The 256,668-nt window shown below is 42.4% G+C and overlaps 7 protein-coding genes across 15 annotated transcripts; 3 read left to right on the forward strand and 4 right to left on the reverse strand.

Annotated features, from left to right (window-relative positions):
• Nucleotides 1-31,149: 31,149 nt before the first annotated feature.
• Nucleotides 31,150-33,360, forward strand: LOC308288788 (immunoglobulin superfamily containing leucine-rich repeat protein 2-like; the record flags this gene model as incomplete). The annotated part of the gene is made up of 2 exons (XM_080730258.1): nucleotides 31,150-32,208; nucleotides 32,470-33,360. The coding sequence occupies 2 exons, from the start codon at nucleotides 31,150-31,152 to the stop codon at nucleotides 33,358-33,360; spliced, it is 1,950 nt and encodes a 649-aa protein (XP_080586384.1).
• Nucleotides 33,361-35,768: 2,408 nt separating this feature from the next.
• LOC308288789 (receptor for retinol uptake stra6-like) lies at nucleotides 35,769-49,122 on the reverse strand (the record flags this gene model as incomplete). Its single annotated transcript, XM_080730259.1, has 17 exons — nucleotides 35,769-36,007; nucleotides 38,260-38,397; nucleotides 39,731-39,894; nucleotides 40,749-40,850; nucleotides 41,243-41,360; nucleotides 42,098-42,231; nucleotides 42,834-42,909; nucleotides 43,089-43,251; nucleotides 43,445-43,506; nucleotides 43,624-43,703; nucleotides 44,336-44,403; nucleotides 45,452-45,559; nucleotides 46,610-46,776; nucleotides 46,874-47,013; nucleotides 47,112-47,197; nucleotides 48,188-48,254; nucleotides 49,022-49,122. The coding sequence occupies 17 exons, from the start codon at nucleotides 49,120-49,122 to the stop codon at nucleotides 35,769-35,771; spliced, it is 2,013 nt and encodes a 670-aa protein (XP_080586385.1).
• Nucleotides 49,123-53,982: 4,860 nt separating this feature from the next.
• Nucleotides 53,983-61,352, reverse strand: LOC308288325 (photoreceptor-specific nuclear receptor-like; the record flags this gene model as incomplete). Its single annotated transcript, XM_080729734.1, has 8 exons — nucleotides 53,983-54,115; nucleotides 55,859-55,964; nucleotides 56,620-56,860; nucleotides 58,035-58,213; nucleotides 59,049-59,345; nucleotides 59,961-60,064; nucleotides 60,527-60,677; nucleotides 61,256-61,352. 8 exons carry the CDS (start codon nucleotides 61,350-61,352, stop codon nucleotides 53,983-53,985), a joined length of 1,308 nt encoding a protein of 435 aa, XP_080585860.1.
• A 23,465-nt stretch (nucleotides 61,353-84,817) lies between these two features.
• On the reverse strand, nucleotides 84,818-95,979 carry slc67a1 (solute carrier family 67 member 1). The gene is made up of 10 exons (XM_080729733.1): nucleotides 95,714-95,979; nucleotides 93,427-93,524; nucleotides 93,155-93,300; nucleotides 91,915-92,047; nucleotides 91,449-91,561; nucleotides 90,733-90,858; nucleotides 89,985-90,085; nucleotides 89,341-89,442; nucleotides 88,480-88,600; nucleotides 84,818-85,403 (listed from the first exon to the last, which is right to left on the reverse strand). The coding sequence occupies exons 1-10, from the start codon at nucleotides 95,834-95,836 to the stop codon at nucleotides 85,222-85,224; spliced, it is 1,245 nt and encodes a 414-aa protein (XP_080585859.1). The 5' UTR covers nucleotides 95,837-95,979; the 3' UTR covers nucleotides 84,818-85,221.
• Nucleotides 95,980-96,997: 1,018 nt separating this feature from the next.
• Nucleotides 96,998-112,918, forward strand: LOC308288327 (very-long-chain (3R)-3-hydroxyacyl-CoA dehydratase-like). Its single transcript, XM_080729736.1, has 11 exons — nucleotides 96,998-97,118; nucleotides 97,998-98,040; nucleotides 98,217-98,290; nucleotides 99,918-100,082; nucleotides 100,234-100,282; nucleotides 100,446-100,556; nucleotides 101,661-101,788; nucleotides 105,318-105,430; nucleotides 106,105-106,211; nucleotides 107,304-107,435; nucleotides 108,436-112,918. The coding sequence occupies exons 1-11, from the start codon at nucleotides 97,026-97,028 to the stop codon at nucleotides 108,510-108,512; spliced, it is 1,092 nt and encodes a 363-aa protein (XP_080585862.1). The 5' UTR covers nucleotides 96,998-97,025; the 3' UTR covers nucleotides 108,513-112,918.
• A 1,130-nt stretch (nucleotides 112,919-114,048) lies between these two features.
• LOC308288790 (sodium/potassium/calcium exchanger 1-like) lies at nucleotides 114,049-146,818 on the forward strand (the record flags this gene model as incomplete). The annotated part of the gene is made up of 9 exons (XM_080730260.1): nucleotides 114,049-115,014; nucleotides 124,745-124,847; nucleotides 130,744-131,067; nucleotides 137,312-137,359; nucleotides 141,135-141,280; nucleotides 141,959-142,237; nucleotides 142,858-142,947; nucleotides 143,634-143,800; nucleotides 146,569-146,818. 9 exons carry the CDS (start codon nucleotides 114,049-114,051, stop codon nucleotides 146,816-146,818), a joined length of 2,373 nt encoding a protein of 790 aa, XP_080586386.1.
• A 3,674-nt stretch (nucleotides 146,819-150,492) lies between these two features.
• Nucleotides 150,493-243,321, reverse strand: LOC308289109 (C-myc promoter-binding protein-like). 9 transcript variants are annotated; one of them, XM_080730675.1, is made up of 35 exons: nucleotides 243,114-243,321; nucleotides 218,352-218,682; nucleotides 214,965-215,211; nucleotides 212,198-212,267; nucleotides 209,211-209,380; nucleotides 202,375-202,670; nucleotides 201,870-201,936; nucleotides 201,198-201,256; nucleotides 200,762-200,906; nucleotides 199,666-199,841; nucleotides 197,447-197,547; nucleotides 196,912-197,124; nucleotides 191,318-191,463; nucleotides 190,130-190,168; nucleotides 183,110-183,243; nucleotides 180,515-180,650; nucleotides 178,598-178,804; nucleotides 177,984-178,112; nucleotides 174,312-174,453; nucleotides 171,396-171,527; nucleotides 170,933-171,028; nucleotides 169,192-169,314; nucleotides 168,492-168,644; nucleotides 167,171-167,546; nucleotides 165,847-166,732; nucleotides 164,486-164,714; nucleotides 163,847-163,950; nucleotides 162,845-163,020; nucleotides 160,393-160,566; nucleotides 159,243-159,426; nucleotides 158,455-158,709; nucleotides 157,767-157,884; nucleotides 153,062-153,224; nucleotides 152,469-152,533; nucleotides 150,493-152,339 (listed from the first exon to the last, which is right to left on the reverse strand). In XM_080730675.1, the coding sequence occupies exons 2-35, from the start codon at nucleotides 218,660-218,662 to the stop codon at nucleotides 152,203-152,205; spliced, it is 6,159 nt and encodes a 2,052-aa protein (XP_080586801.1). In that variant the 5' UTR covers nucleotides 218,663-218,682; nucleotides 243,114-243,321; the 3' UTR covers nucleotides 150,493-152,202. The 9 variants fall into 9 exon arrangements, with proteins under 9 accessions (XP_080586801.1, XP_080586800.1, XP_080586808.1 ...); XM_080730674.1 differs by having other exon boundaries at nucleotides 171,396-171,530; XM_080730682.1 differs by lacking the exon at nucleotides 190,130-190,168.
• Nucleotides 243,322-256,668: the final 13,347 nt, after the last annotated feature.

Genomic DNA, 256,668 nt, shown 5'->3' on the forward strand with positions numbered 1-256,668 from the left:
GAAACTCCCCACTTTTACCCCTTTGGCGTTTTTCGTTTTGTGTAAAAACTGCTTCATTGCTGCCACACCATAGCTAACTAGCTCCTCCTCTGACAGTTCACTCTCCCACGCCCCATCTAGAATTAAATCAGATGTAGCATCTCCCTGTTCTGTCAGGTTTTCAACTTTGTCCTCTGTCACTTTCTTTGCTTGTGAACCACGTAGGCCTTTTTTTGCCTTCCTTTTGTTCCCGACAACCTTAAAACCATCCTCCTCCTTTCCCATGTCCACCTCCATACCCAGCAGCCCCTCTACTCCACCCTCACTCCTTGCAGCGGGCCCCCCCGCATCACTCTCTCCATCCCCCTCTTGACTGTCTTTAGGACCACTGTCCTCCTGGGTGCTCACCAAATCATTTTCAAAGCTAGCAGCAGGCTGATCACCACCATCCACCTCCTCTCCTCCCCCTCCACTGTTCTCTTGCTGCCCATTAACAGCTTCAGTCTCCTGTCCAACACCCTCCCCACTTTCACTTCTCTTTCCTGTCTCCCTAGCAGCAGGGCGACCCCACGGCGTGCCCCCCCTCCCCCCTCTAGCCACCCCACCCGCCCCTACATCAGTAGAAGTGGACGGCCGCTCTGCAGAACAAGACCTGACCAGGTGTCCCTCCTCCCCGCACCCGAAACATTTCATTCTCTCTGTAGTGGCATAAAGTGTGTAATCAAAACCACCTACAGAGAGCTTGAAATTTATTTTCAAATCGTGGTCTCTGTCATTCAAAATCATGTACACAATCCTCCTGTGTGACACCACGTGTTTTAAATCAGGCGATTTACAGCCTGACGGCAACTTTTTTATTGGCGACACCACCTTGCCAAACCTGGCCAACTCTTGGACAATAATCTCATCGCTTATAAACGGTGGGACGTTTGACAAATGGACCTTTGTTGCTGGTGTAGCGAGAGGCAATACTGACACAAACGTGTTGTTAATTTCCACGCCTTTAGTGACAACAGCGATTGCCTTCTCTACCTCATCAACAAAGATAACAATGCCACCGTTCATCCTAGCAGCAGATTTTATGCTTGTCGCTCCCACAACTTTAGCGACAGCCAAGCTACAGTCCTCCACCGAGCAGGGGAAACTTGGTGCGATCTTAAACCCATGTTTCCGCGTCAGATTAATAAAATCCATGACGCTAAAACGACCTTTACGGCCGCACTGAGCCGCCGCCGCGGCTAAAGAACACAATCCCCGCTCCTTACAGCGGGGGATTGAACAACACTAAGCAATAAAAACAATCAGCCAAGAACAACAACTCGAGAAAGCATGAAAAGAAAAACAGAGAACAAAGACTCACTCGCTCCGCAGCAAACTCTCCGCCGCCCGCTCACACACACCCACTCAGAGAGAGAGAGAGAGAGAGAGAGAGAGAGAGAGAGCATAGCACCTACAGTATATCTAAATGATTGGACACGGCATGCAGTGTACAAGATCATGGTGAGATGGTAGTTATAATTCCATTAAGATATGACAAGGGGAAATGTTTTGCTTCAATAAAGCTGGTCAGTAATGCGGCATCATAAACACAGATGATCTATAGTTGTATTAACAATACGTTGTTGTTGTTTTTTGTTGTTGTTTTTACAGCATCTTTCATACATTCAATCATAGAATGTTACTTACTGTATGAAGTTCTTTGTAATAAAGAATTTACTGTATACCAACACTTTGGGTTCTGTTCCCATCTTTCGTGTTGATGTCAATGTTTCCATCCACGCGTACGTGTAGTGTGAGACCATAAAAAGCTCAATGTAAATGTTAACTTTCTTAGTTAAAGGTTTATTTTTGTGTTTGTTGAATAAATAAGAACATACAGTACCATAGCAGTACCATAGCCGGGCTGCCAGGCCAGCCTGTGTCAGTCCTGCGGTATGGCATCTTGCGAGAAAAACAAGCAACCAGATCTATGAAAATAAGCCTGAAAGAAAAGCGACCTGTAGGCCACATGAGCATCGGCTATTCATTTGAAAATAGACGATCTAAGCTCACATATGCTATTTTCAAAAAGAAGTGGAATGTTTTTGATACATTCGTGCAGAGGAAGGCTAGGAAATATATATATATATATATATATTTTTTTACAACCAGTCAGTGGGATCACCAGAGGAAACAAGTTCTTGGTGTTAACGTACTCTCTCTGTAGTTGTTCTCATGAGCCTGGAAGTCCACCGATTGCCATTCCGACAGCGGACAGAAATACTTATCTCTTCCCGGAAGCTGTTCACGGGAAGGGCCGCCAGGTAGACTCGTCAGATTGGTAGATTCCACCGGTAGTCTCACGTAGCCAGACAATTATTCCACAATCTCCGAATGCTATATAGAGTCTGATCGAACTACACCTCCTAGCGAGTAATGGAAGCTGAAATTTCTGTTCATGAAAATGTATTTTAAAATGTCATTTCTGCTAAGCAGCAAGCTTAAAATATGCTTAGATGATTTTTATTTATATTAGGATAAATGTGCGCGATGTTAAAAACGAAACGGAAGTGGGGAGGAGGTTTCACTTCCGCTTTAACAGGATACTCATCGTTCTTCTTACATTATTCCAGACTGTATGACAGGAGTATTTGCAAATCGCGGAGTCAACTTTCTGGCCACACAAGACTATTTTCCACCGGTGAATAGTGCCTTCTTGTATGCCAGCTACATAGTCCACAGAAGTTGCATCCACTGCACCTACTACATGACAATGGTAGTAATGGTGAAATGTCATTTCATGCATTAAACTGCTAAACTAAACTGACGTTTAGTTGAACCAGTTTAACGTTGAACTAGACGCCTGTATGACAGCATCAGCAGTCTCTGTCTCTCTCTTGCTCTGCATCTAATCGACCGTCCATGCTCCTATCTCCATCAATAAAACATTGAGATTGTCTGTCTGTCTGTCTCTCTACCTCCCAGCTATCTCTCTGATCAGCGCTACAATACTTTCTAATCGGCGTGAGACTCGGAGAAGGCAGTCATATTGCTGGTTCGCCACAGCCTTCCATGGAGGAGAATGTCCACCTACACACTCCTCACTACACATGCACATACATTCCTATCCTTGTCAAAAATGTCCCTGCGTTATACGACAGCTCATAAAACCACTGGATGGATCAGAAATCCATAATCCCTCCCATGGATTTAGAACCAAGTCTATCAACTGCTACCTTGCACATTACACCCAACCACAGTTGACCGAGCTTTGTGCACTGATGACATCAAAAGTTGAATGTCAGAGTGATGTACTGATAGTCCTTTTTTTGGATTTGACTGAATATGTGTTTAACCACTTTCATCTTTGGCATATCCCTATTTTAAATGTTTTAAATGACATAAATCATGAAACTAGCAGATCTGGCTGATCCTGCCCATGCACTCCGAATTTAGTAGGCTAGATCACAAGCTTGTAGATCTCTTATTTTTGCTATTTAAAAAAGATTGTCAAATGAAACAGCAACTGTGATTAGGAATACAAAAGTGGTGCAATCCTAGGCATTGAATTTGTTTGAGGACATTTCTCAATACTGTGTGAAGTGTTTTAACTACCTCTCGGAATACAAATTGGGTTAGCATGGCAGACTATGAAGCACAGCTGCTTTATCAGGCTGGAATGCATCTTTTACCAATAAGCCAGCTTGAATAAAATATATGAAAGACTTTAGTCTGATCCTTCAATTTAATTAGCATTAATTGCGACCGTCAGGTCACAGTTACTATCAGAAACCTCCACCGGCTGTCAGTCAGTCAGTCTGTCAGTCAGTCAGTCAGTCAGTCAGTCAGTCAGTCTGTCAGTCTGTCTGTCAGTCTGTCAGTCTGTCAATCGGTCCGTCATGTCACACTTTTCCACAACTCATATGTCCGCCAACGTTGCCCCTATCCATGCCAAACTTTGCACATACACTCCTTGGCTGCCAAACCCCAATCTCCACCCCTCATTTCTCACATGCCCCTCTTCTACAGCCACCATGAGGCCGATTCTTGCAAAGCACATTTTTGGACACTGCTCCTTCACATTTTGCCCTAAAATCACGCAAAGCGGTACACAGTATTTCTAGAGTGATGTCATTAACATGGATCTGTCCCATTTCCGATATTCTCTCCTGATTGGCTACGATTGTCTTCTAAAGTTTGTGTATGCGACCTGACACCGCTTATCTCCCGATTAGGAAGGCCTATTATACGACAAATCAACAGAAGAAGTTTGATCAGAGAGTTGCAATGCTTTTGCTATATTCTATGTGGAATATTATATTATATGGAATATAATGGATACTGTTAGACTGATTCTTGGTTTACTGTAGGATCCTAGTCCTTGCTTTTCTTATGACAATCTGATGTGATTCCATCCATTAACAAGTGGTAGAGGCCAGGAAAAAGTGACTTTCTACTGATCAATCTGATCGGAGACAGACACAACACTTTTTGTAGACATTTCCGTCATTATGAGAGTCAGATGTAAACAAAAAAAGGAATTGTCGAGCGATGCAAATAAACAATTTAGCAAGGAGTAGAGATGCAAAAAAAAAAAAACTATACAGATTGTTCTTGGACATCATCATCATCAGATTAACATGGTTAAAACGGCTAGTCCGGAACTCCCCTGCTAAATGCCTAAATTGTAAATTGCTACTTGAACTTGGCTGAGTGTCTTTGTGCCCAGCAGTGGCTGGCTCTGAGGTCAGCGGGGTCAGGCTTGCAAGCTCCCACAGAAAGGTAACTAGGGGAAAAGCCACAGCCTGATGTGGTCTCTGGAGAAGAGAGGAGATGGCTTGTTGTCCTCAGGGAAAGAGACACAAAGGTTGAAGAGTTGAGGCTGAGACAGACATTTTCCTGCGGCCTTCCTGTATATATTGACACTCGTACTTGTATACAGTACACACGCACGCATGCACGCACGCACGCACGCACGCGCACACACACACAAAACAGCTCTTTGCTCTGAATTTGACATGCGTTTTTATTAATGTAAGCAGCTGTTCGATAGTGCTAAGCAGTAATAGGGATTGACTCTGGCATAATTATACAATCCCCCTGCATGAATCTGGTCCTAATGGAAACGGAACACTTAACCCTGGCCACACGTATAAAGACCAGATCGATGCTATCCCCCCCCCCTCTCACCGGCTGCAGCTCCCTCTCTCTCTCTCTCTCTCTCTCTCTCTCCAAAACAGCTAATTTACATATGCAATGCATCTCCTTTTAGCTAATCATAACAAAGCAGAAGGCAGCTAGTGCACTTGGGGACCGGGCTCAGCGGCGATACCGCAATGCTTAATTTGTGCTTGGTTACGAGCACCTGCTGTCTCGTGCCGAAAATAGACAATCCACGATCTACTAGCTCCCAACGCGTTGCCCTGCAACACACTGTGAGCTTGTAGATCGGCTATTTTCGGTATATGCGACACCAGCATGCAACCAAGTATAAATCGAGCGTCTACTTTTAGCTAATCATAACACGTTGCATTAGGGGACCAAGCACCGCCATGAGAGGCTTCACAAATGAAGATACATGAATGAAGAAACCTCTTGTGAGGGACACACTAAAATCCACAGAGTTTCGACACTTTGGGCTTTGCTACGCATGTACCGTACGCTTGCACATGCACACTATCACACACACACTCACACACACACACACACACACACACACACACACACACACACACACACACACACACACACACAGAATCACTCTCACAACATACAGTACATACGTATTAGGCCAACACATGTTTTTTTTATGCATTCAGACTAGGGCATTAACGACTTGTGATTTTTGAAAGTCGACTCGACTCAGATGATGCTATCGCGAGGCGTTGTGAGCATGTAGATCTGCTATTTTTACAATAGAAAGTATTTTTTTTCAACTTCGACTTTCTACTTTGGGGGGAGTCGACTTGTGTAATGAAGTCGACTGAGTCGACTTGTCGACTTTTTCGTTAATGCCCTATATTTAGACATACATACAAATACAGATACACGGTGCTCAAACAACACACACAGGCCTACATTCTGCACGCATGCCACACACATACATATAGACACGCACTAAGGTGCAGGGTGTGCATATGAATAACTAGAACAATGTGGTCCTCAGGGCATACGTACCGGTATACGCCGTTTCAACTCTTCAGTATTTGCTGCTCTGTTCCTGAAGATTTCCTGAAAATGCATTTTTTTTCCACAGGTTTCTTTCTCTGTTTTGCCTTTCACATTGAGTATATTTTTGGAGAAACTCGCAAATCGCAAGAAACCACTCCATCCCCATTCAAAAGCAGAATCCACCTTCATAGATATATTTAAACTTTGAAGTCAAAGAAGGTCATAAAAAATTCAGGAATAGCCGATCTACAAGCTCAATGTTCTGCAAATCCCCTGGAAATCGACTGTTTTGCCAATGGCAGGACGTGTGAAGTTTTGAAATGGCACATCAGTAGGTCTCTCTGTGCCAGGCCAGGTAGCTTATTGAGGGCCAGCAAAGTTTGCAATCCGATGCTGCGTTCATTATTTCAGGCATTTTGTTCAAATAATCTTGACGATTATTACCTGAAATTAGACAGACTGCACTCTGTCTAGGTGCCAACTTGCGCCCAACTTGCAACAATGTTGCAAGTTGGGCGCAAACTTGCGTTTTTTATATCAGGTTGTGAGTATTAATTGTGACAGACAGACCTAGACACTGCTCCGTAGGCTCTTAATTACTTAAACTGTCTGGGTTTTAGCATATCGTTTACCACAGACCAGTACACATACACACTTATACATGTTCACCAGTTAGTAATACACTGTACATCTGGCCTACATCTGGCTTACATCTTGGCACAAAGCGCTCAAAGTTTGTTGTACGCCCAGGGTCACAATGACAAGTTCCACGAATGGGCCCTTAATGAAATGAACTCATAAATAGCACAGCTCACTTCACACTAGGTGTGATTTTTAAAAAGTGTTTAGCAAAACTCTGCCTTCTGGTGGTGTTATTATAGGCCTATGTGAAATGATTCTTGCAGAGGTTCTTCCAGGGAGGTTTCATGCCGATCGGTCCAACGGGGCTGGAGATTCACTGTTCCCAGACAGACGGACGGACACAGGGACGGACGGACAGGCGGATGGACGGACACAGGGACGGTCTCCGGCCTTCAGCTGTGAGGCCTACAGGCCGCCAGGTGCACAGCCCATTTTATTCAGTTACACATGTTCACAACACACAGACTTTGTTTTTTTTATAGCTCACCACATTTAAAACATGGCGAAGAGACCATGAGGACAGTGCAAGTTGTGCTACTCGTTAAAAACAGAAGCAACAATAGCTGTCCTGTTTCTAGACAATAACCATTATCTAGAAACAGGAGTAGATGACAATGTATCTGTGTTATCTACATCACATTGTGACAGAACACGATGAAATCAGACCCAAGGTCAAACCAGTTGAGAACCCCCTGGGAGAGACAACATAGTACTCAAGTCTCAACTGAAGACTACAGAACAGGTCTGGATGCCATTCAATGGTTTGTAGTCCCTAGGGTGGTTGTATTCCATTCTCTAGCCTTATTTTATCGCAACAGTTCACAAATCTTGCTGCTGTGTTCGCACATTGTTGTATTTCTCCCAGTAGGTATGGTTTTCAAACTCACTTTGGGTACTGTCTCCGACCACCAAAGTTTTCGTCGGAACGGTCCGGTTCAACTACAAAATGACTTCACTCGCATCTTCTGAAAAGCATTACTCCGAATTAGAGTTTGGAAAGCTGCACGCCAGAAAGTCGGAACTCTCCGACGAAAAATCTGGTGGTCCTATCAGTATGGACAGGCCTTTAAGTTAAGGCATAAGAGCTGGTACTTAAGACAATCAAAATACAGCCCATATGCGTCTCTAATGTCTTGGTATAGAGGGCAGGTGGTTAGAAGAAATTGTCGCTCTGTTTCCACCACATTTTGTGTGCAGTGCAGTGTGTGCATAGCCTGTCTTCCCTTGGAAGTGGGGTCTGTCCTTTCTCTATTGCATATGCACAGAGCGCAGCGCATAAAGCTTTCTTTCCTTACCACAGAGGCCACCACAACTCCATTGGTCCGAGCGCTGTGCACAGGACATGGGGCGCGGTACATACATCTCCATGCATGGAGATGCATCTCTTTGTCTGGCCCATTGACATGTAAATGTCCTCCAGCTACTATAAGCCATCAGCACACAGAACAGCCAGAGCGAGGCAGGTGGGGGGGAGGGGGGTGCGCTACTGGGTGCAGCTGAATTAAAATGTCAATAGTAATTTTTGGCATACAAGGAACATCGGAGAGTCAAGGGCTGCCTCTTGGGAGAGACATGAAGAGGATGGGAGTGAGAGACACGATGACAGTGAGGAGTTAGAGAGAGAGACAGTGTGTATGTGTTGCGCGCACGCGTGTGCGTGCAAGCAGGCATGTGCAGAGAATGTTAGAGAGGCAGGGGCTGAAATTTCTAAAAGGGCCTTTGGTGGAAATATCGAAAATAGCAGATCTCCAAGACCTCCAAGCCGATCTCCAAGCTTGCAGGTCGGCTATTTCCGGTGCGTTAAACCCCTCATACGCATTATTTCTACACAGAGAGGGCAATTCTTTCAACATATTAGATGCTGCATTCAAGTTCAGGAGAGTTTGGACAATTAAGGCAATTCTCTTTAATGCTGCCTTCAGGTATGGAATGGAAAGGGAGGCATTTGCATTTCTTTCACCATAGTAAAAACTGCATTCATGGTCTGGAGAGGGCTCTTTTTACAGACGGGTAAAAGGGCAGGGGTTCAAGCCCCCTTTGATGTCTATGTGTGCACGTGCCTGCGTGCGAGTCACAGAGAGGGGGTAGAAGAAAGACGAGCAATTGGAGAAAGACGGTAGATGTAATAGAGGGGGCAGAAGAAGTGATGGAGGAGGGGTTGTAATAGCAGTCAGAAGGTGGACTCTCAAAGGAGAGAGAGAGAGAGAGAGAGAGAGAGAGAGAGAGAGAGTATAGAAGCAGAGAGAGTAGAAAGATGGGAAAGAGGAGGCGGGGACAGGGGTGTTGCACCAAATTCTGGGCCCTGGGCACAAGGATTCACTGTGGGGCCCCTGTGCTCTAACTATTGAAAAATAGCAGATATACAAGCTCACAGCGCGGCACCGAGTGCCGCGCTGCGAGCTTGTAGATCTGCTATTTTTGAAAAATCGTGAAAAAGGTTTTCGAAAAACCCCTATGTTTCTATGCAAGTGGTGCTCAAACGTTTTCATGTGAAGGAACCCCAAAAATGTGATGAATTTGGCCACGGACCCCCAATCTCAAAATAAAAAATACATATATTCAAAGATTTGCACACATTTTCCATGACGTTTCCAAAAAATTGCAGATCTATAAGCTCGCAGCACGGCTCTCGGTTGCCGCGCTGTGAGCTTCATGCTATTTGTCGGCCCCTCCACCTTGGGCCCTATAGTAACTCAGTCCCACTTCCCCCCTCTTGTGACGCCCCTGGGCGGAGGAGGCGGGGAGGCGGAGAGAGGTGGAGGTGGGAGGAGGTGGAGGGGGGATGAGGCCAAGGTCTGCTGCTCCTGTGGGAGTCTCTTCCTGTCCTCTCTCCTCCGTCTGCCTCTGATGGACAGACACAAATACCACAGGAGCCACCTCCAGTAATGGCTTGATGAATGAGCTTCTCCAGCCCTTACCTTCTCCCACCCTTATGTACCTCATGCAACCACCCCCCACCCCACCACTCCACACACATCACCATCTCCCACCCCTCCCGCTCCCATCTCATATCAGCACACACTAAAAGAGACACGTGACTTTTTGCGCAATACTAGTACAGTACCACAATTTACAATTTAAGCATTTAGCAGTAATACATCACCATCAGTACATCAAATGGAAATAAATAGTTGGCTAATCTAAGAAAATAGGTAGACCAAGCACCTATTCAGTAAAAACCTCATAAAAATGTATAACATAAAATGTAAAAATGCTATGTAAATGACATGTATGGTCATTGGGGGAAGACAAGTGCTACGGTAAGTGCTATGGGCTAAGGTGGAGTCTGAAGAGGTGAGTCTTCAGACCACGGCGGAAGCTAGGGAGTGAGTCTGTATAGTTCTAAGTGCAACAGGGAGTTTATTCCACAGTTTGGGGCGGCCAGGAGGGCGAAGAGTCTAGGGCGAGTAGATCGTTGCCCTGGGGTTTTTAGCGAAGGTTCTGTCAGCATCCTTGTGTTAGTTAGCTGATCTGAGTGCACGGGTGGGGTTGTAGGGTTCAATCAGGCTTTTCTAATTCTACTAATTCTACTGTACTACTATGCGTTTCTTTCCCCCTCCATCACCAGCCAACGTGAATGTACATTTTAACCCAGCATTGGTATTGTGAGGAAAGCTTCAACTGACAATAGCAGACCAACAAGCTTACATCTGCTATTGTCAGTGGAAGCTCACAATAACAAAACAGAAAATACACTAGCATTGAACCCTGAGGAACTCTGGTTACCCATATGGGGTTCATGTGGTTAAAGATGTGTTGCTGATTGATGGTGCGACAAAACCCTGATCCTCCGCGGTGGCAGGGCAACGAGAGCGACGTTCCCTTTGATTTGATATCTAATTAGGATTCTGTGGCGATAATGTCACCCGACGGGCCGAGTGAAGTCATTAATAGTGGATTTTACAATCGATGGCGCAGGTCTTGTTGTTTGTCAAATCAATTCTATGCGAAGATGTTGCAAAGATGTTGCTTTATGGGACAGTGCATGGCCCAATAGCATCCCTGGCCAGCAGGGATGGCCCAATGGCCATCCCTGCTGGCCATTGGGAAAAGCGGGACAATTCCCGAACGGCCGGTTCATTCCCGGCCGGTCCAGGCCAGCCATTAGGAAAAAAATACAAATAAAATGTCGGCCTTTGTTCCATTTTGGGGGCTGGGCGGCCAACAGAGTAAATCGTCACTGTCGGGCAGAAACCTTGTATCTCCAAGTTTCAAATGTATGCATTTTTTTCGCAAAGCAAAGCCCTGCTTCATCGTACAAGGCCGTTGCACAAAAGTAGTGAAAACAGCAGATCTACAAGCACACAACGCCTCGTGGTGCGAGGCGTTGTGTGCTTGTAGATCGGCTGTTTTCAATAGTTTAAATCATTTTTTAAATGATAAATACAAAACAAACGGTTTTGGACATACACGGTTTCCACCCGACAACGACAAAATATAACTTATGTAATTGGCCCACTGGCTGAAATGGTAACTCTTTGAGTAGCAGCAGCGCTATAGAGAGAGATCTCTCTCTATAGCGCGCAATGAGGGCCTCTACAACTCTTTTTCCCGGGCTGAATCAGGGGCCCAGCACGTCCCTGGTCCCTCCCATGTTCCCTTATTGTTGGTTTGATTACAGTAATAAGGACAGTGAACACAAAAACAGTCCATCTGAAGAAGGGCAGTGAACAATAGGCCTATACATACTGTAGATACAATTTGACATCCCAAAATAAATGTCCCCGCATTTTAACGGTCATTAAAATATGTACGCACGCACGCACGCACGCACGCACGCACGCACGCACGCGCAGTGTAATCCGGGGGTAATCCCTGGTAGGGGACACCTCAGGAAAGATGAGTCACCCTCAGACATCAAAGGGGGCTTGAGCCTCTTTTATCTGTCTGTAAAAAAGTGCCCTTTCCAGACCATGAATGCAGTTTTTACTATGGTGAAAGAAACGCAAATGCCCCCTTTCCATGCCATAATTGAAGGTGGCATTCAAGAGAATTGCCTTGTCCAAACTCTCCTGAACTTGCCGTTATGCCACATCTCCAGTTCAGTGTTGTATCACACACTGAAAATAGCCGACCTCCAAGCTCATAACAAGCTTGAGGGTCTCATCTCTCTTTTGGGTCTCGAGCTAAAACAGTTTGGGAACCACTGGTGTAGAACATGAGAGAGAAAGAGAGATAATGTCTAAAAGGTGGAGGAGAAGAAGGAAAGAAGGAATACTGTGTGTGGTAGAAAGAGACTATGCATGAATTGTTTGCATGCATACAGTGTGTGTGTGTGTGTGTGTGTGTGTGTGTGTGTGCGTGCGTGCGTGCGTGCGTGCGTGCGTGCGTGCGTGCGTGCGTGCGTGCGTGCGTGCGTGCGCGCGCGCGTGCGTGTGTGTGCGCGCGCGGGTGCTTGCGTGCGTGTTGTGCGTGTGCGTGTGTGTGTGTGTGTACGTGCGTTTGGGTGTGTGTACGTGTGTGTGTGCATGCGTTTGTGTGTGTGTGGGAGAGAGAGAGCATTGTGTTATCAAGCAGATGTGTTTTATCTGCCAGGAAACAGGAGGCTTCTTCTACAAAAGCCTGGTTTCACATCAGGTGAAGGCCTCATCATACTTACAACACTCCTGCTGCCAGGTTGGCCTTCCAATTGAAACCGAGACTCTCTCTGTCTAAAGGCCTATTCACACTGCGCGTATGTTTGCGCACGTATACCATTCATTTCCTATGGGGGCTGGCGTGGAGCCCGTCTTGCGCAATACGCCAAAAAACGCCCAATTTCACGCTGAGCGCACGCATCAGACCGACTGAGAAATTTGAATAAAGCTTTTCGCGACTGACTTTATTCAAATCTTGTGCATGCGTGAGCTCTTGAAGCCAATGAAAGCAGTGCTGCTCTGCGTAGGGCTGTGGGGAATGACAGGGAAGTGATTCGACAGAGTGACTGTCAATCAACAACAGCCTCGCGGACTGGAGGCGCACAGAATTGCGTTCATATGCGCTTTTACAGCGTGTTTTTCATCTCTCACACACACACACACACACACGCACACGCACACGCACACGCATGCACATGCACACATACACGCACACCCACACACACAAAATCCCTGGTGGTCATTTCAGTGAATGTGACAACATGACAATCTCCCTGAATGTCATCAGTGGTTGTTGTCGGTGCGTGCCGTGCACACACAGGTTCGTTTCCCGCAGTCGGCCCGGACCGGCCAGACGTCAGCCTCCGAAAGCTTCCTTTTAGCGGCACAGCGCTCACAGACCTGTGCTGCAGATTTGTCATTTTAAAGCGCGGGTCAAGCGGCCTCTCTGGCTATTGATTGTCTTGTCCTCCTCCATTACACCCCGTGTTATGTATTGCCGCCCCTATCAGAGGCGCGACAGCTCCCCCAAACACATAAACTTGAGCGACTTCGATCCGCCATAAAGTGCCCACAGCAGGCCGCCTGTGTGCGTGATGTGAGCTGAGATGAGCCCCTAGCCAAGGACACAGCCGCGCCGCCACCTCCCCCCCCCCCCCCAACCCGCCAACACCGCTCCGTTTTGGAGAGTTACGACCCAAAGTCACACAGTCATTGGCAGAGTCGCAATCTACGGCTCCCCTGACACCCGGCAGCCGTCACCCAGGAAGCACAAGGTCAGTCGTTCCTCCACATGAGTGGCTGCCGGAGAAGAAAGAAAGTGTGGAGCGTGTGCATGTCGATATTTCATATTGCTAGCTGTGTGTGCATGTGCGCTGTGCGTGTGTATGTGCGTGTGTGTGTGTGTGTGTGTGTGTGTGCGTGTGTGTGTGTGTGTGTGTGTGTGTGTGTGTGTGTGTGTATTGTGTGTGTACGTGTGTGTTATGTGGGTGCGTGCGTGTGTGTAGCAGGGGAGCCGTTTGGAATTCCTAACCCTATGACCACAGATCATGCAGGAAATGTAATAATGTTTATTAAATAATAAAATATATATATAAACCCCAGCATGTCTGAGGGCCCCTGTCTGTCAGACGAGAGCCCTTGGAACTTTACAAACTTTTGTATTCCTGTTCACCAGTGTGGGTGCGTGCGTGGATGTGTGGTGGCTGCCAACAAAAGGACTATTGTTTTATTTAAAATGTCTGTATTATGCGGAGTGGCAAAAAATATATTTTCAAATATTTGGGTCCCGGGTCTATAATGACGTCTATAATGTCTCTTTTGGGTCTTGAGCTAAAAGGTTTGGGAACAGATTTGGGAACAGATAACAACAACATAACAGATTTACAGGTGAGTGTGCAAAAGTGTCCTCATCCTCACTATGCACATACACACAGTACTATAAGCAACACAGCATTTTGGCTACAGTATCTGCACGCAACATAAGAATAGGCCACCTCAGCCGCCGTCGAAGAAGAGAAAGATACTTTGTCCAAAGCAAACATTTTAGTTTCAGCTCCTAGAATTCAAGGCTCCTACTATTCATACACCGTAAACCTTTAGAGATTAAAATCACACATTAAGGTAAAATAAAATGTGCTCGACATGCACTTGCTGTGCACCTGACGTCATTAAAATAGTGTTCCGCTAATAAAAAATACAAAAGAAAAATCAAATCTTCATTACGCCCATGACTCTTATTACCACAAGGCCACTAAGCTGTTAAGGCCAAAAAAAGGCCTTTTGCGAACAACACAATGGTACTGTACTGCTGTATAATAAATACCATCAGTTCGCTCTCCACATGCTGCCCGTGAGGAGATCTCTCAACACACTTTTGGGTCAAAAGCCATTAAGATGAGTAACACTGCACTAGGGAAATGGTACTAGTCTAGTGAGTCTGGGATACCACAGTGATTTTCATACTGCTGAGTCTTCTGAAAGGAAGATCTCTGAGAGGGCCTACAGTGCATACCCCTGTCACAGAACAAGATGTTGACGCTTGACGGTGTGCTTGCGTGGGATTAGAGAGATCGAGAAAGAAACAGAGAGAGGGACCGAGGCAGATATAGGGAGAGATAGATAGATTGATCGATCGAAAACATACTTCACACGATCAATAATTCAGCCAAGTGTAACAGTCTGGCAGTGGACTCCCATTCCAACCCCGGTGTTGTTTCTAAGTGTCCGACTGTTCCAACAGCCCGACCGCTGACCAGACAGCCCCAGACCTGTTACATAATACATGAGCAGCAGACCACACAGCAGGAGCTAGCTGTGCTGAATCAGCACGTTGGATACTTCTGACTTTATTGTTGTACTTTTGACTCCACTACGTTTACTAGTAAATGTCCCTTCCTAGTAGGAAGGAAAACTTATCATAAAAAGAGAAGATCTATAAACGGCGTGACACATACGGGCAGATCTGCTATTTTCACTATTATTGATAATCTACATTCCTTAAAAATGTCTACATTTGAATACAGCAATGCATTCATGTTAATAGGAAAATGTATGTAATTCGTATTTTGTAATTTGTATTTAAGTACAAAGTTGACTGAGAAACTTGTTGAGGAGTAATATTTGACCAAGAGTGGGCATATCCATACTATGACACAAGTACTGGGTTGAGTACTTTGTCCATCACTGGTCCCCAGCTGGCACTGCTGAAGTCATGGAAGGTCAGTGGGGGTAGCTGGGTAGCGACCCTGCCCACCTACCCCCACCTCCTTGTGCACTTGCTCACCCAAATAACGCCCTGCATGAGTGCACTCAAGCTGCCAGTCACCAGCGAGCCACCGTAGACATTGGGCAGACAGGAGGCATTAGGCAGGATTATCACCCCTGCTGCCCTATATTTGTTTTTATGTCCTTGCCAAGCAAAGGGACAATGGAGGCCAGGAAAAGGTCCGTGTCCACCGCTACATTCTCTGGCCTCTCTCTCTCTCACACACACACACACACACACACACACACACACACACACACACACACACACACACACACACACACACACACACACACACACACACACACACACACACTAAATGGTGCATTTATATAGCGCCTTTATCCAAGTAACTTTACATAGATTGTGCATTACATTCACCCATTCACACACACACACACACACACACACACACACACACACACACACACACACACACACACACACACACACACACACACACACACACACACACACACACACACACACACACACACTCTTCAGCAACACAATACAGTCATTCTGCATGTATAGGTTTAATGGGAGACTAGAGTCAGAGGACACTGCACTTCCTCATGAAAAGCTGTTTTTACATTTCTGTCCTTAATATTCAATAAATCAATCAGGCAATCCTAAAAAAACTACTTTGTGAGTCTTGGAGGTCACTTAATAACATTTGATGTAAAAAGGGATGATATCCTGTTGAACAATACAATACCTTTACTATTATTATCATCAACAACCCTATACCGGTATATGATACCTTTATTTTATTTTTATGGGCAGGATACATCAAAATATATAATTTGAGGTAATTTTTCAATGGGCTCTTTCTAAGGCTTTATACGGTCTATTAATAATACTGTAAAAATAATTATGATGGGCAGAGTAAGAATCTCAGGTATTGTGCACATCTGTCTCTCTAGGTCGTCCTTGGACGAGCCCTCCAGTGGCGCCTCCAGTCATCTCAATCCTCCATAAATCTAGCTAGCTCACCAGTACTTTCCACACCTGCATCTTTCTTTAGTAGCCAAGTCCACATAGTGTGTGATCGATGCCCATGTGTTCGCTCCCATAGCACAAGCTTGCTGTATAGGGATCTCCTGGCTGCCACCTTCTCACTCACTCTCGGTAGCCTCCGTACAGATGCATACGCGTTGTACACGTGCAGCAGGGTTTCCCAAAGTGGGTGCCGTATAGAATATTTGGAATTCATCAATATCACAACATCAATATCACTTCACTATGCTGTGTAAAACAGACCTGGTTTGCACTGTACTTGATGAGTTATTTTTCCATCTACGGCCTACTCTCTTCACCATAAATAGCAGATCTGCAAGCTCACAGCGTGTCACGTTGTGATGCGTTGTGAGCATTCCCCAGAATAGGGATGCTGGGATTACAGTAAGTGGTTAAACATCAAGTACAAGGTTATTTTCAGTCAGTTCTGTCGGATATTGACATAGATATGACATGGCCTACCGTATCTCAGGTGGAAAGATGTGCATATTTATTTATGTGGCGTAATACCGGTATGATGTAAGATTCTGAAAATGAACAGTGTAATTCAGAAAAAGTTATTTACAGGGGTGACCTGAGTCAAAAAGGTTTGAAAACCCCTAACGTACAATGGCAAAGACCCCAACTACAGCAAGGACAACCCTGGAGCCCTGGTAGCCCAATCCCTTGGTACCACAATGATCGACACAGCGTCGTTGGTTTGAATGTGTCTCAGATCCTGTGTCGTATGTCATCCTTCCCTCTCCTGTCTTTCTCTCTCTGCAGTAATAGCTAATAAAGCAGGAATGCCTCTCAATAGGAAAAACAGACCGCATTGGGTTGTCTTGTCTTGTCTAAGTATAAATCCTTCGAGGCTCACAGACTGATAGGATAGTCAAATCCGGTGTGTTCCGAGTTAAGTTAACCCTTTAAAAAATAGAAGATCTGCTGTGTGTTGAGAGCGACTTTATTCAATAGTCATACTTCAAAGTATACAGTATAAGGTGAGTAGTATCTAGGAGTAGTTCACCCCCAAAATGACTTTTTTCTATTGATTACTCACGCCATGGAGACTTCAATAATATATATATTTTTTGTATTATTCCTAAGACAAAATTTTGATTATAGTCATTTTAGCCCCATTGATTATTATTATTATTGATTTATAATACAGAAATGTCAACCTTCTGAAGTCGGAGTTGCTTGAAGTCCAGTGTGAAATTTCCAGTCAGTTATGATTTGGGGTTCTATGGCATCAGCTGATTTTTTACACACTATTCATTTTTTTAGATGGATCTAGCTATCCTTCCGTTCTGACACACACTCTTAAAAGTGACTGAACATTAGCCATCTCTTGCACCTCAATCTCTTTGTGTTTCTATCTTATCTTCATGATTACACCTCTTTCTCGTTTAACTGCTGCACAAACCCCACATTTCAGCTATTGCCCATGCTCACAGTGAATGACTTCCGAACGGGTGTGTTGACTGTAACGTGGTGGTCGTTTCCAACAGAAAGCCTGAGTTATACATGGTTGCGCGTGAGCTTGTATACTGGCTATTTTCATCCAATTATAACCCAGGCTTCATAAGCACCTTTCTCTCTGCCACCACGGTGCTGTGGGAGGCTGACGGGGTCAAGCAGGGCTTAGAGTTTCTGACCCCTGCCCTCATTGTCTGCGATGCTCAGCGCCGACCTCTGACCGCAAATACCTTTGGTCCTCGAGTTCAAATGCAGACCGTGACCCTGCCATTGACCTCCCCAAGGGGGACTGTTAGAGAGATGGGGGATGGAGGGAATTCTACCTATGCCTTTTGTTGTCCTTTCTTTCTCTGATCTCACCAAATAGAAGACAACAGGAAGATATGTATACTGTGTACTGTAAAGAAGACTTTATAAGCATACATATATTCTAAAATGTATACAGAATACTGTTTACTGGCTATACAATTGAAATCACACTATGTGTGGAGGATCGTAGAATAGTGTATTCTAACTGTGATTTGATTTCACGAGGGGACACATACTGATATTATGCAGAAACAGTGTGGGCAAAGAGTGCGAGAAAGACTTAAAGTGTCTTGCGGGGATGGGGACTGTTTGTTATACACAGCAGCTAAGGTGGCAAGTTAATTGCAATTTTGTTTTTTTACTTCTAAAGAAAAGGTGGTTAACTCAACCTCATAAACAAACAATGCTGGCGTCTCCAAGTCAAGTTGCACATCAAAGAAAAATAACATAATTTGCTCAAACTGACCAATCTGCCCTTAACACTAAGGATAGATTAGTTTCTAGATAATAAAAAATAATACAATCTAACATAAATGGTTTGTTACTACTCTTTTAATAATGTAATGTAAATATGTCATAATAATCAATTATTATAGTATAGTAAACTACAATTAACCTTTCAGCAAATCTCTCTACAACTCTTACAAACATATTGCAGACATATTGCAGAGACACAAACAGAAACCTGTTTCTGACTAAGAGGAACACATACCGTACCTTTTGCTCTTCGAGCCAGCTAAGGTGTACAGCAGCCAACACAGCAAAACAGAACGGCAGCGTTCGGTTCCCAGTGGGCCACACTCACTTTATTACCATAATTAACTTTCATCAGCTGGGGCCTTCTCACTTTCATATGTAGGAGCATCTCTAGAGAGAGCCCGTGCAAAATATACTATAAAAACATGTAGCGCGTTCAGCTCTCATTACTGGAATTCACTTTGGTGTATCGCACAATGAGATTTCAGCTCGAGTGACCGAATGTTTTTCCTTAAAAGGGGGAAAAAAGTGTGTAAATGACTGAGTCAAAGGGAAGACAACACTGGCCTATTCTAAAGATATTTCCATAATGTATAATGGTACCCAATAGGAAAGGAAAAGCAGAAATTAGATATCTAGTTTTTTCACCATTGCTTTTCCTACAGTACGATCTATATCCGGTCATTACCAGAAAGGGTAATGAATTCATAGCAGCACACATCTGGCCTCTCTATTGTCAGAAAGGCAAATACATCCCTTTACATGTTTTCATTGGATAGCCCTGTTTCCTTAATCACTTTGTCTGTTTGAAGTATGTGTCGTTAGGGTGTAGGTCAATGCACGCTGCAGTTTCACATACAGAAAGGTGAGCTCATAAGTTTGTTATTTTTCAGGCGACTTGTTATTTTATTTTATTTGAGAGCCTAAGTGTATCTGTTTCTTATCCAAAATGTAAAAAAAACTCCCAACCCTCCAATATATATATTTTTTTCTTTTTTCTAAAGAAATAAAAAACTGAAATAAATATAAAGAAACTTCAATAAGAGCTGTGGTTGGAGGGGTGGCGGGCCAGCATCCAAAAGGGAAGGAAAGGACTTCCTGAATGATTCAAAAAATCTCAACTAATGTGAACCTACAGGAAATGAAAACAACAAAAGCATTAAATCAGAGAGAGGAGAGGTAGCCAGTTGTTCCCTCTGACACATGCTCCTGCCTGAACCATGGAGGACTAGGAGACCACTTTGTTTCTTCTTCTTTTTGGGGTAATTAGCTTAAAATACTCCAGTTTGGAAGTGAATTTTAACGATTGGTTAGGTTGGTAGAATAGTGCTAATTTGGAATGGGGGGAAGCATATCTAAGAGGATCAACATTATTAGTCTATTTTCAAAAGAAGCACAAAAGCATTGAGTACTTTGATCTCTTTTTTAAGTGCAGTTTAAGTGGGCAGTCCACAACACTACACTTTCTTTTTTATTGAGACCGACAAAAGAAAAAAAGGACTCTGGTAGAATTTAATCTTGGCCAGTGTGCATTAAGGCTGTTTTTATACTTTGTTATCTGTCAGTATAAACTATTTAATTGCATTATATTAGTATTACTTTACTTTGTATGCTTCTTGTTCATATTATAAGTATAACCAATATTGTTGTTATTGTAGTTGTGTACTGTTAGCAGAGTTTTGCTCTGTGTTGATTTTCCGGAACCCGGCGCGAAAGGTTCGGAATCTCCGTATGCGGAGCTGATGTCTGACATCAGTGTTTTCTGGAACCGGCACTGTGTCTGCAGAGATCTCCATATGGGCATAAAATGGATGCAGACACATATCTCCATATATGGGCATACATGGACACAGGCAAACAGATGGTCAAAACGGGTCCTATGACAACAGGTATAATGAGGTTTCGACTACAACACTGGAACCTTCCAAAAGCAATGACTGTATTTTGACCAGTGTGCCACTGTGTTGAACATTTAGTTTTTTCTATTATGTGGCTTTCAGTAAAAGACAAGGTTCAGGAGCCAGGTAAAACAACAGCTGGTTCTGCTTGTGGTTATGCAGGTACTAACTTGATACAAAATACTTTGTAATACAAGCCCTGTATCTTTAACCACTTCACAAATGTGATCATATTTAATCTGTTCTATTGCACCTTCTCAAGTGAAAGAGCCAGGTAACTTGGCATTATGTTACACACCCATTCAGAAAATCATTGAAATGAAAGGCAAGGCTTTGGGTCGATTCAGACTCTTATAAGGAGCCTAACTTATTTCGGTTCGGCACTGTCCAGACCCAAATATGGTTTGCCCCCTCGGGCGTGTGTGTGTGAGAGAGAGAGAGAGAGAGAGAGAGAGAGAGAGAGAGAGAGAGACCAGATGGAGCTGCTGTTCACTGGACCTCCAGCATGCAGCCGCAAGGGCCAGTCAGATATGTATCCGCCCAGCAACGCTCATTTATCGGCCACAAACGTTTTCATGCCATGGACCTCCAATATTTACAAGCGACTTCGGCACAAGCTGTTAAGAAAGTATGAATGGACTCCCCCCGAACCTAAATGATTTCGGGTCAGGGAGCCCTCCCGAACCAAAATAAGTTAGGCTCCTTATAAGAGTCTGAATTGACCCTTAGAGTTAATGCATGTTTTTTTTGCACTGGAAGAGACAATGGGAAGATTAAAAACAAGAAAAAAATAAAAACTTTGAAATAAGTCTCCACAAAACTGTCCGACAGTACAAAGGCAGGTCCTTTAGCCAATGAGGGAGCAGCATTCTTGGTGATGTAGTGATGCGCGGAAGCGGGGATTGAACCCGGGACTCCCACTCGCTAGACCAACGCACAACCAGTCGAGCTAATAGGTCTGAGCCCGATTTGCAGGGCTGTTGTCGCTATTTCATGGCTGGTACTAACTGTGGGGGCTACAATCATCCCCCCGATCTTTGGAGCGCGTCCTCGCTCTTCACACTTCACACCGCGGACCGCCGCACACGACGTGGACCTGTCCCTCACGCAAGGATATTACACTCCTCGTCCTGCCGACTACGCCAGATTGTAGTGATGCGCAGAAGCAGGGATTGAACCCGGGACTCCCACTCAGTCCAACGCACAACCAGTCGTGCTAATAGGGCTGAGCCCGATTAGCAGGGCTGTTGTCGCTGGTTCATGGCTGGTTGCGACCGAAGGTTGCAGTATACCATGAGAAATGTCGTAGCTTGTCAGTCAGTACAGGAGGGGGGGCAGGGGGTTTGGTATTGCTGTACATTTTCAAACCTGTGTGCACATGCACTGCTAATTACCTGAGGGTCCATTTTACAGTAACTGTCAGGCTCAGGGTTATTTAAAACTCTGGATTTGACAATGTACTGAGGAGAAACAAGATGTGGGATATGGTGACACCACATGGCAGAGTTACACATTTCACTTGTAATATAACTGTGAATACTTAATAATGGGGTTAATTTTAGAATAGAGCAGGGGTCTTCAACAGGGGGTCTAGGACCCCTCAGAGTTACTACAGGGGATCCTCCAAATCTTTGTGAAATAGAAACCTTTTTTTCTCTTTTTTATATTAACCACCACGTCCATATTCTGAGAACTTTAGCCAAAAATAGCAGATCTACAAGCTCACACCGCACAATAGATCGTCTATTTTCGGCAAAAAGCTTTGGTGTAGAGGGGAAAAGGAGCAGACTAAGTACAGAGTGAAAGGTCAGGTTTTATAAGTATTGACGGTTCCAGTGGATAAATATCTTAAAACACAAATTGACATGAATCCAAAATATACTGATGATTGTGCTGTCAAAAGATGAAGCTATATATCTGTGAACAGGTTGTGGGGGTCCGTTCCTTCACCTCTCTCTCAACTAAGGGGTCCTTGGCCTGAAAACGTTGAAGACCCCTGAAATAGAGTGTTTAGGCTTTGTGATTAGGGATAGTAGTTAAGTTCCAAATAGAAATAAAAAAGTGGGACGTCAACTTGAATAACTTGAATTTGGCTTTTCCCCAATGCAAACCGCTGCAAATATGCATGCACATTGCACTTAGAGGTTTAAGTCCATTTGGTTACACTTGTACGCTATCAAAGTTATAAAATGAGTAAATAAACACTTGTGGATTTTACTGCAGGCTATTAATGGAATCATATTTAATAGATAATGTCTAAAAGATTAATGTCTCCTGATGTAACTGACATACAATTCTGTCCCTTGGATTAGATTAGTTTAATTTCTGCAAAGGGACGGACGGTAAAGAAATATATCAAACATGTCAGCTACTTTGCCATAACATTTGTGGCCATGCTGCTGTCATAACGGTCCCATATTATGTTCAAACATAAAGACAAAGGATGCCAGGCAAGGGCCATACATGGCCTCATGTTGATGCAGCAGGGCAATGTTGTTCTATAGGACAGTGGTTCTCAAATAAAAGTGGATTCCAGGGACTCTGTGGGTTCCTTTATGGGGATCTAAATTGACCCATACAATTATGTAACTCTAACAGCGTACAAATGGAACCAAATGGACCCTACCGGGTCCATTTGGTTCCATTTGTACACTGTCAGAGTTAAGGGGAGACCTTGAAATGTGAAAGTTTGAGAAACACTGTTCTAGGAGACAGGGAAGCACGATAGGAAGGGCCATAGAACACTGATTCTCAAAGTGGCACCCTAGGGTGCCGTGATGCCAGTCCAGGGGAGCCGCAGAATTCTTTGACAATATTTGGAATTGATCAATATCACTTCAGTTTAACCACTTGTCTTAAAACCTTCTATAAGCTAAGACGGAATACCAAACCTCCAAACCGGCAAAAATAGCCGTGACACGGTGTGAGCTTGTAGATCGTCTGGTGTAGTCGGGGGCGTTAGGGATATTTCGCACTATATTAGTCTAAAAGCGCCGAATTTTGCACAGTTGTAGCCTAGGGCATGCTCAAATTATTTAGCTAGGGCGCCCGAGTCGGCGACCTTCGGGGTCGCCACAGCGGCCAAATCAAGTTGGGCTCCCATCGACTTTCTATACAGGAGGAAAATACCAAGTAAAAGATCTGCTTTAAGTAGGATGTGAGGGGTCTAACTAGGGGTTCGTCATGATGCGGAATCCATTGCAAGCATTTGTTTTGCACAAAAAACATTCCTTGGGCTATAAATGGCCCAAGAAAACGCCCACAAAACAGTGAAAAGTGATGACTCATCACTTTTCATCACTAAACCATCGTTTTCTGGGGCCATTTATAACCCAAGGAATGTTTTTTGTGCAAAACAAATGCTTGCAATGGATTCAGCATCATGACAAACCGTTAGTTAGACTCCTCACATCCTATTTAAATACCAAGAAGAAAAATGTTTTTCTGGGTATTTTCCTCCTGTATAGAAAGTGGATGGGAGCCCAACTTAATTTGGCCGCTGTGGCGACCCGAAGGTCGCCGACTCGGGCGCCCTAGCCAAATCCTTAGAGCATGCCCTGAGCTACATCTGTGCAAAATGTGGCGCTTTTAGACTAATATAGCACGAAATGGCCATGTTATCTCCCTAACGCCCCCGACTAGTGAATGTTCATCCCAGAATAGGGATGCTGGGGTGATTAAAGGTCAAATATGAAGTTATTTTTAGTCTGTCGTAACGGAAACAATATTCTCTCAAGTTTCCCTTGTGACACATACTGTATCTTAGAGGGAAAGATTTACATATTTACTTACAGTAACATGACATAAATGTACAGCAATTCAGGGGTGCGTTGAATGAAACAGTTTTTTAACTAATTTACTATCGGAATATTTAACCAAACTGCTCGTCATATCACGGTTATTTTTAATTTTTCTTACCTTGTAATGTGCTCGCAGCGTGTCCATTGTGCACGATCGCTAGATCCGCAGAGTCGATCACAAAAGGATCCATGTCACCGCAACCAAAAGTTGGCATGCTATGAACTCACAAGCTAGCGCAGAAATGCTGCAGGACACGTGGCAGGATCAGGAAACAGAGAAATGGGCGTTCTCCTGAAAAAATGCAATAAAAAAGAAATCTGTCAAGACTCGTCATTGGTACGGAAGGCTTTTTAAAACAGCTTGTCATTGGTAGTGAGCCAAAAAAGTTTGAAAACCACTGGAATAGAAGACAGGGCAGTACCATAGGAAACAGTCGAGACGCCAAAGGAGGCGTCATAGGAAGCATCATAAGACAGGGAAGCACCATTGGAAACACCATAGAAGACACCAACTGTGTTGACATCAAGGCAATGAATGAGAAATGCTGCTACTCTTTACATTCAGTTCAGTCATAATGAAATGCAATGACTTTTGGGAGAAGATTTAAAAGTGAAATCTGATACCACTGTTGGAATGCACAAGATATCTGGTGCTGATCTGTCCATCAGTTTGCAAGATTAGCCCAAGACCGGTAGACAGACAGACAGACAGACAGACAGACAGACAGACAGACAGACAGACAGACAGACAGACAGACAGACAGACAGGCAAGCAGGCAGGCAGGCAGGCAGACAGGCAGACAGGCAGGCAGGCAGGCAGGCAGACAGACAGACAGACAGACAGACAGACAGACAGACAGACAGACAGACAGACAGACACAGACACAGACACAGACAGACAGACAGACAGACAGACAGACAGACAGACAGACAGACAGACAGACAGACACAGACAGAGGCAGGCTTGCCTCTACAGAGACATATCACACAAACAGCACACAGAGACAAACTAATTCCTCTTATCATTAATTGAATGGTGGTGGCTCCATCTAGTGCTGAAGGTTTGAAATGGCATTCTGTCTCAGAAGTGAATATGTGATATTTTATGATTATTCATTGCAAATAAAGATCTCGTCACCAGTGTGAAGTGAGCTGTGCTTATTCAGTTTTATGTGTCTGTTAATAATATTCCTAATATAGAATGAGTAAATAAATAAATAAAGTGTGTGAGTGAACCAGAGTTTTACCTGTCTATTCCTCAAAAATGTCTCACTATATCGGTCAGGTGTAAGAAGAACATACTGTAGGCACAGACCTCATTTCTATGCCCTGGATCTTAATCTGGCTTGGGACCTGTGACGCATTCCGTCCCCTTGCACTACCCTCTCATTTCTGCCTCTCTTTTCTCAGAAGTGTATCTAAAAGAAATTCCTCTATTATCAAAATGTTATACTTTTTTGAAATAGTTAATTAAAGAATAGCAACAAAAAATCAGAAAGAATAGCACAAATAACACAGTTTAGTTTAACTGCAGACACAAATACTGTACATGCATGCCATGCCTGTGTGTCAAAGTCACTGTGGCTCTTCTCGGTCCCTTCACTTGAGTGTGAAAGACAGAGACAGACAGAGAGAGGAAGAGGGAGGGGAGAGGAGGGAGGGAGGAAGGAGAGGGACTAGACAGATCTGCAGGTCCTTGTCTCAATGCCATTAAACAGACATTATCCATCACCCAAGCATTCATTTCTCATTCATTTTCAGCTCGGAAACAAGGTTGTGCTTCGTTCCAAACAAGTCACAGCTTTCCGGAGAGGATGACAAAGACAGGGCTTTGTAAACTACCTTAAAGTACACAACATCTAATGCAGAATTAACTCGCTCAATCACACTACTACAGAACTGTACGTAATAATAAGGTCAGGTATCACAATTGCTCATAAGGCACTACCCATTTAGCATGAAAAGTTATACCGGTCTTATGAACATCAAAGTTCTGTCTATGCAGAGAGTGGGGAGTGGTTATTGCATGCCATACCAACTTAATAACAGCTCATTGTCTGCTTCAAGTGTTTGAGTAGGTATAACTAATTTCAATGTAATTACATGTATTTGTTTACTGTAGCTATACCTACTTATAATTATAGAGATAAATGTGCCCTGCAGGCCTGTTTACATAATGTAAACAGGCCCGCCATGTCTTGGCCCTCTGTCCAGTGATGTATATCGGACCATATGGAGATCCAATACTGTATATGGAGATATGCTGTGAGACCCCAAACTCAGTTATTCGTTATGTGAAAATCCTATGACGTATATATCACATCTGACATCATACATAAAATCCCTTTTATGCCCATACATGGAGCTGCCATCCAGCCAGTTGACCTTTGGCCAAACATAGCCCTCTAAATGCTGTTTAAATTATCAGTATGAACCAATATATGATTCATCTTTCTCCTCTACAGTAAACAGTGCGTTTCGGATGTATAGAACAATAGTGCCATCTACAGCTGAAATCTAGTAGGCTACAGTATGTCATGCTATGGTATGACTGTTTATGGACAGGCACCTGTTTTTATGTTATATTTCTTTTTTATTCAGTTTGGGTTGCCAGTTTGCCACATTTGCTAATGTGAAGCATTTTTATTCTTGTTACTGGGCCTAAGAGCAATGGACTTCAAACTATCTTGCTGGTTTTCTCATTGGAGATACAATAATCATAGTGTATTCATCATCGTCATCCACAGGACCAGGCCAGGCCAGACCAGACATGAGTCAGGCCTGCTGACTCATGTCTGGACAATGTGAGATGATCAGCGTTTAAGTGCAGCATAAAATAAGCAAACTTCCCTTGATGGATTGTGCTCTATAACAGTAGAGATATGGGAGAGGCCAGGTCACCTCCTCCTCTGAATCTCTGCTGCTGAATAGAAATAAGTACTGTGGTGGTGTGACAGTCCCTTTTTGAGCGCTGCTCCTGGAACAGGAGCTTTAGCTACAACATCTGGTTTTGTCCGGTCAAAAGTAAACTGAAGCGTGGCCTACACCTGGTCTAGATATGGCCTACTACATCTTGGCACAAAGTAACAGCTCAAAGTTTCTTGTGTAAAATGTCCGGAGCTTAAGTGATCTGAAGGCTGAAGCGTGGCCTACATCATGATCTGTCCTAGATATGGCCTACATCTTGGGACAAGCGGCTCAAAGTTTGTTTTACGCCCAGGGTCCCATTGGCCAAGCTTTGCAGGACGCGCTGTAATTGGCCAGCGGGACACTTGATGAAATTAAAGGACCAGGTCACCTCTGGGACAACCAGATCTTATTTTATTGTTGTGTGGGACACGATCAACACAATCCTGAGTTATTTTTTGTGTTCAATCTGTGTTTTTAGATATGTTAGTATTTCAGCATGCTACAACTGGTCATATGATGCATTTTGCATCATATGACCAGTTGTAGCATGCTACAACTGGTAATACTGAATGCCTAATAATACTAGTAAGACGCCTCAGGGCGACAAGCGGTCGCGCCATGCCTTGGCCGTCCGTACAGCGATGTATATCAGACCAGTTACCCATATATGGAGATCCATGTACTGTATATGGAGATATGCTGTGAGAGCCCAAACATGCTTACTCAGTTATTCGTTATGTTAAAATCCTATGACGTCTATCACATCTGACATCATACATACAATCCCTTTTATGCCCATAAATGGAGATCCCTGTCTGAACCAGCCACACAGATATGGGCTGTCTTCCTCCATATATGGGCATTCCCATATGAAATCCTGTTAGATATTGATGACATCAGATCAGGGATTTCCATATATCGACATAAAAGGGATTCTGTTAGAATGGTTCCCATGACATCACAACATACAATCCATTTTATGCCCATGCATGGAGATCCCTGTCTGAACCAGCCACACCACTGTGATGTCACCTGTTGATGCCAATATATGGAGATCCCTGCTCTGAGTATCTGACATCACTGTGATGTCACCTGTGATGTCACAGTGATGTATCAGGGGAACCACAGTGTCAGGCGTTATCCCTGCTCTGATTATCTAACCTCACTGTGATGTCACCTGTGATGTCACAGTGATGTGTCACGGGAACCACAGTGTCAGGTGTTACCCGTCCGGACAGACAGACGAACGGATACGATCAAGCTGTGACGGTTCTGACACTAAACTGCGACCTACAGTTGCAAAAGCTCAGTGCATGCATGAACAACTGTAAGTAGCCTACATATTTTATATAAATGTAACTACTTAAGCATGCTGACATTCTTTCTTTATTTGCATTTCATCCAACTTTGAAAAGTATTAAAATAACCTTAAAATAACCTATTTAGCAGAAATACTTTTAAACTAAAATAAATCTAACTTAATGTGTAGATGGTGTGAGTATCTCCAAGTAGCCTATAGCTTAAAAGTTTTGGAAGGCATGCTTTTAACAGTGTAGTACTATAATAATTGTATTTATATGTCTTTCATTCAAAAGGATTTAATCAAAACTGCAATTTATTAGGCCAGGAATACCCCAATACCTGGGGATTAAGGGATGGAAGGTATAGGACCTGACAGTGACAGTGGAGGACAATACAAATGGTTGTTTGGGGGTTGTGTCACTTTAATTTTTGGACACATCCAGTCTCATGGAATGGGAGGGGATGACAACTCTGTGAGACATACCTACATGCAGGCTATATTTACAACGATCATCATCTCCTGGGCACTTTTCAGGAGAGGGTTCGCATGTTTTAAACATGTATAGGATTTATTAATGTAAAGCTACAACACATCATTTTCAATAAGCTTCTATTCAGAACACCTAGACTTGCTTTGGCTCTAAAAGCGGAGACTGACCGTACACAAAAGGATTTATCTTGAGACGTAAAGGATTTCTCCAGAGGAAAACAGAAAAGGGGAAAAACTCACACTGGTAAGAAGACGTTACAGTAGGCTATATTTCCATCCAAGGTAGTAGCCTGTATCGATACAGGATAGATGCAAGTGCGTGCCTCCATAGCGTTAGAAGGAGTTCTCCTCAACGCTATGTCACGGATGAGCCCTTGCGTTCACTGCCGCGGTAGTCCATGCTGCTCAGCCTCTCGTCTGTGGTAGAAAATAAACAATACACTTTCGCCACTCACCAAAACAAAGACGGTTCTAAGATGTTGCAAGCCTACTTTCCTTAGTGGCAACACTGGGAGCCCCCCACCTCATGTCTAAAATACACTTTTTGGCAAGAAAAGAAAGCATTTCATTGGAGGTTTTAGCTACTCCACACCGCCCTCTACAGATCTTGTCAATAGAAAATTCCATTGACCAGATTTTGCCTTCCGGTGAAATATTTTCATTTCTCGCTAAAATGATGTATTTTAGACATGAGGTGGGGGGGTCAGAGTGCTGCCACTAAGGAAAGTAGGCTTTCAACATTTTAGACACGTATTTGTTTTGGTAAGTAGCGAAACTGTATTTTTTATTTTTACTACAGACGACGAGAAGAGAGGGCGCGCAGCCTTTTCTGCGGAGCAAGGGCTCATCTGTGACATGGCTTCTGCATGACCTCCAAGAAAAATATTTCAGCCACGTATAATTTCTTCCTTTTCGAATACAAATAACATGCATTTCTACTGACCCCTTAGTAAATAATAAGTGCAATGGCTTTGACAGCACCGTTGAAATGCAAGTGTCCATGCATACCAGTCCATTTATCAAGGACAGGGCACGAAACGCTGCTGTTGCGTAGTTTGAATTTGAACCTAATCGATATGCACAGATGTTTGTCATCACTAGCAGCACTGACTCGATCGAGAGAATGATTCGACTACCTATAAATATTGGCGATATTGTAGGCTATATAAAACACAATATCGCACACGATGGAGCATAAATATTAGCATAATGTTTATTATTGACTTGAAATATTTTTTGCATGCTACATTTTATATTATAGGCTAGTCAAGCTTTGAGCACAAAATAAAAGGCTCTGTACACTAGAGTAAATAGGCTACAAATTGCAACTCTATTTTTCTTTTAACTCATACCCTGCCAAAAAAGACATTTCTATAATAAAAACGTCTTTAAAACGTCTTTTTCACTATGGACCTCCCTGCCAGACGTCTTCTGAACGTCTTTTTAAAAAAAATAATATATATATATATATATATATATTTTTTTTTTTTTTTTTTTTTTTTTTTTTTTGAAAAAAAAAAATTTGAATTTTTTTTTTTGGACCTCCAACAGTGTACTAGGCATGATCGCGATCGCGAAATTGCATGTTTAACCCCCATACCAACCCCATCTTTCAAACATGGCAGCCATGTTTGTTTACATTTGAAGAAAACATAAGGGCTCCTTTCTCCTGAATGCCTGAACGGATTTCCAAGCGGATCTTTTTGTTTGAAAGCTGTGAAAAGCATGCACATGCATAGTGCATGATCTGTGCACGAATGTGTGCACCAGCGTGCACACTATTTTTTTAACCCTTTGTTGGCGAACCGGCAATATAAGAGGTCATCCCACTTTAAATATGGCACCGACTGAGTCTTTTAATAAAGTTGCAAGTTCAACACCAAAACTCTAGTTTCAACATATAGGCCTATATCCTATATGTAATATAGGCCTATGTGTGTGTATAAAAAATATATAGTTGCAATTTGCAGCTGAGTAAATATTATAGTCAAGCTTTGAGGGGGAATAAATCCTGTATTACATAAACAAAGCTGCATTACTGAAACTGTATGCTTTGACTCTGTCTCTGTTTTGCAGATCTGCGTAGAAAATGGCAACCTCACGCAGCCTCTTCACGCTTTGGATTGCCATGGTCATTGGCACTGGTCAGGGATGCCCCGAACTCTGTTCCTGCTCAGACAAATATGGACGTCAGTTTGCCGAATGCTCCTACAAACAACTAACTGAAGTCCCTGTCAGATTGCCGACCAATGTCACCATTCTGAGCCTCTCTGCCAACCGAATCACTGCGATCACGCTGGGATGTTTTGAAAATGTCACCCAAGTGACATCCCTTTGGATGGCCAACAATGCAATAGTCTCAGTCGAGGAGGGCTCCCTCACGCCCTTGGTTAACTTGCGCAACTTTGACATCAGTTACAATCAGATCATGGATTTCCCCTGGGAGGACCTCCAGAACCTCACGTCTCTGCAGCTGCTTAAGATGAACCACAACGAGATGGTCAACCTGCCGAGGGACGCCTTCACCAGCCTCAAAGACTTGAAGTCTCTCCGGCTTAACAATAACAGGTTCATCACCATCGCCCAGGGAACATTTGACGGTTTGATATCCCTGTCACATCTGCAGCTCTATGACAACCCGTTTGCATGCGTCTGCTCCATGGACTGGCTGAGGGACTGGATCCTGAAGACCACCATCTCCGTCCCGGAGCAGAATTTCATCACGTGTGCGAGCCCGCCGCGACTCAAAGGGGCAATTATTGTGAAATTGCCCGAATCAAAGTGCATGAGCCCTAATGTTACAATAATGTCTGAGCCAAACATTCATAATACAACCCTTCGTGAGGATACCATGTTGATCTTGACCTGTGAATTCAAGGGAAATCCCAAACCAGCGGTCATATGGAAAATTCACTCGCAGAGTCAGAAGAGAGACCTAGCTTTGCTCTCTGAAGAGGATGACTCGGCAGAATCAGCTGAGGCCTTACTGGACAATGACCCATTTCAAGTTTTTAGTAATGGAACTCTTGTCATATCACACCTTAGTAAGAAAGACAGTGGAAATTACAGCTGCTCGGCTACAAATGAATTTGGTGAAGCTGAGAAAAGCGTCTCTTTGCAGGTGATGGCTTCGCCACAGCCCACACCTGTAAAGACAGTAACCGAGGTGTCAATCTTTACTAAGATCCTCCCATCTATACAACCAGTAGCTAAAACATCTATTTTCCAAATTTTTCAACACCCTAATTCGGAGAGAAAAAGTATAATCAATGTTGTTCCCTCCTTTCAGCCCATCCTTCCATCCGTACAACAACCGGTAGCCAAAACATCTATTTTCCATTCTTTTCATCTGCCTAATCTGAAAAGTAAAGATATCAACATTGATCCCCCTTTTCCGCCTGTTACCGAGATAGACAATGAGCATTATAAGCGGGCGCCAACTCAGCCACCGCATGATAGCAAATGTGGTTTGACCCCCAACACCCAATACATTACTAACCACGCATTCAACGGCAGTCTGAACGAAGTCAAGCAGTACACATTTGACTTTGGCGTTATCGCCTTAGGGGTGTCCGAAACAGAGGCGAGAGTGCGCATCAACCCACTGCTCATACCCAAAGTCAACCATGCCACCTCAGACGGCCTCCAGACCAATGGTCCAGAGCCTCATGAGCCATCGGAGGGATCCGAAAAACGCTACGCTTCTTTGTACCTGTGCATCACTGATGACCACAAACACTCCGCTGTCCAGTGGTCCAGGATTGAAGATGGCCTCAACACTTATATCTTTCAGGGCTTACGTCCTGGTACCAACTACTCCCTCTGTCTCACTTATGGAGGTCATGACTGCGAGGTCCGAGTCCTTTTTGCCACCAGGAGAAGGGTACCCAACTTATTGATCATCATCTCAGTCAGCATATGCCTCCTGACCGTGTCCACCGTGCCTCTCCTCGGGGCAACGTGCTTCCACTTGGTGTACAAATACCGCAGCAAGACCTACAAGCTGATCATGAAGGCCAAGGACCAGTATCACGCTGAGAGAAAGCTCACCACCAGCTTTCACACGCCGTACACTGAGTCTCAGAGGAACATCAATGGCAGCGAGCTGGAAGAGGGGGAGGCAGAGTCAGAGAGTGCTAGTAGGGATGTGGAGGGAAGTGTGGTGACAGAGTCAGTCACCCTGTCACAGTGCAAGGGGAACATGGATGACTGTGAAGAAGGCTCCGAATACAGTGATAGGTTACCGCTAGGAGCTGAGGCAGTCAATATCACAAGTAACTACAAATATCCAAATCACTGATCTAAATGCTTTGCACTGTCATCAACTTGCCAGTTGTCACTCAAGCTTATACTGCATTATGGTGCAAGTCTTTACATTCACATTGTAGGTATGTAGTGGCTGCACACGCGATTCCAGCAAGTGTTAGATGTATAAGCTGCAATTTTAGCACAATGGGAAGCAACTACGTAATGGTAAGGTCCTGGCCCTGGTGCAATAGGGAGCAATGAAATGGGTGTCATGCGAGGGGTAGTTTAAACTACCTTGAGAAAAGAAAGTGTGGAATCCTACCATATCTTTTAAAAGTATTCAAATTTAATTTAAAGAATAAATTGGGTCTGTTAGTTGAGTGGAGTTCTTTGTCAAGAAATAAAGTTCACGCCCTTTGAAAACTAATGGTGAAGGTAAAAGCAGAATCTCAAATCAGTGGGTCTTGTAATAGTGCTCTCTATAAAGCTCGTAAAATGTAGCTACACTGTAGGTCAGAGTTATAATATTATCCATGTTAACTCCGACAAGAACACGTTTCAGTGTTGTTCTGTGGTATACTGTTCCTGCATGCTGTTGTTAAGAGTCTTTCAAGGTAACGTGTCAGTATTCAAATAACATTGTGGAACCTTGCTGCTGTCTCCACACTACAGTAATTACTACAACGTTGTGATCCTCAGTGTCAGTTCATTGTATTTTGTGATAAAGGTGAAATGTATTTATTTAAATACTTAAATATCCTCACCAGAAACCTTCCCAAGATAACGTGCCTCAATCAATAAAGCTTTCTCAAAGAAGTACGTGATCACTGCTTCAGTGTGACTCTCTCTCTCCCTCCCTCCCTCCCTCTCTCTCTCTTTCTCTAGACAACAGGAAAATAAATATTGGCACTTGAGTAACCAAAGAATGGTTAGAAATAACTGATCACATGAGTGTGCATAAATGAAAGCAGGACAAAATGTGTCTAGTTCATGTCGTTCCTGGGTCATTACAACACTGAAAACCAGAAAAGGTTGAAACTAATGGATGCAATATGAAAGAACTGGGAAAATAGTTTAATGATCAAATATATATTATAGGTATTAAGAGTGAGTAGCATGCAAAATAGGCCAAAATGACTTGATTAGTTTGTATACTGACTAAAATAATATCCCACATCACTCATATTGTGTATAAAATAAATTGATGCCCATTACTAGAGGAAACTTTAATATTCATTTGATCCAAATACCAAACACTGGTTCTGTAAATCTCTAGGCATGGCCGGGATTCGGGAATACAAGAGAACTGCGCACTTTTACGACGAAGTGGGCCACTGTGCAAATCTGTACAGTATGTATTTTTTATTTCATATCATTAACACACCAAGTATCCTTTTCAACATTACTTGTTCTTTTTGTTTCATTGTACAGAGAGAAAAGGACATTCGGGGTAGAGCAGGATCACATGGACAATACAGTCTTGAGTCCTATTTGAACCCTGTGTGATGCCACAAGCAGAGATCTGTGCATAACGTCATCATAAGCCATAAGACTGGTACACTGTAGAGCATTGGTTCTCAAAGTGGGGTCCGGGGACACCCAGGGGTCCTTGAGGGAGTTCCAGGGGGTCCCCAGCTAAATCATAGTTAGGAACCAAAAGGACCCTTATGGGTATGTAACTCTGAGAATGTACAAATGGAACCATCATTTGGTTTCATTTGTACACTCTCAAAGTTAAATTAACATTGATTTTACGATATAAATTGGGGTAGATAGAAATGCCATTAAATGGGGGTCCGTAGCCTAATGCATGTCAAACTGGGGGTCCTTGAAATTAAAACAGTCGAGAATCACAGCTAGAGCCGTAAATATCATCTCTTATGGGGGTCCCTGATGCATGGCATATCTTTTCAAATACGGGGGAGGCGGGCTAACGAGTGTCAATTTGGGGGTCCTTGACAGGAAAACATTTGAGTACCACTGGTATAGAGCAGGAGTCTTCAACGTTTTCAGGGCAAGGAGAGAGTTGAGAGAGAGATGAAGCAGGGGCCCCCACAACCTGTACATAGATTCCATATAGTTTCACTGTTTGACAGCACAATTGTTTGTGTTTTCAGATATTTAACCACTTGAACCGTCATAATAAACTTGACCTTTCACTCTGTACTTAGTCTGCTTTTTTTACCCCTTGCAACAAACCTCTTTGCCAAAAATAGCTGATCTACAAGCTCACAGCGCCTCGCAGCGCGAGGCGTTATGAGCTTGTAGATCTGCTATTTTTGGATAAAGTTCTCAGAATATGGACGCTTTCAAGTGGGTTCAAGTGGTTAATATAACAAAGTAGAACAAAACTTTCTATCCCTCAAATATTTGTAGGACCCCCTGTAGCAACTCTGAGGACCCACTAGGGGTCGCGGACCCCCTGTTGAAGACCCATGGTATAGAGCAAGCATCCTGATCTCAGTTATCTGGAGCGGCTGCAGTGTCAGCGGCCGGTGTGCTGCTGCTGCCGTCCTTATTGGTGCTGAGGTTGTTGTTTCCGTTGCCGAGGCTCTCGGAGGAGTGCAGCTGGAAGTGCTTCCTGGAGCCCAGCAGGGAGGGGTTGTGGACCAGGGTGTAGAGCAGCCTCCAGCGCCCATGGAGCCTCCTGCTGTGGCTGGCCTTGTTCTGCCTCTTCTCCTGCGGCACCATCTGGATGCCTGAAAGAAAGACAGTGGTGTAAAGTAACTCAAAATGATTATTTTATAAAACATACCGTAATATTATATGTGAACCAATTTTGCCCAATTTTATATCATAAGCTATTTGAAAATAGCAGATCTACAAGCTCACAACTCGTCGCGACGCGCTGTGAGCTTGCAGATCGGCTATTTTCAAACGTTTTAGTACTTTTACTTTTAGGTCTTCAAGTACATTTTGACACCAATACTTTTGTACTTTTACTCAAGTAAATTTGTAATTCTGTACTTTTATTTGTAACAGAGTATTTCTACAAAGCAGTATTGATACTGCTTTGTAGTACAAAATGTTGTAGTACAAAAGTACAAAATGTTTTTATACTTTTACCACCAATGATGAAAGCAAGGAGGAGCAGGCTGTTAGCAGTGGTGGATAAAGTATATATACTTTATCCACCATACAGAAGTAATCAAAAGTAGAAGTTACAAAGTACATTATCTTTTCCAGGCAAAATGTGAAAGGACATTTTATGTTTGTTTTTTATATATGGCTAACAATTTTGATTTCAGCAGTTTATTGTGTCTAAAAAGACATATTTAGCCATAGCCACTGCGCATGCCCCTAACCAATTAAATCAAAATCATTAAAATGCAAGAATGCAGTAAATGAATTTAAATGAATTTCTTTTCTCTAATTACACTCTAAAATATTAACCCTTGTTTAAAAAAAAAAAAAAGTTGTCCTAATGGTTCACTCGTAAGTTTGGGTCCCAGGAGTCTGTATCTAGAAATGTAATGTAGTCAAAAGTTAATTTCTATCTAAAATGTAGCAGAGTGAAAGTCATACTGCTTGCAAAGAATAATAATAATGAAATAATATATATATAATTATTTAAAAAAAAATACTCAGTAGCCAGTACTCAAGTAAATGTACTTAGTTACTGTCCACCACGGGCTGTTAGGATGACACACTGACAGCACCGGATACTCAGTCAAATCCTCATTATTAATTTATCCACCCTAGCATCCCTATTCTGGGCCTGTCATAACAGGCTGTACAGAACAGAGTCAACAGACCTCTGGGGGACCCCGGTCAACGCAGTATATATGCTTTAATTGGTTATTTTAACTCTGAGAGTGTATATTATGATAATGTGACATTTGTAAACTGTGAGTTATCAATGGATAATTTAACACTGAGCATTGCACTTACTGTAATAGCATATACACCAGTAATGGAGCATACATTTTGTGAAACGCTGATGGAGAAAAGTCCAGGATTTGTCTTTTTGAATCTTACTTAGAATTTGATATTTTTGGCAAAGATTAACCTTTTGAAGCACATTGGTCCTTGGAAAAATGTATAGTATTGTGTCAAGTATTTATGTGCACATGTATTTTTGTGTGCACATACAGGATATGTCCATGTGTGAATGTTTTTATATCAAGTGTATCAAGCTGGTTCAAGGCTGGTTCAATCCTTTGACTAAATCATGCATGCACCTCTCTCTAGGACAGTTGTTCCCAAACATTTTAGGTCAAGACCCAAAAAAGAGATTTGCCCGGACGGCAGGACCTAAACTAGTGGAAAATAGCAGATCTACAAGCTCACAACGCCTCGCCCGCGCTCACACACGCTGTGAGCTTGTAGATAGGCAATTTTCACTACTACTTTTTTTTCTTTATGGCAAGGGTCTTCAACGTTTTCAGGCCAAGGACCCCTTAGTTGAGAGAGAGATGAAGCAGGGACCCCCACAACCTGTTCATAGATTCCATATAGATTCATTGTTTGACAGCACAATCATCAGTGTGTTTTGGATTCATGCCAGTTTGCTCTTTTCCCCCTCTTTTTCCCCTCTACACCAAAGTCGATCTACAAGTTCACACCGCTTTGCGCTGCGAGGCGTTGTGAGCTTGTAGAGTTGCTATTTTTGGCCAAAGTTGGACGCTAGAGTTCAAGTGGTTAATATAAAAAAGTAGATTTTTTTTCTCCATCACTCAAAGAACTCTCCCGGACCCCCTGTTGAAGACCCCTGCTTTATGGAATTTCTTAGATGTGTTTGTTTTAAAATATATAAAATGATTTCATTCATTCTCCAGTCGTGACCCATAAAAATCGGTTTGGGAAACAGTGCTCGAGGACCTCAAAAGCACTAGAATCTAAACTACAGACAGTTATCATTTTAGCATTAATGTATAATAACTGTACCTCTGACCCTTTTGCAAATGATTACTAAAGTATATTCAATCAATCAAACGTGAACTTGACCCACCTTCCTCTGCATCCCGCATCTTCTGTACGGCTCCACCACCCTGGACCAGGAGGTCCAGCAGCAGCCCACAGAAGGCCTTCATCACCGGGTGGGACTGGCTGACCTCCACCTTCAGGTAGTTGGTGTAGTAAAGATACGCTGTGGGTGCACACAGGGACGTGCAGAGAATGTTAGAGAGGCAGGGGCTGAAATTTCTAAAAGGGCCTTTTGGTGAAAGCACTGAAAATAGCAGACCTCCAAGCTCACAAGCTGTTGTGAGCTTGGAGGTCGGCTATTTTCGGTGCTTGATACCACACTGAACTAAGCATAATCAAATGCTGACAAATTAAACATTGGCCAAATTGTCAAAAATAGTGCGCGAGGCATTGTGAGCATGTATCGGCTATTTTCACAATAGAACCATGTTATACAAAATGTTATGCCTCAACTCTTAGTGCTCATCAGGGTGGAAGGGGGGGTCCCCAGTTAAAATATGATTATTTTGGGGGTCGCGGCCTGAAAAGGTTGAGAACCACTGCTGTAACACAGCGAGGTCTCAAGCCACCACCAGTGACCTCAACAAGAGTTTAGTCCATTCTGGAAACTTAAATGATCCCATTGAATGGGCAGGGATTTCAACTTCAACGTCTGTTTACACCAAGGGGATAGTATCAACCATTAATCAAGGAACGTGGAGCATGCACATGGACTCCGGTGAGCAGCTGCAGGACAAACAGAAGATCAGTGTAAACATAAAAATAGAGTCTGCGGTCTGCACACTGATGAAGACCCTTTAGGGATCAAAACGTTGATCTGTGATGTGAGCAGCGAGAACTACAGTAACAGTGCGGGGACTCTATTTTTATTTTCATGCTGGTGGTGCCAACAATCACATACTGTACATTTTATGTTAATAATCTGTGATAAAAAACAAAGCAAAATTAGAATCAGGTGGATCTAGGGATCCACATGGGAAACGCCATGGCTCCAATGTTGATCTCGGACTTCATGCGGCCATCCTGTGACATATCTGTGACATCAATGTTATCTTATCTATAACTCAAACAATCTGTGTCTGTCTGTCTGTCTGTCTGTCTGTCTGTCTGTCTGTCTGTCTGTCTGTCTGTCTATCTGTCTGACATAATTCGGGTGTCGTCCGACTGAACGGCCTCAAAGTTGGCGTGTGTGCCCCATATGACCCGGATGTGTTCAGTGGCAATCTGGTTGGCAAAAGTATTGAAAACTGAAAAAAAAAATAATAATAATGAAATTAAAAAATATATATATATCTGTGTCTGTCTGTTTGCGGGCATTTTGCACCCAGGACCACAAAGGAAATAATCTCTCAAGAGTTTTTATGTTTCATCCTTTTGACAGATGTTTTTGTCAATAAAAACATCAATCAATCATGGCTTGGTGCATATCAAACTAGGGGTCACTGAAAAGAAAAGGGCATACTGTACCTGGGTCATAGGTTTCAGAGGTACTGTACCTGGGTCGTAGGTTTCAGAGGTACGGTGCAGCAAGCTGATGTCAATACGTCCAAGATGGAGGATGTTGTACAAAGCAGTTATCACCATTCTCCATATGGCAGCGATCAGCCCCACCACAATGTTGATCAGGTAGAGCAGATAGGTGAACAGGAACAGACTGCCTCTGTGAACAGAGTTTACAATCAGCAATTCATTTAGTTGAGTTAGTGTTGAGGACACTCAAGAAGTTGATAGTAAAAGCTGGTGTTTTCATTTAATCTAATTCAAATGTGTCTTGATGTATTAAGATGGCATTTAATGGCATCATTAATGTGGATCAGAACCAGAAGAACCATTCAGTCCAAGAATTCAACTGAATATACTGAATTACACTTTGTATAGTTTGATCTCATTCCTCTGGATCGACATGGCATAAATCAGTGGTTCCCTTGGGGGCCACCAAAGATCACAGCGGGCGTGAATTCTGACTCTGTTTGGAGGTAGACCAATATTTTTCACAACATCATAACTTCCTGTATGGTGTAAATGTGTCCTACTTGTCATACAGAAAACTATAGCAAAATAGCCGATCTACAAGCTCACAACGTGTGGTGATGTGATGCGTTGTGAGCTAATATATCAGTCATTTTAGCATTTTGTCATACAAGAAGTGGGGGAGGGAGCAGTTTTTGTCAGAAGAAAAAAACATTGTGCAGTTTAAGCTGTTCTGTAATTTGTTTCATAGTGACCTATACAATCACAATGCTAGATACCATTTTTAGGTTTTACAAAAGTTTTTACTGATTTATTTGCATGGTCTACCTACGTTATTGTTTTCTGTGCATTTTTTGTATTGTTGTTGATGTATTGACATATTATCTTGCTTATTATATTGATGTATTACCTGCTTATTGTAAATCGCTCTGGATTAAGAGTGTCTGCTAAATACCTAAATTGTAAATTGTAAATTCCCAGACCCACACCTCACCACAAGAGATTAATGTAAATGAGAGTAAAGTAAAGTGATAAAGCACATACCTGTTGTCCAGATCTGTGGTGCCAGCGTCCTTTTTGATGAACGCAAACTTGGTGACCACGTGCTGAAGAGCTGTAGCCAATATCAACGTGACCCAGACTGGCCTGGTCACACGCACACGCACACGCACACACACACACACACACACACACACACACACACACACACACACACACACACACACACACACACACACACACACATTATAGATAGCATCCATGCACATAGAACCTAATACAACAACCTCACAGTTTGCTACTGTTATTAGGCCTATATCATATTTAAGTTATTTTGTTATTTACTAATATTCACATTCACACTCACAATCACATTCAGGATTTCACTATACCAAGGAAGCAATTTATAATTCATATTCTGAGGGGAACATTAGCTGAAAATTAGCAGATCTACACATACAGGTAAGTACAGTTGCAACACTGGTCCGTTTTACCAAGAATAAAGGGTTTAAGTGATTGACTGTGTTACTGTAGCTCACCATGACTTTGCAGCCATTTGGAAGAGAATGAGGTTTCGGCCATAGAAGATGGGGATAATGATCAAGAAAACCAAAAACACAAAGCAGATGAAGAACACGATAGTCTGGATTATCATTCCTGTCAAGAGAATACAAAACAATCCATCATTAATCCTAGAAGTTAAACCATCAATTAGGTTAATTTGAAGTCAGCGCACTGCACACAAATCAATAACTGAACTGTCGATAGATATTTTCATAATCTTTAAGTTCTTTGGGGGAAAAATATGTTGGCGTTTTTGTAATCTTGTAGTCCAGGGCATGCATGTTCCATAAGATTACATTAGCTTGTGCATGCCTGTCACACTGTTGCCCAATTTTACTTGAGGGGGTACGTTCATTCATGTTATTAACGCTTGATAAAGGATGTACTCGTGCATTCATTCATCATGAATTTATCGAGGAATCATCATTAATTCCTGGTCCTAACATGCATGAAGTAATGGTGAACGTAGCCTAGTGTGATATATCATTAGTTAAGAAGGTTATTCCATTGTTCCACTTCTATGCCCAGGATGAGTGCTCATAGGCGGAGTAGCAAAGAGGGTCAGACTGAACGACCATCAGAGAACGACCCTCCTTGCTACTCCTACTGTACTCATCCTTGGTATGAAAGTGTAGCTGTGGAATCCTTAAAGTCAAAGTGACTTCAGCATTAGTTAATGGTGAGGACCAGGAATAGGAAATTCATTATGAATTAATGCCTGAGTTCATCATTAATTCATCAATATTTACATGTACTGTATGAATTTGCCCCCCTCAAAGTAAGTGTTACATATTGTTTGGATGAAGTATATGATCTTTGGTTAATTTTACCTAGGCAGATGACTGCAGCCTGGTATCCTGTCAAGCCCATCCAGCAAACAAGGCCAGGGTTGGATGGGCGGACTGTCTTCTGGCTGTTATAAATGCTGTAAATGTCTCCCTTATAAAGTCCTTTTAGGTTGGATCTGAAATGTAGGAAGTGGAGAATCCAGTGATCATTGATTGTGATACACAACGTCTACCAAAGGGTTGTGCAATATCTGAGAGATGTTAGGCATAAAAGATCATATTGATGGGTAATTTAAATGGATGGTACACAGACTACACACTAGGGCATTAACGACTTGTGATTTTTGCAAGTCGACTTTATCGTTTGATGACGTCATCACATCACACACAACCCCCAATCATTTTGGGGGGTCCCCAGATGATTAACTTTATGTGAAACATTGTTTTCTCACTCAACTGTAAACAAACCAACATAAAGTTTAAGTGTATAGAGAGGATATCTTCACATTTCTAAAGTGGACTTAAATACCTCTAAAATGACAAATTAAACATTGTCCAAATTGTCAAGTATATAGAGGCAGAAATTGTGAAAATAGCAGATCTACATGCTCACAACGTCTCGCATCGCGAGGCGTTGTGAGCATGTAGATCTGATATTTTCACAATAGAATTATTTTTTTTTCACTTCGACTTTCTCTGGTGGGAGTCGACTTGTGTAATGCCCTAGTACACACACACACATTCTGGATATGCATGAGGAATCAAAGTTGCTACTAACCTGTGAAGTATCATTGATCGCATGAGCATGACCAGACTGACGATTAACGATAATGTCAGCGCACACAGGTAGCACACTGTCAACGACAATAAGATGGTATGAAGGGAGAATCAAACAGATCTGCATGAAATAGAATATCTAGGCTCCATATTCACTTAGCATCTTGTCCTACGCATTGGTTCTAGTGAGAAATTCAAAGAAATATAAACTTGGTTCAGTTGACATCTTTCACAATTGCTGCAAACAATTACTCACCTTCCAACAACCAGGTATAGAAAGTCACAATTCTGACAACCTCCATTCGGTCGTCAGATAGGACGATGTCGAAGCCAAGCAGCAGGAAGGCGATGTTTTCATCGATGCCAGCACGGACAATGTGGAGAGTAGGAATAACCTGAACCACCAGCAACAGCGCCATCTGAAAGGTGACAAGTTGTACACTTATAGAACTGTAGGAGGTAATGTTCTTCTAATTCACACATGCCTCCTGTTGCAAATATATATATATATTTATATAACATACTGTAAGAAGAATATAACATAACATAAGACTATTCATGGGTAATATAGTGTTAGGTGCATAGAGTGTATTGTATTCTTGGATAACTTACATGGTAGATTGCCACAAAGGCAACAAATGCTGAGATGGACAACTTTAGGGGAAAACAGAATACTAGAAGAGAAATGGCATTGTTTACTAACTATGAAAACTCAGATAGTTACAGTTATTACATCTGTTACACTATTACAACAACAAAAACCAAACAAATGTTTGTCTGGAAAGACTCACCTTTCTCTGGAGTGTAAATGTAGCTCTTCACTGTATCAGCTACTCTTTGAGACAGTGTTGGTTTGTCTGTGCTTGTAGCGCTGAATAAACACAGAAAGAATATATTTAAAGTGAGCCATGTGATCCAGCAGCGCATTTAATTTCACAGTTAATTGAAATGTAAATAAAATATCATTAGCCTCATAGCATAATTGCCTAAGTTATATCGTTGTTGTCGGGTGGAAACCTTGCATGTCCAAAACCATATTTTTTTTGTTATTATTTTAAAAATGTGAAATAGTGAAAATAGACGATCTACACACGGCTAGTTTCACTATTTCGTTTGACACTTTTGTATGATGAAGTATGGCTTTAATTTACCGAAAACATAGACATTTGAAACTGGGAGATACAAGGTTTTGTGGCGATATTTTTTAAGGTTTTCAGGAAAGAAGAAATCACTTTCTGACTGGTGACTGATAGGCTGAGGACATAATATAGGCAATAAGGCACAATCAAGCAGCAGTGTTAGGCGAGTAGAGTTAGGCAGAAATGTCAATTTGGCCAACACATAACTTAGGCAATTATGCTATAAGGCTAATGACACTGTACTGATCCATAATTATTTCAAGAAGGGCATGACTTTTACATCCATCAATCCACATTAAAAAAATCAACACAACAACTCAACATACGTAATCCAATAACATGAGAGTATCTTTTATACGTTCACCTGGGGGTTGATGACCTTTTCTTTAGAAGGGATTTCACATAGGCCGTGTAGTAGCTGCTGTCAAGGTCCTTGGAGCAAAACACACAATAGTTCTTATTGTAAGTCAACTCGTTCTGCTTCGTACTCAGCCTCAGACATTCACAGCTGCACAGTAGAACCACAGCCCTGTACTACTTGTCAATGAGCAGCTCCTAAGCTAGAGCAGATAATGTGCCCTGTCTATAGTAAAAAATCGAACCTCTGTTCGAAGTGGAGCTGTGTGTGTGTGTGTGTGTGTGTGAGTGTGTGTGTGTGTGTGTGTGTGTGTGTGTGTGTGTGTGTGTGTGTGTGTGTGTGTGTGTGTGTGTGTGTGTGTGTGTGTGTGTGTGTGTGTGTGTATTGCAGTTGATGCTCAGGGCAGGCTAGACTCAACAGCACCTCTCTGGTCACCCAGGGTACTCAGGCTACACCAGAGGCTACATACAGACAGACAGACAGACAGACAGACAGACAGACACACACCGCCACGTATAGGGAGCTTGTGTTCCACACAGCTCCAAAAATAAAAAATAAAAGGAGAAAAAGCCAGAGGAACTTGACGGTTAAGGGTTTCTTTCTCCATCCAAATGATCCTAACCTCCAGCCTTCTGGTCACAAGCCCACTTCTTTAGCTTGCAGTATAGCTACTGGAGAGAATGCCCTTAGCACTCTCAATTGAATTAGAGTCGCAAAGATGCACAGCCCAACAATATAATGAGAAGAAGGAGACAGCCAGCACTCAATACATGTCCTTTTCACATAGTTATATTCTTCAACCTTAACAAACTTCCTACTACTGTTTAGGCCTACACTGAGGAAGGCCGTTAAGGTTGAAACGCGTCCGTTGCTCTGTCTTGGTGAGGCAAATAAAACTAGAAGGACATTTATTGAGTGCTGGCTGAATTCTACTGCACTTGACCGTTCATACAGTACATTGTCAATAATCTTTTTCTGCAGCTCCTGTACACAGAGACGAGAAAACAAGGATGTCTATCTCTCTCTCTCTACTTTTGGGGATTGTTCATGTAAAGTGGCATTTTGAAATGATACAATGTTGTTGTCCACATCCAAGATGAAGCATAATAAGACTTTTCTCACCTCTTCACATTTTGGACCTTTGACAAATAGCAAAGGAAACTGCACGCAGAGGAATGCCAGGCAAGCCAACTGTGGGAGACTCGCAAGCAGGGCATAATACTTGTAGAACTGTGGAGAAGAAACAATGGTGAAAAAAGTAAAAGTATCAATACTGCAATGTAGAAATACTCCAGAATTCAACATTTACTTAGGGAAAAGTACAAAAGTATTTGTATCAACATGTTCTTAAAGTACCAAAAGTAGAAACTAATCTTTATGCAGATTGTCACATTTCACAAGTTTTCAAATGTATACTAACTAGAGGGTCGCGGCCCTTTGGGCCGCTCACATCTAGTTTAAAAAAAAAAAAAAAAAGTTAAAAAAAAAAAAAGTTAAAAAAAAAGGGAAAAAAAAAGAAAAAAAAATGGGGGGGGGAACTATTGTGGTGGAACTATTGTGCCGCAGCGCACGTTTCCGGTCAGACATATTTGACCGGCGGACTATTTTATACAGAGGCAAAATATGAGGGTAATAACGAATACAACTGTATACAGAGGTTTGGAAACGACATCTTGCAAAGGTGACATGGGTGTTTGAATTTTTAAGCTATATTTAGTACATATGTAGTACATCTTGGCCAAGTGGTTTGGTATTTAAGTTAGCGATACATGACCCGGAAGTAGATCACTTACTCTGATGTAATATAAAGATAGCATATCTACAAGCTCACAATGCATCGCATTGCAACGCATTGTGAGCTTGTAGATCAGCTATTTTCAAATGGCCAAAATGTATACCGGTATATGTTGAAGAAGTTATTAGTGTATGTTTTGTGATAATCTAGAAAGTAACTAATAACTAAGTTGTAGTGGAGTAAAAATATAATATTTGCCTCTGAGATGCAGTGAAGTAGAAGTAAAAGTATTGAAAATAAAAATACTCCAGTAAATTACAAATACCAAAAAAAACAATTACTTGGTAAAAACAGTACTTAACACCAGGGGAAATGAGACAATTTCAATATTACTGGCAAAATGTCTTGTTAAATAATTGTTAATAATGACTGTGCAAACCACACTATCGATGCATTAATGTGATGGATACAATTGGGAAAATTGAATATATGAGTGATTATGGTGAATATACGGTGAACTCATGTGCCTCTCTTGGAAATCTTACCTCAGGGGTTTTGGGACAGTCAAACTTCTGCCAGAGTAAGACTGCAAAGTGAGTCAATGAAAGCAGCCCACCTAACGCATAGCCTGCGTTGATTTGCAGTGTACCACAGACTATTAACGGGTAATATAGAACTGGATAGTAGAAGATGGCAATAACCTTCATGTACTCTGAAAAACAGAATGTGAGATATGTTATATTTCAGTTTGGCCTGTATTTGGGCCAAAGCTAGACCAAGAAATAAAAGACCACAGAGGTCTTCTTTACCTTTGATTTCTGCCGGAGTGTCTTTGGAGAAAGGGAGTGGGTCGGGAGAAAGCACTAACACTGCCAGCTTGCTATAGATCAACCCAAAGACGGCCATTGCTATGGCTTTGTTCTGGGTCTGGTCTAGGAAGTTGGCTGGACTGTGGATATGAAGACCATTCACCAATGAGACAATGTAAAATCCTATGGCATGTAAACATGTCTGATTTATGTTATGCATGACTTGTAGGCTACCCACCAAAAGATACTGGCAGATCCTCTGGCGAACCCCTGGCATAGTCTGTGTTTCCTCGTGAGGGCTGCCAGGATTAGCATGACAACAAACTAGGACAAACATACAGTATACATGTTTAAAAACATGGACCACCTAATCATGGACGTACAGAGAATGTTAGAGAGGCGTCGCAGCGTGACGCGTTGTGAGCTTGGAGGTCGTCTATTTTCGGTGTGTGAAACCACACTGAACTAAGCATAACCAAGTCAATACTGGAGATACAACATGGATTTCTGCACTGAGAGGGCAATTCTTTCAACATAATATTCAATAAGTTTTCACAAGGCAATTCTATTGAACGCTGCCTTCAGGTATGGCATGGAAAGAGGGCATTTGCATTTCTTTCACCATATTAAAAATTGCATTTATGGTCTGGAAAGGGCAGTTTTTACAGACAGATAAAAGGGCAGGGACTCAAGCCTTTGATGTCTATGTGTGCACGTGCCTGCACCTAATACCTCTGTTTTTAAGGCCAAAGAAAATCAAGACAGATATCATCGTGTGTTTTCGGGGAGCGATGCATTCTTACAAAGAGGTATAAATTGGGCTTTACTTTCACTGTCAAAGGCACAACAGAAAATACTTCCCCCATTAAATGATGCTCACAAAAGCAACTTAATTTCCAGAAGTACAGCCCTTAAACATTGACCTAGAAATTTAAATTGGACTATTATATTTCCATGAACATAGAGTTCCATGGCCAAAGTAGAACATCCATTCAATGTAATTGGAGAAGAGCAAACTGATGGTGTATAATCTTCACTCAATTTATGTCTTAGGTCGTTGCAGCCAACTGATTAACCAAGATTGAATGGAATGAAAACAACAATAACAACTGTAAGATAAAGCAGAAACCATGGCCCCAAGATCGCTGCAACATCTTTAAAATAACCTATGGGAAAACAAATGTGTTAGTGAAATGCTGCATTGAGCCCAGGCTAATGTGCTTGCTGTGTTTCCATAGCACACTAATCCACATTAAGGCGCTAATGTTCACTTATGGTTCTTATGGCTTCTTTTCTCCTCCCTCTCATACTTACAGATATTGACAGTATGCATATATTGAAGAGCTTGTCATCTGCTGTGGGGTCACATGGTAGAATCACTCTGAAATGGTAACAAAATATTAGCGGTAAATATAAATAACTTTCAGCACTAAACAACACCCACCAAGTCGTGTTGGGTAAAAACCTTCAACATGGCATCCCTTCTTTAAATTGTGAAAATAGCATCTACAAGCTCACACGTGATGTGACATGCAGTGAGCTTGTAGATTTGCTATTTTCAATATTCATCATACAACAAACTATATATTGTTGTCGGGTTTTAGTGATTAATACAATGCTAATACAAATGAGCTTGAATCAAAACTGAACACTTGCATTGTAGGTCAATATACTGTACAATACCTTGTCATATGGTGCTAGTAAGCTGCCAACAAAGTTTACATGGCAATTTACCGTTGTAAGTTCATTCTAGGGTGTTTATAGTTTTGTTGTGATTTGATCTTGATTATATTAATACTGAATTCAGTATGAAAGTTAATGTCTACGTTCAGAACTATTGTATTAGCGAATGTGTTGCCCATACTTCTGTCAGTGTTGCAATGATGAACGGAAGCATAAATGTTCACTCATTATTCAAAACATTATTTACCACCTTTTGAAAGAACAATCTTTAACGGTACTCCATGGTTGTAAAAGCTGAAGTAATTTAATCTAACCTGATCCAGTATAGACAGATTTGAACATCATTTTGCATTGTCAGGCCACAGAACAGACAAGTTTTTACCTCCAATCATAATACTTCACTGTTCACATTCATATCATTACAATTCTACACCAATGTTCACACATTCATACGTTCATACTTACTCTTTTGGAGGTTTTGTCGGTTCGGCGTTGTTTGTGTACCAGTCTGAATAGTCATAATAGCTATATTCAAAAGGCTCAGGCTCAGCTTTGGTCAGATTCATCGTGGCTCTTTGTTCAATGCAGACCAGACGAAGGCTTGGCTATAGGAAAAGAGCCACCTGCCTTCAGGTAGATTTGTATCTCCCTGAAGTAAAGGCTTCAGGTCTTGCCTCCTTCTAAAGACAATCAACCCGATGGTTGATTAAACCTCAGAGATTGAGTTTCTCAGGTACAGCACAGTTGTTGACGAGTACCATCAGAAAACCTCTCTCACTGTTGTGCTGGTGATGTAATGAGGCTGGGTGAGAGTTTAGCCGTAACACCCAACAAATTCCAATGAGCCTAGGAGTCTCACTACAGATTATACAGCAAATACAAATCAGGGAGGCACTTGAGCGGTTTGCAACGGCAGAAGGGCTACACAGGGAAATACTGATACTGCACACCTACAGCTATGACCAAAAGTGACAATCTATTTGTGTAAGGGTGTGTGGCAAGTGAACCAAATCAAATTTGGTGGTGGACGGTGCATGCAACATGCATCTGCTTGAAGTGCAATAACAATTTATGTGATCTGACATGCAGCATCTTCATCCCAGACATCTCCACTGTAAGTTCTTAATGTTTTAGTATTTGCCTTTCCCTGCCTTTAGTGCCTTTAGTAACTGTTCTAAACGCTGTGTTGTGCTCTCAGACTGGAACAGCTCTCAGTGGGATTTCTTGACGAGCTTACTGTACCAACATCATTCTAGCACTGCAGCGGGGTGTTAAATCGTATGCCTCCACATGCCCATTGCCCAAGAGGCTAATCCCATAATGCGATGAAAAAACAGTGAAAACCTCTTTTGCAAACAGGAACCACCTTTGTGTCAAACGGGTTAGCCTGAGAACGAGGGGGAAGGAGAATGTTGATTGCCTGACCTTTAGTCGATGTCATCCTGCTAGATATACTGCGGTTGTACTGCATACGATGCCAGTTAATAGGTCTACAAACATCCATATTGTGGACAAAGGACAAGGCTATCGTTTCAATTTGCTCTCATCATTTTAAATGAATGCAGTGCAGTTTAAAATCAGTCTCTTTCCCTTCCAGTAAACGTCTCAGTATCCCTAAGGAGTTCAAAGTTTCCTAATCTGGGTCGGTGAGCTCGCTCACATGACGGAGGCCTGAAATCGCCTGGGTGAACTGCTCTACAAGGCTGTGTGCAACATGGGGGTTTAAAACTTTTTTGACTCAGGTCACCCCTGTAAATAAGCTTTTCATCCACGGCACCCCTGAGTTATGCTGTTAATTTTTAGAATCTTTAGAATACTACGCTATGTAAATGTGCACATCTTTCCACCTGAGATACGGTATGTCACAGAGAAATATCCGTTTCCTTTAGAACTGACTGAAAATAACTTTATACTTGACGTTTGTCCACCTGAACCCCAGCATCCCTATTCTAGGGGGGAAGGTTCACCAAAAATAGCAGCTCTACAAGCTCACAACGCGTCACAACGTGACACGTTGTGAGCTTGTAGATCTGCTATTCTTGGGAAAGAGAGATGTGGTAGATGGGAAAAGAACTCATCAAGTATAGCGAATCAGGTCTGTTTTATTAAGCATAGAGGTTCTAAGTGGTTAAACTTACTGAACTGATATTTATGAATTCCAAATATTATCAAACTATTCTGCTGCACCCCTGGACTGACATCACGGCACCCATTTTGGGAAACCCTGGTGTACAGGGCTCTCAGAATAGCCGAGTCTAGCTATATTTCTACAAAGAAAAAAAGACAATACCCAGGCCTCTAACAAAGAAGAAAAGTTGGACCAAAGGGATATGCCTAAAAACAGGGGAGATATTAGAGTCACTGCTACACAGGCCTATCAAATGTTCACGCATGAATGATTCTACTTTCATTTCCATCAGAACGAAAAACAAAGAGCAAAGCAACTTTCCTCTTCTTGGCCAAGCTGATGTTTTATCGCTGTGTTTATCTGGTGCTACAGTATAGGCCTATTCTATAAAGTGGAATGTGATGTCTTCTCAAGTGGTTTGGCAGGCAGAACAGAGCCGTACTGTGAGTGATACTGATGTAGTAGGCTACTCCTCCACTCACTTCAGCTATGGCTGTTTTGCACATTTCATTTGAATGTTTACACTGGAGTATGAAGTCTTAAAAGGGAACTAAAAAACAGGAGCATGTGGTAAGATAAAGTACTATTTTTAGACTATACTATACTATACAGTACATGCCATAGAGTAAGTGCCCTATAAAAGGGCACTTTTGGCAAAACATAGTGAAAATGTAGCCATAAATCATAACTCCAGTAGAAGTCGCTAAGACGTAACGTCCGAATATTAGCGACCTCTCCTGGAGTTATGATTTATGGCTAGTGAAAATGACGGATCTACAAGCTCACAACGCTTCGGACTGTGACACATTGAGAGCTTGTAGATCGGCTTTTTTTCCGGGGCCGCGATTCAGCTACTGAAGATATGGCGTACGACATGGATTTCTACACAGGGGACACAGTCTGTTCAAGTTCAGTAGAGTTCGAAAAAAGGCAATTCTCCTGAATGCTGCCTTCAAGTACAATAATGGAAAGGGAGGGCATTTGCATTTCTTTCAACATAGCAAAAGCTGCATTCATGTTGTGGAGAGTGCAGGTTTTGACAGACAGGGCAGGGGCTCAAGCCCCCTTTGATGTCTATGTGTGCACATGCCTGGCATAGAGATGGAAAGTCTGACTCTATTTATAAAGCAAATTCAATTTTCTCAAAACAGTTTAGGGCAATCATTTTATAAGAGATCAAATCAAATTAACCAAGCGTGAGATTCAGAAACAGCTTCTCAAATCTATGAATGTGCAAACCAAGCAGTAAGGTGATACTATATAGTAGGCCACTAGGCCTACCCTGTCCTAAGAAAGCAAAGCAACCAAGTCCATTGCAACAAGGAAATGGACCGTTCATATTTTAACAAGATACATGATTGCCTTTCCAAGAGAGTATTGCCCCTGCCCCTGATATTGGGTTGAGCTAACAGTAACTGACTATGCAATTACATATTGCTAAATGGGAACCACTGCCCCAGCCCTTAAGACATCATTTCAAGAGTCCATTTACCTTTCAAAAAGTGTAATTGGACTGCTAACTTTATTTGTTTGATCCTAACTACATTTCAAGAGTGCAAGCAAGTTATCTGACCATCCACTACAAATGCTGACAATGCTGCGTCATTGAAAAGTGTGTCTGATAAAAAAAGGATAATTATGTGTTAAGTCATACCAAATACATACTACTATTGTATATTGGTGACTGTGATTCTATGGTAAAAAGTGTCATGGCTTCAGTACAGCCAGCAGAGGGCGATGTTTGATTGAGGAAATTATAGTATGTCAACAAGCTACAGCCTTACATTGAATGTATGCATAGGCCTGCTATGACTGTGGCACCAAAGCAATTGTGTGTTAGAGCAGGCTTTTCAAACTTTCTCATGTCAAGGACCCCCAAATTGACACTTATTAGCCCGCGGACCCCTATTTGAAAAGATAAGCAACATTAGAGAAGATTTTTACGGCTCTAGCAGTGATTCCCAACCATTTTAATTTCAAGAACCCCCAGTTTGACATGCATTACAGACCCATAAGGGTCCATTTGGTTCCTAATCATTTATGGGGAAGCCCTGGAACTCCCTCAAGGACCCCTTGGAATGTAAAGGCGTTGTGAGCTTGTAGATCGGCTATATATTTTCACAAATTTGTCCTCTTTCTTATATTATTTGACAATTTGGTCAATGTTTGACCAGTTTGTATAGCATAGATAGAGAAAGACATTTTGGGGTGAAGTATTCCTTTAATCCCATCAGTCTTTTTGACACTGGACAATGGAAATGTTTTTGTCTTACATTTTTAAGCGTAGGTCCAGCCCACAAGATTCAGTGAAACAGAGCGAAACCTTTTGAATCGCAAATCAAAATGCATGTGTTTTTATTGCAAACAAAACTTTTAGATTTGCAAAAAAGTAATACATAAAACATTTATCTTTACTTGCTATGAAAATGTGAGTGTAGCAGTGTAGCACGTTTTGCTCACAATTTGTTTTTTGTATTGCAGTTTGAAAAGTTTTGCCCTCAAATCTATTCTGTTCGCATAACAAATGCTCAAATGTGAACTCCATATTTTATAGTTTTAAGACATGATAGCATAAATACCACACACACACATCATTTGAATTAGAAGTTATATTTAGTAACACCAAACAGATAACAATGTACATTGTACAACATAATTGCTCCAAATAATAATATAGGCTACTACATATTAAAAAATGGATTGTAGTATGTGACAGATTCCATTAGTGAGAGAGAAATGGAATGAAGAATTGACATCCAATAGTGATGCATATAGACAGCAAGCATGAAGCTCATATTGAATGTACATTATGGTACACACATATTAAAGTGACCTTACACAAAACAGCACACAGAGAATCTCTCATATGTACATTAGACAGCTTTCAAAGTAAACAATGTAGATCAGTGTTTCTCAACATGGGGTCTGTATTTGAGGGGGTTCCAGGGGGTCCCCAGCTAAATTATTGATAGTTAGGAGGAACCTTGTGCGCCTACAACTCGGAGAGTGGACGAATGGAACCAAATGGAACTCTCAGACACTCTCAGAATAAAATGAACACAGGATTTTACAGTGTAGATTGGATTCCCAGAGATAAAAAAAAATACATAAAAAATATATAGAGAAAAATCCCTGCATGGGGGTCCATTCAGACCCAGGGTCCTTGAAATGGAGAATGTTGAGAATCACTAGTTTGTTATGTGTCAGTTCTGTGTTGCCTGCCTCCAGAACAAGGAACATAGACCACAGGCCTCAGGTCATCAGACGGCAGAGGGCTCCTTTGGATGTGACCGGGGACTTAATTCTTGAACATGTCACACAGCAGCTTCTCCATGGGGGTGTTACCAATGGTCCTATGGAAGAACAGGAGCTCAATCCGCTCGGAGCCCACAAAACGCAGCGAGGGGAGGAGAAGGAGCAGTTTCCCAAACCTGCGCAACAAAATAGAGTTTCATGTCTTAATGTATTCATGTATTCATGTGTATGGTACACAAAAAAAATAAAAAATCCTGAGTGTTCCTTTAACGCTGAACGAGTTATATAACGAGTTAAAGGATTTTACTATGAAGTCAAAAAGGGCGGGAAAAGAAGGCAACAGTAAAATTCTGGAGGCAGACGGTGTGTGTGGAGTTTTTTCTTCTTCAGTTTACTGGACCATTGTTTGGTCGCTCCTCGACACACCTACCGCTTTTGTAGGTGTGCAAGAGTCCCTCGTTTCAAATAAAATGGATTAAAAAAACTGACTTGTACAAGACATTAAGGATGACAGGACAGAGGCATTCAGATTACCTGGCTGCTTGCATGGGGTAGTTGCGACCGTCAGGTCGCATTTACTATCAAAACCTCCACCGGCTGTCTGTCAGTCAGTCAGTCCGTCAGTCTGTCTGTCACGTCACACTTTTGCCCTATTTTTGCCCTGGCCATCGTTGCCCCTATCCATGTGAAATTTTCCACGCACACTCCTTGCCTGCCAAACCACAACCTCCACCCATCAATTCTAACATGGCCCTCTTCTAGCGCCACCATGAGGCTGATTCTTGCAAAACACATTTTTCGACACTGCTCCAAAATTTTTGGCCCTAAAATCACGCAAATCGGTACACAGTATGTCTACACTCATCTCATCAACATGGACCTGTCCCATTTAGCGCCACCTTCAGGCCAATTTATTAAAACACATTTTTGGACACTACTTCTACAGATTTTGCCCTAAAATCACGCAAATCGCTACACAGTATGTCTACACTCATGTCATCAACATGGATCTGTCCCATATAGCGGCACCATCAGGCCGATTTTTTCAAACACATTTTTGGACACTACTTCTACAGATTTTGCCCTAAAATCACGCAAATCGGTACACAGTATGTCTACACTCATGTCATCAACATGGATCTGTCCCATATAGCGGCACCATCAGGCCGATTTTTTCAAACACATTTTTGGACACTGCTCCTACACATTTTGGCCTAAAATCACGCTGCGACCTGACGGTCGCTTATCTCCCGATTAGGGAGTCTTACTGGTGTTTAACCCATTTAGGCCTAGAATTATTGAATGCTTTAACCAGTGAAAAATAGCAGATATACAAGCTCACAGCGCGGCACCGAGTGCCGCGCTGCGAGCTTGTAGATCTGCTATTTTTGAAAAAGTCGTGAAAATGTGTGCAAAAGCTTTGAATATATGTATTTTCAAAGCGAACATTTGTAACTCAAATTTTGCTTCTGGGTGGTCCCTGGAACTAGATATTTTGAAATGGGGGTCCGTGGCCAAATAAATATAATGTCCTTCACATGAAAAGGTTTGAGCACCACTGACATAGTAGTCTCTCAAGAACAGACTAACTGAGCTCCAGTCAAGTGAAAAGGACCTTTTCTTTGACGATGACTGGCCAGATTGCTGACATAGAAACATAGGTTTTTTTCCAAAAATATTAGAAGGATATTAGAAGGATTAGAAGGATTCAAAAGACGCTTATAGAATCGGGTCAAAATTCTAATTTTCACGATTTTTCAAAAATAGCAGATATACAAGCTCACAGCGCGGCACTCGGTGCCGCGCTGTGAGCTTGTATATCTGCTATGTTTTTATATTTAAAGCATAAAATATTGCGTCATAATGTGTTCAGGCCTAAATGGTGTTTAAAGATGACAGGACAGAGGCATTGAGATTACCTGGCTGCTTGCGTGGGGTAGTGTGAGCGGATGTGTTGTCCGAGCATCACCTGAGACTGGTCCTGAAGGTTCTCCACCTGCTCTGGGTCCTTCAGTCCCCGAGTCTCTGTAGAACCAAAGACATGTTCACATTTGAGATGTTGCCATCAGGAGCCGCGCTCATCAAAACAACAGTCATTTACCAATGTATTTACCAGACGCTCTTGACTCTGTAGCGCAGGGGTTTTCAACATTTTCAGGCCAAGGGCCCCTTAGCTGAGAGAGAGATGAAGCAGGGACCCCCAGATTCCATATAGTTTCATCGTTTGACAGCACAATTATCAGTGTATTTTGGATTCATGTCAATTTGTGTTTTCAGATATTTAACCACTAAACACTTATTGTCAATACTTAATAAACTTGACCTTTCATTCTGTACTTAGTCTGCACTTTTCCCCCTTTACGCCTCGCAGCATGAGGCATTGTGAGCTTGTAGATCTTCTATTTTTGGCAAATAGCTTTGGTGTATTGGGGAAAAAGAGCAGAGTAAGTACAGGGTGAAAGGTCAAGTTTATTAAGTATTGACAGTTCAAGTGGTTAAATATCTGAAAACACAAATTGAGTCCAACATACACTGATAATTGTGCTGTCAAACAATGAAACTATATGGAATTCATGAACAGGTTGTAATGTGGGGGTCCCTGCTTCATCTCTCTCTCAACTAAGGGGTCCTTGGCCTGAAAACGTTGAAGACCCCTGCCTTATGAGGTTCATGAAGTTACCTGGTTTGAAGAGGACTATGGCCTTGAGGCAGGCGAACTCGGTGGGATCCACGGCGAGGGCCTTGAAGCGGCTGAAGGCCTCCTGCAGGAGCCTCAGGTCCAGGCCGGTGTAGCTGGTCTTGCCCTGGATGCCCGGGCACAGGTCGGGCAGGGAGAGCAGCGGGCAGCTGTCCAGGGGCAGCGACCACTGGATGGCACAGAGCAGGAACAGCTCGCTCCACGCCTCCTCCAGGAGGATGACCTGGTGCAAGGTACAAGAACCACTGCAGATTAGCTGTGCTGTGGTGTCATCAGGCACGTGCACACATAGACATCAAAGGGGGCTTGAGCCCCTGCCCTTTTATCAGTCTGTAAAAAGGGCCCTCTCCAGACCATGAATGCAGTGAAAGAAATGCAAAAGCCCTCTTTCCATACCATAACTCAAGGCTGCATTCAAGAGAATTGCCTTGTCCAAACTCTCCTGAACTTGAATGCATCATCTTATGTTGAAAGAATTGCCCTATCTGTGTAGAAATCCATGCCACATCTCTAGACTTGACTTGATTATGTTCAGAGTGGTATCACGCACCGAAAATAGCCGACCTCCAAGTTCACAACGCGTCGCGCTGCGATTTCCACCAAAAGGCCCTTTTAGAAATTTCAGCCCCTGCCTCTCTAACATTCTCTGCACGTCCCTGGGTGTCATAGTACTTATACGTAACAGTTGGCTACCCTCGATGACCATAGAGGCTTATCGTCACTGTCGGACACAAACCCTGTATCTCCAAGTTTCACATTTGTACGTTTTCTTTCGTTAAGTAAAGCCCTGCTTCATCATACCAGACTGTCGCACAAAACTAATGAAAACAGCAGATCTACAAGCACACAACGCCTCGTGATGTGAGGCGTTGTGTGCTTGTAGATCGTCTATTTTCATTGATATAATATATATAATATACCAAAATGATAAATATAAAACAAACGGTTTTGGACATTCAAGGTTTCCACCTGACAACAACGTTATGCAAAGGCCAAAATGTGATTTAGTTTATTTTAGAATTTAGAATAATTTAGAATTTTGTATATCGAGCGATGCCAGACCACTTTCGACTTGGCATCCTATATACAGATTATTGATGTTTTGATTTTATTGTTTTTATTGAATAGGTTCTTGGTTTACCTACGTTTTTAGTTTACTACTTCTATGCTGTCCTTGCTTGTAAATCACTCTGGATTAAGATTGTCTGCTAAATGCCTAAATTGTAAATTGTAAGTTGCTTCAACAAATGCATGTTCTGCAGCTCGGACAAAGTTTTGAGCTTTGTGCAGCCAAAACACCTACGACAAGTATTTTCACATTTTGATTTGAGGTGTTTTGGTTATGTGACTTGGGTCCAGTGTTACTTGCAATGAGAAAGCAGGTAGGGTTTCATTACCTGATCCCTGAAGGGCAGGTTGGAAAACACTGGGAGGTTTTTGGCCCACTTGACAGACATGAAGAGCAGGCGCGCAGACGTTTCATAAACGTTCTCAGAGCTGGAGGGGTAGAGGGCCATGTGGTACTCTGACGACGCTCTCTCCGGCTCGTTGCTGGTCACGTCAATGTTCTCATCAACTGAAAGGGCAAAACGGTCAAATGTGAGAATACATACAGTGCATACAATATTTGGATGCAGTATAGGCTATATATATAAGGAATTAACTGTTCAGTACCGTATGTGTGTCAAATACTGTTATATCTGTATGTTATATCTGATCCCTACTCCTTCTAGCTCATCTGCTGTGAGAGATTTTGGTACTGATTCATCTATTCTTACTCATAATACCACACCTTTCAACAGATTGATGTATTCTGAGGTTTTACAGTTATATGTAAAACTATTATAGGTATATGTAGGTAATTTTGTATAAATTAGGAAATCATTTGGAAATGGAAAACCATTTATTTCTCATCTATATTTTCCTCGTTGTAGTTTATTACATGGCGTATGTGTTTTATCATAATATACAGATCCTTCTCGAAAAATTAGAATATTGTGTAAAAGTACATTTTCTTGAAACTGTCATATACTGTATTTCTTGAAACCTTTATATATTCTAGATACATTGGACATTCAGTGAATTATTCCAACCATTTTTTTGTAAAAAAAAAAATATTTTTTATGGCATACATCTCATGAATTTCAAAAGTCCATATTTCAAAATATTACACTATTACACGAAACTACTCAAAACAAGGATTTATAATAGCGAAATGTCAACCTTCTGAAGTCAGAGTTGTTTGAAAACAGTGGGAAGTTTCCAAAGTAAGTTATGATTTGGGGTGCTATGGCATCTGCAATGCTTTTTCACACAATATTCAAATTTTTCTAGAAGGATCTGTATACTTATCATCACCACACATGTTAGAAACAAAGTTTTTCAGAAACATATTGGGATCTCATCCTCACCGTCCTCGGGCTCCAGCTTGGCGCAGGTCTCGGCGGTCATGAGGCTGGCCATGAAGCGGTGGTTGTTCTGGGGGCTGAGGCAGCGCTGGGGCAGAGGGACAGAGGAGCCCATGGAGGAGGAGGTGATGTGGGGCCACGTGATGACGGAGCCGCCGGTGGACGACGAGGAGGAAGAGGAGGAGGAGGAGGAGGTGGGCTCTCGCGTGGTGGCCAGGTGCTCCTTCTCCGATGGGTCCACGTCCAGGGAGTCCAGACGCACCTGTGCCGTGCTGCGGGGCTGTCGCTCGTTCTGCACGGCTGCACGGACAGAGTGAGGAATACGTTAGAGCGGTGGTTGTCATTTTTAATACCTCTAAAATGACAAGTTAAACATTGGCCAACATGTCAAATATTAGAGGCAGAAATTGTGAAAATAGCAGATCTACATGCTCACAATAGAACCGTGTTATACAAAATGTTATGTCTCAACTCTTTGTGCTCATAGGGTGGGGGGGGGGGGGGGCTCCCCAGTTAAAATATGATTATTTTGGGGGTGACGGCCTGCAAAGGTTGAGAACTACTGAATTAGAGCAGTGTCTCTCAAACATTCACATTTCAAGGTCTCCCCTTAAATCTGACAGTGACATTTGTATGCTGTCAGAGTTACAGACTTATATGAGTCAATTTAGACCCCCATAAAGGAACCCAGTCCCTGGAATCCACTTTGAGAACCACTGAATTAGAGAGCATGGGATGAACAGAACCAGGAAGAGCGGACGAGAAGAGAGAAGGTTTTGTGGATGTGGTGAAGTGAGCACAGAGAGAGGCATGTTTGGTAATAAAAGAGGTTAGGCGCAATCCTCACTCTTAATGGCAGAGAACTATTTTGTTATTTACGTTACATTGACACACGGCTTAATTTCTCATACTAACCGTCCTTATTCATGCCCGCTTGTAAGCATTTCTTCAGCCGGCACGCCTGGCACTGGTTACGATGGGCTTTGTCCACCGGGCACATGCCCGTTCCAGCCTGGCACCTGCTGAACAAGGGGCAGAGTGAGAAAAGAATCCTTAATATGGGCATATCAATTTCCACCAAGGTTGTGTTTTTATAAATGGTCAAAGATGCTTGCTATTTGTTATGTCCATGAATTAAATACCAAGGACTTCCAACGTAAAAAAGACTGTAAAAGGTCTTATTTGGGATGTTCCTTTTAGGCAGGGCGTTTAACTGTACTTGTACTGTACTACATTTCTATTGTATTGACTATACTTGTACTGCTCTCCATTTTTGTCTAATAAAATAATCAATCAATCAAAAAAGACTGTGAAATGAAGGTGTCATTATATACTTACAATTGACTCATTATAATGTAGGCCTATATTATAATGGTTTGATGTGAACACCCATCAGAAGTTAGCTAACCTGAAGCCAAAAGCATGACATTTCCAGTGGAATTATTGGACCAATAGAAGAGAGTGTGGGTTTATTTCCTTGCCTGTAAATGAGCCTTCTCCTTACGCTTCTCTTGAAGAAGCCACTGCAGCCGTTGCATGCGTAGATCCCGTAATGTTTCCCACTGCTGGTGTCTCCACAGACCCTGCAGAGCAGCGCAGGGCTCAGGGCCTTGCCTGGGGCAGGACTCTTGGCTGAAAGTCAACACGGTGATAACAGACAGTTAGATGTGCCATCATGTATTGTATTGTTTTGTACACGTGCCTGCCATCTGTGAGATCTGCGGACGTACAGTACATGTGGCTTGAAAGTCTCACAAACCAATGTAGTTGTCCATGATTCCCATATGAGTCAATATTACAAGACATAGCCATTCACAACTGAAAATCGAATTTTATGACAAAATGGGTTCTTTACCCAGCACTACATTGATCTTCAGGTACACTTCGTGACTATCGATATTATTAAACCTTAACTGGCATTCACGGGTAATTGGAAACCCCAGCATAGCTGTGTCTGTTTATTGGCATCGAAATGTAGTAGATAAGATGTTGTACAATTTATTTCAGTAATAAACAATCACAAAACCATTTTTCAAAAATATCATGTTTGTTTCAATAAATAAAAGATGAAGAACATCATCTAAATGTGGTTGAATTTTTTTCATATATTGAAAAAAATAAATGATAGACAAAAACTCTAGGTGCACACTGACATATGTTGAACATGGGCCCCTGTTCCTCCCACTAGCATGCATGCGTGCTGGTCTTACCGCCTCTGCTGTCATCCGTCCCTGCAGGGCTGCCTGTGGACTCAGCGGGGGAGGACGAGGACATGATGGGCATTTTAGACAGGTGATCCTCCATCATTCTGACAAGGGAACGTATTACAAATGTATCTGATGTCTTGTTCTTTTCTACAAATGTTTTTTAATCCCTTCTTCGTCCAATATGACGTTTAAACTTTGGAGATCCTTCTGATGTTTTCCTTCAGGTCGTTCGACAAAGTTGCAAAAAAACACTAATAAACACAGGTAAAGTTTTTTCTTCCCAACCAAAAAAGAAAAAGTCAAGAAAAATGCCTCAGATGACAACAGTTCTTGTAGGCCCACCGGTGGGCTCCCTGTCAGACAGGGCAGATGGCAGATCAAGTCCCTCTGCTCGTGTGGCCTCCCCTCTCCAATTTACAGAGGACCCCGCTGATGGTGCCTCTGTTCCTTGGCTGCTTTTGGTGTTATACAGATGTAATGACGGCGGCTGGCTATAGGATGATCATCTAAGGCTTGTTGTTAACAAGTCCGTGTGGCATTGTCCTGTCTCTCTTGGCTAAGGTCCTGTCAGCGTGTGTGTGTGCGCCTTCTCCTCAGAGGCACGTTGTCAAAAAGAGCCCATGGGGGTGAGAGGATTAAGCCCCAAACGCTGTGTAAGCAGCATGCTCATTTGTCCATCCTTTTAATCTTTACTGTTCATCTACTGGATCAATCAGTCACATTGCCAGGACGCCTGCCGCTGTTTTGGAGGCAGGTCTTCAAGCCGTGCGTCCTAATAACTCGGGGAGGGGAGCTTTAACAAACAATAACCGCCATGAGTTGCTGCCAACAAACCAGCTCTGGTGCAGAAGAGTTGAACAGTAACTTTAGACCCATTTCCATGTGCCTCTCTCTTCCTCTGCCCTCTCCTCTGTCTCGTCTGTCTGTGAGGGGAGCCATCAGTCAACACCCCTCTATGGTGTCTGCATTTGAAGGGATGATTGCATGGGGCGCAAGTTATTATGTTTACCAGACCCTTCAATTTGTATTGCCCTCTGTTTTATTCCTCCTTGCCTCCAAATTCCAGCTCTATTTCCAGCCATATTTGATCTATGTGATTGCCTTCCATTCATTATGACTTCCACTGTTTGCTTAGGAACTGCATATTAACTCCCATTTGACTCTTTTTTTGACAAACTACAGCTCACCCGCTTCTCCCAAGCCAACGGGAGGAAAGGTCGCTGAAAGAATAATAGAATTGTGAAGGGCCCATGTAGGCCGGTATTAATTTGCTCATTTATGAAGGTCTCCATGCATTATTGAGCAGCTAAAATTGCCATACCTTGGGCCAATTGAGCACTATTTAAATAGATGAAAATTTTAAACCATGCCCACAAGAATCATATCACATAGACGCAAGGCCAACAGGTGCCAGGAAACTAACTATCTACCAGGAGAGTAAAAACTGAGGCACGGGAAACATCCATTTTATCTTCAGCACAATAAGGCATTCTTTGTGAAAACTCTATACACAATAATACATAATGGACAGTAAAAATATACCTAAAGGGGAGTCTATCAAAAGATTCCAGGAATCTATGTCTGTCCATGTATGTTTGTGTGTCTGTCTGTTGCTTATCATGCCCAAATAATGTGTACTACTGCATAACTATAACACAGTAATCAAAGAGAAGATGTCCGTTGAAGTTGTGTGAATGCCTTCATTCATGCTTAAACTGTGGCCCAGAGTTCACTGAAAAGCTCATGGTATGACCAACACTTTCTAACAATGATTTCATCATTTGTTTCATTACACAGTTGAATGGCTACAGTGAATGATCTTAATCTGAAGACAATAGGGCTCGGCTTCTTTCTACTTTTTTTGTGTGTTTTTTATAATTGGCAAATGGGATGTCAGACATCTGACATGCTCAGCTATACAGTAAATTACTGTAATGACACATTTTGCACTCTATTATTTTTTTGGTTTGTAGATAGTGTCTGATGATTACACCTTCAATCGTGCCTACTTCCTATTAATCCTTGACAACATGCAAGCAAAATGTGGCCATACATCTGTATACCTGCATAACGTCGCTATCGGGTGGAAACCTTGTATGTCCAAAACTTTTCCTTTTTTATTATTTTAAAAACTATAAAGTAGTGATAAAGTATACAAGCACACAACGCCTCGCGATGCGAGGCATTGTGTGCTTGTAGATCAGCTATTTTCACTACTTTTGTGTGACACTTTTGTATGCTGAAGTAGGGCTTTAATTTACGAAAAAAACATACAAATTCGTCGGACAGTGACGATAGGTCTTAATATTGATTTTGGAATTGGTCCTTTTGATCGTAGAGGGAAAATAAATAATTATAAATCAAATCAATGTGTACGGATATGTATATCCCATGCTCTAGTCTAGTCTACACCATTCCCACAAAATGTTCAAGCGTGAAATCTGCTTGGTGGGCATGATTAACGTTGACATCAGCAGGTCAAGGACTAGCAGCCTCAATAATTGGAAAAACACCCTTTAAGTAGATTAGAAAACATGTAACATTATGTCAGCCTGCCTGGGGGACACGGGCAGAGTCAATAGAAAATGGTAAGAAATGGGGGGCTTTGGGGGGGATGGGGCACGGGACACAATTAGCTCAAAAGATTAAAAGAGCACTAAAGACCCGCTCCTTGTGGGCATCTTTAGCCATATGGTGGCTACTCTTGTCATTCTTGGCCACAGCTCTGTTTGACCCCTGCAACATTTCCACTTAATTAGTGTTCTGGTGTCATCGGGCTGCATGCTTCATGATTGGATGTACCTAATTAACCACTTAAACCGCACACTGACCAGAGTCCCTCGTGGCTTTATACTACTAGTGACTTGTCTGTTTTCACTCTACACTAGATATATCTTCTCTGAAAATAGCAGATTGCAGTGCATTGTGAGCTTGTAGATCTGCTCTTTTTCTCTGCGAAGGATTTCACCACAATATGGATGCCTGGGGTTTAAGTGCGCGGTTAAATAAGTCATGTGTGATGAAACATGGTGTGGACTCGGGCCATGGCACACGCTGACTTATTATCTTCTTGGGACTTCTCTGGTCTAGCCAAATACAATATACTGGGATGTCAGTGGACAATGCTACTCAACAATAAAAAGTATTGTCACTGAATTTAAAGTTCATTATGCTCTATTCATTCACTAAAATCACATCAGGAGATATATAAATAACAATGCATTATGAGACACCATGATGACAAGCTCAAAGTTAGTATTTTCATCCTATCACCCTTCCATGTTTTGAGTCTGAATGTCCATTCCATCTTGTTTTAGCATCAGTAGGTATTTAGAAATAGCTTTTCTATAGATAACACAATCCTAAAATAATACAATCAATCAACATTCTCTAGCTTGGAAAAAAATGAATAGAAAAAAAAAATATATATATATATATATATAGAGAGAGAGAGAGAGAGAGAATGTTGATTGATTATATATATATGCTTTTGGGCTTTTATGCCTTTATTGATAGGACAGTAGACTGACAGGAAATGGGGAGAGAGATGGGGAGTGACACGCAGCAAAGGTAGTCGGGATCGTCGGGACTCGAACCAGCGACACGCTGTCAGGCTACACTGAGCCTATGTACAGTGTGCCTGGACCGGTAGGCCAGCGGTGCCCCAGCTTGGAATATTTTCTGACTTGACAAAAGTAGTCACTTGAGTGTCCTGTGCACTGAAACACAAATTGGATGCCATTAAAATGATCAACACAATTTCCTTATGTTAAGACTTGTTAAATATGGTCTGTTGTTACATTTACTGTACATTCATAACAGGTGTTATGGCCTTGGTGGTGAATGAACAACCATCAATCATCCTGGTCCTGCCTATCGTTCAATGTGACAACTTATCTTTTAGTATTCAAAGAGCTTACTTATACTTACTTACACTAACATATGAGCTTACTGCTTACATAAATATTGCAGAAGTTCAACGCTGCACTGCATGCTTGCTTCACTACGACACTACAACTGCCTTATAAAGGTTTGTGCAGAGAAATACGTTGTGCTATTTTAGCATGCCGTCATATCCTATTCACATTTTCCTGCTCATGAAATATACTGTACAAATAAAGTTTCAAATCAAGGTTAAAACAACAAAAGACGAAATACATGTAAAAGTATTCATTCCTCCTGGACTTTTTTCAAATGACAAATTCAAAATTTTGAATAATGGATTCCACTACTCCAGCCCCTTGAGTAAAGCTGTTCTTGCAATGAAAATCCAGAGGAAATGATAGGGATGTTGGTCTACAACCCACTGACACCTGCCTTGTAAAGATGGTGGCCTGTGCTTTTAAATATACACATATATATATATTTTCGCGCCGCGTTGTGAGCTTGCAGATCGGCTATTTTCACTACTTCTTAAACGTTTGTTTTCTAATTTATGGAATTTCTTTTGATTTTGTCATGAAATTACTGATAAAAAAAAAGAAAAAAAAAAAAACTTTAATTCATGAAAAAAAAATCCGTTTTGGGAATATATTTTTGAAAATGTTTTGAAATAATAATAATCAAAAACAAAATTGTAGGAAACCAAAAGAATTAAGGGACCCATAAACCAAAAAATGTGTCCGCAACCCCACTGTTTGGGAACCAGTGGTTCAGATGACTCATTCTGTTAGCCATTGTTCAAATGGCCACCTGCAGCCTGCTTGCTGGCCGGGCCCATCAGGGAATTATCACACTTGACATAATCTGCTGGCCAGCAGTACACAACGCTAGCCTGCCATTGAGATGCTGTACGTGCAAGACATGCTTACATGAGCAGGCCATAGATTATTGCCAAGACAAATAGATTAGGATTCATAGTATGATTAGGCGCCATGTTATGTAACGTAATATTCTTGACTGCCTGTTCCAGTTTGTATGGATTGTTGATGCATTGTTATCTATTTTAAGTGTCTAATCCCTGTGTAATTCGGTAGATTATAAATCATTTAGTGTTTGGCCGTTAATACTGTCTGTTGTCTACTACAATATTGACAAACGTTGTTTCACTTCATAGCCTTGTCCTATGTCTTATTAATACACTTGAACTTCTTTTTCCCTCTCGTTTCAGAAGACTAATTGTTTTTTGATCAGTGTAACGACAAAATATGTGTCTTAACAGGCAGTCAATCTATAAGCGCTTATAAATGTTTTATAATCTAACAATACACATGTTTACAATGCTATTATTAACACTTATAGTGTTAATAATAGCATTACTACTAATAGCATGGCCCCCCTACTTGGGGGCCATGCAAAGAACAATGCAAGTCGAGAATTCCCGCACCACCCATTGTGCAACACTCCCGTTATCTCATGTAGCGATTGTACCCGTTGCCAGATTCACGAGCATCACGTTTTGCTGCTGCTTTCGTTCGCTGCAGCTTCCTCCATCCATGAGCACAGATCTTGCACTATTTGTTCCACTGTACCACTGCCACACTGAACAATATAGTATTTATGTAGCTATGTATGTATTGATTTCATTGCGACCGTCAGGTCGCAGTTACTATCAAAACCTCCACCGGCTGTCAGTCAGTCTGTCTGTCAGTCTGTCAACTCATATCTCCGCCACCGTTGCCCATATCCATGCCAAACTTAGCACTCCTCAACCTCCACCCCTCATTTCTCACATGGCCCTCTTCTAGCGCCACCATGAGGCCGATTCTGGCAAAACACATTTTTGGACACTGCTCTTACAGATCTTGCCCTAAAATCCCGCAAAGCGGTACACATTTCCCATATTCCCTCCTGATTGGCTACCATTGCCTTCTAAAGTATGTGTATGCGACCTGACAGTCGCTTATCTCCCGATTTAGGGAGTCTTACTGGTACAGATATTGTATGTGTGGGTGGGTGTAAGGTCAAAGGGAGGGTAATAGATAAGAAAGAAGAAAATAAACCACAATTAAACTGTTCCTCTCATCCTGCGTTCACAAGAGTTACCTGGGTTACATCACTTGGCATACTGTGCTGCCTGGTGGCCATCCCCGGATGAAAGAGGATCATAATGTTAAGTTATGCTGAAGAAAGCCTCCTCAAGGCATGGAGAGTGGCACCATGAGTGCTTAAAGTGTAATCTGATCTGGCCAATGCTGACGATGATAGTGTGGCCACATCACTGTCACACACACACACACACACACACACACACACACACACACACACACACATACACATACACACACGCACGCACGCGCGCACAAACACACACACACACACACACACACACACACACACACACACACACACACACACACACACACACACACACACACACACACACACACACACACACACAGGAGCATCAGCTAAGCTTACCTGTATGTCAGGAGCTCTGGGATTCGAACCTTATGTCTGGTTCAACTCACTGGACAAAGAGGTTCAAACATCCTGATGTAAGCAGTCAGTCCACTTTGCTTGAGAAAATGAAAATATATGACAAACAGGAGGGAGAGAGAGCATTAAGAGGTTCATTCATTTTGGCCACTTCCTTGGTTTGCAGCAAGCAGAGTTTCTAGTAAAACCCCAATCATCAATAATGTGATGCATAGTAATTTCTTTTAAAAGTCAAGTAAAAATGTAGGAAGTTGTTCAATTCTGTATCTCTTAGGATCATGCATTCCAAAGTGTCCCTCGCCTGCTCTGCATTAAACTACTTTTTCTTGTGCATTTGCATTGCCAAAAAATTGAATCATTGCCACCGTAGGTTACATTTAGTATGAAAACCTACAGATCATGTCCGTCCATCGGTACGTGTGTCACGCCTCATGTCATGCTCCATATGGCAGAATTCATGTGCAAGTGTGACTCGCGCTACGTCACGTCACGTCACGTCGCGTCACGGCAACCCATATATGGAGATCCCTGATGCCATCAACATTAAGCCCATATCTGGGAATTCCCATATGGCCATATTGTGTCAGTCTCTGTTTTTGTTTCAGCACAAGGTCACTTCTCGCCCGTAGGGCGTTCTACTGATGTAGATACTTTTCTGTCATCTATCTAATAAAGCACCAAACAACTCACTCACTCACTCACACACTCACGCTCTAACGCTCTAACGCTCACGCTTATCTACGTTTATCTATTCACTCGCTTCAGCAACTGATCCCAAAGTTCTCATGGTATTGGCCATTAGCATTATACCAACGCTGACGGAGCCCGAATTTCATTTCTCCCAAATTAAAGCTGTTTATTAGCGTTTTCTTAGTCTGTTGTCAGGGTTACGGTCCGTTCCTCCAGGCCATGGGATCTGTAGCCCCACACACACCCCTCTCTCTCACAGTTAGGAATGTGCTCTCTCTCTCTCTCTCTCTCTCTCTCTCTCTCATCTTCCAACGGGTATGAAAAAACTATGTGGAGCAAGCGCATACATTATGCCTTACATTATGATGCTCCCACATATTCACACGCACGCACCAGTTACAGTAACTTTCCCCACAACCCACACTCTGCACATATTTTGGAGCACATATCTTCGAACGGGTAAGGTCTAGTAAATATAAACACAAGAAAAGCCGTAAAATAAAAGTTTGGCATTAACTATAAAATGAACCAGAGAGCAGTTCTTCTTCAACCAGCGCTTGGCCTGCACCAGTAGCTGGCAGTCTGTCCTGACCTAGATCTCTGACAGTAACCAGCTGCTTCCTAAGCGACATCGCGCTGCCATCAGCAGAACAGGGTGTCGCCCAAAGCACCGGGGGAGATAAGTGTCAGATTGGAGCGCGCTGAGCCCCTTGCTGGAGCTCAAAAGCCCTCGGCTTGTTTAGACACACCAGCAGCAGCACTTGTTGACATCTTCTAATTGTTGCCTGTTGCATTCTTCTGAGGGTTTGTGTAAACTTTCTGGTCACGTGTCCCTGTGTTGTTTATAATAGGTGATTCAGTGAGTAATCTGCAGACCTATTATGACTCAGATTGACTATACTGAATGTCAACATAGTCTTCTAAAAAATAATATTGCATATTCATTATGTAGGCTATAAAGTTGATGGGTGTATTGTTTCATTAAATTGCATACAATCTATTTATACTGCATATTCTGAAAGAATATGCAGTATAAATGCATAGGGTTACCTGGATGACACATTTTCAAGAATGTGTTTAAAAATGTAACATAATTAGCTCATTCAAATCTCTCATTAAGCTTGGAGCTTATAATGTGATGGAACCGAACTGAGGTAACTTTTTAAAGGGTAAATAATCGATGTCTGTCAAGACATACCTAAGCTCACACTGACTGCAGTTCACTGATTAATCAACCTAAGAAGATTTGTGTTCCTTTTGAATATCAACGGTCATCAAAGGATAGGATTACCAATGGCAGCTATTCAAATCTTTTAAAGGCATTAAAGCTTACCTTGGTTGGACACAACAAATCAGATAGATAACTCTACACCAGGGGTCTTTAATGTTTTCAGGCCAAGGAACCCTTAGTTGAGAGAGAGATGAAGCAGGGACCCCAAAACCTTTTCATAGATTCCATATAGTTTCATTGTTTGACAGCACAATCGTCAGTGTATTTTGGATTCATGTCAATTTGTGTTTTCAGATATTTAACCACTTGAACCGTCAATACTTAATAAACTTGACCTTTCCCTCTGTACTTAGTCTGCTCTTTTCCCCCTCTACACCAAAGCTCTTTGCCAAAAAATAGCCGATCTACAAGCTCACAATGCCTCGCAGTGCGAGGCGTTGTGAGCTTGTAGATCTGCTATTTTTGGCTAAAGTTTTCTGAATATGGACGCTAGGGTTCAAGTGGTTAATATAAAAAAGGAGAACAAAAGGTTTCTATCACTCAAAGATTTGGAGTAACTCTGAGGACCCCCTAGGGGTCCCGGACCCCCTGTTGAAGACCCCTGTTCTACACTATGAGTATAGCTTAATTGCCTCCATTCTTACTGAAACACATTTGGTCAGAGTTTCACATGAACAATGAATTGACACGAATTGAACAAATAGCAATAAATAATTTTAAAAAGGTTTGACGACTATATGCATGGGTCTCCCTTTTGCTCCTTGTTGAACTATACATGGATTGTAAAAATATTTTTTTAGCAAGTTGATGCAGCAGAGAGAGCCTCAACAAACAGAAAACTATCAATTACTGACCCATGGAGACTTGAATTCATGGATATTTTTTAGTTTTTGTCTCAATCCAAGCCAATAATATGATGACCAGCAGTGGTTCCCAATGAAGACACAAATAGCCTGATTTGTTCCCTATGGAGTCTCCTTGGGGTGAATAATCGATAGGAAAAACTAGAAGCAGTGTTCTTCCGAGCACAGGTCCCCCGGCCTCAGGTCAGGCCTCCTGGTGGCGCTAACAGGCCAATGTGAAAAGCGTGTCATGTGTTCTTGGAGAGATGAAGCAGGGACCCCAAAACCTTTTCATAGATTCCATATAGTTTCATTGTTTGACAGCACAATCGTCAGTGTATTTTGGATTCATGTCAATTTGTGTTTTCAGATATTTAACCACTTGAACCGTCAATACTTAATAAACTTGACCTTTCCCTCTGTACTTAGTCTGCTCTTTTTCCCCTCTACACCAAAGCTCTTTGCCAAAAAATAGCCGATCTACAAGCTCAAGCCTTTCACGGCAATTGGACGCTGCATGCATGATTTGAGGCATTTTGTTCCAAAAATGTGTTTAGCAAAAGTTGACCTGCTGGTGGCGCTATAACAGGTCAATGTGAAAAGGGTGGCATTCATTCCTTGACCTAGTGGGAATGTGCTGCAAAGTTTCACACAAATCCCAGGGTGCGTTCATGATTTGATTTGAGGCATTTTCTTCAAAATCCAATGTTAGCCAATATAAAATATCTGACAAATCTGTCTTGATCACATCACTATAGAAATACTGTGTACTGATTAGTGTACAAATCTGATGGAGTAATATCAAAGGATGTGTTTTGCATAATTCGGCCTCCTGGTAGCGCTACAAAAGGCAGATGTGAAAAGTTAAGGGCAAAAGGTTTTTCCTTGGCCTCTAGGGAGTGTGTATACATAGTTGTACACTGATTGGTGGAGTTATAGGTAAAAACACAAATCTGCCTTTTATAGTGCCACCATGAGGCTGATTTGAATTTTCTTTAAATGACATTTCTTCCTCAGTTGTGCCTGCACAATTTCATTAGAATTGCATGCTGTGTTCATGATTTGAGGCATTTTGTTCAAAACTGAGAAATCCTGCAAACTTTGGAAGCCAATCTTAGCCAATCAGGATGGAATATGGAGGAGTACTGTCCAAAAATGTGTTTGGCAAAGGTTGGCCTCATAGTGGCGCTAGAACAGGCCCATGTGAAAAATGTGGGGCAGATGTTCTGAATTTGCATCCCTGGATTGTGTGTGCACCAACGGTGCCGGAGATTAGCTGGTAACAGGCGGACAGGCGGACGGACGGATACACGCACACGGACACACGGACGGACAGGGGGTGAAAACATAGTCTCCCCCATGCATTCGGCTTGGCGGGAAAAAAAAAAAAAAGTCATTTTGGGTCGAATTATCCCTTTAAGCTCATGTAAATCTTTTCTCAAGCCCATCTACATTTCTGCCTTGCATTACAAAAGTTAAACAGATGAATTCAACTGACCTGGCAGATGGTTAGAACCTCAAACACCTAATTTAACTCAATGCACTACTGAGGATTAGTACAGATGACTTTAGATTAGGGCCCCCCTGGAAACACAGGAAACAAGAAGATTAGGGTAAACGGGAGAACTGAAATGACCCTTTATTAGGTTATTTAAGGATGCTACCATCCGTCTAGATTTGAAGGAATAGATCAAATAGGTATTTTCAACGTTTCTCATGCCATGGATCCCCCTAGCTGAGAGATGAAGCAGGGGCCCCCACTTACATATTGTACAAAATTGTGTTGCAGATTAAACCTTTCCATATACAGTAGCTTTGTAGAATTATTGTTTTTGGAGCGGTGAAAGCGCTCCCAATAGACAGGTATGTCCGTGGGTATGTGGGTGGCTGGGTGGCTGGGTGGCTGGCTGGCTGGCTGGCTGGCCGTGTCCGTAGCCTGGCAATACCTTGAGTGGCCACACACAACACACTAGTTAAAGGAGGGGCGCTGTTTTGTGCAGGCCAGGCACACTCACCACTCACTCACACGCGCACGCAACACACACACACACACACACACACACACACACACACACACACACACACACACGCGCGCACACACACGCACACAGAATCAAAAACATAGATCTAGAACACATAGAATCAAAAACATAGATCTAGAACACATAGAATCAAAAACATAGATCTAGAACACAGAATCAAAAACATAGATCCAGAACATATAGAATCAACTAGACCAGGTCAACCTGGTTGTGCCAGACCCCCTGTCTGTCATCATCATTTATGACATCATGCCTTTTGTAGGCATGTCATCATCATGTCATCATCATATATACCCTTTATATAGAAAACCCGGACAGACCGACATTTGCTTATGTAGGCCTACCCATTTCATGGGTCTGGCAAAAACATAGATCTAGAACACATAGAATGGAAAAACATAGACCTAGAACACAGAATCAAAAACATAGATCTAGAACATAGAATCAAAAATCAAACCTCGGTTCGAAGTGGAGCGGTGAATCTGAGCAGCTATACCCTGTGTGTGTGTGTGTGTGTGTGTGTGTGTGTGTGTGTGTGTGTGTGTGTGTGTGTGTGTTGAGTGTGCCTGGCCTGCACAAAACAGCGCCCCTCCTTTAACTAGTGTGTTGTGTGTGGCCACTCAAGGTATTGCCAGGCTACGGACACGGCCAGCCAGCCACCCACCCACCCACCCACAGACATACCCACGGACATACCTGTCTATTGGGAGCGCTTTCACCGCTCCAAAAACATAGACCTAGAACACATAGAATCAAAAACATAGATCTAGAACACAGAATCAAAAACATAGATCTAGAACATATAGAATAAAAAACATAGATCTAGAACATATAGAATAAAAAACACCATATAGAATCAAAAACATAGATCTAGAACACATAGAATCAAAAACATAGATCTAGAACACAGAATCAAAAACATAGATATAGAACATAGAGAATCAAAAACATAGATCTAGAACATATAGAATCAAAAACATAGATCTAGAACAAATAGAATCAAAAACATAGATCTAGAACATATAGAATCAAAAACACCATATAGAATCAAAACTAGACCAGGTCAACCTGGTTGTGCCAGACCCCGGTTCTGCCAACCCTCTGGGCCTATAAATTTAATGGTACATTTATAGGCTGTCTGTCCCTTTATAGGCTGTCTGTCCCTCCCTCATGTCATCATCATTTGTGACATCATTGTGACCAAATATGGAGAAAAGAGGGAGGGACAGACCGACAGACAAAGCCTTTTGCTTTGTCTGTCGGTCTGTCCCTCCCTCATGTCATTGTGATGACATGAAGGCTTTGTCTGGCGGTCTATCCCTCCCTCATGTCATCATCATGTCATCATCATGACCATCTATGGAGAAAAACCGGACAGACCGACATTTGCTTATGTAGGCCTACCCATTTCATGGGTCTGGCAAACATAGATCTAGAACACATAGAATCAAAAACATAGATCTAGAACACAGAATCAAAAACATAGATATAGAACATATAGAATCAAAAACATAGATCTAGAACACATAGAATCAAAAACAGATCTAGAACACAGAATCAAAAACATAGATCTAGAACATATAGAATCAAAAACATAGATCTAGAACATAGAATCAAAAACACCATATAGAATCAAAAACATATAGATCTAGAACACATAGAAGCAAAAACAGATCTAGAACACATAAAATCAAAAACATAGATCTAGAACACAGAATCAAAAACATAGATCTAGAACACAGAATCAAAAACATAGATATAGAACACATAGAATCAAAAACAGACACACACACACACACACACACACACACACACACACACACACACACACACACACACACACACACACACACACACACACACACACACACAGGGTATAGCTGCTCAGATTCACCGCTCCACTTCGAAACGAGGTTTGATTTTTTTGTTTACACATGATCTTTTGTAATAATATTATGTTGGATTCATGTTAAAGGAGTAGTTCACCCCCAAAATGACTTTTTTCCTATTGACTACTCATGTCATGGAGACTTGAGTTTAATAATAAGTTTTGTTTTTTTGTCGCATTCCTAAGACAAAAAAATGTATTACAATACATTTACCCCCATTGATTCCGGAATCTGGAATCAATGGAGGTACATTTACTATTATCAAAATATTGTCTTAGGGATGCAACAAATATTAAAAAAAGTATTATTGAAAGACATTTTAACCACCTAAACTTGACCTGATGTGGCTCTGTACTTGGTCTGCTCTTTTTTCCCTCTATACCAAATCTCTTTGCTGAAAACAACCAATACAAGCTCACAATGCGTAGCAAAGCAACGTGATGTGTTGTGAGCTTGTAGATCGGTGAATGTCCCCCCAGAATTGGGATGCTAGGGATTGGGATGTTTCAAGTGGTTAATGTAAAAGAATAATTATTATATACAATATATATATATAATATACCAAAAACAATGAACCATTCACATAATGATTTGGTGGCCACATACAAAGATGATTATTCCTTGGACACATTCACATGTCCTTTGATTCCATCAGTGGATGCATTTCCAGTTAGTCAAACATGACTCTAAAGGTTAGCTGTATTAAAAGATGCCCTGACCATTTGAAACCCTGCTAACGTGCACCTCATATAATCTGCAGTGTTGATATCTCCTTACCTTTTCCACACCTTCTGCATGGTTAATAATGAATTAAATAGCACTATTAGACTAGTTGAACATGTGGAGGATACTACTAAGCCAAGCCAACCCATATCATGGACAGACTTAATGCAACAGTTAGCGCTTAGAACACAGATGCTGTCCCTAAATGCGTCATGCAAAGCCAAACAACACACTCCAGCAACAAGAGCTTATGAACTGAAGCCAGCTGCCTTTCCCTCACACAAGTTTTACCGCCTTTTCTTTTCCTAATTCATCATCACACTGTCTAATCGGCTCAACCATTATCCAATTGATATCCACATCCTCCCCATTTCCAACTGAATATAAGCTTCAAACACATTCAGTATAAAATATCTCCAATGTCTTCTTGGTTAATCCCTTATAAATTAATCACTTTTTCATAATGGTACAATGCAGATTATATTAAATCCTCCACTGTATTTCCAGAGACACATCATATAGGCAAATCTGTGATATTGCCTTGGTGTATTCACATTGAGACTGAGTGTTGCGTAAGAATATGGCCTAGAACAACCAAATATCCCCTGGGGGGTCATTAATGTTTCATTTATGTTCATTTATCTTATCTTTTCTTATCTGATCTCATGTTATGTTATCTGACTCAGATGGTAAAGATAACATTTGATGCTTTTTGGCAGCCACCAGCTACCATGTTCTGCTAACAGGTCATCATGGCGGTCAACTTATTGTTTTCCCGCTGACTGTGATGCTGATGAAAGGCGTCAGTGGAGGATTAGAGAGCAGTGGCACATGGCAGCGAGTGAGAGTGTGGTCCAGAGCGTGCCAGACAGACCCAGCTCTGCGTATAGCTGGCTAACATCTTCACTGGAGACAGAGGGGGAAAGGGCAGACCTCTGTGCAGATGGTAACAGGTCAGGTGGGCACCTCAACGTAAAATTGGCTATTTTGTCCAAAAAGTTAAAAAAAATATATTAGAAAAATGGTCTTAAGTAAAATACATAATATACATGATCATTACATGCTTAAACATTTTACAATAAGGTCTAATATTTACACAATTGCGACAAATTGCTACAAAACCTGTTTAGGCCTATCTGTCATTTTGGGGCATAAACAAGAAGTTGAAGGATAAAATGAAGTCTGATAATGATGTACTGTGCAAGTTCACATCATGTATTATAGGCCTACTTTCTTTTACTTAAGACCATGGTCCAATATATATATTTTTTAAACATTTTTGGACAAAATAGCCAATTTTACATCGAGGGGCCCAGATGTCCGAGGTGCTGACCAGTATCTGTGCAGGTGTCTCACGCAGGCTTCGTTCGTACATCGATGCTATGCTATGCATGCCCTCAACAATGTTCTCCACGTGACACTCGGCTGAAGACGGCAAAGACACACCACGTGTATGTCAGAGCAAACAAACAAATGAGTCATTACTCATTAGTAAGATAATCTGGCGTCATAGATTTAGCCGCTCACATGTTCTGATGTGTGTGCAGATATGAGTCAATATGGTGAATTAGAATCAAATGTATTAATTAGGCAGAAGGATTTACATCCTTCTGTATGTTATCATTGTTATGTATTGATTGTAGTGTCTCAAAAGCAAAGTAATTTGATGGGTGGTTTTCAGTTTGTGTGTGATGCAGAAACAATGCAACAGTTAGCTATACCAACATTGCTTGGTAAAAATACCAAAGTAAAATACCACCCTGTAACTGTTAAAACATAACTAGGTTTGGTCTGCAAGCTGCAAATAGCTCATCTGGTATTTAACAGTGTACATATATTGGTACCTATTTGGACACCCTACAGTGGTCAATTTACAATTACATACAGTAAGAAGAGTGTGGTCTTGGAGCCATATCACGCAATGAGTATTAGATAAAATGAAAGCTGGCAATGACATGTCATAGTTTCAGTGCCAGGACACAACTGAAACGATGACCCATAATAAAAACAACTGAAAACAGTAACAGTAAACAAGTTGGTTCTTTTGGTGCCAAAAAGGCATCAGAGTGTAAAAACATATTAAGTGGCCATATGCCCTTTTGGCAGTGAGCAAAGCATTGTGAGTAGAACAGAACATTCTTACCCATGAGGTAAATCTAATGATCAGTTAGAACATAATACTGTAATTAACAAAAGTGTATACATTTGTAAAACATGAATAATTATTTTAACATTCCAAATGATTTATAGATGACCATACTCATGCAAGTTAACGAATAGTAAAACATTTGTAAATGCTACATTATAAGCCATTTATAAACGTAATGATCAATATATAAGGGTAAAGGTTATTATTGTACTACAGGTAATTGACCATTAAACAATGTTAATGTGTAAAATTTGAGAGCTGCAGAGAATTAAGACTGTGTCACTCTATTTCTCAATAATGACCACCTCAGTTCATTATCCCTTTTCTACATTCTGTGTAGCCTAGAATTTTGTAAAAGTGTTTCTGCATTAATTCTAAATAAAGTTATACATGTTTTCTTTTTATTATTTTAATTGTAACTTTTACAATTATTTACTTACACCCATGTCTGAAACACTTACCATAATCCACAATGACACATTGCATAACAATAATATTGGTGAGTGTGTGTAATATACACCAATTACCTAATGACCTTGAAAATAAAACCCAAATATGTATTTCCAATGATGATAAATTATCATTTTCTTTCTTTATTGCGGAACAGCATTCTTCATAGTCGGACATGCCATTTATCTTTACGATACTGGAAATGTGTTAAAAGAAGTTGGTTTGATTCATATTTGGTCATCCGAGTTCACAGAATGTGCACTTGACTGCAAAATAACAATTGTTTTCAATAACTTTAAACCTTGGTTGCTGTCCCTCTCAGTGCATCAGCATCCAGGGAGCCCCACAGGGGCGTCACAAGGGGGGGGAAGTGGGACTTACTAGGGCCCAAGGAGGTGGGGCCTCAATTATTTTATACTTTAGCTATTGAAAAATAGCAGATATACAAGTTCACAGCACAGCACCAAGTGCCGCTGTCGGGAAAAACACATTGTGAAAATGTGTGCAAATCTTTGAATAAATGTATTTTTTAAGCGAACATTTGTAACTAACATTTTGCTTCTGCGGGGTCCCTGGAACTAAATATTTTGAGATTGGGGTCCGTGGCCAAATACATATCATTTTGGGGGTCCTTGACATGAAAATGTTTGAGCAGTGCGGCACTTGGTGCCGCGCTGTGAGCTATTTTTCAATAGTTAAAGCACAAAATAACGTGTTCCCAGTATAAATGGGTTAAACTCCCTCTCCCTATGAAGAACATTCATGGGGGGCCCACAGTGAATCCTTGTACCCAGGGCCCAGAATTTGGTGCGACGCCCCTGGAGCCTCATGCCACGTAATCATGTCTTGTGGAACTGGAGCTGTCCCTCGACAGATCACTGTGGTCCCTGTCATTATCTTATCTCTCTTTGTAACCCGCTGTAATTCCCCTCGCTCATGATTGATGATTTGGCTGTCTGATTACACCAAGACAAAACCCCATTAAGATCACCTTTCCCTTCCCGTGGCCTGACTGCTCAAGCTCAGGGTCTACATGAGATACTTTAAAACAGTGGTTACCACACTTTTCAGCTCAAGACCCGAAAGAGAAATTAGACATTTGCCCAGGACCCAAACTAGTGAAAATAGCAGATCTCCCGACGCGTCGCTTTGCACCACGTTGTGAGCTTGTAGATCAGCTATTTATTTATTTTTATTGTACAGTAGGAAAGGAAATTTAGATTTTTACTCGAGTAGTGACCCATAAAAATTGGTCCATGACCCACAATTGGGTCCTGGACCACTGTTTGGGTAACAGTGCTTTAAAAGATGTTGTTGTGTTTACTCTTCACACCCATGATGTTTATTCTCTCTGGTCCCAATGAGGATCGGGAGTGTTCACTGCTTTTGCAGCATACTGACAAGACAGGCATATAATGGTAGTAAGATACAGGTAGACTAACAGTCATGTTATGACATTTCCTTTGGAGAGAGAATATTTTACCGACACAAGCTCAACTGAACTGAATAGCAATCATCTAGATGCACCTACTGTATAACACGATGTGGAGCAAAGTGGCTGTGATCAGGACAAAAAGGAACATGGGAACAGTGGTATAAATCATTCAAATCGAGGGCCCTTCAGCCGGAGAGATCAGGTCCCGGGCTCGTCTCGCACAAATCAGATAGGTAACCTGTGCTCTTTTGAAAAGAGACAGTGAGTCCCATCTCCCCGTGCCCCAGGTGGGGACAGATGCCTCATTATGGATGCCACGGGCGGACAAAGCCGGCCCGGCACCCGATGCCCCTGCACTGGCGTTTGGTTTCCAGCGGCGACGACATGAGGCGGGCCCCGGGTTGCTGCCGGGCCGGCCTCATCTCTGACCTCAGCGAGCGCAGGTCGCTCAAAGAGTCACATTAAACTTTCAGAGGGTCCAAAGGTCCCCGTCAGGAGTGTTAACAACAGCATTGTCCCCGGCCCTCCACTGACTCAAAAGAGCCAGTGTAACAAGGCACCTATATAATGTCCCCCCGCCCCCCACCTCAAGGCCACCGTTGGCCCCCTGCGTCCACAGATAGAGTGACACAGTAAAAGTCCACCTACAGTGTGTCTTTGTGTGTGTGTGTGTGTGTGTGTGTGTGTGTGTTTGTATATACAGTATATCGTCGTGGTCGGGTGGAAACCTTGTATGTCTAAAACCGTTCGTTTCGTATTTAAAATTTTAAAAATGACGATCTACAAGTGTGCTTGTACATCTGCTATTTTCACTAGTCTTGTGCGACAGTCTTGTATGGTGAAGCAGGGCTTTACTTTACAAAAAAAAAAAAAAGTTAAACTTGGAGACAAGGTTTCTGCCTGACAGTGACGATATGAGAGAGAGAAAGAGAGAGAGAGAATGAGAAAGAAGTGCTTCTCTTTTTACTCATTTTTAATTTTTAACAGAGAGTTGGCATAATAGCAATAATACAGGAGTTATTTTGCAAGCAGTATGCGATGTCGGCAGAAGCAGCAACTGCTGAATCTGTGCCGCCTGCATCTTAAATCCTGCGTTGTAACTGGGATCTCTAGCTCCTGTCCACAGAGGATGGGATTGAGACAGCTCATAAACATTACAGTTCCATAGCATTCAAAATGAAAGAACTGTCACTGAATATTTCTCAGAAATGCTTTTTTAATGTTCATTAATTCTTTTATTTCATTTTTTTTATTTCAATATATATTTTAGCTATATTAACAAATAATACATTAATCTAAAAGGTTCAGCTATAGGACTATGCCTGTCACAATTATTACCTAATCGTCCAATCACAATTATTTGACATAATCACAATTATTTTGTCATAATCGTCATAATCGTTTCCATGTTGGAAAATCTTTTCAAACATTTTCAAAAATAGTGGAAATACAGTATGTTCTTTTTTTAAGTCTTAAGTTGTCAAATATGTCAGTCGTTTCTTTGTATATTTAGGTTATGTGTCATATCTCCCATGTGGAACTATAAAGCCTACAAGCCAAACACAAATATAATTGTCAACGACAAAAACACAATTCAATCGTTAATTTGCGATTATTTGAGTGACAATTAATCGTCATGTAAAATGTTATAATCATGCCAGCCCTATCTAGGACTAGCCTACAACTTGTGGCCCCTCAACAATGCAAGGTGTACAGTTAGGCCTTAAAAACAGAGAGTCGCATGGTCCCAGCACTCCCAGCATGAACTCTTCATTGTGCCATTATGTACATAAATATCTGCTGACATCAGTCTAAATATTCTGGAAAGTTTCACAGATCATTTATTCTTAGTTTACATAAAACAGATTACGCTTTTATTTGTTTTTAATCCACTTTTATTCAACGCACTGGCCCTAGGATACAATCTGTTGCAATTAAGGTATGATTGTCGGGTTGCATCATTTATTTTTGCAAAAACGTAGCGCCATAAAAATCACACCAGTGACATCTGTTGCAAGTACAGCCACTTCCTGTAGAGTAAAGCTGTGAGACAATAGACCTCCTACTGTTAGAACAAGGATGATTATCTGGGATTGTCAAAGATGCAATAATTCAATAACAAACTACTTTTGGAAAACAAAGAAACACCTGCTGCAGATTCTGTGAAATAATTCCCATGGCAACTGAGGTAGCAGGAAATTGTGCAAATAAAATGACGGATGACAAAAAAAGCACTCTGATTAACACATTTGCAGACATATAATACAAATGTAACCAATACATTGTCTTTACCCTTTTTCATCCACTGTCCCATTTAGGGATGGGACGATATGAAAATATCATATCACGATTATTATTAAAAGGAATCGCGATTTACGATATTATCACGATAACCATTATCCTGGGGCGGAACATTTGCCAAAAAATAGCAGATCTACAAGCTCACAACGCGTAGTTTTTTGGCAAAGACATTTGATAGCATGACAAAAAGACTGTATCAAGTACATATAATATAAATACCTTTTACCAATAGACGATTTAAGTGGTAGGCTATCGGATATGCAGCTCGGCAAATAAAAGGTGAATTGATGCCAGTGCATGACGGAGGACGATATCACGATAAATTAAATCTCCATGGTACGATTATCGAGAGTGTTTTATCACAATAAACGATAATATCGCGTATTGTCCCATCCCTAGTCCCATTAAAACAAAACATAAAAAGTAGGATTTACAAAGCGGAATGTAGGCTACCTGATGGCACTTGCCCAGCCTGATACAAATTACATTTTACAAGTAGATAAAAAGATAAGGCATATTAACAGGCAGCTGCAATTACCTTCTCCAGTATCATTCACTTCAGCACACAGTCTGCAGCCTGAGCTACCACTTTACAAACGCCAAACAGTTAAACATAAAAGGCACAAGGAGGATCACCTGGCAAACAAACATGGCTTTGCTACCCTCTAGTGGGTATTTGCAGAATTCACAGCACGCAATTCAATTCCACATTTTCACAACATGAAATCTCTTTATGTACGGCTCTATCTGAGTCAGAAGCCTAATTTTAGAAGTCTGGTCAAGAATGGAATTATGGTGACATTTTCCTGTGATTGTGTTTCTAGACTGACAACAAAATTACTGACTGACTGACATGAATTTCTCCATGAATTGAGTACAGAAGGACCCCAATGTAAACAAGCCATTGAGCTTTCATGGGTTTAAATCCTATTAGTCGACATTGTATCCGAACTGTACTGTCTTGTGTTGTGCTTATGCGAAGTCACTGGACTTTACCCTTTCCTGGTGTTCAACAAATGCTCAATATTATAATGAAAGTACAGTAAGCCATAAAAATCCTGCAATTACTTTTACATGGATTATTGAGGATTTCAGGCGTTTGTACAACACATACAGTAGTTAAAAAGCATGTGCAGTGTCACAACAGTGACAGATGCCAACATGCTTGTGTCATTGTTTTTGATGGTTGTCCTAGTTAGTATGTTGCAGTTAACAACTAGCCTGGTGGGCCATCCCTCATACTGCGTTCACTCATTCCTCCTTCCCACAGCATGAGGTCTGGACTTCAGCAGATAGGCACTGAGTATGAGAAGTTGACCCCGATCATTTTCTGATCAGGGCCAATCAGTGACTGCGTTTCAACTGCTGTCCGCACAACAAGTGAAAAGCTTCCCCTGATTGGTCCATGTGTAGATGGTGACGTAGATGCTTGCTGCAGCATTTTCAAACAACATGTGTAACAGTTAACGCTGAAACAATAAAACAAGCAATAAGTGAAGTTAGTACTGCTCTGCTGTACTACGCAACCTTATGTACAGGTTTATGTGTAGGGCATCTGAGTCAGTTAATGACATCATTGCTATTATAACGGACCCTACACGCAGTTCTGTCAGGTTTTCATCTAGACTGTGGAACCATTGGTGCACATGTCTGTACGTCAGAAACTGAATTTTTGGGTTTGGTGCTTTGTGCCTTTATTTAGAATTTTGTATTACTTGTTCTTGTATTGTTTTATTACTTGTTCTTGTATTGTTTTATTGTATTGTGACTGATATGGATCTTCCTGGGTCTGAAATAAAGATTGAATTGAATTGAATTGAATTATTTCAGAGTTGAAATCAATTATAACAATTAAAAAGGAACAGGAGTATGCGCTAGCGGAGTTCATCGGCCGAAAATACGTGTTTGTTTGCGGTTCTTCCGACTGGCTGAGAGATGTTTTGCTACGCTGATTGGTTAGAGGAGTCTGTCTGTCAAGGCAAGTACTCCCGCCCACTTTTCAAGCTGCCTATAGTCCAAAGTCCAGACTCATATTGTGGGAAGGAACGAGTGAGTGAATGCACAGTATGAGGATGGCTGGCCAGCCAGGCTAGTTAACAACAGCAAGAAGCAGAAGCTGGAGCAGTCTTTTGCAACTATGCCTACTGTGTCCAGTAGCTCCCTCTGGACTTTTCCAGGAGAGTTGAGAGGTGGTGGATTAATGCAAGTGCTCTTTTGGAGAAAGAGCGCAGAAATATTGCAACAATGGCTGTGGTAGAAGCGGTAGAACTGTGAAACGCATCTGACAAAATAGATCCTAATGATGACTATATCTCTGCTGTCGGGCCAAAACCTCCTAACTCCAAAATGTTCATTTTCGGGAAGATGAGCTCAAGTGGAGTAAGGAGGTTTTGACTGAAGGGCTTTTTACTACTTTTCATTGGTTAAATATTATTTTAACCAACACTCACACACTAGGTAAAGGGTGTTCAATAGCCCTGATTTATCCCAAAAAATGACAGTGACGATATACAGTACAAGTCCATTGGAGGTACAAAAATCTAAATGATGATCTTTTTAAAATTCTCTTTAGAAAATACAGTTTGAGTACAATGGAACATAACATTATAAAAATAACAGAATAAGACTAAATAGTGATGAATGCTGTGTGTGCATTCGGACCTTGGTGAAGGTAGGGTTGCAAAGCATCTGAAAACTCTTCTGTGAAGGGAATTCCCTTCACAGAAAATTGTGCGAAGGGAACTAAAACTCGGATTTTGGGAATGTACACAATTTTGATAGAAATCACATTAATCACATACTAATTTACAAAAAAACGTATCAGTACGTATTTTCAGCATGCCTTTGAGTGCATACTAAATAGTATGTCTCACTTCAGACATGCTACGGAATGTTAAGAAAGTGCCCCATCTGGTGACAAAGCAGAGGTACTACACATTAAACCCTTGCCACTGGGAAGCTACTGCATTATTACAACTTTAGTAGCAGTGTAGTGTCTACTGTTACATACCTAAACAAATGTATGTTCTGGATCCTGTTTGGGGACACTCATACCAATGGCACGCATCAGACTGACCAATGATACAGTTAAAACAAATTGGCCATGTAGGCAAAAACTTGACTCTTTGAGCCTGACACCGAAACATCCTCAACACGTGCTGTGCATGGTGAAGATGCTGATTGTGAATGGGACTCATGCCTCATCTTCACAATCATCTTAGGACAGTGTTTCTCAACCACTGTGCCTGGGGAGCTTTGGTGTGCCCCTGAGAAGGTTCAAGTGTGCCCCTTGAAACTGCTTGAAAGCCAGTATTGTATTTATCATTTTAAAAATGATTTAAACTAGTGAAAACAGCCGATCTACAAGCACACAACGCCTCGCGGTGCGAGGCGTTGTGTGCTTGTAGATCTGCTGTTTTCACTACTGTTGCGCGACAGCCTTGTATGCTGAAGCAGGGCTTTACTTTGCGAAGAAACGTACAAATTTGAAACTTGGAGATACAAGGTTTCTTCCCGACAGTGACAATATTTACACCCCTGTATTATGTTGGTGTACCCATGGATTCTTGGGACATGAAAAGTCCCAAGAATGTGCCCATGCATGTGCCCATGCAGAAAATAGGTTGAGAAACACGGTCTTAGGAAATGGCGGCCTGGGGGGGAGAATTTAGGGAATGTTTTTGTAGTTTATTGTTAAATGAGTCAACTATAATGTCATTCTAGTTAACCTCGATAAATGAGGCATCCTTATCTGATGGCCAAGGAGAGGTCAGCGAGGCCTCGGAATCCTTTTTTTTCTTTTTCGCATTCCCAGAATTTTGCAACCCTACCTGTGTGTGTCATTCCTTGTGTTCCTCTTTGAATCCGCGTAGAAAGAGGTAGGAGAACACCGTTGTGTTCAGAGCAAACTGGATGAAACCGAAGGAGGAAAAGCCGTAGTTTTCGAACAGGAAGCCACCGATGGTTGGTCCAACGGTGCGAAGCAGAGACTGCTCAGAGGCGCACAACCCCAACATGGTTCCTGTGTGCAGGGAGAAACCAGTTTACACAATTCATTACACAAATCGTTTCAACACTACATTTTATGTATAAACTAGGGGTTGTCAAAACTCTTTTTAAAGGGGGCCACATTAGAAAATATAATACTTAAAACACCCAAGGGCCGGCAACATCTCCTCACATAATGTATCTTCGGACCATAACAAAGTCACATACAGATCAATCTCAGAAAATGTGAATATTTTGTAAAAAAAAAAAAGCATTGCAGATGCCATAGCACCCCAAATCATAACTGACTTCGGAAACTTCCCACTGGACTTCAAGCAACTCTGAATTCAGAAGGTTGACATTTATTTAATATAAATTCTTGTTTTGAGTGGTCTCATGTAATATTGTAATATTTTGAAATATGGACTTCATGAGGAGTATGCCATAAAAATCTAAATTTTAACAAAAAAAAGTTTGGAATAATTCACTGAATGTGCAATGTATCTAGAATATATGAAAGTTTCAAGAAATATATGAATGCTTCAAGAATATTTACTTTACTTTCAAATTTTCGCATTTAAATTATTTTATTTTACTATCGTCAACAATATTTAATAATATCAATGGTCTTTTGTCAGGTGTGTGTGCTCTGAACAAAACACACATAACTCCTTATTTCACATTACCAAACCAGACGTACAAAGTAAAAAAATACAATAAAATAGCCTTTCTTTGACCCCTTCAGAATGAGACAACAGGGAACAAAGAATCCTAACAAACTATACTATAAAATATTCTTGTTTGACATTGCTGGCGGGCCGTTTATAATACAATTTAGGAATTAAGCCGCGGGCCGTATAAAATTCGTCCTCTGGAGGGCACCGGCTGATTCGTGTCTGGTAACACAAGGCTAGCTCACATCTAGAGGCTAGCTCACATCTAGAGGCCGCCTGCCTCTACTGCCGATCCGACCAATATGTCAGCCATAGGTTCGTTCATAAAACCTCTCCCTCCTCAAGATGCCCCAATGCAATTTTGCAATTGGAAATGTAGCTGACAGTGGACATTGACAGCTAAACGAATCCAGTCTATATGAATAGATCCTTCTCTCCAGAAGAAAACAGATAGTGTTGTGTTTATCACAGCCCACAGTAACATACAATAACCTTACTTAGATGCATCGATTCTCATCCCGAGAACAAAATGACAAAGCCCTGCAATGGGTTAGCCCGTTTCCCCCCCAACAATGCCAGGCAGAATGTCCACCTCAATCATTTTCTTCAGCTTTGCCAGCTGACAACGGTTCTCAAACGGTATAGATTAGCACTGTGATTTTACACTGTTAACTCTTTGCCGTCCGAAATAGAATGGTTGTTGGTAGATTAGCCGTGAAATTTCTATTATTATATTATGATCTGAACCGCATTCATTTTACCAGACATCCAGCGCTATATCACGTGGTCTTCATCCCCCATTACCATACCGCGATCCCCCGTTGTATACTCACCCCAGTTCCCAATGAAAAACTCAATCTGCATTGGCTTAGAGTGGGAGATTCGGCTGACGCATCATGTCCCCGTGCGTTTCGCGTGCGCGATCCGTTCACGTAAATGTCCCCTCAAATAATCCACGTGTGACTCAAGAGTAGAACTGAAAAGTTTCGCTAGCATAGCCCCCAGCACGGCTGCAGTAGAAGCACTCGTGTACAGACAGTAACCGAATGGGGGAAGGTGCCTTGGAGAAGGAAAGGGCCATGACATCACTTCTGCTTCATGTCAGACCAGCCATGAGCTATCGATGCACAAGTGGTGACTAGGGAAGGTTAGACGATCGCCGATTTTCGGATGAAAATCATTTATTTCGGTAAATACGGGAAAGTACGGGAAAAGACGAGCGGCTGAGACCCCCCCCCCCCTAGGAAGTCCGATATAGTACGGTTTTAATATTAAGGGGCTCCCCGTGGCTTGGAAAGTGTTAATGATACCATATTACCCAGTATACATGGGTTACATACAGTACATACAGTATACATATATCCTTATCCTGTACAGTATGTGGGTCAGACTGTGTGGTTGGCCCAGAACTACATTTTTCTTTTGTTCTTTTTGGCCAGACATCTAGACTTCATTGTTTTGTAGAGTGTCTCTGCTGCCTGTATGGTGGCACTAGGCACCGTGTGGATAGAGAAGGATCTTGCTCCATCTAAAGCCAGGCAGGGTACTCTGAAATAACTACATTTGATTCTCACTCAGCCCACCTGCCTAATGCTGAGTGTGCGAGAATTGTGGAGTTGGGATGGCTGGCTTATGGCTGGCTATCGGTTAAACAAAACCTTTTCTGCCATTGCAGCACCATGGCAATGGCAAGCCAGCCTGGCTCAGATGTCTTTAAAAAGGTAAGGTTAGTGTGAGCTTCATCTGTTGTTGCAAGGCTATGAAAATACTGAAAGGACACATTCTACACCATATCATGCACCATATATGCACTGGCAGGCAAACTGGAGCCGGAAGTTCAATGGAATGTATTAACGTCAATGAAAGCCTGATGGACAAGCTTATGAATAAACAATATTTCTTAATGTTGGCGACCTTTGACAGATAATCTGTCAAGACAAGGAATAGCGTGTTCCTTCCACGCACTACGTCTATCGGGGAAACCCCACCTGTCGGGTGATAAGGAGCGGCCCGATCACTCCTCATGCATTGAAGGAAGCATGGAAGCAACCTTACACAGCTTAGTTTTGTTCCAAGGGCCGTTTCTAACAAATGGGGGCTCGACTTTCAGGACATTTATGGACCTCTGTTATCGTATTTCCTAGACTCGTTGTTGTTTCATTACCTTGTGGTCGGTGGGTTTTGGGCAGTAAATAATGCCCAAAACAGCTGGTTACCGGTAACCAATTTATTAATAGCGGTTAAACGGTAACGGTTAACTGTTATCCCTAGAGTGTATAGATCCAGGTTGCTTCTCGTTTCAATAATAGCTTATCAATGTGACCCCTCATCTGGGTAATGAAACCTTTTCTATCCAATAACACAGTGAAGAGAAAGATGCTTCGCTTCTATACAGGGTGCAGAAACACCCTTTAGTGGTTTAAACGTGTATCTTACCAGTATCAGAAGGAGGAACATGCTTGGTGAGCATGCTGTCAGTGACCACGTTGAATATAATGAGAGACAACATCATGGGTACGGCTATGAAGCAGAACTGGAAGACATTTTGTGTAAAGGCCTGCCAGGAGGGAGAGATGAAGAGCAATACATTTAGGATTATACAACGCTGAACCCACTCTGATTTCTGTCATTAACCTCTTAAGGCCTGTCCATAGTCTCTCCGAAAACCGAACCTTTCGTCGGAAAGGGTCCGGTTCGACAACAAAATGACGTCACTCGCGACTTCTGAAAAGCATTACACCGAATTAGAGTTCGGAAATCTGCACGTCGGAAAGTCGGAAGTCCACAGTCCACAGTATGGACAGGCTTTTAGAATCTTAGATTAATAGATTACATACAATATAGTGTATCAAAATGTTTGTCTAAAGGGAAACACACACCGGAGGCGCAGGCGGCGCAGACGCGGGGCGTGTCAAAACATACGCTGCGCGTCAAAACATACGCCCCCCATGTATTTTCAATTAACTAACCCACACTGGTGGCATCAGACACGTGCAGGCGCCTTGCCTGCCGCGCCGATACGCCACTGTTCTATTTTTCACGCATTGCCGTGCAATGAAAATGTTCTCCCCACCAGGGGAAATGGATGCGTCGCGTGGCAGTGCACCGCATCCAGTTGGTGTTACCGCGCGGCACTTCACGCACGTCAATACTGTGACACGCCGCTGCGCAGCCGCCCGCGTCCAGTGTGTGTTCCCCTTGAAAGTAGTAATAAATAATAATATAGTGCCTTTCAAAACAGAGGACATAATATGATTGTGTGTGTGTGTGCGTGCGTGCGTGTGTGCAGAGATATACCTGTGCCAGTCCCACCATAGATGAGAGGCCGATGGAGAACAGCAGCAGTGACCACTCAGAGTATCTGCTTGTAAGACGACCAACCACTCCTCCCTGAATGAACTGAACACATAAACACATGTCTCAATATCACTTCAGTGGAACCACTTAAGCCCTCTATACTTATTAAGACCACCAAAACTCCTTACCAAGAATAGCAGATCTACAAGCTCACAAGCTCGTAGATCAGGCTGTAGATCAGGCACACACGCCACACAGGTAATAAATTATAAGCAAAAGTCATAGCAGATACTCAGGTGCCTTTGCAAGGATCCTACTTCTACATTAGATGTGTGTTGTGTGTGTACAGTATTTATATATATTTATGTACTTGCAATTTCCTTTGTATGGACATACAGTAAATAAAGTGGTGTGTGTGTGTGTGTGTGTGTGTGTGTGTGTGTGTGTGTGTGTGTGTGTGTGTGTGTGTGTGTGTGTGTGTGTGTGTGTGTGTGTGTGTGTGTGTGTGTGTGTGTGTGAATTGGGCTTCCAAAGTGTCTTAGACGTCCGCTGAAAAAGGCCCCATTTATAATTGAGTAATGTCTTAATTTTTAGAACGTTTTTATTTTATTTTAAATACCAAAAAAAAATATTGTTCCACTTACCATTTGTAACATGCCAAAGTAGGCCATCAAATATCCATTCTGTTGAGATTCCAGTTCAAAGACGTTTATTGCAATTATGGAGAACATGACTTGAAAGATCCCTAAGAAGAGAGATACCGGAAGTATGTTTATGCCTTTTTATTTTACAGTTATATCAGGAATTCTTACAGTAGTTCTTTGCCTTCTATTCTTTGAGACACACATACAGGTATTTGGAGGCGTGGCCGAGTCTGGCTGAGATATATGTTTCTGTACTAGTTCAAAACTATTAATAAGTATCATAGTGTGTGGATGAAAAAGGAAGACGGAATGTCCACATATTTGTTTTTCAGGCACAATAGCAGCAACCTGACCAGAACATTACACATGCAAGGCTCCATGCATAACTGTAGTCCCAAGTTTCCAGAAGGTGGCATACTTGTTTCATTTTCTCATAGCTTAATGTGATTGGCTAGATTTGAACACATACAGTATGACATCTTCACATGCATTTCCAGTTCAAATCTGCTGCAGAACCAATCAAACAAAGCTGCGGGCAACTGAACCAGAACAGGAAACAGGTTTGCCACTTCTGGAAACCTGGAACTACAGTTGTATTCTATTCTATCAATTAATAGTTTGCTATATTAATTCATAAGAAAACCACTTGCAAAACATAATTATTATTCACTCTTGTGTTTGGAAACCTGAACATTTTCAAGCGTTAGTTAAATATAATTTACAGTAAAGACTTCACTGTAAAACTCACCTGATGGAAGGCCTGAGATTGTCTTCACAGTGAATGTTCTCGCCACACCAGGATACTTCATTAGTCTTGTGATTTCCCCCAGATTGAATACTGACTTGGCATTTTTATCTCCTGCAGTCGATTTATCTGCCAAGAACAAAATTAAGAGACAACATTTAACCAACTGTAGGTTTTTGTTGTTGTTTTTAGCAAGAAATGTGGAACTTACTAAGACGGTATGGGGTTTGAAAAACAAGGCTCACAATTATTTGTCACAAATCCATCTATTGGACAACAAAATACAATTTAGCAATTGTCACTCTCTCACCACTAAGCCTAGAGATAAAGTACTGTATATTGTCACTGTCGGGCAGAAACCCTGTATCTCCAAGTTTCAAATTTGTATGTTTTTTCGCAAAGTAAAGCACTGCTCCATCATACAAGGCCATCGCACAAAAGTAGTGAAAACAGCTGATCTACAAGCACACAACGCCTCGCGATGTGAGGCGTTGTGTGCTTGTAGATCGGCTGTTTTCACTAGTTTAAATCATTTTAAAAATTATAAATACAAAACAAACGGTTTTGGACATACAAGGTTTCCACCCGACAACGACAATATGCTTTTTGTAAAGGACAGTGAGAAGTCCAATCCAATCCCCTGAGAGTTACTGTAAGCATTTTTGTTATTCCTGAAACCCATGGCCATGTTTGCTGTAGCAGCCAAAACGGTGCCTTACTCTCTGAGCTGTTCTGTTGAGCTTGTGATTTTGTGCTTTTTGGGATCAAATTTAGAACCAGCATTAAATTGACGAGACTCCCAACAGCACCAACACTTGCAGAAAACTTCTCCCTGGGAAAGTTAAATCAAAATTACAAAGACAAGATGGGAAAAAAAGATCAGTCATATAAAAAAGGGCAGGTCCATTTTGTCAAAAAAAACTAGAGGGAGCATAAACGTGAAGACAAACTAAAAGGATTTTAATCTTTCTGGACAGAATGTAACAACGCCTTTGGCCAAAAGGAGATTGCAACACATAATAGATAAAATGCCACCTTGACAAAGTCTGTGATCTACCGGGCACATTTTCTAGTTTTTAAAAATTAAAATAATTTAGTCATTCAGTAATTCAGCAATGGAATAGAGTGAGGCTTTAGCAAAAATACATGAACACAACCAAAATATTGAACTTGTCCAATACTCACCCATAATGTGTGGTTAGAGTACCACCTAATGTGGCGCCAGAGATCATACCAATGCCAAAACACAGACCAATTTTGGCCAACGCGTTTGCCCGGTTTGCTGGCTCTGTGAGGTCTGCTACTATCATCTGAGCACCTGGAACAAGTGGAACGGGGAGAGAGTATTTAGGCTATTGTACAATATGAGTATCCAACAATTACAATCAAACTTCATGTCGGTAGAGAAAAATCACCACCACCACCACCACCATCATCATCATCATCATCATCATGATAATAAACATACTGTAGAAAGGTAAACGCCTTCTCCGGCTCTGGGCATAAAAAAGGGAATTCTGAGGCACGCTTCTGCGTGCGTCACAGAAACAGAAGTTTGGTCAATTGTAGGGCTGTCATAATTATTATATTCAGATATTTTCAAAGATTTTCAAAAATAGTGGAAATAGCAGATCTATGAGCTTGTAGATCGACTATTTCCACTATCAATGTTCAGTGATGTTACTAGGTTTTCAATGTAATGGGTCCCGGGACCCACAGGTGGTCATTCAAATGGGTCCCAGAAAAGTTGAGCGCTGTGAGCTTGTAGATCGGCTATTTTCAAAATGTTTGCCTATTTCTTATATTTATTTTACAATTTATTTTTACAATTTTTAAGCATGAAGTTGTCAAATAATTATGTCAGTCATTTCTTTGTATATTTAGGTTATGTGTCATATCTGCCATGTGCAACTTCAAAGCCTACAAGCCAAACAAAACGACAACGACAAAAACACAATTCATTCGTTAATCATAATTATTTGAGTGACAATTAATTGTCACCTAATGACTCACAGGCACAGCTCTAGTCAATTGGGTATCTTGTGCTATTCAACTGGGTATGTTGCACTGTCCAACTGAATAGGTGGTGTCGTGAAACGGCACAGGTGGTGTCTGTAACTGTATAGTTGGTGTTTTGTAACTGAATACTTTTGTAACTGGAAAGGTGGTGTCTTATACTTGGACCAGTGATATTTGGTTCACCGGGCAGTTGGTATGTAACCGGACAGGTGGCGCCGGACCGGTATGTAAACTGGACAGATGGTGCATGCAACTGGATAGGCTACAGTACAATTTGGTGCCTCATAGATTTATTGACGGCGTTCACACTCTGTGTGTGAGAGACTTCCATATATGGGCATAAAAGACAGGTACAAACACACAGATGCACCATGCATTTACAGATAGTTGGTTAAATGACACTTACCAGGTAAACCATGCATGAAGATTGCAGGAAGTTTTTGGATGAATAGCATGGCAGGACTCTCTGCTATTACTAGTAACACAAAAAACACAGTGGATGCAGCATAGGATAGCGACAATGCTGCCCGTGCCCCAAAGATGTCTGCAAATCTGCAAAACACAAAATAAAAATACTGATTTTTCCAAACGCACACACACGCGCACGTATAAGAGGGTTAAGGTTGGGGTGAGGGTCATGGTCATCATCAGTAAAAATAACAACCAAACTTTACTCACCTTCCAAAGATTGGACCCCCAAGCAGTTGAATTACACCAACCAAGGTTTGCAAATAACCAAACCACAGAGTATCAAAGCCAAGTCGCTTGGCCAAATACTGTTAAAAGAAAGAGAGGAATTGATCAACGAGATGAACTACCATGCTTATAGTATAGTCTATCTTCTAATCCGTCATTTACTGTCATTCTGACACTGGAACGGATACACTGTAATTACACAACCACATCCGGTGCCCCCAAACTTAATTAGGTTAGATGTATTATTGAATACTTTATTAACAGGTTTGTTAACAGTATTATGTAGTAGAGTCAAGGGTTATGATAAAAGGATAACACAAAGAGCCCCAGGGGGCTTGTTCCCATTGTTCAACTCAATTCCTCAGTAATACTGTACATATACAGTCCTACATCCCATACAATACAACAGAATACAGTATTGGCAGAAAACTCAGTAGAATCAACAGGTATATTTGAAGAGAAAGGAAGGGTGGGGGCAGAGGATGCTACAGCCAAGGAGTTAAAGGAGGAGTTAAAGGAGTAAGGAGTTTTGAGGTCAGCCCTCCTTTTAGTTTAGTGTTGAGTTTGGGTAGGGAGTCGATATCTTTAAAGGGTTTTGGTAGGTCTCTCCTACCATTAAAGAAGTTGAGTCCTGAGGGTGAGGCGGCTGAGGCCTATTTGGTCTGGCTACATTTATTTGGATAGCACAGTACAATGTGACAGGAAACGAGACGGGAGAGACGGGGAATGACACAAAGCAAAGGCAGTCGGGCTCGGGAATCCATTAGACCCCATGTGGTATGTGCTTTCACCACTGACAGGCCATTGGTGCCCCGGCGCTAACAGTTTGTTCTGAGAGATCTGTAGTTTTGATTTTAGTGCCATTGAGATGTTAGTGAACCAAGAGGTCAAGCGTATTAGATTTGAGTGCCCAGTCATCTCCAGTGCCCATCTCGTTTTATTGCCCAGTCTTCTCCAGACCTGTGTCATCTGTATTAGTGCACAGTTTTCCTCAGAGCCCACTTTGTTTAAGTGCCCTGCCCACTAGTATTCCACTGTGAACGTTCCCTTACCCAAGGGCTAATATTATTATCAGTCAAAAAACACTATTCTTGTCCAGTCTCTCGCAATGTTCATATTATATCATACTTATTACTGTGTAAGTGTGTGTCTAGTTTAACCTTTGGACAAGTCAGGTACGTATGTGTGCGTGCATGCGTGCGTGTGTGTGTGTGTGTGTGTTAAAATAGGCACATCAGGTTGAAAGTGGTACAGATTCGTTTTTTACAATTTCCCTCTGTGGCCATGGTTCACATGACAGGAAATGACAGTCATGTAATGTTCCTGGTTATTTGGAACAGAGTGTGCACAAACTATCCAGTCCTGATCCTGACATAGTAAACCCTAAAAATAATCATTCATAACTTGTTGTATAGAAGCCTAAATAATAATGCAATAAAACGTAGGCCCTATCGCAATCATTTTGTGGTTGTCACAAAATCCTAAGGCACACATTTTGGAGGTCACTCAAGAGTCAAGACATTAACAGGCTATATTGTTTGCTGATGGGGCATGGAACACTCCAGGCTAAAACGTCTGGAAACCATGTCAGATAGTCTTTTGTTTGTTTGTTTGCTTGTTTGCTTGCTTCAGTTGCTTGTAAGTTGTGTGTGCAGACTGTGCACTGTAGGCCTACCTGCATCGTGTGTATCTGAGCTTGAACATCTGGTCCAGAGGTTTAAGTTATAGACAATTGGAGACTATTATTAAAGCGAATAGTTGCCTACTATATGTTATTGTATTTTTGCCCAGCTATTTACGTATAAAAAAATGACTCGTTTCCAACTGACAGATGTTGGCTGGTGGTCCTTGTTTTGAATTTGGCAGTGACACAGCTGTCAAAAAAAGTGCCCCCACTGTGAGGTTCCAAACGGTTTGATGGATTGATTGATTGATTGATTGATTGAAGAATGTATTAGAAGTTTGCATAGGAAAAAGTACAGTTTCATGACAGTACAAATCACTGGTACAAGGTCAACTAAAGGGAGATCCTATAGTAAGCTTTTCTCTTCTGCTTATTTACACAGGAACCACTTTAGGATACCATCAATTATAAAAGCAGAAACATAAGAATAAACGCATTTTCTTTTTAAAATAAACAGAAGAAGCACATACAATACAGTGTAAAATGTGAGGTGAGTATTAGCCTATTAACAAGTTTCTAGGCTAAAAAAAAACCTTAAAAACAGGTGTTATTTGACATGAGCGGTTGGTTGATGGTCACACTTACAGGAGTCACAGACATCTGCAGGAACATCCATGTCACATCCAGGGTGGCGATCACATAAGTGGCGTAAATCACTCTGCTGCGACTGGACTCGCTGCTCTGCGGAGCTGCTGCTTTCCCGGACATATTTATTTCCCTCACAGCCGAGCTGACCGAGACGATATGAGAAACTTCAAGTTCGCCCTACGCGTGTGGACGAGATCCAACTCGTTTTAGGTGTTTCCAAACAATGAAGCAGGCATTCCTTGGTCAGGTGAACTTTCACATCCTAGTCCACTGTGCACTTTGATACTGTTTAATAAGGGGGCGTTACCAATGGTAAAGTCCAGAGGATCCATAGCCTGAAAGGATGCCCTCTGATTGGCCCTCCTTTGGTTGTCATAGGCAACCACTCACCAACAGTGGTTTTCAACCAGTGGTCCTTGGACCACCAGTGGTCCTTGAGGGGGTTCCAGGTGGTCCCCAGCTAAATGACGGAGAGCTGGTATTAAAGTCCAAATGGACCCTTATAGCTATCTTTAACTCTTGAGAGTGTAAAATGAAACTCTCAAGAGATACATTGTTAAACATACATAATTAGGCGAAGTTTGGGGCATGCATGAGAGGCTAAATCTCATCAAAAGGTGGTCCGTGGCTTAAATAATGGTCCTTGATATGAAAAAAGGTTTGAAAAAATATTATATTACGGTATATAAAAAAAATCATATTATTCTGCCTTTGAAACATTTCAAAAGTTTTATGACAGACTCACTGTGCAGAATTTAAATTGTTTCACTGATTATCAGAATTTAAATTATTTCTGTGGTTATCAAGAACTGTGAAATACATATTTGTTCAAGAATATGAAGGCTATTATTTTGCCTTTTCCTTTGGTTTAACATCTGTCATGAATGGGCTATTTATTTTGAAGGCTGATAAGGATATTCTACCGGAAGTGTGTTCCATTATTTTGTAGTAGCATCACCATTCTCTCTCCTCCTTTGTGTCAGCTGTTCAAAACAAACCCAGAAGACTTCTGTTGTTGTCCTTCATTTCTATCACATTTTGAGACAGCTGAACATGTGGTGACTTCGCCGGGGGAAACGGGAAGCGCTCACTATCCCGACTATCCGCTGTTCCGACATGGTCGGCAGGTTAGTTACTTAGCGTCGGCAGGTTAGTTACTTAGCGTAAGGCAGGTTAGTTACTTAGCGTAAGGCAGGTTAGTTACTTAGCGTCGGCAGGTTAGTTACTGAGGTAAGGTTTACTGAGGTTAGGTTTAGGGTTGGGGGTAGAGTTAGGGTTATAGTTTTAGTGTCGGAATACCGGGGGAAACATGGTCACAACAATGCAGACTCTCACACCTCACGTGTACTGGGCTCAGCGGCACGGAGAGATCTTTCTGCGCGTTGAACTCTGCGATACAAAGGTAGGATGCGCTGGGAGTAGGACCAGGATGCTGCTGCCTGCTTGCCTTTATTATGCTTAGCAAAAAAGATCAGATCTACAAGCTAACAAACCCCTGGGATGAGACGCGTTGTTAGCATGTAAATCTGTTCTTTTTCACAAGCGATACCACTGTGCTTTTCTTAATTGTAGTGTGCTACAAGAAAGACTGATTCAGCATCAGATAGATCCTGGTAAAAGGCAAAAGTCATGCTGCTAGCCTAGTGCTATGGAAATAGGTGTATATATTTATAGAGATATTGATACATTTATATAGATTAATCCTACAGTTAACACTTGTTCAATTACAATATTGCATAGAATATTGATTTTCTCTGTTTCCACTCAGTTTCAATGACTCCTTCAGCCTCATCCGACATATGTTGTGCAAATGCTCCATAAAAAATGCATGGCTTGCCAACCATGGTAGTGTTGTATCATGTTTAGCTCTGCATAATTAGTGACAGAAATTAGTAGTGTATAGTCTATTCTCCTGCTGGACATTGTTCTGAGTGGAAAATGGTCTTTACACTTATACTGTATAACATGAGTTCCTTATAAAGGCCCATTCCCACTGGGCCAGATAACAGATATCTGGAGATATTTCTCCAGATATTTTTCCATGCAAAGTGGATGGTAGATACAGATTAAAAAAAAGTCTACCACAGATATTTGCCACAGATACTTTTATCTGTGGCAAATATTTTTTTTATCTGTATCTACCATCCACTTTACATGGAAAAATATCTGGAGAAATATCTCCAGATATCTGTTATCTGGCCCAGTGGGAATGGGCCTTAAGAGTTTGGTAAATGTTTCTCAGTGTTTACTTGTGACGTGATGACTGTTTGATATATTCCAGGATCTTGACATCAGCCTGAAAGACAACACTATTCAGTTCAAAGGTTGGTATTGAATTTCATGGTATAATCATTTTGTTCTGAGAAAGATGCCAATTCAACAGGAATTTTAAGTAGCTGCTAAGTGCTAAATACTTAAGCTGAAAGTGGCACGTGGCACACTATGCATTAGGCAGCCATTATATAGTATATTGATGATGAGTATTGATTTTGTTTCTCAGCACAGGGCCATGGAGCTAAAGGAGACAATGAATATGAATTCAGTTTGGACTTCCTGGAGCCAGTATGGCCTGAGGTATTTCTTTTTGATTTAGGTGGCATTATTAATTTTGTATATAGACCGATTTCTCAGAGGGGCAACCATAACTGAGGTGTCAAGCGACACCTGTGTGTGTGTGTGTGTGTGTGTGTGTGTGTGTGTGTGTGTGTGTGTGTGTGTGTGTGTGTGTGTGTGTGTGTGTGTGTGTGTGTGTGTGTGTGTGTGTGTGTGTGTGCGGCTGTGCGCAGACACCGCAGCTACATGGCAGCGCTCTAGAAAAAGGCCTATTGGAGGAGGTTTGCAACCTTTTCTAGGCATACCTAGCACATGTGTGCATGCATGTGTGTAGAAAGATAGGGCTTCATTAATCCTGTGGCCTGTGGGGGGAATTCAGTTGTTCATCTTCATATAATTGGTCCTCACTAATGTTCATGATAAAATACTAGCACACATTCTTTTCTCCGTGGTCTGTGTCTCATAGGAGGGCTGTGAGCAGTTCGGAAACCATTGATGGGGAATCTAAGCTAATAGAAACTGCAGGCTTTCTATTCCTGAAAAGCTACCATGCTATAATCAAAGCCATTGTTCTCGCGATAATAATCTAAATATATTTAAAAATATATTCTTTGTGCTATTTTATCATGAAGAGTAATGAGGGTCAGTTATATGAAGATACAGTATATTGAAAAGTGGTGACTGGTGAAGTTGTTAGGCCTAACCTATAGAATAGGGCTAAATCAGAAATTAGCCTACAAAACAAATATGTTGCTACATACTGTACATGTACTGTAAGCCCCTCCCAAACAGCAACATGTGTTCCCGGCCTGAATGGGTTAACAAAAAACTGTGACTGTGTTATTACAGTATCCCGCCACAACCTTAGGTAAATACTAGAGCAAAATACACACCCTGCATCGGTATCGTTTTGATATCACAGACAACCCTGATATCGTTACAATGTCAACAGTGTAATCAGTCCAATAAATGTGCCCTACAGACAGTGTACTGTGCATCAGGACATTTCATGAGCACAGTGTCTAGGGCTGTCACAATTTTTACATTTTACATGACGATTAATTGCCATTAAAATAATTGCGATTAACAATTTAATTGTGTTTTTGTCGTTGACAATTACATTTTTGTTTGGCTTGTAGGCTTTGAAGTTGCACAAGGCAGATATGACACATGACCTAAATTTACAAAGACATATTTGACAACTTTATACTTTAGAAAGAACATTGATGGTGGAAATAGCTGACCTACAAGCTCACAACACATCACATCGCAACGCGTTGTGAGCTTGGAGATCTGCTATTTACACCATTTTTTTTAAATATATGAACATCTTTCAACATGAAAACGATTATGACAAAATAATTGTGATTATGTCAAATGATTGCGAATTGTGACAGGTCTAACAGTGTCTCTTCAAAATATATGAAGGTTGCTCCTGCCTTTTATGCCTGATTCATACTTGGTTGCATGCCAAATTGCACACCAAAAATAGCCTATCCACAAGCTCACAACTACGCAATTCGTGTTTGTGAGCTTGAAGATCTGCTATTTTTGGTGCAGGACACCAGCAGCACGCAGCTGAGTCTAAAACATGCTGTAACAGGTCACAACACCATTGTGTGCATGTGTCCATCGTGGTGTGCCTCAGGTTAGCCACAAGTCCACAGAGCGTCAGGTGAACATCAAGATAAAGAAGCAGGATGAGCGCTGGTGGCATCGGCTCACGCTGCAGGAGAGGAAGCCACTGTTTCTGGCCCCAGACTTTGACCGCTGGCTGGACGAGTCTGACGCCGAGATGGAGCTCCGGGGCAAGGTACAAGTATACTGTAGATGAAACTCTGGGTCAGGAAGATGGAAGGCATGTCCTGGGTCGTGTAGAAGCTTCTCTAACCTCTAAAATCTAAAAGAATAATTGTAAGTGGAATGCAGAGTGATTGTTAAATGACACGGGATTTCCTTTTCAGGAGGAGACGATAAGCAACATACACGTGGAATCAAGAATCCGTAAAGACCGTAAGTAGAACTCGGGCTCTGTGGGCGAGAACACTGGAAGATCTCTCGGATGAATGTTTATGATTGGAGCACTAAGCCTATTAGTAATGTTCTGTGTTCTTCACATTTTTTGCATTAATGTTAGGACAATAGTTTGATCTATTTTCTGTATTTGTTTCCTCAGCCTACCTTGGTTTGAAGAAAGGATATTTATTCATGTACAACCTGGTGCAGTTCCTTGGGTTTTCATGGGTCTTTGTCAACATGACAGTTCGTCTTTTCGTATTGGGCCAAGGTGAGTGAAAACCAAGGTGTTTTGGTCAATACTGTCGCAGGCCTATGTTTGATCACATCAGATCAACGTAATTGTCTCTTCAGGGATTTTCTGATGATGCAGTTCAAGAAAGACAGAACATACTTAAAATGGTGATGCACAATAATAACAAAATAAATAATTTAAAAACAAATACAATACAGATTAATACAAAATGTGTATCAAGAGGCTTTTTAATGAGAGTTGTTATTTTTAGACCTTCAAGCAGTGTGTTCTGATGCAGAATCTCAGATCCAATTATGTTGAGCTTATTCCAGCCATTATCATTGCTACAGGCAAAGGCAAAAAAAACATGGAGAAATTGGTGTTTTCTGTAGAACACTGCACATTCTGCACAATACAAAACAAATCCAAGTGCAAGTGGTGGGCAATTATTGTTGTCTATTTGCGCACCACTTGCTGTGTTCACATTATTGGTGACAAAAGCTACAGATATGCAGTTTGTAAATGCAATTTTTTTCAGTTTTCTTTCCCTGTTTTGCCTTTCTATTTTTTTATGGAGAATGGCGTGTATCTTTGCAGAAAACCCCAAATGGCAAGAAACCACTCCTTTCCCTTTGAAAAGCAGAATCCACCTTCATGGATAGATTTAAACTTCAAAGTCAGAGAAGGTCATAAAAATAGCAAAAAATGCTGATCTACAAGCTGAATGTTCTGCCAATCCACTGGAAATCTACTGTCTTGTCAATGGCAGGACGTGTGAAGTTTTGAAATGGCACATCTGTAACAAGCTGTTAGAAGCCACACTGCATAAATGAAAAGGGTAGGGTTAAATAGTACTGGGAATGACGAGAGGGGAGTTTTTCTCCCCTTTTACGGAACAGAGCAGGACTTGTGGGGAGAGAGAAGGTGAGTGGAAATGGTGAAAGAAAAACATGATTGATTGACGCGTCACTGCGTCATCGGAATGCTAAAACAAATGTTTGTAGCGTGTCACACAGCGACAAGTGTCGGGCGTCAGTTTGCAGCTTCGTGTAGCTGGCTTCCATTGAAAATGATTTGTATCCTGTTAGTTTGAGTGCAGCATCTCACCCCCTCCCCTATTGTTTCTTCTTTCCTCCGTAGACTCATTCTATGACACATTCCATACCACTGCTGACGTGATGTACTTCTGTCAGATGATGGCTATCATCGAAGTCATTAACCCCTTGTTGGGTCTGGTTAAGACAGGATTCTTTCCAGCTATGATACAGGTAATTCATTACAACTGGGCATTATTCTGCCCAAAGCTGCCATGAAGTTGTCATGGTAAAAGGAGGATGTCTATCGTATCTGTCTTGATGTGTGGGAATGGGAGGTCCCACACAGCTAAATCCTGAGTGGTCATTTCACTCTTGAGAGTGTACGAATGTAAATTTTTGCACTCGTAGTTACTGTTACTGTTGGCAAGCCCATTATTATTATTATTTTTTTACCGGAATTGCTTGTAGAATAGAATTTGAGTTGCGTGTGGGTGAACAGTTAGTATGTTCATGCGTCCATATTGCTTTCCAAGTAACTATTTCTCTGCTCACTTCATATTCTGTTTTGGTACATTATCAGTAAATCAGCAGCAGTACATTATTTAAACATACTGTATTATGCTCTTATGCCTATTTTTTATATTGGATAAGATATGAACGAAAACATTCTCAACTGACCAGAAAATTCATTAAAAAAAAGAGGAGCAATAACGGGAAACATGACCAGAATCTAAGAACGGGTTTGTTCTTATCATACGGTTTTGTGTTCTTTAGTTCAGTTGCAGTATTTTGTTCAGTTTAGTGAAGATTAAAAGAACAATCTCAACCCACCCTCAGAGATGGCAGTTTAGACAAGGAGCAAATGACTTAGCATGTAGTGCAGGGGTACAGTAAACCCCACCACTGTGGTGACTGGGAGACTGGACTTTGAATCCTCTGTGGTGCTTTGCTGGCCACCCATACCATACCAGCACAACTGGTCATGTTTGCTGGAAGGAAGCTGGGCAGGGAGGGCATTTGTTGTTGCGCTGGCGACCCCTACAGGTTGGTCAGGGTTCCTATCAGCAGGGGTGTTGCAGTTTACAGCAGTGGTTCTCAAACCTTTTCATGTCAAGGACCCCTCAAATTGACACGTATTTTAAAATATATGCCAGGGACCCTCATAAGAGATGATTTTTACAGCTCTAGCGGTGATTCCCAACCATTTTAATTTCAAGGACCCAACAGTTTGACATTCATTTTAGGCTACGGACCCCCATTTAATGGTATTTCTATCTCTGAGACCCCAATCCATATTGTAAAATCAATGTTAATTTAACTCAGAGAGTGTACAAATGGAACCATGGACTGAGTTACATACCCATGAGGGTCCATTTGGTTCCTAACTATCATTTAGCTGGGGACCCCCCGGAACTCCCTCAAGGACCCCTGGGGGTCCCCGGACCCCACTTTGAGAACCAATGACAGTACATCCTCCAGGTGAAGCTCCTCAATGGAACACAAGCTGCATTCCATTATGCATTCCTTGTGTACTGGACCAGGCATGTGGTTTCAATACCATCCCTATAGGACCAACCAGTCCAAAGACCAACCAGTAGATGTCAGCAGTGACAAGAAAATAAGCAAATGGGAAAAATTGGCTAAAACAATTGCTTGTGGTTCTCTGACCATTTTATTGAAAGCGGGGGAATACAAGAACGCTCGCCCAAAACACGTTCGCCCCGGTTCAAATCCGGCGTCCTCTGAGTGGTCTCCACCAGGTATTCCTAAATGTAAGCTCAGTAAAACTATGGCTAAGCCTAACCTTATTCCTAGACGTAACCTCAGTAAAACAGTGCCAAAACCTAACCATATTCCTAAACTTTCAGTAAAACAGTGCCAAAACCTAACCATATTCCTAAACTTAACCTCAGTAAAACAGTGCCTAACCCTAAACCTATTCCTGACATTATCCTCAGTAAAACAAATACAAGAACTGCTGGCGTGGGCGAGCGGTCCACGGAAAAATAAATGGGGGTGAGCATTCTGGTTGAGTGCAGTGGTAAGAAGAACACAGAAAACGAATGCTAGGTTTCATGTGGTTAAATACCTAGTTTCATTTTTCATGAATTAAGTTTTATTTAATTTAATTTAACTGAATTCAACACCAAGCCGACAAAGAGGTGTGGAATCCTATCGATTATTCCTTCAGCAGAGCACTGGTTGTCTGTTATGAGCTGCTGTTGTACACTCTAGGAGGCAATGAGCTACAGAAGTATGAGAAGTTCTGTGGATCTTCCTTGGAAAGAAGTTGAGGGTCCAGGCAGGCTTCCAACGATGTCCAAAAAGCATTATTGACAGGCAGAGTTGAGAAGTTTACAGCATTCTGAGGCTCCAGGCCCTCAGTCCCACCCCACCAGATCCACACCACAGCATCCCACCAGCTCTCCACCACCCCAGGTTCCTCTCCCCACTCGCACCCCCAGGTCCCACTAGCACACCAGAAGCTCTCTCCAGCATATCCATTTATACATTATAGGAGACCTCCCCTCTTCTCCTGTGGATGATGCTCAACCCCCTGGCCGTCTGCTACCATTGGTCAATGAGGGACCCTAAAACCCTTAGTGCATGCCCCCCTGCCCTCAGCTGTTTGAGATTAGCTCAAATGGAAAGTTCAGCTGGTACTGTAAGAAATAACTATTGTCTAGATTGAAGTCCTATATATTATATGGTTCTAGCACAAGTAATGTTACAGTTATGTCATCATGTTAATCCACAGAGTTAAGATTAATGCTAGAAAGAATACCCCTTAAAGGAAACCTTTGGGTAACTGTATGTCAGGCTTGATCAGCCTGTCATCTGATCCACCCATCAGGGGGTCTCTTTTGAGTGCCACAGGACATGGCAGATGAGAGAGACATGATCCCAGATAGTGATTGCCATATCATTACCTCTAGCTGTATCAATGATCTTATTAACTCCACATTTCACAAACTGTTCTCTGCAGTTATATTAATAAATGTTAATCCAATATAAACACATGTATGATGGTTTAGGCTGATTTAGACCTGTAATGTTAAGAACTAAATAACATGTAAATGAGAAGGCTATTGAGTGCCAGTCATTATGTTAGCTTTCCCCGGGAACCAGTCCCATCTCCTGGTCCCGTCTCTTTGCGGTCATCTGCTATCAAACCAGAAGAATGTGTATATGAATGAGTCATTGTTTTGGTTTGGTCTAAGTTAAGATCAAAGACAATAGACAGATGGCTGCTAGCCTGCTACCCTTAAGAGGTCTTAAGATCCCAATTGCCCCAAACGTGAGTCTTTAATGGCTCACTGTTGTTGATTGTAATCAACAGATGACCATAGGGTCAGCACTCCCTGTCCTCAGCAAACACTGCTTCGACTAATAAACCCAGCAGGTAGTAGCCTCTGACTGTCTCGGGACAGTCAAAGACAACAAAGCCCCTATGGTCTAAAGTAAGATAAGAGACAGCTGGCTCTTATATGGCTTGGTAGCACAAACTTTAACCTTTCGTACTCAACTGTGTGAGCCTGTTCTGTATATAATATTCCAAATATGATATGCTGTAGGCCCGATACCACAGAGGCCCACGTCAACTGCAAGGACCTCACATATCGACTGCTCGTTGTAACTTTCTCTGCATTCTAATTGTCTACTAGAAGCTATTGACCAAACCACAAAACTGATCTCTCAACAAGGTCTGTTAATTTTATTTAACATATTTTATTATGTGTCTTTTGGTATTGTGCTATAGGTGGCAGGAAGGAATGTCATTCTGTTTGTCATCTTTGGCAGCCTTGAGCAGATGCAGACCAAGCCGGTGGTGTTCTTTGTGTTCTACCTGTGGAGCACCATTGAGATCTTTAGGTAATGATGATGATAATAATAATAATAATATCCATAAATGCTGTCATGCATTAGAAATGATTTTGCACATTCAGCTGCCTCAGCTCACCTGTGGAGTACAGATTTGCAGAGAGTGACTGACAGAAAAACACTGCTCAACTATAAACAAACATTCATATATTCAGAACCACTGTGTTTTAGATTTCCCTCTGTATCTGACTCATCTGTATCTGTATTAAATGAAATTGCAGAAGAACCTATTATGTAATGATTGATTGATTGAATATTTTATTTGACAAAAAAATAGAGAACAGTATAGTCAATACAATAAAAAATTAGTACAGTACAAGTACAGTTAAACACCCTGCCTAAATGGAACATCCCAAACAAGTCATTTTACGGTTGTTTACGTCAGAGGTCCTTGGTATTCAACAAATAATAATGATAATTTAATATCTTCCGTTGGTTTAATTGGGAGAGTGTAAAAATGCAACCCTTATGATTAAATATTTACACTCTCAGAGCTAAATGAACACAGAAGATTTTGCTCTGCGTAGACACATGATCATAACGAATTGTCTTTTTAAAAGTTATATTATTAGGAAATATCAAACCTGAGTCCTTAACTCTGTTGATCTGTTTGTGTGACAAACAGGCTGCAGAGCCTATGTTATCTCCTTCCTTTTCCTCCTCAGGTATCCATTTTACATGCTGGCCTGCATTGACACTGAGTGGAAGCTATTAACTTGGCTGAGATACACTCTCTGGATCCCACTGTACCCACTGGGGGTAATAGCAGAAGGTGAGCTATTGTATGGTCGATTAGCTGTTGCAGGTTAAAACTACTACATTACCCTCGGGCGTTGTCTGTCTGTCTGTCTGTCTGTCTGTCTGTCTGTCTGTCTGTCTGTCTGTTTGTTTGCTTTTCAGGAATTTAGATTCATATTATTTGTGTTGTCCCTTTCTTGTTGGCCATTCATGTTGTCTTGAAGAGGTATTGGTGAAGAATTCCTAATTACATATAGTTTGGAATGTTGTCAGGTGAATAAAAGAACAACTTTTACACATGTTTTGTATTGTGAAAAAATATAGCAGGTCATAAAGGCCAATTATGCTATCATTATAAGTATTACTAGAAACAAACTTTCCCATAACAGATGCTGGTCTGTCTAACTGATGTTGCTTTGCTAGACTTTTGGAATCCTAAATGTATTCATCTTCAACTATATGGTAGTTCCGCGTCCTTAGTTAGGAGCTACCGTATAGTTTAAATATGTTTACCTTCTTAGTTGGTAACCATTACATAGTTGTAATTGTAGTTGTAATTACATGGGAGGGTCTATGTTCTTTACTGTTTTTTTTTTTACTGCTTTATATGTGTCATGACAGTGATGGCGAAAGGAACTTTTTGTAATGTTTCACAAATATTATCAAAATACAGCCTGCCTCTCATGGCGTATCTTCAAGGGGTACTAATACCAGCAAGTGTATTATTGCAGTTAGTTTAGTATTTATTGGTATATTTAATAGACCGATGGGATTCATGTGGGGATGGGACGATTTGAAATGTCATGTCACGATTATTGTGACCAAAAAGAAATGCGATTTACGATATTATCACGATACTCAAACTATCCCCAACATACATTATCCTGGGCGTAATGTTTGCCAAGCTCACAATGCGTCTCGATGCTTGTAGATCGGCATTTTTTTGCCAAAGGGATTTGGTAGAGAGTGAAAAAAAAGACTGTATCAAGTTTGTTATTTCCAGGTCCGCTTTACCAATTATAGAGGGTTTAAGTGGTACAGGATATGCAGCTCGACAAATAAAAGGTGAATTGATTCCAGTGCATGACGGAGGACGATTTCACGATAAATTTAAATCTCTCATCAGCGGTGGCTTTAATCCAGTCCCTGCCCATCTTTGATGAGACGCGCCTCTACAGCCTCCCCCTGCCTGAGGTCCTGGGCCAGTCACTGAGCTTCTCCTACAGCCTGCAGATCTACCTGGTCCTCATGTTTCTGGGTGAGATAGCAATACTCGCATACCATTGCATACTTACTCTTCTCTCTCCCATACATACAAATACATGTCATTTGGGGGGTTCTTGACATTGACAACGTTTTGAGCACAGCTGACATAGAAACATGCCTTTTTCAAAAACAATACATTTACCCCCATTCGTTCCGGATGGGGACCCGTTTCGAAACGGGTCCCCATCCGGAATCAATGGGGGTAAATTTACTCGAATCAAATTGTTGTTTTAGGAATGTGACAAAAACCAAAAAATATTATTGAACTCTACTCTCCATGGCATGAGTAATCAATAGAAAAAAAGTCATTTTGGGGTGAACTACTCCTTTAACCCTAACCTCAGTAAAACTATGCCTAAACCTAACCCTAACCTCAGTAACCGTGACGCGGGTGATTATCTAACCTGCTAACACGGGTGATTATCTAACCCATTTAATTATTTGGACGCGCCTGATTCCAATAGCTCTAATCTGTATTAATGTGATTTCTATGGGGTCCATAGGATAGCCTTGTGTAATGGTCACCGTTTGACAGGTGAGGTAACACCACTGTCATGCAAACATGGACAGTCTAGGGCAGGCGAAATGGCTCTTCAACTGCGGTGAATGGGCCAGACAGGATAGGTGAAAAGACTCTCCTCCACGGCGAAAGTGTAATGCGAAAGGACCAAATGCATGTAGGCAAAGAAATCATAGGCAAATGTGCCTGACACCTTCTGTCTTTCACACTCTCTGTGAGTCTGTGTACTATGTGTCAAGTACAGAATGCCTTCTAATAATATTAAAATAAAATGTCTCTAAGCATGGGTTGGAACTGTAGGGTTGTAAGACTTGCAAGAACGCCAATTAGATTAGGGTACTCCTTATAGTCACAGAATCTCTTGTTTGTGAGCTTAGAGACAAAATAAATTAAGCCAAATAATCGAAGTCACGCTGAGAGGAACACGATTGTAAAAGAAATCAGACTTACGTTTTCTTCCTTTCTTTTGCAGGCCTCTTCATCAACTTCCGACACCTCTACAAGCAGAGGAGGAGACGCTTCCGCTCGAGGAAGAGGAAAGCCAACTAAAGAATAAAGCTACTCATGCAGCGTAAAACACCTCTCCCTACCTAACCTTTATATCATCCTTTCTTTCTCTGGTCACTGCTGGATGCCTTCACTCCTCTCCATACACTTGCACACAGACCACACACTGGAGTAGCTGTCAACATATTATTTTCAGCTGGTTTGGTTGATAATTAATTCAGGACCTCTTATGTTTTAAATAACCCGTTATTGCTGTATTGAAGTCGTTTTTCATCCCTGACCCTTTGGGGGATACATCTTGCAGCTCTTGGGGTCCCCAGCTACTTATTGAGAACCACTGCTCTAAGTATCCACCAACACATATCGGTGTATTCAATAGTCATACCTGGGATTTATATAGCGCTTTTCTAAGCTATACATGTGTGTGTGTGTGTGTGTGTATGGGGACCAGGGGGAGAGACATAGTATATGCTTCAATCCAAGGTAAATTGCTGTAATTGCTATGATGACTGTTTAACCCATTCAGGCCGGGAACACATTTTAGTGTATGGGAGGGGCTTACAGTACATGTACAGTATGTAGCAACATATTTGTTTTTGTAGGCTAATTTCTGAATGGGTTAATAATGTCATTTTTGCTCAAGCTTTTCAAACTAAAGTGCACATTTGCAAACTTAAGGCTTCAACCAAATGTTTCACCAGACTGCAAATGTTCACCAAACCGCATACAGTGTTGTGGCTTAAAATCCTCCAGTTTTTAATTTACCGTATGCTCCTTGTGAGGGCCAGAGTTTTACATTAAACTTCCTTCATGCCTCACATCTCCACTCTGCACTCTAAGCATAAAATGACAAAAAGAATTGGGTTAAGGATAAAAATCTACAGAGATGTCTTCACCTCATACTGTAATTGTCCTCGCTGCTTGTTCTTATAAGTGGTGAGTCAAAAAGACTTGATCATAGAATAAAAATACAACAGAGGCCCTCACACTTTTTTTTTTAATTTAGAGTGCTTCTTTAGTATTTTTCTTCTATGATGATGGAAATTGTACTCAGCAATATTATGGCACCTGGTTGATTCTCATAAAGGCGTTAAAGATGGACAGTGAAAATCAACATAGTTTTGAGGTGGTTTCACATTCCTTCACCTTCAACTAGATGTGGGGGACATTATGAGGGGGGCAGGGAGGTGTGATTCTGCAAGGCACATACGATTTTGGATAACGCACGTCTCGATTGGCTGGCTGTTTCCTGTTGCCGTCAAACACAGCTAGTGTGTTATTTAGGCTGTAATACTTGCTGGCTATAATACTCGGAGATGAATACTTGGAGATCGAGGGTCGGCCCGACTCCCGTTTGTCAAAATGAAAATACACTTGGCTGCAGGGCCGGATCTAGCCTTTAGCACTAGGTGGGGCAGGAAGAAATAATAGGGGTGTCACCTCCAGCCCATGCCACGAAGCGGCGTGGGCGGGGAAAAAAATGGGGGGACAAACCACCTAAAACAACCGAAATGCATAGAAAACTAAGCATTTTGGCACACTTATACCTATAACACACAGTACAAACAACATGTCTTATCAGTGTATCTATCCATCTACCTAGTTGCAGCATAACATTTCAAATAGTTTAATATTTTTGAAATTTTAGATTTTTGCATGCCATCATGTTAGGTGGGGCAGACAGGGCATTTAGGGGGGCATTGCCCCCCCTTGCCTATGGCTAGATCCGGCCCTGCTTGGCTGTACTAGTTTATGAATACTTGGAGACAGCCGGGCCAACCGTCTTGTGCATCCATTTGTCAAACTGACTGTTGTTAATTTCGCCATATGTTGGGAGTTAATAATTGCTTCTCTGCTGACGCACGAGCCATGAGGATTTTAAAATACAAGATTCTACTTCGTACTTTGTATAGCCAGCAAGTATTACAGCCTACACAAACACGTGTTTGACAGCAACAGGAAACAGCCAGCCAATCGAGGCGGTTGGGGGGTGTGGTTTGGATTACAGCGGCTCTCCGGGGGCGTGGTTATCCAAAATCTTACGTGCCTTGCAGAATCACGCAGCAGGGAGCATTAGATAGGGGTCATATATATTTCAGACTTGCTTCTGGAAGAACCAGACCATGTTATTGCACCACTTCCCATCTAAAGGATCACAGGACCCCACCTGCCAATAGGAATAGTTTTAATCAAGTAAAGTACTGTCATTTGACAGTATACATAGAGGAATAGATTCAACTTGCCAGGTAAATTAATTCTCAGGGACAAACAAGATGACATTTCAAGAACACTTCCCTTGTAAATACCCACTAAAACTAACTCCTTAGGTGTTAAAAATGTATGCAAATCCTGGGTGAAGGCTGCGTTTGTTTAGTTTAATTTCACTGTAAGATTATAGAAGAGACTCGAATACAGATAAAAATTCTGAAACTGAAAGAACTTGATTTCTTCCACTGAGCCCCTGGGAGCTTAACCAGTAAAGCAACAAGACAAAGTCAGATTATAGAATCAATAAGTATTGTAGAGCACTTATCAAAACAAAGTTACAAATCAAATAAAACTTAGAAATAAAAGTCTGTATAAAATGTACGGTGGGATAAAATATGAATGGAATAAAACTAAATGTTTAGTTATACTAAAAAGGCCCAACAGCATGTCCTGGTGAAAGTTGTCTTAAAAACCAGATGAACGAAATGACCTGTGGGGAAAATGGAATGCGTTGAAATTGCCCTGAACAGAAGATGAAAGGGTTTGTTTGACGAAAGTGAGTGCAACACTAATTGCATGCGTTTTAATGGAGTAAAGGTGAAAAGGCTAAGAAGACGTGTGTAGACTAACTGAAGGAGCCGTTTGATGATTCATTAGTCATACCAGAGCCATTCAAGGAGAGTTGTGTCATCTCCGTTCGCTTCATAGGGCCAGGTCTTCTACATACACATCTATTGGCGAATAGTGACAAAGCACTGAAACTATGTCTATTGGGAAAAGGTGACATTTAGAGTTACATGAATCACGTGACCGGTGCTGTTTCTGACCCTCGCATTGGCAGAACTCTCTAATACGAGGCTCTGGTCTATACATGAATCTTCACCGTCCAAATAATGTCAACTATAGTTGACAACTATTCCAGAAGCTGTGAAATTACAGGTTGACTCTCAAAACGTTCTGAAAGTGCAAATGTCTCCTTAGACAACTCATTGATAGCGTCCATTAGGGATGGGACGATATGAACATTTCATATCACGATTATTGTGACAAAAGAAATCGCGATTTACGATATTATCGCGATAATCCAAATCCATTATCCTGGGGCGGAACATTTGGCAAAGACATTTGATAGAGGGTGAAAAAAAAAGACGTACTATACGTATAATATAAGTACCTTTTACCAATTCTAGAGGGTTTAAATGGTACTGGATATGCAGCTTGGCAAATAAAAGGTGAATTGATCCCAGTGCATGACGGAGGACGATATCACGATATATTAAATCTTCACGATACGATTATCGTGACTATTTTTTATCGCGATTGACGGTAATATCGCTTATCGTCCCATCCCTAGCATCCATAAAAAAACTGTATTTGTGTGTTATATTTTCTCGGTTGCTTTCTGTGGGATCTTGAATCCACTATGGCTACTGGCTAGGGTCTTGCACCTTTATGTTCTCTGTTGATTCTAATATTCAAATTATACATGTATAAAAGACTCTACAAGCACATTGGCACGTTTTTCAAATGTTTTGCTGTTCTGGGGTCTGTAGCTTTAAGTCATTATTGGAGTAATGGTATTGAAAATTGATTACTGAGACAACTGTATACAGTAGGCTATACAGTAGCTCATGAAATTTGAAACTGAAGAGATGTGTGGTGTGTTTTTTTTTTATAAAGTATTGATTGACTGGTTGGGAATTGTGCAACTGACTCATAAGTACCTCACTTTGGTTACAATTTTGTTGACGTGTTCAATTTATTCAACTTTGACTCTGTTGGTACTTTCTTTTTACCATGTGTTCAATGATTACTTTTGTTAGTTTGTTTGTTGATGAAGGTTTTATTGCAACAAAGTATTTCAGCATGCCTTAGTAGTGTGTGTATATACTGTAATATATATATTATAGTTGTATGAACACACAGTATGTTTTACCCCATGTTTGACACCATTAATCCATTAGCATTAACCCAATAGCAGATCTACAAGCTCGCAGCACGGCCAAATACATATCATTTTGGGTGTCCTTGCCATGAAAAGGTTTGAGAACCACTGACATAGAAACATAGGTTTAGGATTTAGGAGACATTTATAGAATCGGGTCAAAAATATTCAAAGACTTATATCTGCTATTCTTTTATAGTTAAAGCATAAAATAATGGTTAAAGTAATAGTGCATTCCCAGCCTTAATGGGTTAACCCATTTAGACGGGCAACGCAAATCTGTGTCACTTTAGAGTTGAACCACTTTAACCATTATTTTATGCTTTTATCTATTGAAAAATAGCAGATCTACAAGCTTGCAGCGCGGCACCTTTCACTAGCTAAAGTATAAAATAATTCCAGGTCTAAATAGGTTTAAGAACAGAGTTGTAACAGATTTATGGGAGTTGTACTGTACATCTACAATAATTTTCAAGAGTCAAGAGTGTTATTTTTTTCCGTTGTCATCTTTTCAATGTGTTTTAATAAACATACCAAAATGTTTTTGTGTGTGAGACATTTCTTATTAGAAACAACAATGGATTCCACATTCATTGGCTGCAGTAAAGATAATTATAGGCTTTCCCGTGTTCTGTCTATCCCATGTGAAGCAGCCCCGCCTGCATGCTATTGGCTACTCATCAAAGCAATCATTGTTCAACGGCCGCTTCAGACGTAGGCTGGCTTTGTGTGAATGAAAATGCTGGAGGTATTGGCTCTCGCCCCTAATCCTCTTAACAAGACTCCAGGTATTATGCTGAGCCGTAACCCGTAACTACCAAAAAACTGGAGTCAGCATCTCTCGGTCCAAGTGCACAGCTGGAGGGACCTCCACGAGCACTGCATGCCTTCCAAAGCTCCTGCACACACAAGGTAAGACTTCATGTTGTTCGTCTAACAACACAGAGATAGGTTTGCGGTCTGGCTTTTTTTTTGGTGCACAATCACATTTGTATTATTATAATTGACTAATTTATTTCAAATGGGCTACATATACATAGGCTACACATTTTTTTGATATACAGATATTTTGCTGTTGCACGTTTCTATGGAAGTATGTCTTTGAGGACCAATAGCCTCTGATGTAGCCATAGTAACAGGTGGCTGCCTGTATCCCCATTATTATCCCCTCCCCTCCCCTCTCTCTCCATCCCTTCCAGTACTAAGCAGCAGCAGCAAGATAGCCCTTCTAATGTGACATTTGAACGAAGAGTAATTTTAAATGATTCTCTGTTTCCCATTTCCGCCATAGACTGAAGCTGGGGCGGTAGCCCTCCACCTGCCAGGTCTGCCTTCTTGCCACATGATGGTGCTGAAACTATCAAAGTGTCAAAATGCCATCTGACATAATTTCCATTGGGAGTAGAGACTGCTAGGAGAGCGAGCATGCATCGCCCTCAATGGAGGAGGCTGCAGCACCATCGAATCCTGTTCTTCGTCTCAAGCGTGGTGCTATGTTGCATCTACACACTGACCCTCAAGGCCAGGCTCTCGGAGCCCCGGGCAGGGGGGGCGCCCGGCCGCCCTTCCGGATCGTGGGAGGGCGACGACGTTCTGAAGGTAGACGTGCGGGAGTCAACCGGGCCAAACACAACAGAGACGGACGTCAGTTTACCTAAAAGCACCCAAGCTCCCATAGTAGTGATCGTCAACAGGACCGATATTCAACAGTGCATCTACGTGGAGCCCGAAACGCCGAGACCTCTCCCGACAGAACCGCCGACATCCACATCCACGATCCCCCCGCCGCATCCCACCGTCCACAGGAAGGCAGAGTACCCGGAGGACCTCTTCTCTGTGGAGCAGCGGCAACAGGGCTGGGTGGTCCTGCACGTGGTGGGCATGGTCTACATGTTCGTGGCGCTGGCCATCGTCTGCGACGAGTTCTTCGTGCCCTCCCTGGGGGTCATCACCCGCAAGCTGGAGATCTCCCACGACGTGGCCGGGGCCACCTTCATGGCGGCCGGGGGCTCCGCGCCCGAGCTCTTCACCTCGCTGATCGGCGTCTTCATCTCGCACAGCAACGTGGGCATCGGCACCATCGTGGGCTCGGCCGTCTTCAACATCCTGTTCGTCATCGGCATGTGCGCCATCTTCTCCCGGGAGGTGCTGCGCCTGACCTGGTGGCCGCTGTTCCGCGATGTCACCTTCTACGTCCTGGACCTGGTGATGCTCATCGTCTTCTTCCTGGACAACACCATCGTGTGGTGGGAGAGCGTGGCGCTAGTGCTGGGCTACGTCACCTACGTGTGCTTCATGAAGCACAACATTCAGATCGAGCAGGCCGTCAAGACGCGGCTCAACAGGCACATGAGCATCGTCAAGGTCTGGTCTGCGGACGAGCCGGAGAAGGTCAGTGATGCACGTGGACCATAGACTTAAAAAGGTAGACGCCTCCTCCGACTCTGGGGTGTTGGTAAAAGAGGACTGGCAAGTTTCCGGAATTCTGAAGGACACTTCCTTGTGCGTTACAGAACGGGATGCTTGGTAGGCCAATCAGATGTGGGACTCCCTCTTTCCAACTGAAGGGGGCAGAGTGCCTTCCACAGTTCCGCACTTCCGCCAGTCCTGTTTTACCAGTCGCCAATGAGCGTCAATGAACTGCAGCGGTGGATGAGGTATCTAGCTTTTTATATCTGTGACGTGGACCATTTGGGAGTCTTAGTCAGACAAAAGTAACCTGACTCCGCCAGATGGTGGCGTATCGAGTTCCTCATACATACAGCCTCCATCTGGAACCATCAAAGATGATTAGCAAAAGAGCTGCAGTGCAACTGCAACAGGTGCTTCTCGATCGCGTCACACCCGCTCTCGTTCAGATCCCGCCTGTAGCTGCCGCTGATTGGTTAGAATCGGGCACTGTGCGGTGTAGCACCAATCTCTGAGCAGTTCAATACGCCACCATCTGGCGGAGTCAGGTCAAATCAAAAGGTAATTTGACCTGAGGGGGGGGGGGGGGGGGGGGTAAGTGGGACTGAGTTACTAGGGCCCAAGGTGGAGGGGCCTGGAATTATTTTATACTTTACCTATTGACAAATAGCAGATCTGCTATTTTTTTGGAATATATGTATTTTTTAAGCGAACATTTGTAACTCAAATTTTGCTTCTGGGGGGTCCCTGGAACTAAATATTTTGAGATGGGGGTCCGTGGCCAAATACATATCATTTGGGGGTCCTTCACATGAAAAAGTTTGAGCACCACTGACATAGAAACATACGTTAAAAAAAAAAAGACTTAAAAAATAGCAGATCTACAATCTACAATATCTTGTATATCTGCTATTTTTCAATAGTTAAAGTACCCAGGGCCCAGAATTTGTTGCGACACCACTGGGTTCAGAAACTGGTTTGTGCACAAGTCACATCTTGTGTGCTCCACAGAGAGCAGATCTCCTGCAGCTTTTGCTTTTAAAACGAGCTTGTGTGTTCTTAATTGATTGAGTTCTCGAATATGTATCTGTTGTTGGAATTGGCAGCGTCTGAAGCAGCTTCACTTTCTTGCTTTTGTTTAAATCACGTTAGCGCTCTCTGTTTCTCTTTCACTCACTCACTCGTCCCTTACAGCGCTGCAATCTCGCCGATATCAACCAGTATAGCAACGGTTGGACACTGATTATGTCCACTAGGTTGTTTCTCATTTTTGTATCCACATTATTTTCTACCCTTTTGTCATTGCAGTGGAGACTATCTGCAACTCAAATACAGTGAAAGGAGGGACAATGATTTGTCCATCTGAGCCCTTGAGCAGGTGATAGAGGGCATTTATTTTGTGGAATCCTTTGATGGGGTGAACAGAGGAGATTGCAGGTGTCGGACACAGCGTAACTGCGCCACTGCTCCTACAGATTTTGGCCTAATCACGCAAAGCGGTACACAGTATCTCTAAAGTCATGCCATCAACATGGATCTGTCCCACCCTGTGGACAATATGCCTTCCGGTTGGTTCCAAGATTTCTAGCAGAAGTGCTGCGTTTAATGGAAGTTACGTTAGGGGAAAACCGGGGAAGCTCACTTCCGGGGAAGCTCACACAGCGGAAGTTGAACGCTTTCTGCCTTATATTGTCACCAGGCTTTTCTCTTCGCAGATGAGTAAAGCCTGGCTACGCGCACCCTGTAGACATTAGACAATATGCCTTCCGGTGTGTTCCACGATTTCTAGCGGAAGTGCTGCGTTTAACGGACGTTACGTCATGCGATGCGGGTCTGTTTATTTTCGGTCTTCCAGTTCGGTACTCCCTCCTTTGGGTGGCGCTATTGCGTCAGCCTCACAACAGAACGTACTCACGTTAACTCCCGCAGGGCGATCCCTGATTGGCCGGAGGGCTTGTCACTCAAGTTTTACGGTACTGGGTCAGTCCCCTATAAAACCTGTGGCATCCCATAATACTGTCTCTTGAAAGCATCTGCTCCGAAAAATCGAACAGAGGGCAGAGACTCGGAGGGAGTACCTCCTTCCAGACCTAAATAAACAGGTGTTTCGTTCGAAACACTTGTGTTTACATTCCCCAGCGAAAAAAATTAAATAGATTGTAGCTCTTAATGGGTGTAACATTGCTTGAATCAATGTTTTTGTTTGTATATTGTTTATTGCGAGCGCAACCGACGGAGCAGGAGATGTAGACCAGAGTTTTTCGTGCAGGGAATACGTTTGCAGGAACACCGCACTGTGAAAAAAAATACAGCTTCCGGGAAAATTCAGCCCCACCTCCCAGAACGTCTTCTGCCTTCTATTGTCACCAGGCTTTTCTCTTTTCAGATGAGTAAGCCTGGCTACGCGAGGCTAGGCTACGCAAGGCTAGATCTGTCCCATTTCCCATATTCCCTCCTGATTGGTTACAATTGCCTTCTAAAGTTTATGTATGCGATGTGACGGTCGTTTATCTCCCGATTAGGGAGTCTTACTGGTGTAAATGTCTGTCATAGAACAGATTTATACTTGTATGGATGTTTATTTTACAAAAGAGTCTTTTTAACAATACAAAGACTATAGTTCTTTTCAATGGAGGTTAGATGGCTTAGACCAGTGGTTCTGAACTGGCTTTGCATTTTTTACATTGAGGATGATGTTGGGACCTGAAACAACACAGTATTATGTGGTTCAAGTTGTTTATTTCACCCTTGTCCAATTTTTTTTTTTTTTTTTTTTATACTGTCCTGGACTATCAATTTTCGGTGCACCGTTCTGGAACTGATAGACGATGGCTTTGCATAATAATGGCACGCTAAATTATGATTAGTATATGATTAGTATTCATTAGTATTCAGACTATCACCACCAGCATATTGTGCAATTAGTCATACACAAATCCTCACATCTTCCTGCAATAACACAAGTGTGTGGAAGCATGGCTCCGCATAAAGCAGACTGCCTGCAACTGTGGTCTCTGTTACTAGAAAAATCCTTCAAATCTCACTTACATGTTTGATTCTCTTACTTGATGAGCATTATGCATATGCTCCAACTAAGTCTTATTTCATTTGAGCGAATTTCAATCATTAATTTGATTGGATTCTAAATATTGTTCTGCTTTGATGAATGGCACATTTCTGATTCCTAGACAGTACAGGAGCGTTTAGAATGAGAAGATAAAGAGGATTTAAAGTGAATATGTACTGCAGTGGTGTACTTAAGTACAGTTTTGACTGAGGTATTTGTACTTTACTTCAGTATTTCCAGTTTTCAGTACTTTCACTTCTACTCCACTACATCTGGGATCCAAATGTTATAGTTTTACTCCACTACATTTATTTGAAAACTATAGTTAACTTCTAGTTACTTTGCTGATATAAATTATAATATGTTAAAACATACATAAACCACTTTAGCCCTATTTTATACCTTGGCTATTTGGCTAAATTGCCAATCTACAAGCTCACAACTGTGAGCTTGTAGATCTGCTATTTTCAAACATTTTGTACTTTTACTTTAAGCACATTTTGATGCCAATACTTTCGTACTTTTACTCAAGTAAATTTTGAATTCTGGACTTCTACTTGTAACTAGAATCTACAATGCAGTATTGATACTTTTACTTAAGTAGAAAATGTGAGTTCCACCACTGATGTACTGTAAGTATGTAGTTTGCATTCTGTTGGATCCATCAGAACAACACGCTGTACTTGCTGTGTGCCAGCATAATGTGTACGCGTCGCTCAGTTATTTGAAGTATAATTCATAATTCCTTGCAGGACAATGAAGTACCACTTCCTCCTCCTCCACCTGCCGCTCCTGAAGCTAAACCTGAACTGAAGGCTAAACCAGAGGCAGTGACGGCAGAGAGCAGCTCATGTAAACAGGTATTGGCAGGAGCCGAAGAGGACGGAGGACGATTTAGGGTACAAAACCACAGTTTCGATAGATAGATAGATAGATAGATACCTTTATTATCCCACAGGGGAAATTCAGTTGCCCAGAGGCAGCACAGCAGTTAAGGTTACAAGTTACAAAGAAGAAAAAGAGTACTGTAGTATACAGTCCAAAGAGCAAGCACAAAAAAAGATAAATAAAACATAAAGTGTCGAAAGCTATCGCAAAAAGAGAAGAAGAATATATACATAAAGTGACCACGAAACATTCAACGCTCATAAGTGACATGTCACACACACAAAAAAGCTATACTCAAGCATAACTTAGCAAACAGTGCCAAACAAAAGAGTGCACATAACAGTCACTAGCTGCTAGTCAATGCAGTCATGCAACACAAGTATCGCACCGCCATATCAACACCGCAATAATACACAGTACAACCAACACAACCCAATAGTGCAGGGCCTGAAAAAAAGTGACCAAAGTCAGTGCAAATAAGTAAAAATATATATATTAGTCTGGAGGATAGTGACGAAAATCGCTCACTTTTTCATACAAGCGTGACATTTGGTACACTTGTACAGTTTGGGGCCATGAACATCTTCAGATATGGAGCCATCGCAAAACCGCCCCCTGGTGGCCATGACAGCCATGTTACTTTCCACCGGCACCATTACCAATTAATGTATTTTGCATCATAACTCCTAAACAAAACATGATAATACAGAATAGTTGATGTCTAGACCTATGTTTTGATGGTCAAGGATTCCATTGATATCATATACAACATCATAAACTGTTCAGGTGAATAGTTAATGGTCAATTTGGTGATGTTGTGAGGTCCGCTGGTTTTGTCTGGACATTTTTCACTATTTCATAAAAGTATGAAACTTGCATTGGTACACTTGTACAGTTTGGGACCCTGAACATTTTCAGATATAGAGCCATCTCAAAAACGCCCCCTGGTGCGACCATGGTGGGCATTTTAATATCCGCCATTACCAGATAATGTATTTTGTGTCTTATCTCCTGAACCATACATGATAATACAGAATATGTGATGTCTACACCATTGATAATCTGTACCACATCATAAAGTCCAGCTGAATAGTCTCCCAGCAAGAGCCATTTGAGAAGGAAATCACAATATTTTGCCTCTGTTGCATAAATTTGGTTTCATTGTCTTGTTCAAATGTATTTCTTAAGCACATATATTTCATGTTTTTTGTTTGTTTGACTGATTGATTGATTGTTGTCGTTGTTGTTGATGATGACGATGAATCTATTCTTCAATGTTCACTGTCTCCTTCACGGCCTCCTCCACATTGACTATGCTGTGTGTGCACTATTAGGAGTTTCATTCTTTTTTTTCTTTTTGCATTTGTAATGCCCCTGGCAGCCTTTCTTGCAGCCACAACTTAAGAGCTGAAGGAGAGATTGGCTTGCCTGTGGAAGAATTGACCGCGATGGCATTTCTGATGCCACCTCAAATGCTTGTCCCCAACAGGGTACTCCTTGGTGGTATACTGCTCTTTGAGGTGTTGCACCAGTGCATCCTTTGTTGGGGGTATTTGCTCTCCTCTTCCTTTTTTGTGAATAACTCAAGACCAAGCTTGCTGGGTGGCATTTGCCAATCAGAGAAAGGTAAATAATGACTTCATAACATGAAGGCATATATAAGAAACAACTGCAACAGAAGAATCCATAATAGACATGGATGCTATGCAGATGAAATGATTCCATCTGCAGCCTTTGAAAAAAATACAGTGACGTTTGCTCTCCTCATGAGACCAGTTACCCATATATGGAGACCCCTGCATGATAGTCAACAATGTTATGTCAAAACATGCCCATATATGGGCATTATCAAATATGGGCATTCCCAGATATGTCCTTAATATTGATGACATTGGGACAGGGATCTCCATATATGGGCATAAAACGTATGTTAATTAGGAAAGCCAAGCACGGCCATGGTGAGTTAGGGCCTGGGTTTGATGCCTGGGGATCTCCATATAGGGGCATAAAGGGGTATCCTAACAGGGAATCATCTGGGAATGCCCATACTGTATGTGTATATGAACATTTTATTTACCTGTATTTTATCCTTTATTAATACATTAATATTAATGTTTTCGGGGAAGGTAGGGTGTAAATCAACATAAAGCAGGCTCTTGGGCCAGTCAGGGCCTGGGATTTATGACATCAGAAATTTCCATTTATGGGCATAAAGGGATTTTGTTCCTGGGAATGCCCATATATGGACTTTTTATTTTATTTTATCCTTTCCTAGAAATGACGTCATGTCAATATGTCAATCTCAGAGTGTTGTTAAACCATTGTTGCCCCTCGCGTTAGAGCACCTACAGGTAAAGGGCTCTACACCTTGTCACACTATTTACACACAAAGGGTTTTTCTCCAGTGTGGGTACGCTGGTGTGTCTTCAGGTTGCCTAAGTCACTGAAACCCTTGTCACACTGTTTACACACAAAGGGTTTTTCTCCAGTGTGGGTACGCTGGTGTGTCTTCAGGTTGCCTAAGTCACTGAAACCCTTGTCACACTGTTTACACACAAAGGGTTTTTCTCCAGTGTGGGTACGCTGGTGCCTCTTCAGGTTGCCTAGCTTACTGAAACCCTTGTCACACTGTTTACACACAAAGGGTTTTTCTCCAGTGTGGGTACGCTGGTGTGTCTTTAGGTGACCTAGCACATTAAAACGTTTGTCACATTGTTTACACGCAAAGGGTTTTTCTCCACTGTGGACACGCTGGTGTGTCTTCAGGTTGTCTAGCTTACTGAAACTCTTGTCACACTGTTTACACACAAAGGGTTTTTCTCCAGTGTGGATACGCTGGTGTGTCTTCAGGTTGCCTAGATTACTGAAACCCTTGTCACACTGTTTACACACAAAGGGTTTTTCTCCAGTGTGGATACGCTGGTGTGTCTTCAGAGAACCTAACTCACTGAAACCCCTGTCACACTGTTTACACACAAAGGGTTTTTCTCCACTGTGGACACGCTGGTGTGTATTCAGGTTGTCTAGCTTACTGAAACTCTTGTCACACTGTTTACACACAAAGGGTTTTTCTCCAGTGTGGGTACGCTGGTGTGTCTTCAGGTTGCCTAGCTGATTAAAACCCTTGTCACATTGTTCACAGTGGAAGGGTTTTTCTCCACTGCAGACACACTGGTGTTTCTTCAGAGTTGATACCTCAATGAAGCTCTTCTCCTTCCTGTGTAAGTTATCAGATGTTTCTGTACTTCTCCTGGCTGAGATGAAGTCCTCACAAGATCTTGGTTGGTCTGTGTCTCCTCGTTTCAGACTGGTTACAAAGGAGATGAGGGGAGCTGTCCATTGCTCATCATTTTGACAGTAGAGGTTGTTGTGGCTCCTCATGTCTTCATGGAGGAGAATCTGAGATGTGAAGGCGTATGGAAACTACTTGCACTGTTAATTGGAAGGCGTTTCTTTGTCAATTGTGAGGTGGAAAGATTTGGTTTTGATATATTCTCTGTCAATCTCTGTCTCCTTCTCAATCTCTACATATCGCTGTGTCACTCTTTCAAAGATCTCTCTTGGTCATACCCAGACTAAATGCAATGTTTAAAAACTGCGTCACATCTTATTTAGGCTGACCAAAGATCTGGTCTTTGATGTCACAAAACACAAACCGTTGACATCATTCCTAACAACACCGATTTACACAGACACATCCATCAGGCCCTTTTATAGTCTGGTTAGTTGAAATGTCATGTGAGGCCACCGATCCCCATGAACATTTTCGAACACTTATGCAGAAACCGCACGAGACACACAGTTTTATAGTAAGATATTATGATGTCACGTGAAGCTTGACAAATTCTTGAGATTGGCCCATAGTCTGGTTGGCTGAAATGTCATGTGAAGCTCACCAATACGCCAATCCTCAAGATTTTGGACATATGCCCGTTTATGCCCATCGGATTGGCTCTGGGCATAGAAGGCCCCTCTTGTGGCCCTTATATATGGCCTGGGATGTAAACTGGGTGACGTCATCACCCAGTTAATGACATCGCTCTGTGTTATTTCAAGGGTTTTCCCATTGGATTACATCACCATGTGTTTTCTCAAGGGCCTCTGGTGTTAATTAAAGCCCGGACCATTATGGTGGTGTCCAACTTGTAGATCATTTGCGTATCCAGTTGTATCACGGTTGACCCCTCCGCCATGAATATATATGACCATTAACTATTCAGCTGGAGAGTTTATAATGTTGTACACATTATCAATGGTATCCTTGACCATCAAAACATGGGTGTAGACATCACAGATTCTGTATTATGATGTATGGTTCAGGAGATAAGACGCAAAATATATTATCTGGTAATGGCGGATATTAAAATGGCCGCCATGGCCAACAGGGGTCGTTTTTGTGATGGCTCCATATCTGACAATGTTCAGGGTCCCAAACTGTACAAGTGTACCAATTTTCACGCTTGTATGAAAAAGTGAACGATTCACCTAAAATCTGGTCATTATCCTCCGGACTATATATATTTTTTCCTTTTAAAGCAATAATGGGAGCCACAGCAAGACGCCACAGCAACCCTCTCAGGGAAAATTACGTTAGAGGTCAAAGTCAGTACAACTTTTGTTCCAGTAGTGCAAGGTAACAGTTGTCCTATGGAATCCAATTAGGCCTAGGCAAGCGACCATCATGAGTCTTGTTGTATTGCTTGAGAGTGACCGGCACAAAGGACTTTCCAAGTCTTTCGCACCTCCGTCCTGGGTAGCGGAAACGGTTGTTTCCTCTCATACTCCAGTAACCAAAGATCTCAGGGTTATTCGTTTTATTGCCAGTTTTATTGCCAGTGGAATAGCAACAATGTTATGAACATATATGTATATATTTTCAAATAGGCAAAAAAACAAAAACACAAACGCATATCATACACATCTGGATTCTGAAAGTCTCAGGGCTGTATTTTGAATGTCTTAAGTACTAGCTCTTGTGCCTTAACTTAAAAGCCCAAGCCTGTCCATACTGTCTCTGACCACCGAACTTTTCATCGAAGATTTGCCGACTTTCCGACGTTCAGCTTTCTGAACTCTAACTCAGGGTAATGCTTTCAGAAGATGCGAGTGACGCCATTTAGTTGAACCGGACCATCTATACTATAATTTTGCGAATGTCTGTCTGTCTGTCACAGCGTTTCTCCTCAGTGGCTGGAGCAATTGATCTGAAATCGCATCACAATTAGCATATGAACACACCTAACATAACTGTGAAGCCCGTTAGTCACTTTCACAAATCGTATGCTGTATATTAGCATTTTTATGGTGTATCTACTATGTGTGTGTGTGTGTGTGTGTGTGGGGGTGGGGGGGGGGAGGGGGGGGGGGGGACAGTATCTCTGTAGCCATTAAACGAAACGGGTATTTCTTACATTGATGCGCCTACATATCATCATGCAAACACCAGTTAAAGTTACTTTCCATCCCTCATATACTGTGTGCACAGTGCACACATCCCATAACCCACACACTGCACATCATTTCGGAGCTCATATCTTTGAACGGGTAAGGGCTAGTTCTGATGAAAAGTTCAGTGGTCGGAGACAGTATGGACAGGCCTTTAAGCTAAGGCATAAGAGCTGGTACTTAAGACAATCAAAATAGAGCCCTAAGTCTCAATTATACCACTGTGTGACAAATTACCAATTAAGCTTTGTGATTTCTATGTCTAGGGCCACGTGTTCAAACTAAAGTCTGTGTGCATTTGTCCATCTCTAGGCGTGTCCTGTCCTGCAGCGGGCAGACAGCTCCCTCCACAACACCTCCCTGAGGAGCACCATCTTCCAACTCATGATACACACCCTGGACCCCCTGAGAGAAGGTACAACTACTACTGCTGCTGCTGTTATTAATACTGCTACTACTACTTATTATAGATCTTGGTTCTATAGGATATAAACTACCAGTAAGACTCCCTAATCGGGAGATAAGCGACCGTTGGTCGCTTATCTCCACAAACAATATGTCAAAATCATCTAGGAAGGATGGTGTGAGTCATGCTGGCAGTATGACATCACACAGTACACAAATGACCCTTATATAAGACCGGCATTATCTACCGACAGATTAGTAACAAGATGTCAAAATCGTTGAAGGTTGAATCTCCAGATAAATGGTAAATGGTAAATGGTGCATTTATATAGCGCTTTTAATCCAAAGCGCTTTACATAGATTGTGCATTACATTCACCCATTCACACACACATTCATACACCGGTGGCGGAGGAAGCCATGCAAGGCACCAACCTACTCACCGGAGGCAATTAGGGGTTCAGAGTCTTGCCCAAGGACCCTTCGACATTAACTCAGGGGGAGCCCGGATTCGAACTGGGAACCCTACGGGATTTATACCCTTCGTGCTCTAATACCAGTTTCTCTACCCCTGAGCTATGCCGCCCCAGATATGGAGATAACCAACACATCCCTCCATATATGGAGATAACCGACGAATCTCACTAAGTCTGACCTCACAAGCCCCATATTTGGACACGAACAACATATAACTCCATATATAGAGTCATATATGATACTACTGATTGCGACTTTTATGCCCAATTGCCCATATATGGAGATATCATCAGCCATGCCCTTTTATGCCCATATATCGAGATATCATCTGTCTGTCACTACTATGTCCAAATATGGAGTTCTGTGTCAGCCATTCCCACATATTTCAAATTAGTGACATACTACAAGGGGACAAATACTCATATTTGTTGATTATTTTGGTTTCTATGGTTACCAGATAAAGATATTTCACTTTGCACAATTTGTTGATTTTTAGTTGCTATGGTTACTTGATAAAGGCCTTTCACTCGTTTGTTGATATTTTGCCACACATGATCTCCAAATTTGGGCATGGTGCACAGTCACAGTGACATCATAGCTAGTGACATCACCAGCAGCGAAGCTAGCAGTGTGATTGCGGAGATATGAGCAGGGCAAAGGTGTGACGTGTGACGTGTGACCGACCGACCGACCGACCGACCGACCGACCGACCGACCGACCGACGGACGGCCGGTGGAGGTTTTCATAGTAAACTGCTCCCTGACGGTCGCAACCAGTAAAACTCCCTAATTGGGAGATAAGCGACCGTTGGTCGCTTATCTCCACAAATAGGCCAAAAGTTTGTTTTACCAATTATTACACTCTATGTGAACATTTACATCAACAAATCCCAAGTACTATGCAGAACGACCCATTTCAAGTTTTTAATGTACAACAATATTTAGAAAATAGGTCTACAAGCTCACAATGCTACGCATTGTCCTCGTCCCTTATATTCCCATAGGTTATATGGAGATCTCAGTGTTTGTCAGTCCTTGTTCATTTATGCCCATATATGGACATCTCTATATCTACTGTAACAGTCCTTGTCCCTTTATGCCCGGAGATCTCTTAACTGTAAGTCCTTGTCCCTTTTATGCCCATATATGGATATTCCTGATGTCATCAGTATATGAACATATATGGGCTTTCTGATATGCCCATATATGGAGATCTCTTAACTGTAAGCCCTTGTCCCTTTTATGCCCATATATGGATATCCCTGATGTCATCCGTATGTGCCCATATATGGGCTTTCTAATATGCCCATATATGGAGATCTCTGTATCTCCATATATGGGTATAAAAGGATACTTCAGGTCTGACATCAGGTTTGTTTATATTGGGTTGCTAGGTTTGACATCACAAACTCCATGGGCCATCTGACCTAGAAATCTATATTTGGGCATAGATGACTCATCGTGACCTCATCATGATTTCAATCGCTATAAAAGGACTCTCAGTGACATACACTCTCCACAGATAAAGCAGTCAACCAGCCTACCAGTCAACCCATTCTTTGATTACTTTGTACAACTAGATTAACTTTTCAATGGCATCCCCACTGGAATTGACCGAAATGTACGACAGACAATGACGGTCTTATACCAGGAAAGAAGCATTTCTTCGACTCAGACCTTATCGCCAGGGTTGGCTTATAGCAGCTGTCGGTAGATAATGCCGGTCTTATATAAGGGTCATTTGTGTACGGTGTGATTTGCCATGGTTACTCATTGAAGTTGAATCTCCATATATGGAGATAACCTACGCATCACACTAAGTCTGACCTCACCAGCTCATATTTGGGCATGAGCAACTTATGTCTCCATATATGGAGATATGATGACATCACACAGTCCTCAGCCGATGATGTGGCGTGATGTCATACAATACACAAACGAGCCCAGATATGAGCAGGGCAAAGGTGTGACGTGTGACGTGTGACCGACCGACCGACCGACCGACGGACGGACGGACGGCCGGTGGAGGTTTTGATACTAAACTGCGACCTTACGGTCGCAACAATCAGAAAATGACGGGGTTCAAATGTTCAGACCCCGCCCTCATTTCCTGGGGGCGGGTCACTTCAATTTTGGCCCTATTCGGCTATGTATCCCCAATTTTCCATAGGTTTTTTTGCTAATTAGATTTGTTTGCTGTTTTGGCTTCTTTAGGGACCAAACTATCAGAAAATGTTGGGGTTCAAATTTTCAGACCCCTCCCTCATTTCCTCGGGCGGGTCAGTTCAGTTTTGGCCCTATTCGACTATGTATTCCCAATTTCCCCATATAGCTGGGTACGAACTGGTCAAAAATCATCAATTTGGTGCACTTGGTGAAGATTCTGGATTCTGTTACTATTGGGTATGATAAACAACATACTAAAAGTTTAGGAAAAAATTATACCGGAAAGGCATCATTTTCAAGATGGCGTCCACGATGGCTGCCGGGAGCTAAAAATGACTATTTAATATGTAAAAAAATCATAAAATATGCACTTGGTGAAGAGTTTTGAATTTTGGCATGGGTATAAGGTTTTCAAAAACCATCGCAAACAAGTTGGGCTCGCCCCCTAGTGGTCTGTTTGCAATGAATCAGATATTAGATAGGTCAGTATATTGTAGACCACTAGGGGCTGAGCCCAAGTACATAACATAACACCTGTTTATTTATTTAAACGAACTAAACACCTGTTTATTTAGGTCTGGAAGGAGGTACTCCATCCTATGGGTGGCGCTATTCCTCATCACCAAATACCTTTCACCTGTCAGGCCACTGAGGATTTACTGTGACAGGACACAGACGCGCAGAAAGTCGCAGAGTCTGTTCCTCACTGTAGATCCACCTGTTCTATGGAGGTCGCCAAGTCGACTCTTTCAGGGTACTTTCCTATTCACCCCCACCCCTTGGTTCCCTGGACTCCGGGGTGTGTATAGGCGGGGCCTCGTCCAAGAGGGCGTGGTCCTGGATGCATGTACATGTGGTGATTAGACGTTGGCCTACGTCGCACAGGAGTTGACGTACCCATAGGATGGAGTACCGACTGGAAGACCGACAATAAACACAAGTGTTTCGAACGAAACACCTGTTTATTTAGGTCTGGAAGGAGGTACTCCATCCGAGTCTCTGCCCTCTGTTCGAATGTCGGAGCAGAAAGCTTTCAAGAGACTGAGCGGAAGGATGTCACGGGTCTTATAGGGGGTGTGCCTAACGCCCCGAGATTTTTTTTCTTTTTTAAACAATATGTTTATTTAGTTTTTTGTTTTTTCCGACGAACAAGACAACATTTACTTGACAATAACGCCCCGAGATTTGATTGACATTCCCTTTGGACAATCGGAGCTTGTGCTCCGGGAGCTGACGAGAGACGTTTCTGTATTTGGTGACGAGGAATAGCGCCACCCATAGGATGGAGTACCGACTGGAAGACAAAAAACATCCTATGGGGAAATTGGGAATACATAGCCAAAATAATAGGGCGAAAACTGAAGTGACCCGCCCCCAGGAAATGAGGGAGGGGTCTGACATTTTTAAACCGTCATTTTCTGATAGTTTGGTCCCTATAGAAGCCAAAACAGCAAAATAATCTATTTTAGCAAAGAAATCCTACGGGAATCCATATCATTAGCATACCACACTATTGGTTAGTTTAATAGATTACATATGTCATAATCTTAAAGAGGTGTTGCTGTAAGGGTGGCCCAACTCACATTAACCGCCAGTGTTTAAACTGGTACCTTTGTCATTACCTTGTTACTGAATTTGCCAATAAATAATTGTAAATACACCTTTTTGGTTTGATGTATATTATTAAGTATTATCATTAGCAGATTATATAATTATAAGTTTCCGACAACGCCACCTCGTTTAAAGAGGAAAGTAAGTGCACAAAAGGCACAACCTTTAAGGACACACAAGTTCGTTTACGGAACACCAGAGCAATATAAATCATGAGGAGAGAATGACCAGGACGACAGTTTAGAAAAGTATAACAATCTTTATTACTAGGTTACAGCGGCCTCTATCACGCCAAAAACACAATAATAAAATAAAAGGGAACCCTACAATCCTACGGCGCCAACTAACTAAAAAACTAAAAATAAGAGCACTGTCAACAATAAAATATTAATTCAAACCCCCCTTCTTTCTCTTATCGTAACGTTCTTGGTGACAATTAAAGTGCACTTAGTTTAGGGTACCGGCTCGTTAAGGCCTCAAATCGTAATAGTATAATAATTACGATAATTAATTATAATGCAAGGAGCGCAGATTTAAGGACGAATAAATGTTATATAACTAAGCAGATATGAAATAATAGGCAGAGTATCGTTTCAGCAGGTGGGAATAGTGACTTCTACAGCAGGTGGGATGGCACACACAGCGGCACACAGCTCATCTTTGGTCATCTACGTCTTTAGTCCACCGTTCTGTGAATACAAAGAATACGCCAGTATCCTTGTCGTGACGACTATACAGCTCAACTCTAGGCCAGTGACTTTAGTGACAGTGGTGTACAGGATTGGATACTCACACGCAGGCAGGCTTGTGACCTGCCGCTGCGAATAGTTCACACGACACCACAGTAGTCACAACGACCCCTCTCGTTAGCCGGGTAGCCGGTTCGGCTCGTCAGGACCCTCTCGCTCGTCTCTGGATGGCCGGACCCTGCCTGGTACCGCTGACACCCGGATCACCGTCTGGAATCCGCTGGGTTTGTAAGGTAAAGCGCTACTCGGTCCTAGCACTTTAGTTCAATAAGGTTCAGTTCAGTTACTGCCTGGCTCGGCCTGTGCCTGTCTCTCTGCTCATCACAGCCGGCCACCTGAGTCACTTCCCTCAGCCTGCTCCACACACACGTCTGCGCCCCTTGCTTGTCTTCCTAGACTGAGCCTGGCGTTCCTCTTAAAGGGCCGCCTCCCACTCTGCCAGCCACCCATTGGCTGGTCATGACGTCAGTCCCCATACATTGGCCAGCACCGGCTTCTAGTTATCCTATCAGTTCGCATTCAGACTCACACATGGAGAGAGAGGAGGTTTTAAAGGGGAACAGCAATACAACATTATAACCAAACGAAACATATTATACAAATTATAACAAACATGTTCAACAGAAGGAAATAATTGTAAAAACAACAATTATTAAAGGAAATAAAAATAAAAAGAATAACGCTGCTTTCCACCCCCTCACACTCCCCCCTACTTGATCGTTAGCAGTCCCTGCGACTAACTCAACCGGGCTGTACCGCACAGACGGCTGCCCAAATTAACTCCAGCAGAAAGTCGGGGCCCTGATACCTCCCTGAAAGCTTCTTCCAGTTAGGCTGTCGTCTTGGTTGAATGCATCCTCCCTTTCTCCGCCTCAATGGGACGGCCTGAGCCTCGTTCCCCCAGGTGACCTGCAACTGGGGTTCGTCCTGGAGCTTCTGAAGGGCCATCTCCTGTTCCTCAGACAGCTGCTGGTGTTCTCTCATCGGGGACACGCTCCGTCTGCTGGCCTCTTGCAACTCTGCGCTGAGGCCCGTTATGGTGATCTCCAGCTGGGCTTTCTCCTGGCTCAGCCTCTGACGCAGAGCACCACCTCCCTCCAGCTCCACCGCCTGTTGCCTTACCTGCAGCTCCAGAACACGCACCTTCTGGTCAGCTGCTTGTGCCTGGCTGTTATACTCACTCTCCATCTTGGCCCATCTGAGGTTGGTGTCCTCCAGCAGAGCCTGGGTGCTCTCTGTGTGTCTCCTTTGCAGCTCAAACTTCTCCTGCTCCTCCTTCAACGAGTTGGCGCTCTGAACCGCCACCTTCCTCAGCTCACCGATCTGCTTATTTTTGCACTCACGAATGACCTGGGTTTCCCGCCGTAGGCCTCGAACTGTCTCCTCTAGCTTGCGGACGCGCTCCTCAGAGTCCCGCTGCTTAGCTCTATACGCCTCAATTTCGCTGTTCTTTCTGTCCAAAAGGGCCCGCATATCCCGATCGTGTCTCTGCTGCATTAACCTAACTTGTAATCCTGCATCCGGTAAGCCACATAATGGAACTCTCTCCCTCGGTACCCCCATAACCTGACACTCCCCAACAAACGCCTCATTAGCCCTCCTTCCCATAGGTGGGGAAATAACCCCTGTCGCACGGGCTCCGGCAACAGGGCCCTTTAGTTTAACGACGGCTGATTATTAGTGCACCATCTAGCTATGTGTCCCGGTCGTTTGCATTGTCTGCATATTGGCCTCCCCTCCCCATCCCATTCATGTCTCTGAGGTGGCGCGTACCGGCGTGCAGGTGGCACATAAGGCGCCTCAGGCGGCGGTGGTTGGGAACGCACAGCAGGAGCGGCAGCTTGGATGAGCGGTCGGAGTTCACTCATCAACTCCTTCGTCATACCTTGCAACTGCGTCTTGACATCCTCCATTATTTCTCGCTTCAGTTCATCTCTCCACGCAGAGGTCTGTGGTGGCACAGGGACAGTTACGGGGTTAATAGCATGACAAGCAATTTCAGTAGCTGGCGTACCTCCATGTTCCGTGTCCAACGTCAAGGCCTCCTGTCGCAGCGCAGTGAAGTCTTCGTCAGGGTGGCGTCGAGCATATATTCTCAGTGCTTGGCCAAGTGGGCCCTCAGTTAATCCCATAAGAAACTGGTCTTTCAGAACGGCCTCGGAGGGGGCTGTAGTCGCATCATAACGCCGCAACCCACAAAATAATTCTCTAAGTCTCAGAATAAAGGCACTGACACTCTCTCCAGGGCGCTGTGCGCAACTATAAAATTGTGAGCGTACCTTTGCAACAGGGATTGTTTCTTTGTACACGTTATCTAGATGAGCAAAGATTTTGGCCACAGTATCTCGATCCCCCTCATCCAACACATTAACTTGCCGTCTAGCTTCATCAGTCAAAGTTTGTAATAGAATGGCAACCTTTTTAGCCGCATTAACATCTTGCGTCCCCAATAGCCCTTTAATCTGTACTTTCCATTCCCTGTACTTAAGTTCACCCTCTGTACCTCCAAACGTGGGCAGCCACGGGGCGCCCGGATACACCGGCATCATCATCATATTAACAAGTTCACAATTACACACTTATTCAATCTCTCCTCTATATTGCTCTGTATCCGATCCTGCCGCTACAAACGCCAATTTATGTAAGGGTGGCCCAACTCACATTAACCGCCAGTGTTTAAACTGGTACCTTTGTCATTACCTTGTTACTGAATTTGCCAATAAATAATTGTAAATACACCTTTTTGGTTTGATGTATATTATTAAGTATTATCATTAGCAGATTATATAATTATAAGTTTCCGACAACGCCACCTCGTTTAAAGAGGAAAGTAAGTGCACAAAAGGCACAACCTTTAAGGACACACAAGTTCGTTTACGGAACACCAGAGCAATATAAATCATGAGGAGAGAATGACCAGGACGACAGTTTAGAAAAGTATAACAATCTTTATTACTAGGTTACAGCGGCCTCTATCACGCCAAAAACACAATAATAAAATAAAAGGGAACCCTACAATCCTACGGCGCCAACTAACTAAAAAACTAAAAATAAGAGCACTGTCAACAATAAAATATTAATTCAAACCCCCCTTCTTTCTCTTATCGTAACGTTCTTGGTGACAATTAAAGTGCACTTAGTTTAGGGTACCGGCTCGTTAAGGCCTCAAATCGTAATAGTATAATAATTACGATAATTAATTATAATGCAAGGAGCGCAGATTTAAGGACGAATAAATGTTATATAACTAAGCAGATATGAAATAATAGGCAGAGTATCGTTTCAGCAGGTGGGAATAGTGACTTCTACAGCAGGTGGGATGGCACACACAGCGGCACACAGCTCATCTTTGGTCATCTACGTCTTTAGTCCACCGTTCTGTGAATACAAAGAATACGCCAGTATCCTTGTCGTGACGACTATACAGCTCAACTCTAGGCCAGTGACTTTAGTGACAGTGGTGTACAGGATTGGATACTCACACGCAGGCAGGCTTGTGACCTGCCGCTGCGAATAGTTCACACGACACCACAGTAGTCACAACGACCCCTCTCGTTAGCCGGGTAGCCGGTTCGGCTCGTCAGGACCCTCTCGCTCGTCTCTGGATGGCCGGACCCTGCCTGGTACCGCTGACACCCGGATCACCGTCTGGAATCCGCTGGGTTTGTAAGGTAAAGCGCTACTCGGTCCTAGCACTTTAGTTCAATAAGGTTCAGTTCAGTTACTGCCTGGCTCGGCCTGTGCCTGTCTCTCTGCTCATCACAGCCGGCCACCTGAGTCACTTCCCTCAGCCTGCTCCACACACACGTCTGCGCCCCTTGCTTGTCTTCCTAGACTGAGCCTGGCGTTCCTCTTAAAGGGCCGCCTCCCACTCTGCCAGCCACCCATTGGCTGGTCATGACGTCAGTCCCCATACATTGGCCAGCACCGGCTTCTAGTTATCCTATCAGTTCGCATTCAGACTCACACATGGAGAGAGAGGAGGTTTTAAAGGGGAACAGCAATACAACATTATAACCAAACGAAACATATTATACAAATTATAACAAACATGTTCAACAGAAGGAAATAATTGTAAAAACAACAATTATTAAAGGAAATAAAAATAAAAAGAATAACGCTGCTTTCCACCCCCTCACATTGCCATAGTTTTGTATGTCTGTTTTGTATGAAATAAGGTGTTTCATCTGTCCGAGCTGAAGGTTGTCATAACTCCAGCATAGCGTGCAGTATCATGTACTTCAGTGGCCTCACGCAAGCTGACTTTCAGCTCCTCGCCTCTTGCATGGGCTGATCCTTAATCAGCTTTTCAATACACGCTAAGAGTGAGTGACTGGACGAGAGCCGGTCCACTGCTGGAACAATCTCTTAATGACTACAGGACAGTGTCTCTGACATTGGTGGTTATGAGCAGCAGTGAGTAACGCAGTAGTTTAGAGTGGCCGTCTAGGAATTGCAAGGCTGCCGGTTCGATCCCCAGCTCCTCCTGGTTGAGGGTCGAAGTGTCCTCGAGCAAGGACACTGGTTGTCTCCACCAGCCGAAGGCATGGGGGAGAGTATGTTTTCCCCTTCGTCCGTCCGTGTGTCCGCGTGTCCGTGCGTGCGTCCGTCCGTGTGTCCTCGCAGTTTGTGTGCAGCTAATCTCGGTCGCCGTTGGCCCGGTCGCTGCCAAAGTGAGCACACACATTCCCTGGATGCCAATCTAGAACCTCTGCCCTACATTTTTCAAATGGGCCTTTTCTAGCGCCACCTAGTGGCCGATGTTTGCAAAACACATTTCTGTGCACTACTCTTACAGATTTTGTCCAAAAATCCTACAAATCGGTAGGCAGTATCTCGACAGTCATGTGATCGACACAGATCTGTCCGATTTTGCATATTCCATCCTGATTGGCTAAGATTGGCTTCCAAAGTTTGTATGATTGAGCCGTTTTGAACAAAATGCCTCAAATCCCAAACGCAAAGTGCAATTATCATGAAATCGCGCACACACGTTCCCACTAGGTCGAGGAAGAAATGCCACTTAATTTTTTTTAAATCAGCCTCATGGTGGCGCTATAACAGGCCGATTTGCGGTTTTACCTATAACTCCACCGATCAGTTTCAAACTTTGTAAGCGCACTCCCTAGAGGCCAAGGAAAAACCCTTTCCCTGCATTTTTCACATCAGCCTTTTATAGCGCCACCAGGAGGCCGACTTATGTAAAACACATTTTTTCCTATTATTCCTTGAGATTTTATCCAAAAATCATGCAAATTGGTACACAGTATCTCTATAGTCATGTGATCAAGTCCGATCCGTCTGATATTTCATATTCCATCCTAATTGGCTAATATTGGCTTCCAAAGTTTGCAGGATTGCTCCGTTTTTGAACAAAATGCCTCAAATCATCAACGCAGCTTGCGATTAGTGTGAAATTTGCCACACATATTCCCACTAGGTCAAGGAACAAATGCTACCTTTTTCACATTGGGCTGTTATAGCGCCACCAGCAGGTAGACTTTAGCAAAACACATTTTTGGAACACAATGCTTCAAATCATGCATGCATAGTCCGATTGCCATGAAAGGTCTAAGGTGAAGAACATATGCCACCCTTTTTACATTGGCCTATTATACAGTAGAGCCACCAGGACGCCTGGCATTAGCATTTTTTTGCATTAGCATATTTAGCTTAGCATTAGCGGAAGTAGCGGTTAGCATTAGCAGTTAGCCGTTGGGACCATGGGACCATCCACCAAGTTTGAGAGCAGTAACGTGTTGGGAAGTGGAGTTATGGATGTTTAAAGCCCGGCCAATAGGAAGGCAGAGGGGGCAGGGCTTAAGCAATTACAGATCATTCCTATTGGCCATGTAAGTACACAGCGAGTTTCGAGACGGTACCATGCTGCAAACTGGAGATATAGCTGTTTAAAGCTCAGCCAATAGGAAGATAGGGGTGGGGCTTAAGAGTGGCCGGGGCTTAAGTAATAAGTCCCTATTGGCTGTTTAAGTCCAGACACCAAGTTTCAGGACGGTACCATGCTGTGAACTGGAGTTATGGATTTTTAAAGCCCAGCCAATAGGAATACAGAGGGGGTGGGACTTAATCAATTATAGCTCGTTCCTATTGGCCGGAAAAAGTCCAAAGTCGTGTGAGTTTTTTAAAGTTTAAATCACTTTGCTAGGCAAAAGTATGCCAGAGTAATGTGGCGCCAAAGTTTCTTTTTTTTTTTTTTCAGAGTCCCCCATTCAAAGTCAATGGGGTTTTGGGGCGTTGTTTTTTGCGAATTACGTTGCCACGGTAACGCGGATCGGCAAGAAAAGTAATAGCACCCCATTCCCGGCCGAGCCGCACGTTTTGATGTATATATTGCGGGGGGTGGCATAAATCGTGCGGGCGGCAGTTTTACGTGCCAAAATTTGCAAGAACATATAATTACTTATCTAGGTATGGCGGATTACAATAAGTGTTTTGCCATTGCATGGCAGGCACACTTAATAATATTGAACCAATGGAAAGTAGTAAAAAGTGCTTGGGACAAAACCTCCTAACTCCACACTTTCTGCCACCCGATTGGCCCTCTCTTTTTTTCATAAATATGTGCTATTGAACACCCTTTATGTCTGTGTGTTGGTTAAAATAATATTGAACCAATGAAAAGTAGTAAAAAGCACTTCGGTCAAAACCTCCTAACTACACTTGAGCTCATTTTCCCGAAAATGAACATTTTGTAGTTAGGTGGTTTCGGCCTTGCCTGGCTCCAGCCAATAGACCCGCCCTCTCTCTGAGTGAACTGCTTCTCTTGGCCTGGAGGTGTCATATGACGTGCGTCTTTCTGTCAGTGTCTTGCAAACCGACCAATTAAATCAATGCAAGACGGGGGAGGGGTGGGTCTAACTTTTGAAAATCAACAGAAACAGTGGAGGGAGGGGTGGCTGCGTGGCTCACCAGAGTTCTTAATTGCTCCCTTTGAACTTCAAAAGGGCTCCGAACTGCAGTCATTGATTGAGCCATACAAGTGTCGAATAGCTCATTGGTGATTCTCTCTAATCAATGAAACATCAAAGAAAAATGACCTGTTTGGTGCCTGTCGTAGAGGGGAGGGGGAGGGGGGAATGTTTTGTGTACACAAGTCAAACACAACCCCTCCCACCAGATCTCTTGTGATTTCAAATTTCAAATCCCCTCCCCTTTGTAATCAAATAGAATAGGGACAACTTCAGACTCAAGCTCCAGCGTAGAGTCTGAAATCAGGCTAGTTTCGGCCCCACAGCAGAGATATAATATAATATAATATAATATAATATAATATAATATAATATAATATGTATTACTCTTGATTCCAAGTAATAAGTAATATAATATTATTACTTTTTTAAGGAGTAATATGTCATAAGTACCATATTACTCTCCTGAGTAACATTGCCCAACACTGTAGACTACACACAAGTTAACTACACATAACTTTTCTGTGCATCTCTGTCAATCAGAAACATCCTTTAATGATGTCAGAGATGAGGTGTCAGTACAGAGGAGAGGTAAGATGAATGTTATGGGTATGTCTGCACCTGTGTTTTTACGTTGCATGGCAAGTCTGCTTATTGTGTCCCACAGTGCCTTTACTGACATATTTGTTGATTAGAGGTGTGTGCGGTGGCTGTCATGGTGACGTGAAACTCTCGTGTATTTGTTTGTGATGTGGCCAGCATGATCGCACAGAGGCAGCGCTGTATTTCCTTGTCCCAAACTGTAGAGTACTGTAACTGTCTCGGTCAGGGGTGTCGCAGCAAATTCTGGGCCCTGGGTACAAGGATTCCCTGCGGGCCCCCCATGAATGTTCTTCATAGGGGGGGGGGTTTAACCCATTTAGACTGGGAACGCATTATTTTGTGCTTTAACTATTGAAAAATAGCTGAGCTGCGAGCTTGTGCTATTTTTTGAAAAATTTGTCTTTGAATATTTCAAATCCTTCTAAAGTTTTTTGTTTCTGTCAGTATTGCTCAAACCTTTTCATGTGAAGGACTCCCAAAATCATATGTATTTGGCCACAGACATCCAGAAGACCCCCCAGAAGCAACATTTGAGTTACAAATGTTCACTAAAAAAAATACATATATTCAAAACTTTGCACACATTTTCACGACTTTTAAAAAATAGCAGATCTACGAGCTTTCAGTGTGGCAATCGGTGCCGCGCTGTGAGCTTGTATATTTGCTATTTTTCAATAGCTAAAATAATTAAGGCCCCTCCACCTTGGGCCCTAGTAACTTAGTCCCACTTCCCCTACCCCTTGTGACACCCCTGGTCTCGGTGTATATACAACACTTACTGAAGTGAAAGGTTACATCAGAGAGCTCCTTCTCTCGCTTGCAGTGAGGAATAAAGTGAAGCCACTGAACTCACCCATCAGAGGGAAATTAGAAAACACCTCACGGAATCATCGGTCCAAAGGTGAGTTTGTGCTGCATGCTGAGGTGCAATCCTGATCCTGACCCTCTGCTAAGAATTTGTGCTTCATTATTTACAGCCTTTGTTTAAAAAACAGGAAAACATATTTGCATTTATTTTAATGCAGTGTACTGTGCTGTATACACTAGGGTTTTGTTTTTGTTTTTGTTTTGTTTATCAGAATAATACATCGATTCAGTTGAATTCAAGTCAGAGACGTGGACGTGTGCCAGGCCTGACTGAGTTATCCTTGGTTGGTGCGTCCCATTGAAATGCATCATCATTAGCTTGTAGATCTTAGTCGGGGATATCTTCAGAAAGTGTCATATCCTGGAATAAATTCCTTACCAAAAAATTTCTTCACCAATGTGTTTGTAAAGGTGTCTAGTAACACATCCCACAAAGACTGAAATTCAGTTTCCCTAGGAGAATCCTTGACAGCTGCTGAAAGTTGGGGTCCCATTATACAGGATAAAACACACCAAAATAAATATGCTCTTCAGGCCGGGAACACATTTTGCTGTTTGGGAGGGGCTTACAGTACATATACAGTATGTAGCAAATATTTGTTTTTGTAGGCTGATTTCTGATTTAGCCCTAACTATAGGTTAGGCCTAAATGGGTTAAGTAGCATGTGAGGGGTCAAACTTTGGGTTTTTCATGATTCTGAATCCATTGCAAAGCATTTGTTTTGCAAAAAATCATTCCTTGGGCAAAACATGGCCCCACAAAACTATGGTTTAGTGATGAGTCATCACTTTTCACAGTTTTGTGGAAGCCGCCAAGGAATGTTTTTCCAGGCTACATCACTGATGATACGTCCCAGTTGCATCCTTGTGATGTTTTTTTACACTATTAGTTCTATTTATAGTGGCTCATAGGAATAGACTATGTGACAACCAGGAATAGTTTGGTGACCACCGGAGACTCGGTTGACGGCCGGAATTTAGACGGCACCCGGGAGCAGGTTGGGTTAGCGCCCCAGCCTGTGTCTTCCGTGAGGAAGAAGCCCAACAAATCCACGGTGAGGCCTTTAGGAGGGCCATTCAACTGCAGCAGCTGAATGGAATGTTTGGATTGGGGTCTGGTGCAACGCACAGGTTCTGAACCTGGTGAGAGCAGGAGAGGACCTGGTGAGACGTAGGAGGAGCCCGGCCAGGAGTCAACCCATAGAGCCTAGTTCTTCCACGCGCCAGAATTGTACCCCCAATCCCGGCAGAGTAGTTCCAGTGCAGCACATTGAGTGACCCTGTCTTTCCCTAATAGGACCGATCGTGGATAGCTACTGGGACGTAAGTCGGGACTTGATCAACCCCGGCTGGGTCACCTGGGCGAGGGTGTATGATGTTGCGAGACCCGAAACACCCGTCGACCCCAGGCTACATCACTGATGATACGTCCCAGTTGCATCCTTGTGATGTTTTTTTACACTTCTTGCAAAACAAATGCTTGCAATGGATTCAGAATCATGAAAAAACCCTAGTTTGACCCCTCACATGCTACTTAAAGCATATTTATTTTCGTGTGTTTTTTTCTGTATAGTTAAGTTAATGGGACCCCAACTTTCAGCAGCTGTCACGGATTCTCCTAGGGAAACTGAATTTCAGTCTTTGTGGGATGTGTTGGACACCTTTAAAAACACACTGGTGAAGACATGTTTTGGTAACGACTATCTACTGTATTAGGTGTGCGACACGGCGACACAACAAAGTATAAATCAGATTGTTGTGATTGACGTCATTAACGGGTGCAGGGTCATAGTTGAGGGCTGGAGAGGCTGTACTTCACAATCAGAGACCCTCAGTGTGTGCCACTGTGCATGCAGTAATGAGGTGCTTCAGCCTTGGGCCTGATTACTTTCTGTCGCACACTGGAGACTCAGGGAGTCTGGAGTGGCCTCCTGCAGCCCATCTCAATCAGTCCCAGGATTACCATGCAGATGGGACACCGTGGTTGTCAGGCACATCAAAGGGGGCTTGAGCCCCTGTCCTTTTACCCGTCGGTAAAAAGTGACCATGAATGTAGTTGCAAAACGCTTTCCATGCCATACCTGAAGGCAGCATTCAAGAGAATTGAACTTGAAAGCAGCATCCTATGTTGAAAGAATTGCACTCTCTGTGTAGAAATCCACACCGTTACGCCACATCTACAGTATTGGCTAGATTATGCTTAGTTAAGTGTTGGATCAAGCACCGAAAATTAATATGAATTATCTTTGTCACAAAGCTCACAACGCATGGTGCGTTGTGCGCTTGGAGGTCTGCTATTTTCGATATTTTCACCAAAAGGCCCTTTTAGAAAATTCAGCCCCTGCCTCTCTAACATTCTCTGCACATCCCTGATGGTTGTGTTTGTGACTTTGTAATCTCTCAAGACAGATTCTGAAAAGGAACAAAACAGAGAGGGTGCTGTTTTTCCCTTTTTTGACAATGGGATTCCCAGATTTGTGTGTGTGCGCGTGTGCGCGTCTCATAAATATGTACAGTATGTAGTGTAAGAAGTGAGAAACTAGTGTGTTTTCTCTAATACCACATAGTACATGGTCTATGACACAGGCAGTTATTACAGGCCATAAATTCCATTAGCAACCCAGAAAAGATTTAGCTGCAAGCTTCAGGTCGTGGGCGATTGGTCAGTGGTTGATTTAGGAAGAGCTGACCATCGAGGGGACGTAGATCTCCAAACTGTTTACCTGATACAAGTGCCTGGTATTATTGTACCTCTATGACACACTGTTGACCAAGCTTCCAGCAAGAACCCCAACCTCCAGGAGCTGTATGTGCTCTGACCACGCGGTGGGTATGTTTTCATGAAGAATACGAGCGTTAAAAAGAATAATTCATGTGATCTGCTTTTTCCATTCAGCAATTAACCTCAAGCCAGTGCTCAAAGCAGAACGTGCCACCACTGTCAGCGGGCATGCGAGTACCGTAGCTGAGCCCTCAACCTCACAGGACCACAAAATTGAGGAAATGTCTGAGAAAATCCCAGAGCAGCCAGACGCAACCAAGGTACACGTAATCAAGTAGCCTTGACAACCAATGCTTCATGCCATGTGGCCCATAGTTCAGGAGCCTATCTCCTGTTTCCGTAACGTGAGTGAGGCAGTGTGATGTACAGTAAGTACATATGATGCTAGCATGTTGCAGGGACTTACCCGCAATCCAACCCTTGATACTGAATGCTAAGCAGGGAAGCATTGGGTACCATTTTTGTTTAATAGTCTTTGGTACGACTCAGCTGGGGTTGGAACCCAACCTCCCAGTCAGTCTCTACATGGACACTCCAACCAGAAGGCCACTGAGTTGGTTTCACATCATCATTGTATATTTTCTTCTAGGCCTAACCCGCATATAGAGACCTGTAGTCCTAACCCGCATATAGAGACCTGTAGGCCTAACCCGCATATAGAGACCTGGCACCTAGCATGAATCTACCTTCTGCAGCCAGATGAAATAATTATTTCTTGAAAGATTATATAGAGCTTGAAAAAATATGGTATAAGCAGAAGATCAATCTGGTGCGTCTCTGTATATGAATAGTTTTTTCAGCTTTTTTGCCATTAATCATCTAAGAAGATAATGGACTAAGTAGGGCATCCTAGGGAAAATAAAATGCATTTTTCAATGAATGCATCCTTCCTTCTATGGTTGGGTGATATGCCTTAATTTATCCTGCCTCTTCACCAGGAGGGGGAGCAGGGTGGAGAAGGAACGGCCGGAGCATGTGGCTCGGGAAGCAGCGACAGCGACGAGAGCAGCGATGAGGAGGAGAGCAGCGAGGAAGAGGAGGACGCCGCTGACAACTGTGACGATAAAGAGGAAGCACACAGAGACGGCGGGGAGGAGGAGAGGGAGGAGCCTCTGTCTCTGGAGTGGCCCCAGGGCAGACTGAAGCAGGCCACCTATCTCATCCTGCTGCCCATCGTGTTCCCACTGTGGCTCACTGTGCCTGACGTCCGCAACCCGGTACATGAACACATTTATAGGCCTGAATAATACCTAGAAATGTTTTCTATGATCAGTGGTGCCGAAAGTTTTTAATGAATCATATGTATTTGACCGGCACAGACCCCCATCTCAAAATATTTAGATTTTGTTCCAGGGCAGCAACAAAAATCTAACGTAACAAAGATGCGTTCCCGGTCTTTGATAGGTTAAGAGATACGACAGAACAGTGGTCGTCAAAACATTATAATTTCAAGGACCTCCATAACTCTGAGAGTACAAAATGGACCAGTTCCATTTTATACTTTCAGAGATGTGTAAGGGTCCATTTGGAACCCCCTCAGGGAACACAGAGGGTCCCTGGACCGCACTTTGAGAACCACTGCAATAGAATAACAGAACACCTTGATCCCTACAGTACAGGGACCATTTAGCCAGCCCATTACAGCAGTAAAGTAGTAGAACCGTGATACAGAGTAAAGATAAGATTGTTGTATACAGAAGGAATCTATCTATGACATCATGCAATAGATTCACTTCGTCATTTATAATAGACCCTCGTTTGCATTGGTACTGAGCTAAATCAGAAAAGAACATAAATTGAATGTATATATTATGCTTGGCTGTCTTATAATCTCCAGGCTTCTACAATGTACTTTGCCATTACGTTCATCGGCTCCATTCTGTGGATCGCAATATTCTCCTATCTGATGGTTTGGTGGGCCCATCAGGTGAGTCGCTACTTCACACTTCTGTAAACTAATGGTATATGCTATGGCTAGGAAAGTACAGTAGGCCTATATTATGTATTTCATTTCAATTTAGCAGCTACAGTATAGTGTTATGATTCTCAGTATAATAACTTAAAAAATAAGTAGTCCACTCCACCACAAGCATATAATTTCTTTCCTTTTTTTTGTCAAGGGAACCAGGAAGATGCTAACTTTCTCCTTTCACCCACAACAACACTAGGCCTGTCACAATTATTACATAATTGTCTAATCGCAATTATTTGACATAATCACAATTATTTTGTCATAATTGTCATAATCGTTTCATGTTGAAAAATCTTCATATATTTTCAAAAATAGTGGAAATAGCAGATCTACAAGCTCACAATGCGTCACGATGCGACGTGTTGTGGGATTGTAGATCGGTTATTTCCACTATCAACATTCTTTTTTAAGTATAAAGTTGTCAAATATATCACTAATTTCTTTTTATATTTAGGTCATGTGTCATATCTGCCATGTGCAACTTCAAAGCCTACAAGCCAAACAGAAATGTAATTGTCAACGACAAAAACACAATTAAATGGTTAATCGCAATTATTTGACAACTAATCGTCATGTAAAATGTCATAAGCCCTAATCAACACATCATACCTGAACTGCTCAGTGTGGTTACTGTCTTGTAGGTGGGTGAGACGATAGGCATCACAGAGGAGATCATGGGTCTGACCATACTGGCAGCGGGAACGTCCATTCCTGACCTCATCACCAGCGTGATCGTTGCTCGGAAAGGGATGGGAGACATGGCAGTGTCCAGCTCTGTAGGGAGTAACATCTTTGACATCACCATTGGGTAAATCACTTCTATCCATCGTCCAGATTAACCACATTCAACATGGTGTCCCTATATTTTGGGCATGTCATTATAGGAGAAAGAAAGACATTTTCTAAAATAGTGTTAGTAGTTTAGTTTAGTTTATTAAGGATCCCCATTAGTCTACACCAGGGCAGGAATTTCAGGGAGGCCATGAAGGCAAAGGTTGCCCCTCAATTTGGCCTTGTGCCCCTCCAAAAAATGGCATGCCCTGAGGCCACAGTGGCCTTAATGCCCCAGCTGACTGTACCACTTTCTCCTCTGTCTCTGTCTTGCCAACGTGCAGACACCAGCGTCTCCTTCTTGTCATGTAGTCACCCGTGTCTTTTTTTTGAGTCCCCATTTTTAAGTATCTTTGATTGGTGCAGGGCTGAGCATAGATCAGATTTAATGTATTTATTTCACAGCAGATAGTCAACATATTACATTTAAAATCACCCTTAACCCATAAATTCAATTAATTCTTTCAATGGACAAAAATCGTGTTTTATTCATGGCCTTCCTGCCCTGGCATTTGGCCTTTGTGCCCTCTAATAATGGACAACACCAAAGGCCAAATTACAGGCCTGGTCTACAGCATAGTGGAGACTATTCTTCCTGGGGTCCAAGCATAAAACAACATACAACACAATACAAGAAATAAAATGCAATACAGTATTAAATTAGCCTAGTTCCAGACCCTGAATCGCTAGCCACACCCCTTTAATTTTTTGTTTCGGCGATTCAGAATAATGAAGTGAAACGAAATGTCAATTCAGGCTGAGTGTCAGGCTAGTATTAAATCATATACAGCCTTTCCATGATGGACTCTGCATGGCAGGGGCGTCCTCTTCCCTGAGCCAGGCCTAAGCCTGACCACATACCAAAAAACATCATCAATGTTACAGACATAACATAAACTTAGAAAATAAAATTTACATTAAGAATTGAAAAAATTAAAACAGGTTTGTCTGTCCAAAAATGCCTTAAGTCTAACCTAAAATAATTTCCTTTTTGATTATTGGTGCCTTAGGCTTCCTTTTGAAACCAAATGTATTTCTTGCTAGAGTCAAATGTAGGGGGAGCACATCCCAATATGCATAGTAGCAGGTCTACAAGCTCGTTGACAAAATATATGTATATAACTGTAGGGCAGGGGTGTCCAAAGTACTGCCCGATGACAAATTATATACAGCCTGGGGCTTCATTCCTAAATTGTACTATAAACGCCCCGCCAGCACCGTCAAACAACAATATTTTATAGTATAATTTGTCAGGATTCCTTGTTCCCTGTTGTCTCATTCTGAAGTAGTCAAAGAAAGGCTATTTTGTTGTATTCTTTACCTTGCATGTCTGGTTACATTATTTGGTAATGTGAGAATGATTTGTGTTTTGTTCAGAGCACACACCTGACAAAAGACCATCGATATTAAATATTTATGATGATAGTTAGATCAAATATTGTAATTGCGACGCATACTGTATGTATGTGACTTTGTTATGGTCTGACTGAAAGTACATTTTGTCAGGAGATATAGTCGGCCCTTGGGTGTTTTAGTAATATTTTCTAATGTGGCCCCCCTCGAAAAAGGTTTGGACACCCCTGCTGTAGGGGCTTAAGGGATTCATTTAGGATGAGTGAGTATGGCAGGGAATCATTGCTCAAGCTCACTTTGCTAGAGTGGGACAGTCATGCGAACCACTAGAGACTAGACTAGGCCAACCTGCAACCAACTGTTCATATGGGATTCTCTCTATTCGGGATCATTGGGTTCTCACATGAATGAAAAGAGGTGTTGGTTCAGTGAGTTGGTTTAACTGACTCTCTCATAAGTCACAATTTAATTAAAGTATCCTTTTAGGCAATTTCTGCTCAGTTATTGAGGTGAAATGGCCAAAAGGAAATCTTTAACATTTTTTTCCTTTTTAATAAAACTTTTAGCAGCCCATGTTAAATCCAATTACCTAAAAGTGAAGATTTGAAGATAATACATGCAGAGCCAATTAGTAATACTCTTTTATTTAATTAATGGTCACATGGGTGAGTACAGAGTGCATTTACTTTCTTACAGTAGTACTCTGTTACAAGTAAATGTCTGGAATTCTAAATCTACTTGAGTAAAAGTACAAAGGTAAGTACAAAATTAGTAGTACTCATTATACAGGATGTACAATTTCACACATTTTCAAATGTATTAAAATCCTTTGAAAATAGCAGATCTACAATCTCACAATGTCGCATTGTGAGATTGTAATAACCATATCTACAAAGTAACTAGTAACTAAAGTTTGCAAATACTTCATACCTCAACATTTGTACTTCAGAAGAGTAAAAGTACTTGCGTAGTTACTGTACTTTACACCAGTGGTTCTCAACCTGTGGGTCGGGTTTTCTCACAGTAAACAAAGTGTACAGAGGGTATATGCACATTTCTAAAGTTTCAATTTATGGACTTTTTAATACCTCTAAAATGACAAATTAAACATTGGCCAAATTGTCAAATATCAGAGGCAGAAATTGTGAAAATAGCCTATAGACATGCTTACAACGCCTCGCAACTGGCAAATATGATTTTAATTTGCGGCCTGAAATGGTTGAGAACAACTACTTTACTAGCCTAGTAAACTAGACTCCTCCTGCCTTCTGATTCGAATTCGAGGCTACTGCTTTACACCACTGCCCTTGTGTGTGTGTGTGTGTGTTTTCACCTTGCTCCTCTGTGTCTTCCACCGTGTCATGTCCTGTGTCACTGTTCACACACACACAGCCTGCCAGTCCCGTGGCTGCTGTACTCGCTGCTGAGCGGCGGCCAGCCCATCGCCGTCAGCTCCAACGGCCTGTTCTGTGCCATCGTGCTGCTCTTCCTCATGCTGCTGTTCGTCATGGCGTCTATCGCCGCGTGCCGCTGGAGGATGAGCCGCCTGCTGGGCCTCACCATGTTCCTGCTCTACTTCCTGTTTCTGGTCCTCAGCGTGCTGCTGGAGGACCGAGTGCTCACCTGTCCCATCTCTATCTGACCTCACCTGTCTGTCCCATCTCCATTTGACCTCACCTGTCTGTCCCATCTCCAGTTGACCTCACCTCTCCCGTCTCCATCTGACCTCACCTGTCCCATCTCCATTTGACCTCACCTGTCCCATCTCCATTTGACCTCACCTGTCCCATCTCCATTTGACCTCACCTGTCCCATCTCTATTTGACCTCACCTGTCCCATCTCCATTTGACCTCACCTGTCCCATCTCCATTTGACCTCACCTGTCCCATCTCCATTTGACCCATTTAGGCCTGAAAAATACCTAAAATGTCTTCTAAAAGGTTTTCTTAAAAACATATGTTTCTATGATCAGTGGTGCTCAAAGTGCTCAAGAACCCCTATGGACTACTGTATGTATTTGACCTGACCAGAGCGCTCACCTGTCCCATCTCCATTTATAAACCCATTAAGACCTGGAAAGAATTTGTACTTTAGCTATTGGAAAAATAGCAAATACACATAGTGCTGCGTTGCGAGCTGGTAGATCTGCAATTATTTCTGCTGGAGGACCGAGTGAGTGCTCAGTGCCACCTGTCCCATCTCCATTTAACAACCCATTCAGGCCTGAGAAATACCTAAAAAACGTTTTCTGAGAAACTAATGTTTCAATTATCAGTGGTGCTCAAACCTTTTAATGTCAAGAACCCCTAGAAATATATATGTATTTGAACCCCAACCCCCCCACATCTCAAAATATTTAGCTCAGAGTGCTCACCTGTCTCATCTCCATTTAACTAATGCTTCTGGAAGATTGTATGGAAGCCCATATAGCCAATGGATACAATTAAAAGGGCTTGATTTGAGTGTTTCTTTTAATTTCAACTTTGTCGAGTTTCATTTCTTGTTTTCCCTTAATTTGTACTTTATATCTCAGCTTTTTAACTCCCAACAGAATTCTGAGATGTAAGTCGCAATTGTGAGAAAAGAAAAACTCTTATGTATGAAGTCCGAATTGCGAGAAAAAAACATGTTTTCCAATTGTATTCAGTGGTCTGAAAAGGCTTCCATATACAATCGTGACTTGAGTAAGGGGTTAATGTCCATTTCAGAATGTGTGTCAGAATAAGCGCCTATTGGATGCAACTCCAATTCTATCGTAAATACTTTCATAGGCCTTAATGTGGAGAATCTGTATTCATGCAAACTCATTTGTCCATGTTCAGTATGTTAAATACACAAGTGAAGAGACTACAGTGGTTTATGTTCATCTGTCTAGTTAGAGTGTATCCATAGTGTCTAGCTTTGAGAATTATGAAATGTTTCAAGAATCGTCAATGTCATGTCACATTTTTACCTGTAAATGTGTTGTGGGTGTGTCATCTGTTTGGATGCAAAGAATATTGATGGACATTCAATGGGCCATCTTGAACAGAACAAAACAAAACCCATGCTGCAATTAAATTATTTTTTTAAACAGTGAATTGCGTATGTATTATTGTGAAAAGCTGTCTGTGGTGTGAGTTCTCTTGGTTCAATGAAGACAGAGTCACAGTATAAGTGAATTTATTTACAGTTACAGGGCCTGGAAGGCCAATATACAGTATACCTTCACCTGATGCAAACTACCTTTGTACAATGTGTAAATACAACATAAAAAAATGGGCTCTCTACAAAGGGCAGATTAAAATATACATGAATGTACAGAAAGTGAAATCATTATTCATTTGTACAATTTATTTTTCTTTTGTACACAAAATGTTCACACCATGATCTTTTATAGCTCAGTGTGTCTATCCCATCTACCACAGGGAAAGCTGTTTAGCCTTTTGGATGAAAACAAAACAAAAATAAAACCATTTCACGTTTTTAAAAGTCACTGAACAGTTGTATAGTCCTGTGGTGGGCCTTATGTATTCCAAACTAGCTGGCATTCATTAGGGCAGTGGTTACAAACTCTAGTCTTTAGTCAACCCAGGCGGGTTTTCATTTTGCATACCTCGTTCACACCTGAGACACCAGGTGGATGTAAATAACTTGGTATTTAAAAAAAGAAAACATTAAATAATCTAAGTTAGCTAGACTAAAATCTCTCAACGTTGGGCTTTCTTTAAGGACACAGAAGTGGAAAACCTAAAGGCCCAATCCAGAATGTATTTGGTTACGGTATATGAATTGCAGTTTTATATTATGACTTTTGTAAATAACCTTCATGCACCTTTCATAACCTGTTCGTTGAAATACGTGTTTTACATCAGTCTTAAACACCCTTTTTACTGTGGATTAAAAAGGTAAAGACTCACTCTGACATGTTGCTCAAGCCCGGATAATTTGCGACTGGCATAAAACTTGGTTAAATAAGTCATTGGGAACATGGGAATGGCAATCACCATGGTGAAAATGAATGAAAATATTGGGGTGAAGTCTTGGTTCATTTTGTCAAGTCATGTCAAAACACCTTTCATTCAATGAAAGCTAGAAGCATTTAACTACACATACATGCATGCATCACATGCATACATGTACAGTCAGTAAAATGCAGTGATTATGAAGACGTCTACATAATATAATCAGAAACAATTACAAGCATTTTCCTTGATAACAGACGTTTGAAGTATTTGTCAGCTCTCCACATGTGTTATTTTGATGACACAATCAAATCAACAGAGTATAATCTCGACTCAGAGGCCAGTCTCTAAGATTCTAACTGGTACCATTTTATGGATCAAATACCACATTCTGACTGCATTATCACTGAGGTACTCAGTGACTCAATAACCATCACTTTCATCACAGGTTCAACATTCTGTTTTGCTGTCGTATCAGAGGCGTACCCTTCAACCCTTTGCATTGTAAGTTTAACTTTCTCAGTCAACAGTGTTGCCGTAATATCAAGTATGCCTATCCCTTGAATCAGAGGCGTAATTTCAGAAAGAAATAGGGGGTGGCAAAACATATGTTACCACTTAGGTTACACCCCGCGTTTTGATACTTGCGCCCCTGGTTGTACCCGACCACTGAATGTCTTATGATCTTATAGATGATTTCAACTGATAAAACACTATGTTCTGTTCTGCTTATACAGCAAACCAGTTGAGAACTACCTACCTAAGAAATCAAAATACTGTCAATTGTCCTAGTCATAATGAACATAACGCAAAGACTTAGAATTTTCCTTTTCCTCATTTGGATCAAGAAATATGATCCCATTTAAGCATTGCTGATCAATTCCAACAATTTGGGTGTCAGTTGGCTCAAATATTCGGTTTAGTACCTTCCAAGCCAGTGACACAAGCCAAGTCTCTGAGCTGGTGTCAATTCTTAAAAATAGAATATATGACATCGACATCCTCAACTTTTAGTAACAATCTCATTTTTGTCTCAACCTTGAACTGACTTTTGCCCTGGGGAAGGACTGAACGGTTACTCAACCTATCCACCTAGCAGACATCAGGGACATGACGCTTTTGCAAGCAAACAGTTTGTCTTTTAGAACTTTTTCTCATGGTTGTGCATGTATGCCCCGGCCGCCCCCCCATGACAGTGGTAATGTTCTCCATAAAAGCGAACACAAAGAGAGACATGACAACCATTAATAACACTGATAGTTGTAAGTAACCTACATGTGCAACATACTGTTTCACTGAAGACCACAGCATTTCATAATTGTAAATGTGAAGACATCAGAATATTATTTTGAAAGGAGATGTAAACATTAACAGAATTGACATTTTATTAATGTAACATACTTCAAGTTAATTAATTTAAAGGCTCAATTGTGGTTTGGACAGCATGTGTATATTACAATTTGATACAGACCTAAAATGATAGTGTAAAAAGAAACAAAAGAAAATACGCAAAAACAGTGCCATTCTCGCCAACATTTTTCAGAAAAAATGCCAGAGAAAAATGCCTGATTGTAATTCAGTTTACCAGTTGTCCCTAAGGTGACATACAGTAATGGGATTCTTGTATGTCCAAAAAAGCAGCTCAGTGTTTTTGCAGAAGCCTGACATTTCCCTTAATTTGAATGAAAAAACTGCTATGCTGGCAGAGGCACCAGTAGTCCAGATGGAATCGTCCACTTTACGATAAAAGACAGAAATTTAAAGGAGCAGATTTCTCCATTATCAAAATGGCCGCCACCTGCAGTTATTTTACCGATCACTCTGACTCTAGACCACCTAGGATCTTGATTCGGTTGACTAATCCTACATTAATTTTTTTTCATGTCAATTTGTGTTTTCAGATATTTAACCACTTGAACCGTCAACACTTAAAAAAACTTGACCTTTCACTCTGTACTTAGTCTGCTATTTTTCCCCTCTACACCAAAGCTATTTGCCGAAAATAGCTGATAGCTTGTAGATCGGCCATTTTTGGGTAAAGTTCTCCAAATATGGACGCTAGGGTTCAAGTGGTTAATATAAAAAAGGAGAAACAAAAGGTTTCTATCACACAAAGATTTGGAGGACCCTCTGTTGTAACTCTGAGGACCCCCTAGGGGTCCCAGACCCCCTGTTGAAGACCCCTGGTCTACAACCTCCCCACAAACAAACAGTAAAGGCCAGAACGCACCAATGCATCTAGCCTGGCGTGTGGATACAAGTCTGGTACTTCTATTGTATATGAAAGGGTTTTTTCCAAGGGGCGGGTTAAACAAATGTCTCTGGACACAATTGGTTAGACCAGACCAATACTGGGCCCTGATTGGTCACCCAACTCTTCGGGGTGAGGAAATGGATTCACAATAGAGCGGGCGGGGCCAGACCCAGACCCAAATCCGCCAAAGGCAAATTGTTTTCCACAACGACTCATCAGCCATGTGGACATTAAGATACCAAATCCGACACATAAAGGGGCATAAATAAAGCTTACTTACTTTGTATAAATAGAATTCAAGTTAATTAAAATATTGCTAATATAATTCTTCATAATATGTGACTATACAATATAAATGTTGCATTTAAAAACATTATACTGTTGTGTATATATATATATATATATACAGCACTGTGGCATTGTAAATAACAATTTCTACAAGACTTCAAATCAAAATAAAGTACCTTGCCATTATGAAAGTGTGTAACGTGCCGGATGAAAAAGGTATGGATACCAGACAGAGTGGTTATCATCCAAGTTATTAATGTGTTTAATTTGAAGGGAAACAAAACTCTTACCGAGTCCAGCTACGTAGCATTAGCTCGTTGGGACTGCTACCCGAGGTGTCTCTGCAAAAGGTTTTCCAAAAAGTTACAGAGTTGACCAAACGTCTTGTGGTTTTATACCGTGGCCATTCACAGCTTGAGAATCTTCCTGAGCTATGCTTTGAGACTGGGCGGTGTTGAGTGTCGTGACATGCGACCGTTTGTCGTGGCGAAGACGAGTGGTTTATAAATACAGATCTGTGCACCTTCAGTTCAAGTTTTTTAAAGGTACGGCTCTCCAAACGTCTTGCGACACTCCATGACCCCAGTGCTGGGAGGTCGATCACAGTTGTGGGTGAGTTTGACCAGGCCGGGGGTGAGGCGGTCGTACGCCACTTTGTACTCGCGGTCAAACGCGTCTGAGGAAAGAAGAGGGTTCACAGACTTTATTAAACAATATTTAAAAAGGAACTGACAAAGAGTAGTGTTGACTGATTTAAAAAACAAACAGGAATTGTAACTTGGATAACATAAAAAACTGAACCAACCAATGTCGATGTTGTCCTTTCCCAAAGCCACTAGCGACAGAAACAGGATGTCTCTGTATAAACTCCTGTGAAAGAAAAGAAAACTAGAATCAAGAAATAACAAGTGACCCCCAGTAGGATCCCAAAGTGTGTAGCTTGTATCACGTCAGTAGCAAAAGTAATATAGCAATATAACTTCTTCTGATGTAACTAGTTGATGCCAAGTAAGAAGTAATGCAATATCATTACTTTTTTTGAGCGGTGCTAACCGCTATTACGATGTTAGTACAAGACTAACATCATAGAAAGTACGCAGAAACAGACATCACCAAAGCTGATGTCACGGACAGAACAGCCCATACAAGGAGATATGTCAAAATTGGCTTTGCTGCACTGACATCATGCTCTGACTTCACCGTGATGTCAGGGGAACCACACTAACATAATCCCTATTATGCCCATACATGGTGTTCCCTGATGTCATCAATATTAAGCCCATAACTAACAGGACTTCATATGGGAATGCCCATATATGGAGGCCACATTCACTGTATTCACATACAGCCCATTCTCCTCCTGCCACTCTGCCCATGATTCAGAAGAGGCGCTCTGACCTCTGTCTCTTGACGCCCAGCGTCTGTCCCAGCAGGGGGAGCAGTTGTCCCATGGGTCGGGTGACGTCGTTCCTCTGGATGCTCTTCACCACGTCCTGCAGGAGCTCCTCGCTGAACGCTCTCTCCTGCTCCCGCACGGTCCGCGGCAGAGGGTAGCCCACGTCTACACACACACACACACACACACACACACACACACACACACACACGCACACGCAGAAACACACAGTCTTAATGGTGTACGCAATGACTCCTGTGTATGATTCCTTAACTAATAATATTAGCTTGGTGCATTAGACAAAATAGTTTAGTGCAATGGTTCTCAAACTTTTACATTTCGAGGTACTCCCTTAACTCTGACAGTATACAAATGGAACCAAATGGATTTGGTTCCATTTGTATACTGTCAGAGTTACAGACTAGTAAAGGTCAATTTAGACGCCTAAAGGAACCCAGAGTCCCTCGAATCCACTTTGAGTACCACTGGTTTAGCGGGTCATCACTTGGTCATCACTTGGTCATAGAAAACACACAAAAACGCATGTAGACGACACAAGATGTAACAAGTAGAGCCTAAACGATCTATCAGTCAAGCCGATACGGATATGAAAACCTATAAAACATTATTGTTTGGGTTATTCTTTCTTCTATTGGTGTCGTTTAAAAATATATATTTCTATTTTCATTTTGGCTCTGTAAAATCTCCAATTACAGTTTGATAATCACATTTGAGGGATCATTGTAAAATTAACTTATGTCTTATTGTTTACTCCGTAATATGACTTAGTTCTATCGCCCCCAAAGATCCAGTGTCGGTCAGGCTCTAGTAACAAAGCAGACATTTAAGAGAGAAACCCACCCTCAAATACAATACTTGACTGTATTTGAGATCTGACAACAAACAGATGTTTGTCCACCATGCTATATGATATATGTATATATAGGTATAAATGTATATTATAATATACCACTAAACAAGGCAAAGATTATAAAAGCCCTGATTAAGATTATAGTGGCCCCTAGAGGTCATGCTGCTCCTAACACCCCAGGTAGAAGATCGGAGATCATGAGAGAGGGAGTCAGTAGAGGGGTTCATCCAGGGGCGTCAATTGGGTACGGCAGGGGTATGCAGCTGCCATACCCTGGGTCCAGGGGGGAACATAAAAGTTACTTTTAAATATAAATCCACAAATGTCTCTTTGTCTATCTGTTCTGGTTATTGTGTTGTTAAATTACAGTAAAATAACTACAAATGCAAAATTTAACAAAATGGTCACTTGACAAAATGGTATATTCCCAGGTCAGCTGCATAGGTGCAATGCATTATTGTTAATTGTGGCACGTTTACTAACATGCCAAGTTTAGCTGCACTTGAACAACCATTCCAGGCTGCCATATCCAGCCCAAGAAACCGTAGAAATGGGAAGATTTTATTGTACTCCTTAAAATAAATGTACTGTATCATGCCTGTTGCTAAAGTATGGCAACATGATGTTGCCATACCTTAGCCTTTTCTGAACTGACGCCACTGGGTTCATCCTGCAATTTGCCTAATGAGTTTTGAGTATCTTTTGGCCTGACATCACACAAGAAACTGTCCTTATACTGTATGTAGCATCAGCCATGGCAACATAGTGTGGAACTGTACTATAACTTCCACAAGCAACGCACGCACACACACACACACACACACACACACACACACACACACACACACACACACACACACACACACACACACACACACACACACACACACACACACACACACACACACACACACACACACACACACACACACACACACACACACACACACACACACACACACACACACACACACACTTCCTCCAACCTAGTAACTCTCAGTAAAAACAACCAATACATGAGGGTCTCACTACGCTGTTTGAACCATCCTGAGACCTGAAATATAAATATGAAGTGTGTTGGGCAAAGTGAGATAGAGAAGCCATTGTGTTGTCCGTCCACTATGCAATTTGAACATCCAATTTCCTTCACTCTTAATAAAATCAAATCAATTCCAGGAATGGGTGCAAAGCAGCATGCAGATCCTGACAAATAAAAAATGTTTTGCGGGGTAGACGTAACAGTAAACACGTGGTCAGTCGCAGCACATCAGGACAGTCTGATTGAAACGCATGCCTTTTATTTTTCATTTAGTCCCTTGGTCGCTGGCACACAGGAGGATTCATGGATTATGTCTCTTCTCTCTCTCTCTCTCTCTCTCTCTTTCCCCCTGACACGGTGGAGGCAGATGGCCACCCACCCTAGAGCCTGGGTCTGCCTGATGTTTCTTCTAGTTAAGGGGGAGTTTTTCGTTGCCACTGTCGCAAAATTGCTTGCTCAGGGTGGGACTGTAGGGTAAAGTGTCTTGAGACAACTGGTTGTGATTTGACACTTTAATCAAATTGAATTTAATTGATGGCAATGCACCCATTAGATTCTGAGATATCTTGTGTGGAAGTGGAAAAGTTGCAATACACGAAGAGTGGTGCTACAGTAGGCCTCTGTGAGAACCATTAAAGGCCCAGTTCACCTCTGGACAACCATATAAGGTTGTCCCCATATGGGACAACCTTATTTTATTGTTGTTTGGGACAAGATCAACACAATCCTGAGTTATTTTTTGTGTTGAATCTGTGTTTTGAGATATTTTAGTATTTCAGCATGAATGATGATGCATTTATATGATGCAGCATGATGCATAATAAGGGCATAAGGTGCACAGTGAATTCTGTGGCAATCCAGCCAGTAATTTGAAAGCGTTAGACACACAGGCGGATAGACAGAGAGACGGACCAACATTCCTATAGGAGCCGCACAGCTAACATGGCTAAAATTATTAAATAAAACAAAACATTGACTCAATTCACCAAGACAAGACTCAATTCACCATGAAAAGAAGCTTTTCGAATGTGATGAAAAGCAGTGAAACCTGTCTTACTACAGAAGTGCACAAAACAAGAATCACAACAGCGATGCATTCTCTCCATACAGATGACAGGGGGGAGGGGGGACAGTGAGCTAGGAGACAACACACGGCCAGATTACTACAGGGAACAACAAACAATAGGACTGTGGGTGTCCAGCAACACAAAATGGACACTCACGGTCTAACAATAGAGTACAATTAAGCCCTGAAAGACAGAGAGAGAGCAAACAGACAGGGGATCTGTTAGAAGATGGGTTAGCTCAGAACAGGAACAGTAAGCCTTAAGCATAGAGTCTAAAATACCCCTCTATGCAAACACTCACTAAAATGTACCAATCAACAAAGGTTATTATTATTAGTCACTTACTCGTCATTTGCTCGCATTCCCCTGTACAGTTAGGGTATTGTTAATTTGATTGACAATGCTTGTCAAGTTGTCATGCTAATAAAACATTTTGAACTGGTTGTCATCAATATTAAGCCCATATCTAACAGGACTTCATATGGGAATGCCCATATATGGAGGCCACATCAGCCCCATACCACACTAACAGAATCCATAATGGTCAAGACAGATGACCAAGACAGCCCATATCTGTGTGGCTGGTTCTACAGACTGGGATCACCATATATGGGCATAAAAGGGATTGTATGTATGATGTCAGACGTCATAGGACTTTCACATAACGAATAACCGAGTAAGCATGTTTGGGGTCTCACAGCATATCTCCATATACAGTACATGGATCTCCATATATGGTTAACTGGTCCGATATACATCACTGGCCAGATGGCCAAGACGTGGCGCGTGCGTCGCCCTTAGGCGTCTTACTGGTGTTAGTTATATTGTATTACACAATAGACAATACAACTACAACAGGTAGTTACGACCAAGCAATCTGATTGGTCAAAACAGGCTCTCCAGCTGTGCTCAAATGAGCAGGACAGCGCTCAAATGCCTAATCACTATAAATACAAATATGACTCCACCACTGATTAGAAATATAGCCCAATGTTCAGCCTTGACATTACACAGTAGAATCCTATGCTTTCTGACATTCGTTCTGCTAGTGAGTCAGTGACAAGGCGGTTAAAAAAATGTGTGTCTTTTCAGTGGATATCTTAGTTACAATGACATTGAGCTAACAGGGGAGTTTAGTTGTTCTACTACTTGGTATTGATTCAGTTTGGGAAATGACTATCTCCATTAAGCTCATTAGCTCAAGTTGACTGGCTCCCAGAGCTCTAGCGGAGTCATCAGGGACTACTAGTTAATGTCTCAATCAGACCTCTGTCAATATGTAACATTACAAAACCCAACATGTATATATTTTGTATTTATTTTTTACTATTATAACTTTGTGTTGATTTTATGATTAAAAATTAGTAAGAAGATCCAGACTGAATTCGTGGTTCTGGATCAGGGTCTTCAAATGGTGCAATCAAAGTGACATTTGTATTTAAAACAATAAATGTTGGGTTTTGTAATGTTACACATTGGCAGAATCTGCTTCGATTGCATTCGTTTATGTGATCAAGAGTGACGAGAAGTCAATGAGCAGACACGTATCAATTTCTAATCAACAGAGAAACTATTGAAGATATCGCACCAATATTTGCTTATATCATGACAACACAATCCAAACCTCTACCAAAGTGCCATTTTGCTTTCAGAATGAACCCTGTCATCTAGTCCATTTGTAGCAGTTTAATCCTGTAACATTCATCTATTAAAGTGTGAGTGTGACCCACTGTGTGTGTTCCATAGGATGTAGAGCGGCTGGATGGAGTCCTGGTGGAGCTTTAGGTTGTCCCATAACATCTGGATCAGCACATGTTTACTGTCCTCTGACATCCAGTGGCGAGGAATCTGGAAGGGGGGGAGAGAACATGATATTTTATAAAACGCTGGACATCAATGTTGCATGCAAACATTTGTGAAAAGAAACAGAAAAACTCTGTGAGAGACTTTTGATGTTCTTTAATAAAACACATCATGGCCGTAGAGAGGGATTTCAGTGGGTGGGGGCATGCGTACAAGTGGCTAAATATAGTCCTCTTAGATGCAATAAGCCCATTCCCAAGATGCACTGTGATCTTTCAAGGGCATATCGCAGATGTGACTTATGGGGGACTAGTAGTGTTACTGCATAGTAATAAAGAAATAGTCTGCTTATTGTGTCTAAAAAGACATATTTAGCCACTTGTAAGCATGCCCCCCCACCCACTGAAATCAAAATCGCTAAAATCCCTAAAATGATAGAAAGCAGTAAATAAAAACATCTTTTCTTTTCACCAATTCTCTAATCTAAAATATGAACCCTTGAAAAAAACAAAGTTGTCCTTAAAGGAAATTAACAAATCGTTCACGATTCATTCTTGTGATTCGTTCTTATGACGAACGAATCACTCATGAACGACACACATCCCTCCTCTGTACCTGGGAGCCTCTGTTGCAGTGGTCGGAGGTGAGGATGAGGCCGGGCAGGTTGCTGGGCAGGTCCATCCTCCTGAAGTACCATAGCAGGTTCCAGTAGATGATGGGGTGGTGGTCCACCACGCCGGCCCCCGTGATGGCCGCGTCGCCCTCGTTCTCCAGCAGCGACTCCAGCTCCTTCCACAGCACCAGGGGGCTCAGGTAGGGCACCGTCACCGGCTCTGGGTTGTGGAGACGCCACTCCATGCAGAGAGGGTCCTGTGTGGAGAGAAAGAGGAGGCAGAAGTGTAAATACTTAACACCAGGGGTCTTCAACGTTTTCAGGCCAAGGACCCCTTAGCTGAGAGAGAGCAGGGACCCCCACAACCTTATCATAGATTCCATATAGTTTCATTGGCATGCACGGGTCACGCATTCACCGGGTGCGTTTGATGTGTGTCTCATCTTCCAACGGGTATGGAAAAACTATGTGGAGCAAGCGCATACATCCCCATACTTCTATTCACCTAATTTTGCTGTTAAATTATTTGTATCCATCATAAATCACTCCTCCATGGGCTGCTCCTTACATTATGATGCTCCCACATATTCTCACGCACGCACCAGTTACAGTAACTTTCCCCACAACCCACACTCTGCACATATTTTGGAGCACATATCTTTGAACAGGTAAGGTCTAGTACAGATATAAAACACAGAAACAACAGATGCTTTGTACTAGCATCAGTACATTTCAATATAAATAAGCAAGACATGCACCACATTTTCAGTATGTCAGATGAGTGTCTTACATCAGTGGCTTCGTTGAGGCGGCTTGGCAGGCTGCCTGAGGTGGGCATACAGTGGTTGGTTTTGGGGGTGTTCACCATGGGGCTGAAGGCACTGACGCTACGGACCATCTGGGCCCCCGGGGACAAGGCGCCCTGCCGGCGCTCTGTTGGGATGTCTATACACTGGGCCATGGTTGATCTGGTCCTGAGGAGAGACACACGTATAGAAAGAGGTTCATTACTCACTCTGACTCAAAAAAGCACACAAACACACAGATGCAACCAGGTATAGAAGAGGGTCACACTCCTTTTTACAATGCACATGAGGGGCCTGTGGACCCCTGCTACAGCAGGGGTCTTCAACGTTTTCAGGCCAAGGACCCCTTAGCTGAGAGAGAGATGAAGCAGGGACCCCCCACCATAGATTCCACATAGTTTCATAATTTGACAGCACAATCATCATTGTATTTTGGATTCCTGTCAATTTGTGTTTTCAGATATTTAACCACTTGAACCGTCAATATTTAATAAATTTGACCTTTCACTCTGTACTTGGTCTGCTCTTTTTCCCCTCAACACCAAACCTCTTTGCCGAAAATAGCAGATCTACAAGCTCACAACGCCTTGCAGCTCTCTGAATATGGATACTAGGGTTCACTCATTTACCGCCCCTCCCGATAGTCCCGATAAAATCCCTATGTTCCTCTCCGCCGGTCCCGATAATCCAGAGAGATTAATATGCTTTAATCAATGCGAAAATAGACGATCTAGAAGCTCACAACTTGTGAGCTTGTAGATCGGCTGTTCTCACAATTTTTTTATTTTTTTATTTTACCTTTAGGTTTCTTTATTTTTTTACACTTTTCACTTATACTTGCATCGTGTTGTGAAGTTGTAGATCAGATATTTTCACCCTTTTTGAATGATTTACTTTGTAAACTTTTTTACTTTTCTCCTAGAATGACATGCCCAGAATAGGGATTGATTGTCAATTGATTCTTTTATCAAATTATCAATCATCTTCTCTCTCTCTTTTTTTTAAAAATCATTTACATTGTTTGTAAATCTGATTATCGGCCTGGTATGGTACCGGTCTGCAACTGGTCAGTATAGACTGCTGCCAACGGGAGGAGTTGCGTTGGCGTAGACTGGCCTTCACAGTCTGCATTACCTTCCATTCCCCGAGCAGTCTAGGACATCGATCCTGGGGGAGGGGGGAGAGAGGGCCGTGGTGGGACAGGGGGTGGACAGTGTGGACGTCCCCGTCCCCGTGTCCATGCCTGTGGAGATGGAGTAGGACGACGTCCCTGCCTCGTCCCCGGAGGGGCTGCTCTTCAAGAATAGTCTGGAAGAAAGAGACAAGAGGGAGAAAGAAAACTCAATCAGGTGTTAAGAGAGTTTTTTCCCCCAAAGCTGATCTATTCTATGGAATAATGCCAGGGGTGTAGTTGTCCCAATTTATTAAAATGAATCAAACAAGGAACTGAAAGTTCCTATGATTGGCCGCTAGTTGCGCTGTTCTGGCACCAGGAGCAACATGTTCTCCATACGATTCCATTCATTTCCCCCAAACGTTTACATTTGATTTTCTTACCTTAAATTAATAAACATTGTCATAAATACTTTATGGTTCCTGTCGCTAGTTTAAAGCCTTGTTTCAATCACCATGATATGTGTTTTGTGAAAATATGGTCCAATTTATGTTATATTTGATGTTATAGCAGGGTATGCTGTAGGAGGGGCTGTAGGAGGGGATCATAGACTTGTGATGATTCTTCTTCATGTGCTTTATTTTCGGCAAGCTCGTGTAGCAATGTCCCATGTATCCCTGCGGTTGCACGTGACTGTTGGCAGCCAATAGCATTCGAGATGGTATCATTTCTACCAATGAATGTTGATTTCTACAATGATGGCGTCACCCATACAACGGCCAAAAAAGCTTCATTTGCTTTCCACCGTGCGTGGAATATGACTTTAATGCTCTCTGGTGTTACTCCCAAACACGCCACAGCACAAATCTAAACCTAAAATCTGTCTAGTGTACATAACATATTGCTCCTGTGTAAACTTTGTAGAACAGTGGTTCCCAAAATGTTCAGGCCGAGACCGAGACCCAAAAGAGAGATTAGACATTTGCCCGGGACCCAAAATAGTGAAAACAGCAGATCTACAAGCTTCCATGTCTACTTGTTCTTTGCTTTCCCTGCCAGCTTAATTACTCAGCCTACAAAGTATGGGTGGGGTGTAGGTATCATACAGAGATGTGTTACCAAACTAGGCGCTCTGTTTAAATGTGTCAAGTAATGCACCTCTGCCAATGCTTTTAATATTGCAAAGTTAGTGCTGACCGCAGCATACAGTACATTCAAGTAATGACGAATATTACCATGCTTGATTGATTCCCCAGAGCCTTGGCTTTAACTGTTGGACTTGGCTCCAGAATGCCAGCGCTAGTGTGCAAATGTGGATAATATTGTTGGACAGCTGCTCTATTAACAGTTCTACTGCCAGATTTATTATGTATTTATTGGGGCTGGTGTCACAAAAAGCAGCTTACCTTTGCGATGTAGAAAAAGATCTATTCATTATTTCCAAACGATTTTTTTACTAGACTTATTATATGTGTACTTTAGCCAAGCTGGCGGCAGAGGGCAGCCTTATGCAAAGAGAGGATGTGAATTGGGCTGCTCCGCTTGCCGTCCATTCAGAGCATAGAAATGCATAATCTAGATCAGGTCCACAGAGAACAGCCAGGAAGTGAATTGGACATCACTGATGTTTACGTGTGGTGGAGATTTGAAAGCAGCATTACGGTAGATGTTTTTACTGTACACGCGCGACCCCTCATCAGCTTACAGTCATCAGACAAAGTAAAAGAACGAGCGTTCGTATTGGCAAGGAGCTAGGGTCAAAATTGGGGCTAACGGGAACGTCCGAAGCAGTAAAAGAGTTAATTACATTTGTTAATGTGTTCCACCTGTCTGTCGAAATGACAGACAACAGACATTAAAACCATTCTAACATATAGTTGACAACAACTAGTTAGCTAGGGTCCCTCATTGGTGAGTGCATTATTTCACCATGTAAGCATATAGTCACTGGTGTAAAGTAACTTAGTATATTTACTTAAGTACCTACTGTACTTCATTACATTTTTGAGGTATTTGTACTTTACTTGAGTATTTCCAATTTCCAATACTTTTACTTCTACACCACAACATCTCGGATCCACATAGTGTGCTTTTACTCCAATACAATTAATTGTTTGAAAACTTTAGTTACTACTAGTTACTTTGCAGATATAAATAATAATATTATAAAACATACATTAACGACCAGACGGTCAGACGGTCTTGAATGTCCCCTCACTATTGGGGAGTCTGGGGACACTACTGCAATTGATTTATTCTATTCTATTTATTTATTTATTTTTCCCAACTGTGATGGGCAAGCTATTTGGAATATGTAGTAAGCTACATTACTAATTACTCTGATTACATATAACTACACTACAAACTATCCCCAGAGAAATGTAGCAAATTTCTGTTATGCTATTTAGAAATGTAGTGAAGCTATGTACAGTAGTAAGCTACTTGTAGCTAGCTACTGCTCATCAGTAGTACCTCCCGGGTCCTCGCATGTCCCTGATCTCTACGTTGAGGAAGGGGAGGAAGGGGTTCCCGCAGAAGGGACAGGTGGTGTTGAGGTTGGAGTCGTCCGCCGTCCAGCCCGCCATGATCTCCTCGTCGTACACCAGGCCGTCACACGTCTTACAGCGCGAGCAGCTGGAGATCAGCAGCTACACGGAGGGACCAGAGAGATACAGAAAACATTACTACTTTAACCATTATTTTATGCTTTAACCATTGAAAAATTGCAGATATACAAGCTCACAGTGCTGCAAGCATAGATCTGCTATGTTCTTTTAAATCGTGAAGATTTGAATATTTTTGACCCGATTCCATAAAAGTCTTCTAAGGTTTAAAAAAAAAAAGAAAGACAATGTTTCTATGTCAGTGGTGCTCAAACCTTTTCATATCAAGGACCCTTGGTTCTTTCACGGAACCGGAGGAAATGTTTTGGTTCCAGTTCCAAACCAACTTTTAGGGTTCTGAACCAATTCACTTTCAGTGGAAACACTCTGAACAGGATCAATATCAATATGGGAAAAAAGAACGGAAGCGGTTTAACTAGGGCTGTCACGATTATGACATTTTACATGACAACTCATGTCACTCAAATAATTGCGATTAACGATTTAATTGTGTTTTTGTCCTCGACAATTACATTTCTGTTTGGCTTGTAGGCTTTGAAGTTGCACATGGCAGATATGACACATAACCTAAATATACAAAAAAGTTACTGACAACTTTATACTTAAAAAAGAACATTGATAGACTGGAAATAGCCGATGTACAAGCTCGCAACGCGACACGTTGTGAGCTTGTAGATCTGCTATTTCCAATATTTTTGAAAATGCTTGAAAATATATGAACATTTTTCAACATGGAAACAATTATGACGATTATGACAAATGAATTCTGATTAGACGATTATGTAATAACTGTGACAGGACTAGGTTTAACCCCGGTAGAAAAGGGGCCTACGTGTGGTTGTGGTCTTACCTCCATGGCGTAGTTGTTGAAGATGCTGGTGTTGCTGGTGTAGTGCGAGGAGCCCAGGTCAGACTTGTCTGGTAGAGGAAAGCCAGGGGGGGAGAGGAGGGAGCCTAGAGGGACGCCACAACCACCAATACTGTTATTTACACAGAATACACACACACTTTAGGTTAGAAAGACTGTTCTCAAACAGCCAAGCATCTGAGCACTACTTACGACAAAGAGTGGTGGAAATTTACTAAGTACAATTTTGACGTATTTGTACTTTATTTGAGTATTTCCAATTTCCAATACTTTTGCTTCTACTCCAGTACATCTCAGATCCAAATATTGTACTTTTACTACACTACATTTACTTGAAAACTTTGGTTACTAGTTACTTTGTAGATTGATTATTATTACAAAACATACATTAACCACTTCAACCCTATATACATGCCGGCTATTGGAAAATAGCCGATCTATTTTAACTTGAAATGGTACATTCTGCATAATGAGTACCTTTTGATACCAACACTTTTGTACTTTTTCGACACAGTACATTTTGAATGATGGACTTTTACTTGCAAACAGAGTATTTCCACATTGCCAGTATTGATACTTGTACTTTTTTCCACAGACGATGGACAAAGGCCAGGACCTTACCAGCATGCATGGGCGTCCGTCTCCCAGAGCTGGGGCAGGAGGGCGAGCTGCCCAGCCTGGTGCGCAGGGGGCTGGGTCTGGGGCTCTTGCGGGGGCTCACAGGGCCGTTCCTTTGGGGGAACAGCGAGTAGCCTTCTGGCTCTCTGCAGCCGTCCTCATCCAGCAGGGAGGAGCAGTCTGGATCTCCCATGCCCAGGGAGGACACGCTCACACGGTCACTGTTACTGTCCTGGTGGTGGGGGGAAGGTATTGAGTATCACATGTCTACATCGCGGACAAATTTATGGGTCGCGGACTTATTTCTATGGGTCCCTTAATCTTTTTTTCTCAGTCATTTCATGAAAAAAATCTAAGAAAAATCAAAGAAATTACATAAATTAGAAAGTAAATGTTTAAGCAGTAGTGAAAATAGCCGATCGACAAGCGTTGTGAGCTTGTAAATCTGCTGTTTTCACAAGCTTGGGATTGGGTACCGGGCAAAAGTCTAATTTCTCTTTTGGGTAATTTCTCTTGTAGGGACAAAGGTTTTGTCCCTACAGTATATCAAATAGTATTTGTGTGAATTGGTCTGTTTATTTGAACAGCGTAGGAACTAAACTTGAAGAACACTGGCAAATGCCTACAGTAGTAGTTTGCAGGAATTACATCAGACAGAATGTTTCAGCAATGCAATGGGAGGGCATGTTGTCAGACACTGAACAATCCACAAGGAGGCAGTGGTGCTCCAAATGTGTTCTTATGAAGTCTTAAGAGCTGCATTAAGACTGGTAAAATGTTTTAATGTTTTATTAGAGATACGTTCTGTGGCTCACCAGAGTTCTGTTTTTCAACCAATGACTAAAGTTGACAAAGAACAACTTATCGTGATATGTAGGCATAGAGTTATAATAAGAATAGAGAGGACACCAGATATCCCCGCCCGTCCACTTGCATTGAGTTGCTCACCCAGCGCATGAGGCGTTTTCACCCCTCCTTCCGCGTAGTAAAACCGTGACGTAGTGGGTCTACTGTGACGCGTTTTGCGTCATAATTTGTGTTCATGGACGCGCTTTCATGAACGAGCACTTCCGGTATGAACGCGCGTCAATACAAAGAAGCCTAGACGCGCGTTCATGTGAGTAGACCCAACTGCAGTACCTCAAAACGGCCAACATATCCATTTGGTTTCAGGGCGCCCCCAGGGTTCTGGGGGCTTGTATGTAGGCCTCATTTACAAAGGCCTGACTTCATGGACAACGCAGCTCAGGTTTCAGTGGCAAACCAATGGAGAATCATGTGTCTGCGTGAATCCTAAAACAATGAACTATATACAACACAACCCCAGACCTGACCAGTGCGTGCTGTGCCGTGCCGTGCCGTACCTTGGTGGGTGTGGTGTAGGAGGTGGCCAGACGAGAGTACCAGCGACTGGCCTTCTCTGCCACGCCCTTCCCGGCGGAGAACACGCTGCTCTTGAACACATCCAGGCTGGCAGGCGTGAGCAGGGTGTCCAGGGCGAACGAGGAGGAGGAGGGCGAGGGGGACGCCAGGCTGGTGGACAGGGAGTCCCGGTCCCTGTAAGGGCTGGGCAGTGGACTGGGCGTGGCACTGGAGCGCCTGCTCGGGGGCGAGGACCACAGGCGCTGCTGCTGCGAGGGGCTGGTGGGGGACGGCGAGGGCAGGTGGTAGGTCTGGGAGCGCGGCACCACCCTGCCCGGCCTGAGGGGGGAGCCGTGGGGCAGGCTGGCCCGGCGCGGGGTGGAGAGGCAGGAGGAGGAGGAGGAGGAGTAAGGGTGCAGCAGCAGGGGGCTGGAGGGGTCCCCGAGGTCCAGGCTGGGGGTGCGGCTGCTCAGCGGGCTACCGATGTGGCTCATGTAGAGCTCAATCTCCCTGGCCAGGGGTCTGCGGGTGGTGGGCGTGGGCGTGCTGCCCGGGTCGTCGTGCTCCAGCTCCCGCTCGCCGCCACCGCCGCGTCGCTGGCACTGCGACTCTGCCGCCAGCAGGGAGAGCGGGTCGTAGCCCGTCTCGATGCCCGTGCGCTTCACCGCCGCGCCCCTGGACCCGGCGGAGGAGGCCGCCACGCCCCCGAAGCTGGCGCCGTGCTCTAGCGTCCTCTTACGCGGCTGCTCGCCGCCACCTTTGGCGAGGCCAGCGGCCGGCTCCTCCTCCTCCTCCAGGCCAGGCCCGTCCAAATCCAGATCCTCCAAGTCAAAGATGGCCTCGGCGTTGCCCTTGTCGTCTCCGTCGCTGTCGTCCCTCTCAGTAGGGCTGCACAAAAAAAATCATATCTCGGTATTTATGCCAAATATTTCTATATCGATACACAAATGCCAGGGCAGGAAGGCCATCATATAACACAAGATTTTGGGCCATTGAAAGAATTCATTGAATTTAAGGGTTAGGGATGATAACCTAATCTGCAGTGAAATAGATAAATTGGTATTATTTACATATCTGATCCATGCCAATGCTATTGGGTTCCTACACTTTTTATTTGATATTCTAAGTCAGTTTCACTTTTATTTTGAATTTCTCTGACCGAAAGTAAAACGCTTACTTTTCAAGGATTCACGCTCCTATTTTGAAGTGTCTACTCTCGTTTGGCATGGAACATGTTCAAGTCAAAATGTCACAGCAAATAACCGAGTTCAATTTCGCCCATATATTTATTTATAAATAATGATATATTGTTGCAGCACTGTCTACCTCTCAGCGGCGGCTGCCTTCGACGCGCCCTCGGAGGCGCCCAGCGCCAGCGAGCGAGGTCTCTTCTTGCTCTGGCTGAAGTTGGCGGCGGCCGAGAGGATCTTGGCGTCGTCGCCCAGGTGCTCTGCGATCTTGGCCGGGTCCGTCTCGCCGCGGCTCATGCTCAGGCCCAGGACGGTGGTGGTGCCGCTGGAGGACACCATGGTGTCACCGCTCAGCCTGCGGCGGTGCGCTCCCTGCCAGTCCGAACCGCCGCCGCCGCTGCTGCTGCCCACCACCTCCTCCAGGGCACTGTGGTGGCGCCGGAGCAGACTGTTGCTCTGCACCTCCCCGATCTCCTCCAGCGAGGAGGTGAACAGGAGGCCTGCTACGTGACCTGAGAGAGAGAGAGAGAGAGAGAGCAGGAACATGTACAGAAGAATTAAACAATTAAAACAATTAAAATGCATTTGCGATCCTCTAATACAGTGGCTTTCAACCTTCTCCATGAAAATTGAGTTTTTCAAAAAACCTTAGAAGGATTTAGAAGACATTTATAGAATCGGGTCAAAATATTCAAAGACTTGAACTCATTTTCACGCTCTTTATTTATTTATTATTTTTTAAATAGCTGATCTACAAGCTCGCAGCGTGGCACCGCGCGGTGAGCTTGTATATCTGCTATTTTTCAATAGTTAGAGCATATAATGATAACATGTAATAATAATAATGTAATAGTAGGCCTGCTATGTGACCTGAGAGAAAGTTAGAGAGAGAGAGAGAAGGAACATGTACAGAAGAATTAAACAATTAAAATGTATTTGCAATCCTCTAATACAGTGGTGTTCAACCTTTTTCGTATCAAGGTCCATTATCTATTCAGCATTTTGAGCCAGATACCACCATTTGATGAGATTTAGCCCCTCAGACTCAAAACGTACCTATATTTTGTTATAGTCAGATAAGAGTCTGTCCACAATTCCATGCTGTATTGATGTGGTGCCATAGGAGAGATAACCAGCAAACGTTGACCAAAATAACACATTTTCTACATTCGCTAATTGTGTAGACTTAAAGTCATGCAGATGTCTAAAAATAATGTAACTCCTGAGAGCGACAAACTAATGAGGGATTTTGAGTGACGGACAGGATCTGGTCGCAATCATACTAAGTAGCGACCTACGGTCACAATAAGGGTCCATTTGGTCACCAACTGTCCATCATTTCGCTGGGGACCACCTGGAACCCCCCTCAGGGACCACAGGTGGTCCATGCACCACTGGTTGAAAAGCACTGCTCTAATACAATCAAATGCAATGAAAGCAGTGGGTTATCATTTCACCTGTGCTGGCGGAGCTTTTAGGCTGACAGGACGCCCCATCCAAGGGACAGTTGTTGCCTCGGACGATGCCGCGAGGTTGGAAGGACGGGGGAGCCTCCATGTCCAGCTGCGGTAGACAGTCCCCACTGCCCTTAGTGCTCTCTGTCTCCGATACTACACACACACACACACACACACACACACACACACACACACACACACACACACACACACACACACACACACACACACACACACACACACACACACACACACACACACACACACACACACACACACACACACACACACACACGTTTAAAGTGGTTAAAATCTAAAGTAACACAGATTTGCGTTCAGGTCTAAATATTGGTGCAGCTTCTTGCAAATTCACCAAAGAGCATTAGACAGATAAACTGATATGTGTCTAGAGAACGTTAACATCTACACATGAAGTCACCAGACACTTTTTCTTTTTTTTGACCTGACATTGAGCGAAAGAGATCACCCTCTCCACCCGGCTTTCCGTCCACAAACACAGCCAATCATGTTCGTTGGAATGCCCGGGCCAAGCCCAAATGCAATGTAGTTGTTTTTAACGCATAGATTACACAGCAGTGCTGATTTAACTCTTCAAGTATACCATTTTAAATAAGAACTACAGGTGTTGTTGTTGTGTTAAACGTGTGGGGATTCTAAATGCACGGCAGCGGTTACTAACAGGAGCTGCAGTCGCTCTCCTTCTTGTCGTCTTTGTCGGCGCCCATGTCCCGTCCTCCACTGGGGTCCCCTCTCCGTACCTCCTCTTTAGACAGCGAGTTGTAGCCCAAATCGGACTGGTCCCCTGGGGAGGGAGAAGGGGGGGGGGGGGGTAGATAGAAGCACAAGTGAGGAACTGAATACAGCAGGAGAGCAGAAAGACTGTGGGAAGCGTTATGCCAACTAAAATCTTCACACATGGGAACCAGTTATCAATCATAGTTATTCACAATGCTCAACTTAGTGAACCTCCTAGAAAATGAGTGCATCACTGGTTACTGGGACAGAAAAACAGTTGGACCGGACGTGCACAAAAAGAGTTGAGAGAGCTGGTGGCCATACTTTGGTGTGATTGTGCTCTACACATTGAGTATTGAATTGCTTCTCTCTCTCTTTTGACTTTTCTCTCATTCTCTGCACTCTCCTGTGTCTGTTATGAAAAGCTCTCCTGCCTTCGCCTCAATTAATTTCAATTCGGTTCAGTTTAATTCAATTCACAGAGCTTCAGTAACTTAAGTTACGTGAACAAAGCATCTAAACAAAAATCATCAAACAAAGCAAGGCTGAGACAGCGGTAGATTATAAAAGATGTAGCATTTGGCTTTCTTGGTTTGTCTTTGTCTCTCCCCCTCCCTCCCCCTATCTCCCCCTCTCTCCCCCTCTCTCTCCCTGGGTCTCCAGGCAACCAGATTCCTCTTGATCTTCTCTCGTCTTTCATCTTTCCCTGGCAGTGACTCCTCTGAATAAAGCATGAAGGCTGTATGTCCATGCAGCCTCCTATGCTGTGCAGTGTGTAAACTTTACACTATAGGAGGCTGGTCATACACTGTGTAGAGCAAGGTGGATGATGACAGGATGGCTAGAGTAGTAAAAGTCAGAAAGAAAGAAAGAAAGAAAGAAAGAAAGAAAGAAAGAAAGAAAAGGGTGAGATTTACAGGGAAGAGACCTGACAGAGACACACAGACAGACAGACAGACAGACAGACAGACAGACAGACAGACAGACAGACAGACAGAAAACAAACGGAGAGAAGAGAGAACTCCAAACAGAAAGACGTCAGAGGAACAAAGAAAGACAGGCGGGACGGACGGAGATAATAAATGACAAAGTACCTGCTGCCAGACAATCAGACAGGCATGAGAGAGGGCGCCTACATAAGTTAAAGGACAACTTTGTTTTTTTACAACAAGGGTTCATATTCTAGATTGTAATTAGAGAAAAGAAAAGACGAGTGTTAAAATCTTTTTATTTATAGTTTCAAATGTTTTAGCGATTTTGATTTCAGTGGGTGGGGGCATGCGTACAAGTGTCTAAATATGTATTTTTTAGACAAAATATTGCTGGCTATTTCTTCATTACTATTTACAGTAACACTACTAGCCCCCATAAGTCACGTCTGCTCATGAAAGATTATTCTGCTCATGAATGGGCTTATTGTGTTTAAAAAGACATTTAGCCACTTAGTACACATGCCCCCACCCACTGAAATCAACATCATTAAAAGCGCAAAACCAATAGAAAGAAATGAAAACATTTTAACACTCATCTTTTCTTGTAAAATATGAACCCTTGTTGTAAAAAAAAAGTTGTTAAAGTTGTCCTTTAAAGTCGATAAAAAAGCAGAAATGAGAAACTACCCGACAGTCAGACAGAAAGACAGACAGACAGACAGACAAGATGGACAGACAGAAGAGAGGCTTTACCTGAGTGGCGGCCGGGGTCTCTGGGCTCAGAGCCCCACCAGTGTGCGGGGGCCGCCTGCAGGCCCCGCAAGCCCACACTGCCGCCCAGACGGCCGACTGCATGCAAGGGGCACACACAGGCAGGGCCAGAGTAAAGTAGGGCAGGGTTAGGGGGGACAGTGCAAGAGCAGAAACCACGGCAACGAAACAAAAAACAAAAAACGAGGAGAGACACCGATGGAAAGAATTAAGAGGACGGGACGCATGGACAGAAGCAGGCATGGATGGAAAAGAAAGCGGAGGAAAAAAAGAAAAAAAGAGAGACGGGCAAGGAGAGGGGGAAAACGCATGGGGGGAAAGGAGAAAGAACAAAGCAAACAAAAAAAAGTGTCAGTGAAACAAGAAAAAAAAGATATGCAAGACAAAATGGCTGCCCCGTGGAAAGAGCGGAGTCGGGACGGCAGCCGTTGTGTTTCAGGTGTACCTGTGCTAGATTTATCGTCAGTGGGGTCTACTTTGACGGGGTCTGCGGCGTAGCGGCCCGCCGGCTCGGCCGGGTTAGTGTCGGCGGAGCTATCCAGGCTGCCGTGACTCACGGCGTCCGCGTCGCTGCCATCTGCTGCCCAAAGACAATAAGGCGTTAAAGGACGGCCGGGAGCCGCCTTACATGGCTCCAGGGGGGGTTTTGTAGAGATAGTGTTTGTATTTGTGTGCGTTTAGGTTTTTCTATTTTGTCTCCATTAGAGATTACTGTAGGTCAGTAGTGCTGGAAAGTGTATCTGTCTCCCTGTATGTTACGCAACCTGGCGTTTTCCAACGGGTCTGGGGCCTTAAGCTAGATGCAAGAATATACCCACATTTAGAGTGAACATTTTTAACTAAAATCTTTGCTTCTAGGGGTCCCTGGAACTACATATTTTAAGATGGGGGTCCATGGACAAATGCATATCATTTTGGGGGTCCTTCACATGACAAAGAGAACGACTGAACATAAGATTTTTGTAGAATCGGCCTGTGGTTAAGCCAAGGACCCCCAAAATAATATGTATTTGGCCTTGTCAAGGACCCCCAACATGATATGTATTTGGCCACGGACCCCCATCTGAAAATATTTTGTTCTGCAGACCCCCAGAAGCAAAGATTTGAGTTAAAAAATGTTACATGTGGGTCTATTCTGCATCTAGCTTAAAGGAGTAGTTCACCCCCAAAATGACTTGTTTCCAATTGATTATTCACACCATGGAGACTTGAGTTCAATAATATTTATAGCTTTTTGTCTCATTCCTAAGACAAAAAAATTATTATAGTAAATTTACCCCCATTGATTCCGGATGGGGACTCAAATGCATTTGGGTCCCCATCCGTAATCAATGGGGGTAAATTTACTATAATCAAAATATTGTCTTGACAAATACAAAAAGATATTATTGAACTCAAGTCTCCATTGTGTGAATAATCAATAGGAAACAAGTCATTTTGGGGGTGAACTACTCCTTTAAGGCCTCAGACCCGTTGGAAACGCATCGAATGTCACACAGTAGACCTGTGTCCCTCAGTGCTTAGTGTTTTGTGTCTATAACTATATGTGTATAAGTGAGGATGTCTATATCAGGGGTTTTCAAACTTGTTTGACTCAGGTCACCCCTGTAAATAACCTTTTCATCCACGGCACACTGTTCATTTTTAGAATCTTACATCATTATACGCATCAATATACGCGACGTAAATATGTACATCTTTCCACCTGAGATACGGTAGGCCATGTCATATCTTTGTCAATACCCGTTTCCATCAGAACTGACGGAAAATAACTTTATACTTGGTGTTTAACCACTTGAACCCCAGCATCACTATTCTGGGGGGAAGGTTCACCAAAAATAGCAGATCTACAAGCTCACAACGCGTCACGTTGTAAAAAATAACTCATCAAGTACAGTGAAGAGATATTGATGAATTACAAATATGATCAGATTATTCTGAGACACCCCTGGACTGGCATCACGGCACCCTAGGGTGCCACAGCACCCACTTTGGGAAACCCTGGTCTACATTGTTTACTGGTACTCATCATTTGTGCAGCCAGAGTCTAAAGTAAACCAGTAAGGGGACATGCAGTTTCAGCAACACAATGCTGGTACAGGGAGTTAGCATAAAAAGCCAGCATTTGCATAACATAGTGTAGCATGCATTTTATGGGTTTCTGCGTTTGGGGGGGGGGGGGGGGGGGGGGTCCACTCATTGCCATGCTAGTAAACCAAATCACAGGTTATGCTCCAATACAGACTTGGTTGACAATGGGACAAGTCTGACAGGACACTCGTATTAGCGCTTAAGGTAAATCAGTGAATACGCAGGGAAAAATTGTTCAGATTCAGACATTGTACTGTAGGTGGTTAACTCTTATTTTGGGTGGCACATCCAAAATACCAAAAATAGATGCGAGGAAGACGGAGCTGCCTGGGTTGTTGTTTTCATGAGAAGGTGTTTATCGTGTGTTTCTGGATGTTCACACGTGCATTCGATAAAATTCGATAAATTTGACATTTTAGGCAGTTTTCTGTTGAGTGAGTCAAGCAGCTCAGAATACTCTGAGAGTTACATAGTTTTAAGAGTTTTATATTTGTACTCACACAATTAAGGGTGTCCTTACAAATAAAATGTTTGAGAACCACTAGTACTAGTGGTCTCATAATGTGCCATAGTTAAGCAGTGTCATACATATTCATAAGAAAACCTGGAGACTTGACGTTCAGTAATCTGGCTTATGATCAAAATAGAAACATTATTGGTGTGTAAAAAATACCAAATCTTTGTCACAGACACATTTGTTTGTGTACGAACATATTGATGACCCCTGCTCATAATGTGTGTCGGAGTACTGCATTCCAATAGAACAAACGGCACGATTCACTCAAACGAATAACCTCTACTCCAGGGGTCTTCAATGTTTTCAGTCCAAAGGACCCCTTAGTTGAGAGAGAGAGGTGAAGCAGGGGTCCCTGCCAGATTCCAAATAGTTTCATCGTTTGACAGCACAATCATCAGTGTCAATTTGTGTTTTCAGATATTTAACCACTTGAACCGTCAATACTTAAAACAACTTGACCTTTCACTCTGTGCTTAGTCTGCTCCTTTCCCCCTCTATACCAAAGCTCTTTGCCGAAAATAGCCGATCTACAAGCTCACAACGCCTCGCAGCGCGTGGTTAATATAAAAAGGAGAAAAAAAGGTTTCTATCACACAAAGATTTGGAGGACCCACTGTAGTAACTCTGAGGACCCCCTAGGGGTCCCGGACCCCCTGTCGAAGACCCCTGCTCTACTACACATTAACTCTAGTCTGGTACATGTGCTGTAGAGGACAATACAAGACCAGACAGAGGTTTAATGGTCACAGTTACCTGACAGAGGGCTCTGGGTGAGCGGGCCGTGTCTCCGCAGGGCCTGCTTGAACTGGGCCACACCCAGCACCACGTTCCTTAGCTTCATCCACAGGAAGTAACCACCTCTGGTGGTGGAGGGCCATGTGCTCTCCAACACCGCCTGGGAGGAGAGGGGAGGAAGGGAGAGATACATTTTCATGAGGCCATTACCATTGCAAATTAAAGGAGAGCACAAGACATGGAAACCAACACCAGTCACACACAACAGCACACTGGATAAACCTTTTTTTCTTCATGAATTATTTTTCTTTTAAACCACAGGATCACATAAGAGTGAGAGATGCTCATTATTGATGTAGCAAACCTCCAACAAAACAAAAATAAAACTCAGGAGGGAAGGGAGAGAAAAACATTTCTGTGAAAGATATTTTGATTCAATTGGAATGGAGGGAATTCTCATCCAACGGTCATTAAATTCAAGATCGAACTAAGCACTAAGCACGACACACTCATGCTAATTAAAAAAAAAAGACATGCCAATCAATATTTAAGTGGTTAACCCCAAACACAAATCTAACCACAATAGTACACAACCACACACACCCTCCATTACATAGGAGGGAAAAGAAAACAGCACACCCCCTATTACTAATGGATCAGACATCAAAATCTCACATTTATCTTGCACATAAAAAGCCACTCGAACATCTCCCCGAGAGAGAGTCAAAGGCATGCTGCCAAACTATATGCTATCCCATTAAGACTGGGAACGTTTTAACCGCTTTAAATATTATTTTATGCTTTAACTATTGAAAAACAGCAGATATACAAGCTTACAGTGCGGCACCGAGACCGAGTGCTGCGCTGCGAGCATGTAGATCTGCTATTTTTGAAAAATCATGAACATTTGTGCAAATATTTTTAAGCGAACATTTGTAACTCAAATATTTGCTTCTGGGGGGGTCCCTGGAACAAAATATTTGGAGATGGGGGTCCGCGGTCAAATACATATAAGGGGTCCTTGACATGAAAGAGTTTGAGAACCACTAATGATAGAGATGAGTTTTTTCAAAAAACCCTAGTTTTTTTTTTTTTTATAGAATCGGGTCAAAAATATTCAAAGACTTGCACAAATTGTCACGATTTAAAACAAATAGCAGATCTACAAGCAGTGGCGTTTCTGAAAATTGTGGGGCCCCCCTGCGAGGAGGTGGGTGGGGGCCCTTTTGCAAATGATGCGCAGATACTCTACCGACTCGTCGGGTCGAGGGGAGCACATATAAATACACAATTAAGCTTTTAATACCACAACTTTTACACCACCAACAAGCGGAGTATGAACATGATTAGTGCCAACTCTACCAGAGGGAGCTTGACACTAGAAACACAGCTGTAAACACAAAGCAATCTGTTGGACATTGTGTTTGATATGTCCATTCTAAACAACTGTTGCAGTGGGCCGCTAGGCTAGGGGGCTGCCAGAGGGGGGCTTTGGGGCCCCCCTCTGCTGGGGCCCCCCCGCCTTGCGGGGTTTGCGGGGGTCTCCCCGCCGCCACTGTCTACAAGCTCACTGGTTAAAGTACATAATGCGTTATAATGCGTTTCAGGTCTTAATTCGCTATTCCCGTTGGCAGCAGTCGAGGGAGCAGGCAGTGAGTTCATTATGCTGAGAATCGGTCTTGCTCCGGTGCCGTCTGCAGGCTCCCAGGACCTGACCAGGTGAAATGAGGTAGACGCCCGCCCGGGGAGATCGATATACCGTCGGCTGCTGCCGTCTGTACCATCGTTATGGCAACACGCTTCCAGGCCACAGCACAGGCCGTTTAAAGGGGTGACAGAGCCCTACTCTGGGGAATCGCTGTCAGAGAGGGACGTTTGTATTAATGCACCCAGGCACGCGCAGAGGCACACCATGGGTGGGAACATTAAGCTACTGTTTGTCAGAATATGTACTTGACAGACACTTGAACACGCGTACTGCGTCATCACCCACAAACGCGTGTAAAAGCATACGTTAACACAACCTCTGCCAAAAAAATACCCCTTTGTAGGGCTTCTCTGCCATGCCCGAGGAACCCGAAGATTTAATAAGCTTTAATAAATAAATAAAAACTAATGCACCGGGATTGGTTTCTACACGGACACAATATGGAGCGGACCGATTAACATTGAGGCCGCAAACCGGAAGCGGATGGTCCGTCCTCTATTCCGGCCCGTTAGCTTTCTGTGTAAACACCACGGCTTACAGATGGAGAACGGATTGATCATTTTAAAAATTTTCAACGGATTTGAGAAGCTGATGGAATACGCGAACACACGATGCATAGCAGTGTTCCGATCACGCACGATGGGAACTGGATTAGCACCCGCATTAACAGGTAGGAGAAGCCAGCAGTGAAAGACATAGAAAAATCTTCGGGCTCCTCGGCCGTAAACTACGAATGAGTTAATAACCCCCATAAAATCCCACTTCACCGGATGCTATGCAAGTGATTGGTGTTAACCACCGAAGAGATAAAAACCATGTCTAGCAGGAAGGACCCACTGCCTCCAAGCCAGCTAACAAGCCAGCTAACATAACTTGCGACCCACACATGACATGTCAGTATGAACTTCATTAAAGCGTCCCACATCTTTCAAAATATAAACTAAATATTGTATAAAAAAATACATATTCATTTAACAAGAAAAGGAGGAGGCATTGCATTTTCCGACAAACTATGAAAAATATGACTAAGGATTTGCTGAAAAATATATAGTATTTCTTTTCTATGTATAGATTATGAACTACAATGCAATTTGATGTCTGGAGGCTTTGTTGTGCTGGCATATATCATGGCTGTGATTGGCTAGGACTGGTATATCCCATGTGCCAAACAGACATGACGGACTGTAATTAGCTACAGTAGTAGTGTAGTTCCCATAAGCCAGACGGCTTGGCTAGTTCCGGTCGCCATAGCCATGTGGGACTTGGATCCCATACCCTGGAGGGATGATTGTTCTAGGAAAGTTAATTAATAGAATCACATATAGTTGTTGTTGACCAATTAGAAAAAATAGATGGGAATTGATGATGCTGATCTTCCGGGTAGGTAATGAGATTAGCTGTGGACAACCGGAACCACAGACAGACTGAATGCAATATCTCCAGCTAGGGGAGATAATACTGCTCATAATAATGACAATATCTTCTTTCCGGTATGGGTCTCTAAACCACCACCCAGCAAGACAGAGTCACTCGCGACTCGCAGAGACAGCTGCATGTGATTACAAAGGATGTTGTATAACCCTGAGGTGAGTGGAAATGTCAGCAAAGAGCTGTTCAAGGATTTACTATGATGAGGTGTTGTTTACTGCATCGTCGCCGTCGGGCAAGAAACCTTGTATCTCCAAGTTTCAGATTTGATTTTTTTTTTGTAAAGTAAAGCCCTGCTTCATCATACATGACTGTCGCACAAAACAAGTGCAAATAGCCGATCCACACTTGTAGACCATCTATTTTCACAATTTTTAATTATTTTTAAAATACAAAACGGTTTTGGACATACAAGGTTTCCACCCGACAACAACGGTATGTAGCAGACAGTTCCCTCCAGGATTTCCTTTTTCGATCGATCGAAAAAAGCATCAAGCGCACACCCACACCCACACACACACACACACACACACACGACGGACGTAGCCATCTACCTTGTTGTAGTAGCCATATGTGATGGCGTTGGGATGGACTCCAGCCTTCTTCATCTCAAACAGGACCCTGACTGCCAGGACCGGCTGGCCGTACTGACCACACAGCTGCATCAGAACACGGTAGCACACCTGCAGACGACAGGACACTGTTGTTACCGATACATTTTAACAACGATACGATACGCATCACGATACATAGTTGACGATACGATACATGGCCGGGTGATATTGGTTCAGTCATGGCGATACGATACGATTCGATTCAATGATTTAAAATCGCTATACCGGTATTAACTATTTAGCAAAGAAATTAAATCTGTGAAACGTGTCAATAGTGCATGCTGTGTGAAACGTGTAAATAGTACAAATTTGTTCTCTCAAATAGCAGATATACAAGCTTGCAGCGCGGCACCGAGTGCCGCACTGTGAGCTTGTTTATCTGCTATTTTTTCCATAGCTAAAGTATAAAATAATTAAGGCCCCTCCACCTTGGGCCCTAGTAACTCAGTCCCACTTTTCCCCCCCTTGTGACGCCCCTGCCAATAGCACATCGTACTACACTACACCAGACCTGTGAAAGAGGAGTTAAGTTGTGGCGAGTGGGCTTGCTGTACCTCATCGGGGGGCTGCAGCTTCTTAACCTGCATCTTCCTGAGGACATCGTAGGCGGTGCGCAGCGCGCGCACCTTGGAGTGGCACACCTTGACATAGGCTGGCAGGCATATGAACCACAGGCCATAGCAGTGACGCAGCAGGCACTTGGACCACAGCTGGGGGATGGACGAGTATCTCTTGGCAATCTTCTGGGAAGACTTGATCTCCTGTTGGCGGAAGTGGAGCGGACAGCTGTTAAGTTGTGTGTAAGTAGTAGGATTTACACGCACGCACATGTGCATGGACAGACATGACAACAATGCTCTATATCGGGGGTTCTCAAACCGTTTTAGGCTGTGACCCCCAAAATAAACATATTTGAACTGGGGACCCCCACCCTGACAAGCACTTGGAATTGCAGTTATACTATATTTAATGTGACCCGGCTCTATAGATAAATATAGAGAAAATCACCAATCTACAGCATGTAGATCGGCTATTTTCACAATGTCCGCCTCTTGCTTACTTAAAACTCGATGAGTGCCAAGGGCCACAAGAGGGCGCCAAAGTGCCAGACATTCCCCCATAGACCACTGCTGTAACATACGGGGACCCACGCAGCAGTGGCTTTTCATTTCACGTTGACCAGTGGAATGAAAATGACCCGGATGAAGAGCGCTACAAGATGGCTATAGGCTATCACTCATTTTAGAAGCCCGATTTGCAGCTATTTAGCCGCAAAAAAAACTTTTTCGCTTCCATAGGAACACAGTTCAGAGAAAATGAGCTCTAAAGATGTGAGAATGTATTGGATTAGGCGGCGCGATGCGGCAGCGTTACCCGATTACGGGCCGGTGGAAAGAGATCGCGGTCGGTGGCCTGGATGAAAATTTAGACGGAGGCTTCGCTGAGGCCTCCGATTAATGAATTTATTTTATTTAAAAAACCGAACTAGTTCGGTATCGGCACCCTGGATACGTCGCGACGCCAACAGCATAGATTGAGTTTTTTTGGGGGGGCTCTAAACTTTCTTCTAAACCATTTTCAATGGAAAAAAAAATATTGGATTGGATTGAAAAAGAAAACCGAAATTGTTCGGTTTTGGCACTTAACTCATCCACTACATTGGACGAGTTTGACGAGCTATAGTTATGGGTCCACTCTGCTTATGACGAATATGACGAGCTATCAATTAGCTTTAATAACTATAAAACAAAAAAGTATGATCGCCGATTCGCCGTCCATAGCGCTCTGTGGACCCGCCCTATTCACAAAAAACGGATCTGGATGTTCCAGAACGGAAATGGGGGGGCGGGACAACGACGCCTGTATCCTGTCTGCCGAAATGTCATCCGGTTTAATGTTGTGCAACACCAGCGTGGCGCTCCGTCGGTTTCGCTTTGAGCGATGGAAGGCTGTAGTGCTTTGTTGCTTACCCTGCCTGGATCGTATTGTGAATGCAATCGGTGAACCATCGCGCAATGGATTCGCGCGCGCGCCCACGTTAAAGGTAGGCAAAATCCTGGCGGTGTGGACCCTCAGAAGGGTCTTAAAAATAGCGGTGGGTGAGTTAAAGGGTTAAATATTTGACAGTTTGGCCAGTTTGGTATTAAAAAGGTCTTGAAAGTCCTTAAATTGTCACTTTATAAATGTGCAGATACCCTGTATGCATGCACTTATACTGTGTGTTGGTTTGTTTACCGTTGAGTGAGAAAAAAGATAACATTAAGCTATTCATCTGGGCACCCCAAAAAATAATTTGGGGACCCCACTTGGGGTCCCGACCCCAATTTTGAGAACCACTGCTCTATATGTACCATACCATGTAATGAGTACCATTTATTTTTTGCTCGGTAAGGCACTTTGAGCTGCATTTCATGTCATAAAAGGTACAAATAAAGTTTATTATTCGTATTATTATTTGTGCACGCGCTGACCTGTTTGGTGCGTCTAAACATGGGCGCAGGGCTCGAGGGACAGCTTTGGCGGGCAGCGAGGCGAGACTGAGGTGTCTGTAGTAGTCCTTCCATAGGGTCAAAGAGGTCCAAACTCAACACTGGGAAGCCATCATACCTAGTGGACACAAACACATCATTTGGAACACCGGTTGTTAATCCCACAGTTTTGCTTTCTTCTCTAGTGCAAGAGTCTTCAACATATATATTAACCACTTGAACCCTAGTGTCCATATTCCAAGAACTTTAGCGCGAGGCGCTGTGAGCTTGTAGATCGGCTATTTTCGGCAAAGAGGTTTGGTGTAGAGGAGAAAAAGAGCTGACTAAGTACAGAGTGAAAGGTCAAGTTTATTAACTATTGACGGTTCAAGTGGTTATGGTTAAATATCTGAAAACACAAATTGACATGAATCCAAAATACACTGATGAATGTGCCTTCAAACGATGAAACTACATGGTATATATGGGTTGTGGGGGTCCCTGCTTCATCACCCTCTCTCGACTAAGGGGTCCTTGGCCTGAAAACGTTGAAGACCCCTGCTCTAGTGGCAGCTCAAGGATGAGAGAATGGACCGGGCCAAGTCATTTTAACAGTTTGAAGGCACCAGTAGTGTGGCGGGCAATGACTTTATGTGCTCTTAAAGCGCTAAGCTTTTGCACTTCCCTCGCCTGGCTGTCCTTCGAGGGAAAATACATGCCTCTGTACCAAGCTCAGAAGAATGCTGTTCTGAGGGTCTGATGAGTATATTTAGTGTTGAATGATATGATAAATGTAAAGTCAAGGCATCAAAAAGACTTTCAGTGTCAACTGTGTCAGGGAAAAATGTACAGTATTTCCCCAAATCACCACTTTACTGTACATTTCTCTGTTGTGTGGTTTATTCAGAAGTCAGATTTCAGAACATACCGAATGAAAACATGTACTGTAAACATAATCTGTGTAATGTATACATAGTATTTAGACATTTCAAATATAATATGGTCCATACATATTGAAATGTCACGTTTAATAAGGTTTTGTCTTTTGTCTGACAAGCCACAGGCTGCCATTCTGTACTTGTATTCATGTATTGTATTCATATTGAGAGCTGGCCTGGAAGCTGGAGGGTTTATGAATTATGTTCAAAAGGTAAAGAAAGATGAGAGAACCAATGTGTCCACACGATCACTTTGTCATTTCCACTCTAAACTTCTAGCCTGCAACCCTTGGCAGCAATGTTGTTTTGACAGCAAATTTTTATTTAGTTTTAGTCATAGTCTTTTGAATAAAATGACATTTATTTAAGTCATAATTTAGTCACCTGAAAAGTTTTAGTTTTAGTCTAATTTTAGTCGACTAAATATCATTCGTTTTTAGGCGACTAAATCTACAGTTGATTATGTATTTTGGCAGGCCTTGTTGGCATCGTAATGACTTATTTTATACTTGGTTGTGTGCTGAAAATAGCAGATCTACAAGCTCACAACGCGTCGCAGTGTGAACTTGTAGATCTGCTATTTTCAGCACGCAACACCTGAGAGCTATCAAACATAAAATGACTCTCTTCTCCACTAGTCCTTCCCTAACGTTTTAGTCTAGAGTTTAGAGTAGTTTTTATTTTGTTGACGAAATGGTCAATATATTTAGTCTTAGTTTTAGTCATCACAGCTTAGTTTTTATTTTGTTTTTGTCAGTGAAAAAAACGCAGTCGACAAACATTTTTCATCATAGTTTTAGTCGACGAAATCAACACTGCTTGGCAGTAAATTTTTATTATATTCCCAGTATGTGATCTGGCATGCCGGCTGCACTTCAATCAGCCTCCTCCAGAGAAATTAGCTTTTTGGGCACGCTCAGTTCAATTTACTCTCTCTTCAATCTTGTGCTCATTTTTGCCAGGGTACGTGTGTCACATTGAATGCCACTTATCATCCAACCAATACAATTGGTCTAGTTGAAATTACGTCCATTGCAAATTTACTCTCTGCACTTTGATGTTCCATCTATGTTCTATTATCCCTGCACCATTTAAACAGCTATATTATGAGAATAAAGGGGAGAAGCTGCATTCTGTTGTGTAATTGGCGCATGTATAATAACTAGTACTTGCCCGTGGTTGTGTCGTGTACTGAGGTGAAAGTATTGTCTCGTAAGATAGCAGGATTTAAGACGTGTCAGTGATGCCAGTCATCTCCAAATTTGGTCACTGCTTCAGCATGCGGTTTCAGATTTGGGAACTGTTTAGTATCAGTGATGTCAGTCATGAATTCATCTCCAGATTTGGGCACTGTTAAGTAACAGCAATGTCAGTCATCTCCAAATGTGGGCTGACTTGATGTCAGTCAGTGATGTAAGTCAGTCATCTCCAAATTTGGGCATTGTTTCGGCATGCAGCTGTTACCATAGTGGCAACACTAGTATCAGTGATGTCAGCATGCAGACAGACGGACAGACAGACATTCGGTAAATGAATAGTTAGATGATAGCTTTATTAGTCTAGCAGCTACTAAACATAGGCTGAGGTGCTAGACTAGAGTTAACAGTTACCATGATGGATTTGCATACATTTATTTGTGGTAGTGACGTAGCGTGTTTACCTGTAGCAGAGAGGATGCTCCTCCCCTCCAGGGAGAGGTGGCAGCTCTGGGGGTGTGATGAACACTGTGTGCTCGCTGCGCTGTGATTCGTCAAACTCTATCAGCCTGGTCTCCTCTGGCCTATCGCTGTCCACCTGCATGGCGGGAGGAGCACACACACACGCAGACAAGTGGATATTTTTGCAGTGCCATTGCCAGTGGTGTAGAGTAAGTAAGTACATTTCGTCACAGTCTGGCCAAAACCTCTTAACTCCATTTTCGAGGTTTTAGATTTGTGGGCATAAATCAGGGCTATTGAACACCCTTTACATCTGAGTGTTGGTTAAAATAATATTGAACCAATGAAAAGTAGTAAAAGGTGCTTGGGACAAAACCTCCTAACTCCACACTTTCTGCCAAACCAGCTAACTCCACCCGATTGGCCCTCTCTTTTTTTCATAAATATGTGCTTTTGAACACCCTTTACGTCTGTGTGTTGGTTAAAATAATATTGAACCAATGAAAAGTAGTAAAAAGCCCTTCGGTCAAAACCTCCTTTTTCCCGAAAATGAACATTTTGGAGTTAGTTTTAAATACCTTTAATTCTACTTCATTACATCTCAGAGGCAAATATTTACCCCACTTACTCCACTACAAGTATTTGAAAACTTCAGTTACAAGTTACTACACTTTTTAGATTTAGATCTGAATTACTCAACATAAATTAACCAGTTAAGAAGAAGAAGAATGAACGAGATAGTGTTTTTTAATGCCTCGTATCTTGTAAAAACACAACATAAAACAACACAGACTGAGGGCTGACACTGCTGGTGCAGCTTCCCACAGAAATACTGTACATCAAAACCTTTTAAAAATACAATCCAAAACAATCCAAAAGTTATTTGAACCAGGTTGGACACTAGATGCTCTGCCATCTAATTTATAGTTCGGACTTTGCCATTGCCATTACCGCTCTTCAACGGCAGAGGAGGGCAATGGACGTAAAACTTGTGGACTGTAGCCTTAAAATTAAAGCAGTGTGTTTACGTATGCCGAGGAGACTCTGTTCTCGCACTCTGTGCACTTTTCCCTTAAGTCTCCAAAAATGCTGGAGGGTGTATTACAGTATGTGTGTGAAAACAGACACCCAGGCACACACGCACTGTTCCTTTTTTCTGTGTATAAAGTATTGAAAAAAGGCTGACCTGCTAAACCACATGAAGTCGATACAACCTCATGTACTCTGGTTCCAACTATTTAACTGTAAAAATAAAAGGGTAATGAAGGTGGAGGAGATATTCATCTCATCATTACTATTATTATGTTGTATGTGTGAATTGTACCATGCCACAGAGTACTAATGCTCCTTGACTTTGTCATGCTGGAAGTAGGATTACACTACCATCTGTAATCACTCTCTCTCTCTCTCTCTCTCTCTCTCTCTCTCTCTCTCTCTCTCTCTCTCTCTCTCTTGTTCTCGTCAATATTTTCCCATGTTGAAGACTCTCTGCAGGCCGCAAAGAACCAGCAATATGAAGCAAAAATAAAAAAGATTTAATTGTGCTTTGCTACGACTTGTGAATGCTCAGCTGTAGCTTTGTGTTTCACTCTGAGGAAAGCGCTTCCAGACGTGCCGTGCTGGTGCTTGACACAAAATAATTTGCTTAAAAAAATAAAAAAATATATTTTTTAACTGAGGTTATGAGCAATAAAATAACCATTGGACCTGCTCGCTTGCTCAGATTAACAGAAGGCCATGGCCTTGCAACATACAGGAGAAAGAGACAATATTTGAGCATGCTACAGTACATCTAAAAAAGAAAAACAAAAAGTGCAAAAGGGCAACTAGTTAGCATGCTTACCACTCACAGTATGAAGGTCATTTCCCTGCCTCTACACCCTCTTTCTTGGCTCAAATATCTATTACAAATGTTATTATAAGATAAAGGTCATTATAAAGTATAGTTTTTTTATTATAAATATACAGTAGTACTACATTACATTTGCATTTCTTCATCTCTGTGTGTAGACTAGAGTCAACCAAATGGGACAGATTCCTTGCACATACAAACATAAATGGTCGAGTAGAAATACTATTTTTAATCGAGGTGAAAGTGAGTACTGAATGCAGCACTGTTCAAAAACACCCAGAGTGAACAGATGGACAACATATTGATCAGTGTCAGCACTATTTGTACGTTTGGACCTCCTATCCAGGACTACTGCATGGGATCGTGGGTTAATGTGTAGTCCATGTGTAGAAAAAATATATTTCCCTGCAGTCAGGGGCGTCACAAGGGGGAGAAAGGTGGGACTGACTTACTAGGGCCCAAGGTGGAGGGGCCTCAATTATTTTATACTTTAGCTGTTGGAAAAATAGCAGATATACAAGCTCACAGCGCGGCACCGAGTGAGCTTGCAGATCTGCTATTTTTGAAAAGTCGTGTGAAAATGTGTGCACATCTTTGAATATATGTATTTTTTAAGCAAACATTTGTAAATAAAATTTTGTTTCTGGGGGGGGGGGGGGGTCCTTGGAACTAAATATTTTGAGATGGGGGTCCTTCACATGAAAAGGTTTGAGCACAACTGACATAGAAACACAGGTTTTTCAAAAAGCTAGAAGGATAATTGAAATATTCAATTTTTTTTTCAAAAATAGAAGATGTACAAGCACCGAGTGCCGCGCTGCGAGTTTGTAGATCTGCAATTTTTCAATAGTTAAAGCACAAAATAATGCGTAATAATGCGTTCCCAGTCTAAATGGGTTAAATCCCCTCCCCCTATGAAGAACATTCATGGGGGGCCCGCAGCCCAGAATGTGGTGTGACAGGTGACAGCCCTGCCTACCGTACACACATCTGCTATGATAAACATCTCCAACGAGACAACAACACTACACAAGATGCCGACGCAAACAGTTCTGCTCTTTTGCTGATTCAAGAGGGTTCCCTGAGGTTTAAGTACGGTAGCTTCATCATTATCTACTATTTCAAGTACAATTTAGCTTTTCTTTTTTACGGCATTTCATGACAAATGTGCTGTCTATAGACCTTTTTCCAGAGCGCTGCCGTGTAGCCGAGGTGTCACTGTGCGAAGCGGTGCGGCTTGACACCGCAGTTAAGGCTGCCGCTCTGAGAAATCGGTCTATAAATGGGAAAAATGTGTTAATCACAGAACATAACATGTACTAATTCTACAAACTACATGCAAGAGTTGAATTGCTTAGAGTTAGACAATTCAATGATTCAACATTTCCAGTAATGCTTCAAAGTGGATATAATATATATGCACTTTGAGGCGTTTCTGGAAACGTCAAATTTATATGTAGGAGTTACTGGATGTGTAAGAGCCTGAACGGACAGCTGTGACGACACGGGTCTCAGGAGTGTTTCCTCTGCCAGCTTTCTCTCACACACGCACGCACACACACACACATCAAAGACCAAACACAACTACACACAGCTGTTGAGTCAGGAACTTGTTGCCTTACTTCTTTTGTCTGTTTTAAAGAATGTTCAGTTCAGCTGCTTCCGATATGCTCTCCCTCTCCAAGGGAATGTAGGCCAGTGTTTGTGTGTGCATGTGTGTGTGTGTGCGAGTGAGTGTGAAAGAGAGAGAGAGAGAGAGATAGAGAGAGAAAGAGTGAGAAGAGAAAGTGAGCGAAAGAGTATGTTGAATAGCTGATTTGGCTGTTTTACTCTAACTAATGACTGAAGAACACAGTCTAAAGGTCTTTGCACACTGCTTTAATGTGTTGTTGAAATGTGCAACACAAATAAACTTGTGTACAAAAGAGAGTTTGTGGATGCATGTAAATACTGTAATGTTAGCACGACTGTGTGAGAGAGAGGAAGAGGGATTAAGAGAAAGAGAAGAGCTGTCTCCGATAGGTCAGTATGTGTGCGTGTTCAGGCATGTGTGTGGGTTTCTATGCGTGTGTGCATGGAGTGAGTGAGTGCTTAGTTGCGTTTCCATAAAGCTTTTTCGAAAATAGGAAGCGATGTGAGCTTGGACTTGGAGGTCTGCTGTTCTCGGCAGTTCATCCGACCCCCACTGCTGTGTACTAGAGGGCAAAGGGCAAACATAACCATGGCAGCTCACAATGCTCCTTAAATCAGAAAGAGGTGGGCAAACAATGTTCCTCCTTTTTGTTTTGTTTTTGCTGGAATTATAACATTAATACAATGTATTTGAACGACACTACCAGGGGCTAGTTCTGGTTGAATAAGAAGATTTAGTGGAAAGTTTATTTATCGATGGCTTTAATAACAGAGAGCATCCCTCTGTTAATGTTATGCAACAACTAATCTAATAATGGATATGGCAAGAGACCATGCCAGCCGCTCCCTCCATCAGCACATTTGATCTTATCTAAATTATTCCACTATGTGTCAACAACAGCCAAGATACACAGACAGACACCAGGCAGACATCTGGGTCTGATTCATAATGTGTTATAAACATCTCCTGCAAACACCAGAAGCAAGAGATATGAGTCAATGCACTGAGCACCGAGTGCCGCGCTATGAGCTTGTAGATCTGCTAGATTTGTTTTTCATTGTGAAAATGTGTGCAAATCTTTGAATATATATAATTTTCAAAGCAAACCTTTGTAACTCAAATATTTGCTACTGGGGGTCCTTGACTCCTTGGAACAACATATTTTGAGATGGGGGTCCTTGACATGAAAAGGTTTGAGAACCACTGACATAGAAACCTTAGAAGGATTTAGAAGACATCTACGTCAAAATATTCAAAGACTTGCACAGATTTTCAAGATTTTTCAAAAATAGCAGATCTACAAGCTTGTAGATCTGCTATTTTTGGAGCTGTGTGAAACACAGGCTCCCTATACGTGGCTGTGTGGGTCTGTGTGTGTGTGTCTGTCTGTGTGTCTGTATGTAGCCTGACTTCGGCGCGTAACTAGTGCCGCACCATTTACGCCACTCGCGCAATATATACATCAAAATGTGCGGCTCGGCCGGGAATGGTGTTCTATTACCTTTCGTTCCGATCCGCCTTACCATGCCGACGTAATCGGCAAAAAACGACGCTTAATTGTCCCCATTGACTTATAATGGGACAATGCAAGAAATCACTTTCAAGTATTTTTCTCTCGTAAACCATAGGAGCTACAGTTTCAAACCTCGGAGAGGAGATTCATAATGATTTTAAGAATGAATCGAAAAATAATTACATCACTCGGCCTCATGGTGGCGCTATAACGGCCCACTTTACGTTTTGCCCCGTAACTCTTGAACCGTGGATCGGAAAATTAAAATTCTTTTTTCCCTGGATTCCTTGGGTCAAGACGCATCTCCCCATATAGGCCACACCCATTTGCGCCAGGATAGATTTTCCGCCATCTTGAATTTTCTCCAAAACACACTTTTTGCTCCTTTTCCTACATATTTTCTTCAAATGTCACAAAAATCGGTACACATGATCCACACACACACACACACACACACACACACACACACACACACACACACACACACACACACACACACACACACACACACACACACACACACACACACACACACACACACACACACACACACACACACACACACACACACACGGGTGTGATTTTTTAATAGTTAAAGCATAAAAATAATGTGTTCCAAGTCTTAATGGGTTAAACTGGAACCAACCCAGGACTTACTGTACATCTCAATCAATTCGGGAGGCATTGAGATTCCTGTCAAACAGCTGTTACAGTAAATTAAAGAGATGGGTTGATGTTGGTAAAAGGTGATAATCAAAACCAACGGCTGCTAATGATTCCAACTGCGTGCTTCGTGTGGAACTCATGGATTGATAGCAGGGTGGGACAGCTGAGCTCCTATCATCCAAACCTAGCATAAGGCTGGAAGCCCCGCAGGGTCTGGTGCACAGTGCGATACGTGGCCTTTTTCCAGACATTGTGAGACATTGTATGGCAGGCCCAAAAGTTAGTTTGTTTCTGTCATGAGCAATTTATAATCAGACAAATTTGTCCCACAGGATCAACTGAGTTTCGTATTATTTTATCGGTTTTCTGCACAATGTTAATTTTTTTATATGGATGTCTGGCGCCACCGCCAGACATCCATGCCTATGTGGCAATACCTACGTGGTATGCACCTGGACCAGTAGGCCAGCGGGCGCCCCCTTTCATGCCTTTATTGATAGGACAGGAGACTGACAGGAATTGGGGAGAGAGATGGCGAGTGACACGCAGCAAAGGTCGTCGGGAACGGGATTCGAACCCTGTGACACGCTGTCAGGCATCCAAGCCTAAATAGTGGGTTGGCTTAAAAAAATTATCGAAAAACAAAGCGGATAAAAGCGCCAAACCTTTTTTAAGGCTTCTTTAGGACCTAACGATGGATTTTAGCCTTGGGAACCAAACTTTATTTTGAAAATTACCCATAGAATTATCCATATCAAGTTGGGCTCCCATCGACTTTCTATAAAGGAGGAAAATACCCAGAAAGAAAATCTGCTTTAAGTAGGATGTGAGGGGTCTAACTACAGTAGGGGTTTGTCATGATTCTGAATCCATTGCAAGCATTTGTTTGGCACAAAAGACTTTCCTTGGGCTAGAAATGGCCCCACAAAACGATGGTTTAGTGATGAGTCACTTTTCACAGTTTTGTGGGTGTTTTTGGGGGACATTTATAGCCCAAGGAAAGTTCTTTGTGCAAAACAAATGCTTGCAATGGATTCAGAATCAAGACAAACCCCTAGTTAGACCCCTCACATCCTACTTAAAGCAGATTTTTTTTCAGGGTATTTTCCTCCTTTATAGAAAGTCGATGGGAGCCCAACTTGATATGGATAATTCTATGGGTAATTTTCAAAATAAAAGTTTGGTTTCCAAGAGGGTATGGAGGACAGGCCTTATGTGGTATGCGCATGGACCACTTGGCCAGCGGGCGCCACATCTATTTGTAAATAGCCTAAGCCACATCTATATGTACACTGAATGCATGGGTGGAGAGAATAGAAATGCACCAAAAGAGACCACATTGGAGTCCACTAACTTACCTTGCCTCCTTTGTCTGCACTGCGCTCTGAGCTGTAGAGCTGCTCACAATTAGAGGCAGGCGGAAGAAGAGAAAGAGAAACAGAAGAAAAAAGGGGACAGGGCAGGAGAGAGAGAGAGACACGGTTGTTTTTTAACGAGAAACAAGCAGGAGGGAAACAAGGAAGACATTGAGTAGAGCAGGGGTCTTCAACGTTTTCAGGCCAGGGACCCCTTAGCAGAGAGAGAGATGAAGCAGGGACCCCCACAACCTTATAGATCCCATATAGTTTCATCGTTTGACAGCACGATCAACAGTGTATTTTGGATTCATGTTAATGTGTGTTTCAGATATTTAACCACTTGAACGGTCAATACTTAAAGCTGTACTGTGGAAGCTGCTCAACTAGTGGTCAGTAGTGGTATTGCTTTTTTCGGCCGGAGTCGCCGCGGACCACCGGAACGGGGGTCCGCGGACCACCGCGGCCGTCGCGAGCACCTCCGCCTCGCCGATACGATTCCGTAGAGCCGTCTCCCATCATTTTTAGACCAGGATTGAGGGAGTAGCAAGCAATATTCCTTCACCAATGTAAACACAGTTGCTGAGGGAAGCTACTTCCTTTAGAGACAGCAAGACTCGCTGTGATTGGCCGGTGGTGTATGATCGGCACTGTGATTGGCTGGTAGTGTATCATGTGGGAGATGACATCATTTTGCCGGGAAATTCTCCCCCCCTCACAACTCATAAAAAACATATAAAGAGAAGGCTTTAGAAGCTGAAAATAACAGAGTGGGTGTTCTAAAACTTTAGCGATTTAACAGTTAGGACAATTTTAAGATTTGTTTTATAAAAAAAGTTACATGGTATAACTTTAAAATAATAAACTTGACCTTTCAAGTCTGCTATTTTTCACCCTACACCAAAGCTCTTTGCCAAAAATAGCCGATCTACAAGCTCACAACGCCTCGTGCTGCGAGGCGTTGTGAGCTTGTAGATCTGCAATTTTTTGGCTAAAGTTCTCAGAATATGGACGATAGGGTTCAAGAGGTTAATATAACAAAGGTGGGGAAAAACAAGTTTCTATCACACAAAGATTTGGAGGACCCCCTGTAGTAACTCTGAGGACCCCCTGGGGGTCCCGGACCCCCTGTTGAAGACCCCTGCAGTAGAGGGTTCGCACTAGAGAGAAGAACATTCAAACCCAACTCACTTTATCCACACAGTCATCAAAGAAGGCCAGGCTGGCGTCTTTGTCACTGACGAAGGAGCATTCCTCGATGAATCGGATGAACATCTGGGTTTTGGTCATCATGGAGTAGAACTTCTGGTGGGAGCGGTCGCGACTCTTCAGGAATCCTAGTGGTAATGGGGGGATAGAGTCAAGAAAATGGGTTGCACACCTCATTCCCCCCAAACCCTTCTCCACCCTTCTCCCCTTACCAGAAGAGTTTTGTGTTCTATTGGGATCAACCCCAACCTCACCCATATTATGCATACAGCACAAAACCCCAATTTAAGGGACCCCCATTTAAACAAGCCTAAAAGCTTTCTTGTGGTCTTTATCCTTTTAGTTGACCTTGTATCAGTGAACTGTACTGTCCTGTACCTTTTCCTATGCAAACTTCTAATAAAGTATTCAATCGATCAATCAATCAAAACCAAAAGGTATATATTATTTTGGAATTGCATGGAAATTTCTATGCCATTACAAAATAATATTTGGATTTTCTATGAACTTTCTTGTACGCAATTGACTTTTCCAATATGAAATATGCTATTTAAACACAGTTCACTTTGACCGGAATATATACATACATAGATCGTTAAAAAAAGGATTGTTAAAGGAGTAGTTCACCCCCAAAATGACTTTTTTTCTATTGATTAGTCACACCATGGAGACTTGAGTTCAATACATTTTTATTTGTATTTGTCGCACTAAGACAAAAACAAAGATTATAGTAAATTTACCCCCATTGATTCTGGATGGGGACCCAAATGCATTTGTGTGAGAATCAATGGGGGTAAATTTAATTGACCCTAAATTTACCCCCATTGATTCTGACCCAAATGCATTGGGTCCCCATCCATTCCATACATTTACTATAATACATTTTTTGTCTTAGGAATGCGACAAATACAAAAAAATATTATTTAACTCAAGTCTCCATGGTGTGACTAATCAATAGAGAAAAATAAAACATTTTGGGGGTGAGCTACTCCTTTAAGCCCAACAAAGAGCAAAGACACATTCTAGTCACTTGGGACAGCAGCACAGACGAGCATGCTGGGTGTTGTTAAATAATAGTACCAAGTGTGTTCACTCAAAATCCCAAACTTAAACAAATCCTCTAATACAACAAGTTCCTCTTTTACATAAGCCCTAAGGGGAACCTTCCTGAAATGTCTAATATAATCATTGTAAAACAAAAATCCTTTAGCCAACCAACGACCCCGTGTGAAATGTTACATTTGTCTTGTTCTGGAAAACTCAGCCAACTAGGTGTTATTAGCATAATGGTTGATTACGGCGTTACAACAAGATGGTGAATGGCTTCCCTGACGCGCATTGAAAGCAGCAGCAGTGAGTAATGGGCCAAAGACAGCCAGGATGAATGGCTATTGGCTCGCTGTGCAGGCAATGTAAGCCAAGCGCCAAGTTGTGTCCCTGCCGAGCAGTGGTGTAAAGTAACTAAGTACATTTACTTAAGTACAATTTGAGGCATTTGTACTTTTACTTCTAGTCCACTACATCTCGTATCCAAATATTGTACTTTTTACTACATTAATTTGAAAACATTAGTTACTAGTTACTTTGCAGATATACAGTAAATAATTATAATAGCCTATTGTATACCCCGGCCATTTGAAAATAGCTGATCTACAAGCTCACAACGCGTCGCATTGCGACGCGTTGTTGAGCTTGTAGATCTGCTATTTTCAAACATTTTGTACTTTTACTTTTGGTACGTTAAGTAAACTTTGATGCCAATACTTTCATACTTTTACTCAAGTACATTTTGAATTCTGGACTTTTTACTTGTAACAGCGTATTTCTATATTACAGTATTGAACTTTTACTTAAGACATTTGAGTGCTTTTTCCACCACTGCTGCCGAGTAGTGCTTCGCTAGAACTGACGGAAACACCAAACCTAACACACAACAAGCACACACGAACCTAGACCACACATGCACACACACACACATGCTACAACTATTACCACCTGTGCAATGATTTGACCTTTAACAGCTGAACAGTGAGGCCACCTGACATGCCACCAGTGGCGTTATAAACTCACTGGCAGCTCCTGCTGGGGAAACGTTGTGTAACTGCCACATTGCGTGCGTTTGGAAATGAGCTTTCAGTGCATCAGTGTCCACTCTAGTTTCTAATAGCCGGCCATTTAAAAATTCAGCACACAGTGTTCCAAAAGAGTTATGTGTCTGACTCTGAACAGCCTAGAAATGGCAGATGTGGCTAAATGCAACCTTTGCATTTTGCAATGTTATTAGTCAGGGCCAGGGGATATTAATAATTACTGATCAAATGACTGATGATGATGACATCTTCAGACAGTGTAGAAAATGGTATGCTCAAGCAAACACTATTGCTCGTAAGTTCAGTCAATGTTCTACTAAAGTGAAAGTGTCATTGTTTAAGACATATTGCACACCGCTCTATACTGCTCACCTATGGTCATCTTATAAGAAATCTAGTATGCATAGGCTTGCAAGATGCATATACTGATGCTATGAGAATACTCCTTAAAAAAACCAGAGGGGGCAGTGCTAGTGAGATGTTTGTCACTGCTGGAGTGAGGACTTTTAAAGCACTATTAATGTTCAAATTCATGAAACGTCTGGATGTACAGTATCTACTAACGTCATCATTGTGGCGCTTTCAAGCCCCCTTATGAGCAGTTCACGCTATACATCCAGACTAAAGCCCGTATCATAGTCCGCGGTGGAAGGCTTTACACCGCGGTGTAGTCTTTTCGAGTCTTTTTGAGTCATGAAACTACAACGTTACATCATTCCTCGCGGTGGAGAGCTTTCCACCGTGAGTCCCGACACATCTCTCTGTTTTTACTATCAGACAGGCAGGCTCTACACCCCGTTCACTGATTGGTCGACCTGAACCGGTCTAGACGGGGTAAAGGACTTCACCGTGGGCCGTGACTATGATGGCCTGCACTTATTTTCTGACTTGAGGTGGAAAGCTTTCCACCTCAAATTTGCGGTGGATAGGTCTCCACCTTACTCTCTGATACGGGCTTAAGGGTACACTGGCTAAAATGCCTGTGTGTTTTTCCTGTGGGCTAAGTTATGTACTATTTATTTGATATTTTCTTATTGATTTCTATTGCCTTTTGTGTTTCTTTTATGTCTTGTACCCTGTGTTATAACCACGTCAGATATGCTCCATTACTTAACAAGGCTCTTAATGTTATTGTGAACGGGCTCCTCATAATATGGATATTTATTCCATTGCATTGCATTCTAGTGACTCGAGCCTTGTCTGTATCTCAATCTTTTCTATACGACCTCTCTGAAAAGTCTTACCCAAGAAGACAAGTCAGTCGTCATTAAAACCAACTAATCACCATGGATTTTCTCCGGGGATTTTTTCTTATTAGTACTGGGGTCTAAAAATAGCTAAGCTACAGTAAAAGCTATTGGGCTCAAAAGGAGCGGCACTACCGTGACACTACTGACAAATGTAGTTAAGCTATGTAGCGTCGCTACTTGTAGCTCGCTACTGCCCATCACTGGCTATATATCGTAAAAACAGTCACATTGGAAATGATGACTTTGGCTACGGCTCTCCTCCCGTGGAGCAGCGATGACATCAACCTAACACATTTCAGCTGCGATCAGCCAGCTTCCGTAGGCCGACCCTAAGAGGTGTTTAACTGCTGCAGAACTAAGCGAGCAAGCAAATCTTTCCAGGACAGAAACAGCCTTGAACCCAGATCCCTCTCATATCCTGGTATTCCTCCCCAAACTGTTTGCGTGTGTGTTTACTTGGAGTGGAGTCACTCATGTATTAAACACCATCTGGGTTTGCGAGCCCGGCTGGCCAGCTGGACTGAACGGCAGAGGGAAGGTACTCACAGACCAACAAGTCTAGTGATGGACAGAATGCTGGAATGCTTTGTGGGTTCTGGTTAAACATTTTGTAAGGTTAGGTGCTTTTTTGGGGTCATAGTCGGGGGCCTTAGGGTTTGTTCGTGCTAATCAGTCTAAAAGCACCACATTTTGCACAGATGTAGCCCAGGGCATGCTCTAATGATTTAGCTAGGGCGCCCGAGTCGGCGACCTTCGGGGTTGCCACAGTGGCCAAATCAAGTTGAGCTCCAATAGACTTTCTACACAGGAGGAAAATACCCAGAAAAGCTTTAAGTAGTATGTGAGGGGTCTAACTAGGGGTTTGTCATGATTCTGAATCCATTGCCAGCATTTGTTTTGCACAAAAAACATTCCTTGGGCTAAAAATGTCCCTACATAGACGTTTTCCCTCTGCAGCCAATTATACGGCCTTGTGGCATGGGAATCTGGGTGTTGTTGGTATGTGTGCTCTGTATGTCAAAAGAAAATATGTAAATTGTTATTGTTTTTTTTTTGTAATTGTGTTGTTGTTTTCCTTTATATTGTGTTGTGGTTTTGTTACGGGATTGTTTTTGTTTTTGTTTTATGTTTGTAAAAAAAATATGTTTGATGTTCTCTGTTAAAAAAAGAAAAGAAAACTCAATAAATATATTGTTAAAAAAAAATGTCCTCCTGTAGTACAGTGTATAGAAAGTCAATGGGAGCCCTACTTGATTTGGCCACTGTGGCAACCCCGAAGGTCGCCAACTCGGGCGCCCTGGCTAAATCATTAGAGCATGCCCTGGACTACATCTGTGCAAAATGTGGCGCTTTTAGACTGATTAGCACGAAATTACCATTCCATCTCCCTAAGGCCTCCGACTATCAGTATAAACTAGGATGTTGCACAAGAAGAAGTACCATAGGAACTCTTGTATATGGTAGTCATAGCGTACAAGTCATAGTCCAAAATGAAAAACATCTGAACCCATGCTTGGGCCTTTATGAGGCAAGAGAATAAAGTGACATTGGTTCCATATGCGATCCTAAATAGAATTAGGTGGAAGCAAACAGCAATTAACTCAGATCGCCCATTGCAACATCATGTTACTGTATACAACATGACTCAGCACAAAGCCAGAAAACAAGTTAACACAAAACAGATTAATCTCCTCCAAACAGCGGGAGGAAGTAACAATGGTGGTACATCAGTGGTTCTCAACCTTTTCAGGCTGTGACCCCCAAAATAATCATATTTTAACCTGACAAGCACTAAGAGTTGAGGCATTACATTTTGTATAAAACAGCTCTTTTGTGAAAATAGCCGATCTACATGCTCACAGCGCCTTGCAACGCGAGGCGTTGCGAGCATGTAGATCAGCTATTTTCACAATTTCAGCCTCTAATATTTAACAATTTGGCCAATGTTTAATTTGTCATTTTAGAGGTATTCAAAAGTCCTTAAATTGTCATTTTAGTAATGTGCATATACCCTCTATACACTTAAACTTTATGTTGGTTTGCTTACTGTTGAGTGAGAAAACAATGTTAAACATTAATTTAATCATCTGGGGACTCCCCAAGATAATTTGGGGACCCCTCTGGGGGTCCCGACCCACAGGTTGAGAACCACTGCTGTACAGTATGTTTCTTTGAGAGGCTCCAACGCCAAACTTATTTCGGTGGTGAATTCACAAAGACGTTTAGCCTGGTGTACCTTGTAAGTCAAAGAGCGAGCTGGCGTCCGTGGCTTTCTCGGAGGGCGCCTGGGTGATGGGTCGCAGGTAGGAACGGTAGCCCTTCAAGATGGCCGCCATGAAGCGCAGGAAGGCTTCCTGGATCTCCAGCTCCAGCGTGTGGAGGCTCTTACCGCAGCTCAGCTCTGAGGAGTCGCTCATGCTCAGGTCCAGAAGAGCATCTGGCCGGAGTCCTAAAGCAAGAGGACCATATGGACTGATTACTAGGAATATCATTATGTCTTTTCGTCAGCTCACATTGCATTACCTCATCCATTACTTGTGCACTCTTTCCAGTAGGCCACAGAAGTTTTCTGATGGAAGTCAATAGGGGTGAAACCAAGTTTTCTTCTAAATTAACAGCTGGAAATTTTGCACATTGTTCACAAAAGTCAGAGTAGACGTTAAAATGACCCCAGACATGGAAGTGAATTTACTCAGAATTTTACTGTGACCGCTTCAGTGAGCAACAGTTATAGCAACCTCCCCACACCTTGGAGCAGTCCAGTTACTTACCATCAGCCAGCTGCTGGTAGAGATTACTCAGCACATGCATGAGGTTTTTGCACGCTTTCTTTGGCAGAATCTTCCAGGTCACTGTGCGCTTATCATCATTGCTGGACAGAAATAAAACCAACATAAAAAGCAATGTGAGCACTGGAACATGCCCAGAGGCCAAGAGCAACATGATAGGGGCAGGGGGGAGTTGGGACCACCTCAGAGCTAACAACACTGTCTGACTGGCTGCCAGGCCATGAGGCCACAAAGAACCATTACTGACCCGACCCAACACAGCAGAAAACTGCCTTGTCTCTGTTTAATTCACCTGACACTATTGAAATAACTATAGTTTAACCCTGCAAGGCCCAGCAATGCGTTTTGGCAACATCTATATTTTATTAAAAAAAATGTTTTCCTGTTTTTTCACCTTAAAGGGGAAGACCACCCATTTTCAATATTGAACTATGTCATTAATATACCATAGAGGAGTTGTGTGGAAATAGAAAAAAAGTTCCCCCCCTTCTGTGTTGCCTAGAACTGGAGGATTGATTTTGGGGTTTGTATTGTAAAGTACAACATCACACCGTTGTACTTTACAATACAAACCCCAAAATCAATCTTCCAGTTCTAGGCAACACTAGAACTGGAACTCCTCTAAGTTATATTAATGACAATTAATATAATATAAAACATAATATTGAAAATGGGTGCCTTTAACTCATTGAGTGCCAGCCTATCACCACTAGAGGGCGCCCAGTGACCAGAGAATAATAGAGATATGCTGGTAATGCATGCCCAAGCCCTGGAGCCATGACTTGCCTGAACACTTTCCTTTGTGCATGTACAGGAAGAGGATGAAGTTAGCTTGAAGTTAGCTATTGGCTACCAAGCATTTTAGAAGCCTTATTTTCGTCAACTTAGCCATGATTAAACCTTGCACACCTCATGCATGGGAAAAAAACAGAGAAGAATGAGCTCTAAAAAATCCAATGCAATCCTGGATTGCATTGGAGTGGATTTGTGCAGTTTGTTCACAGCTTTCAAACAAAAAAATCCGATTGGAAATCCGTTCAGGCATTCTTGAGATAATCGCCATTATGTTTTACATGTAATGTAAACAAAAATGGCTGCCCTGTATGTTAGATGGGGTTGTATGGGGGTGGAACATGCAAAATCGCGATTGAAATCATGTTCACCAGATTTGATGGGGTCCCAAAAAAAAAAAAAAAAAAAAAATCAAAAAAAAAATTTTCAAAAAAAAAAAAAAAATCTTTTTTTTTAAAAGCCGAACTTGTTCGGGATCGGTACTCTACGATGCGCTAATAAAGCCGAACTAGTTCGGGATTGGCACTCAATGAGTTAACATAACCATTGGATCCTATTGTTTAGTATTACAATACCATTGGCCACAATATTTGCATATAAATACCCCCCACAGAGGCTGACATTCACACAACTTCAAGATCTCTGAAGTCCAGTGTCGGGACAAACAACATCTCGCTTTTTCACTGAAGCTATTCCTCACAAAAACATAAGTAAAATGCCTGTAATAATCTTTTTGGTGATCATTAGAATGTCTAGAACATGTACATATGTTTATTATTGTGAAAATATCCCCATAATTTAAATTAGAGCATGATTTATGGCTATAAAACCTTACACAAACTTTTTTTTTAACATTTTCCTCTGATTAGGACTCCTACAGCACCATCTGAAAGGTTGAAACATGTTTTTTGCAAGTAGAAATTAATTGGGGTCTTGCAGGGTTAAAAGCGTAACCTTGGTTCTTAGATATTATGAGCGAGATATCTCACATACTTATACACAATTCTATTTACTGATTCAAGCTCATAATCAACAGAGACCAGAATAAGAACCATTTCTTTCCCCATCTCTAAGAAAATGCCTTGGTCTTGGTGTCTAAACTTCTAAATGAGCTAGCAGTTTATGATGTCATCCCAATAACAGGGGAGAGAAAGGAAATCCACAGAGGAAATAGAGTTGAGGGAGATTTTCTTTGGGAAGCAATACACTTCCAATGCCACACACAGTGAACAGAAGAGCACTGTATGATTTATTTATACTTTATCCAATACCCATTATAACAACTCAATAATGCAGGGTGGAGCGGAGAGATTAACTTCTGCATAAATGGCATCGTCATTTTTTGAGAATGAGCATTTCGAGTACTAACAACTGGCCTAACTAATCTCATTAACTGTGGCGGTGCTCACTGGAAGATGGTGTTGGTGTCCAGGTCCACACAGCTGACATCTGGTGGGGGGTCGTAGAGGTCAAAATAGCGCGAGTCCAAACCCACGATGAAAGGACAGGGGGCGCTGAGCACGTCTGCCAGCGCCAGGGGGCACAGGGGGATGTACGGGCACGGCCAGTGGAAGGGGAAGATCATCTGAAGACGAGAGAGAGAAGAGGAACTGGAATCACAACTCTGTTACACAGAGGTCTGTAGTGCAGTGGTTCTCAAACTTAGAAATTTGAAGGTCTAGCCTCAACTTTGACAGTGTACAAATGGAACCAAATGGACCCGTCCATTTGATTCTATTTGTACACTGTCAAAGTTCCAGAATTGTCAGGGTCAATTTAGACCCCCATAAAGGAACCTAGAGAGTCCCTGAAATCAACTTTGAGAACCACTGCCGTAGTGCAAGGTTTGTTTTTACTGATTATTATGTAATCACTATTAATTAGCCAATATCTTGTCATGCTCTAAACTGTGAGGCCAGCATACCCACCATCATTAACCTGTAAATCCCTATAATGTAATATTTACACATATATTATAATTTGTCCAACAGGCTACACTGGAACCTGGTACCTGCTACCTACTGTATCCTACCTTTCATCAACATGCATTTGTCAGTTATACTTCCTTAACGTTAAAGGGACACTAATCATACTTTTGATATGCATTTCAGTTAGCTGTTGATGATCATAATCTCTACGGTACTGAAACAACTCTTGACAGAGAAAATTGTGTTTAAACCTTTCTCTGTGTTCCTACCAAGCCTCCAGAACGGCTTGTAAATATTGAAGCAGCCTCATAGAGGCTTGGTAAACAAACATGGCAGCCATTTGAAGAAAACACTATAGCCATTATCCTTTGAATGCCTGGACGGATTTCCAAGTGGATCTTTTTGTTTGAAAGCTGTGAATGGCGTGCACACGTGTGGTGCATCATCCGTGCATTATCCGTGCATGACCAGTGCACATCGTGCACATTAAAAGGTAAAATTCTGTCAATTTGCAGCAAGCAAGTTAAGTAAAACATTTTTACAACACGGCCCCTAACACTCAGCTTGAGTTACTTACAGACACCAGAGCCTCAGTGACACTGGTCAGCACGGCCGGCCGTAAGGAATGGACCAGGATCTTGTGCTCCGTTACAGCAAACACCAGTAAGGTGACCGCGTTCTCTGGACCCAGGTTCTGGAGCAGCGTGGAGAAGCGACCACCACTGCAACAAAGAACACACAAACAAAACAAAACTCATACTCCATACAATTCACATGTTGGTTGCCGTTATAGAATGCTGAGGAAGTGAAAAGGTAACCTATATTTTAAAGACATACAGTACATGCATGTTTAACAAGTTACAATATCAATGCTATTTGAAAATAAATATTTTGGACACAGGAAACTTTCTCCAATTCATTTTGGATACATTTGGCAAAAATATATTTTCTCATTACAGGAGTGTCTAAAACTCATATACTGTATGTGTGTGTATGGGGAAATGGAGTCTTACCTCAGTGGTAAAGGAGAAGACACTGGCTGGCTCAACATTAAACTGTCGTGAGGGGAGAGCTGGGAAAGTTCAAAAGTTGACAGGTTCAAAACCCTGGGCAAAGAAAATTGTCCACTGCAATAAACCCGTAACTTTTTTGATGAGAGCTCCAATTAGCCAGTAGCTATGCCCCTCCCAAAAAGCTGTCGTCCAATGCTAGCTTAGAGTAACTTCCTGCTTGCCAATGATTGCCTTGGCAACAGCCTTGGCAAGCTGCCGGTTGCTAAGCTAGCATTGGACAAAAGCTTTTTCGGGAGGGGCATAGCTACTGGCTAATTATGCAGTGTCATTATAATCAATCATTCCAACCTGCACCTTATGCAGAGAAATTACAGTGCCCAGAGGGCACAAATACTGTAGACGCTTTATTTCCAACAGGCACACATTGCATACAATGTTCTGCTTCAGTATAATTTCATCTTGTCAGTGCAAAATGCACCAAACAGCAACACAGAACTATTAACGTGGCATGTGCAAAATTAGTTGCAAGTTGTTTGTATGTACTGTACAGGATGAACATAAAATAAATGCACCAAGGACATACAGTACATACAGAAGAATGTGTAAAGAAAATCTAAGTTGCAATTATAATTTTTGTCAGAATGAAATGCATAATTAGCCACCTAAACTTACCTGAACCAGGATGCGGGGCCTCTGTGATGAAGGGAAGGGAACTTTGTGCATAAAATGAGAGATGTGTCTGAAAGTAAGCAGAATTAGGAGCACATGAAGATAAAAAATAGCCGTGGGTGGGCGCTGTGAGCGGCGGCATCATCTATCAATGCACAGTAGCCTAAGTTAGGAGAGGCAGTAAAGCGTGCATAGCATGGAACAAAGTAAATGCTAGCAAGAGATGTCTAATGTAACTCTAATCAACCTGACACAGCTCTAGTCTGCTAAAAACCGACAAGCTACGGAGTAGGTAGCTTGTCAGTTTTTATCATCTAGTCTAGTGTTTCCATGACGTCACGGATACCAATCCGACTCACAGCCTACGTATATATGTTACAGTACATGCAATCTGTACTCTCTCCTCCATCTCTTTCTTGCCATCCTTTCCTACGCTGTCCAACGGGGGGAAAAAACAAAGCCTTTAAATTAAATTAAAATAATCAAAATAAAAGACAGAGATGCTCACTTCTCAATGGGCAGGGCATGTGGGCCAGAGATGGAGTAGCGATAGAGGAATGTGAGGAACTTGCGGAAGGCGTCAAAGAAGGGCCAGTGAGAGAGCAGGCAGATGCACTTAATGGTGTGGACGGTGCGCATGTCGGATGCTGCGGTGGCACTGCTGGTGGCAGCCGAAGCTGTGGCGTTGTTGTGCAAAGCCTGCTTCCGGGGCTCTGGAGCCAGCAGGCCCAGCTGAGAGCGCTGCTTGTCAGTGAGGCACTCCTTAGGGTAGGGCTCATAGAACTGAATGGCAGCACCGTACACCTGCAACAAAGGACACGTGGCACACGGAAAAACTGAACATTCGGCCGGTTTGGACTTGACAATTGAAAAAGCCAATGGGACAAGATGAAATGGAATAGACAAGACTATTGATTCACTGAAATAAGCAAGTGGTTCTTAACCTTTTCAGGCCGCGACCCCCAAAATAATCATATTTTAACTGGGGACGCCCCCACCCTGAAGAGCACTAAGAGTTGAGGAATTACATTTTGTATAACACAGTTCTATTGTGAAAATAGCAGATCTACATGCTCACAACGCTTCGCGTTGCGAGGCGTTGTGACCATGTAGATCGGCTATTTTCACAATTTCTGTCTCTATTATTTGACAATTTGGCCAATGTTTAATTTGTCATTTTAGAGGTATTAAAAAGTCCTTAAATTGTCACTTTACTTTAGAAATGTGCATACTGTATACCCTCTATACACTTAAAACTTTATGCTATGAGAGAGAAAACAATATTACACCTTAAGTTAATCATCTGGGGAGCCCCCAAAATCATTTAGGGACCCCTCTGAGGGTCCCGACCCACAGGTTGAGAACCACTGAAATAAGCCACGCGTGAAGAAGTTGTTCAACAGACGGAACCCACAATGAGCACAGCATGAGAATGATAAAACATTTCTGTTCGTTTCTGTTTGACCTTGATCGGTCATGAACGCTGCACACACACAGTTGCCAGCCAGCTATAGTCAAACAAACAGGGGTTTAGCTATGGTAGCTGCCAGTAAGCAGTAGGACAGCCAGATCTCCTCTTCTTCCTGGAAACACAGGACTATTCCATAACAAAGTGTTTCCCAACTTGGGGGGCATTAAAGATCCGGGGTGGGAGACGGGGGGGGGGGGGGGGGGGGGGGTTGTGGTAGTAATATCTTTTAAAGGGACTACACCATGAATTTACATTTTTCAAATTTGTATGTTTTTTTTTTTTTGGTGTCCCACCAGCACGTTCTATCCTCACAAAGTCCTATTTCTGACCATTGTGTCTTTCTCAGTTTATGAGCAATGTTTATGTAAGCAGGTCTCAGAACAGGCTGTCTGATTTTAGCACCGATTGTGACATCACAATCGGGACCCACCACTGCTACTGTTGTGCTGAGTGGGGGTTGGGGAGGGGTGGGCAGGCCTGAGAAGGAGGCAGGAGGAGCTGGGAGAGGGTTGGGGAGGGGTGGACAGGCCTGCTGAGCAGGAGGTGGGGAGGAGTGTGGGGCCAAAACTGGCTCAATAGCGCAGCCCTCCCACTCAGGACAAGTGCATCTGAAAATGCTCTGAAAGCCAGGCAGAAATGACAAGGGCTCTGTATTCAGGAATGGTAATTTAAATGCATGGTGTAGAACCTTTAAATATGTTACAGAAACAACCAGTAAGACTCCCTAATCGGGAGATAAGCGACCGTTGGTCGCTTATCTCCATAAATAGAGCAAAAATGTGTTTTTCCAAAATCTTCCTGATCCATGTTGTTGACATGAGTGTAGACATACTGTGTAGTGATTTTCGTGATTTTAGGGCAAAATCTGAATCGGCCTCATGGTGGCGCTAGAGGGCCATGTGAGAAATGAGGGGTGGGGTCTCCTCGCCGCCAAGGCGGACGAATAGGTACCGGCCCCGGCTCTCCCGGTCGCTCCTAGCCCGAGTTACGGCATTTTATGTGAGCTGCAGTGGCAGGGGGTCCTCCACTGGGGGCGCCACCACTTTTGCATCCGTTCTGGAGCACCAGGAGTGGGTGGTCCCCGGGAATGGCCCGTGAGCAGCCCCGTTGGGGTGGTCATTTGGTCATTTTTGCACATTTGGTAATTTTTTACACCTGGGGGTCCCCCAGGGACCTGGGGGTCCCCGAAACTCCGGGGGTCCTTGGAGGTTGTAGTTTGGCAGGCAAGGAGTGTGTGTGCAAAATCTGGCATGGATCGGGGCAACGGTTGCAGAGATATGAGCAGGGCAAAAGTGTGACGTGTGACGTGTGACAGAGGGAGTGACGGAGGGAGTGACGGAGGGAGTGACGGAGGGACAGCCGGTGGAGGTTTGGATAGTGTGCAAGTAACTGCGACCTACGGTCGCAATAACACATTTTCATGAAAATTTCAAAATATTGATATTATTTGATATTATTATGTTATTTTGACATCTTAGTTCAAGAGTGAGTCGTGTGTTATCAGTAGAGGGGCCCGGGCCCCAGGGGGCCCCAGGGGGCCTTGTCTGACCTTGACCAGGAACAAACAAACAGAGCTCACTTACTGCTCACAGCAGCAAACTGTCCCCCTGCTTGCTACAGCACACACACGCACACTCAGCTCATCTCATGCATTCTCATTCACGCACGCACAGACACACAGAATAGGGATGGGACGATAATCGATATTATCGTTTTTTATCATGATAAAAAACACTCACAATAATCGTATCGTGGAGATTTCATTTATCGTGAAATTGTCCTCTGTCATGCACTCTTCACCTTTTATTTGCCGAGCTGCATATCCTGTACCACTTAAACCCTCTATAATTGGTCAACGGACCTGGAAATAACATACTTGATACAGTCTTTTTTTCACTCTACCAAATCTATTTTTTGGCAAATAGCAGATCTATGTTGGGGATATTTTGATTATTGCGATAATATCGTAAATCGCAATTTCCGTAAGTCACAATAACCGTGACATGACATTTTCATATCGTCCCATCCCCAATACAGAACACTCAAACTGAAGAAGGGATTCTTCCCACACGCAAGCATCGGCAGGTCTGACGTCAGCTGGTCTTTTTTATTTGGCTTGTGAAAACCCAACACGTTCACTCACTGACTGCTGTCTAAACAGCAGGGGGCTTTGGGTGATGTTTGCTTTTCATTCACAAAGACATTACACCACATCATCAGCGCAAATATGTATCAACATGGTCTTATCTCCATGGCCCACTTTTCAAGCCCTGATCTCTGCCGAGTATAGGAATGAGAATCGGGAAGATCAGACAGGGTCCAGGGAAGCCACGGCTAACAGTCAAACACCTGAATAAATGTATTGAGGGATGAGTGCATTAAGTATATGGAAGGTATATGTACTGTATATACTAGTGGCTCCATTAATGTATGATGATGTGCATTCACTTTACATAATTTAGGACTGCTCAACTTAGGTTAAGGTAATGTATTGTACAGTGAGTGTCATTTAATGCAAAACATAACAAAACAAATCATTTATCAAGATGGTACAACATTTTAATCTTGACAGACGATGCCTCCTTTATTCTATGGCGTGGGTTTAAGTTCATGTCTGTGTTGTGTCTACATCTCCCGAAGCACTGAATACCTCCGTCTGTTACCTATTTAGTCCCATTCTTAAACATTCAAACCATGTGTGTAAAACATTTGTTACCCACCAGATAATAAGTTGGTAATAAATTAACATTTAAAATCATAAAAACACTCCAGTCATTTACATATATTAAGAAACTGTTATCAAATTTGCTGCTTGACAACGTACAACTTTTCCTGAAATTTTTTTTCAATTTCAAGCTCTCTTGCTATTGCAGCATGCCCAGATATCATCACAGGCTCTGAGAAAGCCAAGGTAGGCGTTTCATGGTGAAAGCTGGGATTCAGCAAACAGTTAAGAGTAGCTTAATAATAACCCTCCTGGTTAAAAATGAAATCTCTGAAAATATTGGTGGAAGATATTTCCAGGGTTCGAGATTGAACTTGAACCTGGCTGTCTGTGTACATACACGTATCTGTCTGTATACATAAAGCCAATTTTTCATCACATCTATCTTAATATACAGTATATCTATCTGTCTGTATGTCTGCGTGCGGCATTAATACTACATGGGCTCTAATGCCAGACAGCGAGTACACAATCTGATTCCTAGGCAAGGCCAGTCAGACCATTTACTGCATGTCACCCCGCTACTCTTTGTCTACATGTCCTCTCTCTCACTTTAACTATCTGAATAAAGCATGGCAAAGCTGTAAAAATAAATCATACAAAAAACCTAAAAACTGTGCTAGTAGTCGTACCTGCCTATTTCTTCTGGACTCTTCCATAGTTAAAACGATAATATGTTGTTTAAAATGAATATAATGCATATTGTACAGTATGTGTATGCGAGTGTGTGCACAATGCACATGAATATGTATGCCTGACCCAGTTTACATCCTGGCATCCTACATTGTTGTGGTTTCTGTTCCATTCTAGCCGTCTGTTGTCAGCTGTTGAGCAGGCAGTTACTGTCTGTTCACTGATAGACTGTTAGTGTTTGTCAAGTGAATGTTATGAGGCTTCTGCATCAGACAGACAGAGAGAGAGAGAGAGAGAGAGAGAGAGAGAGAGAGAGAGAGAGAGAGAGAGAGAGAGAGAGAGAGAGATGCTGGAAGAGTAACGGCCATAGAGTTATATATAATATACATTAACTTTATGGAAATGAGTCATTGCAGCTCATTTTCACCATGTTGTCATTGCTGCCGGCTTTTAATTGATGACTGAAAAACAAGCCAACCTGATTTCAACTGGTTTGTGCTTAAATTCATGCTGCTGGCTGTTGTATAAGTTGTGTAGTAGCAAACTGTATTGCCTACGGGCTACATCCCAGTGCTAGTGGGAACAAGCTTCAGTGTCAAGAGACTTCAGCATACCAGCAGCCTTTTTAAAGCGACAAGCCAACATATTTACATTGCCCTTTTCACAATATCCATGTTTGCTTATTATTTGGCTTCGTAAATGCATTTTTGTAGCTAAATGTTCGTTCATTCATTCATTAAATATTTGTTCATGAAGTAGCTTCAATGTAGTTAGCTTACTTCTCTCTCATTGGTTTCAGCTTAGCTATTTTCAGTGTAGCTATTTTCAGTGTTAATTAATGTTTAACTACATTCTCAAATTATCTTCCACAACACTGTGGGGTAGCCTACATTTACAGTATGCTGTTGTATGACACAATCAGGAGGATATTCCACTGGGTTATGCTTTGAACCTCTTCTCTCCTCTTCTCTCAATTAAAAGATGCTCACCACATTGAAGAACATCACTGGACCATATTGGCAAAATATATTCAAATCACTATCAGACATACTTGAGAAGCCTTTTGACCCGGATCCACTAACGGCTATTTTGGGGGTTGAAGGGCCCAATGTTAAACTGACTAGTGCACAATATAACATGGTGTCGTTTGTGACTATATTGGCTCGCAGGCTGATACTGTTAAATTGGAAACAAGTGTATGTACCGACACATACTGCTCTTATGAAAGATGTTATGCATTATCTGCAATTAGAAAAAATAAAGTTCGAATTGAGAGGGAGTGAAGACAAATTCTATAAGATTTGGCAACCTTTCATCAGCCACTTTAATAAAAGTAAGCTGACCCCCCCAACATAATAATCATTGAAAATAATAATAATCAAAATCTATGTGGAAAGGATGGAGAAGAATGAGAAAGACAAAAAGGACTAGAGTATTTCCATTTTTTTTAATTGTTTTATTATTCCATATCCCTTTGTTTCATTTTATAAGTGAAATACATCCGTGGCGTGTATAACACGCCTAAGACCACTATCGATTAAAGAAACAGAGGGAATAACAGAAAGGGCACGATCCGTGTTGGAGGACTGAGAGTAAGAGTGTCTTATTTACTGTTCTGTTTTTTGTTTTGTCGTTTGCTATGTTGTTTGTCACTGTTTGTTTGTGTCTGTTTTTCTTTCATGTTATATTTGTACTTATATTATTATTTAATATTACTACTTATATTACTCATTGTACCATATCGCTGCCTTTTTTATATTCTGTTGTTTATAACTGTGAAATTATTCCTTGGAATGCCCAAAACTCAAATAAAAATAGTATTAAAAAAAGAAGAACATCACTGGATTGTTAGGAGTGTAAAATGCAGGGACTAGTGGCCCAGTGGCAAATGGACTGTGGGTGTATTTTTACTCACATACTTTAATTAACACTAATGATTGACTAAATAACCATAGATAGTATTCAAGAGAGCTACTTTTGTACCTTTAGTTTTGGTATTTTTCAACCTAATTGTAATTGCATTTCTACTTGGCCAATATTTACATCAAGTAACACTTTTACTCTTCCCACTCCTGTGTAAAAATGGGGTTGACACAGAGAGACAGAGACACAAACATGCGAGCAGAGCATGCCAGCAGAGCACGCCATGAGGTGTGCTCTGCTTGCCTCGTTGGCTGTTAATGATGACATCACCAGGAATGCTCTTATATACCAAACTGCGCTGACGACATCACCACTGGCATCACCAGAAATGCTGGTCCCTCATTGGCTGTAAATGATGACGTTGGCATCATTAACAGCCAGGCTCAAACACATGCAGCTATCTTCATACCTACCTAGTACCTACATACATACCTATCAACATACGCAGCCGAAATGCAGTACTTTGCACGCTCTGCTTGCGCAAGTAATAATAGAGCAATAGAGCTTCAGAGAGAGAGAGAGATAGAGAGCTAGGAAGGGAGATAGAGAGATAAACAAACAGCAACACGTCACGTGTATCCCCGCATCTCACCTTCTCCCCGGAAGCTCCGGTCAGAACGAATGTGGAGAAGACGGGGAGAGAGTATTTGGTCTGGGCGGGCCAGCACTCGATGGTGGCCCCCATAGGCAGGCAGAACAGAGGAACAGACTCTGGCAGAGGGAATGACTCATAGTCCTCCTCTGGATATCTGCTGAACAGACCTAGAGATGGGGGGAAAGAGGAGAGGATTATTGATAGACTGTTAGAGAGGATTATTATTACCACTCTACAACTCCATTCGCTGAAGTTCACCGAGTGCAAACACTCCCCTGTGATTACTGTGTTTTGTTTGAAATGCAGAGAGACCAATTCAGTGTGTTGACTCTGTAATTATTAGTTGTTGGGAGCTACTGTAATTGAATAACAGTTGATAAAGAATAAACAATTCACCACGGTATAAGGATTTTACTTTATATGTTTTGTATTCCTCTGCCTTTAGTAACAGGGAAAACTAGAAGCAGTGCTCTTCCGAGCACAGGTCTCCAACAGGCCAGGCGTCCTGGTGGTGCTATAATAGGCCAATGTAAAAATGGTGGCATGTGTTCTTCGCCAATCTTAGACCTTTCATGGCAGTCGGACACTGCATCCTGCATGCATGATTTGAGGCATTGTGTTCAAAGAAATGTGTTTTGCTAAAGTCTACCTGCTGGTGGCACTATAACAGGCCAATATGAAAAGGGTAGCATTTGTTCCTTGACATAGTGGGAATATGTGTGGCAAATTTCACGGTAATCGTAAGCTGCGTTGTTGATTTGAGGCATTTTGGGAGGGATCCTGCAAACTTTGGAAGCCAATATTAGCCAAATAGGATGGAATATGAAATATCAGACGGATCGGACTTGATCACATGACTATAGAGATACTGTGTACTGATTTGCATGATTGTTGGAGAAGATCTGATGGAGTAATAGCAAAGAATGTGTTTTACATAAGTTGTCCTCCTGGTGGCGCTATAAAAGGCAAATGTGAAAAACGTAGGGCAAAGGTTTATCCTTAGCCTCTAGGGAGTGCGAATACAAAGTTTTCCACTTATCGGAGGAGTTAAAAGTAAAAACACACAAAAATTCCCTGTTATAGCGCCACCATGAGGCTGATTTGAGAAATTTAAAGTGGCATTTCTTCCTCGGCCTAGTGGGAACGTGCACGCCCAATTTCACCAAGATTGCACGCTGTGTTCATGATTTGAGGCATTTTGATCAAAATGGAGCAATCCTGCAAACTTTGGGAGCCAAGTGTAGCCAATCAGGATGGAATATGGAAAATCTGACAGATCCATGTTGATCACATGACTGTAGACCGATTTGTAGGATTTGTGGACAAAATCTCTAAGAGTAGTGTACAGAAATGTGTCTTGCAAGCATTGGCCTCATGGTGGTGCTAGAACAGGGCCATTTAAAAAATGTGGGGCAGAGGTTCTGAATTGGCATCCAGGGAGTGTGTGTGCTCATTTTGGCAGCGACCGGGCCAACGGCGACTGAGATTAGGTGCTATGGATTAATCCATTTTAAAAAGTGCTTATTACCCCGTTTTCTCCCTAATTTAGTCATCATTATACCAATTAATTCCTCCCACACATTTCTGTGTATTGCCACTGCTGTTGTATCCTACGGGCTCAACTGCCAGTGAGGAGCCCCCACCGGGAAGACGTAGAGTGTCCCTCCTACTTCTCCCACCCAACACTCCCTGCTGACAGGTGCCACCCCAGACCGTAGGAGGTGGTGTAGTAGTGACAAAAATCACCCTCCCTGGGTGGCTTCCCTCCCCCGAACACATGCCAATTGTCTGTTCACTTGACAAAGCTGGATGCATCGTGGTGGATTCAAACCGTGGGTGGGCAGGTATTTTACCACTGCACCACCCGAGCGCCCCTGGAATATCTACATTTAATGAAGATGCAAATTAAAATGTAATTGATCATTTTAACAAGCATATTAAGAGTGCACTCACATGTGTGAACATGCACTTAGTGGCAGCAATCACTGACTTATTTTAAAATGTGATTTAATGTTAAAAGCTGTTTATTGTTGCATGTCAACCACATTTCGTTCTCTATCTATAGCAGCACTGGCTGCACTTATTACCTTCCACTTGACATAAACAGAGCTGTTACCCTCTTTGGCAGCCTTCCAATTAAGACCAACAGCAGGCAAAGTACTTTACAACAATTTGGAAACTCTGGTCAATACCTGTGATAATGGGGAACTAGGAGACAGGACATCTTGTACTGGCCTAATTATTTAAGTATGTACACATCCCTCACATGATGTGGCTGTGGCTCGGGAGGTAGAGCGGCCATTTGGGAAGATTCCCAGTTCAATTCCCGCCTCTTTCTGGAATTACTTGCGCCAGTCAGCAAAGCGTTCTACTGTCATTGAGCAAGACACCAAACCCCTAACCGCTCCAGATGAGATGGAAGCACGTGCATGACTGCCTCCACGGTCGCTGTGCAAATGCACATCTGTGAAGTGCTTTGGAGAAAGCTGCTACAGCAATGCAAACCATTTACATTTGCCATTCAAAGCTATGAATAATGAGTGTTTATTTATGGCTCCACTTTTACACTTGTTTTACTGTGTACCGTAAAACTGTACACCTTCAGTACATGTTCAGGATTAATGCTGCACATATTTTACACTGACACCCTGTACATAATCTTCTACATACCATGCAGAGTTGTAAGGGGTAAAATTGATTGTGCACTGTAGCGGCAGATACACACCTGCTGAGATTATGCCTTTTCATTTTCATTTCTTTTACGATCTGCATTGCCCAATCCTTTCTGTTGCTTCATACATATCCTCTCCCGAGCAGCTGACATTACCCCCATAGTTTTATATAATTTAATCTTATGTACGCTGTGTTATCAACAAAATGCAACTGGTTATTATTTGGTTTATATTATTTTATTGCCAGCCCAGCATTAGTATTTTGGATCTTTGTGCTGTTCAGAGGGAGAACATTGGAAGCCACTCACTCACCTGCTTTGTAGGCTATCGTGTTGGTCTTAGCCACAGACTTCTTATAACACAGGTACACAGAGGATCCCCACTGCAAAAAGACACATGAAATGGTGTTAGAAAAAGCCAACTATTTATGTTTTAAAGGTTGGGGGGAAACTCTACAGCGCCATGGTTATAGAAGCTATTGTTTAATAACTGTTCAGTATGATGTTATCATGTGGTCTACAATCTACTGTATGACACAGAAGCTTAATGAATGTGTTGAGTGTTCAGTGTGATATTATCATAGGGGGGCCCACGCTGCTCTGTACTGTATGACACAACAGTGGTAAGAACAAGATGCCCTTTGCCTGGAGGCTAAATTTATCTTTACAATAAATCATCCTTAAGTGTGCTCAGTAGCGCTCAGACCTCCACCAAGGTGTCAGTTTGTCTATAAGGTGTTGCAGTTATTCTGACGCTGTGTCCCCTTTTGGCCAATTATAACCTCATGATGCATTAGCCGACACGTGGAGTACTGACACTCAGTGGCCTCTTTGGAGGATGTGACAAGTTAACTGCTTCTTCTTGGGCTCATGATAAACCCTTTAGTATTGTGGCGTTATGTCAATCTGTTCAGAGGTTATGTGCATTGTGCAATGTGCATGTGTGAATGTTTTAAATGTGAATCAGCATGAAAGGTTCATCCTTGCTGGCCCAGGACCAACCTTTCAACCAACTGCTCTGCAAATACCTTCATACTGTAACTGCTCAAGATATCAGATAGACAGACACAGACAGAGAGACGAATGAGTACCTCCTTTGCAGAAGTAATGAAATACAGTCCCACCTCTGAGTTATAATGATAATATTCAAAAACATCTGCCAAGCTTTCCAAACAAGAATGATTGTGTACTGTGTGTGTGTGTGTACTGTGTGTGTACGCGTGCGTGCATAGGTCTGCAAGTCTCTGATAGTCTCTCTTGCTTTCTCTCTCTCCACCCAGCTCCATTTCCTGGCTCACTCCCTCTAGGCTTACAGGACTATATACTATATACACACGTGCAGCCACACACAGCCCCACACACACAGCCACACACACACACACACACACACACACACACACACACACACACACACACACACCTCCTCAATGGACCGACATGCTCAACCCAATGATAAAACCAGACCTGGCTGACACAGCAAGGACACGTTTAGTGCAGCTGGCCAAGGTATGTATAGTTAAACTAAGTAAGTGAGTGTGTGTGCGTTTGAGAGAGAGAGAGAGAGACATGGAATAGAGCAGGGGTCTTCAACGTTTTCAGGCCAAGGACCCCTTAGTTGAGAGCAGATGAAGCAGGACCCCCACAAGCTTTTCATATACATTCCATATAGTTTCATTGTTTGACAGCACGATTATCAGTGTATTTTGGATTCAAGTCAATTTGTGTTTTCAGATATTTAACCACTTGAACCGTCAATACTTAATAAACTTGACCTTTCACTCTGTACTTGGTCTGCTCTTTTTACCCTCTAGAAAAAAAGAAAAAAAAAACGGGCCCATTCGACTACCATTCGACTATCAACACAATGACTAAAATCATAGTCGACTATACAAATCCTTAGTCGGGGACAGCCCTACTGTGTACTGATTTGTGTAATTTTTGGAGAAAATCTGAAGGAGTAATATCCAAAAATGTGTTTTACATAAGTCGGCCCAAAGGTGACGCTAATATAAAAGCCTGATGTGAAAAATGCAGTGAAAAGGTTTTTCCTTGGCTTCTAGGGAGTGCGTGTACAAAGTTTGACACTGATCGGTGGAGTTATAGGTAAAACCACAAATCGGCCTGTTATAGCGCCACCATCAGGCTGATTAAAAAAGAATTAAGTGGCATTTCCTCCTCGGCCTAGTGGGAATGTGTGTGTGTGATTTCATGATAATTGCACTTTGCGTTTGTGATTTGAGGCATTTTGTTCAAAATGGCTCAATCCTACAAACTTTGGAAGCCAATCTTAGCCAATCAGGATGGAATATGCCAAATCGGACAGATCCATGTCGATCACATGACTGTCGAGATACTGCCTACCGATTTGTAGGATTTTTGGACAAAATCTGTAAGAGTAGTGTACAGAAATGTGTTTTGCGAACATCTGCCTCATGGTGGCGCTAGAACAGGCCCATTTGAAAAATGTGGGTAGGAGGTTCTGAATTGGCATCCAGGGAGTGTGTGTGCACATTTTGGCAGCGACTGGGCCAGCGGCGACTGAGATTAGGTGGTAACAAACTGCGAGGACACACACACGGACGCACGGACGCACACACACACGGACGGACGGAGGGGAAAACATACTCCCCATGCCTTCGGCTGGTGGAGACAAAAAGGGGAAAAGTTAAGTGACTTGTTTTCTCTCATTGAAAAGACAGATTTATTAGCTTTTGAAATCACAAAACCACACACTTGGAAAAACAAAGACAAATACTTTTTGGGGCATCCTACCCAGCAGCTAAATCTTAAAACAACTCAGCTGGAGAGTGCAGAAAGTGCAAGAGCTCTGGGCTGTGTGATTACACAATGTACTCTACTCTCCCCCTTCCCTCTCTCTCTCTCAACCTTGGAGCCACCACTAATAGGTGTGCTGCTATATTGCGGTGGTTCTCAACCTGTGGGTCCGGACCCCCAGGGGGACAGTGAAGTGACAATTTAAGGACTTTTAAGACCTTTTCAATAACTGAGACGCCCATTTTTCAAAATTGTATTGCTATGGTACAGTAGACAGAGCGTGTACATGATCATTCAAACCTCACCATGCTGCTGTTGAGGTTTTTCTCCACCTTGCAGAAGGTGTGGGGTGGCGTCTCTCCCTTGCCAGGGATGATGATGCAGATGTCCGTGACGGCCAGGGCGGCATACGTCTGGCCCTCTGGGGCCCGGCGGTAGGTGATGTAGATGCGCTGGGACGAGGTGCTGCTGATGTTGGCAGGACGACCGCAGGGCGTGGTCTGGATGAGATGACAGCCCACCTTCAGCCGCTCCTTCCACTCATACAACACCCTGCACAGGAGGACAACATTGGGCGTATGTAGGGCTGTCACAATTATTACATAATCGTCTAATCGCAATTATTTGACATAATCACAATTATTTTGTGATAATCATCATAATCGTTTACATGATGAAAAATATGTATATATGTTCAAACATTTAAAAAATAGTGGTAATATCAGATCTACAAGCTAGGTAATAGCAGATCTACAAGCTCACAACGCGTCGTAATGCGACGCGTTGCGAGCTTGTACATCGGCTATTTCCACTATCAATGTTCTTTTTAAAGTGTAAAGTTGTCAAATATGTCCTTCATTTTGTTGTATATTTAGGTTATGTGTCATATCTGCCATGTGCAACTTCAAAGCCTACAAGCCAAACAGAAAAGTAATTGTCAACGACAAAAACACAATTGAATCGTTAATCACAATTATTTGAGTGACAATTAATCGTCATGTAAAATAATCATAATCATAATCATAAATCGTGACAGCCCTAGGTGTATGCTAAGCATTCATTTGCTTGATTGTCATTGACAACTGAGGGGTGGAATCTACTTGATTGGTAAGGCAGCTCATCTGACAAACCATTGTGGTGAAGCGGGGAAACGGCCTTCAGTCAGTCACATTCTAATTACTATGTATTCAAAATCAGAAGCACTTCATTACCAGGCATGGGGTAGAGATGAGACTCACAAATGCCAACAAAAGCAACCGTTAATTGAGCGTCTCAGAGTGTAGCAAATAGCAACAAATGCTAAATTAGCATTGGACAATCGCTATTAGGGGATGGGCAGAGTAGTACAGGGGAGGAGAGTAGCGTCACACTTTGATCTCACCGCAGACCGGAAGTCGTGTCGCTGGAGCCTGGTTTCATTCTGTTCACCTCCATTGTATTTCACTCGCTGGTAAGTAGACTAAATCACGTCTTTTTCACCCTTTTAAGGCATTCACGGGCCTCTCCAAGGTAGGCAACATTATTATTTCACATAATCGGCTCTAGTTAATGTTTAAAGGGCCACTTCACCTCTGGGACAACCCGATCTTATTTTATTGTTGCTTGAGACACGATCAACACAATCCTGAGTTTGTGTTGATCGTGTCCCAAACAACAATAAAATAAGATAGGGTTGTCCCAGAGGTGAAGAGGCCCTTTATTGTAAGAAATTTGACTTTTAAATTATTTACTTTAATGACTTTAAAATGTACTTAAATTAACTTGGAGAGGCCCGTGAATGCGTTAAAAGGGGGAAAAGATGTGATTTAGTCTACTTACCAGCGAGTGAAAATGCCTTGGTTACAATGGAGGTGGACGAGGCTGAAGAGCAGCAGGAATATCACCAGACTCCAGTAGGCTAAATGGTGACGTCACGTCCGCTTTCCATGCTTACAATGGGAGTCAACTTAAGTGTCATAACTCTCTCTATTTATATGACACTGGGGATGGGGCTTAGCGCAACGTTCCACTGGCCCCCCTGACGCCCACAGGCGTCCCCTCTGGGGGCCACGACCCCCCGAAAACCTGTGAACGAGCCCCATCAGCAGCAAGTGCTGCCTCTTTAGCCTATCAGCACATACGGTTTGCTGAGGCCCTGTGAACACGGCCTCTGTGTAAGCGCTTGATAAGCATTTAGTCTGCAGTGGATCTGGACTGTGTTAGCACCGTTCTGTGTTGTCACCACCTGCTTCTGTCAGTCAGAGGTGACAGCAGGCCTGGCCAGCACGTCTACCACGCTGTCAGGGCTTAAAGCAGGGGTCTTCAACGTGTTCAGGCCAAGGACCCCTTAGCTGAGAGAGAGATGAAGCAGGGACCCCCACAATCTTTTCATAATTTCATTGTTTGACAGCACAATCATCAGTGTATTTTGGATTCATGCATGTCAATTTGTGTTTTCAGATATTTAACCACCTGAACCGTCAATACTTAATAAACTTGACCGTTCACTGTGTTACTTAGTCTGCACTTTTCCCCCTCTACAGTACACCAAACACCACCTTTGCCGAAAATAGCAAATCTACAAGCTCACAACGCCTCGCGCTGCGAGGCGTTGTGAGCTTGTAAATCTGCTATTTTTGGCTAAAGTTCTCTGTATATGAACGCTAGGATTCAAGTGGTTACAAAAAAAAAGGGGAAAAAAAAACGTTTCTATCTGTGTTCGTTTGTGTTTGTGCGTGTGTGCAGCTAATCTCAAAACTACTAGTCCAATCAACACCAAAAGTATTGTGCACAGCATGCACTGCCAGTAGGTCAAGGAAGTAAATCCCCAATGTTCCAATATTTTTCACATATTGCGAATATTAGTTTTACTTTTTATAACTTTTAATTTCATACTGGAAGTCAATGTCAGATTGGGCTGAAGGTTTGCCCAAATATGCACTTATGGAGATTTCCTTGGACGGTAATAGACAATGGCTGTTTTCCAGCTCCAATATACAATACAATACACAAGCTGCTAATTTTTACCTGACAGTAAATCGTAAATGGTGCATTTATATAGCGCTTTTATCCAAGGTACTTTACAGAGATTGTGCATTACATTCACCCATTCACACACACACACGCATACACCGATGGCGGAGGAAACCATGCAAGTCACCAACCTGCTCACCGGGAGCAACTAGGGGTTTAGAGTCTTGCTCAAGGACTCTTCCACACTAACTCTGGGGGAGCCTGTTCTTTATATGTTTTCTACTTAGCCGTGACAGGGGCGGGATTTCGCGGCAAAATGACGTCATCTGCATCATCCGTATACGTTGTGTATACGTTGGCCAATCACATTGCAGATCATACACACATGATACACTACCGGCCAATCACGTCTCTTCAGGAAATAGCTTGCTTCAACAGCTTTGTTTACGCTGGTCCTGCGCTGGTCTAGAAGTCTAGCCTGTAACTCCCCAACGCCGGTCCGCAGAGGGACACGAGACACCTCCACGGATGCGTGGCGAGGCGGGCGAGCCGGCGAGGCGGACGCGGTGGTCTGAAGGCCCGGTCCACGGCCGAAAAAAGCAGACGCGACCGCGGTTTGCTATAACGCTACTGACCACTAGTTGAGCAACTTACACAGTATAACTTTAAAGTAATAATGCCTAAATAATGCGTTCCCACTCCCAGTGGAAATGAGTTAAAACAAAGTGAACTCAACTCACCCCAGGTCGGTGAGCGGCGGCTTGTCGCGGCCCCGCCGGTAGCACAGGAAGATCTGGGGCGTCATGAGGCCGCCGTTGTTGAGGTCCGCCGACAGGCCGCTGGGCGTGCTCTCCACGCAGGTGAAGCCCGGCGGCACCTCCTCGCCCAGCGAGCGGATCACCACCGCCACGTCCGTGATGGGCGCCTTGGGCCGCGCCGTCTTGTGGCACGCGTCGTCGAAGTGCACCGCCTGCTCCAGCGGCGTGGAGGAGTCCGTCAGGCCGGCGACCACAAAGTAGTCGGCTACGCGAGGGCCTTTGTCCTCCATCATCTCCCATCCCCGCTGGCGTCCTGCACGTAAGGGTGGGCGATAAGGAAAAATACAATGTCACGATATTTTCCCAAGTTGTATCACGATACACAATCTTATCACGATTATTTTTCATGTTGGTTTTTATGGTTTTTATGTATTTTTCAAATTACTTAACGGTACAACCACCTACAGTTCAAGGTAACAAAAACTAAAATAAAAAGCAGTAACAGACCATTTAGACAAAGTGGTCCTCAATGTGGGGTCCAGGGACTCTCTGGGTTCCTTTTGGGAGGTCTAAATTGACCCTTACAAGTATGTAACTCTGACAGTATACAAATGAAACCAAATGGACCAGTAAGGGAATTAAAGGGAGAACTTCACCTTTTAAAGTTTGAGAACAGCTGATTTAGACCAAAATGCAGGTTTAAATGAATTCTGCAATGTATTAACAATTCAACAGGATTTTTTACAAGGCTCCCTCATTGTATCACGATATACACATTGTATCGTCTCAACGATATTTATCACCCACCATAGGGCCCACCCCTACCTGCGTGTATGGGATGGGACCATAAACGTTGTTATGGTTTATCGTGATAAAACAAAACTTCATGATAATCGTATGGTGGAGGTTTAGATTTATAGTGATATCGTCCTCCGTCATGCACTGGGATCAATTCCACCTTTTATTTGCCGAGCTGCATATCCCGGTACCATTTATTTTAAACCCTCTGTAATAGGAAATGACGCCCTTGATACAGTGTTTTTTTCACTCTCTACCAAATCTCTTTGCTAAAAAATAGCCGATCTACAATTTGCTACATCTGCTATTTTTGGCAAATCTTCTGCCCTATTACAAATTGATGTTGGGGATATTTTGATTATCGTTTCGTAAATCGCAATTTCTTGGGTCACACAATCGTGATCGTGACATGACATTTTAATGTTCATATGGTCCCATCCCTAGCGTCCTGCATGGCAAGGCGGGAGGGAGGGAGGAGGCAGGAAGAATGGAGAGGAAGGAAGGGGAAGATGAGAGGGAAACAACAGCAAAACAACGGGTGGTGGTGTCTGGTGGTGTGTCGGTATTGTTCTGTGGTTAAGAGGATGGGGACATTCTAATATCATAAAGTCATGAAGCTGAGATGAATGTCAATGTGAATGGAATGTGAGAGGGGCTACATATGGCTGCCAGACATGTTTTCATAAATCATAACACAAAAGAGCACGTGTCAAGTAGAACATTACTGACTAATTGCAAAGCAGAGGGGCGTATGCTTTCCTTTTCATGTTTTTAAACAAACGTGCAGAGCTGTGTTTCCGTTAGAATGTCATATGGATCAGGGCCTGAGGGGTCTTCAACGTTTTCAGGCCAAGAACCCCTTAGTTGAGAGAGAGATGAAGCAGGGACCCCCACAACCTGTTTATAGATTCCATATAGTTTCATCGTTTGACAGCACAATCATCGGTGTAGGCTATTTTGGATTCATGTCAATGTGTGTTTTCAGATATTTAACCACTTGAACTGTCAATACGTAATAAACTTGACCTTTCACTCTGTACTTAGTCTGCTCTTTTTCGCCTCTACACCAAAGCTCTTTGCCAAAAAATATCTGATCTACAAGCTCACAACGCCTCGCAGCGCGAGGTGTTGTGAGCTTGTAGATCTGCTATTTTTGGCTAAAGTTCTCCGAATATGGACGCTAGGGTTCAAGTGGTTAATATAAAAACTAGAATTGAATATTTCAATAATAACATTTTGTTGCTTGTTGTTTTCTTAATGTGTTAAGCCGCAGGGGGTAATCTGCCTAAAATGTATGGCACAAAATGACAATGATTGTGCCTAGTGTTCACCCACCAAATGTCATCTAACCCCTGGAAATGCACAAATGATATGTATTTGGTCCACGGAGCGGCTCCATGGCCTGCCCATCCCAAAATATTTTGTTCCAGGGACCCCCAGAAGTAAATATTTGAGTTAACAAGACTGACCTATGACTGTCTTGATCCAAGGCTAAACAAGCGAAGCTTAAACCAGCGCCCTCCAAGTTACACCACTTTTTATGTCAAGGACCCCTAAATTGACACTTATTAGCCAATGGACCACCATGAATCACTGCTGAATCACCATGCCCATGTTAGTTAAAAAAAAAAAAAAAATCTCATGAGGCCCCCAGCCTGTGTGGGGCCCCAGGCGGCTGCCTATTTTGCCTGTATGGGCTGCACGGCCCTGAAACTAAGACTAGCCTACCTCCTTTATTTATTATGCACCCGAATACCCTTCATGAATTATTTTATTTCATGATGGCCCTACACTGTATCTTTTTTGCAATTATTCTTGAGTTAAATTGTCCCATTAGAAATCTAATCCACATGACTGGCATAGCACAAATAATAGAACAGAGAGAGGGGAAGAGAAGGGGAGACTTGTGGATATAATTATGCTCAGCTGCAGTTATTTTGTTACTAGTGACAAGAGGAAAACCTAAACATGCATTGCGTTCTACCTTTTCTTTGCTGACATCATTCCTGAAAATTGTGGGGCCCCCCTGCGAGGAGGGGGGTGGGGGCCCTTTTGCAAATGATGACGGAGTTATATCTGTTCAATGTTATATGAGTCATACATAAAGGTTTCCTATGTAAATAAGCTGAAAAGCTTACTAGGATCTCCTTTTAGTTGACCTTGTACCAGTGAACTGTACTGTCATGAAACTGTACCCTTTCCTATGCAAACTTCTAATAAAGTCTTCAATCAATCAATCTCTCTGGAAGAAGTTGCACATGAACTCTGCTGGCGGACTGAGGCGCTCCAACACGACCACTAGCTAAATGCTGGGTGCAGTAAATGTATATTCCTTTCTTGGTAAGGGAAAGCTAAAGGAGTGCTCATTAACTACATTCCACACAGCTGTGTGGAGACTGGGCCAGCAGGCGGGGGAGGGGGAGAGAGAATTAGACTGGAGCAGTAGGGAGCATTTGGGTGTGTGCTGTGTGGGGGCCCCCTCTGCATTGCGGGGGTTGCGTGCCCCTCCCCTACGCCACTGCACACAGTGCTGCAAAGTGCATGATAATACTCGTCAATTCTGCGCTTCTTTATTAACTAATTTACTTTGCTCCATTGTTGGCTAAATGACGTTTCGTTTCGGCGTTTTTTGGGCAAATCTGAGCTGCAGTTCATCTAACTACTTTCGCCGTGGTTTCATCCACAATAAGCGTGGGAGGACGGAGGAGTGACGGTGGACCGGAGCGTTCAGTGTAAGCGATGACTGCCGAGCGAGCTCTATAAATGAAATGCACACACGTGTGTGTCTGTGAGCTTGTGTATCTGCTATTTTTCTATACCAATGAAACGGGAGATTAGCAGAGATATGTAAATGTAACCATTAAAGCAATAACACCACTCTGAAAACCGGACAATTAGGTGTCCGGCCAGAGGCTGAGCTGGGCAGAGGACAGCAGGGTCGAAAAAAAAACAGATCGCCCTGTGGGCGCTCAGGCACGACTGCTCTATATTTGATCAACATAAGGGGTTTAGTGGTGCTCAGGCAAGTGATGGGTATCGTTTGGATTTTTACGATTCCGGTTCCGGTTCTGCTTATCGGTTCCGGTTCCTAACGGTTCCTATTTTGGTTCCAAAATGGTTAAAAATATATATTTTTAGCTGAAACTGAATAGAGATTTCTTTTTTTTATTATATATACACACACATTATTTTTAAACATTCTTTATTTATTTATTTATTGGGTAATAAAAGGTAATATGTCTCCAGTTGCATAATTGCACATTTATGGCCTAATTGTGTTATTATTATTACTATAATAGGCCTGCCAATGTTTGGGGAGAATTCACTTTCAGTTTCATTTTAGCAACACACACACACACACACACATACACACACACACACACACACACACACACACACACACACACACACACACACACACACACACACACACACACACACACACACACACACACACACACACACACACACACACACACACACACACACACACACACACACACACACACACACAGTATCTTGCTGTGAACTCTAGAAGTGGCCCGAACTCTAGAGGTGAGTGGCCCGAAGGACCGCCGAACTTCAACACAGAGACACTCCAGCGTTATGCTTCGACGCATCACGGTGCTTGGATTGTGCAATTTGTGCTGTTTGTGCTGTCTTTTTTTTTTTGCGCATCACATCTGGGAACCGATAGGCAGTACCGACATTACATATATTTTTTGGGTACCCAGGAACTGTCATGTGTAAGGTGTCCAGTGTAGTCAGGGCTGACAGTCTTTCAGCAAAAACTGTACTGGGACAAAAGATTTGACAGTAGGCTAACAATTAATTGCCTATGAAATCAAGTCAATACTTTTGTACTTTTACTGACGTAGCCTATATGTTGAATTGAGGACTTTTGCGTGGTGTGGGGGTGGGGGCTGTATAGGCAAATTCGCGAGGTTGTTGTATAGACTGATTGATTGATTGAAGAGTTTAGCACTGTAGAAGACGCAGTTACAATACACAACATTGGCACACACACACGTCACAGTCCCATTCCGCGACCCACCCGTGGGTCGAGACCCAGTACTTGGGAAACAACAATGCTTAAAACATCATACACACGCAGTTTTTATAGACGCTGTCTGTATCTGTCGCTCTCTCTAACGCACACTCACTCACTCTCTCACACACACACACACACACACACGCGCGACGCGAGCGAAAAGCGGTTGTCCGTGGTGTAACCCATAGTTATAGACTACTTATTATAACTCTATGGGTGTAACACGTTGAAAAATTAAAAATATCCGAGCACATCGGTGCTTAATAATAAGTGAACTTTCCGACGGCGAAGTCCTTCTGATGGATTTTTCTTGGCTGTCAATGTCTCTATAGTCCAAAAAATCGCTCTGAACGTGAGTAAAACGACAGTGTACTGTGTACGCTATATTATAGAACCGTAGAGGAGAAAGGAAGACCACTCCCCCTATGAAACCAAGGCACAAAAGAGGGGGGGCTGGTGGGCTGTGGCGCTCGATTCCACATATTTGCTATAGCGAGGGCACTGCATAGGAGGAGAAAGCCTCGTGCCGCCCGCCCATCCACCTTCTGACACATTTATCGCCTTTCCCAAACCAAAGAAGGGGGGCGAAAAAGCGACTAGCAATGCCCACGGAAGGAGGAGCAGTTGATTCCTCATGATCTACACGCTGAGCGGGGCGGCGCCCACTGACTTCAATAGAATACGTGGAGCCAGCCGAGAGAACCGCCCGCGTTTATCATCAAGGGACATTTATCCACTTTCCATTCTGACGTCACTGCCAAAGTGACTTCCAGGGGCTAGGTAAAGACATTTTGCTATCACAAAATGTAAAGACAAAGATTTGGAGGACCCCCTGTAGTAACTCTGGGGACCCCTAGGGGTCCCGGACCCCCTGTTGAAGACACCTGCTATGGATATTTACTCAATATCAAATAGTTCCCAGAAGCAAGAACATTAGTTATGTCTAGTCAACCTCTGGATATTTAGAACAAAATCATTCTAATAGTCATAACAATGTCATATCAAGTGTTGTGTTCTTCCAGATAGATTAACCAATGTGACACTGCCTGTGCCTGCATTATCCAAGTGCAAATAGATGTTTGCTTTTGGTGATGTAATGATGTTTCAGTGTATTCTCCTCCTCACACCATAAACACCTCTTGATTAGAAGCCTATAACGACTGGATTTTCTTCTTAAAAAAACGCAGCAGTGAGCAAAGACGTTTAATCAGGATACCTTCACTTTTGTCATTTCAATTATAACCTCCAAAAACTAACTTTGAGGAAGTAGCTTATTCTTATATAGCACCGGTCCTTTAGTTGTCAAAGCTCAGAAAACAACAGTTCCACACAGTCTGAAACCAGTACCCCATTCATTCATTCATTCACTGGGGCGGCAGTGGCTCAGGAGACAGAGCAGTGGGGATCGGGATTTTGTGTTTAGACAGTAAGTAAGGAACAAAACTAAACAGCACAATATTTTGTTATTAACGTTGTCTTTGTCGATGACCGTGTCTGATATTGTGACGCATGTTTGAGGGATGAAGAAACACTGGTCAAATCACACATACAAAGATTGTATCATAGGAATAATGTAATGTACATATAAATGTGAATTCTATGTCCAAGTGCCGTTTTCCTTTACAGCCTCTGGGTGTGGTAGACCAGTCTTATTTCAACATTTCATCATTCTGTCTCAGGTTCATCGCTCAACCTCTTGACAACAGAGCCCCAAGGAGAGTAGCCCGTCTCTGTGGGTTTAAAGTGCAACTTTACTCCTACCACTCTAGTCTCCTCAGTCTCAATCTTGCAGAAAAGAACTGGGGCAGCTGGCTATGCACTTCCCAAGTTCCACTGGGAACGGAAGTAGGGAAATGAGTATAACTGTACCTGCAAAGCATGTGTGCAAACTGGACGCTGTCCAGAATTTGGCACAATTCAACCCCATCCCAGAGGCTTCCTGAGGGAGGCTAGGTTTGCACACACAGGACAGTTAGAGAATGTCAAAACTGGAGAGCGGAGGCATGCTGACTCTCCAGCAGTGTTCGGGGCTGGGTGGACACCAGGTCGGCTAACATTCGAAACCTTGTACTTTTATTAACCCCCACCCCACCCCACACCCCTTGAGAAAGAGCGTTTATTACAACCACGTTTTCTAAACTGGGAGCCTGTTTATTTTATTTCTAAAGATTTCAGCTGTAGTAGCCAGCAAGACATGGCCTGTGATTCCAGGCATATGGTGTCAGAGGGTGTGGGAGGAGTGGTTTAATTAGCGGGTGTATTAGCTAGCTTGCTTAATGTGTTGGCCGAGGGCTGCATGAAACAGCCAACTAAGCCCAAACTAAGTTTGTGGGATGCTATGGTAGTTAACCGCCAAGTTGCGCCACAAGACCTACATTAAGCACTTTATGTGTGGGATTTTGACCATTCATAGCATCTTTCATCAACAATTTATTGGCTCTTTTTAACACTGAATTCAAGAGTTGTATTGGTGCTAGTTACTTGCGTCAGCAAAGTGTGCAAGTTCTATTGTAATCACAATCGGCGCTGTCTGTATCCGGCTGACAGTACAAAGGCGAGTGCTGTCTATCTGTGACGTCACCACTCAACCAACCAAGTGTCGTCACATACCCACACATACTGTCCGCACTGTTTTGAAAATGTTTTGTTTTTGTGGTAGAGTCCTTATGCTTTTAATGTTGTTTTGTTTTTACTTTTCTTTTCTGCTTTATTGTTCATCTTTTAAACTTTTTTCTGTTAAAAACTTGTGCTTAATATTTGCTCTGTAAAGCACTTTGAGCTGCATTTCATGTCATGAAGGGTGCTATACAAATGAATATTATTATTTTATTGTCTCAGACTCAGCAAGAATTTGGTGATGCTGAAGTTGACTTAATATTGTCGCGATTCAATTTGTTTAAAATATTAAAATATGATTTTGCATGTGACATAACCGTATTAAATTGGCTGTAGTTTTGCCATGTGTTGCTGGCTTCTCTATCTGTCACGTGAGCCTGCGTCTACACCAATGCAACTAGTTGCAACTTGCAACAAAACCATTGCATGCAACTACTTGCAACTACTTCCAACCATTATCCCCAAAGGCAGTTGCAAGGAGTTGCATTGGTGTTACATGGGATGCCTTAAAACTGTTTTGTTGCAAGGAGTTGCATTGGTGCGTTTTGGCAATGCTGCATTCACTAGCAGTGACAAAAGACAAAAGACTACAAAACAATAGGGGAAGCAGCTTCACGCTTATGCTGCGTTCACACTAGCAGCAGCATGCTTACAAGCCAATGTCAGGGCAGTCAGGCCTATTCTCAATGGAAGCCAGCGACATGAAGTTAAAAACTGGCCTTAATATAAAAACGTTGCGCAAGCTTCAACCTTTTTCAGCACTCCAATGATGCTGCTGTGTGTGCATATAGCCTATTCCCTCTTGTAATAGGGGGAAACTGATTATTGTGGTCATGTTCTTTTTAACCCAATTATTTTTGGAGCTGTGTGGAACACAGGCTCCCTATACGTGGCTGTGTGGGTCTGTGTGTGTCTCTGTGTGTGTGTGTGTGTGTGTGTGTATGTAGCCTGACTTCGGCGCGTAACTAGTGCCGCACCATTTACGCCACTCGCGCAATATATACATCAAAATGTGCGGCTCGGCCGGGAATGGTGTTCTATTACCTTTTGTTCCGATCCGCCTTACCATGCCGACGTAATCGGCAAAAAACGACGCTTAATTGTCCCCATTGACTTATAATGGGACAATGCAAGAAATCACTTTCAAGTATTTTTCTCTCGTAAACCATAGGAGCTACAGTTTCAAACCTCGGAGAGGAGATTCATAATGATTTTAAGAATGAATCGAAAAATAATTACATCACTCGGCCTCATGGTGGCGCTATAACAGCCCACTTTACGTTTTGCCCCGTAACTCTTGAACCGTGGATCGGAAAATTAAAATTCTTTTTTCCCTGGATTCCTTGGGTCAAGACGCATCTCCCCATATAGGCCACGCCCATTTGCGCCAGGATAGATTTTCCGCCATCTTGAATTTTCTCCAAAACACACTTTTTGCTCCTTTTCCTACATATTTTCTTCAAATGTCACAAAAATCGGTACACATGATCCACACACACACACACACACACACACACACACACACACACACACACACACACACACACACACACACACACACACACACACACACACACACACACACACACACACACACACTTCACACAGGTGTGATTTTTCTTTCACTTAAAGGAGTAGTTCACCCCCAAAATGACTTTTTTTTCTATTGATTAGTCACGCCATGGAGAGTAGAGTTCGAATTCCTAAGAAAAAATCAAACCTCGTTCGAAGTGGAGCAGTGAATCTGAGCAGCTATACCCTGTGTGTGTGTGTGTGTGTGTGTGTGTGTGTGTGAGGGAGAGTGTGCCTAGCCTGCTCAACAGCGCCCCTCCTTTAGTGTGTGTGGCCACTAGAGGTATTGTCAGGCTACGGACATACACGGACGGCCAGCCAGCCAGCCACAGACTGAAAGCTGTTCTATGGGAGGCAGTTTCACTGCTCCAAAAAAATTGATTCCAGTACATTTACCCCCATTGATTCCGGATGGGGGCCCGTTTCGAAACGGGTCCCCATCCGGAACGAATGGGGGTAAATTTATTGTTATCACATTTTTGTCTTAGGAATGTGACAAAAAACTAAAAATATTATTGAACTCTAGTCTCCATGGCGTGACTAATCAATAGAAAATAAGTCATTTTGGGGGTGAACTACTCCTTTAAACACAATCATTAATGTTTTTTTACCCATGACTAGCAGACATACTGATTTTCACCATTCATTAGGTGAATGCAGGGCTTGCAGGCCTAATTCTAGCCACATCTCTTTTCATGTAAGCCTTGGTATTCTTTTCAAGCATTACCTTTGAATCCCTGCAAGGTCAGGGAGTGCAACTTCCACAATACTGTACCAGTAAGACTCCCTAATCGGGAGATAAGCGACCGTTGGTCGCTTATCTCCATAAATAGAGCAAAAATTTGTTTTTCCAAAATCTTCCTGATCCATGTTGTTGACATGAGTGTAGACATACTGTGTAGTGATTTTCGTGATTTTAGGGCAAAATCTGAATCGGCCTCATGGTGGCGCTAGAGGGCCATGTGAGAAATGAGGGGTGGGGTCTCCTGGCCGCCAAGGCGGACGAATAGGTACCGGCCCCGGCTCTCCCGGTCGCTCCTAGCCCGAGTTACGGCATTTTATGTGAGCTGCAGTGGCAGGGGGTCCTCCACTGGGGGCGCCACCACTTTTGCATCCGTTCTGGAGCACCAGGAGTGGGTGGTCCCCGGGAATGCCCCGTGAGCAGCCCCGTTGGGGTGGTCATTTGGTCATTTTTGCACATTTGGTAATTTTTTACACCTGGGGGTCCCCCAGGGACCTGGGGGTCCCCGAAACTCCGGGGGTCCTTGGAGGTTGTAGTTTGGCAGGCAAGGAGTGTGTGTGCAAAATCTGGCATGGATCGGGGCAACGGTTGCAGAGATATGAGCAGGGCAAAAGTGTGACGTGTGACGTGTGACAGAGGGAGTGACGGAGGGAGTGACGGAGGGACAGCCGGTGGAGGTTTGGATAGTGTGCAAGTAACTGCGACCTACGGTCGCAATAATATATGTGAGGGATGAGAGCGAGTTTGTCTTGTCTCCCAACTATTGACAGATGCTGAGAAAACGCTGGTTCACTGTGTTCTGGCACGGCCACTCAGATTACAAATGTCTCTCACCTCATCATTTTCCCACAGTGACAAGCCAGCGGGGATGAGTTTGTGCTTAACAGGGTCTGCTGGTCATGGCTGATAAGGCAGGTCAATGTGGACCTCTGATTCATACTGTAAGTTGTCCTACGCTTCACAAAGATGTTCAGCCCTGACACAGTAGATTTTACTCGCCTTTTTGCTATTGGTAGGGTATTTGCGACCGTCAGGTCGCAGTTACTATCAAAACCTTCACCGGCTGTCCGTCAGTCCGTCCGTCTGTCTGTCACGTCACGTCACGTCACACTTTTGCCCTACTCATACGGTATCTCCGCCACCGTTGCCCCACTCCTTGGCTGCCAAACCACAACCTCCACCCTCATTTCTCACATGGCCCTCTTCTAGTGCCACCATGAGGCCGATTCTTGCAAAACACATTTTTGGACACTGCTCCCAACAGATTTTGCCCTAAAATCACGCAAAGCGGTACACAGTATGTCTAGACTAGAGTCATGTCAGTATCATGGATCTGTCCCTTTTCCCATATTCCCTCCTGATTGGCTACCATTGCCTTCTAAAGTTTGTGTATGCAACCTGGTGGTCGCTTATCTCCCGATTTAGGGAGTCTTACTGGTGCTTGATTGTTAAAACTTTGTGCATTTGTGAAATAAGTAATTCACCAAAGAACAGTGACCAAAACGACTCCAATACACAACAGCCTCCTAAAGATTGTCCCCTCATATTACTTTAGAGAAGAAGCACAGGATTTTATGAGTAGCCATGTTAATAGCAGGATTTTATTAGTACTTCCTGAGTCTTTCCTGGGTTTGGATTGCCAGCCAAATGTATGCGACTATGCGTGTCTCTTTTGCCTCTGGCCTGGGAGATCAAACAGCAATAGCTTCAAACACAATAACGAACCACAAATAGGATCTTTCCCCAGTTTGACCAGTATTGATCATGTGACTGAACAGTTTCAAAAGGTAACAGTTTTACACTGTTGATAACTGTACTATAATAGTGTGGTTTAACCGTGGTTTAATATATATTGAAGGGTTACTCATCATTTGTGCTCTCTATATTAACATTTCATCAGGAACACAGTAGTTATGGGGTACAAAGAAATCCCATCAGTAGCATTGGGTGAGTCGGACACAAAAACACTTTCCTAATAGCCGGGGATCCAGTCCCTCAAAATGGGAGAGGACCTGTGATGTTCTGCCACACTTTTTATTTCTGTTTTATCTATTAGTTTGGTCATTAAGGTCCACAGAATGAGAGGCCTGCTCTGCCGGAAACATCGCGAAAAAAGGTTATGGCCATTTGTATATTCACTGTCCCATTGACTCCACTACACAGGAAATGAAATATATAATAAAAAAGAAAATATCTGCTTTAAGTAGCATGTGAGGGGTCAAACTGGAGGGTTTTCATGATTCTGAATCCATTGCAAGCATTTGTTTTGCACAAAAAACATTCATTGGGCTAGAAAACGGACCAACAAAAATGTCACAGTGATGAGTCATCACTTTTCACAGTTTTGCTGGTTCGTTTTCTAAGGGTGTCGCTCTCCATTCCGACATGTCGCCACTCCGAAATTGACTTTTTATTGTCGGAGTGGTGACACTTCCATAGGGGTTAAGTTTAGGGTAAGGGTTAGAGATAGGGTTAGTGTCGGAATGGAGACATGTCGGAAAGGAGACATGTTGGAGTGGCAGGGTGTAACCGTTTTCTAGACCAAGGAATGTTTTTTGTGCAAAACAAATGCTTGCAGTGGATTCAGAATCATGAAAACCCTCCAGTTTGATTTTTTTTTTTCCTTTCCCGTGTAGTGGAGTCAATGGGACAGTGAATATACAAATGGCCATAACTTTTTTTCACGATGTTTCCGGCAGAGCAGGCCTCTAATTCTGTGGACCTTAATGACCAAACTAATAGATAAAACAGAAATAAAAAGTGCAGCAGAACATCACCGGTTCAACCCTATTCCTTGAGCTTTTGGGCATGTGGATCCTCGACTATAATCCTGTCCACCTCTACCTGCCCCCTCTGCCATTAAAGCATGCTTGTGAGCAGCATTGACACCAGCACCTGTGTGTGTGTGTGTGTGTGTGTGTGTGTGTGTGTGTGTGTGTGTGTGTGTGTGTGTGTGTGTGTGTGTGTGTGTGTGTGTGTGTGTGTGTGTGTGTGTGTGTGTGTGTGTTCCATTACTTCACAGGCTATGAGAAGTGAATGAGCACACGTGATGTGTGGTTTTAGCAATTAGCCTCCACTATTATAACGTTCAAAGCTAACTCAAGCTTATAAATTGCTCTTCATTAAAATAAACTACTAAAAGCAAGACCTTGAAAAGAATGCATTCACATAATGAAGTGCAAAGAGCAATCTATAGAGCGTATCAGCTACCTGGCTAATTGTAAATGACTATTAAGAAGTTATTAAATGTAAAAATTAGAGCTATTTAGTATTTCCGAGAGATAAGACATTTTTGTTTACATGCCGTTCATGCCGCACACTAATAAGCTAATGAAGATGAATTATATAGCCTATTGCACTTCTGTGGATTGAAACTGAGCCAAAGCACACAGAAAAACCACAAGTGTTATTTAACTCTGAAATAGTAAACACTGACCCCGTAAGGTCCACCGTGCTCCCGTTTTAGAGCACAGCGCAACGTTAAAGACCAGAAGAATCCAACTCATCCGAGCCATGCTGTCAGCCTACTAAAAATAATATAATACCATCCAAACACCAGCAGCACCGTGACACACATTACATAAAGACTATATATAGCACAAAATCCAGGGCTCCCGCTTCCCACTCATAGTCACCACCCCACTGTCTGTATTCAACCCTCTGCCTTCTCTGGGGTGCATCAGCACTGCTGAGCTCACAATGGTAACACTGAAGACAAAAATGAAAAATGCATACCCATCGCTCAAACAGAAGTTTGTACTTGATGTCTGGGAAGGCGAGAGGATATTTTTAGGTTACACTAGAATACAAAACTTTTTTTTTATTGTTGTTGATAGGGATGGGACGATATGAAAGTCCCGATTATTGTGACCAAAAAAAATGTGATTTAAGATTGTGATAATCAAAACATCCCCAACATCCATTATCCTGGGGCAGAAGAACATTTGCCAAAAACTAGCAGTTCTACAAGCTCACAAAGTGTCACAATGCGATACGTTGTGAGCTTGTAGATCGGCTATTTTTTTGGCAAAGAGATTTGGTGGAGAGTGAAAAAAATACTGTATGAAGTACTTGTTTATTTCCAGGTGCGTTAATTGATCCCAGTGCATGACGGAGGATCATTTCACGAGAAATGTAAATCTCCACAATGCGATTTCTTTATCACGATAAACGATAACGACGATTATCGTCCCATCCCTAATCAGCACAGCTGAGCTCACAATGGAAACACTGAAGACAAAATGAAAAATGCATACCCATCACTCAAACAGACGTTTGTACTTGATGTCTGGGAAGGTGAGATGGTATTTTTGTGCTACACTAGAGAACAAGAAAAGAACATTTTGTATTGTTGTTGCTTTATTTGATAATAAACTGGAGACATACAAGGAAAGGCCACAGATAGGGAATGACTTTCAAATAATACATGCTTCTTTTGGAACTCAAAAGCTTTATATTCAGAAAACTGCCATTATCCGAGTGGAACTATTATTTTTCCATAGTTCTATTATAGTGGAACTATAGACTAACTGAGTTTATGCCCTTTGTTGAGTATTGCTCAGAAAGCATATCCCACATTCTGTCAGATTTACATCATGCATCTTCAAAGCACAGATCATAACTGGATGGATCCCCTGCTGAGAACTGCACAACACACAAGCCCAAATCATGACTCATTCTGAATCTGCCACAGAATATAACATCTCCACATTAGTGTAATGGGACTAATCCAAGAAACGTAATTGCTAGCAGCCCTACTTCCTTTTACCAGCTCGAACCTTTAAGAAATTGTGTCTTGAACTTGGGGTAAACACAGTGAATGAAGACACAGCTGATTTCTCAGGGAGTCAGGGTACAAAACTGCTGAAGAAAAAGATGAGCCGCAAGCCTCTTTAAAAAAGATCAGTCAAGTCCTCCGCCCGGGGTCCAGTGCCACTTGAGTAAATATGTATGCCTTTCTGAATTATTTATGATGAAGGTTTTGTTAAGAAAAAGCAGCACAAATTCCATAAAATGGGGGCTTTCGCGTCGTCTGCTTACTGTACCACTACCCACTGGTCTTTGTAACACTTATATCAGCGTGTGCTTACAGAGCATTTTCAAGTGCTGAATGTGACATGCATAATTCACTGACAATAGAGCGCACCTGCACTATAGACCCAAATGCCCAAATGCAATGTGTGTAATGCAGGATAGATAGATAGATAGATACCTTTATTATCCCAAGGGGGTCCACGACCCCTAAGGGGTCCGTGGAGATACTGCAGCGGGTCCCCAGAATTGTTGAAAAAGAAAAAAAAGGATATATAAAAAATATATATATATTTTTTAAATTTGACTTTAAATATAACAAAACATGATTCTGTCGCTTTTGAATAGCTATAGTAAGTATTTTCTGGACTATAAGGCGCACCTGACTATAAGGCGCACTGTCAATGAATGGTCTATTTTCAAACTGTTTTCATATATAAGGCGCACCTGACTATAAGGCGCACATAATAGACGCTACCGTTGCGTTATGCATCCAACAGATGGAGCTGTGCTAAAGGGAATGTCAATGTCAATGAATGATCCATATATAAGGCGCACTGGACTATAAGGCGCACTGTAGTTTTTTGAGAAAATTAAAGGCTTTTAAGTGCGCCTTATAGTCCGGAAAATACGGTATACATGATTATTGTGCAACTGACAGATTGTTAGTGATAGATTGATAGTATTAACATTGGTTCAGTTAATAAGGTATGTTAATAAATGGCAGTTGTAAGGCCACTTGTACTGTACATGCAAGTTTAAAATAAAAGCATGAATATATCTATTATTTGAATAGCATATTATTGAATGCACAATAACATGTCATGGTATGTGTATGTACTGTATACACATGAAACACAATTTTATACATAAATGTACAATATATGTTGTAGCCCCACCCCCACCCTTGTATGAATTAACAATTGTAAAGCGTTTTGAGTACCAGGCCTAGAATTTTGTCGTTTTAGGGGCAAGGCCAATTGTCCTTTGGTGTTGTCAGTTTTTTGAGGGCACAAAGGCCAAATACTAAGGCAGGAAGGCCATCAAATAAAATAAATAAAAAGGTTTAGTCCATTGAAAGAATTAATTGAATTTAAGGGTTAAGGATGATTTTGTTTTGAAATTTTGATTATCTGCAGTGAAAGAAACCTGCAAAAACCTACTGCATTGGTCAGGGGTCATCAACCCCCTGGGCTTGTGATGGACATTTTCCTCAAAATATATTTTTGCCACGGACATACAAAAGGAGTAATATTACCATACCATGAATAAAATACTAAATGTATACTAGTCAAGTAGACATGATGGAGAACACATGCTGTGTTTTTAAAGAGGGAGAGTGGTTAGTCCTCATCCCTCTCGGAAAGCTGAGAGGGAAGCGTAGATGCAGCAATTTATAACCTATTTTCAAAAATTGCTCTAAAAGTCAAGTGTATTATTTCTATGGCCATCTCTGAACTTTTGTCTTCTTTCTTACCTTCTTCACTTTCTATTTTTTCCTAAATGATGGCTTTAAACTTTACAAAGCACTAAAGAAAATTAGAGAAGAATTGTCATATTGACGTCATCTACCGGTCATTATACATTTGCATAAAAAACCTGGGCTCTTTATTTGAGTGTTAATGTCAAAGGGCATTTGAGAAACGTAGCTCTTAAACTGTTAAAATTAGATCATTCATTGGCATTTTTGGTATGATTCTCTGCAATGGCATTTCTGGGTGTACTGGCACCAGTGGCCCAGCGGTTCTCAAATGTTTTTCAAGGGGCACAAGGCCCAACTGAGGGGCAACAACGGCCATGGCCTTCATGGCCTCCCTGAAATTCCTGCCCTGTTGAGTACTTAGAAAAGCTCTATAAAATGCAATTCATTAATAACTAATGGCTACTTGCCAGCAGTAAATGAGGCTTAAAAGACAAATCTTCTCATCCCAGACACCCTGGTTTGTATGACATTATTTCAGGGAGAAGTTCAATGCGCCACAAGCCTTCAATATCTGCTATTGGGTGGGGGGAGGGTTACTACTAAAGACAACATGACACGGCAACGTTTACCAGCTGTCTAAAGTTTCAGGAAGAACCGGGACCAATGAAAGCCCATAAGGTGACCCCTCCGACACCCTGACAGCTCTGTTGGTGTCCTTGGCTCCAGCTGGACCGACATCCAGCAGAGCTACGACCACAGCAGGGTTCGACAGAGTGGAGGGGGGTTCGCTGGAATGCACAAGAACACAAACACAAGCCAGTAGGAAGCTTTCACGGGGGTTAAGCATCTGCTTCCAGTTAGTAATTCCAGCTACAGGCGCATGTTTCCCCATCTCCATCGACACCGTCGGGTCATGTTTGTCTGCAAGGAAGAAGCTGATGACCCAGCAGGAAATATGCAGTTTATTTTTCCACGTCAGAACGTGATCCGCAGCACACCTCTGGTTCCTTGATGCGAGCTAGGCGATGTGAGCTGAATGTTGAGATAGGAACCCACTAGTGCTGCTTGAGATGATCTACTGGCCCACAAGGGTGTCTGTAACACGCCTGACTGAGTTGTAATGTCAACTCCCTGGCCTCTGAACATGCAAATTAATAGTAAGCTATAAATTATCACAGCATGACCTCTGGGGGCTATGGAACGAGAAGATTACACACATAGGCAGGGCGGGAAATCTGTCCAATGTTGGCTTATACAGACACTAAAAAGGGGCTTTAAGCCCCTTTTCGACTGCAGCTTTAGCACCACACCACACTACACCACACCGCACCACATCAAAATATCTACATTTTCCTTTACACAAAAGTACCCCTATCGGTAAGAAACAAATTGACCCTTTTAACTGTGATTATTATTATTATTATTACAACTATCCTAAATTATAATACACTATAATGGATTATAACTGTGATTATAATACACTATAAAGTATTAATGTATTACTATGATAATTATAATACTCCATAATAGATTATAATAGTGGTTATAACACAATATAATATATTATCATGTATTGCAACTATATCCTGGTGGTCTAAATGAAAAGTCAGTGAGTGATCAGTCATTATGAAGTGTTTGGCCCCGTTTGGCCTAGCTCAGACCTACTCTAGATTGGATACTTTTTAGTACCACATTTAGTACCGCTTTCACACCACTCTACCCAGGTCCTTGTCGTGGAAAACCTGGCACAAGTAGGCGGTGTGGAGTGGTGTGGTGTTGGGCCTGTGGAAAAGGGACTTTAAGTCAATCTGTTTCTCTTTGGTAGATAACCAGCTATCATTCAAGGGCTATAATTCTAAATGTAATATTATTTATTCATTGTATTTTATTGTGTTATTTTTGTGTTTCACTAGCAAGTTGCAAGTGCAACCATGTTGTCCATAGTTACCCATTAACCACTGCTGGGGATTAGCTGACATGTTATGTTCAGAATTTAACTGGATATGGAAACGAGTCCAAAATTACATTTGATACACTTTCTTTAACCGAATAAATGTTTACAAGGAGGAGCCATATCAAACAATTGTTACAGCTGCTTAGGCCATCCTTAGAATTAGATGAAATGCTAAACTTCATATTTCAAAAATGTTCATGCTCAATTATTCAAATTCAAAGGGTAACTATGGCTTCATCTATGGCTACATAAAGTAAACAAATGCCTGTTGGACTATGCTCGCAGAAGAACACGATTCCCGGCAGACTCGGAATGCAACAACAGGGGGTCCGGGACCCCTAGGGGGTCCTCAGAGTTACTACAGGGGGTCCGCCAAATCTTTGTGTGATCATGTTTGATCACTTGAACCCTAGCAATCCCTATTCTTAGTGGAACATTAGCCAAAAAATAGCCGATCTACAAGCTCACAACGTGTCGCGCTGTGAGGCGTTGTGAGCTTGTAGATCGGCACAGAGGTTTGGTGTAGAGGGAAAAGAAGAGCAGACTAGTAGGTATTGTCAGTTAAATATATCAATATATGAAAATATTACACATTAATCCAACCTACACATACGATAGTGCTGTCAAGTCTAAACTGTATAAGAAATAATCCATGTTATGTACATTTTTAATCTGCATCACAATTTTATACAATATGTAGTGGGGGTCCTTGGCCTGAAAACGTTGAAGACCCCTGAACTAATGCAGCTTTTTGAAAAGACTGCATTGAAAAAATCACCAGCTCCTTAATCTGGAGTAAATTGTATGTTCTCTTAGCTGGATGGATCATTCCTTGACCCAGACAGGGAATGTATGATCGTTACTTCAACTGATTTAATGGCCCATGTCCATGAGTGCATGGAAGAATCATACTGTAAATCTCGAGCACACTGCTGTTGATTATTGACCATATTCCCACAATATCCATTTTGCTCTTACTTCATACTTAGGGATGGGAAACCCCACCCCGCTGGGTGGTCAGAAATCTGGGAACCCATTCGGTAAACAAAATCTGTCTTGAGAGGTTAGAACTTAGGTGGGCACAGCCTGACAGAGACCACATTACTAAAGTGATCAACTAGAATACACGTTTGAGGTTTTATTGATACTATTACTAATTCCTGCCTATACTATTATTGCATATGTCCAGGGCTGTCACGATTATTACATTTTACATGACGATTAATTGTCACTCAAATAATTGAGATTAATGATTGAATTGTGTTTTTGTCGTTGACAATACATTTCTGTTAGGCTTTGAAGTTAAAATATGACACATAACCTAAATATACAAAGAAATGAAGGACACATTTGACAACTTTACACTTTAAAAAGAACATTGATAGTGGAAATAGCAGATCTACAAGCTCACGTGTCGCATCAATCGTTCTTTCATCGGCTTCAAGCATCTTCATGGCAATTGAGCAGTAAAATCAAATGAGTGTTATATACTGTTAGTTAAGCACACATGCGTCACAATTAACGTATTAAACCAACTGCAGAGAGAGAGAGAGAGAGAGAGAGAGAGAGAGAGAGAGAGAGAGAGAGAGAGAGAGAGAGAGAGAAACGCATGCTTCTCACAGAAACGTCAAAGATAAAAACACAATGAAGTCAGTGACTTATTTCCATTGTGGTCCTTGGTGGTAGGTGCCATACGTTTTAACCTATAGTTAGGCCTAAATCAGAAATTAGCCTACAAAAACAATTATGTTGCTACATACTGTACATGTACTGTAAGCCCCTCCCATACACTAAAATGTGTACCCGGCCTGAATGGGTTAATGAATAACCAGAGGTTCCCTGGCTTCCTCTGTTAATTAAGAGAGGTACAGGGAAGTGCTGAGTGCCAACCCCTGAGGAATTAAAGCCATGTCTTCAAGCAAGGGAATCTCTCACCAACTGTCTTCACTCTCACACAAACCATGCTTCAGGTCACAGTGTCTGCTGCTGATCTGGAGTTAAGTGTGACTCAGAGCAAATCCCTAGCCTCCTTCAAAATTGGTATGAAAAGTCACCTTCAGACAGCAGCTACCCGTGACTTGTAAATAGACTAAGCCCCCATGCTCCCCCCCCCCCTTTTTCTTTGTATTCTGCCTTTTGTATTTGATGTTATGCTTTTGAAACTGATATTATCCTAGATAAAGTACTATGTTCTATCCGTCTGTCTTTCAATGTTATATGAGATACTTAAAGTGTGGTTCCTGTGGAAATAAGCCTCGGCTTTCTAGGATCTCCTTTTAGTTGACCTTGTACCAGTGATTTGTACTGTCATGAAACTGTACTTTTTTCTATTGCAAACTTCTAATAAATTCTTCAATCAATCAATCACACGTGTCTCTCTGGTTGATACCCTTTCAATGCCCTCACTAATAACCTGTGTTAAAATGGTAAAGTAAATCAATGGTACATGGTGCATTTATATAAATGCCTTTGTCCTATAAGCACCTTTGCTCAAGGACACCTCGGCACCAACACAGGGGGAGCCAGGGATCGAGCTGGGAACCTTCTGTCTTCTGTTTCCCAAGTGGCCACTCTGTCTACCTCAGTCCTGACTCCTGAGCCACTGTGTCTTCTGCCAATGTTATTAGAGAAAATTGGTTAACACTATAGCCCATGTATTAATGCCTTATAAACATCTATCTATAAATTAACCAATCTTTTGCCGGTGTGTCTGTCCTGGGCATAACTCGGTGGCGGGTGGCATCTGCATGAGCAATTGACCTCAATCTTGGCATGTGTGTCCCATATGACCTGAAAGTGTGCGGTGTCGAGTGGGAACACTGGGAAGTCAGTCGGACCAATTGTTTCCAATAACCGAAAAAATAAATAAATAAACGGTTGATGAATGCGTTTTTTAAAAGGTTTTTTTTACAAATATTTTTGGATTTATTTTCATTTCGATTTTTCTCGTTCCTAAATCGCAGGAATGAGATAATATTAAGGAGATTTTTTTTTTTTTTAATTTGTGGAAATGAGTTCCTAACTCGTGGAAACACTGATCTACAAAAGAATGATATAATAATCAGAAATTGGTTGTATTTCTTTCCACCAACTTTTTTTCTCCTACATATTATCTCGTTCTCACGAGTTAGGAAGATAAACGTATTCAAAATCTAAATATAAATGACACAAAAAGGACAACCCCAGGACTGGGAACTGTTATTATGTGTCATTTAATACTGAAGCCCACCCTAACTCCTGGGGTGGAAAGCCAGACGCCACCCACAACTAAGAACACATCCTGCCCTCTCAATCCAGAGAATAGGCCTAGTCGACTCTCCTCTGAGTTTATGAGTAATTAGTGTTTATGGATAGGACTTCCTGGGCTCATGTAATCCAGGTGCTCAATTTTCATGCCAACTAATCTACATCAGTGCCCCGTTCCCAACGCAGGGTCTCATTTCGCCCAAAACCTTTATGAAAACACAGCTAATGCTGTGCTGTGTTGATCCTGCTAACATGAATATCCTCCTTTAGGGAAATAATTCTCAAAAATAACAATAATAATAATTAAAAAGAACAAAAAACAATACAGGCTCACCCTAACCCTACCCTGCGTAGGTAGGTGTCAGGTGTGGTGTCATTTAAAGCAGTGGTTCTCAACCTGTGGGTCGGGACCCCCACAGGGATCCCCAAATTATTTTAGAGGGTCCCCAGATGGTTAACTTAATGTGCAATGTTGTTTTCTCACTCAACAGTGAACAAACCAACATAACGTTTAAGTGTATAAAGAGTATCTACACATTTCTAAAGTGACAATTTAAGGACTTTTTAATACCTCTAAAATGACAAATTAAACATTGGCCAAATTGTCAAATATTAGAGGCAGGAATTGTGGAAATAGCCAATCTACATGCTCACAATGCCTCGCATTGCGAGGCACTGTGAGCATGTAGATCAGTCATTTTCACAATAGAACCGTGTTATACAAAATGTAATTCCTCAACTCTTGGTGCTAGTCACAGTGAGGGGGTCCCCCAAACATGTCTAAAAACCTGAATGCCCCCAAAACAACCCACAAATGATTACAACTGTAGCATCCCAGCATGTTTGTGTTCTATTGTTGATTTGAGTTTGTTTTGCTCCTACTTCGATAACAACACAGAATAACTGGGGGAAATATGGGGGAAATGTAGTGGGAGAAATTAGATTAAAGGAACAGGAATACAAACTCAGCAGAACAACACATTATAACCCTAACTTAGTCATAGATAACATGTGATTAAGTGTATATAATGCTGTATGGCGGTTATAAGGTGCTGTTCCACTGAGCTTATAATGCATTTTGACCATACTTCATATACCTTGTTAAAATTTGTCATACATGATTATAAATATTTATAACCAGTGTTATGAAGCATTGTAAGTGCATTATAATGTATTTATAACTGTGATTATGTTATTAAAAACCTCAGTAAATGCCTAAATGGTGGTTTAGGACTTTCCAAAATCAGGATTTGACCAAACAGTCTCAGAGCCAAACGAGACAATACAGATTGGTGTAGCAGCCTACACAGCCTGTCACACACATCCACTTGACTCTGGTCACTCTGTTGATCATCTCTGCAAATGAGTTGGATACTTGTGAGAAAGAACTCGGAATATACCGGACCAAATGCACTGCGTTAATAAATCATGTCATGTAATTGCTCTGTGCATGTTCAAAGAACACCAAAATCCTTTGTTAATCTACAGTAAGTATCTACTACCAGACTTCTAGTAACAGGAGAGATGACCATCTTTTCTATCCTAACGTATGACCTCGCCAAAAAACACATTCTCAATTCACCAATGGCTCTCAACTCTGCCCAAAGTACAAATGGATGACATACATTCTAACCTGCCTATCAGGAACTCATTTAGATCTCAATCAGACCAGACCTCACACCACACCAAATAATCATAATATATCTGTCCTCCACTCTGTCGTCTCTTTGAAATGCCTGACAATTACTGACAAGTAAGGAATACCTTATTTCAGTTAGCCTAAACAGATCAAATACTTCTTGGGCTGGCATTATAAACAGAGACCCTTAGGTCAGTGTTAGGGCAAAGGCATCAGGGTCATTCATGTGGTCTTAAAGGTGCTAAGCAGATGTTGTGCATCCCAGACCGCTCTTTGATCTTTTACTCGGTGCAATGAACCCTCCTCGTCCTGGAACTGCATGGGGGCAGTAACCTGGTTACAGTAAACTGCCTGCACGTTCCACGTGTGCAAACTCAAAATGTGTGACACGACAGTATTCATTTCAAGCATACCCATGTCTCCTCTTTGACATTCCAATGTGGCAGTCATCACGGCTCCAAACAAGAATAGGCAAGGCAAAGAGATTACAAACATTCTGCCCATAATGTATAAAAGAAAACAAGCCTGAGTTTTTTCACGAATTATGGAGACCAATCATTTCACAAATATGTCCATGTTGGGTTCTTTGCAGGCTCCAGGGCTACCTTCATGCACATCTGAGGTTTTTAAATGACAGGCTTGGAAGTATTTCTGTATTGTATGATTTGACCAGACATGCTTGTCCTGTGTGTCACCACTTAAACTCACAGTGAGGGAATTTTTGAGATGCATACCTCCAAAATGCCAAGAAATCCATTGTCTCCACTCTCTCCATTATGAAAGCTTAGCTGGGTCACTTCTCAACAGCTCATTTCTTCTCCCCGTGCATTCTTATATCTAATGATCCACCACAATATCGGACAGGGCCAGAATAAAGAGATCTTCCGAGCTGATTCGATATAGTAGCTGCCAGTCATAGTAGGCAACTATGCATGCAAACTGCACAGTCCTTAAATCTGTGTCCCTGGCTACTACCACCACAATTAAAGAAGACCCAGTGAGGGACACTGAAATGTTGTTGACATTGATTTAAAAACCTTTAGCATTTCCAGATGGCAAAAAAGTAAAAATATGTAAATGAACTGAATAAATCATCTGGCATTTAAGAACATGTTTCTCTTCTTAAGGCAGGAGTAACAACACCACAACTAACATTTATTTTTAGGGCTATTAAACCGACGCAGACAGTATGGTGTGTGGTGGGTAAATCAGCTTGCCTGACAACCTGTGAGCGTGTATGACCTGCCTCCAAAAAGTGTCGATTGCATTTTTTTACCGAACAACATAATATACACATACAGTGTATACACAGCTCAATCTATAGGGATTAGTAATGATAGATTCAGAACAACCTGTGGCACATGCGTAGCCGAGGCGAGCTCAGACTCAGAGCAGACCAGAGCATGGCAATGACTGGGTCAAATCTTATCGAGCCTGTCAGCATGCATGCCATCTGCAACAATTATGCCCAGTGCACGGTTCATTTGCAAGTAATTTAGATTGCCCTATCAGTACGGGCACAGCTACTACAGCCAGGCTGCTTGGAACTCTCTCCCTGCTAGGATTTCTAGCATGTTCCGAGTGATTCACAATAGTAATCGGCAGCTGTTCGGTAAATCCGTCCACAGTCAGTTCAGTTCAGTCAGTCATCATCACATCATTTCATACTTACACCACTTTGTGAACGCGAAATTGGTCCTCCGCACAGCTTCGGCTGGTATATCGCTCAATAACACGCTTGCATTACAGCACTGTCAGTGCATAATAAACCGTTACGGGGATAACGTTTTAAACGCCTCTCTGTGTTCCCGAGCACCTCAATATGCCGACCCACCGGCTGCTGGCGTACGCTCCGACGCCATTTTGGTTGTGATGGGAATCCGTCTGAGTGGCGTTTACATCACTCTACTGACGACAGCCCGGGGGCCGAGAGGCTGCGTGGCTGGATGGCTGGCACAGAGTGTCAGTACAAAACACATAGGTCCGTTAGATTGGAGATAACAGCGTCTCTTCGGTTAATTGAAAAAGGGACGGACAATTAAGTAATTGACACACACACACACACACACATACACAGACACACAAGGTTTTTGAGAGGCAGAGAAAATGTCATGGCTTTTCTCTCTGTCTTGCAGTGTAAATCACATCTGTAGACGGCTTTAGACACCACCAGACCAAAGAAGATAATATATAATTGTGTGAGTTATGTAGCCTAGGATGGATATATAAAAATGATATGAAATGCAATGTACGTTTTAATTCCAAAATAATATGGGCCTATGGGCTAGCTATAGGCTATATATCACAAAAAGGCTTAATTTTCACATCTTTAGCGGAAATTGTTTAGGCCTAATACTTGTCTCTGCTACCATATGTTTCTGTTCTGTCTGCGTGTTTTTGAGCGGTGGTCACAACGCTCCTATACGTGGCCGTGTGTGTGGGTATGTCTGTCTCCGTCCGTCCGTCCGTGTCTGTCTGTATGTAGCCTGCCCTACAGTACCTTTTATGACCACACATGTTAAGGGAGGGGCGCTGTTTTCAGGCCAGGCCAGGCACACACACACACACACACGCACACACACACACACACACACACACACACACACACACACACACACCACACACACACAGGGGGGAAGGGGGGAGGGGGGTAGGGGGGGGGGGTAAGAGGGTGCTGTTGAGACTAGCCTGGGGGGGGGGCGACAGAATTCATAGATCTAGAACACATAGAATTCATAGATATAGAACACAGAATATGTACAGTACAGTACAGTTAGGTACAGTAGAGTACAGTAAACCACCGCTCAGTTCACACGGGTGTGATTTTTAAGACACTGTCGACATCGATGCTCAGAGGACACACATGGGACACACCAGCAGGGAGACTGCCAGCGCAGCTGCTTTGATCTGCAGTCTACACCGGCAACAAGATAAGAAACTAAAGCAAAAAATTAAATTGTTCCAGGACAGAAAAGTATAGGCTAGAACCAATTTGAACAAAAGTGAGTCTAGAGTCTAGAATGTATTAACTGGATTAAAACCACTGATAGCCAAGTTAGGCTAGAAACAAATAGTTGAGAACATTTTCTGACAGATAGCCCTCTGCTGCCATCTTGTGTTGTATGCTCGCAAGCACAGTGCTTAAGCTGAAGTAGGCTAGACAGATAAATATGTGGGCTTAGCTTAGTGCTGGTGTCGTGGTGTCACCCAACTATAGCCTACTGTCTGGCCCTATACTCTACTGTATCAGGAGAAACAATACACCTGCTATACATGCTGTTATTCTGAAAAATAGCCTACACAGTAGGCTACCCTCAAATCTACATGCAAAAACAGCAACGTTTCCTTATTGGCAAATTCATTGATTGATTGAAGATTGATTGATTGATTGAAGACTTTATTAGAAGTTTGCATAGGAAAAGGTACAGTTTCATGACGGTACAGTTCACTGGTACAAGGTCTACTAAAAGGAGATCCATGAAAAGACTAAGCTTATTTCCACTGGAAACCATTGAAGTATCTCATATAACATTGAATGACAGACAAATAGAACACAGTACTATGCAGTACACCTAATTAACACTTGCTTGGCTTAATTAATGATAAGTTCCTGTTAAAGGGATAGTTTACCCTCCCTATATATGGAGACACAAGATCCTGCTTTGTTCCTTAAATGATTGGCTTAGGAATGCGACAAAAAAAAAACATGAATTCAATTCTCCATGGGGTGAGTAATTGAAAGAAAAAAAGTCATTTTGGTTGCCCTTTAATTAAGGTTGAAGTCATTATAACATAACCAAAGTTAATATATCCTATCATTATATCATAAGGGCCACACCACACTGGTGGGTTTGTAGAACTACTTTTTTCGGGGGCTTCTCTTAGTTCTACATAGGCCTACTATGCCCATGGTTGACTGGTCATGGCAGGGAGGAGTAGAGAGGAGAGTCTGTCTCTGGTGGTGAGGTCCCAAACCCTCCATGTGGTGCATGGCTGTGTGCAGTGTGAGGTGCTGGCTAGCTGACGGGGCTCTCCCAAGTTGAACTGACTCACTGGATAGGCCCAATTCTCCCTTTTGCAAATCCCGCCCCATTCTGCCCTGTTACTATGATGGGACATTTGACCCTGGGCAGATTGTTTTTATAGTGGCAGTGAATGGGATTTTTTTAATTTTTTTATAGCCTCATTACAGCTATATAAAGTACCAAAGGAAAACCATCTAGGTGATATTAATAAAAAGGGAAGACAAAGGTACAGTAGTTACATTGCAAAACAGGGGGTTTACCCGAAAATATATGTTTTAATTTGTTTAATCCCAGTGGGACAGAATCCTCTTTGCAGATTCTTTTATAATGGTAGTGGATGGGATTTTTTTTTCTTCATAGCCTCATTACAGCTATATAAAGTACCAAAAAAAACACATCTACGTGATATTAATAAAAAGGGAAGAAAAAGGTACAGTAATTACATAGCAAAACAGTAGTTTTCCCCCGAAAATAAATGTTTTAATTAGTTTAATCCTCTGGATCAGAGATAGAATAGAAATAGAAAGAGAAGCGCATTGCATCTTGGGTAGGAAGAGGACAGAACTATAATGTTTCTCCTCACATAATAGGCTGGCTTTTCGTAATTCTGCCCATTTAAAATACTAGAAGCTGGGCCGCCCTTCCGCGTCTAGTCGGCGACCTGGCCAACTCGGAACAATGTAAATAGGGAATGAATGCCCCGCCCTTTAATGCAAACCCCATTATACCTGTTTTCATAGGACCTGTTTTGACCATCTGTCTGCCTGTGTCCATTTATGCCCATATATGGAGTTATCTGTATCTGTCTGTCTGTATGTCGCTGTCCATTTTATGTCCATATATGGAGATCACTGCAGTTATAGTTCTGGGTCCATTTTATGCCCATATATGGAGATATCTGTCTATCTGCGTCCATTTTATGCCCATATATGGAGTATCTGTCTGTGCCTCCAACTGTGTTGCAGACACAGTGCCGGTTCCCCCTTTAATGCAAACCTCATTATACCTGTTGTCATAGGACCCGTTTTGAACATCTGTTTGCCTGTGTCCATTTATGCCCATATATGGAGATATCTGTATCTGTCTGTCTGCGTCCATTTTATGCCCATATATGGAGATCTTTGACCATCTGTTTGCCTCTGTCCATTTATGTCCATATATGGAGATATCTGTATCTGTCTGTCTGCAATCCATTTTATGCCCATATATGGGGGCATTCATTTTATGCCCATATATGGAGAACGCGCGTGCCCGTGGGACGAACGGTTCTTGCCCATATATGGAGATCTGCCCATATGCCCATATATGGAGATCTCTGTATCTGTGTCCCCTTTATGCCCATATACGGAAATTGCGTCCATTTTATGTCACAATGAGTCAGCGACCATCTGTTTGCCTGTTTGTCTTTGAGTCGGCAGAAGTGATGTCAGAATGCCCATATGCCCATATATGTAGACCATCTGTTTAACTGTTTGTCTTTGAGTCAGCAGAAGTGATGTCAGATTGCCCATATGCCCTGCCCATATGCCCATATATGTAGCCCATATGGAGATCTGCCCATATGCCCATATATGGAGATCTCTGTATGAGTCAGCCCTTGTGCCGATACGTCCATTTATGCCCATATATCTGTGTAGCCCATATGGAGATCTGCCCATATGCCCATATATGGAGATACATAACCATGGCATTTTGTGTTGACTCATGTTGCGTACGCGATGTCAGAGCCTTTTATGAAATGATGTCACAATGAGTCAGCGCTTGCGCCGATTTCCTCCGGAACAGCCTGATGTCAACAATCAGCTCCGCATAAGGAGATTCCGAACGTTTTGCGCCGTTTCGGAAAAAACGCGCGTCGGGTCGATTTCCTCCGGAACAGCCTCCGAACGTTTTGCGCCGTGAGTCAGCAGAAGTGATGTCAGATTGCCCATATGCCCTGCCCATATGCCCATATATGTAGCCCATATGGAGATCTGCCCATATGCCCATATATGGAGATCTCTGTATGAGTCAGCCCTTGTGCCGATACGTCCATTTATGCCCATATATCTGTGTCCCCTTTATGCCCATATGAGTCAGCAGTGCCCATATGCCCATATATGTAGCCCATATGGAGATCTGCCCATATGCCCATATATGGAGATACATAACCATGGCATTTTGTGTTGACTCATGTTGCGTACGCGATGTCAGAGCCTTTTATGAAATGATGTCACAATGAGTCAGCGCTTGCGCCGATTTCCTCCGGAACAGCCTGATGTCAACAATCAACAATCAGCTCCGCATAAGGAGATTCCGAACGTTTCGCGCCGTTTCGGAAAAAACGCGCGTCGGGTCGGGTCGAGGCCGGGCACTGCACTCCGCGCCGCGGCGGAGAACGCGCGTGCCGAATCTGAAGCCGGTGGGACGAACGGTTCTCGAGATACGCGGATTACATACACGCAGACAGACAGACAGACACGCAGAGACTTCTCGCATTTATAGATAGATATGTACCCAATCGTGACTCTTAGACCATTGATAAGGTCCATGTGAACTAGTTTGTTGAAGCTTATTCATTATGATGAGCGAGATCGCCCCCTACTGCCGCGGCCATACTGGACGAAGGTCGTGCTCCGCACTGCGGACAGTTTTTGAAAGCCTGAAACAACATTCTCCACTGCACAAACTCCACCCCCGATAGCAAAAAGTGAATGTTTTTTTCTGGTTGGCCAGTCAGGGAGTCTCAGGGACCAATCAGAAGGCTGACAAACGGTGAATTCATTAGTTAATCATTACATAAGCCTAAATTAATTATAAGTATACCATGAGAAATGTCGCAGCTTGTCTCCGTCTGTGTCAATCCTTCCTTCAGTCAGTACACATTTTTACAGTCTATTGGTTCCCTTGTCACTGTGATATCACTCTGACATCATGCTCTGATGTCACTGTGATGTAGGGGAACCACTCTTAACAGAATGGGTTTACTGCTCTGGCTTCATGTCCCTTTTATGCCCAAATATTTTATGCCCATATATAGTCGACAATGTGATATCAGAACATGCCCATATATGGGCATTCCCAGATCACACTTGCAAATTAATTACATCCTTGTCCGTTTTATGCCCATATATGGAGATCCCTGTCCCAGTGTCATCAATATTAAGGGCATATCTGGGAATGCCCATATATGGGCATGTTCTGACATCCCCATATATGGGCATTCCCAGATAACACTTGCAAATTAATTACGTCCTTGTCCGTTCTATGCCCATGTATGGAGATCCCTGTCCCGATGTCATCAATATTAAGGGCATAATGGGAATGCCCATATTTGGTAATGCCCATACATGGGCATGTTCTGCAACAGGCACTGTTGAGATTGGGTAACTGGTCCGATATACATCACTGGCCAGATAGCCAAGAATTGGCGCAACCTCTCCCTTTAGGGCGAGGTGTTAATGGTGTTAATCATTAAAATGTGTCCGACCCGTGCCGAGGCCCGACCCTTACATTTCCCACCGCTTTTCCCCCTCCTTCTTTTTCTTTGAGGAAGCCGTGGATTACACTGACAATAGTCTAGCAAATGTATTCTTATGTTCAGAGTATGCAGCTTGCCTGCGTTTTACCCATAATACGAATATTACATTATTACATCTTTTTATTTTTTTATTTTATGTGATTACAATAAATGTACCTCCATTGATTTTGATGCATTTGGGTCGCCTTCCGTAATCATTTACTATAATCAATTTCTTCGTGGTCAAGTCCATTGAGTTCAATGGGGGAGTGGTGCTAGCTTGAGGATTGGTCAAGCTTCACATGACAATTTGGCTAACCAGACAATAAATAGGCAACCACACTTGCAATTTCCAATTGCATCTTTCTAGTTGTGGGCTCGTCTGAAAGACGAGACCAGTATGTTATACCAAAACTTTATAGTTTATTTATAGTTTATTCTCCTAAGAAAAAAGACCGACAGTACAAAGGCAGGGCCTTTTAGCCAATGAGGAGCAGCGTTCTTGGTGACATCACCACCAACAAGTGCAACCTGATAAATAACAACAACGCCTATGCCAGTCAATCTAAGGTTTGACCCAGAGGAAATTGCAATAGTAATGGTTCAAGGTTTTTTATGATCCTTAGGGTCATCCAAATAACATATTCAAAATATTCAAACCCCTAACCCTATATTTAGTGGATCAAGGTAAATTCAGGGTGTTCAAGTTGGGTCCCTTCACTTACTATACAGAAAAAAAAGACCCCCCAAAAAATCTTCTTTAAGTAGCATGTGAGGGGTCTAACTAAGGGTCTTTCATGATCCTGAATCCATTGCAAGCATTTGTTTTGCACAAAAAAACATTTGTCAGGTTAAAAACGGACACCACAAAACGGAGCTGACCCCAGAAATGTGATGACTCACTGTGATGAATCACTAAACTATAGTTTTGTGGTGTCCGTTTTTAGCCAGAGGAATGTTTTCTGTGCAAAACAAATGCTTGCAATGGATTCAGAATCATGAAAAACCCCTAGTTGACCCCTCACATGCTACTTAAAGAAGATATTTTGGGGGTCTTTTTTCCTGTATGGACCCCCTGAATTCACCTTGATCCACTAAATATATAATTCACAACTTTTAATATGTTATTTGGATGACCCTAAGGATCATAAAAAACCTTGAACCATTACTATTGCAATTTCTTTTGGGTCAGGCCCTTTTTTAGCTTAGATTAAGAGTTTAGGTTGGGTCAGTTGGGTCATCTGAAGATACACCAGTCCAGCGTATACACCAGCGTATACACACTGGAGAAAAACCTTTCCTTTGATTCCCCATCCGGACGACCTTTGCCGCGTGTCACTCCCCGTCTCTCCCCCCATTTCCTGTAAGTCTATTGTCCTATCAATAAAGGCATAAAAGCAAAAAACAAATCTTTAAAGAAAATCAAATCTACATATTTATGGCCCTCTCCGGCCCTCTTTGGTGGCCGCAACCTGGTTGACCCCCTAACCCAGTGTGAGTAATGACCTAGACCAGTGATTTTAAACCTTTGGTCACTCTTTTCTCATAGAGTTTAATCACATCCTGAAAGCGTTTGAAGCTTTCATCCTGATGCTGGCATCCAGACGGTTTTACAGAAAACCCATAACCTTCCCCAGAAACTGAAGCACGGACCTTTGCAAACCCTCTGGACTTTGTCTAGAAATGTTGAAACCTTAACGGTTATGTTTCAAAATATAAAGAAAGACATTTAACAGTATTATATATGTGGAAAAACAAAACCATGTATGATGTATGCGCCGTGTAACATTAGAGGGGTTTATTGATTTAAGAATTTGTAAGTCTCTTCTTGATGTTTTGTGGATGTAGAATGTAGAAAAAATGTAATAAAAAATGTTTTAAAATGAATCATGATCTTGCGTATTGAGGAGATTGTGACATTTCATTTTTATAATAATATCAAGGTTATTTCATTGAGGAGAAATATGCACATCATCATTAATACCACTGCTGACCAAACACCTTGCACGGTATCATGGCTATGTTTAATGGCTCTGGATGCTAATGTTTTTGCATGTCACCAGGACCTTGTGCTTCCGTTGTAAGATAAGACAAGCTGCATGCGAAGCACACACGGACACCAGAGTTACTGGAATTTTGCCTCTCTGCTATTGATTTCTCGGTGGTCTTTGTGAACATTTACATGACTTGCAGAGACATACAAGCCTTCAGCAACGATTCCTCCCCCTCCCATGCATTAGAGGTCAGGAAACATGCAGGATGTGAGCTGGCAGATAAGATGCTCTGGGAGGAATGAGAGATGGAAAAGCTGTCAGGGAATCTCCGTCTATCTCTTTGTCTGTCGTTCTGTTCCACTGACTGACCTACTGCCTGTATGTCTGTCTATAAGTCTGATAGCCGGAGACTGACATCTTAATTTAAACTTAAAGTCGTGACCAGGATGCTGTAGATAAAATCATGGGTGTGTATTAGTCTATACACAGAATGCGATCCTCAACAGTGCAAAACCTATTTTGACAATTAAGTGATTACATTTCTGATTACAACTGAAATTATGCTGAACTGGATCGTCTTATTTTCTTGTGTAGCAGTTTAATAAAATCTATATTGATTATCCAAATTAATGATTCTTGTCTGGTCCTTAGACATTAGCCCTCTACCCCTATTTCCACAAATCAGTGAGATCCTATATTCTATTAAAACTGCTCTATGAAGGGACCTTGTGGTCTCCGGTTCTGTCAGCTAGAGCAGAGGAAGACAAATCAGTCTTTGGTCACTTTGAGTATTAATTTATGGATGTGTTCATCCTCCCTGATTCTTATAAACAAGTGAAATGGCAAATAGTAAAATGGGTCGCAACCCAGCCCTGGCTATAGGTAGCCTGGCCTGGTGGGGATCTGCGCTCTAAGGAGCACACTTTTCTAGTTTTAGAAAACATTTTCATAAACTCTTTTTCTTGTTATAGCCTGTTCCTGACTAATCATACAGCACAAGCACCAGTACAATAAGCCTGATGTGCAAGTCAACATGAAAAGAAACCATATTGTATTGTGTTGATGCCACCCCATTTGTTTAACTACCGGTACATTAAACTTGGTTTCAATATTTGGGGGAGATTCTCAAAAATAGCCTGGGCCTACTGTATATACTGGTCTTACACTGGGGAAATGTCAGATCTACAAGCCCACAACACATTGCAACAGAACGTGCTGTGAGCTTGTAGATTGGCTATTTTCCCTCATATGATGTGTCAGCTTAAGTGGTTAAGCTCACTCTTTATCTATTACCACTTACACTGATACTTTTCAGGGGGGGGGGGGGGTGTACAGTATAACAAGACACATGGGACAGGATGGTGGTCAGTCACTGTGACACAGCATGACACAGAAACAAGTCATCTCGTGGGATATTAGATTGCATCCTCTAATATAGCATCCTGATTCCAAGACATCATCAGGTGTGACTCACATTAAATCTACTTTGTTCTACCTTTGCCAGCAGGCTCAGCTTTCACTTATTAGCCTGTTTGATATCTTCAAAATACAGTTCTTGTCCTCCATGGTGTACAGAACTTTAGGGGCACCTTCCTAAAGCTTTGCACCACCTAAGAATAGACCTGGTTCATCTGGATGTGGGCACAACATGTACACACAAGGTGTTGAAAACGGGTCAGGTGGGCACTAACCAATTCTTTTATGTTAGTCCTTCAGATTTGATCCAAAACTCACGCAAATCGGTACAGTATCTCAAAAGTCATGTGATCAAAACTGATTTTTCATATTCCATCGAATCCGTCCTAATTGGCTAACATTGGCTTCCAAAGTTTGCAGGATTGGTCCGTTTTGAACAAAATGCCTCAAATCATGAATGCAACTTGCGATTTCCATGAAATGTCATACAAAATAAAATACATTTTCACATTGGCCTGTTATAGCGTCCACCTTTGCAAAACATATTTTTGGAACAAAATGCCTCAAATGATGCAAGGAGCGTCCGATTGGCGTGAAAGGCCAAAAAAGGCACCCTTTTCACGTTGGCCTATTATAGCGCCACCAGGAGGCCACAATAACCTACCTGACCTGGTGGAGACCAGTGCTCAAAATCTTGACCACATTTTTGTACTGAAAGATGAAATGCAGTCATAAAATATGCATCTGACTGGTGATGATGATATGTTGGTAAGATAATCCAAAATGTGTGCATTAAAAACACACCTCACAGTCTCACACTACTAGCCTGATTTATATTTTGTAAAGTGCATGGTGTCCCGTGACACCATTTGTAGCCTACAACAGAGAATTAATACTGTACTGTACCACTACCAGCTGCCTGCAATGTTGATTAGGTGGATGAATGGACTCGAGGTAATATCTATGACCTTGTCCTACTAGCTACAATACTACCATCATCATGAAACATTGAGAACACGGATTCACCTGATAAACCTATTTCTTTTTGCCATCCCTCCAATCCAAGTTTTTCTGCACCAATGTTGTAGTGACTGTTGCTCAGCATCTGCTGACCTCATTGAGCCACTTTCAAACATCCCGTCCTCTCCTCCAATGATAAAATGTTAGAATATTAAATAGAACTTAACCCTTCCAGTGCCAGCCCCTAGAGGGTGCCAAAGAATGCCAGGGTATCTTCCATAGGCGAGCGCATTAGCATCCGGGGACTCACGTTGCAGTGACGCGCGTGCTCACGTTCGTGCACGTCATGAAAAGGTCCCGGATGAAAATGGCTACAAAATAGCTATTAGCTTTTTCTCATTTAAAAGATCATTTTTCGGCGATTTCGCCGTAAATAAACCTCGCGCCGCCTCCCTAAAAACACAATCCAGAGAAAATGACCTTCAAAGATGTGGGTTTGCATTGGATTCGGCGGCGATTCGCGGCGGCGTTACTCGTTTACGGCTGGCCGGGGGGCGGCCGGATCTCGGTCACTGGATGGAAAATTTAGGCCTGGGCTTCAGTAGGCCTCGGATCATTTTATTCATTTCATTAAAAAAGCCACATTAATTCGGGATCGGCACACTGGACGTCGTACAGTGAACATTGGGGGGCTCAAAAAAACATTCGGTGAACATTGGGGGGCTCAAAAATGTATTTTAAACCATTTTTAATGGAATATATCGTCGGACCATGTAAAATGGCTCGCTGGAAAGCGTAGGACGAGCCAGGACCACCCACGGCTCTACAAGCAGCTCAGGGTAAGTAAAAAAAAAAAAAAAAAAATTGTATTGGATTGAAATAAAGCCGAACTTGTTCGGGATCGGCACAATAAGAGTTAACTTTTATATATATGTGTGTGTGTGTGTGTGTGTGTGTGTGTGTGTGTGTGTGTGTGTGTGTGTGTGTGTGTGTGTGTTTGTGTGTGTGTGTGTGTGTGTGTGTGTGTGTGTGTGTGTGTGTGTGTGTGTGTGTGTGTGTGTGTGTGTGTGTGTGTGTGTGTGTGTGTAAATATACTGTACACACATCAAAACAGACTGTTAAGTCTATGAATCTGTTTTATTGTTTTTTGTTTTGTTTTTCTTTCGTAATAGTGAAAGAGACAGGATGGCACTGGTAGTGGGGCTGTTAACCAAACCAATTGTGCATTTTATGAAAGAAGCATGAAACTTTCTACAGTGTTTCTATATACTATGAAGTTTGTTTTCAGACGTGGAAGCACTTCTGAATTGACCTCTGCGGCCCCCGAAATCCAAGATGTCCGTCCAAAAAAGTGTTTTTACCTTTATAACTCCAAATGCATTGATTTTAAGACCCATAAATGTATAAATGTATATAAAATCAGGCATTGCGGACATTTTGGTACCAGGTACGTCTCTGTATCCATTTCAGTTCTTGAGATACAGCATATAGGTACACTTGAGTCTGTAAACGTACCTATATGTTGTATCTCAAAAACTGTAATAGATACAGACACATACTTGGTACCAACATATCCGCAATGCCCAACTTTATATTCAACTATAATATGTTTATGGGTCTTAAAACCAATGCTTTTGGAGTTATAAAGGAAAAAACACTTTTTTGGACGGACATCTTGGATTTCGGGGGCCGCCATCTTTGATTTTCACGTGGCTCGGCTTCTTAAATCAAAGAGTGGCCTCCAAAGATGATGTGTGCCAATTTTCACGCTTGTATCACCGAGTGAACGATTGCTCTTCTTATTTCCTGTACTATAGTATGAGGCAAGACTCCTGATCAAGATCTAATTCTTCATTGTCAGTTACTTCATTGTCAAATTCGTTTTTGTACTAAGCTGCAAAGGCACATCCATATGCTCCACTTCAGTAAAGCCCTCTTTTATGACAGAGACAATGCCCTATACTGCACTGGTTTACACTTGCCTGTAAGTGGGTTGACTGGGTTCCCAACATGATAATTTTCTTGCCAGACTGCAGCATTTCCAAGGTCCTTCAGTGTATCTCACAACCTAATCAGAATGGGGTCGTGTGTATGTATGTCTGTATGTCTGTATGTCCCAATGTCTTGCATCTGCAACTCCACGTTCAGCAGTTGTTCAATTGTCTCAAAAACATAATACAAAAATCAACAACGCATGTTCCTTGCTGACCATCAACTTTTTTTTTTTTTTTTTTTTCCTTTTTTTTTTTTTTTTTTTAAATATGAGCGCCCGTTAGGGCGCAGCGGCCGCGAACTTCTAGTCTTCTGAATCAACATCACCAGTTGTCAGAGACACTAGATCATAAACATTCTCCTATTGGATGATGTGATATCTTTTGATTCTTGGTGTCTTCATCATCATGTGTCAGTCCAAAACATGACCTGGTATCCTCTGCCAAGGTTCCACAAACACCTTCATTGTAGGTGATGGACCAACGGTTTATAACTGTCTCATGTCTGTGATCATAAGCAGCAAACCAGGGCATCATGCTCTTGAAATAATATTCACCATTACTTTTGCCAGCATCAACTAATATTAGCTTTCCTACTTGCATTTTCATTTCACTACCACATTAGCAGTAATACGTTTGGAAATTCACAAACCCCTCAACAATGAATTGTGGCTGGCACATGGTAGAAGGCAGGTTGGTCCCCCAGCTTTAAACGTAAGAACCTCTTAAGATGCTTGGAACAGTTTGTGCACTGGTTTCCACTTACAGGCAAGTGTAAACCAGTGCAGTATAGGGCATTGTCTCTGTCATAAAAGAGGGCTTTACTGAAGTGGAGCATATGGATGTGCCTGTGCAGCTTGGTACAAAAAATAATTTGACAATGAAGAAACTGACAATGATTAGATCTTGATCAGGAGTCTTGCAGTACAGGAAATAAGAAGCTTAAGAGCAATCGTTCACTCGGTGATACATGCGTGAAAATTGGTACACATCATCTTTGGAGGCCACTCTTTGATTTAAGAAGCCGAGCCACGTGAAAATCAAAGATGGCGGCCCCCGAAATCCAAGATGTCCGTCCAAAAAAGTGTTTTTTCCTTTATAACTCCAAAAGCATTGGTTTTAAGACCCATAAACATATTATAGTTGAATATAAAGTTGGGCATTGCGGATATTTTGGTACCAAGTATGTGTCTGTATCTATTACAGTTTTTGAGATACAACATATAGGTACGTTTACAGACTCAGGTGTACCTATATGCTGTATCTCAAGAACTGAAATGGATACAGACACGTACCTGGTACCAAAATGTCCGCAATGCCTGATTTTATATTCAACTTTAAT

The sequence above is a fragment of the Nannobrachium achirus genome, assembly GCF_963921795.1.
Source record: "Nannobrachium achirus genome assembly, chromosome: 7".
NCBI lineage: Eukaryota > Metazoa > Chordata > Actinopteri > Myctophiformes > Myctophidae > Nannobrachium > Nannobrachium achirus.

What these genes read in the sequence shown, in the direction of transcription:
- LOC308289109 (XM_080730674.1), bottom strand. Translation starts at nt 218,662, where the DNA reads ATGATGGAGGACAAAGGCCCTCGCGTAGCCGACTACTTTGTGGTCGCC. An exon ending in CCGGAGCTTCCGGGGAGAAG is followed by an intron (nt 202,671 to 209,210) that starts GTGAGATGCGGG and finishes CCTTTGTTGCAG; the next exon opens with GTGTACGGTGCTGCCATTCA. An exon ending in GACACCAACACCATCTTCCA is followed by an intron (nt 197,548 to 199,665) that starts GTGAGCACCGCC and finishes ATTTCTGTCCAG; the next exon opens with CAATGATGATAAGCGCACAG.
- slc67a1 (XM_080729733.1), bottom strand. Translation starts at nt 95,836, where the DNA reads ATGTCCGGGAAAGCAGCAGCTCCGCAGAGCAGCGAGTCCAGTCGCAGC. An exon ending in ACTTTGGCATGTTACAAATG is followed by an intron (nt 89,443 to 89,984) that starts GTAAGTGGAACA and finishes TTATGTGTTCAG; the next exon opens with TTCATTCAGGGAGGAGTGGT. An exon ending in CTATGGTGGGACTGGCACAG is followed by an intron (nt 88,601 to 89,340) that starts GTATATCTCTGC and finishes CCCTCCTGGCAG; the next exon opens with GCCTTTACACAAAATGTCTT.
- LOC308288327 (XM_080729736.1), top strand. Translation starts at nt 97,026, where the DNA reads ATGGTCACAACAATGCAGACTCTCACACCTCACGTGTACTGGGCTCAG. An exon ending in TTGAACTCTGCGATACAAAG is followed by an intron (nt 97,119 to 97,997) that starts GTAGGATGCGCT and finishes GATATATTCCAG; the next exon opens with GATCTTGACATCAGCCTGAA. An exon ending in CCTGGTCCTCATGTTTCTGG is followed by an intron (nt 107,436 to 108,435) that starts GTGAGATAGCAA and finishes TTTCTTTTGCAG; the next exon opens with GCCTCTTCATCAACTTCCGA.